The sequence below is a fragment of the Miniopterus natalensis genome, chromosome 8 (assembly GCF_054644295.1).
Source record: "Miniopterus natalensis isolate mMinNat1 chromosome 8, mMinNat1.hap1, whole genome shotgun sequence".
Classification (NCBI taxonomy): domain Eukaryota; kingdom Metazoa; phylum Chordata; class Mammalia; order Chiroptera; family Miniopteridae; genus Miniopterus; species Miniopterus natalensis.
In genome coordinates this window covers 3,675,411-3,925,685 of record NC_142088.1, presented here as the reverse complement: position 1 = coordinate 3,925,685, position 250,275 = coordinate 3,675,411, and the positions used below count along the sequence as shown (strand labels likewise).

At 48.2% G+C, this 250,275-nt stretch overlaps 6 protein-coding genes across 7 annotated transcripts; 4 read left to right on the top strand and 2 right to left on the bottom strand.

Moving 5' to 3' along the window:
* Positions 1-16,321: 16,321 nt before the first annotated feature.
* On the top strand, positions 16,322-47,703 carry EFHD1 (EF-hand domain family member D1). Its single transcript, XM_087819357.1, has 4 exons — positions 16,322-16,647; positions 35,220-35,367; positions 41,637-41,771; positions 47,569-47,703. The coding sequence occupies exons 1-4, from the start codon at positions 16,322-16,324 to the stop codon at positions 47,701-47,703; spliced, it is 744 nt and encodes a 247-aa protein (XP_087675483.1).
* Positions 47,704-52,778: 5,075 nt separating this feature from the next.
* On the top strand, positions 52,779-151,280 carry GIGYF2 (GRB10 interacting GYF protein 2). The gene is made up of 30 exons (XM_087819511.1): positions 52,779-52,856; positions 56,280-56,336; positions 58,507-58,572; positions 66,992-67,072; positions 73,488-73,617; positions 74,559-74,654; positions 85,507-85,615; positions 89,746-89,857; positions 91,097-91,137; positions 111,419-111,598; positions 115,189-115,406; positions 115,497-115,659; positions 115,745-115,933; positions 118,788-118,984; positions 119,952-120,111; positions 121,502-121,668; positions 122,576-122,667; positions 123,678-123,785; positions 124,759-124,859; positions 126,552-126,652; positions 128,770-128,931; positions 130,378-130,536; positions 131,423-131,659; positions 135,798-135,920; positions 138,156-138,362; positions 138,489-138,691; positions 139,797-139,951; positions 141,393-141,577; positions 144,480-144,627; positions 149,474-151,280. Exons 4-30 carry the CDS (start codon positions 67,032-67,034, stop codon positions 149,539-149,541), a joined length of 3,852 nt encoding a protein of 1,283 aa, XP_087675637.1. The 5' UTR covers positions 52,779-52,856; positions 56,280-56,336; positions 58,507-58,572; positions 66,992-67,031; the 3' UTR covers positions 149,542-151,280.
* On the bottom strand, positions 97,010-99,871 carry KCNJ13 (potassium inwardly rectifying channel subfamily J member 13). Of its 2 annotated transcripts, none has more exons than XM_016204656.2 (2): positions 99,412-99,871; positions 97,010-97,710 (listed from the first exon to the last, which is right to left on the bottom strand). In XM_016204656.2, the coding sequence occupies exons 1-2, from the start codon at positions 99,869-99,871 to the stop codon at positions 97,088-97,090; spliced, it is 1,083 nt and encodes a 360-aa protein (XP_016060142.2). In that variant the 3' UTR covers positions 97,010-97,087. The 2 variants fall into 2 exon arrangements, with proteins under 2 accessions (XP_016060142.2, XP_016060143.1); XM_016204657.2 differs by having other exon boundaries at positions 97,562-97,710; positions 99,648-99,871.
* A 6,855-nt stretch (positions 151,281-158,135) lies between the features above and the next one.
* SNORC (secondary ossification center associated regulator of chondrocyte maturation) lies at positions 158,136-165,053 on the top strand. Its single transcript, XM_087819356.1, has 3 exons — positions 158,136-158,373; positions 163,681-163,863; positions 164,871-165,053. The coding sequence occupies exons 1-3, from the start codon at positions 158,301-158,303 to the stop codon at positions 164,978-164,980; spliced, it is 366 nt and encodes a 121-aa protein (XP_087675482.1). The 5' UTR covers positions 158,136-158,300; the 3' UTR covers positions 164,981-165,053.
* Positions 165,054-167,467: 2,414 nt separating this feature from the next.
* On the bottom strand, positions 167,468-213,630 carry NGEF (neuronal guanine nucleotide exchange factor). Its single transcript, XM_016204632.2, has 14 exons — positions 213,366-213,630; positions 209,646-209,760; positions 189,308-189,450; positions 183,955-184,250; positions 178,700-178,860; positions 178,108-178,260; positions 176,789-176,918; positions 174,708-174,782; positions 172,542-172,631; positions 171,396-171,559; positions 170,853-171,008; positions 169,419-169,498; positions 168,642-168,746; positions 167,468-167,661 (listed from the first exon to the last, which is right to left on the bottom strand). Exons 1-14 carry the CDS (start codon positions 213,628-213,630, stop codon positions 167,468-167,470), a joined length of 2,127 nt encoding a protein of 708 aa, XP_016060118.2.
* Positions 213,631-244,424: 30,794 nt separating this feature from the next.
* NEU2 (neuraminidase 2) lies at positions 244,425-246,851 on the top strand. The gene is made up of 2 exons (XM_016204631.2): positions 244,425-244,628; positions 245,913-246,851. Exons 1-2 carry the CDS (start codon positions 244,428-244,430, stop codon positions 246,849-246,851), a joined length of 1,140 nt encoding a protein of 379 aa, XP_016060117.2. The 5' UTR covers positions 244,425-244,427.
* Positions 246,852-250,275: the final 3,424 nt, after the last annotated feature.

Sequence of the window (250,275 nt, the reverse complement as noted above, 5' to 3'; positions counted from 1 at the left end):
TCCGGTTTGTTAGGGCAGGATTCCAGCAGAGGTTCCGAGTATGGGATTTGGAGATGAGGGCAGTGTCTGAAACTGTGTGTCCAGCCTGTTTCTGCGGGTTCTTGCACACCCCTCATTGAGGAAGGGAAGCAAGAGCTGGTCATTGCCAGGTATTAACAGTATGGTAAGTCCTGTGATCCTGAAACTGGAACATCTGAAGAGAAGGTGACCATGATGGGTGGCTTTCTCTGCATGGCTGTGCCTGTCTGCAGTGGTTGTAGCCCTGCTTTCAGTCCTTGTCACCTCGTATATGTGTTAGGCTACTGCAGGCACGCTTTAAAAATGATCAAGCGTGCATCAGAGAGCTGGTGGTCTTAACTCAGAAGGACTGTGGTCAGAGAGGTTGCAGAGCACCTAGGATTGAAATGAGTACTGAGTGCCAGCCCTCCAGCAACCTCCAAGGAGCTCTGTCTTACTAGGCTTTTGTGAGCAGAGATCGAAGTACCTTAAATTAAGGTCTCTCCTAAAACCTATCCTGCGAGCCAGGGCGCCTTAGCCACGGGTCTCAGAGAAGTTGTTTGAGAGTAACAGGCATTTCCTTATCGTATTTCTATTACTCTCATCCTGCTTTCCAGCTCCTGAACACCCTCTAACCACCGCTGTCCTGGGATGCTTTTCCTAAAAGAGCAGAGTACAGGGGCCAAGGGAGGTGCTTCCGTTATAGGTGAAGTTTAGATCAGATAGGAAGATCTAGCGGTGATTTAAACTCCAGGAATATGAAGAATAGGTTCTAGTGCCCAGACAGTTGTGAAGGGCTCAGGCAAACAAACATAGGAGCGACATTGGCGAAAACGGGGAGTGAAGGCTGCCTCCTGAGATCTGTGCAGATCCGGGGACGTCTTCACTTCTGCCTAAACTCAAGAGTTGCCATGGAAATTCCAAAGACAGCAGACTTGGATTTGCCCTTCTTTGGGCATCTGCCTGACTACAGTGGGCGCGTGTGTGCACAACGTGTTCACGAGTGAGGATTTTGTCTTGCCCAGTGCTGAGGTGTAGTGTCCATATTCATGTTGCTTTTTGGGGGGATCTCATTTGTTCAGATTTTTTACTCTCATGTTTTCCAGAGCTGCTCATGTGTCCCCTTCCTCTTTGTTACTGCAGTATTTGAAAGTTACTTTTCTCCGTTGAAAATAGGCCAAACCTACACTGGGTAGAACCAGAGAATTTATTTCTGTTGGGCAGCATCTTACCCTCAGTGCTCCAGGTACTCTACCTAACAGCTTTGAGTGGGAGCTTGAAGAGTCAGTTTATCCACACCACCCACTCTCCAGCCTGGCTTGAGAGGTCTTTTCACTTCTGACTCCATCGGCCTCTGCTGTGCTTAGATGTGACATGGTGGTTATGGTATCACCTGTTCTAGAACCACGGGGAAGGGTGCACCTGACAAATGTGGCCGTTGCTGCTGGAAGAAGGGGAGTCTCTTTCCACTTTGCACAGGAGGCTGTTTCCCGTGACCCCTCTGCTGAGTTTGCCGTTCAAAACTGGCCCCTACTCCTCTCCAGTGCTCTTCTCACTTTGTCCTTCAATTCCTGTGTGTATTTGTGTTTTCCCTGTGACATTGGCAGTGGCAATAATTTTCCACCCAGAGAGAAGCTTGTGGTCCACGATGCTCCAAGAATGAATTTCCAGGTATCTGCCAGTGGAGGAGCGGAGGCCGTAGTGGGAGGGGTCTAGCATTGCACTTTCAGAGCAATTGTCTACTGCAGTAATAAATTGAAAGTATTGGCAAGAACCGGGTGTGGCCTCTTCAATATGAGGGGAACGGGGTGATCCTGCCCTTCTATGCAGGGGTCTTCGTTTTACGTGCATTCCAGAGCAGAGTGTGCAGGGTGGTCCAGACACTGCCAGGTTCATGGACATAACTGTGTTATAAAAATATTCTCGCCCTAGCTGGTTTTGCTCAGTGGTTAGAGTATCGGCCAGTAAACTGAAGGGTCCTGGGTTCGATTCCAGCCAAGGGCACATACCTTGGTTGTAGGCTCGATTCCTGGCCCCTATCGGGGCCCATGTGGGAGGCAACCAATCAACATGTCTCTCTTATGTTGATGTTCCTCTCCCTCTCCCTCTCTTCCTCTCTCTCTCCCCCTTCCACTCTCTCTGAAAAGCAATGGGAAAAATATCCTCAGGTGAGAATTAAAAAATGTTTCTCTAATTGGTATTAATCACTGCCAAAACTCAGTTTAAAACCAAAATGCGATTGTTAATTTTTAATTCTTCTCAACTTAGGGTAAAGAATATCGGAATGGGATGAAGTCCAAAGAATTAGATTTTGAAGTGAGAAATCACTCCAGGCCTCGGCGTGGAATATTGGTTTAGATTCAGCTTGGCCCCAAGATGGACATATGGGATGTACGGGTGCCCAGTGCCCCTGGGAAATACCCAGAGAGAATGGAACTTGCGGAGCCTCTGTTATTGAGTCTAAAGGATTTTAAATGATAGTCTTGAGGCTCTCCCTCAGTAGACAGAAATTTCCCTTCTGTGTGTATCACTCATGGTCTAAATAGGAGGCAGAAACCTTGCAAGTTATTTTTATAGTGTGATAGGACTGTTGACTCAATAGCTAAAAAGGGCAAAAAGAAAACACTAAGAAATCAAGGAGGTAGCAACCCCAGAAGGAGCTGCCTCTGAGGTTGGATGCTGCCCCCCTGGTCTGGTGTCTGGGTGCGAATGAAGCTGGGTCTGAGCTTGGAGTGGCAGCTGGGCATGGCTGTGGGAACACGCTGCTGCAGAGGCGAAGACCCGGGGCTGGAGTCGCGCTGATGGGAACAGGAGCGGGGCCCTTCTCTCCCTCCAGCAGTGAGGCTTTCCTCCAGGGCACCTGCCGGAGAAACCCACAGTATGCCAGCCAGCAAAGCAGGATGTTTGCCCAGGTCTATGTCCAGTATCCCAGAAGCAGAGAAGGCTGAGAGGAAGGAGCTTAGTCATTGGTACAGTCCCCCCCTTTAGCCACTCGGCATCTATGCACACACTCCTGCAAAAGCAACTGTGTTTCTGCCCGGGATAGAATCAGTTGCAGTATATTCCTACCCTCGCCCCAAACAGGATGTGCAAAGCTCAACAATCGACCTCTGGGCTATGCTGATTCCCCTAATTCAGACCCAGTCTCATCTGAACAGAATGTAGAATAACAATGATACCTAAAGACCAGAGGGTAAATTAGCTTCCAACGAAACTTGCATGAAATAGTGAGGAAAGAACACTCTGTGTGTGTGTGTGTGTGTGTGTGTGTGTGTCTGTGTGTCTGTGTGTGTGTGTGTGTGTGTGTGTCTGTGTGTGTGTGTGTCTGTGTGTAGTAACTCCAGGAGGAGCTGCCGTGAGCATGGAGGAAGGATGTGTAGAGCCTGTAATTCACGAGGCTGGAGCTGGTGTCCTAAGACTGCTTTGCCCACTCCCTAGCTGTGTTTCTCGGGCCTCAGCCAGGATCTCAGCTGGTCAGGGTTTGTTACTTGACATGGTGGATCCACACCTTTGTTCCTAAAGGTCTGAGTTGTGCAGCCTTTATTCATTACAGTTTCCATTCATGTTTGCTGTTTCTAGAGGATTCTCTGAGTTCCAGCCCCACCCTTATTGTGTGGGCACCTGTGCCCAGGTTTCCCCTCCCAATGCTCCCCAGTCATTAGAATAATCCTCTTATGCTCTGCTTGGTTCAGTGTCCTGAAGAGCCCCAAATGGCCTGTGAGACTTAATTTGCAATCCACTAAAGCATTGCTGTCCGTCCCGGCGGAAGCATTCCTCCTTTGAAAACCTGGACCTCCGCACCAGCAGGGCTCCTTCTACCCCTGGTTCCTGGGCCAGGAAATCTGCAGAGAGAGACACATGCAGAGCAGACACTGCAGCCTTTAAGACAGAACCTTCCTTTCAGGAGACGGCCTTCAATGGGCCATTCTACTCGTACCAGCTGCTCTGTGTGGTGGGGCCTGTGATAAAACCTGCAAATTACATGATTGCAAGCCCATTGCCTCACTTCGTTCGCTGAGAAGTGAGTTTCTTGATGAAAAGTAATATGTAGGACACCACGCTGCTGAATAAGGCATTCCATCAGTCCACGCTGGTCCGCGCTGGCCCACAGCTGGGGAAGCACCGTGGGAGGGAATGCAAGTCCACATGGGGATCTGCATCTACTTGTGCGATTTACCGAAGGGCAGGAGAGCTATCCAGCCTTGTCTTCTCTTTGACCTCGGTCCCCTGGTCACCTGGATGGTCCTCATGTCTACCTGCCACACTCAATCAGGAAAGTGAATGGACAGAGAAACACGTCAGCCAGTCTTGGGTTCTTTCCATGAACCCAAGAAGGCAGGTGGACCCATCAGCTGTCCCTTGGCCAGTAGATCTTCCTCCTGTCACTGACAAGAGTACAGTGCACATTGACTCCCCAAGAGCCAGGGGCCCGTCTCAGCCCTGGCCTCATCCTGCTCCCCCCAGGCCCCACTCAGGACAATTCCTGTTGGGTGCTGATGGTCTTGCAAAAGCTGCCCCCATCTGTCACCTGGCTAGCCTGGCCCTGCTGAGCACAGGCTTCCTGGGAGTCCCTGGGGGCTGGCTCTGTTTTATCAGGTCTGCCCTCCCTGCTTTCTGACTTGCAATGCCCACCATACCCCAGCTCGGGCACACTGGCTGAGGTCCCGGCTAACTCATGGCCAGGCTCCCTGCTGTCGCTAATTCTACTGAATATTTGCCTCAACTTTAGGTTTAAGAAAAGCTTCTTGATCATTTGAGCTGCCTGAAACTGGACTGGCTGGCTCAGGCAGTGCAAGTGAGCAAGCAGAGACCATAAGGCCACCTGCTAGGGGATTGACCAAGGAGACCACAGTGACAGACCAAGGGTAGACCAGATGGCCTTTCAGGCTCCGTTCAGCTACGGGATCTAAGTCTCTCAGGACCTAGGGTGAAGGAAATAAGCTCCCCCACCTCCCACAGCTATCCTGGCCCGGGAACACAGTGGTGTCAGGCTCCACTGCTGTGGGCTGGTCAGTTATGCCCTAGCACCTGTGGCAACCGGCAGCCTGCCAGTGTGCCCACGAAGGTGCTAAATGTCTGGGCTCTGAGCCCCTGGCCTCCTCGTGGTGAGCTTTTCCAGATTGCAGCTGCCAGGAAGGGGCGGTGGGTGCTTTGAAAACCCACCGTGAGCCAGACAGGAAATTCCTCAAGACACAGGTCAACATGAAGTGACATAAGATGTCAACCACTCCTGCACCTGCCATGCCTCTGCCTTCTCTCCCAGGACCCAGAGGCCCAGGGCTCCAAATAAGTACGACCGCTGCTGCCCTGCCTTCCGCAGCCCCCTCCCTCCCTCTCCCCCACCCGCGCCGGCCATGCCCCGTTCTGCTCAAGTCTTCCCCCCCACCTACACACCTTTTCCTTCTGCCTCCCCCCCCCAAAGATGCTTTATCTGCCTTTCTAAAGGAGGGTTTCTTTCCTGATTTTACATGTGAAAGGCCACATACTGTGTGATTCCAACTCCGTGATATTCAGGGAAAGTCAAAACTATGCAGACAGTGAAAAGATCAGAGCTTGCCAGGGGTTGTGGGGCTGGATAAAGAGGTGGAGCACGGGGGAGTTTTAGGGCAGGGAAACTACTTTAGATACTCAGTGGTGGATCCGTGTCACCACACATTTGTCAAAGCCGTAGAATGTACAGCTCGCCGAGTGAGGCCCCATGTAAACTATGGGCTTTAATTAAGAATAATATCGCCCTAGCCAGTCTGGCACGGACCTCGGTTGTAGGCTGGATCCCCGGTCCCTGTTGGGGCACATGTGGGAGGCAACCAGTTGATGTGTCTCTCTCACATCGGTGTTTCTCTCTCTCCCTTCCACTCTCTCTGAAAAGCAATGGAAAAAATGTCCTCAGGTGAGGATTTATATATATATATAAAGAATTAGGGACCAAGTTGTTAAAATTCTGTGAACCCCAAAGTCCCCCACCCCCTTTCACCATAGGGACATGGCTTTTCTGTCCGTGACTCCCTGTCATCTAGAAAAACACCTTGAACATGGAAGTGTAATACCTGGGAGTGAGCGGTGCAGAGAGGGTGGAGGGTCCCGGGCTTTGGGGCCAGCCCCTAGCTGCCGGTGTGGCCTCGGTCAGGTCACTAGACCGCTCTGAGCCTCAGGCCCTCCTTGGGAAGGCAGTGATTCCCTACCCCTGAGGCTCCGTTAGCATCGATTGAACTGAAGTCCGGACGAGCACAGCGCAGAGCCCGACACACGGTGGGGATCGATGAGTAACCGTAATAACTGATAGCTCGGGGAGAGGACCCTGGCGGGTGGGGGAGGCTCCGGGTGGAGTGTAATGGACGCGGCAGCGCCATCTCGTGGTGGCTCCGCTTTGCTACATCGCGGCCCTGTCCGGATGAAGGAACAGAGCTAGAGAGAGTTGAGGGCCAAAGAGACCCCTGGGACCCTTTACCCAGACTCTGGGAGCTGCTGCGAGGGGACAGGCGTGGATGGGGCTATATAGGTGTCACCTGGGAGGAAGAGGCTCTGTTCTCTTCCCACTCTCTTGCTAGACACGTGATTCCACTGTCACCCCAAATTCAGCAGGTCTGAAATGGAGCTCATGGTCTTCACACTTGCCTGGACCTCCCACTCACCTTCCACTACTGTTTAACAGAAGAGAAATTAATTGACTAATTGCACAATACTATCTTTCACTTTTAAATGATTCTCCAAGTGGTAAACCTCCGAAACAGACCTTAATGTACATATTACATTTTAGTATATGATACAAGGGTACTTCGAATCACTGAAGAAGTATTACTCAATAAAGGGGCAAGGGTAATTTAATTAACTATTTAAAATAAAATAATCTCATCCCCTTCTCCTTTCCTTTTTTTTTCTTTCTAATTGTCACCCAAGGATATGTTTATTGACTTTAGAGAGAGAGGAGGGGGAGAGAGAAAGAAACATCAATGTGAGAAAGAAACATCCCCCCCAAAATGGGGATCGAACCCATGAACTTTCAGTGTACAGGGCGATGCTCCAGCCCACTCCACCTACTGAGCCATGTAAACCAGGGCCCTTCTCTCTTCCTTTTAGGAAATATTAATTATTGGCATCCTTCTTTTGTCAAAAAGACCTGAGGCAAGTCTACATGAGGCCATTGGCCTGGGGTTGGGGGTTTTGAATGGGGGCAGGTGCCCCGAGCATGGCGGGGGGGGGGGCTTGTGTGTAAAGAGGCTGGGAGAGTGGTGGCAGAGCGGACAGAGAGCAAGGAAGCAAACATGTTGAGGGCAGTGGGAAGCGGCTTCTCGCTGCTGGGACGGAGGTACGACCCGGGAAGGGGAGAGGCAAGAAGGACCCTGTGGTGTCGGGTTGGAATGGGAAGTATTGGCCTGAAATCACGATTTTCAATATAGATATAGAAATAAGTATAGATGTAAGTCTGAGGGTGTGTCTCTGTGTTTCTGTGTTTGTATATACACATATATTTCGCAGCTATGTCCACTTAAAAGGCCTGGGAACACAACACGCCTGTGACAATGACCACACTCACCATCCAGGTCTTGGTTACTGAACACCACACTCCGCTAAAGGGAACAATTTGCCTCAAACAAATCAAGAAGTGGGAGCATGGATGAACCTGGAACATCCTTAGTCCCAGAGAATTAGGAAGTGCCTCCAAAATATAAGGACATTTAGAAAAAAGACAGAAAAGCTAATGAAAAGGGGCTACCAGAAGCCAAGCCTGGGACAATTTGAGCATCAAAATAACTAATGATAGTAACAGATTATAATCCATTAAATAAAAGAACAACCCAGGAGCCCATATTGATATAAATGAATGAATGAATGGCGTGAGAACGGAAAGCTGCTTCTCACAGAAGAATGCCAGCTCACAGCTGTGGCAGTGGTGACAGACCATCACTGGCAGGCACCACAGTAAGAATAAATTCCACTCCAGCAAGAAACATTGAGACATGCTAAAATAAGCGGGTAAAGGGGGTGAGGAATGGCATTTTACATCGTCCCAAAGCCTCTCCCCAGCAAACACTTATTATATACAAAGGAAAAAAGGTTTATGTGCAGACACCTGGCACCCACCTCTTTATCAAGAGGAGAAGGTGCCATCGCCAGTTGCGGGACAGAATCGGGTTGCAAGGGAGAGAGCACAGGATGTTTTTGTTTTTATTTTATTTCAATTTTTCAATTACAGTTGACATACAGTATTGTATTAGCACAGCATTTGTGATAAGCATTACCTGGATCTAATCATGAGGAAGCATTGGACACATCCAGGTTGAAGGACATTCTACAAAATGACTGCCCTGTGCTCTTCGAAAGTGTGAAGTCCTGAAAGTCGAAGAGAGACTGAGGGGCTGACTCAGATGGAAAATGACCATAGAGGCAAGACCACAGGGCACGAAGACCACAGGGCACAGGGCATGGTCCTGAACTGGGACCTTTGCCCCACATGACATCACTGGGACAACGGGAGGCTGGAATAGTCTCCTACTGGAGAGTCTCCTCCTGCCAGAGATCTTTGTACTATTCTTGCAACTTTTCTGTAACTTTAAAGCTGTAAAAACAATTACAGTGGCACCTCGGTTTTCGAATGTAATCCGTTCTGGAAGAGCGTTTGAGTTCTGAAATGTTCAAAAACCAAGGGCTCACTGTCCAGGGCCCTGGCCCGGGAGCTCAGTTGGTTAGAGCGTTGTCCCCATACACCAAAGTTGTGGGTTCAACCTCTGGTCAGGGCATATACAGGAAACAACCGATGAAATGCATAAATAGTGGAACAACAAATATGTGTGTCTCCCCCTCCCTCTGCCTTCCTCTCTCTTAAAAAAAAAAAAAAAAGTCACTGACAAACCGGTGGTGTCCAGAAGAGGGCGCTCCAACTTCTGATGAAGTGGAACTGGAGGGTTCAGCCCAGGCCGCCTTCGGGAAACACGCTCGGCGCAGGTAAAGAAATGTTCCCCCTCCTGTCCGACTCCCTTTTGGCGATTCATTCTTAGCAGAGGCCTTTCCCACAGTGTCTTCAGGCCACCGGCTGTAAGACTGAGAGCCCTGTCCTAGCAAGAGAGACCGGCCTCCCTACACCTAAAGTGGGCCTGTAGTTGCTGTGGGTGCTCTTTAAAACGCATTTCAACCTTGAAAGTCTGTGATTTGCGACGTTAACCAGTCAACCTTTTTCTTTCTTTTTTCAAAAAATTTCATCTTTATTGAGGTATAAATGACATTTAAAGTTATAAAATATTTCAAGTGTACCTCCTGGTGATTTAATATATGTATACATTGTGAAAGGATCCCCCCAGCCTAGTTAATTAGCATACCCATCACATTATTATTATTATTCGTATTAGTATTAGTTATTATTTTGTGAGAACATTTAAGCTGTCTCTAAGCAAATATCAATTTCAGGTACTTAACCGTCCGGCTCGGCTCCAGCCGCGCAGGGAGGCGGTAATTTCTCACGGCCGCCGCTAGGTGGCGCTCCTAGTTTTAAAGTCCGCGCCCGGCGGGAGGTTTAAAACCCTCTCCTGTTGAAATCCGCACCCGGGCTCGTCTTTGCGGGAAAGAAGCGGTAACTGAAAACGCGTGAGGCCCCCCAGCCTCCAGCCGTCGGGGCAGGGGTGGGGCTGGCGGGGTCCGCACGGGGCTCGCGGGGCGCGTGGCCGAGAGGCGGCCCGCGCTCGCTTCCCCCCTCTCCCGACGCACCCGCCTCCCCTCCGCGGCCCCGCACGCGCGCGGGGAGACCCTCAGGGCGGCGGGGCCCGAGCAAGTTGCACGCCCACACCCACACCCACAGCCTTTTTAAAGGTGGGGTGCGCAGGACCCGCTTCAGTGGGACACCCCAGGACACCTGGTTTCTAAAATAGCTCCCCAGGCCCCGCCGCCCTGACGCGCAGGTCGCGGGAGGGCCCAGGGCGGGAACCTCGCCGGGGGTTGCGGGGTTGCGGGGTTGCGGGCGTTGCGGGGGTTGCGGGGTTTAGGCGAGGCCAGGCGGCGCTGGGGTTGCCGAGCGCTGTGCACGGGGCGTGGAGAGCTCCGCTTAATGGGAACTTCCATTCCCGTGCCCGTTCGCGGGGGCCGCCCGCGTGCTGGCGCTCGGAGGCGCGGGAGATGCCGCTGAACCCGGGGAGCAAACGGGGACCCCCAGGGGCGCCGACCTCGCCTTCCGGGGGGCAGCCTGGCCGGGGCTCCGCGCAGCCCACGCCCGGGATCGGCGCCTATAAGAACCAACCACCGGGCCCGGTGGCTCCGCGGTCGCGCGTGGACCCAAGAGCCCGGGGTCACGGGCTTGATTCCGGGGCAGGGCAAGCGGCTCACCCCCGGCAGGGGGCGTGCAGGAGGCAGCCCATTGATGCAGCTCCCGCGTCACTGGTGTTTCATCGCTCCCTCTCCCTTCCCCTCTCGGAAATCAATAAAAAAAAAAAATTATATATATGTATATATTTAAAAATCAACCAATGAGTGCATACATAAGTGGAATGGTTCTCTTTCTCTAAAATCAATTTTAAAAAAATATATACGTTTAGATGTATTTTCTTTTTTTTTTTTCAACCAACACACTAACATGGCAGTTACTTTGGGGAAAAGATATAAAGCACTTGATTTCATAGGAATGGAGAGGAAAGGAAAACCCCCTCAAGTGACTGATGAAGTAATTTCAAGCATTTGCTATTACAATCCATTCGAATAGTTCCACCCCCTATTACAAGGCATAGATTTTTTTGTAAAAAGCATAAGCTCTTAAAATGAAAATGCTGGCAGACACGTCACATGTAAACATCCGATCAGGGAAGGCGAGGTCAGGTGAAACAGAAAACTCCTCCTCAATTATTCATTAATTCCTTCCTTCATCATCACTCGTGATGCCTGAGTGTGCCCGGCATTGACTCGGGGACCAGGGGTCACAGGTGACTAGACGAGAGGTCAGGGAGGGGGGAGCTTTCACCAGCCCCTGGGAGCTCGGGCGTCCTGGATTCCCCGCACCAGGGCTGCTGTTTGTGGGAAGGCCGGGGTGTGAGGGAAGGGGGCCCCGTGACCAGTGGACCCTGAGGCCTGTGGATCTGCCCAGATGTGCCTTTTCCTGGTGACATCCGGGAATGGCAGGGCCAGGTCTGCGGAATGAGCCCGGTGCTGGTGAGACTTGCAGGAACCCCTCAGGCTGCATGGCCCGAGTGAGGGCTCAGTCCCCTTTTCCTTGTGCCGGGGTCTGACCTGGGGTCCTCGGAGCCCCAAGGCGACTGTGGACAGAATGAAGTGGGTCTGTAAACGTGGGTGGAGAAAGGATTCCGTCTTTCTCTCGACCAGCCCCACTGCAACCTACAGCACTTCCCCCTGCAGATGTGTCACAGCTCGGTGGCCGGCTCCCTGTTCCATTTCCAAACTGCGGCCGCCACGAGGCCTGCTGCTGGCCCATCGGCTGAGAAGCGCACGGAGCTCATGTTTCTGAACAGTTCTGATCCTTGCTTTCACCATGATCGGCTTCCTTCGTACCCCTGTGAAAAGCATTCTGGGGGAGTCCCCAGGTGAAGGGCCAGCAGGGTCCAGGGCGGGAGGAAGGCCAGGGGCCCCTGAACCCCACCTTCTTTTGTTCTTTTCATGTCCAGGTGAGGACTCTGCCAACACGCCCCAGTCAGACCCAGAAGGCGGACGCTCCGGACCCAGCTGGCAGAGCTGGGGAACTAGGTGACCACCCCTCCTCTCGCCCATGGGGTCTTCAGGGGTCCCTGGGTCCTACAGGCATCCTGGGCAGGGGGATCCATGCTGAGATGAAGGCAGCCCTTGTGATTCAGTCCAAAGCCCTAAAGCCTGGTGACTTTTCCAGCTCTGCACCCCCATCCACAGGGACATCTTAGGAGGGAGGGGGCTGTCCACCCCTCCACATCACACTAACACGCTCACGATAAGACCTTCTATTGCTAGAGGGCTCCAGGCACCTTGGGAGGGAGAAAATCATTGACAAAGCCCAGCCCCTGAAGAGGGCACCGCGTGGCTGGCCGTTGGCTGAAATAGTGGCAGAGACTCAGGGTGACTGGGGGGCCAGCGATGCTCCCAGCTGCTCAGCAGCCAGACTAGGTCCCTTCTGTGTCTGAGTCTCCCTGCCTCAGGCAGAGCAATTCTGTTTGTCCTTCCAGACCCCAGAGATTCCAGAGCTATGCTGGATCTGGCTGGTTTGGGCAAGTTTGCGGTGATGCTCACACCCTTTGCCTGATTTTTCATCGGTTCGTTTTTCTTATTACTATTACTTTGTAAGAGTTCCCCATAAGGTTATATATATATATATATAATATCTTTATTAATTTCAAAGAGAGGAAGGGAGAGGGAGAGGGAGAAAGAGAGATAGAAACATCAATGATGAGAGTCATTGGTCGGCTGCCTCCTGCACGCCCCCTACCAGGGATCAAGCCCGCAACCCGGGCACTTGCCCTGACTGGGAGTCGATCCAACCGCGATCTCCTGGATCCTAGGTCGATGCTCAACCACTGAGCCAAGCCGGCCGGGCAGGTTCTAGATACATTTTTGCATTTGTTGGAGAGACCTTCTTCCAGTTAACACATTAAATCTTTGAGTATTTTTCCTTGGCGTGGACCACTCTTTTTTTTTTTTAAATCTTTATTGTTGAAAGTATTACAGATGTCCCCCTTCCTCCCCCCCCCCGCCCCACAATTGACCCCCTCCACCCTCTCCCACCTCTGGCATGGGCCACTCCTAAATTGAAACTGTAAATAGGTTTGTTACACGGATGATTCTGGAAGAACAAAACCATCCCGGCTCATCTCAAGACCCACAGGGCCTTTGTCTAAACCCTAATTCAAGTGCTAAATCCTTAGAAATGCAGAGGCCTACACGGGGAGCTTGAGGGCGGGCTGGAGTGGGGGAGTGATCTGCATGAGAATACAGGAGGGATCCTGTGGGGGGTGGTCTCTGAGAGGGGGCCTGAGGGTGGAGGGGAGGAGACAGGAAGCCGCGGGCCACTCGGCCAATTTGGAGTGGATAAGGGAGCCAGGTTCCCAAAAATCAAAATAGAACTCATTGGTGTGGCAGCGATATGATTCCCTGGTGTCTCCAAACCACACTGGCCGGTCTGGCCTTTTGAAATCCTGCAGGGCTAAGCCACTCATCTGCATAGCAGGAATGTGGGTGAGGGCTGCAAGACACTCCCCCCAAAAAACCGGCTTAGTCAGAGCATGCGCTGTGGCTGGAACTCATTTCCTGCACCCCCAGTCTCAGCCACCACCTGTGCTGTGCCTACAGCAAGAGGTGACACTAACTCAACACCCCTGGGTGGTTTCCATGCCATCAGGGATCATTACATCCTTGTGCGCCCTGTGGGCAGCGGCATCTCTGTTGTATGTATAAGGAAACGGGGGAGGGGGTCAGAGAGGTTAAGTAATTTATTCACAGTCACACAGCCGCTGAGTGATGGAGCCAGGATTTATGCCACTCCTCTTCTCCCACCTCCGTCCCGGTGACAGAGGGCTCCTGGTTCTGTCTGAAGGGAGGAGCCAGAATAGTTTATTGTTAGAGCCCCAAAGGTTATCTTATCCTATGCTTTATGTAAAGATGGTCAGAGAACGTGGGAGGTTCGGTGAAGTGTCATATTTCCAAACTTAAGACATGCTCCCCTCAGCAGGTGTCTGGCAACCACGCCAGCCTTGGAACCCAGGAGGTGTCCCCTCTGCAGGGCGAGGGCAACCCCACCGAGTCCCTGCAGCAGGGGCCCCAGACTGGAACAAGAAAGGACACCTGGGAGCTGGAACCAGGGGTGTAGTTTGGTCTTTATTTTAGGATTTTGTCCCCAGGTCTAGCATCTGTGGAGCACTGGGTCAGATTTGGGTGGATTCCTGCGCCTCGTGGGGCGGTGGGGAAGGGGAGAGGGGTGGTTCAGACCAGAGGGGGTGGAGGCCAGAGGTGAGGCCAGACAGGAACTTCTGAGCAGCAGAACTTCTAACCCAGTTGAGGGTCAGCGAGGGAGCAGCGGCTGCCCTGATTTGCCCCTTAGTCCTGAGTTACCCAAGAGGGCAGGCGCCAGCCACACGTGGCTAATGAGCCCTGCAGATGTGGCTCCTCTGAATTGAGATGAGTTGTAAGTGTAAAATACAACCCCAAATTTTGAAGCCTGGGTGCCAAATAAAATAATGTAAAATATCTCATGAATAGTTTTATATTAATTGCATGTCAAGATGACAATATTTGGCATATATCTGGTTAAAGAAAATATATTAAAATGAATTTCACCTGTTTTTTCTTTTCCTTGTTAAAATGTGACTACTAGGATATTTAAACCACAAAATTACAAATAAAGCCACGCCTTCTGTTTCTGTTGGGTAGCACTGCTTTGGACCAATTCCTCCTGCCTGGGTGAGTGAATGGGGGACAGAAAGACAGAGGGTGAGGCCCCCAAGCAGAAAGGCATTGATTGCCAACTTCAGCTGACCCTTGAACAAGGGGGGAAAGGGGTGCCAACCCCCCCCCCTTGCAGTTGAAAATCTGTGTATAACTTTTGGCCGCCCCCAGAACTTAATTACTGTTGGCCAGGAACTTCACTGATAACATCAACAGTCCCTTTAAACACAATTTGTGCTGCATGTATTATGTACTATATTCTTACAGTAAAGTAAACCTAGAGAAAAGATCATAAGGAAGAGAAGACATGTTTCCTGCATTTATTGGAAAAATTCCCGCATAAGTGGACTGCGCAGTTCCAACTTGCGCTGTCCAAGGCTCAGCTGTATTTCCCTTCCAGGCAGGAGAGACCTTCCAGGCTGTGCTGGTCTGGCACCCGGAGGGTGGGGGAGAGGAGCCACTCCCGTGAGTGGAACCAAGACTCCACTGACTTGGCATCGGGAGCAAGGGCTCCCAAGGGTGGGGAGAAGGTGGAATGGGGTTATTTTCTTAAGGCCACGCCAGGGGACCCCCAGGGCAGCGGGAGGGTCTGGCTTGCCTCCCTCCACCGGCCAGGCTGAAGGAGAAAGGTGATGAACCCATCTGGGGGATGCCCGCGGCTGTTCCCCGCAGGGCCCGAGCCGTCCCTGCGACGGCTGTGGGAACCCCTTCGAGGGTTTTCCAACCAGAAACCTGAAAAAGACCTGGAGAAAAGAAGTAACTTTGGGCCTCCTAGAAAACCTGTAGGGGGATCGCTGGGGGAAAGCAGGTGGATGCTGGTAGCAAAGGGAGGGATCTCTCCAGCTTCTTGTGGGGGGCCGGTGGCACCCTGGCTTCTCCTGGCCATTTCACCCATCACATCGTTAGGCAGGGGTGTTAAAAAGATTGTATTTGATTCCTTTATTTCAAGACGTAATAGTTTCCCTACTACCTCTTTAAAAAGAAAATACCCTGCCCTCCCCCATTAGACCCTCGCGGACGCCCGCAATCGCGGCGGGGCGCGCGCAGGCCCCGCACAGCCGGCGCGAGGCGGCGGGCGTCGCGGGCACCCCCCGCCGGGCGGGGGCGCAGTGGCGCCGGGAGCGGGGCGCGCGGACCGCGGCGGGTCTGGGCGGACGCGACGCGGCCCCGCACCCGGGCTGCGCGGGAGGGTGGCGCCTGTATCTGCTTTTACCCGCTTGTTAAAATGCGGCACGTTTCTTTATCTCGAGCCCTTTTCCCCCCTTTTCCCCCGTTTCGCAGGATCAGCAGGAGCCCCTGGGGCCGCCGCGCCCCTGACCCGCGGGGCACCACGGGTTCCGTCCAGCCGCCTGGCCCCTGTCCTGTTCGCTTATTTGTTCTTAGTATTTTTAGTATGTTCTGCAAACATTTATTTCTTTTCCACGCATGTTTGAAAAGCAGCGGCCCCGCCCCGCGCTCCCCGCGGGGGCCTCCCCCCCTCAAATCTCAGAACCGCTGGGAGCCACCCTGAGCCGTGGGGCCACGCGGGTGACACCAGGGGCGCTCGCCCCGCCCCCCCAGCCTGTCCTGGGCCGCGAGCGCCTCCAGTTGGGGCGCTTCTGGGGACGAGAAAGGCGTCACCCGGACGGCCGTGAAACTTTCCCACGGCCGTTCCCCCGGGACTTCAGGGTCCCCGGGCCCCCCCGGAGCGGGCGCGGGCAGCGAGGTCGGAGTTGGTCAGAGGCCCGGAGCCGCGGGGAGCGGGGAGCGGGCCCGGGGCGCGCAGACACCTGCGGCCTCCGGCGGGCGGGCCGTCCCCCGGCCCGGCGCCTCCTTAAAGCCTCGGCCCCGCCCTGCCCTCCCCGTCACTCGCCCGCAGGTCCACCCAACCGCCGGTTCGCGGCCGGCGGGGCAGAGTCGCAGGGCCGCGAGCCCGAGAGGAGCGCGCTGCCCGCCAGTCCCCGCGCCGGGCCCCGCGTCCCGCGTCCCGCGTCCCCGACACGCCGCTATGTCCAGCGAGGAGCTGGCGCGCATGCTGCAGAGGAGGCTGCAGGGCGGGGGAGCGCAGGGCGGCTGCCCGCAGCCCGCAGCCCGCGCCGCCCCGGCCCCGGAGCCCCAGCCCGAGCCGCAGCCGCAGCCGCAGCCGCAGCCCGAGCCGCCCGCCCGGGCGCCCGCTGCCCGCGCCGACGCCGAGCTGAACGCGCAGCTGAGCCGACGGCTGGACATCAACGAGGGCGCGGCGCGGCCCCGCCGCTGCAAGGTCTTCAACCCGTACACCGAGTTCCCGGACTTCAGCCGGCGCCTCATCAAGGACCTGGAGAGCAAGTTCAAACAGTGAGCGCGCCCCGCGCCGTGCGCCCCGACGGCCGTGCGCCTGGGGGCCCGGAGGGAGGGGGCGAGGGGGCGGGGGGCCCGTCTTTCCGGCCGCAGTCCCAGGCCAGGCGCTGGCGGGCAGGGTGGGATAGTGCAGGAGCCCCCGGGGGGGTGCCCTTGGCATTTGACCCAACGCCCCAGGTCCCGCGCGTCCCGAGTCTACGCCGGCGCGTGGGGACGCGACCGGGCTGCAGGCACCGAGAGGGACCCGCAGACCCCGCTCAGAAGCGTCCCTGGGGCGCCCGAGCCCGAGCCCGAGCCCCCTGCCCCGCCCGGATCCCGCCCCCTCCCCGGCGGGTTCGGAGATTCGCTCCGAGCGCAACTTCTAGGAAACCGAAACGCGCCGCGCCTCCGCCGCCAGCCTCCGCCTCCCCAGGGAAACTAGCCCGCTCCACTTGTCTCGTAACATAAAAGAGGAAGGTTACCCTTGGCTGCCGCGCGGGGTCTGATGTCCCGACGGAGGCTGGGACCTGGGAGTTGCTTAAACCCTTTGCAGAAAGATCGGGGCGTCCCTGGAGCCGGCGGGCCCCGGAGCCTCCCGCGGGCGTCGCCTCGTCTTTGGCGCCCGTCGGAACCGGACACGGCCGCTGGCAGCGGGTCCCGCCGGGCGAGCCCCACCGGGCGGGAGGCGGCGGCCAGCGCCCCCACTATCGGCCTTGCAGCCGGCGAGCTCCCGGGGCCTCGGTTTCCTCATCTGGGGAATGGGAGCAGGAACCCTCCCCGCCTTTTAAGGCCATACGTTATTTTGCGCACCGTCAGCTCCTAGCCGAGCTATTAATACTGTTTCCAGACTGAGGCCGAGGCCAGAAAAATGCCTGGAGGGCGGGGACCGCCGGCCAGGTCACGCTGGGTTGGGGAGGTTTAAAAAGCGCTTGGAATGCTTGTGCCGGGCGCGGAGGTTCTATTTAAGGGCGCTGTGTGGCCGGCCTCGGCCCCCGCCTGGCCCTGGGCTGCTGTCCAGCGCCAGCGCCGAGGCCACCGCGCCTCCTCCGCCCGCCTGACACCCCGTTTCCTATTTCCCAGTCCCTGGCTTCCAGGCACTGCTCTCCGGCCTGCACCCCTGATGGGGCTAGTTGGGCAGTTAGGAGAGCTGAGTTGGGGCGAAAGAATGCCCGCGACTGGGGCAGTGGTTTGTCAGAGCCCCTTTATTTGTTTGGGGTTATGCCTTTCATCGTGGGAGGACCGGCAGTTCCCCCGCCCAGCTGGATTCAGGGAGGGCAGATATCTTGGGGCCCCTCTTCAGGTTGCTTTGCAGTGATTTGGGTTTCATTTATTTATTATTATTATTATTATTATTATTATTATTATTATTTTCCTGCTGAAGAGTCTGTGAGAGGATGAATTTGTTAGTCGGGTGCCTAAGAGTAACAAAGGGAGCCCCCACAGTAACAAGGCAGGTGGTGTCAGGTATGGCTGGATCTAGGTGCTAAGGCAAAGCCAGCAGTGCTTCATTTCTTTCTCTTAAGCCAGCTACCTGTCTTTTGTCCGAGGCCAGAGCCTCCCCACCCTGCCCCACCTTCAGGCTACCCAGACCCTATAAAAACAGGGACCCCTTGCCCCCCCCCTTCCACAAATTCAGCATCCTTCAGCCGAGTCAGTGAGCACCCTGCAGAGGCTTCTCCGAGTTTCCCACACCAGGGAGGCAGCTGAAACCTTACTCTCCCAACCCCACCAGGGTCAGGGGCTCCTCTGGCTGGGAGATTTTGTCACTTGGACACCTCGGGGTTAAGTGTTCATCCACCCTTGGTGCCCCGAACATGGCAGACCCTAGCTGATGGACACACCCCTCATCTTATGAGGGACCCTGACCGCCCCAGGCCAGGGCAGGTGGCAAGTCCCCAAATGCCAAGCCCCACAGCAGCCTTCCCAGGTAGGAGGGGGCCCCCAGCCTGTCCCCCTGGGCAGGGGCAGCAGGGTGCAGGGGGCCCTGCTGGGCTAATAAGCTCAGACGGAGAAGGTCCCAGAGCCAGCTGGCCACCCAGAGGGGGCTCGAGATGGCAGGAAAGCAGGGAGTCCAGGGTGTGGCAGTGGGTGCTGGTCTGACCTAGCGACCACAGGCACATCAGGGCTCTGCCTGGATGTCACATGGTGTCCTCCCTGAGTGTCTCCACATGGCCTTCTTAACAGAGCACTAGGCATTGGCTTTAGGCCCCACCCTAACCCAGTGTGGCTTCATCTTAATTTAGTACATCTGCAAAGACCCTATTGCCAAATAAGGTCACATTCTGAGGTTCTGGATACCCATGAATTTGGGGGGGCCCCATTCAACCCATTAGTGCGAGTGAGCGGACAGGTCCAGACCCTGGGGCACTGTGACTGTCTCCTCCCCCACCTCCTGGGCAGTGCGAGGAAGGTCCCTCCAAGGAGACCCGCAGACTTATGGACGTCAGACTCTTAACCAATCCAGGTTATCTGAGTGAGTTAGGAATGTCAGAGACCTAACCAAAGCCAGCACGACCCCCCCCCCCCCCGCAGCAGAAAGGGGATCATCTTCTCAAAGCCCAATCCTAATTCCAATGGAGTTGCCGCCTAACTAGAAAAACAAAGCTGGCCCCACAGAAACCCCCCCACTGGTGCCCAGAGTACAGTTATTTCCAGTAAGATCTTCGCTTTTAATCAGCATTGCGAGATCCAGATTCTGATGTCGTGCGGAGTTCGCTGGGAACCTGGCTTGGCCGGCACAGAGCTGGCTCATTCTTTCGTCGGGGCCACAGAGATTCTTGCAGATACTGCGAAATGCGCTTTGATCTTTTAAATGTGATTTCTTGTATTCAAAAGTATTTTGCCTGGGGATTTCTTACATTTTCAAGATTTTAAAAAAAACAACAAAAAACACCGGACCCTTCCTTCCCGGCGGCCTGTGCGCATGTTGGGTTCTTGGCGTGGGGTCATTTGTCTTTGTGTCCTGGCTCCTCAATGGTGAGTTGTAGAAGAAAGAGAATTTTCTAATGACTGTGGGAAGCCAGAGGCGGCATCAGCCGGGCCAGAGAAAGCTCCCTCTCCATTTCCAAGTGTGTTACTGGATAGCCCGAACCAACAGCATAGTGGCCTGATTTTAAAAGCAGAGTGAGAAGGCCCGGAAGAAACCGACTCTGCACTGTGTCCAGGGCTGTAACGGGAGCTGGCCGAGTGGTCAAGGTTACGCAGGAAATTTCAATCACCCGGAGCTTATCCAGGGCCTCTTTCAAAGGGGCGGTAACCAGGGCAGCCCCTTAAGGGCAGGGCCCAAATGCAGCATCTGAAAATGCAGCTGTGATGTGTTTGCAGCATTTTAGAAGCTTGTGTTTCAACTCCCCATAGAAAGGGTGGGAAGGAGAGTGCTTGGCTATGGGAAAGTTGTCTTTTTATTAAGAATCCAAAATGATGATGTCATGGACGCCCTGCCAACACCCAGATCCCAGGTCACCATTGAACCCCGAAAGGACAAGCTTGTCCTGGAACTCCGTTTCTTGTGTCCCCCCCCCCGCCCTCCCCGTTTCTTTTTCTCCTCCCTGTTCTGCCCTCTGAGGGTGTGAGGAAGGGGGTGTCGAACCGGAGGGCTGGGAATTTGCCAAAGAGATGAAAAGAGCCTTCTTTGGAGGTTTTGTACTGGGGGGGTGGAGGTGAGGGGTCCCTCCCATTCTCATCAACATCTTTTTTTTTTTTTTTAATATGCCTTTATTGATTTCAGAGAGAGGAAGGGAGAGGGAGAGAGAGAGAAACGTCAGTGATGAGAGTGTCATTGATCAGCTGCCTCCTGCACGCCCCCTACTGGGGGGTTGAGCCCAGAACCCAGGCCTGCGCCCTGACTGGGAATCGAACCGCAATCTCAGGGATCCTAGGTCGATGCTCAACCACTGAGCCACCTGGCCAGGCTCGTCAGCATCTTTTGAGTGAATTGACTTTAAAGATGGGAAAGGAAATGCAAATAAATGGAAGCTGAGTTCTTCCCCCCGTAGAGAATGAGAACTTCTCACCCTCCTGTAGCTGTGTCGCAGGGACACCCTTGGGTTTGAAATTCTCTCACCTGCGCTGCATTTGCACATGGGCTGTTCTGGATGAAGGGTGGGGCGAGGAGCCCAGGGCTTGCCTGAATTCCTGGGGGTGTCCAGCCAGAACCCAGGCTGGCTTCTGTTTCGAGGCCTTGGTCTCTGGCAGAGCAACAGCGTGACTTGGAGCTGCTTCCTCACCCAATGTGAGCACTGCTTGTTTTTATTTGCCAGTGAGCGTGCTGAAGGTCATGTAGGAGGAGCTCGGGAGGTTCACAGATCCTGGCAGCCTATCTTCCAGGAGTTCCCCTTCTCGCTCTCTCTCCCCTCCCTCTCTCTCCCTCTCCCCCTCCCCCTTTCTCCCCCTCTCTCTCCCTCTCTCATGTTTCCTCCACCCTCCTTAATACGGAGCCACCACCATCTCACTTTATAAGAATTTGAATGATGGGAATTTGAAACTGAGTGAGTTATTAAAGCCGTACATTATGCCAAAAAAAGTCCTTTCCCCCTTTGTCCTTGAAAAATTAGTCAGCAAGTGCCTGGTTTCAAGGCTGCACAGTCCAGGGGACTATAATTTCATTATACTCTCAGTCCCGAGGTTCCCCCTGCCCCCTTCTAACGAGGGAATGGAAATACCTTCTCCATTGAATTTGGGGGGGTCTGGTTTACGCAGGGCTGCATCGGGCTTGGTTTTGGGGTATGGCTGCGCCAGTGGGTCTCTAAAGACCTGCAGAATGAATCGGGTCTCAGGAGCTGGTGATGCCGGGCTGGTCTGATCGGGGAGGTCGTGCCGAGGTCCGGAGCCCAGCAAGCCCACCCTCTAGGTTTTGCACACACTCGCTCTCAGTGTCCTGTTTCACGAGTGTGCATCGCGGGCACCCGTGCACGCTCACACATGTCTACACATGCACTGACATCCACGCTCTCTCTCACGCACCCTCTTGCACGCTCACAGTGCTTGGCCTCCACCACATTTTGTGGTCCTCCTGGGAAAAGCCTCCAGAGCCTCCTCCTGCTTCTGTGCCCCTTGAGTGTTGATGGTCAACGGCACCGCTGGTCCTAAATCCTAGATGCTCCTGGGAGGCCTGCGCACAGGACATCTGAGTTGTTGGAGCGTGAACCATGCCATCCTGCAGGATGAAACCTGATCTGTGCTCAGTGACCTGCTGGGACATGAGGCCCTCAGTGACTCAGTTCCAAGGCTGCATGACCTTTTGTGACCCCTCTCCTAGTGCTCCCCCTCTGGGTCCCCAGGGCCAGCGCCATCCATGCTCCTGCAGTATAAGGGTGCTGATGAGCCCCTTTCTCACCTCCCTATGAGCTATTCATTCATTCATTCATTGCTCCTGCAGTATAAGGGTGCTGACGAGCCCCTTTCTCGCCTCCCTATGAGCTATTCATTCACTCACTCACTCACTCACTCACTCACTCATTCAGCTAAGCGCCTGCCAAGTACTGAGATTATACAGATTGGTTGGGGTGTTGGGGGTGTCTCTACCCTTGAGAAGCTTAACAAATTCTTTTTTTTAAAAAAAAAGAAGTATGTTTTTATTGATTTCAGAGAGGAAGAGAGATAGAAACATCAATGACGAGAGAGAATCATCGATCGGCTGCCTCCTGCTCGCCCCCTACTGGGGATCGACCCCCGCAACCCAGGCATGTGCCCTGACCGGGAATCAAACCATAACCCCCTGGTTCATGGGTCGATGCTCAGCCACTGAGCCACACTGGCCGGGCTCAATAAACTTTTAACAGTGACTCAAATTTAACATGATGCTCCCTGACAGGGACAGAAGCAAGTCCTGGAAGAGCCACCCACCACCCATGTAACAAGACACCCCACGTAGCCTAGCAGACCCCGTGAGACTGCTGCCTTCACAGCAGGAGGTCCTGGTGTTTCTGGGTGCAGCCAGGGAAGAGCAGCCAGCCAGCCAGGACTGGGAAGGGATTCAGGCCCTTGATGGACCGATGGCTCTGGGGCCGAGGCTTCTGGAGCCAGAGGATGGGAGCTGAGAGGTTGAAGCGTGGTGGGACCTGTGCCACCTCAGAGGGCAGAAGGTGGGCGACGGGCCCAGTGAAAGGAAGCTACAGCTTTGGTTCAAGGGAGAGAAAAAAGCTTTCTCAGGGTTGGAGGGCCAACTGGCTTCCTGGGGCAGGTTTAGGGGTTACACCCCTCGTCCACTTTGTCGTTGAAAACTCTTGGCTGGTGCCTCCCCCTCTCTCCCCAAGCCTCCTTACTCTCTTCACCATCAGGAGTCTCCAGCCTCTGAGCTCCTCCTTTTGGAAGGGGCTGCAGAGGGCGCGCTGGTGAGTGCGACGGGCCAGCCACCACCTTCCTTCCAGCGGCTGCCTGGGGTTCAGTTGCTAGGGCCCCTCTCTCGGCATGGAGGCCTGTGTACAGGCCGTGGGCGGATGGGTGTGGGCGGTGTCCGGGCCTGGTTTTATCTTTCTGTCTCAGCCTCGCCACCCCCTGTGTTGGCTGAATGGAGGGACATTCTTTGCTTTTGGAGGTGAGGACTGGGTTGCCAGTGTCAGCAGCAGCCTCCTTGGCCAGTTCCTGCTTGCAGGCCAGGCGGAGCCCTGGGGGCGCGGGGACAGGGCAGAGAGCGGTGGACTCCTTTCAGCCTCGCCCAGGTCTGATTCCAAAGGGGCCACCCCACCTCTGGTGGGTGGTGTAGCTACCTGGTCTCTCGCCATGCAAGGCTGCCTCTGGGTCACCCTCTGCCAGCGTGGATCTGGTCCGTGGGAAACGGGAGGGCATACTCTGCGACTTACATATTGCTGCGTGCCCAGGGCTGGCCCCTCGCCCCATCCTGGTGGGAATGGCAGAGGGACTCGAGGGCTGCCGCTGATTCCAGCCCTGGGGTTAGACAGCTCTGGGGGACCTGCAGCCCCACCCAGCACTGCTCACTGAAGACCCATTGTGCCTGGGACGGTGGTCCCCAGCCATTACCCCTCTGACAGGAAGATCCGAGTGTCCCAGCTCTGTACCCAAGAGACCTGGAGAGCTCTGTCATGGCCTTGGAGGGGCGCTGCCCCCTGATCCTGCCGGGCTCTCCTGAGCTTGGCCCTGGGGACAGGGCCTCTTCAGCTCCCTAAATACCTCATATTCCCCCCACCACCTGACAGCCACTGCTTACAGAGTACCTAATGTGTGCAGGCACCGTTCCTAGTGCTTACACATCAGAATCACTGAGATGGGTACTGTCATCACCCCCCATTTTACAGATGAGGAAACTGAGGCACAGAGAAGCTAGGTAACTTGCCCAGGGTGACACGGCGTCGGTGGTGTGATTGGAACCCAGGAGGCCTGGACTCTTGTCCCCTGTGCCAGTGAGCTCCTCTCAGTTATGTCGTTCCACCCCCAGCTTCTCAGGCTCCTAATCTCAGCCGTCCTTGACACCCCCACCCCCACCCCCACCCCCAGCCAGGTGGGGCCACACATGGCACAGCCTCTGCAGGCTGCCTCACCTCCAGGTTTCATGGGACCACCCGCCTCAGGCCTGGGCAGCTGCCTCCTACACTGTCCTCCCACCCATCCTCTTGCCAGAGCCCAGATCTCATCACGTCGCTTTCCTCTCCAGAGGCCTCTGTGGCTCTGGGACAACATACAACATTTGGTAGCTCCCTGTCACCATGGAACCAAGTCCAGACTCCTCATGAGGACCTTAAGGCCAGGCCCAGCTGGATGCTGTCTTCTCTCTCGCGGGTTCCCCCAGCCTGGCCCTCCTCTTGCTGGCCTGATGGCCCCCGGTAGCCTCTCCCACACCCCGCATTGCCTACCCAGTTGCACTTAGTTATTACAGAACTGCCCATTACTGTGGATGTTTGTGAGGTTCCCCTCCCCTCCAGCGTCTGCCCTGGGAAGGCAGGATGGGTCTTCACGGTTGTGTGCCTAACTTCTTCCTCCAGTCCTTCGTCACCCCAGGGCCAGGCCGGGGCCGTGGGTGGAGCAGGGGCACCTTGACCCTGGCAGAGGGTCCACGTCCCGGAGCCACAACGAGGCCCTAACTGGTGCCCCAGGGAGCTTGCAGCTCACAGGGCTGTCAGAGGGACGGGAGCTCTCAATGGGGTGGTACAGTTCCTTCCAGCAGCGACACCGGCCACGTGCCCCACGGGCACACGCCTCGCCTGTAAGTGAGATGTGGAAAAAGGTAGGTGACCACCTTCTCAGGTTGTCCCCGAGATCGCGTGACTGCTTGGTGTGCGGTCACAGCCTTAATTAGGTCACTCTAGTTCCAACCCATGTTCTTTCCACTGAGGGAGCTGCAGGTCTCTCTGGCCCCCCAGCAGGGCCACTGGACTTAAGGTCGTGCCTGCCCAGAGAAGGGACACAGGAACAGGACTGGCCGGCAGGGAGGCAGTGGGCAGAGAGCCACGCTCTGAGGGCCAGAGGGCTCTTTCTCCCTCTGGAGGGACAGCCTCGTTCCCCACTGTCCGCTTCAGCTGGGCTGCACCCTGGCCTCCCCCAAGGCCTGTGCCTCCCCCGAGGTGGGACACTGCCGGGGCTGCCCCAGGCCTGACCAAGTCTGGGTGTAGAAACCCCGGTTGTTTGGGGGCACCTATCCCCTGGGACTCCCAAGGCTCCTGGGAATTCCCAGAACTGGGTTTCCAGGGGCACCTCTGCCTGGTTTTCTAGCCCCTCAGGACTTTTATGGGGAGATTGGGAGCTCAGGGGAGGGACCCTGTTACTACAGGTTCGCAGCAAAGGCCGAGCCTTGGGCATCCCTTCCCTTTCCCCAATCCGTATCGTGCATCAGGCAGCCGTCCTGGGCCACCACCCTTGCCATCTCTCCCCCTGCATCCGTGTGGCAGTCCCTGGAAGGGGCACTCCCCGAATGCATTTGGGACTTAGCAGATTTCCCTGGTTGTGCTGAAGCCTGGGTAGCAGCCCCTGGCTCTGCCTCCTCTCTGCTGTCTTGTGAGGTGCTGAGCATACACTGGGTGTTCTGTAGTGGGGGGGGGCCCAGCTCTGCCCCCACTTTTCATTTTAATTTTTATTGATTTTAGAAAGAGGAAGGGAGAAAGAGAGAGGAGCACTGATTTGCTGCTCCACTTATTTATGTGTCATTGGCTGACTCTTGCGTGTGCCCTGACCGGGGATGGAATCCACAGCCTTGGCGTACCGGAACGATGCTCTGACCGACCGCGCTCCCTGGCCCGGGCTGCCCCCACTTTTCTTTATGAACGTTCAGACACCGGGTGTGGTGTGTGGAACTACGGGGCGCTGTGCTGACGGTGGGAATGAGACCCAGCCTCCACTGGCCTGCAGGCTGTCAAGAGGTTGGCCTTTTACCAGGAAAGCAAGGAACTGGCCAGAAGGGAGAACCCGCAGCAGCTGTGCACCGAACAGGTGACGCTGGTGCTCACCTGTACCCAGTCCCACCCCACCTCACCATTGCCCCCTGCATCCCTCCATGGCTGGGACTACGTGCGCTCCCCAGCTGGGCCCCTGCCTTAGTCTGCTCATCCCCAGCCCCATCCATCCTGCACCCTGAGCTGAGAGGTTTTTCTCAAACAGCCATCTGGTGTCACGCCTCTGCCTCCAACTCTTTGAGGGTCGCCCCCTGTTGCCCTTTGGCGGATGCAGCTCTCCCAGAATGCTTTGTGGGAGCAGGCTCTGTGCCCCCTTTTGGGACATCCTGGCACCTCTGGGCCGTACTGGTGACGGTGGCTCCCTCTCAGCACATTTGCTCCTCTGTCCCAGCCGCCTCCTTCCATCCCAGCTCTGCCCAAGTTCCGGCCTTATCGCAGCTCAACTGTGTCTTTGTACCTCTGCCTCCCCGCTGGGACTGGGCTTTGTGCTTTCCTGCTGCTCTGGAGAGGCCCCAGGTAGCCAGGAGCCAGGTGGTGAGTGAGAGAGTGAAAGGAACTGGACAAAGCCAGGAGCTCATTCGACAAACAGGCTGGGAGCAGCCTGACTGGAAATCAAAGACTTTGGGCTCAGGCTTTTGTACTTAACTCCTCAGAGTCCCCCAGGCCCTTGCTCTGAGCCTGCATACTCTTACTTTGCAAGCAGTGGTAACGTGAGGGGAGATCTGGTTTCCCAGCCTGCAGCAAATGGGAAGGAAGGAACAGCAGATGATTTGACAGCTGGGGGTGGGGGGGAACCACACAAGGGCTAGGAAACCAGAAACTCAGAGCATGGGTGACCAGGAGAGTCTGGAGGAGGAAGGACAGTCCTGTGACCTTGGGCAGTCCTGGGGCTCGTGCAGATCAGCCCAGTTAGGGATATGCACGGGGAGAAGGGAGAGGGCCCGGGAAAGGCCACCTGCTTTGAAAATAGTCTGGCCAGTGGCCCTCTCTTACTTGAAAGAGCCTGGGCACCACGAGCAGTTGTAAAAATGCAGGTTCCGATTCAGCAGGTCTGGGGCGGGGCCTGGGACCCTGCATTTCTAATAGTCCTGTGACCTGGTCCTGGACCACATTTCCAATAGCCAGCCCTGCCTGTTTGAAATGTGTGATTTCCATACAAGGCCTTTCGAAAGGAAAGCAGGGGGGTTCCATGTCGTGATGGGGTCTGAGGCGTAGGTGATCCCCCAACACTAAGGCATTTTCTGGGGCACTGCCATCCCCTGAGATGCCCCTGCTGAGGGATCCCTGGGAAGTTTCTTAGACAAAGGCTGGCGGCTCCTTTCTTCCTTTTAGGCGAGACTATTCCGGTGCAGTGAAAACCAAGAAAACCTGTGGGCTCCGCACAATGGGAGCCTGGAGAGCTAGTGATTTGCGGAAAGAGGAGCAGCTAGCTGGCTCTGGGCAATGCTGGAAAATGCCCGCTACCCCCTTGCTAGCCAGGCTTTGGTGGGCTGGAGACTAGGCATCACCTGGGCCCCTCTGGCCAGGCTGGGGCTTTTCCAGGTCATAGGTACACACAGCTGTGGGCCCTGCATCCAGAGTTCTCAGCCTGTCCCCCCTCACACACCCCACTGTCCAGTGAGCCCTTGGGAGCAGACCCGACCCTCTCACACAGACCGAGCTGACTGAGTCCCGCAGTGAGGGCTCGTGGAGATTCAGCGCCAGGGGCCACACAGGCTGTGGGTTTGGGTGCCCCCAGAACACTAAGATGGTGGAACCCGTTTGAGGCCCAGTTGGGTGTGGACAGCTCTTCAGAGCAGAAGCCCTGGGAGCTGTCAGCTTCCTCTTCACGGCTGCAGACAGGCACTGCTTTAGAAATAGCTCCCTCTCGTCGACTGCTTCCCAGCTGCCGGGCCAGTGCAGGCGGGTTATCTCCGTGTTATCTCCGTTTGGCCCCTGTCCCGCCCTGCAAGGCACAGCTGGCTCTCACACTCACTCTGCAGAGGGCCCCGGCCCAGGCCTCTCCCAAGTGAATGTCAGGGCCAAGCTTGAACCCACCCTGTGTCTGCAGGGCCATTCCCAGTGCTGCTGGGACCAGAGTGTCTCCCTAACAAAACCTGGAGAGTATACAGATGATAGGGACTGAGGACATTTTAAAGATTTTTTTTATTTTTAATTGACTTTTAGAGAGAGAGGAAGGGAGAGCGAGAGAGAGAAACATCGATGTGAGAGTGAAACATCCATCGGCTGCCTCCTGCATACCCCTTATCTGGGATCACGCCCCAGGGTCGGGCTGCAGGCTTGGGCATCAGGATGGAGGCCCTCCTGGTTAACCTCACTAGGCCTAGTGACCTTGGGCTGGTTGGCCTTGATGGGCCTGGTGTCTTCATCAGCCAAATAGTACTACATCCCTCAGAGGAGTGTTGGGGGTTTAAATCAGTTAAAATTCCTTTGAAGGGCTGGGCTGGCGAGACTTTCTCCCAGTGTTTGTAAGACGGCAACATCGGTGTTCTGTTGGTGTATCTGAGCAGTCCAGCCAGCGCCCTTCAAGACCAAAACCAGAGCCACCCACGCTCAGAACATGGCTCCTATCACTTCTGTCAAAGGCTTCAGATGCAAACTGTAAAAGGTGTAATCCCACAGTTACAGTAGCGGTCTGTTCATGCGGACATCGAGGGTGCACTGTGCCCCCTGGCCCCCCTCCTTCCAAGCTGAGGGGCACGTGGTATGAACTCAGTTAAGGTCATTCTTGCATTCCCTGCGCCCGTGTAAAGCCAAGCTCCGGCTTGGAAGTCCCGGGCTCCTGATCCGCAGGCGTGGCTTTGCTGCTTACCTCGGCTGCCACCATCTGTCAAGCGGGTGACGAATCACCACTTCACAGCACTGTTGAGTTAAAGGAGGTGATTTAGCACAGGGCCTGGCACTTAGCAAGCTCCCAGTAAGACAATAAACACAGGTGCCTATTATTAGTTCGTCGCAGGGCGTGTGAAGAAGAAAAGGGTCAATATACGAGACAGCGCGACCCGAACTGCAAAGCAGCCGGTTTTCGTTCTTAGCGCGCTGAGCCCCGCGGTGTGCGCCGCCCACGCGAGCCTCGGGTGCTTGGAGAGGAGCAGACGGAACGGTAAGGTGACGGGCTGGAAGCTGCGCCTGCCTGCCTTGCACGTGCAGCCCTGAAGGGAGGGACTCGGACAACCCCCGAGACGGTCTGAATGATCAGTCCCAGCTCCACGGGGAGGGGTGACGATGCCTCTACTGGGGTCACTTTATAGTCCTGCCAGGACTCACAGGGATGGCACTTAGCCGGTGCCTCCAGCAGGAACAAAGAAAGCGGCCTTTACTGCGTCCCTGGGAAGGAAGGCGGTGGCTGGCTCATGACCCCTTCCTTCCCTGTCTTTCTTGGCCTCGGAGAAGTCCCCTCTTTGTCTACACACTGTCTATTCCTGTGCCAAGCTGGTGGCTCCCCGCTGGACACCAGCAGGGCCGCTCCTCTGGGCTTCGGCTCTTTCCTCCGTCCCGGATCTGCCCCCTGGGAGGGGGGAGGGGAGGGCTCTGCTTCCAGGCAGGAAAAAGTGGTCAAACCAAACTTTCCTGCCAGTCAAAGAAAGTGGGATTCCTTAACCTGTTCCCAGGCTGTGCCGAAGCCCTTTGGGGCACATTTGCCCTTTTTCTTGGGCCTGGAGAATGTTTCAGCTTGAGGGCCTGAAAGAAAGGTCTTCTAAACCTGGGCTCCCCTCCATCCGAACCCCAGGTGAGAAAAGCAAGAATGAGGCCTCCGAGCCCCTCCCCGCGTGGGGCCTGCTGTCAGCATCCCCTCTGTGCCCAGAGGCCCTGTGGCTCCCGGTGAGGGGAGCGGGAACCTCCCCACGGCTGAGGGCACAGCCCCACCTTGTTCCCTGACCTTTTCTTACCTCCGCCCTGGCCCCAGTTCACCCCCTCTTCCTGGGCCTCCCCAGTCTTTTCACCTGCGCTTTGTGGCTGCTTCCTCCCTGCCTTCCCTTTTCCTTCCTTTCTGATCTCTGGCCCTAACCCTCCCGGCTTCTGCCCCAGCGGCTCACATCCCGAGCCCACCCCCATCGCTCCAGTCTCCTCCGCAGACCTTGGTGGAAGGTGCACTGTGCGCTCAGCAGAGGGCAGGAGCCATTTCATTCAAAATCTGGGCGTGGAGGCGGCTGTCCTGGCTGTTTAACTGGCCACCCTTCTGGAATTGCCCAGGGGAGTGTTTCCCAAAGTGTCCTCCTTGGAACCCCCGGTCGCCAGATGTGCCTCCTGGGGTGGAAATTCCCCAGACGCAGGGACCTGTGGTCAGATGAGTCTGCGCCATTTCCCTCTGCTGAGTCTCAGACACATGACCACATGGAAGGCTCTGGAAAGTTCCACACGAAGGAGGCCTGTTTACTTTGACTAGGACTCCCTGTAACGGAGACCGTCCCTGCGGCCTGTTGTAAGAGCTCTCCTTTCTCAGGTCTCTGAGTCGCCTGATTTTGCCAGAGAGCCCTTCCTGGTGTTGGCTGCGGTGTCTCTGTCCTGTCCAGTTCCTGCCGGCCTTGGGGAAGGTTCCCGGGAAGTAAATGAGTAATTATCCAAAGACAACTCTGCTTCCTGGGCCAAATGTCCCAGCTTCCTTCCACGCTAATCCTACCTTCCTGGGTGCTCCCCACTGACCAGGCCCATGTCCCCGGATGTACGGGAGTTCTGCTTGGAGTGGAGCAGACTGTCACAGGGTGGGGAAGACTGCAGCCCCTTTGTCCAGGATTTGGATCTTTTCCTTCTGGCCATTGTGATTTTAACCATGGGTTTTGGGCAACCCCCAAACTCATTGTAGTCTCGCAAATCTCCAAATGTCATCACACATGCCAATGGACTTCCTCCAAAATGTGCGCTTGAGGAGTGCGTGGGGGGGACTTAGTTTTGGGACTTTGCCTTTATTTTTTAAATTGTGATAAGGTATACATTTTACTATTTTACCCATTTTAAAGTGGCATTATGTATATTCACATCATTGGCAGCCATCACCACCACCCATCTCCGTAACTCTCTTCACCTCGTAAAACCCCTCTCCCCGCCAGCATTCCCCGTTCTGTCTCTGTGAATCGGACTATCCTCGGTACCCCATAGAAGTGGGATCCTACAGCATTTGTCCATGTTGTGGCAGGTGCCAGAATTTCCTTTTTAAAGCTGAAGAATGCATGTCCCACTGTGAGTCACACCACAGTTTGTTTATCATCATCCGCTGACGGGCACTGGGTGGTTTTCACCTCTGAGTGTTGGGACCAATGTGCTGTGAACATGTTCGAGTCCCCGCTTTCAGTACTGTTGGGTGTATACCCAGAAGTGGCGTTGCTGCCTAAGATGGTGATTCTGTGTTTAGGACCTTGCTTTCTCCCTTGCTCTGTGTTATTCCTGGACATCACCAGCTTGCTGAGATCTTTTGGCCATAGCTTCTGCCCCAACTTTGTGTCACCAGAAAATTTGATAGTTGGCACCCATCCTAGGTCACCCTACAACCAACAGGCAACCCCCTAACTGTGCAGGTACCGACACCTGTTTATCTTTCCCCCAGAAGCCTGACAGAGAGAGGGGCCTTGCTCCCTGGCGGAGGTCACAGGTCAGCCATGGTTTTCTGGGGATCAGCCTGATGATCCTGCTTCACAGTGAGCACGTGACCCAGTGGTTCCACTCTTGGTTATACGCCCAAGGGAAATGGAAACATATGTCCACACAAAAACTTGTCCACCAGTGTTATAGCAGCATCATTCATAACAACCAAAAGTGGAAGCAACTCAGATGCCCATCAACTGGTGAATGGATAAATAAAATATATTTATACAGTAGGAATGAAGTACTGGTTAACATGCTACAACACGGACGAGCCTTGAAAACACTGCTGAGTGAAAGAAGCCAGACGCAAAAGGTCACATAGGGTTTGCTTCCACTTCTGTGAACTGGCCAGAGGAGGCAGGTCCATAGAGACTGAAAACAAACTAGTGGCTGCTGGGGGTGGGGTGGGAGAGTGGGCTGGGGAGTAGCCACGCAGCTTCCTTCTGAGGGGGTGAAGATGCTCTGGAATTAAATAGAGATGGGGCTGCACAGCCTTGGGGACAGGCTAAAAAACCCACGGAACTGCAAATTAAAGGGATGCATTTTATGGCATGTAGATTATATCTCAATAAAGCTGTTATTTTTAATCCTCAGCGGGGCCGGGGATCGAGCCTGCGCCTGAGGTAGGTGCCCTTGCCCAGGATTAAACTCGGGACCCCTCAGTCTGCTGGCTGACGCTCTAACCACTGAGCCAAACCGGCCAGGGCAAGCCGTTATTTTAAAAGGAACTGAAAACCAAGTAAATAAGGGCCCCCCTGAGTTGTTTTTAGTGAACCGATGTCGATCGCTGCTTCCTTTGTTAAGGGCTCGCTAACCGTCCTTGGGTAATACCAGGTCCTGGGCGGGCCCATCTGTGATGCTCATATCTGCCCCCTTCCTGGGAACCAGACGCTCCGTGCTCGTTCCAGGCCGGGAACCCCTGTCTTGTCCTTCAGGGTCCTGGGAGCCCCCCGGCAGGTCCAGGGCTCTCACCTGCACCCCGTGGTGCCTGCTATGTGGTTCTCCAGGCCAGGAGGTGGTGCCCGGAGAGTGCAGAGCTGCCTGAGTTAGGAAATGCCCCTCAGAGGGCTGTGGTGCCAGCCGGGTACCGGGAGGGCAGGCGGTGGGTGCCGCTCCCAGAGCTCTGGGGTGCAAAAAGGTCGCCAAAGAGAGTCAAGCGTGGGTGGGTGGTGTGTTCTGGGTGGGAGGAATGGCGTGAGTTGGCCACTGCGGCTGCAACAGATCACGTTGGGGAGGACACCCCCATCTCCGCCCAATGATGGGGGCCTCAGAATACCCCAGCCCACAGAGATGGATTTCTGGTCTCCTACAGGCGACATTTCCGGGGGCTATGTGTGTGTGTGGTTCCTAACAATGGGGGGTTTTTTGTTGTTAGGTTGGGGGAAGGGCGAGATGGAGTGGAGAAACCAGATTGGCTTATGTATTTAATTTTTAATTTTTTTAATTTTTATTTTTTAAATATATTTTTATTGATTTCAGAGAGAGGAAAGGAAAGGGAAAGAGAGAGATAGAAACATCAATGATGAGAGAGTCATTGATCGAGCCCGCAACCCGGGCATGTGCCCTAACATGGAATCGAACCCCGATCGCCTGGATCCTAGGTTGATGCTCAACCGCTGAGCCAAGCCCGGCCAGGCTGTATTTAATTTTTTAAAGGGGTGACATACACATCAAATTTGCCATCCTGGCCGCCAGGCGTGCGTTCATGGTCTCGTGTAACGGTCACCACTGTCCGTCTCCGGAGCTTTTTCTAGTCCCAAACTGCAATTCTAGCCCAGGGGTTTTCAACCTTTCTCCTTCCATGGCACATAAACTCATTACTAAAGCTCTGCTGCTTTAGTACTGACAAAAAATATATTTTTTGTCCATCTGACCAAAAAATAGGTATAACTTTGATTTATTTTACACCAGACGGCTATTGTTGTGTTGGCTGTTGTCATTTTTTTAATTTAACAATCTAAGGGAAAGAAAAGAGGTCAGTGCCCCTGACTAAATAGTTGGGTGTCGCATGATTTAAAAGTTCTCACCCTGGCAGGTTTGCTCAGTGGTTAGAGCATCGGCCTGTGGACTGAAGGGCCCGGGCTTTGATCCTGGACAAGGGCACATACCTCGGTTGCAGGCTTGGCCCCCGTCAGGGCGCCTGCGGGAGGCAACCAATCGATGCGTCTCTGTCACATCAGTGTTTCTCTCTCTCTCCCTCTCCCTCTCTGAAAAAGAGTGGAAAATATACTCAGGTGAGGATTTAAGAAGAAACTTCTCGCGGCGCACCGGTTGAAAATCGCTTCTCTAGCCCATTAAACCGTAACTCCCCCTCCCGCTCCCCCACGCCCCGTTGCCACTGTTCTGCTTTCCGTCTGAATTCTAGGTGCTTCATGGAAATGGAATCGTGCGGTATTTGTCGTTGGCGTCTGGCTTAGTTGAACCCTAGCATAATGTTGTCAAGGTTCATCCATAACGCGGCATGGATCAGAACTTCGTTCCTGTTTATTGTGGATAATATTCTATTGTATAAATATGCTCCCACCTTTTGCCGATCATGAATGGATATGATTTTTAAAGCAAGGTGTTTATACTTGAGCAACAGGGGAACTCTGGGTGGCAGAACATGAGATGGGCTTGAAGGAAGGAGGCCACGGAGTCTGCGAGAATCGCTGTAGCAGCCCGTGTGTAGCGAAGGGGGCGGGGTGGTCAGGAGAAAGCAGAGGACAGAGGCTGAGGCCCACCCTACTGGGCTGACCCAGGCACTCAGGAGTGGAGGGCAGGGCTGGATCCCCGCGTGGGGAGGCTGGGGCCGGAGGGGCAGCCAGCAGAGGTGCTGGCTCTGTGGCTAAAACTCAGCCAACAGGGCAGAGCCGGGACCCCTCTTAGTTGTCGCACAGAGGTGACAACTCAGACCTGGAGACTAGATGAGTGAGCCAGAGGGCGAAGCACAAAGCCAGAGCGCAGGGGCCAGGCCTAGACAGGATGAGAGGAGGAGTTGGTGGAAATGGGGGTGGAGAGACCCAGAGGAGACTCCTGGAATCTTCGCTGGCTCCATGCGAATATAGTGGGTGTGTGGGCGAGTTCTTGCAGCTCCTCTGTTGTCCAGTTTCAGGAGGTCCAGTGGATGCTTATTGACCGAAATGGGGGGAATAAAGATAAACAGGAATAATTTTCTTTCTTTATAAAAAAAATATATATATATTTTTATTGATTTCAGAGAGAAGAAGGGAGAGGGAGAGAGAGAGAGAAACATCAATGATGAGAGAGTCATTGATCGGCTGCCTCCTGCAGGCCCCCTACCAAGGATGGACCCCGCAACCCGGGCATGTGCCCTGACCGGGAATCGAACCCCGATCTCCTGGCTCCTAGGTCGATGCTCAACCTCTGAGCCACGCCCGGCTGGGCAGGAATAATTTCCATCCTCGAGAAACTATGGCCCAGTTATGGAAATAAGACATGAAAATGAACATGTAGTACAAAATCCACTCGGGATCATAGCATGTGGAGCCCAAAGGTGTTTTGAGGAGGGGGGTCCCTTCTGAGGCGGTGACCGGGGTGCTGCAAAGCAGGAGCTATCTGAGTTGTTTTTCAGTAAATGAGGCCAAAGACTCACATGTTTGGGAGGGTAGCAGGCGTTCTGTCGTCCTGGCTGTGGCTCCCTCATCAGTGGACGCCTTTGCCCCGCAGGTATGACTCCGGCCGGGACGGTTTCATCGACCTGATGGAGCTGAAGCTGATGATGGAGAAGCTGGGGGCCCCCCAGACCCACCTGGGCCTGAAGAGCATGATCAAGGAGGTCGACGAGGACTTTGACGGCAAGCTCAGCTTCCGGGAGGTACCTGCCCCTGAGTCCCGAGCCCCTGGGGGAGTGATCCTGAGAGGACCCTCAGATTTACGGCCCCCTGGGCTACAAGTGGTTTGGGCCTCTTTAGAGCACTGTTTGGATGTTTGACTTATAGTTCTGCTTTTAAAAATAATTTAAGGAGCTAGTGAACCTCAGTTCTGCCACGGGGAAATGCTCAGTAAGCCGATTAAAGTCCGTGTGGCCCTGGTCGGGTGGCGGGTTCAATTCCTGGTCAGGGTCAAACCCAGGTTGGGGATTCAATCTGCTGTTGCGGCAGCCAACAGATATTCCTCTCTCACATCAATGTCTCTTTCTATCTTCCTCCCTCTAAAATCAATTTTTAAAAAAGTCATTGCGGGTAGGATAACCTCATTTGGGTAAAATGGTATAAATATTGAGAAATCTGGATGTTCACCAAAATATTCATAGTAGATATTTGTGGGTGCAAAGTTTTGTTGGTTTTATAATTTTATATATTTTTTATATATTAAAAATTTTCCCTTTTATAGTAAGCATTTAAAAATAGTAAAAAAACAAAACCGAACCAAAACTGCCCTGGCCAGGTAGCTCAGCTGGATAGGGCATCATCCGATACGCTAAGGTTGTGGGTTTGATCCCCAGTCAGGGCACTTACAAGAAGGGACCAATGAATGCATCAATAAGTGTAGCAACAAATCTCTCTCTCTCTCTCAAATCAATAAATTAAAAAATAATATAGCCTGGCCGGGCGTCGCTCAGCGGTTGAGCATCGACCTAGGATCCAGGAGATAGAGTTTCAGTTCCTGGTCAGGGCACAGGCCCTGACTGCAGACTCGATCCCCAGCAGGGGGCGTGCAGGAGGCAGCCGATCAATGACTCTCATCATGGATGTTTCTCTCTCTCTCCCTCTCCCTTCCTCTCTCTGAAATCAATAAAAACATATGTAAAACCAAACAAACATAATAAAATAATTTAAAAAGTAAAAAAAACCCAGTTAAACAAAGGCCTTACTCTGTGCCTATGGCCACCTTCTCCCAAACAGCCCGAGAATGTCCTTTTGGCCTTTGAACCCTGAAATTGCAGGGAAAATGTTGTACGTGCAGACATCTTCCTGAAAGAGTGCACCAGAGTCACAGGCTGACCCCCTGTGGGTGATTAGGCCATTTCTATTTGGGGGGAAAAGGTCTCAGGGCCATTTGGTTTCTTCCATGGTAAGGAGGCAGCCCCAGAAGAAAGGAAATGCCATGTCTTACGTGTTTGAGTTTTATTGAAAGGCCTCTAAATGTGTCACTGTGGCCTGGTATTAGAATCACTTGGGGGCAACATCCAGGCTGAAGGCTCGGGGCACTCCCAGCTGCTGCAGTCTGTTCTCGGGTGTGTCTCAGCTGGTCCCTCAGGAGCGGGAGTAGAGAGGACTGTCCTCCTTCCTGGTGTTTACCCCTGGTTATTGCAGAAACAGTGGGGCGCTGGCGGCCTGTTTTCTGATGGCAATACTTTGGCCAACTACAGGTCTTCTGTCCAGGCTGGACAGGGCCTTGGAGGCCCTTCCTGGGGCCTCTGCAGCTGCCTGGCAGCCACGAGTCGCTGCCCGGCTGGGATGAAACTGGCCTTGCCTCTCACTGCCCACAAATCAACTCCACATTCTCCCATCGCTCCCTTTCCTCAGCTGGCAGATGTGGAGATGGCAGATCATGGGAAACCTGTGTTGGGCATCACCCTCACACCTAGGGTAATCCAGCCCAGCCTTCTCTTGCAGAGCTGGAGCTAGAGGGCTGAGAGGGTCAGCATTTGCCCGAAATCGGGCCCCAGCTCAGGGCCGAGCCTGGGCAGCAGCCTCTGTGTCACAGGACCTGCCACTGTCCATCACCATGGTCATCTTCCCAGCTGTCCCTTTGGCTCCCTCACCTGCCGTGGTGCTGGGCACTGACTCTTTCCAACCTGGGTGCCCCTGGGGTGTAGAAGGGAAAAGCTTTTGCCTTGGTGACGCTTTGGAGGCAATGCTGGGGAAAGAGCGTCTGTGGCAAAGTTGTGATGTCTGGGGAACAGAAATCTCGAGGGTGTTGAGAGGCCTGTGCAAGTCACCAACTGACCTAACAGGCACGTTTGCCGTCACCACGCTGTGCGCGTGTGATGGAAGGAGGCCTGCAGCCAAACCTCAGGCTCCCACAAGCCGCACAACGTCAGCACGTTATTTTCCTTCTGCGCCTCAGCTTTTCTGTCTTAAAATGGGGATGTTAACAGCTTTCCCTCAGGACTGTTGGGAGAAGTAAGTTCTCTTTCTGTGCCTGTGTCAGTTAGAACTCTTGGTTGTACGTGACAGAAAGGAGGGGGTGCCAACTAATGTAAATTGAGGAAAATCAAATGACTATTGGCTCACACACCCGGCCGAGGAGAAGTAGAAAGGCTTTGGGCACAGGTAACCCAGGGCCATTCTCTTGCGCCGTCTTGACGTCTCGACTGTGCTTTCTTCTACATCTGCCTCCCCTTCGCCTTCCACAGAGGGTGTCGTCCCAGGGCCTGCAGGGCGGCCAACAGCAGCTCCCAGACAGTGCCCCGGTTTAGCAACCCCAGCAAATAGAGGGGCTTCTTTATCCAGAGTCCCAAGCAGTCCCGGGGGAGGCCTCCGGCTGGCCCTGCTAGAGACTCGCACCCACCTCCTGGACCAGTCATTCCATTCAGGGGACCGTGATTGGCTAAGTCCAGGTCTTGTGCCACCGGGCGCCATGGTCAGCAGCCCCACCATGGGCACATGGGCCAGAGGTTGCCAGGTAGATGAAATTGCTCACTTGTTCAGTTCCTGTCTCATAACCTGGCACTTAGTAGATGCTCAGTAAATGTCGTGTCCCCTTTCTTTAACTCTAGCAAGCATGTCACAAGCTATTTGATACAGAAGGTAGGTCTCCATGAAGTACTCTTTTGCTGCTTTCCCCCAACATACAGTGAAACTGGTCTTTCTCTTAAACCATTTCTTTTCCAGTTATGAAAATAAGGCACGCACATTGGGGCGTTTTAGAAAGCGGCATACACGGGACCCTTAAAAATGATGATGCAACAGCACCTCGTGACCAGAGAACAGTAGTTGACCACGTAAAAAGTAGGGACAAAAACAGATTACTAAACTCTGTGTAAAATATGATTATTTGCATTTACGGCTTATGTGTGTGTATAGGCTTGTAGAAGAAGTCGTAAGGATGGCCCGAAGTTAGCAGCTCTGTCTCCATCCTTACCTGAGGATATATTTTTATTGATTTTAGATAGGAAGGAAGGGAGAGGGAGAGAGAGAGAAACGTTGATATGAGACAGAAACATCGATTGGTTGCCTCCTGTAGGACCCCCCCCGCCCAGGATCAAACCTGCAGCCTGGTTATCTGCCCTCACCGGGGATCGAGCCCACAGCCTTTTGGTGTGTGGACAATACTCCAACCAACCGAGTCACCTGGCCGGGGCTACCCTTGAGTTTTTTTGAGATGTCCTTTTAGATAATGACTACCCCCTTTTTGCTTAAGCCAAGTTTGTTTCTGTCACTTGCAGTCCAGGAGCTGTAACTAATACGGGGATGAGTTTGCATCTCAAGCTAGAGCCATGAAATTTAAAATTTCCTAAATTTATCAGAAGCATCTGAGATGGCTTTTAGCTTTGTCAGTGGTCTCTCTGTTTCTTTGTTTTCTGCTCCTTCCCTCCCCCGCTCTTTGCGCATAGTCACAGCTAGGACACTTTCCAATTCTCCACAACATGCCAGTCTTTGTGGACTATAAATAGGAAGACAAACAAGGCTGGGCAGTTGGGGAAATTATCATTCAGGGCTTGGGGATTGTAATAAAATGAAAAGAGAATGCCTGGCATGCTTTATGGAAGGCCGAACATTTTCAGGTTGAGCTGGACGATTTTCTTCTTTAACTGGCTGGGATGGGGCCCCCTAAGTTGTGACAGGGCTCGTGTTGGTCGTTGGCTGAGCCGCCCGAGGAAGCACACGAGGACAGGCCGCGATCTGCTCTGGGAATACTTCAATCCATGCTGTGAACAGAGGGGAACGCTGTCCTCTCCTCTTGAGATGTGCGAGACCTCCCCAAGGTCGCCTGGGCTGTCGCTAGGCTGGGCGGTGCTCTGTCTTTCCAGGGCTGCCTCCCCGGGCCAGGGGGATGGCTGGCGTGGAGGGGCAACTCGCTTTTGTGTCTGCCTCACAGAGCAGTGTGTGTGTGTGTAGCTTCTGTAACCAGATGCTTTAAGGACAGGCTGGGTACTGAGGGACGGACACGCCCCCCCTTCCGTCCTCGGTGGGATTGTCCCCAGCCCCCCCTCGCTCTCCCCTCCACTCTTTGGGGCCTCACCTCCGTCAACAGGCTTGTTTCCGTTTTCTTTTTAGAGCTAATACGTACGTATGTATTTTAAAAATAGTTCAGTACATTTCTTTTACGCGGGGTGGGGCAAAATTAGGTTTACAGCTGTGAGGACTCGAAACAGTTCGTTCTGGCATTAATTATTTTATTATTTTCCACACGGAGAACTGTAAAGGTGCTTTTGCCCCACCGTGTACTTGAACGTGATTCTCAGACATGTCAAATGAAACACTGAGGTGTCTTTATATTCAGCATCGGATAAAGCCAATATCATAGGCACCTTTGATGTCCGGACGCTTGCTGTTTTCCGGGCCTTGGGGGCCAGCGTTGTGACGCCCACAGCCTGCGGCAGGCGGGTCTTCGCCGGCCCCAGTGAGGAAGCCTGAGGCTCGGGGCCGAAGGTGGCCCTGCAGCGGAGCCCGCCCGCGGCCGCCACGGGGCTGCGTGGCCCTGAGCACCCCGCTCCACCCCTGCTTTGCACCCAGCAATGCCCACGGTGGAGTCAGGACCCCTGAAGTGAGACTTACAAAGAAAGCTTCCTTAGCAAGGTTTTTGGGGTGGTGGTGGTGGAGCTTGAAGCTTCTTTTTAAAAATATGTTTTTATTGATTTTAGAGAGAGAGGAAGGGAGAAGGGGAGAGAGAAAAGAACATCGATGGGAGAGAGAAACATCAAAGGGCTGCCTCCCGCACGCCCCGTACTGGGGATGGAGCCCAAAACCCTTGGGTAGGTGGGGCAACACTCAGCCAACGGGGCCACACCAGCCAGGGCAAGAGGGTGGGAACCTTGACTTCAGGAAACACACGTCCCTCTAGGGCTTAAGAGCCTTGGCAGTAAAAGACACCCCAGGTGGAACTTGGAGAGCCTGCTGAAGGTGTTTTACCTCCCGCTCTGCTTTAGGTAACGTTCCTTTCTCTTAGGAAGCCATTCTCTAGAGGAGATGGTCATGAGAAAGGCTCCGAAAACCTGAGATGTCCCTGTGCTTTAGGTGGCACTTGGAAACCTGAGAAGCCTCTCTCGTGATGAGGGGGAATACACAACTGATATTCTTTCCAAATGGAAAAATAAATTGTAGAAGTTGGATAGCAGTTATTTGACAAATTCACAAAAATTATTTACAGAAAAGAAGTAAAAAGCCATAAAATTGACTTGGCGGAGGAAGACAGTAAGCTGGGGGGACTGACCTTTCCAGCTTGGCCTGTTTATTTATTTAGTTTTAAAATATGTTTTTGTTGATTTCAGAGAGAGGAAAGGAGAGAGAGAGAGAGAGAAACATCAGTGATGAGAGTCATTGATCGGCTGCCTCCCGCACGCCCCCTGCTGGGGATCGAGGCCTGACCGGGAATCGAACCGTGACTTCCAGGTTCCTGGGTGGACGCTCACCCGCTGAGCCAGGCCAGCCGGGCCTGTTTATTTACTTTTAAGTTCATTCTACGGAGGCCTTAGTGCGTGTTGGCTTTAAAGGTTAACTCATTCAGGTCACATTTTGATCTAGAGGAGGGAGATGGATTATTCAGCAAGTGATGTGGGGATTACTAACTAACCATTTGGAGGAAAATAAAGTTAATGATCAACGTTGCCTGATAGGTCAGAATAAATTTCAGAGATTAAATATTTACATGTTAAAAAGAAGTCATAAAAGCAGTGGACAAAAACGTGGGTGATTGTTTCTATAACCTTGGCGGCGAGGAAGGTTTTTCTAAGCATAACTAACTGGTGAGAAAAAAGAAAAGGATTGAAGGATTTTATGTAAAACTTTTGAAAGTCAAAAAGGACCATAAACAGAAGGGGAGAGACAGAGCTAAAGTATTTGAACTATATCTATAAAGACATATTTCTTAGAAAACACTGAGGAAGGTAAACAAAACAAACAAACAGAAGGTAAACCACGCAATGGGCTCGAAGGGATGCTTGTCAGTCTCCGCGATGTTGGTCTCTCCCCGCAGTTCCTGCTCATATTCCACAAGGCGGCCGCGGGGCAACTGCAGGAGGAAGGTGGGCTGATGGCCCTGGCCAAGCTGTCCGAGATTGATGTGGCCCTGGAGGGCGTCAAGGGTGCCAAGGACTTCTTTGAAGCCAAGGTAGGTGGCTTCTTCCTGTGCCGGACGATCGCCCCCTCCCTCCCCCCTCCGGACAGGAGGTCCCAGTTAGTGACTCCAATGAACTCCCTCAGAACAAGCTTAGGCTAGGTCGCGTACGGTTGCAGGGGAATGAGAGCGTCTGGGTGCAATCTGCAAATTAAAAACAAAACAGGAAAACAACCGAGTGCTAACTGCATCAGACCCTGGTTTCGGATTCCAATGGGTTTGCTGGCACATTCCCAGATCGACTCTTGGTCCAGACTTTCCTAAGGAATTCCTCCCTACCCCAAGCCACAGTTGGGTTACTTGGACAGCTACCTCCATGCCGGCACCTTCTCACCTGTGTCTCAACAAGTGGGTAATGGGGCCAGAGGAGGGAGCCTTGGACTTGCCCCAGATGTGCCCCACTGACAATGGCTGCGAGTTGGGAAGGAATCTGCGGTGCATGGTCTTGGATCTCTCCTGGGTGCTCCCATTCTTTCACATGTTCATCCAGCCATTGAACATCTATAGAGAGCCCAACCCTTGCTGGGCAGTCATTTTCGTCTCTGCAGAGCACACCTGCAGAAAGAGAGGTCAGGAGAGCCCGCCGAGGCCCCTGTCCACCACAGCAGTGGAGTGCAATGGGCGTGGCTGCCTGGTCTCAGATTTTGCCTCCTGTTCCCTGTCTGTGTCTCAGTCTCCTCATCTGTACAATGGGGGTGATCACGGGATTGCCTTGAGGATTACATGAGCTCACATGTACATAAAGTGTTAAGCAAGTAGCTGGCTCACTGTGAGTACTCCGTAGGTGATATGAGCTGTTGGGACTCCCTACCGCTCCAGGCAGGAGCCAGCCTCGTGTGTGGTTTTGGCTTATTTCACTAGTCTGCCCAGAGACAGGGTGTCCTTGGCAACACATTCCAGCCTGCTGAGGCCCCTGAGCTCGACTCTCTCCTCACTTATCTGTGATGCTTCGAGAAACAGTCCGTCATCTTTTTGCCAACATGTAAACAGAACCATGGTGGGCTCAGGACCTGAATCCCTACTGACAGTGTCAGGGGAAAGCCGACTGCTCCTTGGGCCTTCAACACCAGCACGGTGTGGCCCGCTCTGAGGGTGCTTTGGCCCTTCCTTCATGACCTAACATTGATTCAACCCAGTTCCCCCGGCAGTGCCAGGCCCCACGTTAAGCTCAGGAGGTTCAGGGTGTATGTAGTAGACAAAACCTTTGCCCTCCCCAGGACAGGCACTCAGTCTGGTGAGAAAAGCAAGCTGTCACCCTGGATAGAGAGGAGGCAAGGCCTGGTTCTGGTGGGACGGGCCCTCCCCATTCATTGACTGAGTCAACACGTGCAGATCTCTCGTGATGGTGCCCTGGGCGGGGGCCTAGGACTGAGACTGATCTTAGACGGACACTGTTTTGATTTTTTTTTTAAACTTACATTTTAAATAAAATTATTTTTTAAAAACTTGGAGCTAGGATAGGTGGTGGGAGGGAGGAGGAGCCCAGAGCTTTGCCGAGTGCTTTTGTCAAAGTCTGAAGTCTCTGGGAATGTCTTAGCTGGGCATTCACACCTTTCATAACCTAGTTCTGGTGCCTCCCCAGCCACGTCCACCCCTATGCACTTTTCTTACTGCCACGGTTTTCACGGCCTGGCCTCACACTGCTCTTTCCTCCGCTGGGAAGGCCCCATCCAGATGCCTTGCCATAGAAAACTCGACTTGTTCTTTAAGACCCCTGTTAAGGAGTTGCCTCCTCTTGGCTGTTTTCCCCAATTATCCCAGTGGAGAAATTCTGCCCTCTTCTGCCAGCCTCTGTTACGAGTGGAAGTGCTGCTGTAATTTATTTGTTCAGGGCATTCTTGGACACTTCGGGTGAGTGCCTAAACTGACCCAACTTTTTAGAGAACGGTTTGGGGCTGGCTGTTAACTTTTCATATCCTTGACCTCTGGAATTCTGCCTCTAGGATTTTGGCCTCAGAAACGCTCATGCAAACGGACATAGATATATAGACAAGGATTTGTCTGTAGCACAGTTGGTAATAGAGAAAAACTGGAAACAACTGAGACTTCCATTACCAGGGAACTGAGTCCGTCCACTACACCCACACGTTCGCACACCCTGCAGCCACGTGTAGCTATGGACGGATGTCCCAAATGAATTAAGCAAAACAGCGTATTTGAAGCTCCATTCTGTAAATATTACGTACACCCTGGGTAATTATACACCAAAGTATTAGTAATGCTTGTGTCTGAGGGACTTTTTATATTTTTGTAATGTTTTATAATTATGGGCGCATTATGTTTATAACCAGGAGAAAAGATGGGAAGAACAACAAAGCTTTTTGAACGTGTTATGGGTATGCGTCCGCCTCCCCGCCCAGACTCAGAGGCAGAGTAGGTGTGTTAGCCTGGTAATTACAGTGCCGGGCACATAATGGCCCTCAATAAACATGTGCGTGAGTGACAAATGGAGGGAATCATCCCTCGAATTTGGGAGAGGGCCATAAAGGAGCTGACGTTTGTGACAGATGTTCAGAGATGAATGGAGACTCACCTTGTAATCAAGGAGGGGAAGGCGTTCCTGGCGTGGGAACGGCAGGAGCAAAGGCTCCAAGGCACGGAGGGTGAGGAGTGTCTGGAGGCTGGTCCTTGTCCGCGCTGGACGCAATTAGGGAGTTCTGGGCTCCCCTAGAGGTCAGGCTTCCCCAGCCTGCTGACCTCCAGAACCATCTGCAGGCCAGCTTCCCAGGCCCCACCCAGATCTACCTGGGATTTCTCCAGGGTGGGGCCCAGGAAATGTGGACTTGAATGAGTTTTGCAGATGGTTCAGCAAAGAGCCAGGCTTGGAAAGCACAGCTGCAGGCACAGGGGCCCTCAGAGGAGTGTGAACAGGGCCCTGACATGATCAGTGGTGGGCACTGTGGGGACTGACTTGCCTGGGGAGAGCCCAGACTTGCGACGCTTCCATAGATTCTGGAGAACTGTAGGTCCAATGAAGGTAGTGACAATGGGGCTGGGAGGAGGTGGGATGAATCCCCAGAACTCTCTGTATTTATGACCACTTGATTGGAGGTGGGACGTAAAATGCCACAAGGCTTTCAGAGCTGTGTGAAGAAGGGTTGGTGATATCTTTTTTTTCCATCAGGACAGGACCTCCCCCCAGCCATGGGAATAATTTAAGGGGGAAAGTTATAAACTGGGTTTTAGAGCTAACTCTAAGGTGACCTCAGGCAAAGGGTAGGCACACCCCTTCATTTGAAGGGTACAAAGTTGGTTGCAAATAGTTTCTGTTCATGTCCTAAGGAATACCTGGGAAATTTGGAAAATATAATTTCCCAGCTCATCCCTCTAGGGTTTCTGATTTAGAAAGAGCAGAAACATCACGCTTCCTGGTAATACTCTCAGAGGCACCTGTCTTCAGAAACAGACCCCTGTGAAGGGTGGTGAGAATTCAGAAAAAAGATATAATAATTTTTCACTGAGTTGCAAAAATCTGCATTGGGCTACAAAGACGGTAAGGAAGTGGTGAACTGTAGGAAATGGTGACTCTCATCTACAGCACTGCAGAGCAGTGGACCGGGGGCGAACCACAGAGGTGCCCAAACGTGGAAGCAGCTACGATAGAGAAACAAGAGAAACCAGGAGATGGCGGATCCAGGAACAGGCTAGATAAAATGAGATTATGATACATCAATTTAAGATCATAAAAAATTTAATGAAGGGAATGCTTTTCTACAAATTTAAGACAAATAGAAAACGTGATGAATTATAAAGACATTTAGAGAGTTAATTCTCCCCCCCCCCAAAAAAAAACCCAGTTAAGTGCTGAGGAATGTAGGGATTCATTCTTCAATGTTATAAAAATTTTTCAATGTCATAAAAATAACTCAGACATATTGAAAAAGATTATAGACCACATTCATTCTCTGAATCCATTATCATTCTGATAACAATGAAATAAAAACACATCAGAAATTTTTTTATATCAATCTAATAAATATAGCTATAAGAATCTTACAGCATTAAGAAATGGAATGATTTATAACATTTGAAATGTATGTTAAGACTGCAGGGATAGCTTTTTTTTTTTTTTTTTTTTAATATGTCTTTATTGATTTCAGAGAGAGGAAGGAAGAGGGAGAGAGAAACATCAGTGATGAGTCATTGGTTGGCTGCCTCCTGCATGCCCCCTACTGGGGATCAAGCCCGCAACCCAGGCATGTGCCCTGACTGGGAATCCAACCTCGATCTCCTGGATCCTAGGTCAATGCTCAACCTCTGAGTCATGCCTGTCAGGCAGGGATAACTTTTAAAATGTTGATATCATAGGTAGAAAAATGTGATCATTTCTGTTAGACATCTCAGAGACACTGGTGAAATTTAACTTTCATAATAACAGAACAATATTCTTTTTCAACATGATGAAAGAATGTTTATTTTCCTTATAAATATAAAGGCATTCTGTGAAGTGGTAATATTAAGTAGTGTAGTATGGGTACAGGAATAAACAAATCAGTTAGTACAACAGGATAGACAATAATAAAAACAGGTCTCCTTCATGTGGGAATTTAGCACATGAAAAAGATCATTTTCAAATCGGTGGGAACAAAAGGGGCTATTCAATAATCGGTTTTAAGACAACTGGCTATCCACTTAGGAAAGTGAAATAAAGTCCTCACTAATTATTTCCTCACTAAAATAAGTTGCAGGTGACTTCAAGAGCTGGATGTGAAAATAAAACCATAAAAGTATTAGAAGAAAATACAGGAAAATGGGTTTAGAACCTCAGGGTTTAAAACCTTCTTAAACATGACATAGAATACAAAAGCCAGAAAGGAAATGGCTGAAAAAATTGATTGCACCAAAATTGAAGAATACTTGTATGGCTTAAGCTACTTGGAAGTTAAAAGACAAACAAAAAACTGGGAGAAAGCAACTGAAAAATATTAACAAGGGATTAATACCTAAATTATGGAAAGTAAAAAAAAAACAGCTGAGTAGAAAAACGAGCGAAGGATACAAACGGCTAATTCACCAAAGAGGAAATAAAAGGTGCCAAATTTTTTGCCTATCAGATTGGCAAGTAGGGAAAGGTTAATTATAAGCAATGGCAAGGCTGTGGGGAAGTGAGAACCTGTGTTCAGGGTGGGGGTGTTAATGGGAACAGCTGCTTTGGAGAGCGATCTGGCGGCCTTTATTAAATAACGCCCACGCCCACCGGGCTTGCAAAGCTTACCAAACCGATGAGACCCGGAGAGAAAAAAAATCAGGTCTAGAATAGAGGGGTTTTAAGACGAATTTATCTGATATGGTATTATCGGAGATAAATTTGGTTTTTATAAAATGGCACTAAATCCCATCCACAAATACCAACAAAAAAGTTGTACTATGTGGAAGTAAGTTTAGAATGATCTATTTACAGAAAACTAAAAATTTTAGTGGGTGACATAAAAACCGCCTTGAATACAAACAGGCATCCCGGGAAAACTAACAGGGTAAAGAAATCCCTTTGCCACCGGAGACTGATATGACCCCAATCACAATCCCAGCGGGGAGGTTATTTTGTTGCTGTGAAATAAAAAGTAGGAAGAAGTGGGTAACAGGCCAGGCTGCTAAACAGTATCCTGAAAAAGGGAAGCGGGAAGGCTTGCGACCCCCGGCCAGCCTGGGAGGACCAAGGGGAAGGCGCGCTTGCTGGGGGCCAGCCGAGCTCTGTCGCATGGCTCTAGGCCACGGGCCCGTCTGGCGGGTGCCCCGTCTCCACGATTCTCTCGCCCTCACTCGTGGGTCCGTCTCTGCTGCCTCCCTGCAGGTCCAGGCCCTGGCCTGCGCCAGCAAGTTTGAAGCTGAGCTGAAAGCCGAGCAGGATGAGCGGAAGCGGGCGGAGGAGAAGAGGCGAGTCCGCCAGGCGGCCTTCCGCGAGCTCAAGGCCACGTTCAGCACATAGTGGGCTGACCCGGCCTCTGGCCACGGCTGTGCCTCACGGCTGCCCGGGGGGGGGGGGGGGGGGGGGGAGCTGGCCGGGCATCCTGCCCCAACCGATCCCCCCCCAACCAGCCTCCACACCTAGACCAGCAGGCGCCTTAGCCTCAGGGCAGCGGGGGGCGCACCCCGTGAGGGGCCCAGCTGTCCCCCCTGCCTCCCACCCACCTTCCTCGGTCCTTCTCAGCCTGGACACGCCTCTCTTTGGCCGCCGGTCACTTTTCTTTGTCCCTTTACCCTTCCACATCAAAGAGTGGAAATTAATTGTACAGATGCTTCTTTCTTTGGGGGTCCTCAGAGGAGCCAGTCCCGGGGGTCTGTGAGGTCAACGTTGCCCATTTTCTTGGGGAATTCTCTGCACCCCTCTCCTCTTTGTTTCCCATCAGCTACCCAGTTCTCATTCTTAGCCTGAGCCTGCCAGTTGCCTTTGCATCTCCGCCGGTCCTTCGGTGGTGGTGAGGTTGCAGGCAGGCCAGGCTGGACCCCTGCCCGCTCCCCCTCCAGCGGGGGCGCAGGGTGCTGTCCAGACCGCACAGAATAGCAAAAAGATACCTTCTGTTCCTTCCCGCCCCTTCTCTGGTCTCCTAGCACCCCCCTTCATTCATGTCTCCCCATTTCCGCCCCTTTTCCTCCTCTTAGATACTGTGCTACTTAATTGTAATAACAAAAGAATAATTAGAAGTGCTATTAATGAGTAGAATTTCTGTTAACTCTGACTCTATGCAAATTACATTACAGTAGACCCCTGACAGTCCCAAGGGACAAACCTAGAGCCTTTTAAAATCCCAAAGGTCACGTCCACCCTCATCGTGTCGAAAGTCTCCAACATCTGCTCCAAGGTGGCGAAGCTGTTCTTACCTCCAGCGCAAATTTTTATACGTTGCGAGTTCTTGGGATTGCTCACAAATGCCAGGGGTTTGTTGTATTTTTTAAAAATAATTCCTAACGTCATATTTATTCTCTTTTGTAACTGTCTTTATAATAAAGAAAACATCTGCGTTTCTACCTTACAGCTGTTTCTTTTAAAATAAATTGTGCAAATAGACTTTGCCATCCCATCATTGTGTTTCTGGTCTTCTTTGAATTGGGGGAGAGAGGAGAGTGTTCTCTGTAGGGGCCACGTACAGCCCAGGCTCCTGCCGGTCACCAAGTCCTTGAAGTCGCGTTAGAAGTAACTAGAGGGCTGGTTTTCACGCCTGGGCTTCTGAGCACCGAGCTTGTCTGTCAGCTGCTCCTCCCATCACGGAGGCCTTTCAGCCGCAGGTGAAACCGGTAGCTTAATTTCTTGTTTCCTCGACCCTTGAAACTCTGAAGAGGGCCAATGACCCCTCCTTCCCGTGTATAATTCCAGGGTATTCGGGGGAACTGGTAAGGACTTCAGTCCTAAGAAAACACCCTTAGCTCCCCAGCGAGGGTCATTTCTGTTTCTGCACAAGCCCAAGACCAGGATAATTCTCAGGCAATTCTCTAGGTCGGGTCACCCTCCGACCTCCCCACCAAGCTGGAGGCTGTACCACCTTTATGATCTATCCTTGGAAGTCACGCTGTTTCACCTCCAGCACAGTCTATTGGTTACAAGGGCCCCAGCGGAGGGGAATTGTACTCTACTTCCAGAAAGGGTAAGTGCACGGTTTTAGAGGCGTAGGAGGCATGGGAGATATTGCTGTTGCCAACTTCAGGAAAACACAGTCTGTCACAGTTGATCAACCTGTGTTTGGTACAAATTTAATTTGTTTGGTGCTAAACTCCTTACTCCCCTCTCCCCCTAATGATCTGTTGGTCTCAACTCCTCGGTTTCTGTCACTGATACAACAAAAAGCCAAACCTTTGTTATTTCTGAGTGGGTTAGGCATCAGTCTGCTGTTGTAACTTTAAAAACCACTCTTTAGCCCGGCCGGGCATGGCTCAGCGATGGAGCATCAACCTGGGATCCAGGAGATCGGGGTTCGATTCCTGGTCAGGGCACATGCCCGGGATGCGGCCTTGATCCCCAGTTGCTGGCGTGCAGGAGGCAGCCGATCAATGACTCTCATCACTGATGTTTCTCTCTCTCCCTTCTCTCTGAAATCAATAAAGATATATTAAAAAATAAAAAAATTAAAACCACTCTAACAAAACAGTAAATAAATTAGAAGAGGAAAACACCCTTCCTGAGGAGTATAACCAAAATTTATTTAATTCTGCAGGTATTTATTGACTGTTTACTGTGTGCCAGGACAACGCCAGCTGCCAAGGAAACAGTCAAATGATGCAGCACGTGTATGGTTAAAAGCGTGGGATGTTGTTAGCTCTCACCATCATCATCATCACCGTCCCTTGGATTCACTTCCCGCCCTCTGAAGCATATAGTTTAGGGCTAAAAACGTGGCTAAGGTACTCTGGAAAACAATCTGGCAGTGTCGGATAAAGTTAAGCAAACACCACATAACCAGCAATCCCGTTCCTAGGTATTGGCCCAAGTGAAAGAAAAGCCTATGTTCCCACAAATACCTGCATGTGAATATTTATAGCAGTTTTATTCATAATCTCCCCAAAGAAACCAAATGTCCCGCAACTGGGGAATGGATATATCCATTGAAATACTAACTTGGTGCATATATTCAATGTAATACTACTCAGCCATAGAAAGAAGGAAATGCCCTGGCCCGGGAGGCTCGGTTGGATGGAGCGTCATCCTGTGCACCAGGGGTTGCAGGTTTCATTCCCTGCAACGTACCCAGGGCCGACTCTCAAACGCATCAGCTAAGTGAGAGAAGCCAGTCTCAAAAGGCTATATGCTCTATTTATTTATATAACATGAGGCAAAACTATAAAGACAGAGAATAAGACGATGGTTTTAGGGGCTGGGAGCTGGGGGAGGTTTAGGGCTACCTACAAAGGCTCACTGGGGGGAACTTGGTGGGTGATGGGGACTATTCCGTACCTTGATTTCAGTGGTAGTTACACACACGTATACATTTGTCAAAAGTTGCAGAACTGCACCTAAAAGTGTTAAATTTTATTATAGGCCATATAATTACAGGCACAGGTTAGGGACATGGACTCTGCAATCAGCCTGGGCTAGGAAGTCCTGGCTGAGATTTGGAGAATCTGGTGGACTTCCTTAGTGCTCCACAGGGCTATTGCGAGGATTACAAGAGAGAACACAAGTAAGGTGCTTCATGTAATCAAGCGCTTAATAACATAACAAGCGTATTACTTTTTTGCTTAAAAATAACAGTTTAGGGAATAAGTTCTTTGGTCTGAGGAAAGGGATTACAGAAGTCTTCAAAGAGGCACACAATTTAGTCTTTTAAAGATAGAAGGCATCAAGCAGGTTGGCAAGACGTGGGGTGCGGGGAATGGCATTTTAACGAGAGGGAACAGCATGTGCAAAGGCTAAAACAGAAAGATGTATTTGAGACCCCTCACACGTGGGTATATCTGAAGCATTATGTTCAGGGCAAAGAGTAAGGGGAAGGGGAACTGTTAAGGGCCCATTTGAGAGTATGCATTTCTAACCAGCTTCCAAGTGTGCTGATGCTGACGCTGCTGGTCCGCTGACCACCCTGGGCCGCAACGGCATAAAGATCAAGGGGAGAAGGCATTTTAGAAAGTGAAGAGTGGTCAAGCACGTTAAAGACTGGGAAAGAAGTCAAGGTGAGGGCTGAGAAACTGGTTATCCACCTGTCCGCTGAGGTGTCTGTCCTTAGAGCAAGCAGTGGGGCGGACGGGTCAGGAGAGAAGCCACATCGAAGTCGTTCACGACTGCTCGCGGGTGTGGGAATGGGAAAGTGCTTATAAATAACATTTTTTGTGTAGTTTGGCTTTGAAAGGGAACACAGAGGTGGGAGGTAGTTCATTAGAGGAAGAACTGGAGTTGTTCACGGTAACCTTTTAAAAAAAAAGTCTTTTTTAAACAAAAAGATTAAAAAAATAAAGAGTAAAAATAAAAAAATAAAGTTTTTATTGATTTTATTATTTTTATCTTTTTTAGTTTTTATTGATTTCAGGGAGGGGAAGGGACAGGGAGAGAGAGACATCAGGATGACGGTCGCGGATGGGCTGCCTCCTGCAGGGAGCCCGCCGCCCTGCACGCGCCCTGGTCCCCGGGTGCATCCTGGTCGAGGCTCCGCCGCGCAGCCGCGCCGCTGGGCGCCGGGGACCCTGGGGATGGAGACCCGAGGGGATTTCTAAGCGCGGGCGGCCCGCGGGTCGGGCCACGTGCCCAGGTCGCGGCCGCGTCCCGGCGGGGCTCCTACTGGAGGCAACCAGCTGGTGTTTCTCTAAGAAATTCAATAAACGTATCTTCGGGTGACGATTTAAAAAAAAAAAAAAAAAAAAAAGCCGATGGGAAGGACCCGGTAAAAAAGGGAGAGATGGACCCGGACGACCCGAGAAGGGCGGAGCAGCCAGATGCAGCGAATAAACCCCCAGGACGCCCGGCGCGGCGTGAACTGCAGACACGGCGGCTCCCGCGGGAGGGCAAGTACGGCCCCAGCGCCGCCGGGCCAGCGCGTTTTATCTGACGACCCCCAACAGGGAGGGTTTTTTAGGCAAAAGGGCCGCAGCCCGGCTGGGGGAGGAGCGGTGGGAGCTCGGGGCCTGGCGGGCTGTCTCGCCGCGGGGAGCCCCAGCCCCCCGGAACCCTCCGTCAGCAGAGGCGCTGCCTTGGACGCCAGCCTCTGCCGCCCCCCCTTTTCTAGACGCTGGACGACACGCTGCGGACACGCTCTAGCTTGGAGAACCAGCTGGCAAGGGACGCGGCGCTTCCTGACGGTGGACGGTCACGGGCGGCCCGGCCGACGCCGCTTCGCGCCGCTCCGCTCAAGGGCAGGCAGGAAGCCCCGGCCGCGGACCCGCGCGCGCCTGCGCCCTGGCCGCCGCCCCGCCCCCCGGCCCCACATCCGGGACTCGGGCAGGGGCGTGTCCCGGGAGGAGGGGCGGGGAGCGGAGGAAAGGAAGCTGTCGTGGGAGGCCGGGGGAGCCTGGAGGGCGGTGAGGGGGCGGGGGCGGAGCTGGGGGCGTGGCGGAGCGAGCGCTGTCACGTGACGTGCGTGGCGACGTGTCGGCCATCTTGTGTTGTTGAGGCTTGAGGACTGACTTGGGTTCTGAGAGACTCGCTGTCCCGGACCGCAGGTAACCAGCGACTCCGTCTCGCTCCCCTGCCCGGCTCCGCTCCGCGCCCTGGCTCCGCCGCTCCTCCGGCTCGCCCTGGCCTGCCGCCCGCGCTCGCGTCCCCGCCGCTCCGGCGGACCTAGTCCAGCCGCATGGACACTCACAGGCCGCCCCGGCAGCGGCCGCGGCTGGCTCGGGCGTCAGGCGAGGGGACAGGTCAGGTGCGGGGCCGGAGGGAGCTTCCTCCCCGGCGGGGGGCACGCCGGGCCCGGGCGCGTCTCGCCCTCGGAGCCGGAGAGCCCCCTCCTCCCAGGCCCGTTGGCATCGCGGTGGGAGCCGAGGAAGGGTGGTAGGGTGGGCAGTGTCAGGTCGCCCGCTCAGGGCCAGAGGGCTCGCCATCCGCTACCTGCTCCTGGGGGCCCGCCGCCCGCCCATCCTCGGGTGCCTGGGCTAACAGCTGCTGCAGCGAGACAGCTGCTCCTGCCGGCCCTCCTCCCCACACCTGGCCCCGGGGAGGTGCGCCCTTGCCTTCCTCGCCGAGCATCTGCACTGGGGAGACTCCTTCCGTGGCGAGGGGACTGGGTCTGGACCAGGCCTGAGGCCAGGGGGAGCCCCTATCGGAACCGGGGACAGAGGCTGGGCAAGTAGAGCCCGTGGCGGCTTTGGGGACCCGAACGTTCACGTCAGACTCAAATGAGCATCAGCCTTAAGTGTCAGCAGTTTCCCACCAAGCACTTTGAAGACTTCAGTTTTGTGGCTGAAACATAAGTCAAGCGACCAGGGAAGGGGAGGGGGTATCAAAGAGGCAGGTTGTACGACGGTGTTTGGGAAGCAGTAACGTTGCTTTGCATTTACCTACCACTGTGTGTGTGTGTGTGTGTGTGTAACTCTCCCTTTCTCTGAAAAGCAAAGCACTTAAGTACACCTAGACTCTATTAGAAAGGTAAGTATGCCAGTGTAATTTGCAGGAAATTGAGGAAGGGGCCAGAACCTGTGAACAGTTTCTTATCCAGTGTTACATACCTTGGCTTATGGGCAGTTTCGATCGCCAGTGTTGCCTCCTGGGAAGATATTCTTTACTTATGTAGTATTATTCCCTTCTTAGACTTTCAGGTTAAAAAAGAATTTTCTTGTCATCGTTTATGTACATTAACTCATCCTAATATTTGCAGCTCTCACCTTTCAGAGTTTGTCTATTTTGGTTAGACGGTAAATGTGTTCTGTCACTCATTGATGTGCTGGTGCATTTTACTAGTTGGTGTAGCAGCTTTTAGAGTGCTCAAACTGGAATGTGTGCCTTTCTGTTACATCAGACATTGACATCAGTAGAGGACGCTAGAAAAAAAAATTTAAAGTGGCATGTATCTGGGAAAATGGCACACAACCCTTCCTTTGACATTTAACACCGAGGAGTACACCGGTGATGGTAGTGATTCACTAGAAAAGAAAGGGCTTCAGAGCTTCTTCTCTGCTTGATAAAGCATTTTAATATTTTGAGACTGAGGAGGGAATAGGGACCATGTGTCTTCATTCATTTATTCATTCATTCATGCACTCATTTATTTGACAAATATTGAGACCTTGCTACACTGTTGGGTGCTGGGAGCAAAACAGACCAAAAATTCCTGTCTCCAAGGAGCTCATTTCTAGACAGATAAATAAATACTTAGGTAAAATATATAGTGCTGTGGTAAGTGATGTGGAAAAAACAGGCAGGGAAATAGGATAATGGGGAGTTGGGGGAGGGATTAATTTTAAGTAGAGTGCCCTGGGAAGGCCTCATGGAAAAGCTAATATTTGAGGAAAGGCCTGACACAGGTAAAGGAGCTACTCCTGTAGCTATGTGGAGGAGGAATGCTCCAGGCTAGGGAAGGCAGGGCAGAGACCCTGAGGCAGAAACTGAAGTGGGAGCAGATCCTGGGTGGCTGGGAAAAGTGGAGGCTAGTCTAGCCTGGGAGGTTCAAGGGAGAGGTAGGCTAGTAGGAAATGTGTACCTAATTCATTGGTATGAAGGTGAGAGGAGTTATTCAGCATCTTGGACTCTTTTTTGATATCTCTGTGACTCTTGGAAAGGGAAATCAGATTCTGGAAATTTGGGCCCCTGAAGACCCAACCCCCTCTCCCCACCTGACCCCCTCCCCCACTACCCTACCCAATTTAGAAAAATTCAGGATGCTCATAGAACATACTACAGGAAGTTGTCATGAAATGTCTTTCTCAAAAGTAAGTTTTTAAAGAAGGTTGATGATAAACTGCGTAAAGATTTTTCAGAAGGAATTGCTTTCTAAGGATGGGATCTTTGGGATACTTCAGAATATTTGGAAATGTAGGGAAATGAATTTCCTTTGCAGTTTAGATACAGGTAGATCATTGAGAGATGTGACCTAAAAGGTGAAATCAATGTATTAACTCATGTTGTCCTTAATGTGGTTAGTAAAGAATTCTTAATCATTTCTTCTGTTTAGTTTTAAATTACTCAGGGACTCTCCCACTAATTTGTATATCTTTTATAGCATTTTACATGTGTAGAACTTTTTGTGCTGAGTTTTTTATCCCTCCACTTTTACCTTTCAGAGTAGCTCTCCAATTAATTTGATAATCAGGCTTTTTCGTTGGAAAAAAATTTTTTCTGATCTCCATATTCTTATTACAGAACTTTCATAAATGTCCTCTTTCATTTTAATTCACCTTAGGAATTTAATATTTTGGTTTTGAAATGCTTTTGCTTGTGAGTTGCATATATGAAAAATAATTTGTCATAGGCTTGCCCGAAAATCATGAGAAGATAAGAATTACAACTTCATGGTGTGAGTGCAGCTCCTTGGCTCAAAGGAGACAGTGATGATAGTGACACGGGTAGTGTTTTCTTTTTTTTTTAGTAGGGTAGTGTTTTAAATGAATCACCATTCTCTCTTTTTTTTTAAAGTACATATTATTGATTTCAGAGAGAAGGAGGGAGGGAGAGAGAGAGACAGAAACATCAGTGATGAGAGAGTCATTGATCGGCTGCCTCCTGCACATCCCCTGCTGGGGATCGAGCCCGAAACCAGGGCATGTGCCCAGACTGAGAATCAAACCTCTATATCCTGAATCATAGGTCGATGCTCAACTGCTGAGCCACGACCAGCTGGGCACCCTTCTCTTTTTTGTTCCTTTGTTGAATTTTGAAGTGACGTTTCCAAATTATAATGTCTTTGATGTCATACCAGCTCATTTGTTCTCATGACTCTGCATTTTAGTACTCCATATGTCTGTTCTCTTTTTGTTGACCTTCACACTGGAAGTGATTACTGTCAAGACCCTTTTTGGGTGAAAAGATTATCACCCTTCCCTCCTAAAGGACCTTTGATTTGTGCCATTTTCAAAGACTGACTTCATTTGCAGTTTTCCATTAGCCCCAGCTGAGTAAATTTTCAATACTTTCTATTTTATTGTTTCTTATAGAGTGGGACCAGTCTCATGAGATTGAATCTACTGCAGCCTGTGTTGGTGTTAATCCAGGTATTTTAGAAGCAGGTTAAGTGTCTATTTTTCTTCAACAATTTGAATTGCCTTAACATCATTTGGTCATTGTAAAACTTTGAACCCAAGCCCCACCCCCCAGGATTTTTATGGTGATAAAGTCCTAGAATTTACATTCATGTTTAATGCCCTGAAGAAGTATATATCTTTAAGGATTTTTTTTCCATCCTCACTGGAGGATATGTTTTTACTGATTTTTAGGGAGAGAGGAAGGGAGAGAGAGAAATTCTGTGTCAGAGAGAAACATGGATCGGTTTCTTCTGCACGCATCCTTCGGGAGATCAAACCCAAAACCTGGACATATGCTCTAACTGGGAATCGAACTCAAAACCTTTTGGTGTATGATATGGCATGGAACCAATTGAGCCACCTGGCCAGGGCAAGAAATATATAACTTTAAAAGTATAAGTAGATTTTTAATCCATAGGCAAGTTCACTTATATTTAGACTCCTAATATTTTTTTGTTCAGATTAGCATCTTTTCTCCTATTTTTTTATGTTCTTAGATGACTGAGAAATATACTAGATTAATTATACAGGAATACAAAATGATACCTTTATTGAATTGCCCGTAATTTTGTGTGAGGTTGAGGGAGAAAAGGGGAGAGGTTTGAAAAACAAGAGGACATTCCCTTAAATGGTCAACATAAATTTTATAAAAATATTTTCAGCGTAGTACATGCTTCTCTGCTTGAAGTAATTAAGTAAGGACCACAATTTTTTGTTTTCTTGTTATTTACAGAGTTTTGCTGAACGTGAACTTAATTTATAAAAGAAGGTTTCCTAGAGCTTGTTCTCTTGAGTTAGGCTGAGAGGAAAGTTTGTTTTATTATCTAGTTCTCCCCTCTTTTCCTTCTGCCTGCTTTTATAAAAAGTAGAGTGCATTGGCCAAAGTTGGATGACCTTTTGGACATAACACAGCTACTTTTTCTTGCAAAATTAAAGGCAGAAGTGGCTTTCTTAAATTGTTTTCTTGCTGTTAGTAAAGTTGTTAACTTTAATTTTTAATTATTGTTTTTTGACTCTTTAGGAGCAGCATTCAAAGCATCATTTGATTTTAACTAAGAAACTACTTGAAGCTGTTGTGGTTCAGTCCACTCCTTGTCACTTGAAATATCACCATCTGGTGGATTTTTAAGATACTGTCTCAACAGAGCAGTAAAAGAAGGTTGTGATTTTGCAACCAAAAGCACACCTAGAGCTTTGGTCCTTAGACATTTGGCATTGGCCATACTTCTTGGGGCTCACTGATTATTTACATAGCGTACATACTGTATTGCTGGGTTGCTGGCTATTATTTTTCTATCAGATATGTTTGAAAAGTTAATACCATATCCCAGCATTGTGTTCTTTTTTAAATCCTCACCTGAGGATATGTTTTTTGATTTTTAGGGAGGGAGGGATAAAGGGAGGAAGGGAGAGAGAGAGGGAGAGAGGGAGGAAGGGGTAAAAGAGAAAGAACGAACAAAGATACATTGATTGGTTGCCTCCCTTATGCTCCCTGATCCAGGATTGAACTGCAACCTAGGCATGTGCCCTGACCAGGAATCAAACCTGAAACCTTTTGGTGTGTAGGACCATGCTCTGACTGAGTGAGCCATCCAGCCAGGGCACAATGTGGTTTTGAATGAAAATCCCAAATAGTTACTTTCCTGAAACCTTATAGTGGTGTTCATTTGTTAGCTTCATCAGAATCAGAACTTTTGTTAAAACTATGTATTTTTTTTCCTGGCTAGTGTTGCTCAGTGGCTAGAGTGTCGACCATTGCACCAAAGGGTCTCACGTTAGATTCCAGGTCAGGGCCATACCCAGGTTTTGGTTTGGATTCCTGGTGGGTGGGTGTGGATGGGGGGAGGGGTACCCGATCGATGTTTCTTTCTTTCTCCCTTTCCCTTCCTCTCTCTAAAGTCCATGAAAAGCACATATCCTTGGATGAGGGCTAAAAGCACATAGTTTTCAGCTCCACTCTGGAGCCGGTGAGAGACTCTAGGTGCTGGGACGGAGAACCTCACTTATAAGCATACCAGGGATCCTAATATTTTAACCAGGTTTGGAATTCATTCCCTGTAAAACGTTCATGATAAAAAAGTTATGTTTTTAAAGTTTCTTAAGAGATTGCAGGGTCATTTAATACTTTTATTATTTACAGTGTTAAAAGGGCCTGAACAAAGTCTGCTCAAACCACCTGCTGTGAACCAGCGGAACTATTGAACAGGTGAGTGTTGAAGGTACTACAAAGCTGAGGTGGGTTTATGCAAACAGATGGTTTTTGCTTTTAAAGGTTTTGTTTATTTTTGTCCTTTTATTTCTTCTGAAGTTATAGACAGTGAATAAACAACTTCTCCAGTACTGCTCAGATCTCTTATGAACCGTTAAGAATAATCATACCCTTTCTGCATTGGTCCTGTTATAAATTTGTGTCTTAAACGGTCATAATGACTTTTTGATGTCATGAAACAGAAAGAGGAATGCTTTGGGGACAGGGGTAAGGAGGTATCTTAACCCAAGAGCAGTTGGCTTCATGAAGAACATGATCTAGAAACTGGGAAGCATTCAGGAACCAAGGTTGTCCAGCCAGCACTTTTCTCCCCTTGGCTAGTCAGTGTCCTCGCTTGTGTCTTTCTGCCCTGCTCCAGCTGTCTTTCCACAGTCTGGCCTTTTATGCTCTAACAGACACATAGAAGAGAATGGCCACTTCACTTCTTGAGCCACGTATGAGTTCAGGCTCTAGTGCCACCAGCCAACTGGTTACAATTGTGCCTACCTTTCAGGTTCCTTGGAGGGAAAGTTTGATTGGTTTAACTTGGTCCAGTTCCTCATCGTTGGTCCATTTAGTATAGCTATGGGATTAGGGTCAAAAGTGCAAACTAATTAGTTGAATGATTCCACTCCTAAGAGTGGGGGCAGGTCTTAGAGATGGTGGTGTTGGCTATTCTAATCAGAGGCCCACAAAAGTTTAGCTAGACGTTTTTCCTTTCTAGAAAAATTTTCTTTCTGTAGCTCAGCAGTTTCAGTTTATGTGTCCTGAACAGTTAAAATACAGGGTGTCCCCAAAAATGTATATACTCTTTGAGTACCATTATTAATTCCAGTGGGTTAAATCTGAAAAGAGAGAAACATGAATTGAGCTATCAGTTGTTCAAGTGTATACATTTTTTGGGGACACCCTATACATGCATATCTTTTGGTGAATGAGGGGCAGTAGATCTCACCAAGCATCTTTGTTGGAACTTCCTAGTGCAGTTTTTTAAAAAGATTTTTAAATTGCTTATTTTATTTTATCTTAATTAATTCATTTGCTAATCCTCACCCAGGATATTTTTTCCATTGATTTTTTTGGAGAGAGTAGAAGGGAGGGGGAGAGAGAGAGAAAGAAACATCAGTGTGAGAGAGACACACTGATTGGTTGCTCCCTGCATGCTCCCCAGGGGGAGCAAGCCTGCAACAGAGGTATCGAACTTGCGACCCTTCAGTCGAAAGGCTGTCACTCTAACCACTAAGCCAAAGCAGAAAGGGCTTAAATTGGTTTTTAGAGAGAAAAACATTGATGTGATTGGCTGCCTCCTACATGCCCCCTACTGGGTATCGATCCCTCAACCCCAGCATGTGCCTGGAATCGAACTGGCAATCTTTTGCTGCACTGGACAGTGCCTAACCAACTGAGCCACACTGGCCAGGGCTCCAGTGCAGAGTTAGAACATAAGTTCTTGATTGGAGTTAGGAAGGGGTAGGGGGTGGAGGTTCATGTGGGATAAAGGTTTTTTTTTAATTGATTTTTAGAGAGAGGAAGGGGGGAGAGATAGAGAGAGAAAGAGAGAGAGAGAGAAACATTGATCATCTGCCTCCTGCACACCTCCTATTGGGGATAGAGCCTGAAACCCGGACATGTACCCTGACCTGGAATCAAACCTTTCTGTGCATGGGATGGCACCCAACCAACTGAGCCTTACCAGCCAGGGTGGGATAAAGGTTTAACAAAAGAAATAAGCAAATGAGAGGCTTAGTGGAAATTCAGTGGTTACTTTAATAACCACTTCAGTGGTTATTTTTCATTGACTGCTTTTTATAAATTTTTATTTCTGGATACCTTTTACATTATTCAGCAGCACTTGAGTATTAGGAAGCAGTAGAGAATTTGATTCACTTCTATAAGTGAATCATACTCTAGTCACATTATTTAGGTGGTAGAAGGGACTTTTTACTGTTGGTAAAGGATCATTGACACAGTATAAACTTTTGTATTAACATGTAGTCTATAATTATTAGGTAGTATAGAAGCAAAATTGCTTAAGTAATTTTTTATTACTTAAGTCTTATGTTAGTGTATTATTAGTATATTGAGATTTTTAAAAAATTGATTTTAGGGAGAGAAAGAGAGAGAGAAGGAACATCGATCGGTTGCATCCTACAGGCACCCCAGTCGGGGATTGAACCTGAGACTTGGGTATGTGCCTGGATTGGGAATTGAACCCATCACCTTTTGGTGTATGGGACAATGCTCCAGCTAACTGAGCCACAGCCGGCCAGGGCGTTATATTGAGATTTTTGATGCAAAGCCTAGGGATTACTGATAAAAGTGATCTATTGTAGAGTGATGTAGTGAATGACAGGTCACAGATGTGACTTCGTATGATACTTTTTTTTCTGCCAAGGTTTCTTTAGTAAATCAATTGCAGCTGAATTCATTTTCAACATAGAAGAGTCCTTTCTCATATTGTATGTTTTCTTAAATCTGGATGTCGAGGTGAGGCTTTTTCAGGATTTTGTGAAGTTTAAAAAGGTTTCCACATAATCTGTGTAAAGGTGTCACAGACTCTGGGGATCTCTCTCTGGAAAACAATGGCTTGAGGCAAGACTATCAAATGACATGGTAATGTTTATGACATTGTAATTTTCCCTAGAATAGTTCACAGTTGCTAATTTTGTTTTTGTCCTTTCACCAAAAGGGGAGAAAAGAGGAACATTTACATATTGTTCAGAAATAGTGGGGAGAATGATAGTAACAGCAATAGCTTTTCTTCCTACAGTGATATTGTGGTCAGTATGTTCTTTGGGAACAAAGCTGCTTTTATTCAGGTTGTCCTGGGCTTGATGGAAGTCTTGGGAGCTATGGTTTTTTCAGTGTTGGTTCCATGGTTATAGAGACTGTCAAGGAATTGGCAGAGGTCCTGTCTTGGTACTTTCTAAATGGTAAATCATGGCTCAGGCCTTGAAGACATAGCCACATCCAGGGGCTCTCATGATTAGTCTCTTGGGAGTTTAAGTGGTGCTGCCCAAACAAACCATGGCCAGTTGAATAACGATGTGAAGCCATCCTGCAAGACTAGTGGGACAGAGAGACTTAATTCATGTTCTGGAATTTAAAAAAAAAAAATATCTTTATTGATTTCAGAGAGAGAAAAGGAGAGGGAGAGAGAGAAACATCAATGATGAGAGAGTCATTGGTCAAGCCCGCAACCCGGGCATGTGCCCTGACTGGGAATTGAACCCTGATCGCCTGGATCCTAGGTTGACCCTCAATGGCAGAGCCACGCCCCGCCGGGCATGTTCTGGAATCTGATACTCTCCTTTAATCTTTTATATTACTCCACCATAGTTAATGGAGTTTCTAATAGTATGTTAAGAGAATACATACTCTTCCCCAACCAAGGGGCTTGCTTAATCAAGTGATGCAAAGGGGTAGAAGTTGGAGGAGATTGAAATAGGGTGGGAGACTGGGAAGGAGAAAAGGGACTGCCACAAAATGAATTCTTCTGGAAATTGCAAGGAAAGGGGGGAGAAAAGGTAACCAAGCAGTCCTGAGCACTATATCAGTATGTAGTGAGAAGCTTGTGGCCTTTTAAGCAGAGAAATGTGGGTTTAATTTTGTCACTTATTACCTGTCACTTTAGGTAAATAAACACTTGGAGCCTCACGGTGTTTGTGGGAATTAAAAATCTAAAATGCCTAGTACAATGCCTGACACATAGTAAATAGGCGCTCAGTGAATGGTAGCTTGTATGATTGTTATTACTACGTAAGTAGGTAATTTTGATTGTAAAATTTCATATTTATAATTTGAATAGAGACATCAGTGGGTTTGTTTGTCTTTTGTCTTTTTGTTTTGTTTTCAATCCAACAAATATTTGAATACCTCCTTTGTGCCGGGTGCTGGACTTGCCACAGTGGTGAGCTAAACATGAAAGTGTCTATTTTCATGGGGCTTACAACCTAGTGGCAGAGGCAATTACAAAATCCTAGAAGTAAATTTCAAAATGTGAAGTGTCTCTCTGTCCTTGGAAAAGATACATTTTTAAAACCCTAGATACTTTTTGAATAAGTGTCATATTTTGGATCATGGTGTTCTTGTCGTTGGTATTTTATGACATGCTTGATATGCTTTCATGTGTTCTTGATAAGCTCCTTGATATGCTTTCCAGGGTATGAATGTATGTTCTGAGTTAATAGATGTATTTCTTTTGTCACTTTTTCCTCTTCGTCTGAGATAGACTTTCTTACTTTTTTTATCTTAGGACTCCTTTATCCTCTTAAAATTTAGAGAACCCCAAAGAGCTTTTGGTGTTTTAGTTATGTCTATCTATACTTATATTGATAAATTTAAATGATTTCTTAATTTATTTTAAAATAATCTCATTGCATGTTGACATAAATATATTTTTGAGGAAAAATGCCCATTTTCTAAAACATTTCTAAGAAGTTTGGTGAGAAGGAGTGGTATTGTTTTACCTTTTTGCAAATTTTACGTCTTGCTTTATAGAAGGCACCTGGATTCTCTTATCTTTTTCTGCGTTCAATCTGTTTTTGTTTATTTGGTTAAAGTATATGAAGGGAATTCATTGTCACAAAGATATGTATGTAGTTGGAAAAGGGAGGAGTATTTTAAGAGCTTTTTCAGATAATTGCAGACATTTTTTGATACACTAAAATTCAACAAGTAGTAGTTTTTAAAGGTTAGTTGCAGTGTGAAATCTGAATTATATCAATTCACGTTTTGTACTCTGCTACATTAAAATCCATAGGTCTCACACATTTAATAGATATTTCATATTATACATTATAAAAAATCACATTCATTAATATCAACACCCATCAAAAAAAGCCTTCGAGTATTGGGAAAGTCTTGGTACTGGAAAACCCATCAAGTTCATGGTGGTGAATAGGTTTCCCAAAAGTTTAATTTTTGCTTGAAAGCTCAAATTTTATAATTGGCAACAAGTACTGTCAATTGTTTTCCTTGAAGTGACAGTCTCTCTTCATTCATCCTAAAAAAAAAAGTTTGCTAAATACGCAGGTAATCATATCTGGGTAATCATATTTGTGTGTCAGCTCTTCTTTCAAGTCAAAATGATGTTCCATGAAAAAGAAAGCAACTAGTTCAGTTTGCAACTCAAAACAATCTCGTAAGTGCCTTTCTTTGAGACTGTGGTGTGCTGCAGAAGTGCTTTATGTATATTTCCCATTTCATCACATAGAACATTAAAAAGATGTGTATGTAGGGGTCAAGATGAATAAAACCAATAGTTTTTACTGCTTTGTCAGGGGAATTCTTAAGTAAAACTGGCTTTTTCTCTCTCCTGTGAGTTTATAACAGTGGTTGGTAGTAAAGAATACAATGACTACTAGTATATTTTGGTGCTATTAATTTGAATGATTCTAAGGAACCAGCAGCTTTACTCATCACGGCTTTTGCATGATCAGTGCTGTGCAGACACAGTGAAAAATGCAAATAATACCTTAGTATTGTTCCAAAATTTGTTTGGACCTTACTTTGAAAATTGTTGCTCTGGGGACTGGAGCAGTTTTCAATGTTACATTTACATATGCTACATTGATTTTTTTAAAAAAAGCATTAAAAAATAATTGTTTGAAATAGAAACTGGAATAATAAACATATCATTCAGGGTTTTTAGATTCAGTGAGGGTTTAGTGCTGGGTAGATAAAGCTTTGTTCATAAGTTGTGATTAGTTATAAAAGAGTCTTCTCCACCAGCACCATTCGACAGAGCTTTCTGCTGTGATAGGAATGATGGGTAAATCTGCACTGTCAGGTACCAGAGCCACTAGCCACATGTGACCAGTAGCACTTGAAATGTGGTCAGTGTGACCGAGGAACTGCATTTTTAAAAATGTGTAAAACCTTTACGTATTACAACTCAAATTCCCTTATTTTTGTAGTAGGATTTATTTACTTATTTAACCCTCAGCCGAGGCTATGTCCATTGATTTTGAGAGAGGAAGGGAAAGAGAAAGAGAGGGAGAGGGAGGGAAGAACATAAACACGGATGTGAGAGCTAAACATCAATCTGCTTCCTGCGCATGTCCTGACCAGGGATCAAACCTGCAACCCAGGCATGTGCCCTGACTAGGAATTGAACCCACAACCCTTTGGTGTACGGGAAGATGCTCCAACCAACCACCGAGCCACCCAGCCAGTAGGTTTTATATTTCCTTATTTTATTTTTTTAATTTCAGAGAGAGGAAGGTAGAGGGAGAGAGAGAGAGAGAACCATCAATGATGAGAGAGAGTCATTGATTGCCTGCCTCTTGCATGTCCCCTACTGGGGATTGAGCCCACAACCCTGGGCATGTGCCCTGACCAGGAATTGAACCGTGACCTTCTGGTTCATAGGTCGATGCTCAACCATTGAGCCATGTCCGGCAGAGTAGTAGGCTTTATTTTTAAAAACTTTTAGATTTACTTTTAGAGAAATTGAGAGTTCCCATATGTATTACAACCAGTTTCCCCTATTAACATCTTATATTATTAAGGTACACTTATTACGATTAATGAACCATTATTGATACATTGTTATTAACTGAAGTCCCTAGTTTATTTGGATTTCCTTAGTTTTGTCTAGTGTGTTTTTCTGTCCAGGATCCCATCCAGGATACCACATTACATTTAGTCAGATATCCATAGGTTTCTCTTGGCTGTGACAATTTTCTCAGACTCCCCTGTTTTTAAAAATCTTGACAATTCTGAGGAATACAAGTTAAGTGTTTTGTAGAATGCCTCTCTGTTTGAATTTGTCTGATTGTTTTTCATAATAAGACTGGGGTTACAGGCTTTTGGGAGGAAGGCCACAGAGGTAAATTGCCATTTTCATCATATATCAAGAGCACATACTGTAAATGTGATTTATCATTGTTAACGTTGATCCTGTACTTGTTTGACTTTGTAAAAATTCAGACCTGTTTTCTAACGGTCATAAGTCTCCTAGGGGTTTGAGTTAACATTTAGCTTGGTGGATTTAAATGGTGGTGAAGCCTATGCTCATTTTAATACCTCACTGCATCCTTGGAAAGGGCAATTGAGGGAAAAAAGCCCAGTTTCCATTCTGACTAATTTATAATTCAGAGGCATCATGTAAGACAATCCCTCTCGTACATATAAATACATTATAACTGGGCTCATTTAAATTGATTTAGAAGGCACAATCTCGGGTGTGGAATTGGGAATTAGTGATCACAGTACTTCAAGTATTTAAATTAGATTTCTTCAACAGCTGTAACTCTTCTGCTTCCTCCTTAATTCATGGAGAAGGAGTGGAGCATCGTTCTGAGTAGTGTAGGTCTCAGTTGATAATTAAATTGTTGGGATGATTATTCTTAGGTTCTTCAGAATTCTAGAGCAATCTTTGTGTCTTCTTATGAAAAGCATGTTGTAAATGGTAGTTAAGGTCCCAGATAAAGGCATTCAAAAACCTTCGGAGCAGGTTTTTAATGTTGCTGCAGTATGGTAGTTTGGTACTACCTGAAGGTCTGTAGGTGGGTGATAAAGAGGACAACTGGGATTTCCTTTCTTTTGTGGTGAAAATATTTAAGATCTACTCTCAGCAATTTTCAGGTATATAATACAGTATTCTTAGCTATAATCACCATGCTGTACATTAGATCCCCAGAATTTGTTAATCTTGTAACTGGAAGTTTATACCCTTTGACCAATATCTCCCCATTTCCCCTACCCCCAGCCCGTGGTAACCACTACTCTAAACACTGAGATTGGCTTTTTAGATTCCACATATAAGTAATTTCATGCAGTATTTGTCTTTGGCTGTCTGACTTATTTTAAGCTCTCACATCTTGAAATTGCTTTTGAAAGGCTACTCATGTAATTCATTAGCTTATTACTTTAACTTGATGGTCCCAGATAATTTTACTAGAATGTAAATTGCTAAGCAGAAATTGTGGCGGAAGCTGTCAGATAAGGGGAGGGGGGGTTCTTATTTTAAGAATCTTTGATATATCTCATGGGATGGGAGAGCCATTGTAAGGGAGTAATATAAATTAAAATGGAAATCTATTACCCTTCATTCACTCCCCATTGCTCAAAGGCGAAAGAAGAAAATCCTTAATTTGGTTCCCAGTGCCCTGCATGGTCTGTTCCCACCTATCTCACTAGCTTTATCTTATACCATGCCCCCTTTCTTTAGATAAACATAAAAAGATGGTGAATTGGAATATATTCATTTCACTTTGCCTGCTATATTGTTATAAACAGGGATTTAAAAATCTCATTCTGGTGACTCTGGTTGAGAGGAGCATAAGCGAAACACTCCCTTGCTATACTTTCTGGGCTGGAATTTTGCATTTAATCTTGACTAACTATATGGAGATACTTTTCTCTTTAACAGGTTTCTCCACATATAAAAGTCTTGTAAACATACTGAAAGAATGGCAGCGGAAACACAGACACTGAACTTTGGGCCTGAATGGTGAGTTTTCAAAATCTCATCTATTTGGTATTGGATGACTAGTACAGTAGTAAGGTATTTTTACAGGCGTTGGATGCTTTATAAATGTGCATGTTTTTGAGACTTCGCTTTTTGTGCGTAGTTGAAAACAATGTAGTCTAGGAATAAGTTATATTTGGTTAATAACTGTATTGAATACTTTATTTTAATAAGTTTCTTGGTCTGGTTATGTAACAATAGTGGAATTAAAACTTCTCACAGTCCCAACACCCTATCAAATTATTTGGGTTTTGTTTGAGCCCTTGTCTAGGTGTATATGCAACTTTATGTAGTTGAAACATTTATATGTGTATGTTTTCTGCTATAATGGTGTTTGTGAGTGCCCTTCACAGACTCATTTGAAAAGTAGTTTTTATTGAATTATTATTTGAATTTTATTTTATTGATGGGCTAGCCAGGTGGTTCAGAATTATATTGGCTGTTGACAGAAACCCATCAAGGATTGGGTTAGCACTTAACATAATAATAACTCACCTTTGAGTCTCTTACAGATGTATTTGGACCCTAAATATGGAGTTCTTATGGAATTTGAGCTCCATCACAGTGTAGTGTGACTTTTACCCCCTCCACCTCTCCCCAAGGTTGATGATGGGAGAGCGCTCCTCAGGGAGGGTGAATAATGTAGCTGCTTCTTAGACCTTGAACCAGAAGCGGCGTATGAAGTAGCTAAACGGGATGAGTGTCTTAACCTCTCATGGTTCAGGTAGTCGCGGCTTGATAGATGATGCAGATGCCCTGTCTGAGGATCTTATTAACTTATCTTTTTATATGCATTTCTTTTTATATGTAATTTGTAAATTTTCTTGGCTCTTATAGCTTAGCACTTGGAGACTGAGGAGAAATCACTATTTGAAGTTATAAGAACTGATGCATCGTCTGTACTTTGAAAGTTTATTTTGGAAATGTTGATACAAGTAGTGCTGTACCTGTTTTACTTTAATTTTCTTATTACCAAATCAATACGGGTTTCCCCCACCATCCGAAAGTGGAGTGTTCCTGTGAAAACTTTCATAGGCTGAAGTGGTGTAAAGTGAAGAAGCAGTTACCTTAGGAACACATCTTGCTAATAGATGCACAAAATAAATGGAGATAAAGCACAGATGCTCACAGACACAGCTCAAAGCCATGGTGGCTGATGCTGAGATGCTGAGTACTGTTCGTGGGGAAGTAGCTTGGGGGCCGCTCTCACTGCTCAGTATTAACTGCTCATTGCAAAACAAATGCTGAACGCTGTTTCACTTTTTGCCTTTTTTCATAAAAGTGGAAATCCACTTCACATTTCTTTTGGTTAGTGAAAACAAGTACTAATATAGGCCTTTCGTAAAGTGAAGTGGTGCAAAGTGGACTTTGGAAAAGCGGGGGATATCTGTAGTTAGTGATGACTTTGTGGTGTGTCTCTTTATATAAGTGTCTCTCTTACTCAGAAGGGAACTAATCCCATTAAGAAAAGTACTGTTTTTCTCAGTTTTGTTCAATTCATTGTTTAGTTTAGTGTGCTGAACATAGGCACTTAATGTTGGATGAAGCATTTAAGTCTTATGGGGTGTGGGGAAGGGGGGAAAGAGATTGCTAGGCCTTCGTGGAACTGTGGAGACAGTGAGAGATGCTCTGGAGGGTGGAATGCATGAATAGTCCTTTTCAAAAAGAGTAAAAGGTATCTATGTCATCTGAAGGGGTAGTAAATTAGGTGCTACCCAAGGGTGTATTCTAGAAAAGATGATTAAGATTTGATTAGAAAACATTTTATCAAGTGCCTCCTGTGTTCTGTTTCTTGGGTTAGGTGCTGAGGCCACAAGGATGGAAGGACATGGTTCCTAGTTTTATTTAGTGGGGAAGCTGACATGAAATAATTTCACTATGATGCCAGTGCTGTAAAGGAAGTTTAATGCAAGTACAGGGTATTCGGCTGCTTATTTGATACCTCTAGGCATCTCATCCTTAATAATTTCCCGAAACTCAGCTCATGGATTTTGCCATTTTAAATTTCTTCGTTTATTTTATCTTAATACCACAGTGTGCCCATTTTGCTCAAAACAGAAGTTTTGGAGTTATCCTGGGTGGTTTCTTTTACTTGTGCATCCCTACATCTAGTCCATCACAATGTTGTGTCAGTTCCATCTCCAAAATACCTCATGAGTCTGTTCATTTCTCTTGTCCTCATGTAAGCCACCACTATCTGACATGAACTATTGCAGCAGTGGCCTCCTGATGTTTCCTGGCTTCCCTTCGTAATTTTCTTCTAATTCTCCTGTAGCAGCCAGAGAGTCTTAAAATGTGAATTGGATCAAGTTTTCTCCAAAATTCTTCAATAGCTATATGTCTGTTTGTATGACTTTTTAGCTTTTTCTTCCACTAGCCAATTAGTTCTGTGTTGACTGGGCAGGTACTTGTGTCAAGCCAAGGCCCTGAGGATCTAGAGCTCTCTTCTTTCCCTCTACTGCTTTCTTTCCAAGCACCGCCCCCCACACTCCTTCCCTTTCTGTCTCTCTTCTCTTTTCCTTTGCACTTTACTCTCTCTTCTCCCAGACGACTTCCCTGGCACCCAGGTGAAAACGGTTATAAAAAATATTCCTGAAGACAGAAAGCACATGGGAGCAAGAAACTGCAGGTTTAAGAGAGGAACTCCCAAACTTTTGCCTTCACTATAATGTGAAGTGTGGGAGACATGAGCTTGGAGGTGGCCCTGCTATGTTAAAAAGCTTTGGGTTTTATTTGTTAAGCAGGGAGCGTTTTATTCAGATTTGCATTTGAAATAACTTGTGATAGTGTAGAGGGTGGAGGTGGACTATGACTGGTTAGACCCTGGTAGGATACTGTTGCAGCAGTCTAGGTAAGGAATAAGCGTGAACAGCAACAGGTTAGTTCATCAGGGAGTGGCTTGAGGGACGTAGGGTTTAAAATTGGTGGGACATATAATGGGGTTTAGAAGGTGAGGAGTAAAGGGTGATCTCCAGACTCAATCCAGGGGCCGACTAGATGGTCATTTCTTTACTGCCTTTGAGATACAGCTGATGAGGGGTTGGGATGAATAAGCTAAGAGGGTTTGGGGCATGTAGGACCCGAGAGGTGTTAGTGGTTGTGTTTATGAAAGCCTTACTCTAGGGGAATGGCCAGAGCTGGGAGTGGGAATCATGAGCTTATACTGAATTGCTTTTTGACTCTCACACTTTCATACATCTACACTGACATTCTAAATTGCTTTTGTAAGCTGAAGTTTAGATTTTGGACAAAGTGAAGGGGTTTAGAAGGCCCGCTGCTGCTACCGTCAGTACTGTCGTAGGACTGGGCCTCTTGTGTTTCACAGATCTCAGGATGGTCAGTAAGATCATCAAGGTGATGAGGGTAGAAAACTTTCCCTTCTATTTGTGTTGAGGCTGTTGATGAACTTGGCTAGAGCAGCGGAGTGGTAGGGGGAAGCCAGGTTGCACTGGGTTTTGAAGTGACTGGGAAAGTGAGTTACTCAGAGATGTTTCTGAAATGAAGAGGAAAGGTGAGCAGTGGTGCATAGCTAGAGGGGATGCTGCATTAGAAGAGCTTTAGACAAACCACTGTTGGATATATTTAGAGTGAGGGGAAAGCAAATAGGGAGGGATTGAATTTCTAGAAGAGAGGGTTTTAGATCCTAGAGGAGTGAAAGATCACTGGTGGATTTTTAGGGACGGATAGTACACAAATATGTTTTAGCTTTTCCAGATATCTGTAGGTGAAGAAGGGCTTGGAATAGGATTTGTTGACTTATCGAGTAGAGCACAACCATCATTCTGGTTCAGGTTACCATGTTCTCTAATTTTGAGTTACTTTCAGCTTGCCTTGGCCTGTTCTCTTCACAGTAGCTGGAGGAATCTCTTGAGAATGCCCTGGGGTGATTTGACTCTTAATAGATCTGGTGCCTATAAGAAGTGTTCAGTCCTGGACACTACAAAGCCCTTGGGGGTGGAGTTGGGGGTGGAGCATTGGAAGGGAACCTGGGAGTGGTAAGAGGATTTGAAGCCTTGTGAGGAGCAGAGGAAGAAATGAGGGATGTTGGACCATGAGAAGAAAATCTCTGATGAGATGTAGTGACTATTTGCCAATACTGTAATGATTTTCACTGGAAAGAACACTTAAATGTGCCCTCTAGTGGTAGAAGCTATTGGGGAGTATATTGGCTCAGTATAAGAAAGATGTTTTCTAATTTATGTATATTTTAAAATTAATGTTTAGCAGGATAATAAACCTTGGGTATTTTAAATGAAATTTGGAGGCCCCAGGAAGATCTTGGTCTTCTTAGTCATAAAAATCTAGGTTTGAATCATCTTTGTTCTACTGCTTATCACTGTGGGCAAGTTGTTTAATCAACTCCTTGGCTGCTTTTTTCTCATGTGTTATATTGGCGTTATTGCGAAGCTTAAATGAAATTAAATGAGGTAATGTATGTGTAAAATTTCCAGTCTCAGTTCTCAGTGGATATTAATTTCACTTTTTCAGGAAGAAACCCAACTTTACATGAATTTCAAGGAGAAAGTAGTTTCCTGGAAGATTCTTTAGCAGTGGTTGGATCGCTCCTAGTGGACATGTTGTTTTCTTACATGGTTGTTTAACCTGTCTCATAGGAATTTGATAGGATGACTTCCAGGTCTAAGGATAATTGGAAAACAGAACAAAACAAAAGACCAGCAATGAGCACTCCTGGAACCCAGGTTGTGGTCTTAATATATAGTAAAGAGACTCTGGCTCCCTGGAGAAATGGTTGATTCTAGGTCTAAGGCAAGAAATAATACAGGCAGAGCCTGGAATATTTTGACATACCGGATAGAAAAGAAGCTGTTAAAGACTATGAGGACTGTGTCAGAGGGAGTCCAACCTGAAGAGTCTTCCACTGGTCAAAGATGAGACAATTTAGTATTGTTAAGGATAATTACAGTGAGTTGAAATACATTAATAAAAAAGAATTTATCATTGGAGGATGCTGGTGGTCCAAGTAATTTTGAAAACAAATAGAATCAAGGCCTTTCCCATCCGTTGTTATATGAGCTATACTAGTGGGTAACAATACCAAATAGTATAAGAAGGAAATTTCTCTAAATAAAGAAGGAATGATAGAATAAAGTCACTTTGCAGCCTCTGTGAACGTAGGGATCTGAGCATTGGTCATCAGGAACTGCTAGCCTCACATACCTGACCAGGCAGTATGTGCCTCCTGATGGAAGTAGACTTGGCAAATCTGGTCAGATCTCGATATCCATTCGCCTATTTACATGAAATGCAGAGAACAAAGAAATGTGTTAAACTATGCCACAGGGATAAAATCAGCAAAGTCCAGACTTAAAAAAATCCATATCTTTTAGAGATAATATTCTGAAATATTTATAGATGAAATGATAACTTTCCTTCAAAGCTTTCCTCAAAGTCTTGAAAGCCAGAGATTTCATCTGAAATAATATCAAAGGAAGGTTAGATGGGGTGGTAGAAGGAGCAGGATTGGCTGCGTTGTTGGTTTGGGGGCTGGGTGGTTGCTACATGAGAGTTCCTTACATTCTTGGTATTTTTATATGTTTAAAATTGTCCGTAATCAAATGTTTAAAAAAAAAAGCAGAAGAGATAGAAATGTTGGGGAGGGGGGGAGTCTCACTTTACTAATACATACTCCTTTTGGGGGGATATTATTTTCTACATGTAAACACATTTTTCCAGGGCTGAAGCATCCTTTATACCATCCATCCTTTGCAGGTAGAACCTTGTCCCGAATTTTGTATCTGTCAATTCATTTCATGTCTATGCTTTTGCTACCTTTTGTATGTGTTCTTAAACAATATAAACCTATTGGCAAGCTTGTATGAATTATATAACAGTATCTTTATAATCTATATTTTCCTTTTTCTTTTATGTAGCATACTTTGTTACATATTTTATTAAATATTAGCACATCATTCTTTGAAGTGGTTGTTCTAATTTATAATCCCACAAATACTACATGAGAATTGTTTTACATTCTTACCAACAACTGGTATTATTGATTTATTCATTTTTATTAATCTGATGGGTATAATATAATGAGATACCACTTTTGTTTTAATCATATGTTACTTTTATAATTTGGAGAAAAGTGTCCCCTCATACTTCCTGAGCTTCTAAGGGATGTGCCACACAATACCTTTTAGGTTAAGGAATTGCCACATGGTTGTCTAGTTATTTCTTAGTAAAGTACTCTCTTAGGTGCTATGACTGCAGGTTTTATTAAAGCTAAAATCTTGGATACCTTGAGGTAATGGGATTTCTTCCTGTTCCTTTAAAGAACTAAAATGAAAAACTTTATAGTATATGATATAAAAATAAAAAGTTTATAGTGTCAGAATGTTTGACGTTTCATTATTACATTGTATGACTCCTTTTCTAGGCTCCGAGCTCTGTCCAGTGGTGGGAGTATTACATCCCCTCCTCTTTCTCCAGCTCTGCCGAAGTATAAATTAGCAGACTATCGTTATGGCAGAGAAGAAATGTTAGCACTTTTCCTTAAGGACAACAAGGTAAGAAAACAGGAAAGAGTTAAGAATTACTCTGAGTTGTTGAGTTGTTGGGGTATGTACAGTGATGTGTTGATACAGGAAAGACCCATGGTTTTCCGCTCTACCTTAACCTTTTTTTCTGCTTTGAAACCTGCAGTAGTTAAGAGGCTCTTCTAAGTGTAATGCACTCTTTTTTTTTTTTTTTTTTTAAGAGAAGGCCTAAGATTTCATTATAGGAATAGACAGCTTCATGAAAGCAGGAAGACTAGTCAGCACTTAATGCTTTGTCTAACTTGTTTCCTCATAACTTCCCTTTCATGTCTCTTTCTCCACTAGTTTGATGGCTGAGAAAGGAACACTTTTTCCCTCCTTTTTATTGTCCCTCTTACCCTTCTCTCCAGTTAGAAGCTGGGGAGAAGAGGAATTATTTCTCTTGTTCTTTCCCTTTTGAGCTAAATAGAAAATTTTTAGTGGAGGGAAAATCTTAAATGTGATGCCACATTTATATCATTTATAAATGATAAAATCCCAAATAGTATAAAGTATGCTTTTATTATTTGACTAGTGAAAAATAATATTTTTCTATTTTAAAATATACTTTGTTTTAAATTTTATTAATGGATTGAATCTCAGATTTTCATAATGGTTGCTAAGGACAGATACAGTTGCTTACCACCTTGTTGTGCCTTGAGTTCAGTGTGGAGATTTTTACTCTCCCACTGCACACTCTGGAATACCAAAGTTAGTGCTGTATCAAATCTGAGAGTGGTGGTTTGCTGGGAGGACTGGGCAGGTAATTGGGGGAGAATGTGTAAGTTCCACCAAAGTTAATTGTGGCTGATAAGCTTTTTATCTATATTTATAATTATTACCAACAGATAAACAGAAGAGTTTTTTCTTGTTTTATCTTCTTGACTTGGAGGGATAGCATTAATCTCATGGTCATGTGTTTGGTCAAACAGATACCTTCAGACCTTCTGGATAAAGAATTTCTGCCTATCCTCCAGGAGGAGCCCCTGCCGCCCTTGGCTCTTGTACCCTTTACAGAAGAAGAACAGGTGTGTACCTGGCTTTGAGCCTCAGGTCAAACTCTTGTTCCTTCCCAGTGAGGCACGAAAATAGGAAGTTACTGTGTAGGCCCTGCGGAGTATACTTCGTCCCCACAGGTCTCCTTCCTTCTTACTGTTTTCTTGGCATGTGGGTGCTTGTCTTAGTTGACTAGACTCTGCTTAGATCTGAAGCTGGTGAGTATTATGTCGAGATAAGGAAATGTTTGTAGAGCCTTAAGGACCTTTGGAACCATCCTTTAGAACTTATTCGAGTAGGGAGAAAGTTATTTTTTGGGGGAGAGCCTGCTTTTCAGAAAAATACTAGTTTTTCACAAGTAATTGGCAGCCTGAATTTTCACCAGTGCATTCTACCATTAAAGGAAAATGTGGACTTTCAGCTTAAAATGTGCTTAAAAAATACTCTTTTTATCACCAACTTTTTAAATGGTATTTTGAGAAAATTTGACTTTCGGATGTAGTAACAGATTTTGTGTTGTCCTATTATAGTATACTGTGTCCAAAGATAGATAAAAGAGTTTCTGATTTCAAGGAACTGTGGTGATTGTAGTGAAGTGGAGAAGTAAGAGCTTTGTTAGAACACTGGAATGCCTCTTTAATGAAGAATCATTACTTAAAAAACAAAAACAAAGCAGCTTTATTGAGACATAATTCACATGCTATAAAATTTACCCTTTAAAGCAGGGGTGGGGGACCTTTCTTCTGCCAAGGGCCATTTGGATATTTATAACACTGCTCCTGGGCTATACAAAATTACCAACTTAAAAATGAGCTGTGAAAAAAGCTCCTAGAGTTCTTAAATTTCGAGTCCCGCCTGCGGTTGCCTTGGCAGGGCCAGACCAAATGATTTTGCGCTGTACTCAGATGTTCCCCACCCCTGCTTTAAAGTATACAGCTCAGTGGTTTTGGTGTATTCACAGAGTTGTATAACCATCACCACTCTTTGATTCTGGAACATTTTTATAATTACTTCTGTGACAACCCTGAATATTTCCTCTATATGCTTGCCATATTTTGCATGAGGAAGTCACTCTAATAAGAAAGGAAAGCTTATTAAAAGAACTGTATTCCAACTATGTTAAGTTCTAAGAAAGGTGTGGTATTGATCTTTGGTTATTTTTAGCACTGTACTTTCATGAGCAATTTTTTGTTTTGTTTATGGTTTCTTCTAAATCGGGCTAGTTCCGTGTGTATTTATGAAACCCCATATTATCACCTAGGGTTATCAGCAGATATTTTCATTGACTAAATATTATTTATTGCTGTAAAGATTACACAGGAAAGAAAGGATCCTGTCTTGAGTAGCTGCTGAAAAGTTCCCTTTAAAATAAATTGACATTTGGCTATACAGGGTGGGGCAAAAGTAGGTTTACAGTTGTGAGTATGTAAAACACAGAGTTTATTCTTCTATTATTTATTATTAATTATTACAAACAACTGTAAACCTACTTTTGCTACACCAGGTAGTTTGGTTTTTATTTTTCTTAAAAATGTTTTTATTATGAAGTATTTCTAATAGACAAGTATAGACCATAGTATTATAAACACCAGTGTATTATAATTCATATATATCAGATCTTAAAATTATGACCTATTTGTGTCTTTTGTTTTAAGAAATAAGATTTCTCATGTAGTTGATATGCCTGGGGTGTACCCCTTCCTTCCTTCACAGAGATTACTATGAATTGAGTTACTTTTCTCATTCATGCTTTAATATTTTCATTACATATTTGTATACCCATATGCCATAAAAGTTTCATTTTATATGGTTATCTTGTTTTTTTCTTTTAATAATGATTTTTAGATTTATCTGTGTTGATACACATAGGTAGTTTATCTCTGCTGTGTAGTATTCCATATTTGAGAAAATCCAGTTTTTAAAAATCTCTTCTGGTTGAATATTTAGGTCGCTTTGAATTTTTGCTATTATAATTATGTTGCTATAATATTATAATGTGTTGTTAAAATGTGATCTCTGGATTTTGGTTTTTTTTTTTGTTTTTTTTTGGGCATTTTTTAAAGCTTTACTGGGTATTGCTTTCTATAGTGATTTAAGCCAACTTGCACTCACACCAGCAGTGTAGGAGAGATTTTATTTTTATGCAACCCTCTGGTTGTTGGTTTTTAAATTTTGGCCAAAATGATGGCTATGATAGTTGTTTTTAATTTGTATTTCACTAGTTACTAGTGAGGTTGAACATCTTTTCATATGCTTATGGGCCATTGTGGTTTTTGATTTGTCTGTGTCCTTTGCCTGTAGAACATTAGATTGATTTTATGATTTCTTTATGTATTCATTAAAACCAGTAAAATACCTATTTTTATGATAAAAGGTACTCATATTCATTGTAGAAAATACAGAAATGTGTAAGAAGAAAAGTCATCTGTAAACGTACCATAAAGAGATAATTACTTGTTAACGTTTAATATGTTTTATTGGCGTCTATTTTCTTTGTATATCTTTAGTTGTCAAAGTATACCAGAGCAGTCAGGATCCAGCAGCATACCCAAAGGATTGTACCCCATGACCAAATTGATTTATCCCCCGAGTACAAGGGTGGTGCAACATAAGAAAATCAGTGGAATTGCAAGGGACCTGAAATAGTCAAAAACAGTTTTGAAAAAGAACAACAAAGTGGGAGGACTCATACTTTCTGATTTCAGAACTTTCTCCAAAGTTGCAGTAATCAGAACTGGCGTAAGGATAGACATACAGGTCAGTGCAATAGAATCGAAAATCAGAAAGAAAACCCTATTGCTCCATACTGCTAAATTGCTTTTAAGCAGCTTTGTATAAGGATAGTGCTTTTGTTTCACTGCTGCCAAACTGTAACTTTTACCATTGCTTTTTGCCATGTCCAGTTTTTTTTTTAACCCTTGCCCAAGGATATGTTTTTATTGATTTTTAGAGAGAGAGGAGGGGGGGGAGGGTAGAGAGACACAGACAAAGAGAAAGAAACATCCATGTGAGAGACATTGATTGGTTGACTCCTGTATGCGCCCCGAATGGGGATCCGGCAACCTAGGTATGTGCCCTGCCCTAGAATGTAACCCGCAACCTTTCAGTGCATGGGGCATTGCTCCAACTGAGTCACCCAGCCAGGGCCCATGTCCAGTATTTTTGTTTTTCCAAATTTATTTATTTTTTGAATAGGTAATAAATCACACGGCTTAAAAGTAAAAATTTACAGCATAGTAAATAATAGAAAATTTTCCCCATTTGGTTCCTCAGCCACCTGTCTTCCTTTCCCAAAGGCAGCCAGTGTTAGCAGTTCCTTGTGTATTTTTCCAAGTAAATACATATCCCCTTCCCTTTTGTACAAGTGATGGTGTACACTAAGTAGTCTTCTGAACTTCCAACTTTGAGTATTTTTATTGCAAAAATTTTCTGTATATTTGGAAAAAATGTTCTTTCATTATTTTAGTTTATTTTTCCCCCTCAGTGTAGTGCAGAGTTATTCAAATGCTTATATTTATAGTTCTTTAATTTTTTTGTTCTTGTCTTTGACAATTTTTCTTTTGGATATTAATCTTTTTCTTGTTGATTTATACTATTTATATGAGCTAACCCTAACCTGTTTTCTAAATTTTTTAATTGCATTTAATTTCATTTATGATTTTTTTTAAATACAGAAGCTAATTTTTATACAGCACAGTTTACCAGTTTTAATCTTACTTGATTATTCTTCCAAAATTTTTAGCTGTTTATACATATATTTAATAATTTCTTTGTATTTTTCCTTAAATGATTTCCTAGATTTTTTAGAGACTAAATGGGCCAGAAAAGGTTTTTAATAAGTAGGGAGGCTCATTGAACACAGGGGCAGCTTTCCAGATCTTGGTCTTAGCAAGCCACATGTATACTCAGGCAACATTGTCAAAGGCACCTGCAGTTGGCATTGATGTTGGCACTCCCTACTCTTGTGTGGGTGTCTTCCAGCATGGAAAATTGGAAATAATTGGCAACAATCAGGGAAACCGAACCACCCCAAGATATGTTGCCTTTACTGATACCAAATGATTGATTGTTGATGCTGCAAAGAATCAAATCGCAGTGACTCTATCACATGACTTTTTTTATGCCAAACGCTTGATTGGGCGTAGTTTTGATGATGCTATTGTTGAATCTGATATGAAGCATTGGCCCTTCATGGTGGTGAATGATGCTAGCAGGCCCAAGGTCCAAGTAGAATATAAGGGAGAGATGAAAAGTTTCTATCCAGAAGAGTTGTCATCTATAGTTTTGACAAAAATGAAGGATACTGCAGAAGTTACCTTGGGAAGACTGTTACTAAAATGTTATCATTACAGTACCTGTTTACTTCAGTGACTCGGTGTCAGGCTACCAAAGATGCTGGAACTGTTGCTGGTCTCAGTGTACTTTGAATTACCAGTGAGCCAACTGCTGCTCCTATTGCTTACGTCTTAGATAAAAAGGCTGGAGCTGAAAGAAATGAGCTGATATTTGACTTGGGAGGTGGTACTTTTGATGTACCAATTGAAGATGGAATTTTTGAGGTCAACAGCTGGGGACACCTACTGAGGTGGAGAAGACTTGACAACCTAATGGTCAACCATTTTATTGAAGAGTGCAAGCAAGCAAACGAAGGACATCAGTGAGAACAAGGGGGCTGTCTGTCACCTTCTTACTGCTTGTGAACGTGCTAAGCATACTCTCTTCCAGCACCCAGGCCAGTATTGAGACTGATTGATATGCTTAGTGAAGGAATCAACTTTATCATCCATGCCCCATTTAAAGAATTGAATACTGAACCTTTTTCTTGGCACCCTGGACCCTGTAGAGAAAATCCTTTGGGGTGCCAAACTTGACAAGTCCCAGATCCATGATACTGTCCTGATGTTCTACCCATATTTCCAGGGTTCAGAAATTCCTACAGGACTTCTTCAATGGAAGAAGAGTTGAATAAGGGCATTGACCCTGATGAGGCTGTTGCTCATGGTGCAGCTGGCCGGCCGCCATCCTATCTGGAGACAAATTCGAAAATGTTCAATATTTGCTGCTATTGATGTCATTCCTCTTTCCCTTAGCATTAAAACTGCTGATGGATTCATGGCTGTCCTCATCAAGTACAATACTACCATTCCTCCCAAGCAGACACCTTCATGATCTACTCTGACAGCCAGCCTGTTGTGCGCATTCAGGTTTATGAAGGTGAGCGTGCCAAGACCAAGGCTAACAACCTGCTTGGCAAGTTTGAACTCACAGGCATACCTCCTGCACCTCGTGGTGCTTCTTAGATTGAAGTTACTTCTGATATTGGTGCCAGTGGCATCCATAATGTCTCTGATGTGGCTAAGAATACAGGAAAAGGGGACAAGTCACCATCACTAACAACAAGGGTCGTTTGAGCAAGGAAGACACTGAGCACAGGGTCCAGGAAGCTCAAGTACAGAGCTGAAGCAGAGAAGCAGCGGGACAAGGTGTCCTCCAAGAATTCACCTGAATCCTGTGCATTCAACATGAAGCAGTTGTTGAAGATGAAAAACTTCAAGGCAAGATCAATGATGAGGACAAACAGAAGATTATTCACAAGTGTAAGGAAACCGACTGGCTTACTAACCAGATTGCAGAGAAGGAAGAACTTGAACATCAGCAGAAAAAGTCTGCAACCCCATCATTACCAAGCTGTACCAGAGTGCAGGAAGCATGCCAGGAGGAATGCCTGGGGGCTTCCCTGTGGTGGAGATCTGGTGGTACCTCTGGGACCCACCATGGAAGAGGTTGAGTAAGCCAGCCTTGAGCATAGGGTTAGCATTGTTCCACACAAAATATTGAAGGGCCGAAATTTGTAGCAAATTCCATGGCAGTTGTAAAAGTTGAGCTGCTGTAGAGTAAATAACTGGACATTCTTGATACTTGAATACAGAATATGTGCACAGGAAAAGGAAATAACGGAGTACTTTATAAGCACTGTATTATTGTAAAGTGGAATATGCAGTCTTAAATAAAACTATTTAAAATTGGCACCCCCCCCCCCCCCCAAAAAAAAGTAGGGAGGAACACTTGCTATTAGTCACCAAAACATGATAGACTTAACAGAATAAGTAATTGAATCATTTAGAAACAAAACATTTCTAGGACATTAGTATTTTGTAAGTGGCTATACAAATCATTTGGAAAATCAAAGATTATTCAACAGATGCTGTTGGGAACAGTTGGTTAACAATTTGAAAAATAATAAAGTTAGGTATGCAGTACACCTATACATCAAAACTAGTTCTAGAATGACTAAAGGAGCAAGTCTTCATTTTGATTTTATAGTGAAAAAGTTTATCTAAAGGTGTTAAGGCCTGGATGCTAACTACTGGGCTTAATGTAAGGATGGGGAAGTTTTCAGGTAGTCACAGATCATCAGGGTCCATTTTTAGACGCATTTACAATGCATCATTTAGGATTTCCTCACACTTATTTTGTGGCCTTTGTTATTTATAAAATATGCTACAGTAAGACAGTGCTTAGAGCTGGCAAAAGACTTAACGTTTTTATTTTTTAACATTTTTTTAATAAAAATATGTCTTTATTGATTTCAGAGAGAGGAAGGGAGAGAGAGAGAGAAACATCAATGATGAGAGAGTCATTGATCAGCTCCCTCCTGCATGTCCCCCACTGGGGATCGAGCCACAACCCGGGCATGTGCCTTGACCAGGAATCGAACCTCGATCTCCTGGATCCTAGGCTGATGCCCAACTGCTGAGCCATGCCCATCTGGGCAAGACTTATTAACATTTTGATGTTTGTGCTTTGAGTGGTCAGACCCCTCTTCAGGAATTATTTAGATCTTTTCAGACTAGAGTTTTGTGTACATTTTCACCCATTACCCCTGCGGGGGAGGTAAATTCTTTTAATAACCTAAAGTAGTTTCTTGCCGCCTATCTTAAGTTTCCTGAAGTTACCTGAAATAGGTATTTTATCTTTAAATGTGAATTTTGCACACACTCTCTATGTATGTATGCATGCATGCATGCATGCACATATAAAATAAAACTAGGGAAAAAGCTTTTTTTTTTTTTAAAGAACAAAATTGATGCTCAAAGAAGATCTAGTTGCTCTTTTGGTGTTTCCCTTGAATATATATTTCGGTTTGAGAAGCATGACTCTATACATCTAAAATTTAGGTAGCTGAAAGACAAATATCACATGATCTCACTTATATGTGGAATCTAATGAACAAAATAAACTGACAAAATAGATCCGGAGATATGGAAGCATGCAACAGACTGATGATTCTGAGGGAAGGGTGGGGGGGGGGGGGGCGGCATCCCGAAAGAGATTAATCAAAGAATTTATATGCATAACTCATGAACACAGACAATAGTGTGGTGAAGGCTTGGGGAGGGGGCTGGAATGGGGAGGAGTGGGTCAAGGGGGGAAAAAGGAGACATCTATAATATTTTCAACAATAAAGGTAAATTAAAAAAAAATTTAGGTAGCTCTTACCAGATTGGTGTATTTTATTTATTTGCCATCAGAGAAAATTACTTCATGTATGTGATTTTTAAATAATTATTGATTGATTTTAGAGGGAGAAAGGGGAAGAGAGAGAGAGAATTGATTTGTTCCACTTATTTATGCATTCATTGGTTGATTCTTGACCTGGGATTGAACCCAAAACCTTGGTGTATTGGGATGACGCTCTAACCAACTGAACTACTGGGCCAGGGCCTCATGTATTTGATTTTGAATAGGTAATACATGTGCATACATAAAAAGTTCAAAAAGCCCAGGTAGTGAGAAGCAAGTCCGTGATTGACCCAAACTCAGCCAATTCTTCCTCAGGAGTAACCATTGTTTCCATTTTCTTGTTCCCTTCCAGGGACAGTAGTTACACCTGGAGCTGTTTATACACCTGACTCGTGAACAATATGGGAGTTAGGGCTGCTTACCCTGCATGTCGAAAACCCACGGATAACTTTTGACTCCACAAAAACTTAACTAGGCCCAGAAGCCTTGCCCATAACATAAATAGTTGATCAACATATTTTGTATATGTATTATATACTGTATCTAAAAGTAAGCTAGAGAAAAGAAAATATTTTTACGAAAATCATGAGGAAGAAAAAATACATTTACTGCATTTATTGGAAAAAATCAACCTATAAATGAACCTGCACAATTCAGACCATGTTGTTCAAGGGTCAGCTGTATATTGATTCCTTTAAATGTACATCCACATAAATGGTAGCATGCTCTGCACACAGTTGTATACTTGACCTTTTCCACCTAAGCATCTGTTTAGGAGATAATGGCAAATACTTATTTAGCATTTAATAAGTGTCAGACACTGTTCTAAGCACTTGCTGTTTAATGTGTTAACTGTTCGCAACAACCCAGGAAGTAGATACAAATATCGTTCCTATTCACATTTTATAGATGAGGAAAGTGAGGGACAGAGAAGTTGAGTAAAGGAGCCAAAAAATTCAGTCTCTGGCAATCTGGCCTCTCCGTGCTCCTAACTACAACTGTGCTTTATATCTTTTTTAAAAAAATATATCTTTATTGATTTCAGAGAGAGGAAGGGAGAGGGGGAGAGGGAGAGAGATAACAACATCAATGATGAGAGAGCTGCATTCTCCCCCCTCCCACCGGGGACCCAGCCCACAACCTGGGCACTTGTCCTGACTGAAATCGAACTGCGATCTCCTGGATTATAGATTGATGCTCAACTGCTGAGCCACACCGGCCGGGCTATGCTTTATATCTTCATATGCTAGGTTGACCACATGAAATTGCAGTTTTGTGGATCAGGAATGGTTGAATATTAGCAATTTCATATGGTTCAACCTAATAAATAGAGTTGCCTCATTTTTTAGAACTGTATAGAATTCCATGTATAGATAACTATGATTTTTCAGTTAGCTTCTATTGATTGATACTAAACTGGTTTCATATTTTGCTTTTACAAAAATGCAGTACTGCAGTTAAAGATCTTTCTGCGTATGTAATTTTTCACAAATGTAGGGAGAGCAATTGTTGTGTCAAAGGTTATGGACATTTAAATACACTTTGAGAAATTGCCTTGCAGAGATTTTACCATTTTGCACTTTCAGTGGCTGTGTGTGACGATGTGTGTGTAAGCATATGAGAGTCTCTCCTGCACTGTATGGGTGGGTGCATTTGAGTTTTATTACATGTGATAGTTTGGTGGCAGGGTGTTCAGCTGCATGGGATCTTAGCATACATAATGCAGTTAGCCCTGACCTCTGTTTTTCCAGTATTAGAATATATTAATTTAGATTTTGAGACTGCATAGTCTTACTTAATTGTGTCCCCAGAGGCATTATTCAATAATTCCACTGGTTACTCTGCTGAAAGGTAAGTTAATTTATTGTTTCAACCAGCTTTTTAAAAATACAGTTTGAAATGAGTGAAATGAATGTTTTTGAGTTGGGTGTCTTACTCTAATTTTTAGTTATTGGTTACATCTTAAATCTTAAGTTTTGAAGTTATGTGATTATATGATTATCTGTCAAACTCAAAGAAAAACACTTAATTACATTAATAAGTTCTTAAAATTTATTTGAACAAATTATATTGAATACAGTTCTGAAAAAGACAAGTAATGTGACCCAAAGAAAGTGACCCATGTATTAAAACAAGAAATTCAATAATGAAAGAAGTTTTCCATCAACTACATGTTAATTTCTTTAAAAGAGGTAGAGACACCACATGTCAATTGATTTTTGAATCAAAACAACAAATTAGGACTTCACAGTGGAAAAAAATTTGGATGTAAAATATTAGTTGGAAAAAAAATTGGAACCCATTTCTTAAGTCTCACTTCTTGCGCTTCTCCCAGGAGTGTCCCTTGGCTATAGCCATGCCCAGGTTACATTTTCCTCAGTGCACCACACCCCTGCATCTGTGCACAAGTATCTGTTAGGTTCTAAGTATATAGGAAGTATTCAGGTAAGGATATATTCCAACATTTTCTGAGTTTAAAACTTGTGGAATTCTCCTTCAAATTAAATTAAAGTTGACCCCATAACAATGCAGGTGTTAGGGGTGCCAGCCTCCCATGCACTTGAAAATCTGCTTATAACTGCCGTATTTTATAGACCTTTTTTCAAGATTATTGTAAATACTCTTGCTTTACCTTTTCCTAAGCACTATAAACATTTTTGGCTCCCAGGCCTCCATGTTTGAAGGATGCCCACCCATTACTATCTCACTACTTGACCATGTTCCCGACTGGCTGTGGGTGCAAGTGTAGGTCAATGACCGATTGGGGTTTTGTTTATTTTTTTTCAAGCATTTCCTCCCTCTCCCCCTTAAGATGGTTGGTCTTAAGTAGACTCTTACTTGGTCCTTCCCCATTTACTTCCCATTCCTGTCATTCTGTTAAATACTACTTGGAGCTGTCAGTTCACATTGGTGAGCAGAGTGAGGCAAGAAGGATCATTCCTTTTGCTCTTTATCATGCTATTCTTGATACAGACCTTTTTGTGACTCTCTCATTTCTAACTTTCACTAGTTAAAGGACCCTTTCAAATCATGATCTCTTACCAAGTTTTCTCTGTTATGATGCATATTTACCATGTCAGCTTTGGATATATACAGCATTTAGAGTTTGACATTTCTTCACACAACCTAGCATAGAGTGTAAGGCTTTGGTTGCCAATGTTTGTTGACCTGAAATGTTTATTTGAAATTTTTAGCTAAAGTCAGGTTTTGGATCATTTTAGTATGTTGTATAGTTAGGGTTTCCCATTGTTACTAGTAATTAGATGCCATTTTATAGATGTGATGGGAGATGGGGAGAAGCATTGTGCAGTTTTATCTGTTTTATCCATTTTTTTTCTTTCTTTTTAATTTTTTTGGCAGAGAAACTTTTCCATGTCTGTAAATAGTGCTGCTGTCCTGCGATTGACAGGACGAGGAGGAGGCGCGGTGGTGGGGGCTCCTAGAGGTCGGAGTTCGGCACGAGGGCGAGGTGAGCTTTCATGTGAACAAGTAAAAATGGAGGAGGAGGCGGAGGATAGGAAAATCACTTTAAAAATATTTTAATGCTTGATTTTTAAAAAACTGCTCTTTGACATTAACTGCATACTAAGTATCCCGAACATTTTGTTTTCTGAACCATTTCTTGATGTATCTGCGTCATGACCCCTGATTTGGAGTGGAGGAGAGTAATTCTAGCTTAGAGATTTGAGTGTGAAGGTTTCTAGATGGCCCTAGTTAATATTTGCAAATCTTTGTCTCCAGGGAGCTTTGCACTTGGAGAACCAGAGCTCCATGAAGTGCCTTGGCTGCTTGAGCAGCACCAAAGTCCCTGCAGGCCTCTGTGACCCAGGGTTTCTATATAAGGCCATGTGCCAAGAGTGTCCCCAGCCCCAAAGAGACTTTAGTAAAAGCTGTCTCATCAGTACTAGGGCTGTTTTAGGGGGTAGAATAAAAAATAATTATGCAGCAGTCATTTAACTTAAGTTTTATAGATTAGTGTCTTTTCTTAGAAGAACAGTTCTTCGATATTACTTGTTTCTTTGATATCTGCTGTTTTGGGCTTGTTGATTTTCTGCTGCATAAGGGCATTGTTGATGTTTATAATACTAATATTTACTTGAGCACTTACCTCTAAGTTGGTTAAATCATAGTCTAAACATCCCTTGTCATTTCATTTAAGAGGTGCTTTAGACATGGAAGAATTGAGTATCTGCAACGACAGAGGCCATTGTGACCATGTATCGCACCACCCAGATTGGCATGATTTTGAGTGTGGAATACCTAAATTCTCTTTCTTAAAGTTGTGCCTTAAGAATAGAGTAATTTATACTCCAACTTTATAGAGATCGTATTAAATTGTACATTCCCATTACGAGGTTTCTTTCAGTAGTCTGTTCAGAACGCGGGAATGCAGGGTTATGAATAATGGAAAGGTTAACTAAAACTCCACCTGTAGGCCAGTTACTGTTACCGAGTTGTACATGCTTTTTCTTCTGAATTTATTTGTCAGTCTCTAGAATGGTGGTTTTTAACCTGGGGACTTGTTAGAATCATCTGTAAAACTTAAGAGAAATACCTCTGAGAAAGAATTTCTTGGATGGCGAGATTTAGGCGTGTATGCTTCAAAAGCTCCTCATGCCATTGAGCTTTCCAAGTGCAATTAGGTTCTATTGGTCTAGAATTCAACTTGAGGTGTGTGCATCTTGGTGGTGCGATGATGTTTTGGAGATGGCTCCAACCTGCTATGGGTGTTTCCTGTATTTCTCTGTGGTGGGCTGGCAGCAAGGAGAGGTTGTGTGTACTCAGCTTTGTATCCAGTGCTTTTCAGGGCAAGTCATAGAAATCTTAATAATCAAAAAGTGTGGCCCACAAGCCAGCTGTTTTTTGTGGCTCAAGTGACTGTCAACTGTGCATGCTGCAAATACCACCCAGTGTCTTAAAACAGGCTTAAACAAAATTCCATGTCAAGAAACAAATGAGAGGTTGATAAATTTCTCCCTGCTTTCTGGTTTCTTTGAAGCATAGGGTGATCACACAGGATAGAAGTCTTATATTCACAATTTAAACAGGGCACATACAAAAGATACTGTGATGAAAACTGAATTAACATCAGTGTGAAAGAATGGCTTGAAACTTAGTCAAATGAAGGAACTGACTTTATGAAAAATACTTCTAACACCATTGTCCCAACCGTGATTCTTTTTAATGGCTTCGTAAGACCATTAATCTGTGTTTTATCATCTTCACTCATTACTTAATTTTAACTTGTTGGTTAAATATTGATTATTGTGGCTTTTTTCTTTTTTTCTTTGCATGGGCAGAGCTAACATTAGATGATAATCCTGGCTCTTTCCAACTTGAGGAAACTAAATATGAAAACCGACTGACTTCCTAGCTTCTAAATATCATGAACTAGTAAAATTTTAAAATACAAATAAATGGTGGAGAAAACAACACAGCTGTCATTTTTCTATTTTATCTGGTTAAGATGTTCAACAATAAAGCAGATCCACACAACTGTCAGCCACTGTCTTTATTAAAAGGAAGTATATTTTAATCCCCCAAAAGAATAGGGTAGAATCTCAGGTAATAGAACAGTCCTTTAAATTGAGCTTTACGAAAGATTCTTCATGATATAGTTACTTGCTCCTCCTTATCTGGGACCTACACTCATAAGTGATTATGAGCCTTGTGCACTTTGAAGATTGTTTCTACATTCTACAAGCTAGGCTGCTCTAGAAACTGATTGTTTTTATGTGCCCACTTATAAAGCTTTAGTCTCATAAGGAGGTCCAGTGCTAATGCTAGTCATAACTGGCAGAAAATCTTTTATCTGTATTTTGCTTGTTTTTCTAGCAAGCTGGAGGCTATTTTCCGTATTCATATGTTTTTAGAATAAAACACTTTTTCAAGGTAATGTATACTTAATGGTTTTCCAGAGAAAATTGTTCTCTAAAAGGACTGGGTACCGGTTTTCTTTCATCCTCAAAATGATCATTATATGGATCATACTAGTATTGTGTAACAGTTTGTATTACACTGTTTGAGGATCTTAAATAAAATGTATTTCCTAAGGAGAGAGGTACTGAAATTGGGAGTTGCCTTTCAGTTGACTTGACTAGAAGGTAAGTTTATGATAATTACAGCTCAGCCTAGTCTTCACCTGTGCTTTACAGATGAAGAAATGGATGCTTGGACTGTTAGGAAAGCACATTACATTGTCCCCACAATTACCCACATGTAGTCCTGTCCATCATGTTTGTATTTCCTAGTAAGAAGATAAAGTACAACTGTACTCTTGAGTCAGTTCTTGAGAACTTATAACCAGGACGTGAAGTACTGAATGGATATTTGAAATAATTATTTGACTCAGTTGTATTTAGCTCTGGAATACATCCATGCGTTTATTCAAGATTCAGCATTACTTTTCTTTGAGTGGTTTTACTCTGTTGGAGAACTTGAGCTAGGGATGATGGCTTTAATTTTGTTTCAGTAAATACATCCTTAGATGCCCTCACCCTTCAATTTTCAGGCCTGTGTGTTGGAAACATACTGTGCACATTAGTTGGGGAATCCTCACGCTGTGCAGAAAGTATAAGGTGGAAAATTCATACTGTCTTCTGCCTCCAAACCCAGCAGTTATGTATATATCCTTCCTGACCCGAACTGTGCAGCTATATCATTTATATAAGTGGAATCACTTTTATATGTATTGTTCTTTGGCATGCTTTTGTCATTAAACAGAATAATGTAGATTTTTTTTAAGTGGCAGTACTTTATTTTTTGTGTCTTCTACTGAATTGTTTTATCAGAATTTATTTAGCCAATCCACATTAATTAGATTGTTTCTGTGTTATTCATAATTACAGTGAACACTTTTATATGTATGCATTTGCATATTTGTGAGAGTATTTCTATTAGGATCAATTCTAGTTAGAATTGTTGAATCAATTTTTGATAGATCTAACCAATTGCCTTTAGTAAAGGCCAATTTAACTTGAACCACTAGAGCTTCTAAATCCCTACATCCACACACTCTTATTAGCTCTGTAGTTCAGATTTCTTTGTGATACTTTTCTTCAAGGTTTGAGCCTTTGGGTTTTGTGGAATATCCCTTAAGAAGTTAGTTCACAAAATTGATCTTTTAGAGTTGACCCTATTAAGTTACTCTCTCTGGAATTAGATAAATTATTTTGACATTTGTGCTTGGCGTTTGTACTTTATTTGCTCTTTGCAAACTCTCCAAATCTTTCTTTCTTTTTTTTTTTTTTAAAAAATCACCTAATAAAAGGTTTAACTTATAGTAATTGTTTAGTAATCACCTTAGAATTTCACTATTCAACTTTTTATTAAAGAGCTTAATATTGATACTGTTCCTTGTTCAGGACTGGGACTGGGACTCAAACCGGTTTACTAACTTGTTTCTTTCAACTTCCTGTGGTCTAGCTACTTCAATGCCATCATTGATCTCATAGGTAAAGATCCGTGGGCCTCGCTAAATATTTAAATGTAGGCATTCTGCTTTGTATAGAGACAGAACTTCAGAGATTAATCTTTGGTGTTGAACGTGTGCCAAATGTTGACATCTGACTATCATTTTTTCTGTTTTCTTATTTTTAGGCAGAGGCCGAGGTGAATGTGGTTTTTACCAAAGAAGCTTTGATGAAGTAGAGGGTGTGTTTGGTCGAGGAGGTGGCAGGGAAATGCATAGGTCGCAGAGCTGGGAGGAAAGGTAACTACAAATCCACACCTTGGTATAAAGGTTACTTAGTGTAAAAAATGTGTTTTCTGCTTTCTGTAGAGGAGAAGCCGCTTTGTACAGTTACAAGTTTTTATTTTTTTAAATCCTCACCTGAGCCCGGCCGGGCGTGGCTCAGTGGTTGAGTGTTGACCTATGATCCAGGGGATCAGGGTTTGATTCCCGGTCAGGGCACATGCCCGGGTTGCAGGCTTGATCCCCAGTCGGGGGTGTGCAGGAGGCAGCCGATCAATGACTCTCTCATCATTGATGTTTCTTTCTCTCCCTCTCCTTTCCTCTCTCTGAAATCAATAAAGATATATTTAAAGAAATAAAAAATCCTCATCTGAGGATATATCCATTGATTTTAGAGAGAGAGAGAAACATTAATCAGTTGCCTCCGTACCTTACCTGACCAGGGATCAAAGCCACAACTGAGGTATGTTCCCTGACCAGGGATCAAACCCGAAACCTTTTAGTGTATGGTACAATGGTCCAACTGAGCCACCAGGCCAGGGTACAAGTTTTCATTTTTAAAAAATGCTGTTAATTATTGAATATCACGTTGTGTGTAGACATTTTTTAATGACCGTTATTTAAAAGAAGCATTTTAGATAAATAAGTTAATAAATTAGTGCCTGCTTGGATATTTAATAATTAGACTTGCTATTTGATACGTGTTAAGTGGGAAGTGATGACATTGTTTTGCTTGTTACTGTTCATGAAAGTGTCTTCTCTCTATTGTTTGTGACAGAGATGTATGTGCAAAGATGTCCACTGTGATGATATTTATAATATAAAATAATTGGAAACAAGTCAAACAGCTTAGTATCAGCATGGTTTCTTATATAGTGGTGTATCCATGCAATAGAATTCTATATAACCATTAAAGGTAGGGTGATTTTGAAAATGTTTAATGATGTAGGAAAACACATTATTAAACACATCTAAAAACTGTGTGCAGCATGTATTTAAAATAAGCATATATCTAATTTAAAACTATAATTAAATAACATTTCTGGGTCAGTAGAAGCTAGCTTTTGGTATGTGAGATTGTGGATATTTATGTTTTCATATTTGCTTTTCTCTGTTTTCCAAATGTTAGGCAATAACCATTTATTTGTTTTCTGATTTGAAAGAGAAAGAAATGCTATTAAAGAAAGTTAGAGAAGTGTGTGTTGTGGCTCAGGAATCTATCACTCTCATGTCTTGTTTGGAATTTATCTTTTCTAGGGGTGACAGACGCTTTGAAAAACCAGGACGAAAAGATGTGGGTAAGGCTTTCTTAGTGTTCCAAAGTATTTTATCTGGCTTTCCATGACACTCGGTTTTTCACAAGGCTCCCACAGAAGGACCCATTTATTAAAGTGACTCTGTTACCCACATCTCTCCAGTAGAGGGGGTTGTAGTATTGTCACATCAGAATTCCATGTTTATTTGAGGGCTCTTGCGTGGAACCAGCACTGAGGCATACAGTCATTAGGATTTACTTGATTTTACTTTTTAGGTCTGTGTTTCTCTGCAAGGCATACTTTTTTTATTAAGGCTGTCTTGTGAACTGAAATTTTAAACTAGGACCCAGTCTCTTAACTTCTTTTCCACTGTAAATAACATCTCACAGGTGAAAAGAAATAGAGAAAATGCTAGAATGTTGGCTTTCATATAAGGGATCAAAGGCTAAAATTATGAGTATTCTTATTTTAATCATTTATTTGTCTGATCTTTTTGATGTATACTCCCTTTTTCTTGTTTTGAAATGAGATTAGTCAAAATAAATTGTTTAAGGTCTTCACTGAATTAACACAAACATAGTAAGTGAACAGAATTTCAGTGTTTATGGTAAATTAATCATAGTTTATATTAAAGATCTATAATGTTAAGATGGGCTTTTTGACTGATTAAAGATACTACCTTACAAACTGCCAGTAGGTATTATTAATATCTGAGAGAAAAAAAATTCCAATTCATAGTAACATTGCAGTTATGAAAATTACTATACAAATTCCACATTCCTAGAAGTACCAGGCCAGTTCTCCTGAGCATGATTCTGCCAGTGGTAAACATTTCTCAAAAACATATACTAGATATGTAAATATCATTCACAGATTGATTGGCAGATTGTTTTTTTAAAACTAAGTAGTTATAATACCACTTTTGCACTAGTTTTCATCTCAAACTCATTTTAACATCAGTTATTTGATGTTATTTAAATTTCTCATTTATTATCATGGCATTAGGAATATAAATAAGAAGCCATTAAATGAGTGTAGCATGAAGAAACTTATTGCTAGTTGAATGGCTTTACTCATATTATAGACTATTGGATAAGTACTATCTTGGGAGATTTGTCAGGACCTGTGCTCCCATCCTTATTTGATTGAACACATTTCACAGTGAATATGGAGAGGTGATGAAGAACAATTTAAAGAGTATAGGGTTTGGAGTCAGAAGATCACCAGCAATGTAAGCCCTCCGATATTTAGTGGTCTTGTAATAACTGGAGGTAATAATGCTTTAACAGAATTTTTAGGATTAAAAGTATGTGAACTCATTTATTCATTCAGTAATTAATGAATTCCTACTCATATGATAGGCCTTGTGCTAGGAGCTAAATAATATTCCTTTTCATTGATGACAATGTTGGTGTGTGATCAGATTTTCAAGCCATTTATTTCTAGAGGGATAGCTATAGAGAGGAACAACTGGGACTTGGGATCAGAATTAAGGTGGAACAAGAGACCAGATCTAATCAGATGGAAGTTTAACAGTAGAAAATGCAGTCTTGCATAAATAAACTCTACAGTTTAACATATGGAGCAATTGTGTAACAGGAGCCTTCTGGGGAAAGGCACAGCCTTCTCAGCTGACTGCTTAATACTAATCAGCAGTGCCAGTGTGTCCAAGTGCAGCAGTTACTAGAAGGAAAGTGTCCCCAGTGGGTCAGGTGATAGACCCATTGTCTTTTATGTTGTCACAGGAGAACTTAAGTATTGTGTTCAGTGCTAGAGCCACACTTTGGAAGGATTCATACCTTGGAGTAGAATGGTTGGGCATTTGAAGTCCTGTGGTGGGGAATGCATGAAGGAAATGGGCTTATCTACATGGGAGACACGATTGTGGACAGGACAGAGTAGAGAGTTTTTAGGGTCACTCTCCGCAAATATTTGCTTAACATTCATGTAAGAGAGGAATTTGACTTGATCTGTATGAGTCTAAAGGGCAGATTTAAGGAGGCAGATATTTGACACAGTCTTAAAAGGATCTAATGGAGTTGTCTGAAAATGGCTTGGATTGCCCAGTAGCGAGTTCTCTGTCATGGAAGTAGCTTGATTTTAACTGTTTCACACACACACTTTGGTGGTTTGGACTAGATGAGTATAAAGTTCCTTTTTATCGTTATTTGCCTTTCTCATATTTCAACTCTGTTAATTCAGTAGGGTAATTTTCCCAATCATCCTCTGCTAAGAATATAGGTTCTTTTCTTTGCAAAGAGAAAAGGTATATTTTTGAGAAGGCAAGTTCCATAAAACTAAATTGATGTGAAGTGGTTAAGACTTTTAAGAAAGTTTTCCTCCGAAAATATCAGGACATCTTCTACACATACATATTCAAGTATATAATAGTAGTTTTTATTAAATGCATTTTGATAAGATGCTAACTTTCAAGTTATTAACTGTGCTAATTATTCTGAGCTCTTTTTGTAAATAACCCACTTTTGTTGAAAATATTGTAGATGAAAAAAATTGCTTATAATTGTATCTTAAACTATTCAGGAACAACAGTACTAAACTAGTTTGTTGGGACACTGATAGATTATTGATCAATTGTGAGATGTTCTGTGACATTAAATTAAGATAATTTAATGTACTGAATGATTTTTTTTTTTAATTGGAGATGGTTCTTATCATGTATTTGCTTCTTATCATGAATTAGACATCTGGATAAGAATTGGGCATAATCCCTGTTAACACCCATGGGAGAACACCCATGGGAAAATGTGGAAAGAGGCCTGTGATCATGGAATTCTTATTCAGTGGGAATGGATTGCTCCATGGGGGAGATCAGTTCCAGTGATCATCTCCTAGTATGATTCTGTGAGGATGAAATTAAAAGATGGTTAACAAATAAGAAGTGATCCTGATGATACCAATAGGTTCACAGCTAGTGTGACACCAGTTAGTGCATTTGATGTGAAATACTTTGATGTAGACAAAAAGCAGTTTTTGGTTATTAGGACGCTGCTGACAGTTGGCAGTGTGGGCTTGTATATAAATAAAATTAAGCCTTATGGTTTTTAGTACCTACTTGTGTTCAGTTTGTTCGCACTATCATGGTATCTGTATTGGTCTCCAGAAGCATTATTTAAGTTAGATCTAACATGCTCTTCCTGATAATGTGTCTGAGATACATTTCTGAGCTCCCAGGTGGTCCAGGCTAGTGAGCCGTTCCCACCTCCCAGTAATTTCCCCCTCTTTCTGTTTGCAGTCCATTCTCCTGAAAGGGTAATGGCATCTTTGCAGAAAACTTAATCCTTAATGTAGAAACTGATTCTGTGACATGAAAGAATTATGAATGGTGCTTTTGGAAGCTTTCAATCCCCCAGACCAGTGATTTTCAACCGTGTGCTATGCCACACTGGTGTGCTGCAGGCATTTTTAAAACATGCAATATCTGACTATTTAGTCAGGGACACTGACCTCTTTTCCCTTATTTAGATTGTCAAATAAAAAAAATGACAGCAGCTCTGGCCAGGCGGCTTGGTTGGTCGGAGCAGCATCCCGTAGACCAAAAGGCTGCAGGTTCAGTTCCCGGTCAGGGCACGTCTAGGTTGTGGGTTTGATCTCCGGTTGAGGTTTGGGGCTTGTACAGGAGGCAACCGATCAATGTTTCTCTCTCACATTGATGTTTTTCTCTGTGTCTCCTTTCTCTCTCTCAAAAAAAAATAAAAAAAAATAAAAAACATCCTTGGGTGAGGATTAAGCAAAAAGGCAAGAAGAGACACGAAAATAACAGCAACAAACCCAGTGATAGCCGTCCGGTGTGAACGAATCACCATTATACCTACCTTTTTTGTCAGATCTGCAAAAAATGTATTTTTTGGTGTGCCATAGAATTTTAGTAATTAGTTTATGTGTGCCATGAAATTAAAAAGGTTGAAATTCGCTGCCCTAGACAAAAATTTTTGATTACATTTCTTAGTTGTCTTATTTTGAAACATTTAAAAAATAGCATTAGTGTACCAACAGAATTTTTTTGGGTGCGTCTTTGTAGGGGGAAGTCACATCTAGTTTTCAGATACAAAATTAATGTGTAAATAGTGTACTTCAGTGGAGAATTTGCTTCATCTGTAGGAAGACTTAGATCCCAGATCCTACTCATTCCCTTTGTTGTGTCAGTTTGGGCACCTTCACATAACTGTTGGAATTGTGATCTGTGGAAGTGATATAGAGCTCTTAGGAAAAAACATACCATGTAAATCTTGATACAACTTTTATTTTCACAAGTTAGGTGAATCTTGTTACTTTATTATAGAAATAAGAATTATTGCTGTCTATGTGTTAGAACGTTTTGGGTTGGAAAAAATCTGTTGGTCTGGCTACTACTTAAATTAAGAAGGCCTAAGATTTTCAAACGGCAAAAGTTCCCAATAATTAAGTTTCTGTGTCCTTGATATTCTTCTGCTGTTACCAGTCTTAGACCACTCCAAAATTCTTCTTAATTTCTTTTCCTTTTGGTCAAAGAGTAGAAAATGTGACTTGCTGCTATGCTCTGCTCTTCACAACTGCTTGCTTTCACTCAGCTAGTATTTATCTCGAGATTATTCCTGCATGGGTCATCACTAGTGGGGAGGGTTAATTTTTCACTTTTACCACATAAACCTGAATAAGGGAAATTTCAGAAAAGAAGAGCAGCCACAAGTCTATTTGAAATTTGATAGGGTGACTTATTTGGTTCTTGTTTTGTTTGAGGACAGTTTGATTTTTTATTGACATGAAAAGTATACAAAGAAAGGATAGTCTTAAACTGGATGTGTAAGGAAATGAAGGGTTCATCTTAGTATATATAAAATAAAAAATGAAGCAGAGAAAGCATAATTTTCAGGGGGAATTAGGTTTGGAAATAAATAATAGATTTATCTAGTGCAACCTCCTACTGGTGAATAAACACTCATTTTATGTTTATAGAAAAAACTATTTGAAGTTGGAAACAGGAATTTGTGTTTGAAAATACTTCATTGCCTAATTATTTTGTGCTTTATCTATTGGAGATTTTTTTCCTAGTTGAATTACATCTGGCTAAACCTTTATATCTATAAAAACTTTTATGTGCACTTACAAGTTATTTAGAACTATTATTATTATTTTTTATGCCATTGAATGGATCGTAGGTAGGAAGGAAATGTTTTTACTTAGGTTGCAAGCCATTTAATGAGCAGTTGGTTATAATTTTTAAACTACTATTTGATTTGTTATGTAGGTGGCTTTATGTAGATCTAATTTTGTATCTCCTTGTCAAAATTACCACCACAGCTTCCATTTGGTCTGGAGCTTGTCTTATTTTCTCTGATCACATTTTGCCACAAATATATGAACGTGTGTTTGGGTGTCATGCTCAGCTGCCTATGGGGTTATGTATAAATCTATACTTTGCTGTTTTTCTTGTGAAGTTTTGTTCTTAGCTGTTAAAAATTAAGGGAGTATTACCCAGTTTTGTAATATAAAAAATCCAAAGGAATGATCTTTGTTGTCTTGAAAAAAATAACAGTTTAAAATAAATGTTCACTAAATACTGTGAAATCACCTGTCTACCCAGGAAGCTAGGTTTGAAACTAGACTGTTTTTGCTTCAACTTGCAGATGAAAATGGGAGATTTATGGTTGATTTTCTTAGAGTTCAACTGTGTTAAACTTCATTGTCCATTACCTTCATCATTGGTATCATACCACATCTTTATAAATTCACCAACATTTCTGTATAAATGTCTGTCACGTTGAGATGCACTGATTTCAGCAACCACAGATACAAACTTTGTAAAGTAGAATGTTATATTTCCAGAATGTGTATTTTTAGCTCAGCCATTTTTTATGAGCATAGGCTCGATGTAATCAGAGAGATGTAATCAGCGTTGCGAAAAAAGAGAACATGAGCTATGATGGAGGAAAAGTAGCTGCATTCCTGGCTGGATATATTTAATACATTAACAATAGGGTGCTATGGGTACATCTTATTCTGTCAGTCCTGTTTCAGAGATCTGAAAATTGTCAATGCTTTGTCCATTGATACGGATGTCCAGGTCAGTCCTGTGTGGGCTCTTAGAGACCACAGGAGTTGGAAGTTCAGGAACAGTCTTGTCAAAATTCTCCATTTTTATTTGATACTCACCTTTGGAACCTCGGGTCAACAGAGATGCAAAACTGTGGTGTAACATGATCTCAGAGGGTAGATAGGATGTCCTCCTTTGGCATATTTCTCCAGTGCCTTCTTGCATTGCTGAGAGGAACACAACTAATTCAAAGTGGGGGGGATTTTCATGCTGGAGCAGAGTAGCCAGAGGACTCGAAGGTATAATGGAGTGATAGTAGGTTAGTGGGAAGATAAAGAATGGGCATTCCTCAGAGCTGATGCCATCAAGGTGGAAGTCCACGCTGGTTTGGTAGAGTTCTCCGTTTTCTCTTTCCTGATAGAGTATAGCGGAGACCCGAACACTGGTTAGAGGGCTAGGTCGAGTGTTGGCCACTTGGAAAATAAGATTAGGTTTGCCATCTACATGAGTCACGACTGCCATATCAGTGAAGCGAATTGAGAACGCTCGATTTTTTGGCCGGGCAATCTTCGCCACAAAGGCACCTAAATTAGAAACCATTAAGTTTTTTTTAGAATGAGTACTTTCCATGTCAGTACCTTTTCTGCATGGGAAGGGTATATCAAATAGTTACACATTTCTTGGTGCCATGCTTTCCAAATAAGCAAGGAACGGAACTCGTTAATTTGGGTAGTCTCATTTGCCTGAAGAATTTTTGAAAGTGTACATACACTCATTTAATAATTACGATTTCAGAATAGATGAGCAAAATTAATTTTGTTACTTAGAAATGTAAAACTTTACCCTCTAAAAGGATAAAGTTTTAAAGTCAAACAATGGTTATTACCTATATTCCTGCCCCTGTTTTTTAAAAAAGTGACAAAATAAATTCAACTTAAGTGCAACGAGATTACTTCAAGCCTAAATAGAGATTGGATTCAAAGTAGAATGATTTGGGGTGGGGAAAGGACCGTAGATACACTGAAGAGCTTTTTAACTTTGAAATCCTCCCTCCCTTTTTTAAAGAAGTCTCTGGTTCTAAGGTGATTCCAGTGCACCTTTCCCGTGCGTTCTTGTTCCCACGAGCTATAGATCAGGGTTTCTTAACTGCTTTTGTGCCACAGATCTTGTTGGCAGGCAGGTCTATGGGATTATGCTTTAAATGCATAAAAATAAAATATATAGGAAATCAACTATATTGAAATCCAATTGAATATTTTAAAAAGTTGTGTTACAGTACTGTATGTGCTTTATTCATACATTTAAGTAACAAAAAATAGTGGTGGATTTAGTACTGTAATGTTGAAGTATTGAAGTGTGATATAAAAATATTTGATTTCTGTTTGTATCAAAGTTACAGGTATTGCTGGTGCTATTGTTTTTTGTTGCCTACATTTATAGTCAAAGGAAATACCAAATTTCAGTTAGGAGTTAGTGAAAAAAGATGCAAGTTTTTCCTGTCTCAGTTCACAGATCCTCTAAATTTTATCTAATCACTGATCCAGTTTAAGAACTCTTGTTGTAAAGGTTAAGTGATTTATTATGGGTTGTGGAGCCACTTGTTGGCACACTGGGACTTCATATGGCCATTGCTTACCTTCTCTGATTGTTCCTGGGTAGTGTGTTAAAACCAGGATTTCTTTTTGTTTTTTTAATTGTATGTATCACTTATAAAAAGTACATTAGCCCTACTTGTGTGTTACTGTTTTCTAAGCAACATTCCATAATCTTTGTGGCTATATTTCCAGTGCATTTTGCTACGAATGTGTATGTACACTTGTGTGTGTATGTATACAGTGCTGACTTTGGTGCTCTGGGCTTACCTAGTATTGAGTAAATGTTGAAAAGGTGAACTCAGAGGAGAAAATTCTAGCCGAGTTTAAAATACGAAATTCTTCTGTTAGGTAACATGTCAAATATGTTCTTATATTTATTCACTTATTTTATAAAATATTTAGCTTCTCTGAAAAATCTCTTGTAGATCTTTTGTTAATTTTTTTTTTTGCATAAGATGTTGCTACATGTTAGTGTCATAATGGTCCCTGTTTTCTTAAGTTCAGTAGGTAAAATTTAAGAGTCATATTTCTTATTATCTCTCTTATCTTTTGTCTCTAGACTCTCCTTTCAGTCTCAGGCATTACCTGCTAATAACACAAAGAAATGATTCTGTAACACGTTGCTCATTACTGGCTGTACCCTTTCGAAAACATTCATAATTTTTTTAAAGAACAAAAACAATTAATTACCTGTTATAAAAGCCTCTAGCATGAGGCCTAGGAGCATTTGTATGGCAAGTAGGGCGATTGCACTTGGACAGTCACCACTGGGGAACATGGTGCCATAACCAATTGTGAGTTGTGTCTCCAGGGAGAAGGAGAACGCAGCTGTGAAACTGGTGATGTACTTGACACAGATAGTATGGTTTTTAGGTGGGGCATCGTGGTCTAGTTCCAGATCGCCATTCATCTCAGCTAGCACGTACCAGAGCACTGCAAAGACAAGCCAGTGGACAACAAAAGAAGCAGAAAAGACCAGCATCATCCAGCGCCAGCGCATGTCCATTAGGATTCCCCAAGCATCTCGAAGATAGACAAGACCTCTTTGTGCGCCATCCATTTGAAGTGTGCTGTGGCCATCCTTGGTGACCATCCTCCGGTATCTCTGAGTTAGGAGAGGAGCAATAACTTTGCAATTGCTGCCATCCATCTCAGGCTGTAAATCTCTGAAATGAGATTTACAGTTAATATTAATACATTCTGAGACCTCATTCACTATGTAATTTCTTTGGAATGCTTTCCTGACTATTGTACAGGCTTTTCCAGTGTGACACTGTCTCTCTTCTCTTTACATAAGGTGGCATTTTCTAAGATTCATTTTATAGCTAATCATGGGTTGCCTTAAGATGTCTCTTATTGTTTCCTAGAATGACTGTTAAAATATTATTTGGTGCCCGGCCAGGCGTGGCTCAGCGGTTGAGCATTGACCTAGGGTCCAGGAGCTCGCGGCTCGATTCCCGATCAGGGCACATGCCTGGGTTGTGGGCTTCATCCCCAGTAGGGGGCGTGCAGGAGGCAGCCGATCAATGATGACTCACATCATTGATGTTTCTATCTCTCTCTCCCTCTCCCTTCCTTTCTCTGAAATCAATAAAGATATATTGAAAAAAATATATATTATTTGGCATTTTAACATTTACAAGTATATTTTAAAATTCTAGAAGGTTGGGATTATGATTCATAGTTTATTGACACCCCTATATCTTTCTTGTACAAGTATTTATTATTCAGGCATCGAGTATTTATTGCCTTCACTAAACATTATGTATAAATAAAAACTTTTCATAATTATCTAATGATTTATAATTATGAAAAGCTCATAAAAGAAATGTTGAATATGTGTTTCTCTGTAAATAAATAGAAATCATTTGGAAGTGTAGTGTTAAACTATCTGTAAATGTTTTGATGCCAAACTTAGTGCTAGGGCAAGACTAAGCTTTTAGAGAGTCATAGTTCTAATACATGCTTTCTTGTTAGTGTATTGAAAGCTCTATATATTTTTTTGTCACTTTGTGGCCATTTTCATGGACTCTCTTCTTCCCTTGCTGATGGATTGCTGCCCTTTTAAAATATTCTAGATGCTAATTAGATTGTGGGGTGGAGAATTATTCTCTTGGCAAAATAAATCTAGGTAGAGATTCCTGGGTAATATTAATTTTGAAAGTAAATAAACCAGAAAATAAAGCTTCGAGTTTAATGAACTAAAATAATCATTAGTACTTCAAATGTGAATTTTGAAAAGATAATATAATTAGTTTTTAGCTGTAAACAGTATCAGTGGTTACCCGTTTCTCTGTGTGGTGAGTAGAAATATACTGTATGTTTTCTACGTGACCATCTTTGCATGTGATAAAGTAGTTTTGAGTCTTACATAGAGGCTGCCAGGAGCCGGATGGGAAATGCTGCTTTGCTCCTTGAACTCTCCTTTCTTCTTTGCCACAGTTCAGTAGTAGGAGTTATATTTGACACTTTTCTTTGCTCGTTTTAGAAGTAGATGCCCTTGGAAGTAATGCAAGACACTGTCCTTCCTTCCTTCTTGAGGACGGTGCTGCTTAAGTGGACTAGAGGCATATAGAGCTGGCTTGTTGCTCGGATTTGCCCGACCCTTCCTATATCTGAGGACTCTGGAGACTGCCCTCCTGTGTTGTTGGACTTGAACATTGGCCCACTGGGTATATACTTTCTCTTTTGTCCTGGGGCTAATTTATCATTTATTGGCGACATTAGAGACATTCTCTTGTATTTTTTTCAGATTTTAGTTACTGATGGAACACTGGAATGATTGATAAATTTATTTAGATTAGATGGCCATTTCAGTTTTATATTATAAACTTAAAATATAATTTGTTATTCCTAACAAGTTGTTATTATCATTTTACTTAGTGTATTTTTTTTTTCTTGGCACAGCTATTTAATGACTCATTTTGCTAGATTCTTTAAATGTTTTAGGAGACCTGATCTCTGCCCTTTTGGAAGTAACAATAACAACAACAAAATATTCACAGGCACTGTGCTAGGTGCTTTCATATTGCATTGTCTCTAATTCTTTGGTATCTCAATAAGATAGACATTATTATCCCATTTTTCAAATGAGGTCACCGAGGATCAGGTAGGTAAAGAAATGTACACAAGGCAGTTGGGGGCCTTGGATTATTTGAATTATTAATCAAGTCTGGCTAACATCTCAGCTGGTTAATTTTTTTTTTCTCTTTTTTTTTTTTTTTTCTACAAGGAGCTGTCTATTTAGAGAGTTTGGTGAAATAAAAGTCTTTCCCAAGATAATTGGTATTACATTCACACAAAAATCTGTGACAGCAGATGTTTTTAGCACTTGTTAGATGTTCTTCTTGTCCCCATAACTGTCTCAAGTATCTGTTTTAAACCATTGTTAACTTTATACATGACTCTGTGATGGTAATGATTAATAATGTTAGCTAATATATATTGTTATGTGCCAGTAATTATACTAAACACTTCACATGTATTAACTCATGTGAAGCCAGTAGTCAATGCCTTGCCAGAGTAACCTCTCAGTATTAGTTGCTTTATTGTTATTAATATTTTTTAACTTTCACAGTAAAAGTACCATTAGTATGCCCATTTTACAGATAATGAAACAGGCACAGTGAGTTTCCTAAGATCACAAAGATAGTAACTAGTGGTGAATCCTCTACTGAGTCCATGGTTCAGAGTTAGTGCTAATATTGCTTCTTTAGCCCTGGTTACTAACTTCACCACTACAGAATATTTGTTCTTCAGGAATGCTCGCTTAGGTTCAGACCTATGATTTGTAGGCAAGAAATGTATTTTCAGTTAAGGAAGACACCTTGCAAACTCTGAAGATTAGTACAATCAGAATTATTACATAGTCAATCTAGGATTCTATAGACCAGTAGAATTAAAACAAAGTGTGGAGAGGAGAATTCTTACATAGCTTTGGAAACTTGTATTTTGCCAGGTGAAAAATAATTTTAAAAATACAATACTATCATAATTTTATAAAAGACATTTCGACACTTGAAGAATGTCGGAACCACTGCTTGGTTCTGTGTTGTCCACGTATTGTCCTTCACTGTTTCTTACTTCCTGCCTGTGTGAAGTGCCCATCACAGACCTCTGCACTAGTGCTTATTCCACTTCAGGAACCACTGAGTGCTTATTGTTTCACAATAACTGTGGGGGGGGAAGCTGCATGATCCTTCTTGATTTTCAACCTGCTTCGTTAAGTTCTAAAATGCATTACTGGGAGATAGCCTTTCTGTCCATACTGTAGCTAACAAAATTTAATTATTCTCATTTGGGCCTTTTCAAGATTGTAATACTCATGCTCTAGGCTTTTACAATTTTATATATTCTCTTGCAGCTAAATAACTAAATACATGGAAAAACCTTTGAACAGGGAAGTCAAAAGGCTAATATCAAAGCAGCAAAGTAATATCTTTTTATATATAAAACCTTGCTAGATCTTGTTCAGATTGTGTTGGGGAGTGGAGTAGTAGAGAGAAGTAAGATTTTGACTCCTGCCTAAAAGATTACCCTGTATGACTCCATTCTTTGGACTCATGTATTCATTGTGTTTAGGATCCAGATGACAAGGTGGGGAATCTAGCTTGCCAGGCTCTGGCTCTGTTGATTACGTAGCTGTGTCAGTGTGGGCAAGCCACCCAATCCCCTTGGCCAGGCTTCTTTATATTAAAAAGGGAAAGGAATTAAATAACATGATCCCTTGGAACCCTACATGTTTTAAACTTATTACCATTTCCCTGGACTGATAGGTTTTCTGTATGATTTCTTTCCTGTATGATGTTATGTCTGCTTGTATGGCATTTAAAAAAATTATTGTTGCCTGATGTATGTAGATTTCCTTCCCATCAAATTTAAAAGTGTCTGATGGATAGATGTTATGTTTATGCCATTATATTTCCAAATTTTCATATCTCTGTAGGCACACAAGTGCATTTTTAAAAATTTATTTTAAAATTATAATTTACATACAATATTAATTTCAGGTGTATGACATAGTGAGTAGACATTTATATACCTGATGAAGTGATGACCACAATAAGTTTAGTAACCAGCTGTCACCCACCATTCATAGTTATTACAATATTATTGACCATATCCCCTATGCTGTGTTATATCCCCATGACTCATTTTGTAACAGGCAGTTTGTACTTCTTAATCTCCTTCACTTTTTTTTTGCCATTTCCCCCACCTGCCTCCCATCTGGTAACCATCAGTTTGTTCTCTATATTTGTGTTTGTTTTGGTTGTATTTATCTTGATTTGTATTTATATGATTCTCATCAACTGATCCAATAGAAAGTAGAATTGAAGTTTGGGAAAGTTTGCTTGTATCTGTGTGTGGGCTGTAAAATTTTTGCCCACTCATAAACTGTTTTGTGGAAAAAATAGTACTTTGTACAAATGATAGTTCGGCAGTTTCATTGGTCATCGAAATAATGGATTTGTTCTACTCATTAGATTGTAGCTCTAAAAACTGTCTCTTATTGCCATGTTATACTGTAGTTCATATTAAACAGTTAAGATACAGGCTATGACAATAAATGTTAAATGATTACAATATTACTATGTATTTGTTCACATCTTGTATAAACACTTGAAGACCATATAGAGTCTTATAATTGTCTTTCCTGTCCCTCCATAATTAGGACAGACTGAGTTCTAACTCTATTATATAAGCTCAGAGATTCTTCTATGTTCTTATTTGCAGAGCATCTAATTTCAGTAATCCATGCTTAAAACAAAATTTTAAATTAGGATATTCATCACTTTTTCATGGATTAAAAAATTAAAAACAAAGTTTTTCTTTTTGTCATTTGCTTTTGTATGCTCATTTGGGGTTCTTTAATCCCTTTCAGAAGAAAAAGGTACATTTTGTTAAAAGTTACTGAATTTTTGTAAGGGTTTTTCTCTTCTGGTTTTTGTATTATAATGGAGAATTAGTATACATTTAATAAAACAAGACAATTTTCAGTAAGGACTGTTAATCCATTTCCAAAATTTAAGGAAAAAGAATGAAGAACCTTAATGTATGACCCTGTAGGTAATGTCTTTGTTTTAAAGCTTTATTGGCAAAATCTAGCTCTTCCCTGTTTGCCAATCACTTTCTTTCTTTGTTCCTCTTTAAGGAATGAAATAAGAATGAATATTATTTCATGTACTCACCAGTTTTTTTGCTTGGTCAGCCTATATGCACAGGTAGGTCTTGAGGAAACTTTCAAAGTCAGCCTTTTTGATGAGGTAATTTTACTCTACAAGTCTAGGCTGTAGGTTCTCTTCTTGGACTGGGTTTACAGTGCACATTCCTCTGTTTATAATGGCGTGGGGGCTGGTTTCAGCTGAAGCTGATGCGATTGGTCACTTAGTCTGCAGGGGGGCCAATTAGCTCTGATCATGTGGAAAAGAATGCTGGTTTATTAGGAGGTCTTTCTTTACCCAACACAAACCTTAACAACTCTGGTTAAAGCCTCCAGAACTGACTTGGAGAAGGGGTGCATTTTTTCTCTCTAATCTGGACCGGTTTTTAGTAAGTTTGCATAATCTTACTTAAGAGTTTATTTAAAAGTTCAAAGGGATAAAATTCCCTGCAAGATTTCCTTTCAGCCGTCTTTCCTTATATAGCATGTTAAAGTGTGAGGTATTTCCTTTACTAATCTTTTTTTCCTCCATTTCTTTGGGGAAGATATCCTTGGATAAGGACTTTTAGGTATGAATTAATGAATTGATTTTTACCAGTTTTCTTTTCATGTCCCATCTCATCAGAATGGCTGTCAGTAACTCTAGAACTAGTAATATAGGTAATTTAGTTACCTGAAATCTTTTTTGGGCGTGGCAAGGAGGCAGACTTTTTTATTTTCATTTTTTATGATTATATACAGAGGCCTTGAGTAAGAATAAACTTGTTTGGTACCTTGTACTTTTAAAAAGACACACCTGTGTGAAAAAACTGAAGCATTGTCTTAAGGCATGCTTTAGTGATGTTTAGGATATGTTTCCCAGAGAAGTATGAGGACATGCAGTAAGTCATAGTGTTCAGGATTCAGAAAATTTAACTTAACATCTATATAGTGTTTAGCTGGAAAACATCTGTGGTCCAGCTTGTAGCAACCTTAAAATGAGCTGTGGGATGGCTTTGTATAATATAATGCCCTACTGAGCAATACTTTTCTCCACCTCCATTAGCTGCTGATTTTAAAACTTTGATCAAATGTCACATGTAAGAGGATCTTAGAAACAAAGACTGCGATTATTCAAAGTAAAATCATGGACAGCCTGCTGAGAAAATTATTAATGTAGACCAATATAATGCTACTTAGAAAGTGAAATCCGCCTTTGTAGATTCCTTCCCCGCCCCCTGCAATTAAAAAAAAAATTAATTCCTTCTTTGTTTTATTAATGCCAAACATTTCAATACAAGTTCAGACAGAGCATTGGGAACTTTGACCTTCAGAACAAGAGAAGGTAAAAGCATAAAGGAGGGACTTGTGATGTGATGCTGGTTTCCTGCCTGTGCTGATAGGATTTAAACTCTTACCAATTGCAGTTAACTCTTTGGGAGGGAAAAGCCAGAATACATACAGTTTAACATCGCCTTTCAAAAAGCAGAAGTACTAGAGCGTATCTGCCACATCTTGAGTAGAAATTATAGCAAGCAAGGTAGTTAAGGATTTTACCAAATCTAGAAACCTCTTTCCATAACATACTTCAGAATACAGGAGTGGGCATAAGTAGATTTTCAGTTGATTGTGTGGAAAATAATACAATTAATAACAAGAATAAACTTTCTTGTATTCACAGCTGTAAACCTACTTTTGCCCACCCCTGTATTGGGGCAAAATGATCAAGAACGGTCTCACGTGAAAAGCTGCTCTGGTTTCTGGATTTCTGTAATTTGAAAGTTTGCTGTGGTCTATACGCAGTGATTCCTAGTTGCTAACTGTATGGATAGTGTAGACCAATTTTGGAGTGCTCCTCAGGAGCGTCGCCCTCCGTTATAATAGCCAGAGCAGTTAAATGCGTTTCTGGTTGAGGTTGCCAGGTTAGCTGAGACGACAGTGATTTTGGAACAGGTGATACGCCAGTTTCATTCTAATACACATGGACCCTCCCATCTAAGCAGAATCAGTGATTTCAACTGGAGATGACTTAAAAATGCCTCTTCTGTGAATGAACATAAATGCTAGATAGTTGTTCATTGGTTAGTTTATTTTTTATTCAGAATTACAATGATTAAGCAAGGTGCCTAGACCAGGTAGGTTATTCTCGATTAAATTCAATTCTCTGTCCCTGAAGGTGTTGGATTTTCTTTTTGGCTGAAGTGATTCAGTATATACTCTTAAAATGGTACCACCTTGTACCTGAAACACAAAACCTTTAGTTGGAGTGCACTGTCCTGCCTGTACATAGATAATCTCCCAACTTCAAAACTTTAGCCCTGGCTCCAGTGTTCTTCCTTACGTAGTGCACTTAGCTTTCTTTAAAAGGTGCCTGATGCCTTCCCAGTTCTGCATTCAGGCTCACCTACCGATCGCCTTCCCCAGAGATTTCAGGCAGCGGCTGCGTGTACTCCAGCTGGGGACTGAGCAAGAAGATTTTAGGGATATGGAGCATATTCAAACCACATGAAGTGCCTTTTCAAGAGATTCTGATGCAGCCCCTCCTGCTTCTCCCTCCCAACCCGAGCTGCTGGGTTTCCGGGACCGTGTTAACCAGAGCAGCAGGTTGTTGCCCTCGGGTTAGGATGGGAGGACAGTTGCAGATCTCTGGATATAGAATTTAAACCACTCCATTCTAGCCACCATGAGTTTTGTTTACAAGTAATTGTGAGGGGAAAACGTAGATACTAACACCTGGATGGAATTCCCTTTCACTGTTTTCTTTGGCTTTAGAAAATATTTTTAGTGTTGATCAGAGAATATATGTCTGAATAGACGAATACAAAGTTATTCGCTAGAAAAATTTGCACATAAACAAGCTTCAAAGTCTGTCCCATAATTCCACTTTTGCTTTTGGAGTTTGGGCACTTGTAAGTTCCAAGTCTCACAGCTGTAGATTTTGTTGGCTGAGCGCCTCCTTGCTCCATCTGAAGTTTTCCATAAACACCATGTTTGGCTGTGTGTCAAACATGCACACAGGTGCCCTTTTACTGCTCTTTCTCCTTAGGAAGTCCACTCAATTAGACCAGACTAAAGCCAATAGTGTGTTTTAATTTAATTTAATTTTTAGAAGAATCCTATTCAGACTTAATACTTTAAGACAGAAACAAGTATTTATTGCCATTGGGGAAACTATTTAGATATGTATTACCTTTGTATTTTAGCACCTTTTATACATCTTGAGTTACTGTGATATAAGAACAAACATATTAGTTTGCTCACAAAATGGTCCTGTTTGCTGTGTTGAATATAAAAAATACATTTTAAATTTGTGTTTACCTTTTGGAAGCCATAGACACCCTTAAGACTCTGACAAAAACCTTAGACCCTTTTCCCCCAAAAAAAGAAAAACATGCCAGCACATATGTGCTTTCAGTTCAAGGATTCATAGCCCCCAAGCTCATTTATTGACTCTAGTTTAGAAACATTTGGTTCAGGTATTAATTTTCAAATTACCCGATTGCGTTTATTTTTAAATCATTTTGTTTACAAATTAATCTGTTAAGATTTAAAGAAGCAGCCAACTAAAACATTTGGTTACTCAACTTTGTCATGGGGCTGATGTTATAAAAGGAGGAAGACTGATTTTAAATGTTAAAAAAGGCCATGTGGGTGTCCCGCACTTATTTTAGCCTTGTGTACTTTTTGATGAGAATGTTATACTTCAGTGATAAGGTTTTTTTAAAAGGTAGGGGGAGGAGATAAGTGGAGTCCATTTAAAAGTTCTTAAATCTTTTTCACCCCTCTCTTTTGAAAATGATAGTGACCCCTGAAGGCAGAATTCCTTCTACCTTGCACTTACATATGAGATGGGTTTGGCATGTCAGAATGATAGTATTCTGGTTTTCCTTGGTTTACCAGAAAAGTTGTCACCCGGGTCTTTCTATTGCCCTTATTCATTATGCAGTATCTGATATACCAAAAAGTGTCATGCAGTTTTTAGGAATTATTTTGTGGAAACAGGCACTCTGTAACAAAATCCGAACTACTTTGTTACAGAGTTTTTTAACTAGAGTGGGCTAGTGTGTATGTAAAATCAGGTGGTTTCACTGGAGCATGTGTGTGTACAGACCCTCTTTCAAGTTAGGAATTGGGTCTCTTCAGTCAAGGTGTAGAGATAAGAATTAGAGCCAGAATTTAAAATCGGGTCTGATGGCTTGAAGGTCATCTTCCTTTTTGGGAACTGTGCTCTTCTTTAGCTTCAAAACTTCTGTCTCAAGTCCTTTTTGGAACAAGAAATGGCATAAGTAGTCCTTCAAACTTTATGTGGTGCAGGTTTCCCAACAAGTTGAGGACTACAGGAGAGTTTACAGTAAGTAGAAAAGCTAGATTTTTTCCTCCCCTTAGTTTCCCTACTTTTTTTACCCTATTTTGTCTTTATATTTTTCTTATTCCTAGATGATGATATGAAAAGTATATGTAGGACTTGACAGTTACAAAGGTAAAGAAGCTCTTAGTTTATAAAAAAGTGCAAACAGCCCGGCCAGGCCTGGCTCAGTGGTTAAGCATCGACCTAGGATCCAGGCGATCAGGGTTCGATTCCCTGTCAGGGCACATGCGCGGGTTGTGGGCTGCAGCCGATCAGTGACTCTCTCATCATTGATGTTTCTCTCTCTCTCTCTCCCTCTCCTTTCCTCTCTCTGAAATCAGTAAAGATATGTTAAAAAACAACAACACAAAAGTGCAAACAATTTACATGAAATAAAGTCAGTAAACAATATGAAAAATCTTTGATATGAAAAATTCATATTTGTATACCATTTTACAACTATTTTGAAGAAGAAATAGTTCCAAAAAGCAAAACACATATACACATAGCCCTGCCCTGGTGGCTCAGTTGGTAGTGTTTTGCCCAGCAAATAATTGCACCCCCATTCCAAATTGTTTTATTCTTTATCCTTTAAAATAATCTTATTTCTTTAAGAATAAAATATGATAAAAACCTGACAACCATTTGGGCCAACAGGATGTTGAATCTTACTGTGAATGGACTATAAGGTGACCAAAAAATAAAATTTTCTCATTTTCAGAGGCCACTGTACATCTACCCCCCCCCCCCCCTTAGTACAGTTTAATTAAAAGAATTGAGGTTGTCACTGAGAGAATATGTAACTATTATAAACTGAGGACATCAGTGTATGTTCTAGGTTTTCAACTATGATGTGAAATTTTATATAATCTGTTACAAATTTTATATGTTAGCACGTGGGATGGTGCTAAAGAATTTGTTTGCACAGTTTAGAATTGTCTTGTGCTTTGAAAGTACCAATTTAGTTTACTTGGCATACCAGATTATCTTGCCGTTAATGTAGCTCTTGAGTTGCATCAGGTTAGACATAGCTTTGAATTCTGTTCAGAAGCAATTTGTTGTATGCCTATAATGTACTAGGTGCTAGAATAAGTGAAATATTATAGCTTATATTCTCTACTTTTGAGTTTACAGTCTGTTTTGAAATAAAAGAGAGGTTGAAATTTACAGAGATCCTGTTTGAGCAGAACCACCAGTAGAAGTTGATTAAATTAAGTTATAGCATATAATTTAAAATATTGTATGACTTAAAAACAACAACTATGTGCTGGCTAAAGAAGGATTGCCAAGATACACAGTTCAGCCCGGCCGGGCGTGGCTCAGTGGTTAAAGCGTCGACCTAGGATCCAGGCGATCAGGGTTCGATTCCCGGTCAGGGCACATGCCCGGGTTGCGGGCTGCAGCCGATCAATGACTCTCTCATCATTGATGTTTCTATCTCTCTCTCTCTCCCTTTCCTTTCCTCTCTCTGAAATCAATAAAGATATATTAAAAAAAAAACAAACAAAACACAGTTAAGGGCAAACAGCAAGGTTACAAAACAACATTCTGAGGGTGGCAGTATGTAGTGTGACTGAGGGATCTGTATATACATGCATAAGTAGAGACACGGACAGTTTGGGGAAGGCTTTATTAGAAACTTGATGGTGGTTACTTCTGTGGTGGTTACTTCTGAAGAAAAGACTGGGAGTCTTGTGTAGGGGAAGGTTGATTTACTTTTCATTGCATGCCCTTTTTTTAAAAATTAATTTTTTTAATCCTCACCTGAGGATATTTTTTCCATTGATTTTCAGAGAGAGAGAGAGAGAGAGAGAGAGGCACACACACATCAAGAGGGGGTGGGGTGGGGGACATCGATTGGTTGCCTCCTGCATGTGCCCTGATCTGGGGATTGAGCCTGCAGACCGAATCGAACCCAGGACCCTTCAGTCCACAGGCTGCCGCTCTAACTGCTGAGCCAAACAAGCCAGGGCTGCATGCCCTGTTAAAAAAAAGAAGCATGTATTATTTTTGTTTAAAAAATAGTTGTCCAGCCTGTGAACATTCAGCTTTAAGAAATGTATCTAATCTATGTGTATATCCACAGTTATTTTATTTATACTGCCTGAACACTGAAATGGACACATTTGTAGAAAAGCTTGATTTGAGCAGTCAAGCCTGTTTTCAAAATTCTCACTGGCTGAGGCTCATGTTTCTTATTTTCTTTACAGGGAGACCAAATTTTGAGGAAGGTGGACCAACATCAGTGGGGAGAAAGCATGAATTTATACGGTCAGAAAGTGACAATTGGCGTATTTTTAGAGAGGAACAAAATGGAGAAGATGAAGATGGAGGTTGGCGACTAGCTGGATCAAGAAGGGATGGGGAGAGGTGGCGGCCTCATAGTCCTGGTAAGGATTCTGTTGAGGATTTGGTGGAAATTGTTACGGAGTAAGTGGAAAAGATAAGTTGGTTAAAAAAAAAAAAAAAGTCCATGATTATATCATCACAGTCTTATTACTACAAAAAAAATTCAGCATAAAAATTCTCCCCATCTATTCATTTGATTAAAATCACTCTTACTTTTCTGGGGCAAATAATATGGTTTCACAGGAAGCACTTGCCCTTAACTGCACAGCTGAGAGGATTTCATTTGGTTCTGTCTAAGTCTCTGTCCTTTTTCATCACCCTTTAAAACTTACAAATGTATAATTACACGCTCGCTTGGGGACACATGCTCCCTCTACAATGCCCCCCTCCGCATAAGAAAGGATTGATTCTTTCAAATTTTTTTTGTCCTGAAAATGTGTTTACGCTTATTTAAAGAATAAACTTTGAACTCAGGTCAAAAACATAATCATAAGTTCATTCTTTTGTTCCTCTAACTTTAAAAAAGGAGAGAATAGTAGTGATTAGTGGTTTTATAAGTTCTTCTGTTTGATTCTTAAGAATGCCTCCAACTGTTCTTCCCTGACATTAGATATGCTGGTAACTGAAGACACTGGTGCTTTGTGCCAGAGTTCATCCCCTGCCAAAGTGCTGATTCCACGCCTCATGAGAATCAGATGCCACTGTAGCTTGAATCGTGGAGTCATGCAGAACTAAAGTGTACAAAGAGCGTATACATGTCTTTTGAAATTCATGTGCATAACATATTATCTATCAGCCACATGGCAAGAGAGCTTACCTTTAATAGAGGATATTATAATAATGTAAACTGTTTACATTTACTTCTTAAAAACAGGTTAGTAGCAAAACCACTAGCCTTGGTCAGAGTGAACATTCTAACAGGTATTTAGAGTACTCTGTGGAGTTGTGTGGATAGGTAGAAGCTTGGTGAAGTCAGTCTTTGGATAAAGTTGGTATGCTTTTCCCTGGCTCTTCAATACTGCCTCTTGGGCGAGTTTTCTGTCATGAGTAGGCATTGTTTACATCATAGTTTTCTAGGCAGTTCTCATCAGTCTGTGTCCTGGGCAACGAAATGTTACCGTTCTCTTCAAGGCATAACGGCATTTTGTGCTGAGCTTGCCTGCTAGCAGAGGGTTTGTAGGCTATGTTCCCAACAAGCAGCCAGTGAGAATGGACAGGATCTGGGCTGAGGGAGAAGAAAAATTCCAGCTGATCAAAAACAAACAAGGTGAATGTTTTGGAAGATGAACAGTGTTTCTGAGCTCAAAACGGTGGATGTTGATTCTGTTAAAGGGAGATGAACAAAGTAAAACTTGAGTGTTATATTCTACCATCAAACCTCCTTAACCAACAACTTAGATTTTGGATATATATTGTTTTTTCGAAATCTTTCTCCCTAATATTTGACTTTCACGTCAGTTTTATTTGTCATCAACTTGACAATTTTCCAAAATTTTTTATTTATATATTTTTAAAAGATAGTTTGGGGGATAAAAAAAATATATGGGACTGAAGAAACACCATAAATATGCATTTCAAAAAATGAATATTATAACTCAACCCAGCATACTAAACATTGAGTCTGATTATATCAGTTGTTGTAAGTTACTCTTAACATTTTTTAGAGTTTAGTTAATCTTTCATTAGGATTTGATTAAAATTTTAAATATAACGATTTTAACTGATTTTATCCTGTGAAAATAGCATCAAACTAGTTCCAATGTAAGGTTTTTAAAGCAGTGGTCAGTCTTAAGCTGTAGATATGCCTTATCTGCTACATTTGCTTCCATGAATAAATTTTTTAATTTTTACTGTTGATAAGACAACAGAATTATGGAATCTGGTTTTATTAAAGTAGGGTGCACAGCTGGATACATGTGGAGATGGTGCATTAGGACAGCTAAGTGTCCACTCTGAGAGGTGAACTTAGGAAACTCAGTGAGAGGGAAACGTGAGCCAGATGCCTGGAAGGATAGATTCCTATCACAGCACATATTTACAGTTTAGAAATGACAGCAGTAGACAGAATGCTCTGAAAATCAACATTTGATCACGAACGCTTCTGATAATGACTCTAGTAGGTTACATTTAAGCAATCTGGATATAATATTCCTTAATTTTCATAGAAGGTCGTAAATTGTTTTTTGTTGGTATAAGTACAGGATTGAGGATGTGGGACTTTTTCTTACCATTTTGTGAGTGGCTGGCAGTATGCGACCTGTATTTGGCGTTTGTACATTTTGCCCTTTGGTTTTCAGTTTGAGTTTTAGATTGCTGGTTTTAGCAAATTGAGCCTCAGTAGTAAGAACATTTTGCTTTGGCCTCATCTTTTTTTTCTTTTTTTAAAAAATACATCTTTATTGATTTCAGAGAGAAGAAGGGAGAGAGAGATAGGAATATCAATAATGAGAGAGTCGTCATTGATGGGCTGCCTCCTGCACGCCCCCCGACTGGGGATCGAGCCCACAACCCGGGCATGTGCCCTGACCAGGAATCGAACTGAATCTCCTGGATCCTAGGTCAGCGCTCAATAGCTGAGCCACGCCCGGCTGGGCTGCCCTCATTTCTTTATGTATCTCCCACAGAGAAAGCAGTCAAGGATAGAAAATTCTAATAGGTTAAATCTACCTCTTTCAAGGATAGAAAATTCTAATATGTTAAAACCTGCCCTTTTTTTGTTGTTTTTTAACTCTCTTAGACTCAGGTTTGTCATATTTTACCAAGTTTTCCCATTCTTTTTTAGAAAAAATTAAATAGGATCTTTTATTTTTAGGCAATGTTTTTCTGGTGGACGGTGGATGTAATAAATAGCATGCTAGGGTGGATTTAGGAATGTCCCTGGAGGTGTTATACGGAAATAACTCTCTAGGGAGAGTTAAGAGATGCAAGAAAGGGAGCATGTTGTTATGGAAAAAGCAGTATAGGATACAGAATTGGATTCTAGTTCTGTTTTGCCATTTGCAAGTTAACTTCTGCTGTCACAGGTTTTGTTTTTTAAATTATAAAATTAGGATAGTGGGCTATGTAAAATCTCCATGATAGTCACCAGTGCTGTAATTCCATGACTTTTTGTTGGGAATCAGAGTTACAAATGGTATCTTGGCACTGGCAGGTAGGCATGATGATTTTGATATGAACTGTCACAGAGAGCTGGTCTTATATTTCCAGGAGAAGAAAGAAGATGCTTCACAGACCTGCCAGAAAGAAGGCATGGACTTCAGTATGGAAAGAACTCCAGGGCTAAATCTGAGTTAGGAGTAGGTGATTCAGCATTTCAGTTAGATACCCAAAGCTTATTAGAAGTCTATACTTTGAATAAAGTGTCCTTTACAAGTGATTTGTTTTAAATGTATCTTTTAAAGCTTTAGAGTCTTGTGCCTCAGTACTTAATGAAGATAATTATTTTCACCTAGTGATAGTGTCCGTGTGCTGAGCTCTGAACCTCATGTGAATTGCCTAGTTTTCTGTTTAGCAGGTTGAGCCATTTGAGTTTGCTTTCAGTTGTAGTGTTCTCCTTTATTTCCTATCCGTTTTCTTTTTCCAATACTGTCACAAAGCTTTTCTAAGGCTTGTGTCCTCCTCCTGATCCCAGATGGCCCTCGTTCTGCAGGCTGGAGGGAACACATGGAACGGCGGCGAAGGTTTGAGTTTGATTTTCGAGATCGGGATGATGAACGGGGTTACCGAAGGGTTCGCACTGGCAGTGGCAGCATTGACGATGACAGGGACAGCTTGCCTGAATGGTGCTTAGAGGATGCTGAGGAAGAAATGGGCACATTTGACTCCTCTGGAGCATTCCTCTCTCTAAAGGTAAGAAATTGGTTTTAAATGTTATGACAGGCACTGCCTTCTAACAAATCCAAATGTGCTATTAACCTTTGACTTTATTTTTTGTTACAGAAAGTACAGAAAGAGCCTATTCCAGAAGAGCAGGAGATGGACTTCCGGCCAGTAGAGGAAGCGGAGGAGTGCTCTGACTCTGAGGGCAGCCATAACGAAGAAGCCAAAGAACCTGATAAGACAAATAAGAAAGAGAGAGAGAAGATAGACAGAATAGGAGTCGGTAAGGTGCAATTTTGTCTTTACCTTTTTTTCTGTTAAACCAAAAGTTTCCTAAATTGTTAATTTAAGATTACTTCATGTTACAGAAGCTAGTGAGGAAACACCTCAAATCTTAACATCATCTGCTAGACCAGGTACTCCTTCAGACCATCCGCCTCAGGAAGCACCGCAGTTTGAGAGGAAAGAGGAACCCAAAACTGAGCAAACAGAAAAAACTGAAGAGGAGAGTCGGACGGAAAGTAGTCTGCCAACCAAAGTGCCCAGCAGAGGGGACGGTATGTATTTACAGAGTCCTCAAGCTAAAACGGTTCTGCTGGGGCCGTGCTCGCTGGCTGGTAAGATAGGCTTCTCTTTATGCCTTCCAGACCGCCTCCAGTGGTGGGTTATTAGAATACATTGTTTTACTCACAAACCTAGGTGAACTCGGCTTCCCACGTGTGCGTCCATCCCAGAATTCACCAGAACAGAGCTAGAGGAAGCAGGGGTGGAGCTCAGGATCCTGTCACACTTCCTAGGATGTTATGACATAGCCACCTTGGCATCAGTCGAGCAAAGGGTTTGTGATCCTCTGCAGTAGTTTGATTCTCACATCAGTCAGGAACTTTCCTTTCATGTAAAGGCTATGTGTGTGTCCAGATGACACACCAAAGTGCCGTTGTTCCAAATTAGGCCAGAAAGAACATGCATGAATCTGTGGGATTCCCATCACCTTTGCTATAGAATAAGCTTAAAGTATTTCTTCTCCAGTGTTACTATATTGATTTTAAATTGCTCATATACCTTAGTAAGCAATATTAATATTTATTTGCATGTTGTACATATTAAAAAAATGACATTGTGAGGCCTGGTGTTGAAGGGTTAATTGATTCATTCACCATAAAAATGCACACCTTTTAACATGGCCTGTGAGACCTTGCATGGTCAGGCTTCTGCCTCCCTTTGTGCGGTTTCAGCAACTGGCCTCTCTTTCCTGCTCTATTCACCAGCATCGCAGCCTGTTAGGTCTTGAAATGTGCCTTGTTCCCTTGCCTTGTGCCTTAGCACATGCTGTTCTCTCAACCTGACACTCTTTCCCACCCCATGTTCCCAAGCTAAGTTAGGTGTCTTGTTTCTTAAGCAGCATTTCTAAAATAGCAGTACAACATTATAAAGATCTGCTTATCTTTTTTGCCCAATAAACTAATATTGTGGGGGCTTGAACCAAGGCTTTTTTTTTTTCTTTTTCGTTTTTGTGTGCCTAGAACAAAGCTGAATGAATGAATTCAGCAAGTATTTGAATCTCTACGATCTATATCAGGCACTGTGGACTTGTACATTTTGAAATTTTAGTATAGGGTCAAAATACATGTGTATTTTGAGAAAGTTCATAGATGTGCATTAAAGATTGAAACTCTGGATTTAGGGGAGATAAAGCATGTGTATTATCAGTAATCTAGGGAAAGAGGAATTGTATGAATTCATGACTGGTAGACTACTGCAGTGCTTCAGGAAGCAAGTGTCTTTGAGTTTGTCTTGGAATAATATATAGAATTTGGAGGTAGGTGTAGCTGGATAAATTGGGAGGGGCCATTCTGGTACTAGGTAGCAGGGAAAGCTAAAGCGAGGAAGTGGGGCTGGTCCAAGCATGGTCAGGAGCCAGTTCCTGTTCTTATTTAGATGAAGCATGAGGTGTGAAAGGAGAATGGCGGCAAACATGGTTGGAACCTGGATTTGACAGCTGTATGTAGGTGATGGTTGTGATAACAGGTGGGTGCAATGTGACCTGTTGGGCTTCCAAGTAGTCATGATGGAGGCAGTGCACCCCGTAAAGGGAGGTAGTGGCAGATGAGATTTCAAAGTAGAAATTGGCAGGTCATAGTCATTGCTTGTATATCAGGGCAAGGGAAAGGGAAGAGTTAAAGACAAGTGAGGTGCCTGAGAGGATTATGCTGCCATCAAGGAAGAAGAGTAGAAGTGGAGCACATTCGGAAGGGAGAGAATGAATCCAGCTTTGGACATTGGTTCTGAGGTGTTAATGAGAAGTTAGGTAGAGACCAGAGCGCAGCTGTGAGTGACTGCAAAGATAGAGTTTAGGGCCAGAGAGAATGAGAATATAAAATTGCATGCACTTGTTAGGGCAAGAAGTACGCTGAGAACGGAACCTTGGGTAATTTCAGTTCCAGCTATAATTCCGATTTTTAGAGGGTAAAGAGGAGCCAGAAAAAAATCTTCAGAGGCAAGTGTGGGGCAGAACGCAGGAAAACTAAGGAAGGAGACTGTTCAGCCTGGAACAGGGTAGTGAGAGGCTGGGTGAAGAGGCTGCTTGTCTCTGATAGAGAAGCTTTCCTGGAGGGGCGGAGGGGAAGTCACAGTGTAGCAGGTGCGGGTGGTGGTAAAGTGGACACAGCTTATAGTAGACCATCTTTTGAAAAAAATTTGGTAAAGGAAGGAAAGAGTGAGAGGAACAGGAATTTAGAGACGCTCTCAGTAATTGAACAAATAAGGCTTCAAAGGGGAAACTACAATTGTATCTAATTAGTTCCATCCCCCTTTCCTTCTTAGGAGCCTGCATGCGGGTAAGTTAGAAAGAGAACCAACACAGAACCTCTTTTGCAGCCTTTATTCTTACTGAGAACTTCTTGCACCATACAGGGAGACTCCAAGTGTTTCTCTGTATCCTACAAATAAAACGTATTGAGTTATATTAATTATGACTTGAAAAGTACTTATTCAAGGTAACTGTAGGTATTTTTAATAAAGGTTTTGGTGATAAAATATGCCATCTTTGAGAAGATCTGCAGTGCTTTGTTAACGGTCTCGACTGTTCTGAGACATGCTGTAAAGAAGGGATTAGACTAACTCCGTTTGTTTTCAGGAGGTAGTAGGTGCTCTGGTGACACAGGTAGGCACTGTAGAAGGCCCTTCTAGATACTTTCTCATCCTTATGTTGTGTCATTCTGGGAGGTCCTTCTGTCATTCTGGGGAGAAATACTGCACTTCTTCCGAAGTAGCTGCGGTGTTCATGACACAGCTTACATTTCCGTTGAGCCCATTTAGCAAGCTAGCTCAACTTGCTAATAGAGACTTATCCTGCATAGGATTCTCTATATTTTAGAGGGTTTTCATCTGTGTATGTCTTTTCCCCTCTAGAAATGGTTCCTGATGGCCAGCAACCCCTGTCTCAGCTTCCTTCAGATACACCCTCTCCTCTCCTCATTCTGCCACCTCCTCTTCCTAATCCTAGTCCTGCCCTGCGGCCGGCTGAAACACCGGTTGTAGGTGCTCCTGGTATGGGCAGTGTTTCCACAGAGCCAGATGATGAAGAGGGTCTCAAGCATTTGGAGCAGGTAAAAATCATAATTCTTTCTTTCTCCTCTCCAACTGCCGTAAAAATTGGAAAGCATTAAATTGAATATTCAGAAATGGGACTTTTGTGCACCAGATTTTATGTACTGGAAAAGTTGCTTGTATGTCTAGTATTTATTTGTATGAATAATTGTCTTTCAAATCATTTCATGCTTATAAGTTTCTGCTATGTAGTAGTTATTATGTCAGGTTATGTTTTGCTCTTCTGAGGTTGCCTTTAGCTGTTTGCTTTTCTTTTTTCTTTTTACTTTGGAAGTTAATGGAATGCCAAGAATGGCGAATACAAGCAGCTGTGGATAGGTACTGTGTCTTCTATATATTTTGCCTAAAATATAACAGGGGAAATAGTTCATCTCCTAGGATATTAACATCTTAATATCATGTTTCTAAATTTCCCTAAAATTGTCTATACCACTGTTTATGTGCACAGTAAACGATAGCTTACTTTCTACAGAAGAAATTCTCTTTCCTTCAGGGTGGGCTGGTTAGTGGCAGGAAATGCTGAAGAAAGGAAGAAAGGGGACAATGTCTTAAACTTGCAAAAGATTTTATTGGTAATTGGCCTAATGGAGCCTTTTGTTCTGTTAACATGCATGTTTTTACAGGTTTAGTTTATACAACTTAGGATTGACCAATGGCTTATGAATTTAAAAAAGTACTCTTATTAGTGTGTTGATGAGAAGCCTGGGCTTTGATCTATACCAGTTTGTGTTGTAATCTTATTTCTGTTTGCTTAATAATTTTGAGACCCCGAGTAAGACTTTACCCGTTTGTGAAATGGGGGATAGTACCTGTTTCATGGAATCGTGGAAAAAATTAAATCATTGCCTGCTATGTTCCTTGCATAATGTCTTTCACAGATCAAGTGGTCCAAAAAAGGTGGGCATTTTTTGTGTGTACAAGTATTAATTTAGGATCATTTGTTTCCATTTTTTGTTTCTCTGTTAGCAAGCTGAGAAGATGGTGGCTTATCTCCAAGACAGTGCACTAGATGATGAGAGACTGGCATCAAAGCTGCAAGAGCACAGAGCTAAGGGCGTCTCGGTTCCATCGATGCATGAAGCAATGCAGAAGTGGTATTACAAAGATCCTCAGGGAGAAATTCAGGGTAGGTGGTTTACTACTTGAACACAAGTGTCTGCCGTTACCTCCAGATTCTGTGAGATGGTGATTAACGTTAGTTTTCATAGTAGTAGAAAAAGAACTCAATGCTATAGGCTTTCTTTATATATCTATATATAGGAGGCATTTTTATAGGCTCCTTCCACAGTACTTTATTATTTCAGTGGAGGTAAAAGGAGTCCAATGAAAATAATTTGAATACAGGACAAAATGTCATGCTAATACGATAGGGATGTAAGCAAAATGCTTAAGATGCCCTCATTTCTGGCATCCTGGCTGGCTAACTAGGCAGGCAAGTTACTTACCTTCTCTATACTTCAGTCTTCTTCCCATGGAAAGGTGATGACAGTGATCTTGGAAAACCATGCTTTAATGGTTCACTAAAGTGGAGTTGATATAAATGATAAAAAACTATTAAAAATGTCTGAGAAGAGGTAGCACCATGTTAGACTAATTCCTTAGGAGGTTTGTGCGGTGCATGAGTTAGCTTAGAGTGAGAGAGCTGTGAGGGTGTTTGTTGATTCATTTCTGCTTTTGGCATCTTTGCTAATAACCTGAAATTGGTTGTTGACTGTATTAGTGTCAGTTTCATGACCGTGTTTAACGAAGTGACCTCTCTCCAATGTAGTAACTCCTTTCCCACTCTCGGCACCCTTACCCTGCTTCACTCTTCTTCACAGCGTCTATCGCTACCTGGCACTGTATGTGTTTGTTCATGATCTGTACAATGTAAAGTACACTAGAGCAGGGTTTTAATTAAAATACATATGGGTGTATGTTTTAATTAAATTTACTTAGAGATAATTGTTGTTTCACATGCAGCTGTAAGAAATAATGCAGAGATTCCACATATCCTTTACTCAGTTTCCCCCAGGGGTAACCTCTTGCAAAACTGTAGTACAGTATCACAACCAAGATATTGACATAGCCTGGCCAGCGTAGCTCAGTGGTTGAGCATCAACCTATAAACCGGAGGTCACAGTTGGATTCCCGGTCGGGGCACATGTCCGGGTTGAGGGCTTGAACCCCCAGTAGGGCGCGTGCAGGAGGCAGCCCATCCGTGACTCATCATTGATGTTTCTGTCTCTCCCTCTTCCTTCTCTCTGAAATCAATAAAATCTATTAAAATAATTAAGACACTGCTGAGCATTTGGGATGTGTAGCCATAAGGCTTATTTGGAAATCTTTTTTATTGTATTTTGTTAGAAGCCTGTTCACTGCCTTTGGAGAGGAATTAGGTCATCTTACAGATTATTTGACAGGTCCCACCTGAAACAAGTTGTTCCCTCTGGGAGAGGATCAAACCAAGAAAATGTTTTTCTCTCTGGCCTGAAAGGGTTCTTATTGCCCCTCCCCTCTCATTGGTGCTGTTACAGGTCCCTTCAATAACCAGGAGATGTCAGAATGGTTTCAGGCGGGCTATTTTACTATGTCTCTATTGGTGAAGAGAGCCTGTGATGAAAGCTTCCAGCCTCTTGGTGATATCATGAAAATGTGGGGAAGGGTTCCCTTCTCTTCCAGTCCTGCACCCCCTCCTCATATGGTAAGTACCCTACAGCTCACCCAGAGCACACATTAGACACAGAAGCACTTGCTTCTCTTTATAAACACAACCCAGATGTTGCATCTAGGAGGAAAAAACTAGTTATTTGAAAGTAATTGAAAGGCAAAGGAAAGTCTTAATCGGAGACTGCACACCTAACTATAACAATCTTTTCAAAACTGAAATAACTATGCCTACTACACATACACACGCACGCGCGCGTACACACACATTTCTCTCACTTTTAGCTTTTCAAATTTAAATTTCTGCCATGTTCTTTGAAATATAAGCTAAAAAAACCTGGGGTTTTACTATAGCTTATTGTTTTTCTAACTTATGATGTATTAATAGCAGTAGAAAAATCTAATTTTTGGATAGGGAGTTACAGTTTTCAGAGCTCTTTTATATTGTGTTTAACTTAAAATTTCTCATCATCTTAAGGCGTACTTACATGTTGACTCCCTGAATTATGTGCCATTTCCTTTAACCTTTAGATAATTTTACTCCTTTCTGTTTGTCCCAATTCTATAATTTCTGATGATCTACAAATTTATAAATCACTTTTAATATTAGGAGAGTTATACATTTTTTAGTTACAACAATAGCTAGAGTATACAGTGCAACATTCTGCTTCAAGGGCAGGAAGGGAGGGAGAACAGCAGCTTGAAGAAGGACCTGGCCCACCTTAGGGAATCTCATAATGCAGACTCCACTTTCTTCCACTAGATGGCACTGTTTAGTTTTTACAGATGCCTAAGGTTTTTATCGTTAAGCATTTTGGGTGTAAAGGTGGAGTGGGAAGTGAAGATCTGGGATTCATTTTGCTTTCAGGTATATGTAATAAATGGCTTTAGGTGCTTTGGCAGTTTATTCAGTGGCATTTCTTCCCCCATTTCTTCACTCCCAGGGAGAGTTGGACCAGGAGCGACTGACCAGGCAGCAGGAACTCACGGCCTTATACCAGATGCAGCACCTCCAGTACCAGCAATTCTTAATACAGTAAGAGCAGCAATATAGAGGGGTGTGCTGCAGCACCAAAAGGGCCTTTTGGTATCATCTGCAAGTCTCACCTTTTAGCAGAAAATGAAAAGTTTTAGGATATTTCAGTCACTCACCTAGTGGCATGTTACCACTAAGTTTGGTTTTCTTAAATATCAGAAGTTTTCAGAAGATGACACATAACTAATTTTGCAAGCTCTTTAGCTCCTAAAATAATAATCAACAAACATTTTAAAAACTAAGTGCCTCCTAAATGGCTCAACTTTGAATGCTACAGAGAAAAAACATAGATGAGAGGATAGGAAAGAAGTGAAGTTTATGCTGTCAGAAGTGTGGAATGCTGGCAGAATCATGTAGGTGGTGTGTTCCTTTTGTAGAAGAGGTAAGATTGGCTGTCATCTGTGCCGACTTTGGCAGCCTGCTGCCTATTTTTATAAGGAGAGTTTTATTGGCGCACAGCCACACCAATTTGTTAGTGTTTTGTCTATGGCTGCTTTTGAACAAAGATGGCAACATTGAGTAGTTGCGTATGGTCAGCAAAGCCAGAAATATTTACTGTCTAGCTCTTTACAGAAAAAATTTGTCTGCCTTTGATCTGGTGGAAAATAATTCTACCTAAAATTTCCCAAGCTGGAACAAATTTGAGAATTTCTATACAAGTGATTTTATTTTTACAAAGGGTGCTTCATGTGGAAATAGCTATTTGAATCTCTTTTATTTTTGTTTTCTGACATAAGGCTTATTATCATCTTGAAGGAATTTGTAAGTTTTGATATCTTATGACCCTCCCCCCCCTTTCAGAAGCATGTCATCTGTAAGTTCAGCTCTTTCTAGAATGAAGTGGAGAATTTTGTGTGACTTATTCTCATGAAAAATTATAAAATACATTTGATAGCTGTTTCTGATGGTGTTTTTTTTGGGGGGTGGTAGATTGAACCATGTCTTTCATTGTCTCAGTAAAGTGAAAAAAATATGGATAAACAAGTTACACTTTATTTTACTTTTTGAAGACAACAGTATGCACAGGTTTTGGCTCAGCAGCAGAAAGCAGCCCTGTCTTCCCAGCAGCAGCAGCAGTTGGCGCTTCTTCTCCAGCAGTTCCAGGCACTGAAGATGAGGTTGGTGGTCACTCCTTGATGTGTCCTCGTATGTGCGTGGGGGGGGGAGGGGATACTGGTATGTGTGAACTCGGGTATCAAAATACCCATACACAACAGAAAACTGTGGTGGTGTGTGATAAAACAGAATAGAGTTTTAAAAAATAGGCCGGAGGTAAAGCATTTATTTGGTCTTTTTACACAGAGGATAAATTTGGAATGGTAACCAAAGAATAACACCTTAGAAGCAATGTAGTCTTATGGAACTAGCAAGCAAAAAAGTTGTAGTCTAGAATTTTAAGCTCATTTCTACCTGTGCTAGCTATCTCAGGGTATTAACAGTGCCACACAGGGTTATAATTTTTCAGAATCCAAAAGCTATTAAGGTAGATCAGAGGATAAGGAAATTATGCTGGAAATTATGTTAAATTTCTGCTGTTTCAGATTATCATTCAGGGTAATATTGATTTTATCTTCTGCAAAGGTATCAGTCACTGCTCTTTAAAACCTTACTGTTCAGTTAACTAGACTAGAACCTTTTACATTTCTCTTTTGAGCCGTAACCCATCCTGTAAGGTGGTAAGGTCCTCATTTTACAGATGGGCAAACTGGGACTCTGAGAGGCTAAAGGACTTGGTTGCCATAATACACAGAAAACTTGAGAGACAGAACTAAAATGCAGACCTTTTGACTTAGAGTCTGTGGGGTTTTTTCATTATAACATGTCTCTGGTTTATTGAGATGTGGATGTTTAAGGTGGTAGGTACAGTCTATCCATTATTTGGAAATCATTGTTTGCTGGGACCTTAGGAGTCTGGAGTGTGATTATTGTCTCTTGTGTGGTTCCTCTCCCAGGGGCTCTGGTAGTGTTACGATTTCATTAAAACAGTGGAGTTTTCTGGCCAAATAACCTGGAAAACCTACAAATAATATAGAAGTTCCTCTTTATTTTGGCAAATGACAAGAACAAGTTAATTCTGTTTCCCTTTTGCAGAATGTCTGATCAGAGCGTCCTTTCCTCAGTGACTAGATCTGTGTCTGTGCCAGATACTGGGTCTATCTGGGAGCTTCAGCCAACGGCCTCACAGCCTACAGGTAAAATCTTAGAGTGGCCTTCAGCATAGCTCCAAGGATTTAGACTTAACTAACTTCTTAATTCAGTTTAAAAAAAAATTAAAAATCTGTTTTTGTTTTTTTTTAACCTGTTTTGCATTGAATATTAATGAAAAGTCATTTGTTTGTTTTTTTAAATAGACCCCAGCAAAGGATCAAAAGTGTTCAGAATAGACTAAGGATTTGCTAGAAATTATTTAGTAGATAAATTTCTTGAATTGGAGTCAGCCTCTCTTTTTTTATGTTGCTCTAACCAGTGTGGCAAAGTCTTAGAATTGTTTTGATCTCTTCTGCCAGAGTGAAAAATAGCATAAATAATAACATAAGTAATGATGATCTACTCCTTTGAGTCAAGGGTTGATTAAGCTACACTGCAGGTACCCAGAAATTTGGGAAAGAGAAAAACCTGCTTTGAATTGAACATCTTACCTCATTTTCTGGAGTTTTTTTCTTCTTTGCATTAAATTAGAACGTTTGGAGCTGGGATTTTTTTAAAAGTCGCTATTGGTGGAGCACTTTCATTTCTTAAGGCCTGATACCTGCAGAGGTGGGTAGTCCTTACAGGACGTTTTAGTGTATGTTGAAAATGCTCAGGAACCATGGGCATTGAGGGATTTTTCTTAGAGCCATTGAGCTGTTCAGGCCATAGTTCTCTCACTAACATTGACCCTGGGGATTATGGCAGAAGAAGACTGACTATCTTCCCTCATCAGCTTCCCATGCTGTATGTAACTTATTTTTTCTTGGCAGCCATTTATAGTTAGTATGTTAAAAAACTCTCCAATTTTGGGGAAACTATAAGTACCTTAAAACTACTTTCTTTGGGTATGATGTAGTCAAGGTCCTTTACAAATACTCCATTGTTTTATATAGACAATAGTTTATGGTCCATAAATAGACTATAATAGGAATGTAGAAAATAGAGAATGCTGAAAAGTGGTGTCAGCAAACCTTGCTGGCAATAGGAAAACAGACTCAGGAGCCTTCACTTGTTTACTTCCACATCTGACCCTCAGGTCAGCAGGACTCAGTGTTGTTCGTGAGACCTGCCTAGCCTTTCCAGAGGCCTCCCTAGCTCCAGGTGTACCTGTTTCTCTTTTTTTCTCTCTTACTGAATTGAAATTCATATAGCACAATCTTAACCATTTTTTAAATGAACAATTCAGTGGTATCTAATACGTTCACAATATTGTACAACCACTTAGTTTTCTCTAGTTCCACAGCCATGCCCCTTTTAACCCACTTGGTGCAGTAAGAGGTGGTATGGCTATTAGAAATACGGCAGGCTTTGGGATCAGATTCACAGAGTGGATTTCAGTACTAGCATGGCCACGTGTTTGCCCTGTGTCCTTGGGGATGTTATAGAACTATCTCTGACCATTAGCTGTTCGTCTGTAAAAATGGGGCATGTGAACAGATACCTTATAGGGTTTTTTGAGGATAAAATTAATTCCTCAATAAATTTATGGCACTTGCTTTCCCTGTAGATGTGTTGAAGGTTATTGATGTAACTAGAGCCCACCGGCTGTTCAGTAGACTTCAAAGCAGAACAGATATAGAATATGATAGAGCTCTTTCGGGGACAGGGAGACAGCTTTTTTCTTTTGCTCATGGATATATGACTGTGCGTGTAATCTCTGACATCCCTCACTTTTTTCCCTCATTGTCTTATAGTTTGGGAAGGTGGTAGTGTATGGGATCTTCCCCTCGATACCACCACTCCGGGACCTGCCCTTGAACAGCTTCAGCAGATGGAGAAGGCCAAAGCTGCAAAGGTCTGAACTCATTCCTCATAGCTGTGTGTGGAAGAATTCTTTCCAGCTGTGGGACACAGGCATTTGTTTACTGATATCTGTATCTCTAGCTAGCTGTATTTTTCTCCCTTTTAGTTTACTGCTGCTTAGCTGATATAATAAGCACATTCATATTCTATGAATATATATCTCCCAGAAGACCTTGAACAGAATTAAAATTACAGGTTTAAATCAATTCAATTAAAAATGATTGGTTGGTTGTCACATTAATGATCGTGGTCATATGTATATTTCAGTTGTATTATTCATGGTAGATACACTTGTTACAAATACTAAGGCCATAAAGAAATATCCACTGCATGGACTATTAGACCCTTGATCTGTAGCTTGAGTTCCCACCTGGAATCTTTATAATGATGTTTGTTTACATTTTTTAAAAAAAACCATATCTTTATTGATTTCAGAGAGAGGAAAGGAGAGGGAGAGAGAGAGAGAGATAGAAACATCAATGATGAGAGTGTCATTGATCAGCTGCCTCCTGCACACCCCCAACTGGGGGATCAAGCCCGCAACCTGTGCATGTGTCCTCACTGGGAATCCAACCCCGATCACCTGGATCCTAGGTCAACTGCTGAGCCACGCCCGGCCGGGCTGTTTACATTTCTTAATGTCCCCAGACACATAGCTGAAAAGCTCCACATTAATGTTAGATCCTGTGATCCATTCACATTTTCTGGAGGAGCTAGGAATCTTGAATCTTGGTTTTAGTACTTGTCAGAGGAGGATGTCTATCAGCAGTGTCACTGTAATGATTTCTGGGTTCTCATGACTCTGAGAGACTTGTTTCTATTTTATATTTAATGCAGTTTTATCCCCTATGGTAGGGATAGTCTCCTTAGAGGCCCCAGAATGTGGAAACGATTCATGGTCAGGGTCTGTCTCCATGAACGAGAAACCATAATTCAAACAATTCTGGAATGTGTTCTAGTTTCCCAGTGCTTTGTGCTGGGAACACATAGATGATGAAATATAGGAGCTTGCAGTGGTGTGTGTGTGTATGTTGTGCGCGCGCACGGGCGGGGGGGGTGTGTGTTGATGCACAGACAAGTAGGTCAAGAAAGCATTATGGGCCAGCTACCTGGTTGCAGAGGTGGGGATCAGAAACTGGGTGACACTTTCAATGGACAGTAATACCTGAGTTAATTTTCACTTGAGGGACAGCAGGATTTCACCCTGTCAAAGGATTTAGGGCTGGCAGAGCAGGATATAGTAAAATTTAAATTGCAGTTGAAGGTGACAGCACCTGCAGAGGCTCAGGCATGCAGGGGGAGCGTACTGGCTAAGCAAGCAGTGAAGTACTTTGGCCTGGCCTGGCCCCTTGGCGCTTCTGAGGAGTGGGTGATGACAAAGGAGACTGAAGACGAGGCAGGCCAGCCGTGAGCGTCCTTGTCCATGTCATGTTAAAGTCCGGATTTATTTTGGGGGTGAAGGATGGTTTAAATGTAATGTAAGCCTGGGAGGTTAGGTGTTGAGCTGGGAAATGTGGGCACAGCTGGATTCTGGGAAACCAGGTAAGAGACTCAGGCATGTGGATGAGAAATGAAGGCCTGAACTATACTTGGGCAGTGGAACTGGAGACTGGGTGCTGGATTTGACTAGTATTTAGGAACTAAAAAGGATAGAATTTGTCAAGTGGTTTGTCTTCAGATTTCAAAGAATTATAATATTTTTCACACCAGCACCTTTACAAAATTGCTGTTGAAACTTTGCAGCCATGTCATTAGATCTTCAATCAGGAACTTTTTGTGGAATGAGCAAAGAAATGGCCACCCCAGGAGAATTGTGTTATTCTCCTCTTGGCTGTTTTGTCTTCCACACCCAGGAAATGTGGTGCAGTGCTGGTATGGAGCAAGGAGGTAGGGAAAAGTGGGGCGAGAGTGCTCTCAATTTAGAAGGGCATAAACTGTTCTGGTTACTGAGCTTAGAGCTCTTACAGAACTGCTGTCATCGCCCCGTTGCATGGAATTAACTGAGTGAATGGTGGTGCTTGCACATTCTGGCTTCTCTCTGCCACGCCGTCAGTGATGGGGTGTTGCTGTGCCTGTTGGGTTTCTAAGAGTGTTCTCGTGTAATCACAGCTAGAGCAGGAGAGAAGAGAGGCAGAAATGAGGGCAAAGCGCGAAGAGGACGAGCGAAAGAGGCAAGAAGAGCTCCGCAGGCAGCAGGAGGAAATTCTCCGGAGACAGCAGGAAGAAGAAAGGAAAAGGCGGGAGGAAGAAGAACTTGCCCGGAGGAAACAGGTAACCCGACCTCTGAGAACTCTGACCGCAGGATTAGCGCTGGAGGAGGGCCTTCAGGGTAGCTGCTCTCTCCCATCCTCTCACAGGCTGTAGTTCTCAGAGATGGTACATCCCAAGTCAACAACAGAATTGGAACCTTAAAAGACTCACTTCCCTTTAGAAAGGAGAGTCTTGTCACTAACAGCCACTGGGGGGATAGTCCTTAGTCCTAGTAAAACATTAGAATTGTGGGTTTTTTTCTTTTTTCCTGGGGTTTTATAAACTAGTTAGTTTTCAGAAGTACCTAAGTCTTTGCCTAAGTATTTATAACCACTGACATTGAATGTTTTTCATGAATTTTGGCCATTTGTATTGGGAGGGCGGGGGGTTGCGGAATTTTCTTTTCCTGTGCTTGGCCCATTTTCTACCGGGATTTTTAAAGATCCCAATGAAAAGAATCCCCTTTGTAATAGCCCCTAAGTTTAGACTTGACCTCGCATGTCCTACTTCTTGTTGCCCACAGGAGGTACTGTGTGAAAAACAAAAGAGTCTGTGCCGAGATTAGATTAGAACTACTACTATTTCTTAGAGTCACACTACATTAGCATAAGGGCCCTAAGAAGCACTGCAGTAAGGAAATCTGTGTAATTCTGTGATGCTCAGTATTTCCTCAATTATTTGACATTGGGACCCTTTTTGGTATACTTAGTATCTGTGGGACTTTTGGGACAAATAGCTTTACTCAGTACCACTGACTGGAGAATGTATTCCTACCTCACCAGGCATTTTTGGTAACTGTGTTGATTTGACCTGTCTATAGACTTAGATTTTCAGCTGATTAAAAAATTGGAGCTCATTGTCCCAGTGGAGAAAACTGAGGCAAAGTCCTAATGTGGCCCTTTCTAGGGGTAATCAGTAAATGCAGCTAATGTGGAAACCAGAGTAGACTTCACAGTATAGTGCTGTTTATACTTTAGATACAAATTATTTTAACTATTTTTTGTGTTTTTTTTTTTTAATTCTCTCCTGAGGATGTTTTTATTGATTTAATAGAAAGGGCGGGAGGGAGGGAGGGAGAGAGGGGGAGAGAGAAGGAGAGAGAAAAAGAAAGAAATTAAGAAAAAAAGAAATATCGATCGATGGATCAGTTGCCTTCTGGTACACACCCTGACTGGGGATTGAACCTGCAACCTAAGTATGTGCCCTAACTAGGGATTGAACCCACAACCCTTTTGGTGCATGGGATCGAGCTCCATTCAGCAGCCAGCAGGTCGGCACAAATTATTTTAACTCTTAATGTGTCTACTTCTCAACTTACCTATATCCTTTTTACTCTGTATACTTCTTATGTTTGCTATTAACAGAGTCTTTGCAGCATATAGCCTATTCCTTTACAAATTATGATGTAATATATTGAGACCCAGAGTTACACACACACACACACACACACCTTTTTTGTTAATATAGGAAGAGGCCCTACGACGCCAGAGGGAGCAAGAGATTGCGTTAAGACGACAGCGAGAAGAAGAAGAAAGGCAGCAGCAAGAAGAAGCTCTTAGGAGATTGGAGGAGAGGAGAAGAGAAGAGGAAGAAAGGCGGAAGCAGGAAGAATTGTTACGCAAGCAGGTGACCAGATGGTTTCTGCTTCTCAGTGCTACTTGAAGCTGGGAATTAGTGATGAAGACAGTGTGTGTTCAGATAGCCTGTCTTCCAGATTGCTGGAAATTACCAAAAGAGATGTAACTGGTTCTTCCTCCTTTTGTAATAACCGTCCCACATGTAATTATAAAAGCTGAACAAAATATCAAAGAAGGAAAACAAACAAAAAAAGACTACCAGTGAGGAAATCCAAAGACCTACCCTTAAAAAACCAAATGTGAGATCTGCAAGTTGACAACTTTTGCCTGAGGGTGTTCCCCAATTCACTCTTTTAAAGTGTACAGTTCACTGCTGCTTAATATAGTCCCAAGATTATACAACAATTAGCACTAATTCCAGTCCAGCCATGCCTTTCTGCCATTGCAGGCAGCCAGAGGGGTAGAGGGTGGGTTGAAGAGAGTTCTTTTGAGGGACCTGTGGTCCTGTGGGCCACGTGGGGTGAGAGCCAGGAACTGAATGAAGTGATCTTGTGAAGTTGCTTTGGTTCCAGCCCTGGCTGAGACTTTCTTGCTAATCAGCATCCCTATGAGGTCTTGGCAGCTCTTTGCCTCAGTGTTGGAACAGTTTCTGGGAGACTTGCCTGCCGTTGGCAATGATCTCTTGGAAATCAGTACTTGTCACAAATGTTCAAAGTGACATTTGTTTTATGTAGAAGTTAGCAAATCAATGAAAATTTTATCCTGTAAGCGTGCCAGGCCTTTGTGACTACTGTAAATATATTTTAAAAGAATAGTCAACTCTACCTTATATCATCATAAAGTTTCTGCCTTTCTCTGTCACTTCAAAACTGATTCAAAAAAATATATTTTTTAAAAACACAGTTTTATTCTTTTTTATTTTTCCTTCTGGGAAGGAAGAGGAGGCTGCAAAATGGGCCCGGGAAGAAGAAGAAGCCCAGCGTCGATTAGAGGAGAACCGGCTGCGAATGGAAGAGGAGGCAGCCAGGCTGCGGCATGAGGAGGAGGAGCGGAAGAGGAAGGAGCTGGAGCTCCAGCGGCACAAGGAGCTGATGCGCCAGCGGCAGCAGCAGCAGGAGGCTTTGCGGAGGCTGCAGCAGCAGCAGCAACAGCAACAGCTGGCACAGATGAAGGTAAAAGCCTGGGCGCCTGCCGAGCAAGGAGCTGCTTGTTAACGTCTTAGTTAGGTAGATGCTGGCAGTAACATAGTGTACTTTTCTTCAGTGTTAAATTTACTATGATGGTTTTTTGATCAATAAAACATAATATGATGCAGGTACTTTGTGTTAGGCGTTTAAACAAGAGAGATAAATAAAAGGATTGGACATGGACAGTGTTGCAGGCAAAACAAAGTAAACCTCTGTGGTTTATAAATTTTTTAAAGTTTTAAAAAATTGATTTTAGGGGGAGGGGAGAGAGAAACATCGATTGGTTGCCTCCCGCACACACCCTAACTGGGAATCGAACCCGCCACCTTTTGGTGTACGGGACAGTTCTCCAACCAACGGAGCCACCCGGCCAGGGTACATGGTTCATAAATTTCATGCAGCTCAGTGAACATTGGAGTGTCTGCTCGAGCAGTTCAGCACTGTGAGACAAAGGTAAATGAGGGAAGGCACCTGCCCTCAGCAAGCTCCCAGCATTATGCCAGCAGGAGACAAACATTTGAATCTGTAAGTAGGAACCATGATACAGGGTTTGAAATGCAGCTGTTTGGAATGAGGGATTATTGAAAATTGGGTTAAAGTGATGTATGCAAAATGTTGTTTAATGAGCATTCCAAGCATTATTTGAAGTAGTAGAAAGTGAAGACGGGGAGACCAGTAAAGAGAGTATGCTGGTGGGGTGAGAATGAATAGGGAGGGCCAGCAGGGCAGACTTGTATTGATAGTGGTCAGCAAGGCTTAGTGACTGTCTGGGTCTCAGGGACCGGTGTCGAAGCTGGGATGGCTGGTAGTTAGCAAACCTTCAGTGCCTGGGAAAGCAGTGGAACAGCTGGTGGAGCTGGAGTGACTGGGAAGGGCATGCAGATTTATGGCAGGGTCTACACAACTTCACATGGGGTCTGTGGTTAGTAATAAGGCTCAGTGTCCGCTGTCTTCAAGGGGCTCACAGGATAGGGACTTAGAAACAGGAAATTAGAATGCAGTGTGGTGAGAGACAGGTGGCCTTGGGTGCTAATGTTCTGTGACTGGATGGATTAGGTAGTGAAGACCCGTTCTCCCCAACAGTGTGAAGCCTCTGCTACTGCTCTTCTGGGGTGCAGCCGTGGGTGTGCCCACAGTAACTTTGGGATGATGTTGGTTTGGACTGGCCTCTCTTTGATGGTCTTTTTCCACGTCCAGCTGTTCAGCTCCACTAGTTGGCAGCTGGATTGCTCCATTGTTCTCAGAAGTGCCCTGGGGCATAAGTTGCTTAGTGCTGCTCCATACTGATCCAATCAAAATCTGGCCCCTTTGAGTAGCTCCTTCCCGAGGTCAGTATTTGAGGTTTATTCTGACCCCAGGACAACTTCCTTCAGCTCTTTCCTCGGTTCTCTGAGACCAAGCTGTGGTTGGCAGTTGAGCCTGTATCTCCAGGTAGTCTGTTCTTCTCTCCCAGCTGCTGTGCTCCTCATCCTTCACTACTTTTTTGAAAGTGCACTTAGGCTCAGACTTCTCATTCCCCACACTGTGGAAATGAAGCCAGTTTCTTTGGGAAGAGGTCTGGAGCGCTTTGTATTCTAGTCTGTTCCTCCCACCTCTACTCCCAAGCAAAAATCTCTGAGTCACAGCTCTGGGGCTGGGAACAGTGGTGTGCTTTTCTCTGAGTAGTGACACCCCTGCTTTAAGAGTTGAGCTCTTGAAGGAGGGGCAGTAGCCTTTCCTGGTGGCATGGTGGTCTTTTGGGCTAGGGCAGTGGCAATCAGGGCCCTAGTAGTCTCAGTAGTTTCGATTTCACGAAGAGGAGTGAGTGTGAGAAGGGAGCCCCGACCTCAGCTGCATTGGCCTCTAACTTAGCCTTTGCATCAGGTAGCTGGAGTGAGGTTGAGAACTGCTGATGTGCTTTTCCAGGAAGCCAGCCCCCGGACTGGCAGCTGAGGGGGGAGAGAGAGGCCTGTGTTCCTGGGTGCACTCATCTGGAATGGAGTTTCTCTGGCTGAGCTGGGATTTGTGAGAGAGTGGTCTTGGTACAAGTACCACAGACTCTGTTCTTACCAAGTTTTAGCAGATTTTGTTGAAGAAATGTTTCATTTGCTGTATTCTCTTGGGAGCATTCCCAGAATCTTTAAATTATTTTTAAAAAAATACTTTTCACCAGTTTTGCTGGAGAGTGGTCCACAGAGCTCCTCATGCTGTCATACTGGACGTGGAGCACAATCTTTTTTTAAATAGAAAGTCATGTTGAAAGTAAGATAGCAATGTCAGGGTAGAAAAAAGTAAATTAAAAAAAAGAAAGGATGTTAGGCATTCAGGGGTCACAAAATGTGCCCAATTCCCTACTGTTAGCTGTTGCTTTGGGAGAGACTTGTTCTGAAAAGCATGATTGATGCACTGCAGTTCTGAGGGGCTGTACAGGATGTTGGTTGAACTGGAAAATGTCCTGAGGCCGTGTTGATGGAGTGATGGGATATTATTTCCTATGTGCAGATAAGGTTTAAGGAAAACGATAGCTATCTGCAGACATTTGTCTGTCATGGGAAAACTTAGATTTGTTCTGCTTTACTCCAGAGAGCAGGCCGGTGAATCATGAGCGAAAAGTGCAGTGAGGTATATTTTGGCACAGCAGTGGGAAGAATCTCAGAGGTGCCTGAAAGGGAAATAGGCCATTTCAGGAGGTGGTGCGTCTCTTCCTGGTGTTGGCCTTGGCTCTGTGGAAGAGGACAGGAAGGGAGGTTGGGGATTGGTTCCAGGGTACTGTGGGGTGACATGTTCACTGGGATTTTATTTTTTTATTTAAAATTGTTACTGATTTTAGAGAAAGAGGAAGGGAGAGGAAGAGAGAGAGAAGCATTGGTCGGTTGCTTCACATACCCACCCTTAACCGGGATCGAACCCGCAACCCGGGCATGTGCCCTTACCAGGAATGGAACTGGTGCATGGGTGGGATTTTAGACATCAGTGATAACTGGCTGATAGTCTAATTGCAAAAGTATGCAAATTCTCTGGTCTCACCTTTGGCTCTTCTGATTTAAGTGTAGGGCCAGGGCATCTACATTTTTTTTTTTAAAATCCTCACCAGAGGACATGCTTAGAAAGAGGAAGAGGGGAGCCCAGCTGGGCGTGGCTCAGCGGTTAAGTGTCGACCTAGGATCTAGGAGATCAGGGTTCGATTCTTGGTCAGGGCACATGCCCAGGTTGTGGGCTGCAGCCAATGACTCTCTCATCATTGGTGTTTCTATCTCTCTCTCTCTCTCTCTCTCTCCCTTCCTCTCTCTGAAATCAATAAAGATAAATTAAAAAAAGAAAGAAAGAAAGAAAGAAAGAAAGAAAAAGAAAGAGGAAGGGGGGAGACAGAGAGAGGGAGAGAGAGAGAGAGAGATGTGAGAGATGTAAGAGATAATCTTAGTTGCCTTCTGTACGGTCCCTGAGTGGGAATCAAACCTGCAACCTAGGTATGTGCCCTGATCAGGGATCGAACCGGCAGCCTTTTGATGCACAGGATGATACTCTAAAAACTGAGCCACTCTGACTGGGCAATAATCAGGCTTTTGAGAATGCTAAAGTATTCAGAAGTGAGATATTTAGACTCTATTTTAGTCCATAATTTTAAAGGATAGGACAATAGAATTGATTAAAAGCAGGTTAGTGCTCAGGACTAGAAGCTACAGTTTGGTTAATAGTGACTTTCATAAAAGACTTAGAACTATGCTTAGTGTCTTCCATTAGCCGTCCACCTCAGCTCTCCCTTCAGACATCTGTCCTTAACCCTTTCACTGGAAAGTCACACATCATGGTCTAGTTGCCTCCTTGCATTTAGTGTTACTTTTGTTTACTCATTTCCCTTTATGGCTGTATATCGCTGTATATGTCAATGCTAGATACAACAAATTGGCAATCCCCAAATGATAGAACAAATAAAAGTGTATTGTGTGTATTTTAAGTTATTTTAAAATAATCTTAGGTTTGGGGTAGTGACAGAAAACTTAAGTAAAACAAGCCAACTGACTGGAAGAATAGTATGTAAAAGGGTTGCACAGGGAACCTGAATGCTCTGCTTGTGCACGATACATTATTGACTGTTTCCTGTCCACATTTCCTCATGCACTCTTCTGCCTTCCTTTTCTGTTAGCTTCCCTCTTCTTCAACGTGGGGCCAGCAGTCCAGTACAACAGCATGTCAGTCCCAGGCAACTCTGTCATTGGCTGAAATCCAAAAACTGGAAGAAGAACGAGAACGGCAGCTTCGGGAAGAGGTAAATTTCAAAAGTAAACGTCCAGTCCAACAGTGTCCCAGAATAGCTAGTGTGCATTCTGGGTTAGTGATTAGTAAAGGTAATTATTGTTAGATTGCTGTCTGTCTGAACTGCATGTTTGTTATTAAACTCCTTAGATTACAATTTGGTCATTCTGGGAAATAAGAAGGATCTAACAGGAATAACATTAAGATTGGGTAACATAAATTTTCAGTTATCTTAATTTTTTTTTTTTTTAAATATATCTTTACTGATTTCAGAGAGAGGAAGGGAGAGGGGGGAGAGAGAGATAGAAACATCAAGTGATGAGAGAATCGTTGATCAGCTGCCTCCTGCGTGCCTCCCGCTGGAGATCCGAGCTTGCAACCCGGGCATGTGCCCTGACCAGGAATCAAACTGTGATCTCCTGGATCATAGGTTGATGCTCAATTGCTGAGCCACACCGGCCAGGCTATCTTAAATATCTTAATGTAGCTCTTGAGAGAAGAACTCATGGTGTTTCAGAATTGTGGGTGAGTTTTATGCGGATATCTGTTTGTAAAATTGGTTTTAGAATGCGGAATACATTTTTCTGTAAGGGTGTTGGGTTTTCTGACTGGCCTAGGAAACCATAAAATATGCAAATAGGAGAAATTAAGTCTCTGCTTGCAAGTCTATATCCTGTTGTAGTTTTAAGTTGATATCTTTAGGATAGGAAGAATACAAAAGAGTAAAAGAAGAACTGGGAGGTGGGGGGGGAAATACAGTTCTTGCTAAAAGAGAAAATGAAAAGTAAAATGGTTTGGTTCAGTGTGCCATATATTCATCCATCCCTCCCACACTTGCTGAGTATCTACTCAGTTATAGTTGTAGTCTGGGAATATAGCTGAGTCTAAAACAGACAGAATTCTCTGTTTTTATAAAGCTTACCCTCTGGTTGAGGGGAGACGTCAATAAATGGTTAGTGGTAATGATTGGTTGTCTAATTTTAGCTAGTGCAATCTGGGAAGGTCTCAGAAATGGTAGCATAAGGTACAGTCTTGAAGAAAGTGTGTATGTGGATATGATTGGAGGCAGAGCAGTTAATTTGTTACTGTTCTGTAAGTTGTCATTTTGGAGTTGTGTGGTGTCATTCACTGAAGGCCATGGGTGCACGAAGAGTAGTGTGCTTGACCTCATCAAATCGGTTAAAATATTTCATTTTTAAAATTACCTTATTTCCCACTCTCTTCAAAAAGAGAAAGACTGAACTTACCCTGAAATCATTTCCTTTTTTAAAAGCTTATCAACAAATGGATTCATAGCAGAATATATCATCATCTTTCAAGGCTAGGAATTTTTCCATAATTTTGGTATCTGCTGAATGAAAAGTGGTGATAGTAGTTTAGTCATCAGAATTAGAATCATAGGTCTTGTTCATCTTTTTGTCTGTCAGAAGTTAATGATTGCCTCATTTTTATTTTCACCTGATTAATTTTCATTGAACCATTAGTCTTCATACACTCTTTAAAAGGTATGAAGTGTTCTTCAGTAGGTATTTCTTACACAGGGAGACCTAAGATAATTTTATTTCATTCTTTCCTGGGAAGTTGCCTTTCCAGGACCCTCTAACCTATCCAAATCTGGATGCTCATGGCTTGCTGCATGGCTGTTCTGTTTTTGTTTTCTTTTTTTATTTTATTGATTTTAGAGAGAGAGGAAGGGAGGAGAGATAGCTGCCTAATTGTTTTGGGTTGGTGAGGCAGTCTAGAGTCTCACTACTGCTTTTTATAAACCTTCAACCAGTCTTCCTCTGTTTGAGATACCCATGCCTCTATCCCAAGCTTTCTGTATGAATCGACTCATTTCTGAGCTTCCTTTACTTAAGTTTCAACTTATTGGGTCTGTTACATTGGCTATCATTGCTTACCTGCTTTCCAGTTTTTTATTCTGTTCTCTTTTTATGGTTTGTGCTTTTTAAAAATATATTTTTCTGTCATTTTGGTAGGGCTTTAGGAAGCAAGTATGTATTTCATTTCTATGCTTAACCAGGAGCCCTGCTTAATTTTTAAGAAGTAATTCTGCATTTGATCTCCCTATTTTCTCTTAGTAGCTTTGGCAGGCAGTCTGTGTCTTTATTTACAGCAAAGGAATTAACCCTGTCAGGTTTTAATTTGATATAGCTGCTATATATTTGCACTCCATTTAGTATACTGGGCATTTGTAACTATTATTTTGGAAACAAATCCTGAGCTAGCTTCAATTTTTCTGCAACAGCAAAGGCGCCAGCAGAGGGAGCTGATGAAAGCTCTCCAGCAGCAGCAGCAGCAGCAGCATCAGCAGCAGAAACTCTCAGGTTGGGGGAATGTCAGCAAACCTGCAGGTACTGCCAAGTCGCTTCTGGAGATACAACAGGAAGAAGCCAGGCAGATGCAGAAGCAGCAGCAGCAGCACCAGCAAACAAACAGAGCCCGGAGTAATACGGTGGGTTCATTTTCCTAAGCAGTCATTCTATGGATGGGCGTTATAAGTTTTCTGACTTTTGTGGACTCTCTTTTTATCTGCTTAATATTGTTTAACTGTAATCATTTGTCTCTTTTTCTTTAATAGCATTCCAACCTGCACACCAGCATTGGGAATTCTGTTTGGGGCTCTATGAATACCGGTCCCCCTAACCAGTGGGCATCTGACCTAGTCAGTAGTATCTGGAGTAATGCTGACACTAAAAACTCCAACATGGGATTCTGGGATGATGCAGTGAAAGAGGTGGGACCTAGGAATTCAACAAATAAAAATAAAAACGCCAGTCTCAGGTAGGGCTCAAAATGATCAAACCTATGCTTCTTGGTGGGTTGGGGGAAAGGTCACATGGGGATTGGGATATTGGGTGGGCAGGGAAAGGTAGTTATTTAGTTTCTGCTTATTTTCATCTGAGTCTAAGCACATGAGGTCATAGTTTGGTGATTGATTTCTTCCCTTTGGAAAAACTATCTGTATTATCACTAGGAGCTCTTTCTACTGCTGAGCACTTAGTCCATTGCCTGTCATATGGTAACCACTTAATAAATATTAGGAATAGTTTTTTTTGTTATCGAACATTTTTCCAAGGTAGTCTCTAGATCTTAGCATTTTTTTCTAAATTTGTATTAAGTTACTTATACTAAAATGAGTATTATAAACACTTCTGTAATGGCCTTAAACCTGTTTATTTTTATGATGTTAGTTACCTTTCACCTTCATCTTTCTTTCCTAAGTATACAGTGTTGTTGAATGAGCATGGGTTTTAGTGTTAGGTACATGAACTGAAATCCCTGCACTACCACTTATTAGCTGTGTGACCTTGAGCCTCAGTTCCCTCATCTGTAAAATGAAAATAATAAGAACAACTTCATGGGTGTGGTTTTAAAGATTAAATGAATACACGTGAAGTAGTTAGTAAGATGCCTGGCACATAGCAGCTACTTAATAAATGGTAGTGTTGTCAGATTGTTTCTTCTCGAGGGCCTAATGAATTAGGAATAGGATGCTAACTATCTGCCAGTTTATAGAGCACTGTGCTTTAGGCCTTTGTGTGTAATATCTTTAAGAAGCTTTAGTACCATTTTACAGATGAGAAAACTGAGGCTTAGCAAAATTTAAAAACTTAACAGAGCACACACAGGAAGAATTTAATCATTTTTCTGAAAAGAAGCCCTATATTCAGAAACTAGAATGTATTTACTGAGGCTAGATTTTTAGGGGGCATTGAGTAACCCAACCCCTACCTTACCCCAAATCCAAATATTTGAATTTTTGGAGCCAAGCATTGGATTATTGGCTAGCCATCCAGTGTTGCCAAGACATTATTTACGGTGTTGTAGCATAATCGCATAGTAACAGTTTCTGGGAATATAATATCGCCCTATTGTTTTGCTTTAGTAAATCTGTAGGTGTGTCTAACCGGCAGAATAAGAAAGTAGAAGAAGAAGAAAAGTTGCTGAAGCTCTTTCAGGGAGTAAATAAAGCCCAAGATGGATTTACCCAGTGGTGTGAACAGATGCTTCATGCCCTTAATACGGCAAATAACTTGGATGGTAAGAATTGGGGAGGGAAACCCAGCATGTGGGATGGCAGAGCAGGACCACAAAGAGGTTGGCAAACTGGAATGATCTAATGGAAGTCAAGTCCTGCATGTGCTCTAAGAACTTGGCTCTTTAATAGTATTATTACTTATGACAGAAGTCCTGTAATACTGTGCTCAAATAGGTTATTAGAAGTTGCCAAAAAATACATGCTATTTGGGCTGTCTTATGATGTGCAGGACAGAGGCGGTCATAGTTGCCAGCAGGGCCAAGTCTGAAGGAAGGTAACTGTCATAGTGGGGAAGAGGTCAACCTGGGCATGAGAAGGTTGAGGTGATGTGTGAGCTCCTTCCCTTCCTGCCTTTGGGGATGGGGTGGGAATTGTGTGACAGGGTAAGGAGACTTAATTTTGTATAGCATAAAACTAGGACCAGTATGTGGAAGTGAAAAGGTTTCAGCACAATTTGAAGAAAAACTTGCTAATTGTTAGCTGTTTACAAAGAGAATGTTCTGCCTTAGGTAGAAGTGAGTCCCTCCCTTACCCCCAAATGTTTGAACAGAGACTGGTCAGCTTGGTGTTGGGGGACTCCATAGCTAATAGGCTATGTTGAACCAGTCCAGCTCTGATGTCTTGTATAAAACCAAGGATCTCTAAAAACATAGCGTTAAAGGGCTTGAACGGGTCTTTGCAACATTGTAATAATATCCAATGTTCTAAAAGAGCCAGAGAAAACAATAGTAAATAATAGTAATGGCTACCATCCATTAAACACCTACCATGTGCTAGGCACTTTCTTGGGGTTAATGTATGTTATCCCAGTTATTTAATTTTTGCAGCAATTTTATAAGCTACCTTTACAATTTAGATGATGTTATCTCCATTTTATAAATTTGGAAACGGAGGCTCAGAATGGTTAAGTAACTCATCAAGGTCACACAGCCAGCAAATTCCCAAGTCAGGTTTTAAACCCATGTCTGTCTGACTCTGACACTTGTGCTTTTCTCCTACACCACACCGCTTGATTTCTCTGTAAGCATATGACATCTCAGTGCTGTGAAAGGACGGTGTGGCTGTGTCTTCAGTGCCTGTGAGTGGTGCCTGGTACATACCATAGCACTTAATAAGTGCTGTTTGATTAAAAAGAATACCAAGTGGCTTCAGTCTCGGGCAGGCAGTTGCTTCCGTCGACATAACATTTATTGAAACTAAGCATGTGTGATGCGTCTTTGTCTGACTCCAGTCTGTTTCGGACCATTTGAGGTATTGCAACGATAGTGGGGGTTTTTATTTCTAAAGTAGATTAAAGAATATTTAACACAACAGCTACGTGCCTTTTAAGTTCCTGTCATCAGTGTCTGTGTTGGGTGTGACAATATATTAAAAACTGAAACTGATTTTTTTGTATGTGGTATTTCATTATTATTCTTTGTCTTCTTCCCTCTCATGTTGCAGTTCCCACATTTGTTTCTTTCCTGAAAGAAGTCGAATCTCCTTATGAGGTCCATGATTATATTAGGGCCTATTTAGGAGATACCTCTGAGGCCAAGGAGTTTGCCAAGCAGTTCCTCGAGCGCCGTGCCAAACAGAAAGCCAGCCAGCGGCAGCAACAGCAGCAGCCGCCGCCGCAGCAGCAGCAGGTATAAGGCGGCAGGGAGGGCAGCCTGTGCGTGTGTGAGCGTTTGTTCATACCTTGAAATACTGAGCAGCCAGAGAGATGAAACGTAGAACAAGGCTACCATTTTTGTGCATCAAATGACTAAAGCTTTTTAAAATGTGATAGACATGACATTTTAAAATTACCTATCCAGAGACCTTGGTGAATTTCTCAAATAGCTAATATAGCCATTCATTCTCTCTCAGGCACACCACCAGTCCCATTATTCTTGGTTTGTAAATGTGCCTCAATCAGATTGCAAGCTTGAACCTGGCCCAGACCCATAAATTTGGTTTTGAACAGTTAAAACCTACAAATGTTAAATCTCCAGTGCTTAGGACCCACTTTACCCGATGCCGACAATTTTCTACATTTTTGATGGGGACGTTCAGGGTGCATCCAGTTCTGTTACTCGCAGTAGTTGTGTTCCGTGAAGCTGTTGCCAACGCTATATTAATGAGTACTGAGTCATTGCTCCTGGGGGAGAGGGTTAGCTTTCTGTGAACCTCTCTCTCTCTGTTCACAGCATGTTTGTCAGCTGGTCAGTATATAACCTTGTTTTATGTGAGTTTCTGTTTCAAGATGCTTTATTTAATATACAGGGGTGGGCAAAAGTAGGTTTATGGTTGTGAGTATGTAGTTTATTCTTGTATTATTATTGATTATTGTATTATTTATTTGTATAACTGTTAACCTACTTTTGCCCACTCCTGTATTATTGATTCCTTAGTATCGAACTCACAGCCAGCAGCACTCTAACTCATACTGAATGAAGCTTAACTGACACATATGTTTTACATAAGGCGCATGTCACAGCCTCCCTATGCTTAGGAACATTAGAGAGCACTTAACACTTTAAGGGCTGTTTGTTTTTGTTTTTTTTAAAAATGTATCTTTATTGATTTCAAAGAGAGGAATGGAGAGAGAGAAACATCAATGATGAGAGTCATTGATTGCTGCCTCCTGCACACCTCCTTCCAGGGACGGAGCCTGCAACCTGGGCATGTCCCCTGACCAGGAATCAAACCTCGATCTCCCAGATTCTAGGTTGATGCTCAACCGCTGAGCCACTCCTGGTCTGGCCTTGAGGGCTGTTTTAAACAATGAAGTCAACAAAAAAGGGCAAAAATGTGGAAAGCATGACACTAAATAGGCTGAAAAAGATTCTTGTTTAGTGTGAGTACTGAGACAAGAAGGCAGAGTATTGTTGTGATCTGCCTCACCTGGGAACATGTGCCTCCAGCAACTCAGACCTTCCACTGCTCTGTACATGTGCATTCCAGAAAAACCACAACAGCACTGCTAGTATTGACTTGGGTTTACAAATAAATTACAGTGAGTACAGTAAGTCCCCCTTATCCACGGGGCATAGACCCTCAGTGGATGCCTGAAACTGTGGATAGTACTCAGCCCTATATATATTATGTTTTTTCCTGTACATACATATCAAATGAAGTTTAACTTATAAATTAGGCACAGTAAGCAATTAGCAATAAAAAATAGAACAATTACAACAGTATACAGTAATAAAAGTTATATGAATGTGGTGCCTCTGGCTCTCTGCTAACAGGTTCAATAGTGAGGCAGCTACTGAATGACTAATGGGCAGGCAGCAGGTACACAGCATGGAGACGCTGGACAAAGGGATGACTCATGTCCAGGCTGGCACTGAGTGGGATGGTACAAGATCTCATGCTCTTCAGAACAGCGCACAATTTAAAACTTATGAATGGTTTATTTCTGGAATTTTCCATTTCATATTTTTGGACCCTGGTTGACTACTGAAACCCCAGAAAACAAAACCATGGATAAGGGTGGACTATTGTAGGGAATTTACAAATGTGGAATCCATGAGTAATGAGGATTGGTTGTCCAAGTTTTTTGAAAGACAGATTGGCATAGCTCAGGGAGAGGCTTAAGAATATGCCTATCCTTTAATCACGTGATTCTTCTACTAGAGATAATATTTGTTTATAGGTCACTTCTGGGGACATGTAAGATACAGTGAAGTGCAGGGCATTTAAAGTCCATTCGAGTAGATGGGCTAATAAGGATAACTGAAGGAAAGTGAAAGATGTAAACATGAACAGCACTAGGAAAAATATTTTAAGGAATCAAAAGAGAAGACATTCTATAGCAATCCAGGAGACTCTGCACTTGTCAAATAGCTGACTGCTGAATCGGACGGCGAAGGTCCAGGGCGCATGCGTGACCAGGCTTGTCCTTTCCCAGTGCCTTCTCTACCCGCCCTGCCTTCAACTTACTTACTGAGTCTTGATCCCAGTTTTAAATAAATTGCTCTAATAAGAGCAACAAGTAAGTGTGAACACCTGGTAGACCATTTCATTGTTAAACCAGCTGGTAGAAAGTGTATGGGTAATGTTTTAAGACCAGATCCCTTCTGGAATTGCCGATAGGAACAAAGTACGTGACATTAACTTTGGTAGCATGGTGCCAGCTAGTCTGCAGCCCGCTCTCTCTCTTGTGGGGCCCAGAGAACAAGGGAACCTTCCACTTTGGGCAGGTGAGGGGTGTAGATTGCTAGAGTGTAGAGGTCTGCTGGTGATTTCCTTTGCTAGTGGATGGTGTAGGCTCCTTGTAGACCTGAGAGATTTTGACCGCTCTGCTGTCATAGCAGGCTGACACCTGGAGTTACCAAGACAGGCTTTGTGGAGGCATAGAGCTTACATAGGATGTCTGGATCTAAATGAAGGGGAAGGGTGGCTCAGGGGACTGCTCTGGGCTCACTGTTATCAGAATCCATGGTAAGCTTTCTGTGTGAACTGACAGTGGATAAGGTGAGGGCAAATCAGCCATTCTCTCAGGGTGCGCCAAGCCTGCGTGCACCATGCGTGTATCCTCACCTGTGCCATCTTGTTCCACAGGACTCTGTGTGGGGGATGAACCACAGTGCACTCCATTCAGTATTTCAGACCAATCAAAGCAACAACCAACAATCCAATTTTGAGGCTGTACAGAGTGGCAAGAAGAAGAAAAAACAGAAGATGGTCCGAGCAGATCCCAGTTTATTAGGTGAGCACAGGTCTAAAGCCTCAGCTAGGCGTCGGGGGAATGCAGGTTATAGCAGTTACATGAGTCCTGTGGTGGGATGTTTTTCATGAAGGGAAATAGTTCTTGTACCAAATTAACTTTTTTATCCAGTTCAAAGTAAGTAGTATTTACTGGGCATTTCAGTGCACGAGCTGTGCCTTGTGCAATAGGGACGATAGTGTATGGTGCTTTACACTTTAAAGCCTGTTTCATATTTAATGTGAATTTCCTGAGAAGGCCTTTCCATTTAGTTGGAGGTAATGCTGATGGAAAGTAGTAAAAGTTATTTACAAACTTAAATGCTGATTTGTGTGGAAACTGACTGTAAATCCAATCAGGTGTGCAGAGAAAAGAGCTGGTGTTTGCTGATCTCTGTATGTGCATCATGCGATTCTCAGAATGACTGCTTTATGAGGTGATAGTCTAGTTCTACTGATGAGTAAACCCCAGCCTGGAGGACTCAGAACATGGCTCAGTCACCCAGCTGTCAGCACGGGCTGGGATTGCAGAGCAGGTGTTTTCTTTCCACTCTTTTGTGTTACCAACTGCTGTTCTTGTTCTGCATTGAGGACCAGTGTCTTCACACAAGGCAGCTTCATGGAAAAGGTGACACCTGAATTATGGCTTCAAAAGACTGGCAGGAAGGATGGGGAATGGTGTTTCTTGAGTAATAAACAGCATCGGCAAAGCTCATGGGTCTGCCTGTGTTCCTTAAATTGGCCTAACAACCTACATACAATGATAAAATTATTTTCCATTTATGAATGTGAAATAGGCTGTTATAAAACCATGCTGTCTGGAATAGAATGATTTGGGATGTTGGCCCGGTTAGGAGGCTACAGTGTAGACCAGGTGAAAGATACTGGTGGCCTGGAATAGGGTTTTGGCATTGGAGATGGATTTGAGGAATTTAGGGGATAGAATTGTCTGGACAAGGAGACTGGAAAGGTTTGGGCAGCAGGAAGGATAGTGTTGGCTTTTGCTAAACTGACGAGCACTGCGAAGTGGAGCAAGCTTCAGGGGAAATGATAGGGCGTTTAAGAGTTGAGTGTTGAGTGTGAAATGGCTGAGACCTCTAGTGGAGAGAGCTAATAGCACAGCTGGAGGGAGGTTACAGCCCCACTCTGCCCTTGACAGAATCCACTTTCCTTCCGAGGTTTTCTGCCCTCAAGAAAACAAATGTTAGTACCAAAAACTTAACTTTGAGCATTGCCCTTTGAAGCTGGTACTTTGAACACTTTCTTTGGGAACATGGAGATGTGGTAAAATTTTGTTCATTCTGCCTGTCTTGAAAATTTATGTTAAGGATGGATGGAATAGTCCAGAATTTTATCTAGTTTTGACAGAAATGGGTGAATATAGGTTTCAGGGTGTTCTTAAAAGTCTGGTTGTGGGTTCTAGCTCAGAATCCCTTGCCATTTAGCTGTGGCTCTTAGAGGCTAGGCCAGCAGAGAAAAGACTTTTGAAAATGAGGTTAAGTATTGGATTAAGTATTTGATCTGATCCCATCTCTGTTACAGATTTAAGAAAGAAAGGAACTTAAAATCTCCCTTCAGGGGACTGAGAGGTTGTTTTAGGAATAGAGTTTAAGGAATCTCTGTATCTTAAAGGGGAAGGAAAAACATAAAATGTCTTGAGGAAACTCACTTGGGGAGTCTCTTATACCATCTTATGAAAATTTCTGTTTAACTGAACCCCCTTCTGGAAATGTTTTTGACAATTACTAATTTCTGCCCTTTACCTACTCGCTTTCATATGTTACTGTTTTCAGTTTATATATGCCTTATTGATTTACAGATTAAGAAAATTAATAAATATCCATCAGCTACAAGTTCCCCATGCACAGAGTAGGAAACAGGTTTTAATTTGATCTAAAATATCCATTGAAAAAGTAGTCATTGATCAAAAGAGAACCGTGCTTCTAAAACAAACCATCAGAAGGGGGCCCAGTCTCATTTTAATATCTTCCATTGTATTCATGTCTTCCTCTAGATTTTAGCGCTACCAGGTGCCATTGTGAACCAGCATCCTGTACTTGGATATGGCAAATACAGTTGACCCTTGAACAACACAGGGGTTAGGGGCTTAGACCTGCACAGTCACAAGTCCGAGTATAACTTTTGACTCCCTCAAAACTTAACTTTAGTCATCCCTCGCTATCTGGGGGATTGGTTCCAGGACTGGTGCGGATACCAAAATCTGAGGATGCTCAAGTTCCTTATATAAAATGGTGTAGAACAATACATACAGTTGGCCCTCTGCACCCACTAACTCCCAACTGTGGGTCAAAAATACTTTTTCCATCTGAGGTTGGCTGAATTCATAGATGGGAAACCCTGGGATATGAAGGGCTGACTGCATATTTATTGAAAAAAATATCCGCCCATAAGTGGACCTGTGCAGTTCAAACCCATGTTGTTTAGGGTCAGCTGTATACACACCCAGTCATACTCCTTATAAGAACAGGCTCTCAAACTTTAAAGAAATTGTGCAAGCGAGAGGCAGCCTATTGTGCTGAACCTGAGGGAATGTGGTCTTTAGAGCTAGTCATCCTAGGCTTAAATCCTCCTGTGTGTTGTGTTGGGTTTCATGGTGTCCCAGAGCTTCCTGTCTATCAAATGGGGAAAGTGCCCACCTTACTGGTTTTTTATGGCAGGTAAATGAGACCATGTCTGTGAAAAGCCTCATAATCAGCATATTATGGCAATGAATCAATAACTTTTTTGGCCCCAGGCTGCTTCTCCCTTCCTGTCTTTTTATGATTAAAAATAATTTAGTTTGTGGTTTTTTGTTTTTTTTAATATATCTATTGATTTCAGAGAGAGGAAAAGAGAGGGAGAGAGAGATAAAACATCAATGATAAGAGAGTCATTGATTGACTGCCTCCTGCAGGCCCCTGACTGGGGATCGAGCCCGCAACCTGGGCATGTGCCTTGACCGGGATTCGAACCCCAATCGCCTGGATCCTAGGTCGACGCTCAACTGCTGAGCCATGCCCGGCCGGGCTAGTTTGTGTTTTTATTACATTTCCACTGTAGTTCATTATTGTTTTTATCACATTTCATCTGTTCTTGAGGTATATGTGAAGTCAAAGAAAAACTTGCTTCAGAATAGAGTAATAACTCATTTCATAGACTCGTTTGGTGTTTAGGTTTTATACTTACCTAATTAAACCGTTATTTTAAAATACGAACACTAAGCCTTTCATTATTTTTAAAGGAAAACAGTCTTGTGGGCTGTGGGAACAGTTGATGGGTAGAACTCAGGTTGGAGTTTGGAGTCCTCGCCTCTCCCAGTGTCAGGCCTGTAAGCAGCTTGTACCGCAGCAGCTTTCCTGGTTAATAAACAGACATGCTTATGTTTTCAAATCATATTTTTGATTCAAGAATGTAATATAATTAAGCTGTTTTTGTTTTGTAGAGCATTTTCGGTTTATTATTGGTACATTTAAAATGTGTATTTGTTTGAAAACTTGAACATTAGGAACAAAAAGGAGGGGGCAGAAAACTCAGTATTAACAGAACTGCTTTTAGACTGGAGAGCATTGCTTGTTTACTTTTTGGTACTCAAATAGCAGCTTGAAACAGTTTGGGATTTCATTTAGGGTGGATGAACTGAAAGCTTTTTGGGAATCGCTCCTTCCAAAGCAGACCTGTGAATAATTCTTTTTATCAATCTCTGATTATGGAGTTTATGGGAAAATTACATGCGTGTGGCTGGTGGCATTAGGTTTTCAAATGTCAGTAGTGTTTGTGAGTACTGCTGGCTGCCTTCAGTGCTAGTACTGCTATTCTTTGACTTTGTTGTTGTTGTTAACCCTCACCAGAGGATCTTTTTTCCATTGGTTTTTATTTTTTAGGGAGAGTGGAAGGGAGGCGGGAGAGAGGGAGAGAGGGGGAGGGAGAGGGGGGAGAGAGAGAGAGAGAGAGAGAGGGAGAGAGAGAGAAACATTGATGTGAGAGATAGACATCAGTTGGTTGCTTCCCACACCCGTCTGACAGGGCCAAAGGGATTGAGCCTGTAACCCAGGTACATGCCCTTGACCAAGAATCAAACCCCTGACCCTTCCGTGTGCAAGCTGATGCTCTAACCACTGAGCCACACTGGCCAGGGCAGTACTGCTATTCTAAACCAGATTCCATTTTGGTTACTCAGTGTTGCTAACTGAAATCCTTTCCTTTGCAGTTTACTTACAATAGATTGAGCTGAATAAAGTACTTGGATGTTTGTGTGCTATCTTCTATGTGATAGAAAGAACATCTGAGGGATCCAGGGATCTTGTACTGGATATTTCTTGAAGCCTTCTACCTCCGAATAGCAAAGGCTCTTGGCCAGAATTTGATAGAGTTTTTTAATTAAGGGGGGTGGTGTTCCCAGTGGTGAGTGGGGCTGAAGTAGTATTACTCTCACCCGGAATGTGTTATTCCTGCCCCCGTTTCTTTTAGGGCTCACCTCCTGAATGAGTTGCCCCTCCCTCTGGGGACCAGCCTGCCTGAACACACACTTCTACCCCAGGTTGCACTCAGGATTCTCTAAGGCAGTGGTTTGCAATTCTGTTTAAGCAGCGATGCTGGGTTTGTTGGTGTTTTTTCTCTCCCTAATTAAATTATATTAGAACTCTAAGAAATAAAACAAAAGGAATCTCTCATTTGAAGGGCAGAAAACAAAACCCCTGCTCTGACCATCGTCCTCCTCTCTCCTTGACTACCCCGTCCCTGTGGTGTGCTCAGAAACCAGAGACAGACTTCTAGCCCCTTGCCTGGAAGAGGCACACAGTTGTCTGGGAGTTGTTTGGGTGTGGTCACTCATTGCCAATTTTTTCCTGCAGGGTTTTCAGTCAATGCTTCATCAGAGCGGCTCAATATGGGTGAAATCGAGACTTTGGATGACTACTGAGCACCTGCCAGTGGACTGGCCTTCCCTCTCCTCTCTGCTGACCATGGATTCTCCACCTTTGGACACAACACTTACCATTTACTCTCTCACTGCAACAAATCACAGAACCCATCATCTCAGGCTTTCTCTTCTAGCCCTTTGTGTCCAAGATCCTTTCAACCGTTTTTGTTGGTGAGCATCTCAGACTATAGATGAGTGGACCGGACCCTGTGTCTCGGGGGTGGCAGTTGGGATTTCTCTCCAACAAGGCTGATTTTGGGCAGCACGTGTTTACTGTGCCGTGATTTCATCTACTGTCTCCCAGAAAGTGTTGGGATCTGCCAATAGCAATTTACTTTCTCTTGTCACTTTTTTCCTTTTGTTTTTTGTCTTCTTCATTTTATCCCCCCAGTAAGAGCAAGGGGTCTAACTGGTGCAATCATGAAGAGAGTTAATGGTAACAGACATTGGCCAGCTACAAAACGCCCACGGACTGTGACTGAGCGTCCGGCAGAGACATTCAGCACTCTGCAGTCTGAAGGTCGCATTGCTAACTTTGGGATTGCATCAAAGAGGCCCTGAGTCGGGTGGAGTTTAGATTGGATTGGTTTGATGTTGCACACCCCTCGCCTGTTCTTTCTGAGCATCCTTTCGGAGAAAGGATTCATGTTTTCTTCTTAGATAGTGACTTCCAAGCAAGCTGACTTCTCCCCTGGCATCCTCCAACCTGATTGGACGAAGGAGACCCTGTGGCCAGGGAGAGGGACTTATTCTTAATTTTTCTTTCTTATAAAAACGGATTTTTCCCATAAATATTTTTACTTCAGAGGACTAGGACCAGTTTGTTTTTTGGGCCTTTCTGCTGAAAATTTGTCTCGTTTAAGAGGCAGCTAGGATCTTTACCATATGTATGAATTTGTATAATTTCATTTTGACTAGGGATAAACTTTTGCATCAGATAAAAGCCCGGAATTTCATCTGGTTCCTCAGAGCATTGTGTGTGTGTCTTGCTGTGGTCCCAAAAAGGTTTTGTTTAAAGATTCTGGAATGGCAAGCTGCTTGCCTTTTCTGAAAAGAGACCATACAAAACCTGCCCATCTGTAAGACCTTCATCCATGGAAACCACTATTCAAGAGAATGCAGTGGGATGGAGGGACAGGAGAGAAGCCTGCTGCTGGCTTCTGGTCATGGCCTCCGCATACCCTTCCCTTCAGATATAAGTGTATTCAAGCCCTATTTATAAACAAATACTCCTCCTGCCTCCACCAGCCCCCACAGACCATCACCTGGAATTGCCAATCACACTTTGGTCTGGAGCCATTGGACCGTCCGTCCCTGTGCAAGAAGTGCTGTTTGGGTGGCTCCTGGTAGAGCACCTGTTCTTTCTGTCGCCACTGCCTGAAGAGGCTGGAGTTACTCTGAGAACAGTGTGATTGTGGAGGATTATATTTGGTTTCTATTTTTATTCTTTTGGATCACCATTCTCCCTATTCCTTCTTGCTCCCTCCCTCCCAAACATGTACAATAACTATACAGAGACTGCTATAAACTTGTATATAGTTTTTGGATCAAATAGCATGAGGAGATGGGGAACCATTTAAAATTGGGACTCCTCTCCTTTGCTTTGTAAATTCAAAGGGGTGGGGTGGGGAAGAGGAATAGTTAAAATGTTTACAAAACTTTAAGCTCCCTCGGAACTTTTGCCAGTGTGGAGGAAAATAAAGAAGAACTTAAATAAAAGCTGGTGGTGGTCTCTCTGAGCGCACCTCTTGTACTCTCCTTGTCGAGGCTGCGCTGCACAAAACCGTTCTCGGTGCTGTGGGAAAGCTCAGAACCCGGCAGCACCCAGACGTGGAGGCAGCCGGTGCTTGCTTGGCCAGGCTGTGAAACACTGTCTGGTTCCTGACTTGAAAACATAGAGGTCAGGATAAACATGGGTAAGTTTGACCAAATGGCTTTCCTCCTCTGTCCCTTTCCGCTGCCCTGTGGATGTCTCTCCCCCCCCCCCCCCCCCGACACACCTCCCTGAGTGTGCTCCCCTGGACCCTGCCCACACCTTCCGAACCAGACTGCTGTGTGCTCGTTCAGGGAGTAAATCAGAGGCTGGGGAGGCAGGTTAGAAGGAACGAAGTCGTTTTAGTCCTGGAACATTCCATCCGCTTAACCAGGAGCCTCACTTCTGCCTGTGGAATTTCCCACTTAGTGGAGGGAAACGGTCCTTCCCGAGGAGTTTGTCTGGCTCAGTTTTCTCTCTCACATTCTGATTTGCATGCTCACTTGCTCTCTCTCTCCGCCAGCTGCCATCATCTTCTTCCTTTCTACACGTGGATTTGCAAATTATCTGAACTCTCCCTGAGTTTGAAAGTATTTGTTTTGTACAGTTCTAGTTATTTTAAATTAAGAGATTTTAAAAACATACCCAGACAAAAAAGTTTGATTGTGGAGACTTATCCCCAAGATAGTTGGTGCTCTGATTACTGTTGCTGCGTAACAAATTACCCCAGATGGGCTTATAGCAGCCCCTTCCTTTTGTTGGTAGTTTTGTGAGTCAGGACTTGGGGAGGGCTCAGCGGGGCAGTTCTTCCATGTCGCTTCCTCTGGGTTAGGGAGGCCTGGTTAGGCCAGCCGGCCAACGTGGCTCACTTGTGTGACTGGCAGTTGATGCTGGCTGTTGGGTGGGAACTGGCTGGGTCCATGCTGAAGGAACTCCATGTCCTCTCCAGTGCGTAGGCGGGCTTCCTGTGTGGCAGTTGACTCCCCCAGAGAACCAGGCAGAAGTCACACAGTGTCACTTCTGTGATAGAAGCCCACTCAGATCTCAGGGGCTGGAACATCCCACCCCTCTCAATGGAAAGAGTCTGAGGTCACATTGTAGAAGAGAGTGTGGAATGGAGAGACTTGTGGCCATTTGGGGGAAATCACTGTGTAAAATGAGTTTGTGCGTATACATCAAGGAACTTGGACTCTCCATTGGCTCTAAGTTGAGGGCTAATTTTTTCTTTTTCACCGGATAGATATTAGTACCTCTGGCTTAATTTTAAATAATGAGTTTCTCTTAGGTCAACCATATATGTATATTTATAAAATAGTTATTTTAAATACATTGAAGTTGAGCAGGTGGAGGAATTAATTTATTTTATACAAAATGCCCCTTTCTCACTATTAATAAAAATAAGAAGTCTGTGATGATGGAGCACACGAAGTGCTGCTGTGCAAGCCCTTCTCCTGGGCATCCCCTGTGAGAAGTGAAACTTTGCCAAAAGAGCAGCAGGCATGCACATGCTAAGTTTCTTTCTAATTGATTTTAGAGAGCTGGGGGGGGGGAGCATTGATTTGTTCCGCTTATTTATGTGTTCATTGGTTGCTGCTTGTATGTGCCCTGACCGGGGACCAAACCCACAACCTAGAAAATCAGGACGACACTCTAACCAACTGAGCTACCCAGCCAGGGCCACGCACATTCTGAACAGAAAGGAACAACCACCAGCACGTTCCAGGTGAAAGCTGGCCTCATTTTTGATGGGTTTCTTGGAATAAAAAGGAAAGTACTCATCTCTGGAGGATGGCTTTGGTCCTGCAGTGGCTGCCGGGACCGTGGGGAGTTGGGCACCTGGAAGCAGATGTGTGATGTTCAGCCTACTGATTTCGCTGGGTCCTCTGCGCCTAAGGGGCCTGCGCAGCTTTTGGTATCGTCACTTCTGGACTGGGAACCCAACCGAGCCTTCAAGAGGAGACCCTCCCCCCAGGGATTATCAGTGGGAATATTTTGAAACTAAAACTATGGTAGCTATGGTTCACTGCATGGGAGAAGCAGCACATGGGGGGGGGGCGAGAGAAGTGAGCTCTTTCCCTGACTGCTGTGGCCTAGAAGCTGCCATTACCTCCCCTTCATTGCTGTCAAGGTGACGACATTAGGGGCCAGACTCACGATCACCTGAACACAGGTCAGTCCTGCCAGTCTTCAGATGCAGGCACATCATGTCCTAAAGACTGTTTACTTGTCCCCCCAAATGCAGGTGTTGTGGGTGAGTTTCCCCTGACAGCACATTGCTTTTTCCCTCCTTTAGCATGAGAAATGGTCCTGAGAATGGTCAGTGGGGCAGTAGGAGGTTTTGGCTGCATGTGACAAGACAAAGTAGCAATGACTGATCCAAGATAGTTTATTTCTCAAGTGAAATTCAGGGGTCATTGGTCCAAGGCTCAGGGACCCAGGTTCTTTCTGTTCACCATCCTCTTGTTCCATCCTCAAGGTCACTCATGGTCCAAGGTGACAGAGCACCAGCGGTCCTGCCCATATTCCAGATAAGAGGAGGGGTGAGGTGAGGCAAGGGAGCATGCCTGTGCAGTGCCCCCTTTAAGGAGCTGTTTTGGAGCCCTACCCAACTCCTAAGTCTTCTCAGCCAGATGTAGTTGTAGGAAAGGCTGGGAGTCTGGGGTTTTGGTTGAGTGCCACCCCAAATTCCACTGTGATTCTGATTCTCCACAATCACTCTTCAGTCTTCTGTTTTGAAGAAGTTTGGGTCAGTGGGTTTATGCACAGTGACCATGGGAAAGGAATCCTAGCAGATACCCCTATTGGGCCTGTGGGCTGAGGACCCCTGGCTTTCCCACGAGGGGCTCAGAACAGGCTCTGGCGTCCATTCTTGCACAGAGCCAGGAACCCAGAGCCATTTCCAAGGGCTCAGCCTTGTGTTTAGTATCTCCCAAGTCTACACAGAATCTAGGGTTGGGATGTGTTTTTAGGGTGCCCTGTGGGCCCTGTGAGTGGTGTCATAAGTGGAGGTCCTGGACTCCAGCTGTCAGGTTTGAATGCTGGTCCTACCACCTGCTTTGGGCAAGTACTTGTTTCCCCATCTGTGAAATGGGAACTACCAGGTAGTTGTGATCAGTAATTTAATTTCAGCCTTAAAACTTGCCAGAGAGATAGCAAGAACTCCCACGTAATGTTCACCCAGATCCTCTGGTTGCTGACATTTTGCAACGTCTGCTTTTTCCCGATAACTACACTCTCGATGTTGACTCTCAGTAGCTTTTTAAAATAAACCATTTGAGAGCTAGCTGCAGACATTATATCCCTTATCCCTAAATATTTCAGGGTGTGTACCCTTGAAACAAGGACATTTTTTACATAATCTCAGGATAGTGATTAAAAGTCGGAAACAGGTGATCCATACTATTAGTTAATATCCAAGCTTCATTCATATTTCACCATTTGTCCCACTAGCGTCTTTTGTGAGGAAAAACAACCAGGAGCAGGACGCCATCCGTGATCACTTGCTGCAGGTAGTTGTCATGTTCCCTGGGTCGCCTCTGGCCCAGGACAGTTCCTCTGTCTGCCTTTGCCTTTCACATCTCCGCGTGTTTTAAGGGGGCAGGACAGTTATTTTGTAGAAGGCCTGCAGTTTGCCTGGTTTTTCTCATAATTTGAGGTTATGCAATCAGGAGTACCACAGCAGTGACATTATGTCTTCAGTGCGTCGTTATCAGGAGCATGTGGGGGTTTGGCCTGTTGCTGGCAAAGCTCACGTTAATCCCTTGGCTAAGGTGTTGTCTGCCAGATTTCTGCGCTGTGATGATTTTCCTCTTTATGGGATACCTTGAGGCCATGCTGATGTCCAGTTCCTATCAGACTTCAAGGCCTCACTCCTTCCCAGTCAGTGCTATAAATGTCACTAAGAGAATTGGCATGGCTATGAATTCAATTTAAGATTGTAATTCTGCAACCCATGCACACTTTGGATCTGGTTTTATGCTTCGTATCTGTAAGAGATGAGAGATTCTTTTAAAAGACTAACACAGAGATGCTGTAGTTCTTTGTGCCTTGATCTTAGAATTTAAATCCTTGATATTACCTTTCTGTGAACACCCAGCTCAGTAAAAAGTTCACCGTGCTTTCGGTCATCATCACTTAATGTAAATGTCAAGTGCAGCGTCTGCTTGGTCCTGTAAGCCTTGTCTTCAATGGGCACTTCATGCTAGACAACCAAGTGCTCAGACACGGCGGGCCATGTGCTACCAGATCTCGTTTTCCATGGGCTGTGAGGTCTTCCCTGCCTTCAACCACGGCGGGGCAAACCAAGCTTGGAAATACATCTTTGAGGGTCTGTTTCCTGCGGCCATTCTAGGAGCCACACACCAGGAAACAGTCCCGTGCAGGCATTTCAAGCAGAAGAGATTTAATACAGGAATTTGTTATATGGAAGTCTGAAGGGGTGACGGAGCAGACGACAGAAGGCAAGGTTCCTCAGATTAGCAACTGGGACTCGGAAGCTGACACCAGCCTGGGCTACAGGAGCAGAAAGGTTGCTCTGAGGCCGGAGCACTGTCCAGTAAGGCTGCTGGGGTTGGGCATCCAGGAGCCTGCACTTCCAGCCTTCTGTCCCTGAGCCACCTCCACCTGACCCTTTGTTACAGTACAGTGACTGCTGCTGCCAGAGATGCTGTCCGAGTGTGAAGCAGCGAGAAGCCACGGCCCGCCTCCCTCCCCGCCCAGCAGTGCCTCCCGCTGGCAGATGCTAACAGGAAGCCGCTGGCAGGAAGGTCTCAGGAGTGCGATTTGGGGACCTGACTGCACTCAGTTGCTGCGTTACGTTGTAGAGGGCAGGAAGATGAAGATGGGATACTGCGCCATCAAGCGGCACAGCGAGTGACCCGAGAAGGTGCTCACGGTTGTGTGTCCCCCAACTCCCAGCCGGCTGAACCCAGATGTTAAGTCCCTGCTGTGTGCTGGGCACGGGGCTGGGCCTGGAACTGCATTGGTGAATACACGGTCCCTGCTGTCCTGGGACTTACAGGGTGGGGACAGACAGGCAACCAATGGACACTTCATCTGAAGGCGCTGTTATGTATATCTGACAAGGGATTTTTATCCCGGACACAACACACACTACACACACACTAAAAAGACCACCCTAATATGTAGGCAAAAACAATTGAGCAGATGCTTCACAAAAGAGAATATTCCTGTGGTCAGTAAATATGAAAAAGTGCTCAACTTTATTAGGGAAACAACCGCAGTGAGACCACTACGTACCCACAGACAGCTAGACTTGAAGAGTCAGGCAGCGCCGGGGTGTGGAGGGTGCAGGGCAGCTGCTGAGGAGAGGAAAGGGACACGCTCCGGGGGACTGCTGGAGTGTACAGAGCCGACACACCGCCCGGCAGTCGGATCCTTCGACATGAAACCAAGAGAGTCCACGTATGTGTGCAGCAAAAGACATGCAAGGACAGCCACAGGAGCGATTCATAAGAGCTCACACCTAGAAATGGCCCGAATGGGCACATAGATGGACAAAAATGGATAAAGGAACAGAAGTCACGGCGTAGTCAGACCATCGAATACTGAATAAGAATGAGTGAGCTGCTACATGCCACAAGGTGGTGAATCTCACAGGCTGCCAAGCAAAAGAGAGTTCACATCACATTCCACTCATTTGAAGTTCAAGTATAGACAAAACTAATCTCTAGTGATAGAATGGCACTCTGGGGGTACTGACTGGGGAGGCGCACGGGGATCTGCTGGTGTGTGGGAAATGTTCTCTATTGATTTGGGTGGTGTACGTATACCTGTATAAAGGTTTATCAAGCTGTAGACATAAGATTTGTACACTTCACAGTATACTCTCCCCCCCCCAAAATTGAAAACTAAACCGAGAGAGTTTCATATACATATAAGTGCTAAGAAGAAATTAAAAGTGAAGTGAGGAGTGGATGGGGGGCTAACTGATCAGAACTGAGACCTGGATAGTGATAAGGAGGGAGCCGCTTCATGAGCTGAGGGCTGCTTCCTAGGGGAGGGGACAGCAAGTGCAAAGGCCCTGAGGCTGGGTCAAGTTTGAGCAGGGTGGGGGAGGTGAGCAGGGCCCAGGCAAGCCCTTAGGTTGGCTTTTTGTTCAAAGAGCCATGGGAAACCAGGAAAGGTGTGAGGCAGGGGATGTTAGCAGTATTTCCTGAGCTATTAGAGGGGGACAGGGGAGTGAGATAAAAAGAGGGACTTTGAGAACTTTAATCATGTGGCTAGGATATCTGGAAGGTTGGGGCCGGGGAGGCAGGGCATTCCAAGTGGAGATGCTCATCAGACATCCATGGAGCTGTCCGGGAGGCAGTGGGCCACGGGGCTGTGGTTCTGGGCCAGACTCAGGCTGGAACACATATCATGAGCATTTAGGTGGCATTTCAAGTCTCAGGCACCTGGAAGAACAGAGAGCAAGATGAGGGGACACACAGCACTTAATGACATGGGCTCTTCTGGAAAGAGACGAGTGCTGCCAGAGGGTTTAGATTGAAGCTGCTTTAAAGTGCTCTGCGTCCTTAACAAACCCGCTCCTGGCCAGGCGTCCAGAGCAGTGCTGACGGCCCAGGGCAAGTCTGTGGCCTGGACCCTGGGCACTGGAGTGCAGATTCCTGGGCCCAAACACAACCCACTGAAACAGTGCCCGAGGCATCTGCATTTTTCAGTTCCCTGGCTGAGTCTTTTACACATGGAGGTAAGGGGGGGGGGGGAGAGAGAGAAAAGGAGAGAGAAAGGGTGCAATTTCCTTCCAAGGGTGGGGCTGCTCCAGAATTCAGGAAAGCGGTCTGTTCTGTTAGCTCTGCTGTGTGTGTGTGTGTGTGTGTGTGTGTTGGCATGCGTGGGGGGCGGGCACGGTGTCCCAGGAGGACAGAGTTTGCATTGATGAAAACCCTTCCCAGCGCTTTGATACCTCTTTCCCGCCGCCCTGAAGTTAACCAGCTCAGTCCTCGGTGCATCCCGCTTGCCGGCCGCACTCTCTCGGCCCAGGATGGCCTTCTGTCTGGCCCTGCGCATGGCGCTGCTGCTCCTCTCCGGGGTCCTGGCCCCTGCGGTGCTCACAGGTAAGGGTGCTCCCTGGGCTCTGCCGCCACAAGCCTGCCAGGGCCGGGAAGCACCTTGGGTCAGGTTCTCCAATGCCCAGGGGCAGAAGTCCTGCACAGCTGATGGGGGGCCACTGGGGCAACGCAGAGGAGGCTACCATGAGGCAGATGGTTGCAGTTGGGAACTGGAAGCCATGGGGACGATGGCCCCCGAAGCAGAGCCAGGGACATTAGCTGCTTGAGGAACAAGGGGATTACTCCAGTACCCTAAAATCTGAAGGCTCCCAGATCTGGGAGTCAGGAGGGGGCACCAGGCCCAGGGCAAGCGGCTGAGGAGCTAGAGACCCTGGGCCCCTGGGCCCCTGGAGAGACCACGGACCCCTGCCGTTTACTTTTCGAACCCTGCATGCCCTTCCCTGCTGGTTTTCTGGAAAGTCTTCCAAGAGTGAAGCCCCAGGTGCTAGTCCTGTATCAGAAAATAGCCCAGGGGAGCACAGGGCCAGAGAGAGGAAAACTGTGAGGATGCGGGATTAGGCTCTGCATGGAGGCCAAAATGCCGGGGCCTGGGGTCCCCCAAGAAGGAGGGTCCCAACAGGCTTGGGGTGACAGGCTCCCAGGACCTCAGCCCCAGCTGGGCATGGCTGTGGGCCCCGAGCTGGGAGGGGCTGGCCGGGGCTGGCTTCGAAGCTGGAAAGAGAAAAGGCACACATGGGCCACAGGTGGTCCTTCTCCTGGAAGAAGCAGTATCTGCTGGCCACGACGTAGCCAAAGGACGGTGTTTCAGGTTCCCGGGTGGGGATCCTGGAGAGGAGACCCTCGCTGCAGCATGGGCTTTGCGGAGAGTCCGTGGGGGAGGCAACTGGATAGCAGGTGTGTGTGGTGTGTGCGTGGCCCTGGGGAGAGCGGCCTGGTGGGACAGCCTCACGCTCAGGCCCCCACACGGGGAAGCCCTGGGTGATGGTGAGGAGCCCCAGACACCCTAGGAAGGAGCCAGCAGCCTGGTTTGCTCTGGTGCCTCCTGGCTGTTTCTCAGCCTCTCTGTGGGTCTCCTTATTTGTGCAAGGGTGACACCGTGGTGCCTCTGCCTCCCTCACAGGGCACAGAAGGCCTGCCACGTTCAGATACTAGCCTTCAGGATGGGCCATGCATCAGGTGGTGCTCGGTCCATGTCACCCAACGTATATACACGTCCCCAGCCCCTCTGCTGGGTGCAGGGAGGTCTCAGGGCAGAAGCACCCCTCACTCAGGCTGAGAAAGTGCCTCACGCCCTTTTGGTGGGAGAGGTGCCCAGGAATCGAGGAAGTGACCCAAAGTGTAAAGGGGCACCTTCTATGGCCTGGATCTGGGGCTGTGATCCTCGCAGTCCCTACACCCCACCCACCCCATGAAACGCTTCTCCCGCCTGCTGGGTCCCGGGCCACCTGGGGAGCTCCTGACCAGTTTTCTGCGCCCGAGTGACCAGCCCTCCCGGCCCAGGCTGCTGCCAGATGCGCTGGGTCACACTGTGTATACATAGCCTGGGTGGGTGGGCTTGGTCTTCCACCACAGGAATGCTGGGGGAACAGCCTCGTGTTTGGCGCCACTGGGGTCTCACCTGGCCTCACCTTCTTCCATGTGTCCTACCAAGAGGGACAAGTCACCTCCTCCCAGTCTTCGGGGTTCTGGCTTGTCTGGCCTCCCTGCCATTCTGGGAGGTGTTTACCAGGCCTGGCAGCCCGCTGCTCGGTGGGCCAGGGTCCTGTAGCCCACAGGCCAGGAAGGAGCGGCCCTGTGGCAGCTGTCCAGGCCGGCCTGTTGCTCTCCCCACTGGTCGCCTGTGGCCGCAGCTACTGGGGCTGGGGGAACAGGCCAGGTTGAGCGGGCAGGAGGCCAGGGCAGGGATGAAAAGGCCCTTCATGGCCGGACAAAGGCTGTCTGTGAGCATGGGCGCCTGGCCTCGGGGCCCTGCGGTCAGAGTGAGCGCTAAACAAACTTATTTACCGAAAGGCAGGGTGGCTGGGGGTGGTGGGGCTGGGGACAGCCCACAGTGCCCAGGCCTGTGTCACGAGGCCCCCACTGCTCCTGGTTTCCTTGGTCAGAACATGGAGTGGCAGAATGGTGTTTACTCTGGTCCTGGGAGTTTGGGTCTCATCATGGGTCCCCACCTAACATCACTGCTGCTGACTCACGGCTCGCCTCCCATGACACACTCCTTACCCCTGCTCAGATGGGCTGCTGCTTGGGAGGAGGGTGGGTTATTGCCTTTTAAACCCTGATTTCCCTTGTACGACAGCAAATTGAGAAAATACAGCGGCATGTAGATGACAAGAAATGAGCTGGCCCCTCCCTGGCAGCTGCACCTCTTGCTGGGGGCTGCGGGCTGAGTCCAGGCTGCCACTGGGGTGCCAGCCTGGGTGGGCAGGGAGCTGGCTGGCCCGAGGCCCTGCTGCTTGGGCACAGATGAGCCCTGGACCAGCCTTTGGGGGTCTGCCGTAACAGTCTGCTGCAGCGCACACAGCACACAGAGCAGCCTGGCCTGTGTCCGACCACACAGATCACGCCAGAGGGGCCCTGGGATGGAGGCAATCCCGATGACGGCGATGACAGCACAGTTACAAGCTGTGTGGGCTGTGGGAGGCACTGTCCACGCCTGCTACACAGTCAGGAAAGTGAAGAGGGAGGAGTGGTCAGTCTGCAGGGGCCCCAGGGTGAGAGCTTGAGGGAGCAGGATCCAGACGCGGCCAACTGTGTTCGGAAGTCCATGGTCTTAGCCCCTTGAGCCTCAGAGACTGGCTGGGTGCTGGAGGAGAGGCCGGAGGAGGGTACACTTAGCAGGGGCGGAGCAGCCTGGGCTTGTGTCCGGCAGGGGGGAGCAGGCCTCTGTGGAGAGCAGCAGAGTGAGGCTGGTCACTGGGGAGAGGAGAGCGCGCCTGGGTGCACAGCCCAGCCGCCTGGCTCAGGGGGCCGCTCTCCCCCGAGACGGCTCCCGGCTCCTGGGCTTGGCAGAGGGTGGCTAGCTCCAGGGAGTGAGTCCGTCCTCCCTCCACGGGCCTGTCACTCCTCCTCCGGAGCTCAGAGCTGATTCCCCAGATGCCACCCAGGTTGGCTGGGCTGGGTACCCAGGAGCCCTGTGGCAGCCCCCTGGCCAGGTGCCCGGCAGTCAGAGGTGAGCTCTGGCCCGCAGTGGTGCGACAGGGAGGTGCCGGCCTAATGCCGTCTTGAGCAAGTGGGGGCCAGTGGTTTCTCCATTTATCTGGGGAGACAGACAGTCTGTGAGCCCAGACCTCAGGGCCCGCCAGGCAGCGGGCACGCTCAGGCCTTCTCTCTGCCCGGCCCCTGGGAGCCTGAGGTCAGCATACCTGGGGGCCCCTCCCTCCCAGGCAGTAACAAGGAAAGACTGACAGGGTCACTTTGCCTTCCTCACAGGGACAACTTCACAGTTGGTAGGGGCCAGGGTGGCCCCCAGACTCAGTGCTGTAGTTGAGCCTTGGGACCTGGGAGAGGGAAGCCCACCCCGTCCCACATCTTGCCAACACACCACTGGGTGCTGGGGCCTTTTGCCCCTGAAGGCCTCTGTGCCAGGGGTGTTTGCTGAAAAGGGGCACCAGCTTGGGCAAGCCTGGGGAGTGGGACAGTGGTCCCTGCCTGCAAGCCAAGCCTTGGAACTGAGCCAGCTGGGCCTGGGAGAGGCTGCAGGGTCAGGGCTGGGGGCACCTTGTACGGTTTTATTGCAAAAAGATTTTAAGTTTACAGAAAATTTGCAATGACCAGTAGATCCTACACTCAGATGCACCAGTTTCCCACATTCTGCCATATTCACTCTGTCTTCCTGTCTCTACCCACCTACCTGTCTGGATGCGGAACCGTGTGAGAGAAAGTTGCAGATGTGCCCCTTTACCCCTAAATATGCTCAAGAACAAGGGGATTCCCTCACATAACCAGTCAGTTGTCCACATCGGGAGATGAACACGGATGCAGGACTATTATCTAAACCCCAGCCTTACTCAGACTTCACCATGGACCCAGACTCTCCTACAGCAGCCCCTCTGCCCCATCCAGGAGCACATGCTGCACCTAGCTGTCATGACCTTGGGCCTTGGAACAATTCCTCAGCTTTCCTTTGTCCTTCATGGCCTTGACATTTTTGAAAGCCCAGTTACGTTAAGACCAACCCTGAGTTTGGGCTTGGTTGATGTTTCCCCACAATTTGCTCCAGGTGGGCACTGTGGGCAGTAAAGGCCCGGAAGCGTCCCTGCATCTTCCTGGAGCATCCCTGGATCACAGTCAGGATCAGGCGCGGGCAGGAGCCTGGAGCCTGCCTGCCACCCCGGTCTTGGCTTGAACTTACTGTGCAGGAAGGATGGATGCGCCTAGGGTTGGGGTGGTGCTGTGGGGCTCCTCAGGCCAGGATCCTTGGGGTGGGTATGGGTATTGGCATGAACCGCCTGGGGCCGAGGTGGGGTATGAGGCTGGGATTATCACACAGGCCTCTCAGCCTTGTCCCTTTAGTTTTCTGGGGCCCCTGGGTACCCCAAACCCTTGCTGACCCCCACCCATGAGCAAAGAAAGGCTCCTGCAGAAAGGGCTGCCCAGAGACTGATGCACTGATGGAGCCTCAGCTTGTGTGGGAGGGCGGGGGGCACCCACTCTTTCCTGGGGCCTCCCTGACAGACACCCCTCTGGCCCTTTTCCGTCTGGAGATAGTAACATGCTGGGCTCAATTCCTTGGGGTATAGAGGCCCCCTGGGCTTTAAGTCTCAGACACATAGGAGTGTGTGTAGGTGCTGGACTCCATGTCCCATGGCTGCACGGCTTTACCCAGCTGAGGGCCAAGGAGAAGCAGGGCTGACCACCCTGGGGCGTGGGTGGCCTCTCCTGTCCACCCCCTGCAGCAGGGACCCCGGTTCCTGGAGTGGGCACTGTTCCACCTTCCTGGCTCTTCTCCAGGGTAAAGGCTGACCTGTGTCCACTGTCACCTCACCCAGGCCTACAGCTCCCATAGGTTCAGACGGGGGACCCCAGGCTCTGCTGGGAGAGAGGAGGTGCCCTGTCCCAGGTCCCCCTAATCTGCTGCCAGGCCAGGGTTCCCACAGCTGTTTCTAAGACTGTTGGTCCCTTTACTCCCTCCCGCCCCTCATCTCTCTGTCTTCACGGGCCCAGAGGCAGCCAGCCTGGCCCCACTGGGGGTTCTGGGGCCACACGTGGCCTCTCTGCCTGGGCTGCCGCACCTGTGATGCGGGGAGGCTAGGCTAGCGTTGAGCCCCAGGGCCCCCAAACAGAGCCGCTTCCCCGGCGGGGAGACGGCCCTGTCCCTCAGCCAGGGCCCAGCGCCTGTCCTTGGCCTTGCAGCTGAGGGTCCGCAGGAGCCCGCGCCCACCCTGTGGAACGAGCCCGCGGACCTGCCATCCGGGGAAGGCCCGGCGGAGGGCACCAGCCCCACCCCGGAGCCCGAGGCCACCGGGGCGCCGGCCCCCACCGCCCCGCCCAGGCCCGAGGACAGCACCGCGCGGGAGCGTCTGGACCAGGGCGTCGGTAGGCGGCGGGCGGGGCGCAGGGGGCGCGGAAGGGGGCAAGGGGAGCAGAGGGGGGGCCGGGGGCGGGGGGGAGGGGAGGGGACGGGAGGGGAGGGAAGGGGAGGGAAGGGGAGGGGAGGAGACGGGAGGGGAGGGGGGCCGGGGGCGGGGGGGGAGGGGAGGGGAGGGGAGGGAAGGGGAGGGGGGCCGGGGGCGGGGGGGAGGGGACGGGAGGGGAGGGGAGGGGAGGGGGGCCGGGGGCGGGGGGGAGGGGACGGGAGGGGAGGGGAGGGGAGGGGGGCCGGGGGCGGGGGGGAGGGGAGGGGAGGGGAGGGAAGGGGAGGGGGGCCGGGGGCGGGGGGGAGGGGACGGGAGGGGAGGGGAGGGGAGGAGACGGGAGGGGAGGGGAGGGGACGGGAGGGGAGGGGACGGGAGGGGAGGGGGGCCGGGGGCGGGGGGGGGGAGGGCGGCCGGGCTGGGGGGCGGGGGCCGGGAGGGGAGGGGACGGGAGGGGGGGGAGGGGGGCCGGGGGCGGGGGGGAGGGGGGCCGGGGGCGGGGGGGAGGGGAGGGGACGGGAGGGAAGGGGACGGGAGGGGAGGGGAGGGGGGCCGGGGGCGGGGGGGGAGGGCGGCCGGGCTGGGGGGCGGGGGCCGGGAGGGGAGGGGAGGGGACGGGAGGGGAGGGGAGGGGAGGGGGGCCGGGGGCGGGGGGGAGGGCGGCCGGGCTGGGGGGCGGGGGCCGGGAGGGGAGGGGAGGGGAGGGGGGCCGGGAGGGGAGGGGAGGGGAGGGGGGCCGGGGGCGGGGGGGAGGGCGGCCGGGCTGGGGGGCGGGGGCCGGGAGGGGAGGGGAGGGGAGGGGGGCCGGGAGGGGAGGGGAGGGGAGGGGAGGGGGGCCGGGGGCGGGGGGGAGGGCGGCCGGGCTGGGGGGCGGGGGCCGGGAGGGGAGGGGAGGGGAGGGGAGGGGACGGGAGGGGAGGGGGGCCGGCGGGCGGCCGCGCGGGGCGGCTGACGCCCCTCCTCCCGCAGGCTCGCTGGGGCCCGGCGCCATCGCCGCCATCGTCATCGCCGCCCTGCTGGCCACCTGCGTGGTGCTGGCGCTCGTGGTCGTCGCGCTGAGAAAGTTTTCCGCCTCCTGAAGCGAATAAAGGGGCCGCGCTCCCGCCGGGCCCGCGTCTCGAGCGTGTGCGCGCGTGAGTGTGCGGCGAGCGGGGCGGGAGGCAGCTGGCGGCCCGTGCGCGCGTGTGCGCGTGGGTGCGCGTGGCCGGCGCCCGCGGGGCCGCGTGTGCGGGGCGGGGGCGGCTGGCGCTAGGAGCGGGTCGGCCCCGCGCCCTCGGCCCCGCCTCCCGGGGCGCCCCCTGTCCGCCCCTCCGCCGAGGGATGCGGGGCTCGGGCGGCCGTCACGGGGACCCCTCTACCCCAGGGAGCCCCTGGAGCTGGGCGCGGCGAGGGGCGAAGCCCAGGCACTGTCAGCCTGGCCTGGCCCCCCACCCGCAGTCCCAGGCGGCCCCCCAGGCCGGGCGTCACGGGAGCCTGGGGCCGCAGCAGCCCCGCCGCCCCCCCAGCTTGGCCCGGGCTCTTCCTGCCACACTTCCCGGGAAGCAGCCCAGCGCTTGTAATTTAGAGATTTGAATAGTGGCTGATCTGCTCCGGGCGCAGCAGGAAAGAAGCCGGAGCTGTGTCCTGCCCCGTCCCCCGAGGGCCTTTGGAGCGAGAAGATCTGGAGGAGTCAAAGTGCAAACCACCTGCGCCCCTGGGAGGTCCCTTGGGTGGGTGCTGGTGGCGGGAGGCTGTCCCCCCTCCTCCTTTCCCACCATTGTCTCAGCAACTATGTGACCTTGGTTTCCCTGATCTCCTGGCCACACCTGTTCCTTCGAAGACCAGTTTTCTCCTGGATGCTCCAGATGAGCCCACGCGGTACCCACACACTCTCCCCCAAACACATCATGGGGTACACGCTCCTGCTTATAAAGGCCTGTTATGAAACTGACCAGTTTTCATGAAACTGTTTACTGCATTTCACACGATCTCCAGCGGCCAAAGCCCTGTTAGAGCAGAGGATCCAAGTCAGCCGGCTGTCTCCCAGCCTCAAAAAGAAGGCCAGACAAGGGCCAGGACCAACAGACAGCCCCGCCACTCTTTATCCTGAGTCCCCCAGCAGCATGGGGCTCAGAAGTGGCCCCTCTCCACCTTCCCTAGGTGCTGGGGGACTCAGGTGCAGCTACTCTTCCTGGGGGAGCATCAGTTCCTCCTGGGACCAGAGGGTCCTCCCCAGTTAAACGAGTGAGTTGCAGGTGTGTGCACCTTGCAGGATTCATGCAATTCTCACAGGATCTGAGGTCTCAAGACACCCAGAGTCATGCTGAGGCCTGTGGGAAGAAGCCACAAAGTCCCACTGGATCTAAACCTCAGGCTTCTAACCAAAGGCCTGTTGTGGTGCAGAGGAAAGTGTGTCCTGGCAGAAAGAGGCTGGTCCCAGGCAGGGGGGCTGGGCTGGGTCAGCTTCTGGCGCATCTGCACTCCAGGACTGGGGGTGATAGTGGGGCGGCGAGGAAGTGCCCAAGGCCAGTGACGGGCCAGGTAGGAAGCCCCAGCCCCATGCCTGGTGGTTAGATTCCCTGTGGGACCACCACTCACCAACACCTCAGTCCCACTGTGGTCTTCCAAAACCGCGTTCTCACTTCCACTGCAGCAGAAGGGCGTCTCCAACTCCCTCAAACACCCTTTTCTGTTTCTTGAGTCCTTGAACCAGTTGAGGCCCCGACCCTGGCTGCTCTCTTCTCCACTAGAGGCCTCCTCAACCCCCTCCTGACCTTGAAGGTAGCTTCTCTCTCCCTGCCCAGAACCCAACACCTCATTCCTGTGTGCAGCAGGGCAATAAAGAGTGGAACTTCACCTCCTTTATTTTATACATGATGCTTCTTTTAATGCAGCCAGAAATGGTATTTGCTTTTCTTGGAACCATAACCGATATAGGATGCAGTGACCAGTTCATTCCTTACAATACTTGGGCTTCTTAAGGGGCCAGAAGACACAAGTTATATCCAGCCCGCCAGGCAGCCAGAGGCAGCATGGGCCCTCGGTGAAGCTCTGGCAGAGGGGGACAGGCAGTTTGGTCTCTCAGTCTTGTAAATTGGAGACCAAGGGCTGCTCATCAAGCTCACCAGGCAAGGGCAGTCCATCTGCATGCCTGGTGGATTCTGATGGCTTCCAGGGTAGAGAAGGACACGTGCAGGGGGGTCATGACAATCATCACCTTTGCACCTGCCCTCGGCCAGGGACACCCTGGGTGTGGGGCCTCTCCCAGTTTCTGGGAAGGCCCCTGGAGCATGCCAGTCCCTTCTATCCCCTCTAAGAGACAAGAGGGAGAGATGGTGTAATACTGTTTAAAATATACTTTCTCATTTACAAATGCATTGGAGGAAAGATGTGGGCACCGTTTTTCCAGTTTGCAAGCAAGGGACCAAGACACGTGAGCATTCACCATGTGGCAGGGATGAGGGTCAGGGTGACTCCTGCACAAGGTCACCTTCCCCCAGAGCCCCTCCACGAGCCGATCCTTGGGTTTGCCTGCCAGGCCCTGCTCCAGCCGGCCCACCTCCCCCTGCAGGGCTGGGGACTTGGAGTCATTGCCGATGATTGCGGCTGCCCAGCTTCCTGCGGTCCTTGTTCTGACTGCGCTGAGGGTCATCCATCTTGTGCACACGGAAACATTCCTTGAGGTTCTGGGACCGGATCTTGGGGTTCAAGATCTCCTCGGTCATGTTGCTGGGGAACCAGCCTCTCTCCTGGTCGTGCAGACGCTCTCCAAAGATCCACCCTGCACGGGGAGGGGATGGGGAGGGTCAGGAGCTCCCGCAGGGGCCTGGCTGAGCTATCCTGGCACAGGGGAGGGAGACACAGGAGCCCGGGGGGCCTGTCCAGAGGCGCCTGCTCCGAGAGCCCCTGCCGGAGACCCTCTGATTGGGTTTGCCCCACATGCTGGGGAGGCACTGCCCTGACGCCCCCTAGGAAGCAGTGTGCACATGGCCGCGATGGATCCAGCTATGCTCTGTGCCACAGTGTGTCCCAAATGTACTGACCTTGGAACCCACTCCCAAGCCCTCAGTGGGCGGGGTGTTGGGCTGTTTTACTCTGCAGGGGAGGGGGCTGAGGGGGAATCCTGCGGTTCCAATGCCAGGTGAGCCCTGGAGTTTGGGAGTAGAAATGGCCTCCCCTGGAGGTCACCAGCCTGAGGCCTTCTAGCCAGGACCTCAAAGGGGAGGAGGAATTGGGGGAGGGGAGATGCTTTGTGCAGTTTGGGGGATTCTGGTAAGAGCAACTGATTTGGAAATAAGGGATCTATTTTTCAGGGGAGGGGAGTGAACCTCATTTGGCACTGATGCCATTGACGGGTGGATGCGAGGTGGTTGGGTGGCTCTGGGCTGGTGGTCAAGGCTGACCTGGAAGCTTGTTGCAAATAGAGTCTAGAGTCAGGGTCACGGTTAGGGTGAGGGTGGTGGGCCAAGCCCAGGCCATCAGAGGAGAAGGCACAGAGTGGGGTTCTCAGGCTGAGCCTGCTACAAAGGGGGAGGCAGACCTCGTGGGTCCCGGGGAGCAGAGCAGAGGCCCTGGGAGAAGCACATTCTCTGGGTAGAGGAAAAGCCAAGGAAGCCAGGATGGGCACAGCAGTCTAGGAAAGCAGGGATGTGCCAGGGCAGCTTCTCTACCTGGGGCTGAGCCGCCCCACCTCATCCTCAGGCTGGTGCTGGCTGGGTACAGAGTCCCCACGGGTGGGTGACGCGGGCAGCCCCGCCTTACCGTCTTCCGTCTTGTCCAGGATGTTAAGGATGTCTGCCAGCTCCAGCGTCAGCTCGTCCGGCTGCTGGGCCACGTACGGGTGCACACACTGGACCTGGGGGCAGTCTGACAGGAGGGGAGAGGGGTGGCACGTCTTCATCACGGGTGACTGCCCGCCCCGTACCCAGCAAACCCCAGACACCACCCGGTGAGCAGGGACGGCGCTGCCTGTCTGAGGAACTGAGAAGAGGTGATCTGAGGGAGGGGGCTCGGCTCCAAAGACAGTGAGATGGAGACAGCCGGGGACTCGGAGAAAACATTACACGCGTGAAAGGGGAGCAGGCTTACTCCAGGCTTCGGAAGAACCTTCTCGAACCTGCACGAGACCCCAGGAGCAAGTGTGGGTAGCTCGGGACTTGGTGGGCACTGTCAGGCGGGGCAGCTCCCAGCAGGCAGCTGGACTGGCGCTCTTTCATATTTTGTAAGGTTGTCAGACAACTGGCAGCCCCAAAGAACACTGGGCCCAGATTCCTTGTGGTTTCCCCGGGGTACCTGTCACTGCGGACCCAGTGACATTCCTTCAGTAACCATCCCAGTGTTTGCAGAGCTCAGCACGCCCATGTTCTCCACCGGGTACTAGGCTAGCAGCTGGCATATGGGACCACTGGCAGTCAAAGTGGGCATCCGGGAGGCCACGTGGGCCTCTAGGAAGACGGCCTCAGGAAGCACCTGGGACGGATGCCACGGAGGCCTCACTTGTCCTGCCCAGAGGTGTCCCTGTCCCAGAGGGCCACTTACCCAGCAGCCGGGACGTGAAGGAAACAAACTTGGTTCTCCGGTTGGGGGCCAGCGAGGTCATCCAGCGCTTCATCTCACTCCTGGGACAGGAAAGAAGACAAATGCGCCAACTGCAGAGCAAGGCCCCCACTGGGTGTGGTGTCCAGTGTCCTGCAAGCTCACGGCTTGGTCCTGAGCCTCGCCCGGGGCTGCCTCCGGACGTGGTGCCCAGAAATCAGCCGAGAGGCTGGGAGGCTGACAGAATCTCCCTGGTGCGCTTTAAAAAGTCAGTTAGCCCAGCCCGGCCGGTGTGGCTCAGTGGTTGAACGTTGACCTAGGATCCAGGAGGTCACGGTTCGATTCCTGGTCAGGGCACATGCGGGCTGGATCCCCAGTCAGGGGCGTGCAGGAGGCAGCTGATCAGTGACTCTCATCATTGATGTTTCTCTCTCCCTCTCCCTCTCCCTTCCTCTCTCTGAACTCAATAAAGATATATTCAAAACCCCCCACAAACCTCCCTTTAAAAGTCAGTTAGCTCTGGCCGGTTTGGCTCAGGGGTTAGAGTGTCGGCCTGAGGACTGAAGGGTCTCCAGTTCGATTCTGATCAAAGGCTCGTACCTGGGTTGTAGGCTCGATCCTGGGGCCCCATCAGGGTGTGGGCCGGAGACAACCAACTGATGTGTGTCTCTCACATCAACGTTTTTTTCTCTCTCTCCTACTCTCTCTGAAAAGCAATGGAAAAAATATCCCCTGGTGATGATTAAAAAAAAGTCAGTTGGTGAAGGCGAGCCCTGTGTAACACCCCAAAGTTAACCCACGGAAAGAGCGCTCGGCAGGGGGGCAGCTGCCCGGAAGCCACAAGCTGTCAGAAGTGTCCCTGCTGTGGGGAGGGGGGAGGGGGACTGGATGAAAGAAAGTGAAGGGATTAGCCAAGAGGGGGCTGGGGTAGGTGGAGGTGGGCAAAGGGGGGTATGGGGAGGGAAAGAGACTTGTGCAGATGGTGTTTGGTTGAGCTGTACAGTTGAGACCTGTATGGTTTTACAAACCAGTGTCATCCCAATAAATTCAATTTTTAAAAAAGTGTCTGCTGGGGAGGGCCAGTGCCATCCCTCCCCCAGGCGGTGGGGACTGGACCTAGATGAGCATGGGCGGGGTGCCACTTGTGACTCTGGGGGAGGGAGGGTGCCTCTCAGAGCCCCGGGGGCTGCAGGGAAGGTAGCCTGGCTTCTCAGAGAGGTGATGAGATGGGCCTGAGACCACACAGCGATGGTGGTCCCCTGGTCAGTCTGGCCAAGGGTTCTACAACATCTGAGAGAACATGTGCCCACACACACGACAATGCTAACCCCATCCCTAACCCCGGACAGAAACCCTCCCCACAGGTGTGTGCGCTCAGCCCTGGGGCCTCGCCCCACCTGGGAAGGCAGCCGGAGCGGGGGTGGGACGGGCACTCACTGAGAGGACGCCTTCAGCATGTAGGTGGCCTCCCGGTCGTCCGAGTTCTCGAGCAGCCGCAGGATGAACACGTTGGCCAGAGTCTGGCCCTGGTCCTCCAGCTCCTCCACGCGCAGCAGGCCCCGCGGGGCCGAGTCGAACACCTGGTACTTGTCTCTGGGGACCAAGGGTGGCAGGGTGAGCATGTCGGTCGGACGAAGCCCAGGGGTCCCAGCGCCAGCCCCTCCTCACCGCCTCCCAGCAGGCCCCGCCTGATACCTGTCCCTCCACCCGCGCGTGGCAGGCACTGAGCCGGCCTCTCCACGTGCCTGCAAAAGCCCCGCTCAGCGGGAGGGGAAGCTGAACCCGGGGGTTTAAATTAAGGCCCCAAGGCCCAAGGCCCGACAAGAGCGGAGCTGACCGTAAACCTGGCCGAGCCTGAGCTCCATCCCGCCGTCCCCCGGCCGCCCCGGCCGCAGGGAAGCCACCTCCTCAGGTGCCCTCCCTGGGCTGCGCCCCGCAGCAGGCTCACCCCTGGAGCGCCAGCAGGGCCCGGCCGCTCACCCAGGGATCTGCCGGCAGATCACCAGCAGGTCGTTGAAGAGAAAAAGGTAAATTTCCTGGAAGAGCTTCTTGGTCCGCAGGGTTCGGGATGTCTTGGGGCCAGACATCTGCTGCAGCTCACCCTGCTTCAGCAGCCAGCGGGAGTGGGAGATGATGGGCACCGACTGGGGGGGGGGCAGCGTCAGGATGGCTGTGCCCCACGGCCCCCCAGGTCCCCCAGGGCCCTCACTGGAGCGATGAGCATGAGGGACAGTGTGGGGGCTGTGCTGAGCCCAGAGCACATGCAGTGCTGGTGGGAGGAAGGGGGGCCCCGGGCAAACACGGAGGCCAGGGTGTGTGTGTGTGTGCCTGTGTGTGCAGTTGTGATTACCTGTTGCATACACATCCCCGCGTGCTTCTATGTATATGTTTGTGTCTACTGTGTCCGTGTGTACGGATGTATCTATATGCGGTAACTCCATGTTCGTGGGAGCACCTCTGTGTGTCTGTGATCATCCCCGCACCAGGCTCAGCCTGTGTGATGCAGACCTGGAGGAGGGTCCCCGTTCACAGGGGAGAGGAGAGGGCTGGGTGTGTGAAGTCCCCACTGTGAGGCTCAGGGGCAGGCTCCTGGCACCTGGCTGTCAGACTGGCAGGTGGAGCCATGTGGGGGTCACAAGGCCATGTCTGCAACCTCGACTGGGGCTCAGCTCCCAAACCCAGCACGACCTCAGGGACCGCTGGTGGGTACTACATGTTCATGTGTCCACGTCACCGGAAACTGGGGCTCTCCGGCTCACAGATGCCTGAAGCTTTATGTAAAGTTGGGGAGAAGGTTCATAACTTCTGTCAGGGTTTCAAATCTCCAGCTTTAAGAATCCCAGGCTGCTCCCTGTCAGGTACTTGGTGTAAACACACAGCCAGTCCATGACAGCAGGTGGCTGCAGGGTCCCTGCACACCGACTCTCAGAAGACGGTCTAGGCTGATGCGATGGCCTGGAGACTAGGGGGTTAAGAGGCGCCCTGCAGCTGGGGTGTTAGGGACAGCCTCCTGGGAGGTGACACTGCACTGACACCCAAGGGTGGCCATTTGGGGAGCCTGGCCAGTGACCCATGCTCCAGGCCAGCCGGGCTGGGTCAGGGCCATGCCGATGGGTGCAGGCTCACCTTGATCTTAAACTCCATCTTCTTCTGGATGCTGATCATCTGCTCTGTGCGGCTCATTTTCCTGACACCCTCGTTGCACGCTTTTACCACCTGGGATGAAAAGGAGAACACATCAGGTCTCCTGCAGCCCACTCAGGCCCCAGAGGGCTGAACAGTCGCTGTGGTCGGACACTGTGCCCACAGCTGAGACTGGCCCGTCTCAACCAGGCTGGAGCTCCCTTCTCTAGTGCCTTCTGGGACAAAGGCAAAGCGGGAAAACTTGTCAGGCTGTTAGCAAACTGAAACAATAAGATGTCCTTACTCATCTGTCAGACTGGAAAGGACAAGCCGACAAGGCTCCAAGTTGGCGAGGTGTGTGGACCGAGCCCTGTCACACACTGTGGGGGAGTGAGGGTCCCCCCACCTTCCTGGGAGGCAGCCTAGGTACCAAGAAGCCTAATAAAATTGCATTTCCTGGGACTTCTGGAGACTAATTACAGAGACAATATTCCGCACTGGGTCACAGGTGTCTAGAATGGAGCTCGGCACCCAGCAGGCACCCAGTGTTTGTGAATGAGGATGGTGCCCAAAGATGTGTGGACTGGATGTGTGCAGCGGAATGAGAAAAACTGTCATCGACCAAATGTCCATCTACTGGGATTGATTAGCGCTAATATAGCCATATAACCAAGTTCTCTAAAGTCATTAAAATTTGCAACATTTACATGCACTAAAATGGAGAGCAAAGCCGGCTTATAAGCCACAATCTCTTTTTGCCAAGGATACAATTGTGTGTGCATGCATCTGTTTGGAAAAAAGTCTGCAAGGGCAAGCACCAGCATGTCAGCAGTGGGTGTGGGATAACTGGTGTGGTCTTTACCATCTTCTTACTTACAAGCATTGTCGGAACTTTTTTGTATTGAGCATCAATTGCTTTTGTAAATTAGAAAAAAAACCTTTGTAAAAAAAAGTAATCTATGAGAAATAGGAGTATTAGGACAGCAGAAAAGAACTTAAACAATAGAAAACACTCTGACCACAGGGGGACCCCTTGGGGCACGTGGGCCTCTCACAGGCCTTGGTGGTCACTAGACTCACCTTCTGTGCCCCAGTGCAGTCAGATGCCTGGTAGGGGCTGTAATAAACTCCCATCTGATCAGGTATGTAAGTTCGAGGGGTGAGCAGAAGCTCTGAAAGACACTCCTGACTCAGGTCACCGACCCTCCCCGACCAGCCTACTCAGGGCTCCAGTCTTTCTCCCACTAGCCTGGGAAGGGAGTGCTGTTCTCCCTAGTATTCGAAGGGTGTAATTGCCAGAAGGATTTTGGTGGCCAACTGGTCTGAGTAAGGGACAGGAGGAGAAACCACTGCATTAACTTCCAAAGTCCTGGTGACTCAACATGTCTCAGAGCCACGATCAGATGCCCACTGAGGCTCATCCTTTTACTGAGCTGCTATCTCCAGTACAAAGAGTGGAAAGGACTTCCCAACACCCATCCTTGTCATCTGTGGGGTCACTAGCATGACAAAGTGGCCCCCCAAACAGCTGCCAAGAACTGACCCACAGCTCCAGCTGACACACACGAGACAGCACTTGAGACAAGAAGGAGCCACGAGAGCCCAGCAAGCAAGACTGGACACATTTGTTGACCCCTCCCGCACAAGCTCTACTCTGCAGGCAGCTTCCAGGAGGAAGCGCTCTCTCCAGGGCTCGCAGGGCCCGTGAGTCCTCTCGCAGCCCCAGGCCAGCTGCAGCTCTAGGAACTGGGAAGCCATGGAGGCCGGGACGGCGGGGCGGGGCTCCACCAGCCTCAGAGTCACAGGAGCAGAGGCACTGGAAACAGGCGTGGACGGCGCGGAGCCTCCGAGCGCCCCAGATGCCTGCCTGAGCCAGCTGATCGGACACACAGGCCTGTGGGTGGCAGCAGAGGTCAGCATGGGGGAAGCGCGGGGCTGCGACCTCGTCCCCTGCACACATCAGTCCCGGCAGAGGAAGACCGCGTTCACTCTGCTCAGGACACCCCTGGCCTGCCGCTTAGACCCAGTGGCTCTTCTTGGGATTGCAAAAGCCAATACTAAAATCAGTTTGCATTTCCCAAAGACACAGCGACACGTGAGGGAGCAGGAGCAGGAAGGCAGGTGTGACAAGGAAGCAGTTACTGGGAAATACAGGGGACGCACGCTCACCAGTTCCAGTTCCTTGTGGGCGTCCAAGGCGGTGCATTCACGCTCAGACCGCTCCTCCACTCTCTTCAGGATGTTCTGAGCACAGGGAGAGTCCCCATGAATTTTCATAACGGCCATTCCTCCCCTCTCCCCCCCTCCCGGCAGCGGCGGCCTCCTTGCTGTACCAGTCCAAACAGCCTCTCGTTGCTGCCACATCCATGTACAAGGAACCCCACCAGGTGACAACAGAGGGCAGGAGAGCCCTCAGCTGGGCCGAGGGCCGAGCCTCCCGACCCAAAGCCCTGCCAGGCTCTAAACTGGTAACCAGGAGTCTCCCATGAAGATCAACCCTGAGGGCCAGTCGAGAGCCTGACAGGTCCCTGCACAAGGAACATTAAAGTAAAGGAGGTGACCAGGTGTTGGCAGGGAGGGTCCAGTGGTGAGGGACCGGAGCTCAATGCCCACGGTGGGCACCGGGGGCTCCCCTCCCCCTCCTCTGGGATCGCCATTTGAGTCAAGTTGCAATAACCCCAAAGCTTGTTAACTTTGGTCTTATTGATCAAAGTGTCTGTTTTCTAATTGTTAAATTTTCTTCAATTATCAAAAAATGGTGCTCACATTGCCTTCACCTTTAGATGATAATTTCTGCATTGCTCTACGAGGTTTGCATCTTGCTGCCTCGCAGTGGCTGTGCCCATGCTTTTTGATCAGCTCGGTCCCCTCAGGAGGTCTGGGTGCATCAGAGCACAGCCCTCCTCCCCAGCAGCTGCCCTGTCGATGCCCGCTCTGTGCCCTGTAGGCACGGGGATGGTGGCACGCCTCTTCACTCTCCACACGACGCTCAGCCTCTCTCCTGAGACCAGGCCAGACCCAGACCCAGACCCCTGCTGCCTCTCAGCTGCGCGGCCCCAGCCTCCTCTGTGGGGCTACCTGCCCAGCCTCTGCCCACAGCCGAGCCAGAGTCCGCAGTCATCCCAGATGCCTCCTCGCAACCCACCAACGTGGGGCCACCAAACCTTGTCACTAATGGTCCTCTTATGCCCAAATCAGCAGGGCTCAGGCTCCACCTTTTCTCACTGGAAAAAACTCCCACCCGACCAGCTCCTGCTCGCGGCCGCCCCAGCCAGGTGTACGTGGCCTTCACACTGGCTCCTCTGTTCCTTCCTGGGCACGGTGTGTCCCAGCACAGGATCTCCAGGCCCCTTCCATCCTTCCTTGCTGGTCTCACTACTAAACGCCATCTCCGTGCTGAGAGCTCCGGCCTCTAAACTTGAGTATTCAGCTGCTCAACATCTTCTCAAACTCAGCCAGTTCAATGCCAAACCCGGGCCGCTCCCCACACTGTCTTCCTCACCCCAGGAAGCTGCTCAGGCTAGAAGATTCTTCTCTTCCTTCTTATTCCATGGAAGCAAGTCCAGGGCTCAATTTACTGACTTTCCTCTGGGATCCCTCCCTCCTTCCACCCTCCGGCCATGCAGTCTTTCTTTTCTGAACCTTTCTCCCATTTTCACTCTTGCCCTCCTGCCCATCTCTCTCCTAATGGTGGCCTCTGTGTGCTTGTACAAATGTCAGCCAGATCAGGTGACTCCCTGTCATACTGAGGGCAGAGGCTAGGGTCTTACCTGGCCTCTCAGAGCCCCTGATCAGCCTCTGCCTACATCTCCACACTCATTCCCACCACATCCCCCCAGCTCATCGCAGCCTTCCTGTCTGTGCACCAGGCTGCCTCAGGGCCTTTGCACAAGCTGTTCCACCACCTGAATGGCTCCTGCCTGTCAGCCAACTCTCAGCTCAAATGTCACTCATCCAAGACTCTTTCCTGACCCCCCAACTGGCAGTGGCACCCCTGTTACGCTACCCAGTTTCACTGTCCTCACAGCCACGCCCACTTCCTGGCTGTGTGTGTGTTGATCTCTCCGGGCCCAAGAATGTGGCTCCCTGGAAGAAGGGAGTCTGCCACTGCTTGGCACACAGGAAGAGCTTAATTAGGGTTTGTGGAGCAAACAGACTTCCTAGAAAGCCAGCGGAGACCTGGACGCCCAGAGGAAACAGGTCTGCAGCAGGGAAGCACACACAAGCCTGGCAGGCAGGAGAGGCCGTACCTGGACCAGCAGCTTGAGGCGCGTGATCCTCTGGAAAGGCAGAATGAGGAAGGAAGAGAGGGGCAGCCCCCTGCACTTGGGGTCAAGCTCCAGCTGCGTGATCAGCTCCCGGAAGGCTGCCTTCTCCTGGCTGGGGACAGACACGGGAGGTAAGTCTCTGGTCCCCCACCCACAGCCTCGTAGGAACCAGACAGCCCACGGGCACCGAACGCGCTCTGATTTACTTATTTATTTAAATGGAAAATAAACTGTTCAATAGCGGTTTCACTTGTCTGGCCCATGAAGACTTAGCCAGATAAGCTGCACGTGGGAGGGCGAGCAGGCCCCAAGTGGCCAAGTCCGTCAGTCAGAGCACAGCCCAGCGGTTTGCCTGGCAGGGACTCGCGGCGAGGTGAGCCCACGTAGTGACAGGAACAGGAGGCCACTGCGGGAACCTGCACCCTTCGTGCCAGGTGGGGGCCCCTCTCTGCAGGCAGGCTCCAGGCGGACTCGCAGCTGGCCGCTGATGAGGCCCCAGGGAACTGCCGCTGGGGGCAGACGCAGGCCCTGACACGGGCAGGGACACGGGCGCTCTGCCTGGTCCTCGGGCCCAGGCAGTCTGTGCTCGCTCGCAGCCACAGCAGCGCACCCGTGGGCGCAGTGACATCTAGATTCCTGTTCTCCCGTACGCCTGTCTCTGACCGTCTGCCCTCAAAGCCCGCTTCCCGATCCCCTCCAACCCCAATTTCTAACCCCGAATGTAAAACCCACACCCCCCCGGATACTCCAGCTTTGAAATATTCACAGGGGGTGACATGGTTTGATGGACAGGCCCAGTGACATCAGTGTGACGACCACATGTCACTACTCGGGACATTCTTGCATGCTCTCGAACCCGGCTAAGAACACATCCCTGGACGCCTGGCAGAGACATGCAAAGAATTCAAAAGAGACAAGTTGGCTGAAAAATCATCTTGTCAACTGAAATCCCAAGAAAGTTTACTAACTGGGCAGGTAAGCAAGAAATTCGAGGGCGCTGCTGGGTAGCCACTGAAGAGGTTTCCTCCCTCCCATCCTCGCTTTGTCTCTGGTTCAAATCCCTTTCCTCCACGCTGGACCTGGAGTTGTCCTCTTGGCCTCAGACTCCCTTTTCTAAACCTCACAGAGCTCTGCACAGCTGGACGGAGGTCCAGTGGGCACCACGGCTGACCGCCTCGGGACCCATGTTTCTCTAGGGACATGGAACCCCCTGGAACATGCCAGGCGTGGACACTCTCCCGGAAAAGCCAAGGACCGCGGCTGTGTCCCCGTGACGGCGTGGCCCGCAGCCCGGCACTCACAGCAGCTGCTTGTAGGTCCTCTCCTGGTAGGTCTGGTTGCTGACGTAGGTGATGTACACCGAGAAGTGGTTGGCCGCGTAATGGTACACGATGTCGCACACGTCTGAGATGACAATGTTCTCCTCCATCCGGCGCTCCAGCTCGAGGAGGAACCTGCAAGAGGCACAGCCGGGGGGGGGGGGGGGGGCGTTAAAGGCACCGGGAGGAGACTCAAGACACATCTGTGCCCGCGGGTCTCGCTCGGCGTTAACTCAGGGCCGCGCTCCGCACTGTCGCAGAGGGTCTCTGGGCCCCGCACGCACCAGGCCAGGGATACGCGACTCTATCAGGGTGAAGAGCAGCTTATACGACGCCCCTGGATCTGTCATGACACCAGCCACATGCCCACGGACTGTGTGGGACCCGCAGCCACAGTCCTGTCCCGGGGGCGCGAAGGGCCGCCCTGGGGGGGAGGCGGGTCCTTGGCTTCAGGTATTTACCCCTATCTCCTCCCGGAAAGTTCCAAACCTAGGGAAGCAGGGGCGCCCGAGCCAGGAGCACCTGCCACCTGCCCCCTGCCACCTGCCTGGGCCGCCCCGGGCGCCGCGCTCACCGCTGGCTGACGGCCATCACGTCCAGGACGTTGGAGAACAGGATGTGCGCCTCGGACGGGTGCAGGAGCTTCTTCAGCCGCTCGTTTTCCATGAAGTGGGACACGAGCAGGTTCAGGCTTTTGTAGTAGGAGGCCTCGGAGGTGACCAGCTCGAACATGGCCTGCGTCGGGGACGGGGCGGAGCAGACAAGAGGAGACAGTGGGGGGATTAAGCAAACAGCCCCACAAAAAACAACCAACCAACCAACCAACCAACATATGTAACACACAGACACAGAGAGTGTGTGCTGATCGCCAGAGGGAAGGGGGTCAGGTGGAGGTGGGCATGGAGGGGGGGGAGGGGATGGAAAGAGACTTTGGGGAGATGGGTGCACGGTGCCGTGTACAGATGACGTTTTATCAATTTGTACACTTGAGACCTGTATGGTTTTGTGAACCAACGTCACCCCAATAAATGCATTTTAAAAAAAGAGGAGACAGTGGTTACCACCGAGGACTCGCCCTCAGGAGGGTGCCCACTGGGTTCTAAGACAGAGATGCAAGGGGCTTGGCAAGGGTCTTCAAAGCAAAAAAGAAACGAATGCGAACGCCAAGGGCATGTTGAGGGAGGTGGGAAAGTCACCCCGAAATCATGCAGGGGCGGCCACCAATTACAGACCCTGGGCCACCTGCGGCAGCGAGAGCCACCCACCCCAGGTCCCTGGCGTCTGCAGCTGACTTGAGCCAGTGACAGTGAGATGAGACACTGAGATGGGCCCTGGCCTCCTGCGATCATCCCCAGGTCACGGCTGCTTGGTCTCCTGACAGGCACGAAGCACTGACGGCAGAGCTGCAGGCCCAGCACTGAGAGAGGACCCGGCCTCCACCCCAGCGTCCCGCCCACCCCGCACCTCGCTCCCCGGAGCCCTGCCTGGCAAGACTGAGACACGACGGGCAGAATGTCCCCGGAAGCTTCTCTGTGACTGATGCTGAAATCAAGTCACTTTCCTGCTGCTAAATTCAGGTTTCTTAAGAAAATGTCAAGCTATTTCAGCTCATAAGTTCTAAGCAAATATAATTAAGAAACAAAACAAAACAAACCCAACAATTGATTTGGTTGAGTGTTACCGATACCAGGAGCAGGAAAAACACCAGGCCCCTAGCGCACAGCAGAGGGGCTGTGCGTGGAGACACCGCCCTGGCTCAGTTTCACCCCGGTCCCCTGGGCAGCCCGAATCTTTGTCCTGATCTCCGGAGGACAAGGGGTCAGGGGGCAGCTGGGCGGAGGCAAGCGGCCTCTCAGCTGCTGACAGCAGAGGGGCTGGGCCTGAATCACTGCTAACTGGTGTTGGCTGAGCCCATTTCCCACAACACTCACCCCCTCTTTCTCTGTTTATAGGCAGTTAGTCATCTGGAATTTGTCTTCAGGGTGTTTGTCTTCATTTTATATGTCAAATTATTTGCCACATCAATAAGGTTGTCTTTTCCTTACCAGTATTATTTTTACTCTCAGTCATTCACGCTTTTCCATGGCAGCATGGAGCTGAAGGGGGTCCGGGCCCTGCTATTTCATTCATTCATTCATTCATCCATTCATTCATTCACTCACTCGGTCACTCATTCATCCACTCGTCCCACAAATGTTTACTGAGCACCACTGGGCTAGGCACTGGCTTCAGCAAACTCCCTGCAGCCACCGAAGCCGACATCCCAGGGGAGTGGGGGCAGAACAGGAGCTCTCGGGGTTTGGGGGATGACTACTGTCCACCTTAAGTCATGGTGCCAACACCCTGTTCCCTCCCAACTTGGGACTAATTGCTGAATCGTTAAGATTTATCTTAAACTAAGAGACAAGTACACGATTCAGTGAAGGTTGGCAAATAAAATAAGTATCACGTTTTAATTTTTTGATAGAGATACACCGTATGAAAACCCTCAGTAACTTCCTTCTAAAACGGACAGTTTCCTTCTGGAAGAAAAATGAAAGTACATTTAAGTTCTACGTTGTGAAAACAGGCTGACAAACACCGAAAGTACAGCCCTGCTGTCAGAGGCTGAGTGGACTGACTGTGAGTTGAACGGAACCGGCTAGATCCCCTGGGGAGACCCGCACCGGGTGCCGCCAGGTCTCCTCCCTTCCCGGTCCCCGCAGGACGAAGCTGGAAGGCCTGCCTGGGCACGCTGGGGCTGTGCCGCCACAGTGCCAGCTGGGCAGGACGCCCCACGTGAGTGTATGTGTGTCCCTGTTTCCTTGGAGATACTCAAAATATCACTCCCTGTTCATTTTTCAAGATCTGCACACCCAGCTCTCCAAGATCAGGGACCATAGCGAGCCTGCCTCTTTCTGTGTCCTTTGTCTAGACAGGTTCCTGGCCCGCGCCGGGGACAACACTCACGCCCGCCGCGGCGTGGCTGCTCCAGGTCCCGTGCTGGGGATGGCACCTCCAGGTTCTCCTGTATTTCTCATGACGCCAGTGTCAGGAGTGATGAGAATCTAGACCTGGCTGATGGTTGCTGGCGGCAGGGACTGTCCCACCCCTCCCCAGCCACAGTCTCTTCTGGCTTTTTGTTTTCCTTTTGGGACAGTTTCCTGTTCCACCGCTTTCCAGAGAAGCCCCTGCCTCCTCATTGGGACACCCTTCCCTTTCTACAGTTGCCTCCTTCCTAACTTTGCAGTTTGAATAGATGTCTATTTTCTCCAGCCACCGTGTGTTCTCAAACGGTAACTGAAAAATCATTCCACAGAGGTGGGCGGAAACCAAGAGCTTCAGAACAAGTTAAACAACAAAGACTAAACCACGAAAATCCTGCACGACATCTAAGACACCACTTTCCGATCTCAGCTACCGAAGTCTTACTTAAAAAATGAGGAGGAAAACACACAATTTTATTCTTCAAACCTGATTCTTCAGTGGCTGGTTAAGAGTCAGGCCCACAAAGGCCCGAGGTTTTAAATACATTTCGATTTAAACGTTTCTGCCGCTTTGAGATGCCTGCCCTCGGTGTTGCTTTAATTTGCACGCCTTTGATGACCAGCGAGCTCGAATTTTCCTTCCTTTCTTCCCTTAATCACTGGCCGTTTGCATTTTTTCTATGAGAATTGTTTTCCTTTTGCTGCTCACGGCTCAGCCGTCAGGACGGGCGAGTTAAAACGAGCCGCCGTCGGGCCAGAGAGAGGTCAGGCTGTGAGCCAGGGCTCCCGCCTCGGGGTTCCCAGCGGCCTGCAGCTGCCCCCCCCTCCCCCGCTCTGCTGCTCCCCGTTTCCCCAGAGACGGTCCCTCACCCGGTTCCCTGCGAACCCGCCCTGGGGCCGCCTCGGCAGGGCCCACGGCCACACTGGGGGTGCGCAGGTGGGAACGACACGTCCAGGCCTGTCCAGTGCGGGCGGAGATGCCCCGGGATGAGACGGCCTATGTGAGCCGAACCCCGATGGGCGACCGGGACCAGGACAGGCACGCCCTGCGAACGCCGTGCAGCCCACCCCCGCCTGCCCCGTTCGGACACTACTTTGAAACAACCCAGGATACAAGCTACAGCGACAAAAGGCCACTTCCAGCCCGCAGATTTAAGGGAGAGCGTCCCTGGCTCCCAGGACGTCAACCTGAGATTTCTCTGCCTTTAGCTTTGCTCTTGTCGTAGAAGGTTTATATCATGGTTTAAGTTCTACTAGGATTTATCTCTCAGCTTTCCAAAGTATTCAACACCTTCATTTCTCTAATTATCAAGGTAAAAAATAAGTACTCCCCCGCCCCCCCAACTGGCCTCTTTTCCTTGTTCTGAGGACTGAGAGAAAAAACCCAACAAGGCCCCCGGGTGCCGAGGAATTCCTTCTACAAGGCAGCCCCAGTTAGGGATGGTGGCCTGCCTGGGGCTGCCGGGGCCCCTGGGCCTTGGGGAGGAGGGTCGTCCAGGGCAGGGGGTTCCTCCGTGCCTTCCGGCACCTTCCTCATGGCTGCTTTTCGTGGGCATGGCCTAGTGGGCACTCCCCTGTCCAGCACCACCTGCCTCAGTGCAGATGCCCCCCCCCCCCCCCCCGACTATACATCTTCGTTTCTGGTGGGGACTGATGAGGAGGCATCATTTACATCACAAGTTTCACGTGAAACTCTACGCAGCCAGTTGCAATTCACTGCTCAGGGCCCCGGGATGTCAGGGTTTAACCACTTTCTCCTGATCCTGCGGCGCAGGACGCAGGTGGGCCGGGCGGCCCGTCCAAAACCAGCCTCAGCAAGCTTCCCGGGAGCGGACGCAGGGGGCCACCGGGTCCGAGTCCGACCACCCTGGTCGGGAAGCTTCTCAGTCCCGGTTGCTAACTGCGCTCAGTTTGTGGTCTGCCTTCTAAATAAGCGGGGAGGGCAGCCGTGTCTGCAGAATCTGGCGCAGGAGGAAGGGGGTCGGAGAGGGCAGAAGACCTGGTGTCAGGACAGCACCGAGCAACAGGTGCGGCTTCGAGGAGCAGGTGAGCGGGGAGAGGACCGGAGGGAGGACAGAGGGTGGAGATGATGGGACTTGGACTGAGCGAGTTTGAAACACCCAGTCTCTTCACACCGAACACACGCTTGCACGCTCACCAGTTCTCTCGCCCAGCCTCTCTCCTTCCTCCTGCCCACACTCTGGCCTGCCCCTTCCGCGGATTTCCCCTCTGTGCCAAGTCATCTTTGTGCAACTAAAACGAACGCTTAAATTTCTTAACTACCCATTGCTGTTGCTGCGCATCTGTAATTGATTATTTCTGCCAGGGAGCCACAGACCAGGCGGCACCTCAGCCTTCGAGCCGGGCAGTCTGCCTGCACCATCTCGAGAGGGCAGAGGCCAAGCCCAGGTTTCTGCACCGGTTCAGGAGGGGCGGGCATGCCCAGGGCTTTCTCTCAGAGCCTCCACCCGCCCCAGGCTCAAGCAACAGCAAGATAAAATTGTGGGACAAGACGGAGGGAGAAGCCAAGAACCCACTGGGGTGACTTCACGGTCACAGTTCGCTCCGCACCGTCTAGCGCATTAGCGGTCCTGGGGGCCGGGAAATACCCGACAGTAACTGGTTTGCGGCACGAGTCTTGCTGTCTAGTGAAACCACTGTGCTGCGCACACTCGACGCTGGGGTTGGGCTGCCTCAGAAGGTAACGAGCTATTTTTTGTTGCCTGTGAAAGGAGGGACTGTTCCTGCATGTTCTGGATGGATCACCCCGCCAGGAACTCTCAGGGTGAGCTCGCTGGGCAGCCTCACGCCGCACGGGTTCAAACGCCCCGCCCCGAGACCCCACCCAGGCGCCCTCGCTTACCTCCTGCAGTTTGATCTCCTCGGGCTGGAGGATGTCCAGCACCCCGCTGCTCTGGATCTCCGGGAGGTCCTGCCAGAGGTTAAACCTCGAGTGCGGGTTGCTGAGCAGGCAGATCTGGGGCAGGGCCCTCCTCTCCGGGGGGCTCGCGGGCTCCTCTCCTTCCTCCTCCTCCTCCTCCGGAGCCTCCTCGCTGGCCGGGGGGCTGAGGTCATCGGCTTGGATTTCTGCATCCTGCTGCCTCCTGGTTTCAATTTCCTGGAGCGTGGATTTGTCTCGGTACTCCTGATACAGGAGCCCTGAAATCCGCACATCGGAATGGAGAGCAGAAAAAGATTTCAGATGAAGGCCTTTCCGACTCGCTAAGGCAGGGCTTCAGCCAGGGCTCTGGGAACTCAGCGCCACAGCGACGCACCCTGCAAAGGGCCCTACCCTCAGCCGACGCCCCGTCTTCCTTCCTGGGAAGGGTCAGCCCGCATCAGTTTTTTTCAACAAAGGATAAAGAACCCCCTGAACTGATTTAAAATCCAGCCACTCAAACATACGCCTGGCAAACAGGAAGAATCCGCAGCTTGATGCGTTAATAGCCGCCGCGTGCAGAGGACGGGAATGTCCCAATTACGCCCCAGCATCCCAACGGGACGCTTCCCAGCCTTAACCGCTTCCATATTAAAACTCGAGCGCGTTCATTCGTGGACTGGGAGTGGTTGTCAATTCTCACGTTGAAGGAAAACACGATCTTTCATCAGCCTTAGGATTCAAAAGGGAAACATTCCCTTCTCGCTCTTGCAGTTGCAGACTTACTTCCCTGACCAACTGCACTTGAAACGAATGTGTTCTAAGTCTCCAAGGAGATTTGGGGGTGCCTGTGAGTCAGGTGGTACCTCCTCCCCAGGGAAAAGCCATTTCAGACACCCTGGTCGCAGGGAGGGGCTGGCTTCTCACTCAGGAGCCGCTGAAAGCTTCAGTGGGGGGGGGGGGGTCCCAGCCCAGGGAGAGGGGGAGCCGGGTGGGGAGGGGGAGCGAGAAGAGGGGCATCAGACCCCAAGGGTCTTGTCTGCCTGCGGTGCCATGCAGGTGGCCGACTATCATGTGGGCGAGAGGGAGGCCTCAGGAGACCTCAGGCAAGCAGCTCTGGTCTACGTTTTAGGAGCCCCCCAGGAAGAGAGGGGCTGTGAGGGCTTTCCACAAGTGACGGGGGTGGGGGGTGTAGGCCTGAGCGCACTGGGGTGGAGGGATGAGCCGTGCCTGAGTCAGGGGCCAGTGATAAGGTGGAAGACGGGTCCTGGTGACTGACTGATGCCGCTGGGTCATGAATGATGCCCAGGCGACCAGCTTGGCCACAGGGTCGGCTGGCCCCATTCAAGGACACGAGGAACCCAGGAGGAGGGTCCGGCTGGGGGGCAGCGAGGGAGGGATGCAGCGGGCAGCCGGGCACGCTGGATGGAGAGCCGTCGGGCCTTTGCTACGTCTGTAAGACGGACGATTCTCCCGGGGAAGCCCTGGCAGGGGCAACTGCACACCTGCTCAGCGCTTTCCCTCAATTCAGTACAAACGCTGCCTCTCGTGCCCTCCTTATCTAATGTTTTAATTATATCTGAACAGCAGAAAAAGGCAGGAAAGAAAACTAAGTTGGAAATCCCGGACGTGGCTGAAGAGACTAGATTTATAAACAGGAACCCAATAAACCCACCCTTCGGATTAAGCTCGTCGGCTCCCTATGCTCCATGACGCTCAATTACAAAGCCTTCATGCGAAGTATGGGGCTTATTTAAAAAATCAAGGTCCCGTGATTTTACAAGGTTACAGTCCAGCAGAATACAACACGGGATTAACTCGACAAAGGGATGAAAAAGAAAACCGGGTCTACACGAAATGCGATCTGGACTGAGGATCTATAAAGACAGAGGCTCAGTGTCACCACGTAAACTGGTCCAGTCACGGGCACAAGCTCTCTACTGTTGCCGACTGTAAACCGATTATTCTGTGATTCTGATACTGAGTTTATGGAGATTTAAAGAAACCAGGTGCCCACAGTTGACTTGGAGTCACTTTTCAATGCTTAGCACAGTGCCTCCCCCACATGGTAGGGACACAAATATCTGTTGAATTCAACACCTTTTAAAAATGCAGTTTCCAAGCTTCACAAAAATGTCTAATTTGGCATCTTTCTGGAGGTTCAAAAAGACGTCTCATGTACGCCACAGTAGGCAAATCATGGGTTAAAAACTATCTCTGATATCAGACGCTAAAAAAAGACAAAAAAAAGACAACCGTATCAGCAGCGTGGGCAGCTGGATTGAAAATAGTATTTCTGAAACCACACTGCGGCAGACACTGTAGGCTCCTCTCCTCGATCCCCTCCAACCCCCTCTTCCCAGCGGACGGGGAGGGGCTGGTTTGAGTGCTGACCATTCTGTGCTCAGGGAAGCGGGTGCATGTCGACCGGTCAAAACTTTCTGTGACAGTTCCCTTCCCCTTGCCAGGGCTGGGCTTAGACGTAAGCATGGGACACAACCTGGTTGAGGAGAGCAAGGGGACAGCTTCTCAACAGGATGCTATCCCTCCCCGACAGACACCTGAAGACAGGCTGCCCGGTTTTGCTTTTACACGTGGCTGCTCGAGGATGCGATGTCTGGAGCTGCGGCTGCCATCTTGTGACATGAAGTCTAAACGCTGAGAAAGGTGAAGGTGAAGGATCGGTCGGCCGAATTAACTAACTGCAGGACATCCTACCCCTGGGCTCATTAACTGAGATAAGACACTTCCATTGTTTAGGGCTGTTTTTTGCTGGCTAGTCTGTTACTTTCAGTCAGAGACTTCCAATACAAGTAATTTTAGAATATTCTTAAAACTTCATATTTCTTTTTGTGTTTAAAATATGCATTTAAATACCAATTTTCCTAGAGTTACTGTGATTACACAGTTATCTGACGCACTGTGTACCAATTTTTTATAACCTGTTTATTTTCCTTAGCTTTAAAATTCAGATTACAATAGGAATCGAGCACCTTTCTCCGAGGAACTATGCTACCTGATTACACGTCTGTACTCAATGTACTGTTAATATATCATGTTTCCCTATTTTATATTTTGTACCTTTAGCAAGCACAACTTTATATGGAAATTAATTTTACCTATAAAACCCTGCACCTGGTACTACATCCAGGCAGAATTAGAAAGCTCAGTTCTAGTCTCTGCTAATTAAAATGATCTATACCAGGTTGGCTGTGCCGCCCTGCAAAGGAGGGTGAGTTCCCAGCTCTTCTCGCCAAAGCCTCAGGAGTCATTCAAAATCTCACCTGAACAGAATAATTTTGTTCCTTTGATCCTTCAAATAGAAACTTCTAAAGGACAAGGAATTCTTTAATTTTTTTACTGAGCATCTTCTATGTGCCAAGCATTTGTTAGATGTCAGAGAAACAATAATGCATGTTCACACACTTATACACACGTGTACACACACACACACACACAATCACAGTCTCGGGGTCCGTCATGTGTCATGACAGTTATATACCGTATCATGCATAATTGTGGCATAATTCTGTTCTGGCCTCTGTGGGAGCTACTGCAAAATCCAACACAGTGGCCTGCAAAACGCCCACTTAGTCATTCCACTTTCTTCCCCCCTCAGCTACACTGCGTGGTAGGAACCTGTCATCCTTTCCTGATCCCTGGCAAAGAATTCACTTCATCTACAGAGCTAAAAGCAGGCAGGGCTGGCACAGGAATCTGCAGAGCACAGGCCTCCACCTCTGACAGAGGCTGTGAGAAGGAGGCAGCAGCAGCTCTGTGCAGTCACCCAACACATCTGTGAGCACCTACTAGGGATCTAGCCCAGGAGCCAGAAAAAGAGTCACCATTATACCAGCAGACATGGGTAGGGGCCCCGGATGTCAGTCTCTTCTGCTTGGCACACGAGGAAGCGGAGGGCCAGGATGGGCAGGCGCCGCAGCGCAGGGCCCCTGACTGCCAGCTTCGGGCCAATGGCGCTGTCCCAGCAGGTCCAGCCGCCTCCGGGAGAGGAGCCTCCGCACGCCCATCGTGCAGACAGGAGCCTCTCCCTGCTCCAGCCCGGTTTCCTCCCTAGTCATGACACTGATCTTCGCCAAAGAGAATCCCTTTCAAGAGGGTGGAAGTCAGGCTTCCAGCCTCTGCCAAGGCAGAGGTGGCGTGATCCTCAGGACAGACCATGTGGCAGGGAGGTGGGAGAAAGGCGTTCTCAGGAGTCTGCTCTCAGATCAGCCCCTCTCCATTCCCCCAGCAAACAAAGGGAAAAGCCGACGCCACCATCACCACCCGGCCTGACGCTCGGGGGGCCTGCTGGAAACAAAATTCTTGGAGTCAGCAGCCTCACAGCGTGCAGCGCGCTCCACCCCCTCAGCTCTGCAAGGGCTCCGCTCCGCTCAGGGCTCAGTTTGGAAAAACCCCTGCCAGGGAAGAGTGGGCCGCCCCCAAAGTCTTCCCAATGCAGGGTTTTCTGGGGCCACGGATGCTCCACCTCCGCTCGGGACAACTCCTCTCTGTCTGAGCGTTTGGGATGGAGGACAGTGATGATGTTTGGGGAGCAACTTTTCCAAACCTAGAATTTCAATGGAACAGGCTGCTGCTCTGACGACACTGAAGAACAAAAAGCTTTTCTAAGCAGCGGGTACCATTTTCTGAATAACGGAACCCACATGATGAGAACTAGTTTGATGTCAGCAGCAATTTTTGACTTTAAATGCAAGTGCTCACGTTTGTGGGACGCCTTCTCAATCCACTTTCTGCATTCACAGGGCTTCAGCTGCAGCTCTACTGAGCTGGACACACGGGCTGTGCCCCACACCTCCTGGCCACCTTCCTGGACAGGCAAGTGGAGCCAGGCTTCCCTAACTCAGGGACCTGGGGGGGGGTCCCCGCTTTCTCTCTGCCTTACAAAGTCTGCCACTGCCTCTTCTTCCCAAACGGTTCCATGGGCCTGGCTCTCCCCAGGAGCGGCCCCCCCTTTTTTGTTGACTCCCTCTCTCTCCAGGTCCTCCCCAGATTCCTTCCCGGGGCTCCCTCCTGGCTGACCTAGCAGCACCTCACTCCTGGTCTTTCCTGTAGCAGTGGCAGGGGCCTGGGCGGGTAGGCCTCCCCAGGGAGAGCAGGACAGAAATGCATTTGCTAAAGCCCAATTACCCAGCGCTATTAAAATGGGGCGGTTTTGCCTGTGGAACCATTTACAACCAAATATGTCAAAAACGCACCCTAGCCACGTCAGATACTTTTGCTCCCAGAAATGCAAGCCTGTCTCATGAGCAGGGGGACGGTGGGAGTCCACCCGGAGCCCAGGTTTGCCCCGTGAAGCCGGCGGCCGCGGAGCACCCACCTATTTGTTCGATGAGGTTCCTCCAGGAGTCGGCGGGGATGGGGTGGATCATCTGCAGGGCCTCGGTGAGTGTGGTGGGGCTGTCGGCCAGCGCCGGGCACTCCTCGGGCGTGGCCCCATTTCCCGGGGTGGAGGACGACTCACTGCCAGAAAGAAGCAGGGGTAGGATTAGTTATTTTAAGGCAAGGCCACACCTTGGCAGGCTGGGGAGAGGCGTCCGCACCCGCGGCCCTGGCCAGCTGGACCCGCCCAGGACCGTCCAGGCCGCCGCCCCTCCCGGCCAGTTGGGCCCCACAGGCCCCTTCTGTCACAGCACCAGGGCGCGACACAGTGATTCATTCCCCCACCAGCCCGCCCTAAGCTGCATGTTTTCGGAGCTCGCGGGCAGGCATCGGAAACTTGGCGCTCCCTGCGCGCTCCGCGGCGCCGCCCGGCCGCCCCGACGGTCCCGCGGCCAGCAGCCCAGCCCGCGCCGCGCACCCCGGCCCCCGCCGTCACCGGTCCCCAGTCCCTTTCGGGCTCCGGTCCTCCCGTCCCAGGGCCCGTCGGCGCGGAGACGGGGCTGCAGAGCAAGCCGCGCGCGCCCAGGGCGCCCGTGAGAGGGCGCGGGAGGCGGCGGGGGCAGGGACGGGGGCATCGAGGGCCGGGCTGGGACTCGTCCCCAATCCCAGGCGGGTGCCCGCCCGACGGAGGCCGGGGGTGGAGTGGGGGACGACGGAGCTCGCGGGGCACAGGCGGGGGGGGGGGGGGAGGGCTGGGGTCCGCGGCGGGGGGGGGACGGGGGCTGGAGCCAGGGGCGCGCGGGGGCGGCGCGCGGGGTCCGGACGCCGGCTTGTCCTCACCTGCCGGGCAGGTGTCCCGGCGCCGAGTCGCGCGTGTCGCTCTCCGAGGTGGAGCTGTCGTGGTCCACAGCGCAGGCGGCGCTGAAAGCCGCGGCCAGCAGCTCCATGGGGCCGGCGGCCGGGCCGGCGCGGGGGCCGGGGCGAGGGGCGCGCGGGGGCCTGAGCCGGGCGGGGGGCCACGAGCGGGCTCAGGATCGCTCGGGATCGGGGTCGCAGAGCGCGCGGCTCGAGTGGGAGCCGCCGCCGCCGCTGCCGAGCGCTCCCGCAGGCTGGCGGGCGCGCGCCCCGAGGATCCCGGGGTTGCCACGGCAACGGGGAGGCGGGAGGGGCGCGCGCGGCGGGGGCGAGTCCAGGCGGCGGCGGGCGGGGGAGCCGGGCTGGGCGCGACCCTGGGGCGGGCGGACACGCACGGAGGCGCCCGACCTCCCGCGGGGCTCGCGCCTCCTCCCCCCCCCCCCCCCCCCCCCCCCCCCGCCTGGACCGCACCCCGCGGGGGCGCGGGGGAGGGCAGGATGCGCGCGGGGGGCGGGGCTGGGGGCCGCGAGCTGCGCCCTCTGCCCACCGCCCCCTCCTTGCCGCCTGGCCGGACCCCACGGGCGCGGAAGAACTTGGAAGGAACGGGCGAGGTGACCCTCGGCCTGCGCGCCCACGGCCCCCCGCCCGCCGGAGCCGCACACGCTCCGCGGCCTCCCGCAGGGACCCGCCGGGGAACCCGCCTCTGCGGCCCCAGGCTCAGCCGCGGGGGGCGTGCGCTCTCCTGGAGAGGCCCCGTCTGAGGGAGTCGGAGGCGGAGGCCGGGGTCTCAGGGAGCCCCGCACCCCGCTCCTGAGCTTGACCAGGGAGAGGGGGCAGCGCAGGGGCCGCTTCCCCGCGGGCCTGGCCGTCCCGAGCACCCCGCAGGCCCTGGCGCCCGGGATGGGCGCCGCGGAGCTCGAGGAGGGGACACAAAGTGCCCCCGACCTCCACCCGGCGTCCCTGCCCGGTCACACTGACTCTTGGAACCTGCTTCTCGGCTTAAAAAGCTGCGTCCGCCTCTGGGCGCGGACAGCCCGCAGAGCCGGGAGGCGAGTGGAGCGCGCGCCCGCGCGCCTGGCGACCTGGAGGATTCGCCCCGCGGGACGGGGACCCCGCGCCGCCTCGGCCCGGACGCGCCTCTGCCGGCCGGCCTGTGCCCAGGTGCCCGGGCACCGCGACATCCCTCCGCGGGCCAGTTGTTTAAATGAGCCGCGTCCTTGGTCTGGGGTGCGAACGCTCCTGGTGGGGGGTCGCGGTTACTCGTTACTAGCTGGCTTTCAGAGGTCCCACAGCCTGCCGTCCAGAACGGGGCAGTTGTGGTAAAAGTCAGTCCCCTCTAGAGGCCAGGATGGACGCTTCCCAACTCCTCTGGCCCTCAGGGCCTCGGAGGAGCTTCCTGACCACCATCTGGTGTCCTCTCCAAGCCCGGCCCCTCCCTTCCTTGACTCTTCCCACATGTCTCCAGCCAGCTCTCTCTCCAACTCTACATTTCTCTTTGCTCGCTGACCATCTCTTCCTGACCCCCCTAAACACTCCCCCCCCACTCATGTCTCCCCACTGCCACCAGCAGCCAACCAGGAGGCCAGGCGGAAGGGGAGCGCTGGCCTCCGCTTCTCCTGTTCCTCCTGTCCCCCTACATGTCAGTGCCTCACTGACCCCCCCAGTCCTATAAAGCAGTACCCCACTCCTTGGCACCTGAGCCTGTCCCTGCTCAGCTCCTTTCTAAACTATGGGGCTGCTTTGGTCCCTCCCCTGCTTAAAAGCCTGCACTGGAGTGCCATCACGTGGGGGGGGCAGCCTCCTGGCACTGTCCTGGACCCTTCACCAGATGTCCCCTTCCTTGCTGGCTCCCTAGGGCCACTGTCCTCCACGGCTTCTCTGAGGCTGGTTTCACACACTTTTCCAGGCTCTGGGCTCTCGCTAGGACTCTGCTCCTGGGGTCAAGGCCTTCCTCTGCGGGTGGAGGCACACTGGGGCGTCCTCCCAGGCCTTGTCGTCGTCGTAACCAGCAGCACTGGCCAACACTGTAATTCTCTGTGGATAGGGCTGTCCTTACACTGAGCCACCGGCTCCTCCAGGGCGGGCACTGTGATGTCCTACTCATCTCTCATCAGGGCCAAGGGGAGCAGTGTGTGGCCAGTCACTCGGACCGACTGCTTTGCATGGCGTCACCACCCCTTACACGGGGTCAGCATTCAGCCGAGCTGCTACTTTCACATCTGCTGCTCCAAGGAAAAGGCTCATTTCTTTCAAACGTTTTTATTGATTTCAGAGAGAGGAAGGGAGAGGGAGAGAGAGAGAGAAACATCAATGCTGAGTGTGTCATTGATCGGCCGCCTCCTGCACGCCCCCTACTGGGGATCGAGCCCACAACCCAGACATGTGCCCTGACCGGGAATCGAACCGTGACCTCCTGGTTCATAGGCTGACGCTCAGCCACTGAGCCACACCCGCCAGGGAAGATTAATTTTTTTTAAATCAGAAAATGCTCAAGTGAAGTTACATACAGAGATGGGCAAAATTAGGTTTATAGTTGTTCGTATGGAAGTAATATGATAATTAATAAATAATAACACAAGAATAAACTGTGTTTCACATACTCACAACCATTAGCCAGCTGTGAGCATTAAAGTGAGCACAATAAAACCTTCCAGTTGAAAAATAAGCTAAAAATATCTCCCTAATAATAAAATCAGTTTAGAGAGTCACTCAGTACAGAAGGCAGAGAACCTTCAGCTCAATTCCCCATTTATATTTTCTATCATATTTAGTACTTATTAGGTAGGAAATCACTAACATCTCCACTTAACTGATATTTTGATCACAATATACTCTATTCATGAAATGTAGATAAATTTTTCACTATACCTGATTAGCACATGGTAGGTGCTCTGTAGGTATTTGTTAAGGAGTTAATGGTAAAAAATATTTCGTGTTAAAAAAAGAATCAATGGGCCGAAAGGGAGTCACTTTTGCTAAGCCACATTGACAAAGCAAAACTTAACGACTAACCTAATTGCAGTCTCAGACTTTCCCAGGAGTGGAATTTTAAGTCATTAGTATTGAATTTCCTGGTTGGCACTAGTGGGGTCATCTGCTTGATAAGACCCCTGCCTTCCCTGAGGGAAGGTGACCTTGTCTGAAATAACCACTCTTTAACCTCTGAGTCCCACCCTCCTTCTGCCTGTTAAGAATCTTCCACTTGGTGCAACTCATCCAAACGCCCTTCCAGTTGCTGCGCTTCCCGGGATGTTGCCTGACTCATGAGTCACTTAGAAAAGCCAATTAGATCCTCAAATTTCCTCAGCTGAGTTCCGTTCTTGAACACTAGTGATTTTATATATTTTATCTAAAGAGTGTTTGTTTTTTCCTTTGGGTTATAAAGAGTAAATATTGGGAAAAAGTGGATTCGTACTTAGATAGCTACCTCAGCCTTCAGGAGCCCTCATTTATAAAATGTTTAGAAAATGTTCCCTTATTCTGAGGGAGAATTGCTAGAAGCAGAAGGAAGTTTAGAAATGATCTGGTCTAATACACATGCTTATTTGACAGAAAAAGGAAAAAACCCAGGGGGTTAAAACGACAAGGCCAAGGTCACTCAGATGGCTAATGGCAGATTTGGGGAGAATATGCTAGTACGTCAAGCCTGTGTTGTGTTGGATAAGGGCCTGCACATTTCTATTTAATTACTCTAAATATTCGTAGGCTTACATGTTCTGCCAACAGGTAATCAAATGTGAAAATACATTTGTAGTCTTCAATCTAGTAGGAAAAATGACTTGGAATTTTTTTTTTTTTGCGGTGAGGAGATAATCCTTAAATATATATTGGAAACATCTAGAAACAGGTGCGTGATAACTTTTCACTAACTGTATCTTTCAAATTCATAAACAGTTTAACTTTGTCCCTCTCAAGAGACTTTTTCAATTGCTTAGAAAATCAACAAATTTAAACCACGCAGGCAGTGCCAGCAGTAAATCCGCGGAAGGCTACAGCCTCAAGAGATAAATGGACCCCCCGAAACCCAGGGAGACAGGTATGAAAAGGACCAGACATAGCCTCTCTCAACAAAGCTCCAAGACACCCAGAAACCCATAGTGGATGGATTCAAAGATTTCTCCGCAGAGAGACTGGTCAAAAGTAGACTTGTCCTACTGTGTGGTTGGAAGTATTTTACTGGAGAGGGGGAGGGAGGTCTTTCCTTAGTTTTGATCATAGGGGTAATTTGTAAATGTGGGATTGTAATATGTTATGGAAATAAGTTAAGCACAATCAGTTTAGCCCCATGTAGGGAAGCTTTAATTGCACCCAGAGAGAGGCCTGGCCTTGGCCCTGGGCTCCTGGGAGGTGATCTCTAAGCCCCCAGATGCTCCGTCTGTTAAGAGTATCTTTGCTTACCTGGGGTCCTGGGCCACGCCTGAAAAGGTAGGTGTTTTGGGCCAAGTGATAGTAGCTCAGCCTCCAGAGGGGCTGAAGACTGAGGCCGGCTACCTGTTCTAGGTGATCAGGCTCCAATAAAAAACTCTGGACACCGAGGCTCAAGTGAGCTTCCCTGGTTGGCAACGTCGTCACACGTTGTTGCCGGGGAATGTTGGTGCTGGCCACAGGACCCAGGGACAAGACAGCCAGAAGCCCTGACTAGACTTTCTCTGTGCATCTCTTCGGTCAGTGAAGATGTTTCTTTAAGTGACCTCTTTGGAAAGTGCCAGGCTTCTAGGGTTGGAGCCTCAAGCTTGGGGGAGGTAACTGTGACCTATGATGCTGAGTCACAACACCCATTACAACTCGATTCACTGTTTTGGTGTAGTGAGGAGTGTTTCGTTTTTGTCTGTGTTCTTTTCTGATGTGGTTGCTACAGACAGTTGTTAGAGTTTTGGTTAAATAGGGAGAAGCCCCGAGGGATGCAGAGATGCATACAGACCTTGTCTGGTTTAAAGAGATATGCCAGCGTGGCATGGTTTCAATGATGTGGGAAGTAGGCACTGAGATCTTTGGGCTTAATTGCTAAAGATTTGATATTGCTCTGCTGAATACACTTGCAGAATAAAAAATAGGTGGCCGAGCTTTGCTGCACCCGTAGGCATCAGTCGCGGCCTGGGTCACGCTGCTTGGTTAGCGAGATGTGGGCATTTCCAAAGCACCTTGACACTGTGTCTCCTCAGTAGTGTCGTTAGAAGGCTGGGACATAGGGTAGTCATGTCTTCGATTATGAGATGCAGACAACTGTGTGGCCTTGATAGAAATGGATTCTCAAAACAGGCTTCTTTGAGTACCTCCTGGACAAGATGCTATAATGCTGCGTTTATCTGAAACGGGGGAAGGAGATAGAGCCTGGGGCTGTGGGTTTCTTTGTAATATCCCTACCCAAGGAGCCTGGGACACACAGGGTCCAAAGGTTATGGCTGTGTATGTCATGGGCTTTTGACCAATGGTAGCATCCTGAAACAAGGGGGACCTAAAGAAAAATACTGTTTTTTCAAGATATGTTGAGGATGAAATGTGGAGAAAATGAGATGAGTTGCCTGGGCACATGTGATTTACATTTTCGGTCATGGCCCTGGGAGCTCATATACTCTTGGTTGGAACCCAAACTGTAAAGGAGCCAATAGCCCATGTCCTTCCACTTAGCTCATTCATTTTAAATCACCTTGCAAGCTATATAGTGAGATCTATTTTAGTCCTATAAGTAGGGAGTCCTATAATATAACTCACAAATAAAAATGATATTATTATTGTTATTATAGTTTAGGAAGCCTGCACTTAGCACTCAAACGTTCACTATTGTGATGGAGAATGTAGTGCCTTAACCATGAGTCAAACGTGGCAGGACCGCTCAAGGTATGAAATGAGGACAGGATATCTGTCCATGAACAAAGTAGACTTGAAGGGATAGCATGTAGCTAACGTCAGTAACGGGCTATTATCCACACACTGTTCCTTGAAAACTGCAAATAACTGGATTTTAGAGAAGTATTTTTCATAAGAAGTAAGTAGCATGACAACTTTTCATTTTCTATCGAAACAAATCCCTCACCCTTAACATCCAGTAGAAAGAACGTTCTTTGTTAAGTCACCAGAACGAAGCATTCAGGGACTTAGGGTCCCATAAAAAGACCAGTATGTCTTTGGCAGACCCCAGCCACTTCACGAGAGACACGAGTGTCTGTTAGAGACACGAGCGAGGTTGCCACCAGACCGGGGGCCGCTCGGGGTCCTTGACTGCCCATCGTAATGTTGACAACAAGACCTGTCTTCCCAGGAATTCAAAGCTTTTGACCACTATTGACATTTCCACTTAGAAGACTCTAACAAGGGAACTGGGGACTGCAGCGTAGAAATTAGCACCAAACAAAGTAATGTTATCTTAAGGAGAAAGCACAGTATTTCAAAAACATACCAGATACACAGCCACCAAAGGGTTTAAAAATGAGCAAGCCTTGGAAACGGCCACTGGCCTCCGGGGACGGCTGTGCGAATCCATATGACCTCTCCGGAGGGCGGCCTGGACCACCCATATCACAAATCTGCAAATGCTCCGACCCCCAGCAAAGAGATGCTGCTTCTAGGGATACAGCCTAACAAACTGTAAGAATCCACGGGAAAAAATTAGCTACAAGATCATATATTATATTGTAATTTACAGTAGTGAAAGATTAGGAACAACCAGAATGCCCAATAATAGAAGATTGACTAAGTTATGACATCTCTCTAAAATAGAATATCATTAAAAAGGATTCTTAGCATATTTAATAACCTGGAAAGATGTCCCTAATACACGGAATAGACAGGCAGGTTCCCAAGCCAAATGGTAGTATGAGCTCCCTCTGTTTCTAAGGGACCCGGTCCTGTTTCTCAGTAGCCTTATCGGAGGCGAGCTCGACACACACACATTTGAAACAGGGCTGAAGAGCCATCAGCAGGTTAGTCGGAACCTTGCAGCTGATTAGTTGGACTCTCAGGGAATTTTCTTCGTTTTACTCAGATGTGTTTAAAAGCTTTTGCTACAATCAGTGTGTCACTTACGTAATAAGAGGGGGGAGTTACGCCAAGAACCTCGCCAGGCCCTGAATGCGCAGAAATGTAGAGCCGAGTTGGGGCCTGAGGGAGCCCTGAGGAGCCTGAGGGATCTGGCTGAGCTGTTCTGTTTCCCCACGTTTACCTGGGGGAAAACACCTCGATTCCCTCGATTCGTTACATAAATCTCTCTTTCCAAGAGCTCGTCAGCTTCCGAAGAATCACGAACGCAAGCTTTACAGTAGAGGACTTCCCGGCATCTCCAATATTAAAGCACTTGCCTACTTTTCTAATCTGCTTGGTTATAAAAATAGTCCCTCTCCAGAAATTCACCCTTTCTTTCCATAAAGCCACATGGGCCACTCCTAGCCAGAATGCTTCTTCCTTTTTTTTTTTATAAAAAAATATGTTTGTATTGATTTCAGATGGAGAAAGGGAGAGGGAGAGGGAAACATCAATGACAAGAGCAAGTCATCAATCGGCTGCCTCCTGCACGCCCCCTACTGGGGATCGAGCCCGCAACCGGGGCATGTGCCCTGACCGGGAATCGAACCGTGATCCCCTGGATCCTAGGTCGATGCTCAACCACTGAGCCACCACGGCTGGGCCTTCCTTTTCTACTGAAGTCACAGTCCCCACGAAGGAGTCATCACAGAAATCACTACTTTGCATCAAAGGCAGGTCTTCCTCACACCACAAACCCTTCTCAAGCCCCAACCCTCTTCGTGGCTACATCCCGCTTGCGCTGGCTCAAATGCCACCTCCTCTGTGAAGCCCACCCCTGACGCATCCCACAGCTGGCTGAATTTGCTCACTCTTGGGATCTCCTGTCGCCTTTCCCAGGGCTTCTCTTAAGACTCGATCACGCCTTAGCTGGTTTGGCTCAGTTAGAGTGCCAGCTTGTGGACTGAAGGGTCCCGGGTTCGATTCCAGCCAAGGGTGAGTACCTCGGTTGCAGGCTCCATCCCCCCCCAGGGCCAGGGCGAGTGCCGGAGGCAACCAGTCTATGTGTCTTGCTCACACCGATTTTTTTCTCTCTCCCCCCCCTCCACTTTCTCTGAAAAGCAATGGAAAGAATATCCTCGGGTGGGAATTTAAAAAAAAAGACTTGGTCGCTCCCTTGGAGAATTATTTCTCCGTCCTGCAGGACCGTCCTGCGAGGAGCCCGACGCTGCCTTATTGATGCTGCCCCCTCGCTGCGCGGGCGGAGAGCTCGCGTGTCCCCGAGGCTCAGGACCGTTGCCACGTGGAGGCGGCGCTGGAGAAGGCTGGAGGCACAGACATTCCTTTGGTGTCATCCCAGTGCCTCCGGGTAAATTACAGCCACAGAAACGCCCCACAAACCCTTTCCTTTTATCCACTAAGTACAAACCTCGTCTCCCAGCTACTCCATCAAAACCTGAGCGCGCCTTCAGCCCCGGTACCACTATTATGGAGGGTGCGGGGAGAAGACTCAGGCTGCCCGCAAAGAAGCGGGACCTCCCTTTGGGTTCTTTACCTCTTGACCGGTCAGCCCTCCTGCCCCCCAGCTGACCCGTGGATGTTTCTTTTCCTCATTTTAAACCCGCGTCTCATTTTTTCCACGCAGCGATTGCCTGCTAACTGGCTGCTGTTTCTAAAACTGCTGCTCAGCCTTTGGAGGAGCTTTTATTTGTCACAGTCAGAGGGCCTGTTTTTCCCCCAGGCTCAGGGTAAAACAATGGTCCCTAATCGGGCTCTCTTTCGGCCCAACCACCAGCGGATTGCGTAAGGGTCTCAGAGGAGGGTCCAAAGCTTGCAGGAAATACACTCTTCCATTTGAAAATAGTATTTGTTCTCAAAAAAAGAGAGAGACTCTAACCTGTCATCAGCTGAGTGTTTTCTGTAAGAGATGGATTCTTACCGGGAGAGAGGAAAGTCCTCTCCACACAGTGAGTCAGAGAAATGACAGAACCGAGTGGAAAAATTCCTTCTTGTTAAGAACACCTTAGAATACGCCTTCCTTAACGCACGGCCCTCAGTTTCAGCACTTTCACGCTTGTGGGCCTACTATTACCAAACTGAAATCTTCTGGGAAACAGGCACTCATGTATATTGCTGATGGGAGAGCCGAGTTGTCCAGCCTTCTGTGGAAGGGCATTTGACTGTGACTAACAGAACCGCACGTATGCGATGGACTGAACGCTTGTGTCTCCCCAAATTTGTATGCTGAAATTCTTTGGGAAGTGATTAGGCCCTGAGGGTGGGGCCCTCATGAATGGGATTAGTGCCCTTATAAAGGAGACCCCCCAGAGAGATCCCTCTCTTTGGTCTTGGATTTCCCAGCCTCCAGAATGTGGGAAATAAATGTGTTGTTTATAAGCCACCTAGTCTATGGTATTCTGTTATTGCAGCCCCATCCCACTAAGAAAGCAGGCATTATTTCCTCTTTGACCCAGCAATTCCATTTCTGAGAATTTGCCCTGAAGGCATGTCCTGAAATACGAAACAAGACAGGTGCAAGGTCCTTCATTGTGACATTATTTTTGATAGTAAAATATTGGAAGCAACCTCCACACCCATCCATGATTGGTGGACTAACTCTGGACTCTGGGATGGCCCCACGATGGAGTCCTGTGCGGCTGGAGGGCGACGGGGAGGGCGGGGCCTGAACTGACGCTGAGCCGCTTCCAGTGTTGGGACGAAAGAGCCCGTGAGGCATGTCAACTAAAGGAGGCGAAGTTAGACACACACTTTCCCCCCAACAAGAGACACAAGAAGGAAACAAAGAGAAACTAGCAAAGATGATTACTTCCCGAGTTGGGGTGGAGGGTACCTTTTTATATAGTCTTGACTTGTAAACCATGAAGATGTTTTACATATTCAAATAATTTTTAAAAACCCAAAAGCATGGGGAAAAATCAAATGCTAGTGTTAAATATAAGCCGAAACAAATGAACCTACGTAATTTGTCAAATTGCGTAATATTATCAAATTGATCACATAACCACACTGAAAAGAAAATTAATTCAAGTAAGTTTTGAATGTAGTACTCTGTCTTTATACCATTGCTGAGATCTATCCTAGGACTAACAAAAAAAAAAGGCAAAGATATCTTAAACTTTACTTAGGGGGCGTGCGGATTGAACCGTGTCCGCTAAAAAGATGTTGAAGTTCTAACTCCTGGTACCTGTGAATGTGGCTTGATTTGAAAGGGTTTTTTGCAAATCTAATCAGATGAAGATGCTATCATACTAGATTAGGGTGGGGCCCAACCCAGTAGCTGGTGTCTTCATGAGAAGAGGGGGCATTTGGACCCAGAGGCCCAGAAACACACAGACAGGGGAACGCTACGTGAAGACGCTGGTAGAGGTTGGCATGAATGACGCCGCCACTAGCTGAGGAAGGCCAAGGGTTGCCCGCAACCACCAGCACGTAGGAGGGAGGCGCGGGGCAAACCTGCCCCTTCGGCCTTCAGAGGGACCTGCCACCGGCTGCTACTTGTGCTGGGCTCGGAGGTGCCCAGGAGAGGCCAAGCTGCACGCCGAGGCTGGCTGCTGCTGGTGCCAGGCCGGGGGCCACTTAGCGAGCAGCGGTGGAGCAGAGGCCAGGTGCTGCTTGTTCGAAAGGTTTCAGGAAAGTCCAAAGCATGAGCCAAGAGAGGCCGTTTGTATGGAAAAGCCACTGGGAGTGGCGTGGGGGGGCCTGCAAGCCGGGTGGGGTGGGGTCTCAGGGAGTCAACAGGTCGCTGGAGCCCTGCCTGCGGGCTCTGAGGGGAGGGCCCAGCAAAGGAACAGTGGCCTCTGCCAGCACTTCTGCCCGAGAGGAAGCTGACCCCCAGCTTTTGGCCCGAAGCCAGACGATTCACTGTCTCCCCATACCTGGTGCCTGTGGAGCTGCGGCCCCAGTGCCGGGGCTCTGGGAGCGAGTCCAAGTAAGTGGGCGTGTGGTCCTCTAGGAGGAACCCCTGGGAATCTCGGGCTCCCTGGGCCTCCATCCCGCTGGTTTTCACAGCCAGAAGTTATGGGGACTTCTCTTCCCGGCGCTGGAGCCTCGGGCTGGGGGGCCTGGCGCGGGGCTGGGGGGCCTGGTGTGGGGCTGGGGGGGCCTGGCGTGGGGCTGGGGGGCCTGGCGCGGGGCTGGGGGGCCTGGCGTGGGGCTGGGCAGGATCTGCGCGGTTGAGATGTCCCTCCTGATTTTTATCCGCTGAACGTGGGTGTGGGACCAGCGGTTCTGCATCTCCACCCTCCTACCGGTCAGTGGCTTCTTTAATTCCCTAGTTGTAGGGCTTCCATTCAGCCAGATTTCAGCCGGTTCTGAGCGATGGTTGTTCTGTAGTTTGTTGCAATTCTGATGCGGTTGTGGGAGGTTCCAAGTCCCGCGTTTACGTCTGAGCCTTCTTGACTGAGTGTTTCAATAGTTTACTGAATCTAGGTTCATTGTACTAGTCTTTCCATTTTTCTGTATGTTTGAATTTTTTCTTTATAAAAAGTTGGGGGAAAGGAAAAATAGTAATTTAGAGAACTACCTCGTTTGGTTTAAAGAAATGTATTAACAACAATGTTGAAATGCAGTCAGATGTAAGGTGTGGAATATTGCGCGTGGGATGGTGGAAAGTGACCTGGCCAAGCGTGGGAGCCCTGGGTGCCGGGACCCATGGGGACGTGAGCCCAGGAAGGCAGAGCGTTCGCCCCCCGGTGCTCGCTGCTGAACCCCAGGACCCAGAGCGTAGCCTGGGTGCCAGCAGCTGCTCAACAAGCCTCCACCCGATGCAGACACATGACAACAGCTCAGCGATAAACACTTCTGTCTGATTTTCTATTATTTTTTCAGCCTAGACTCTTGGTGAGAGATGGAGCATTTTTATTGCGTTCCACACATTTTATGAAATTACAAAAGGTAATACTGGTTTACACCCGAGCAGCGTCTCTCTCTGCACTCCTCCCAGTGCTCAGATCAGAATTCTAAGCGACTTGCCAATTCGACACACACAAAGTGATTCCTTGGTCTATTTTGCGCGTCTTTACAAGCGACACTGATATTTTGTCTATGGAAGTTTTGCACTTTTTCGTGAATAATCTTTTCATGCCTTTCGCTTGTTTTAATTTTAGAAGGTGTGTGTTTTTCTGGCTGATTTGTGCTGTTGTTTGTAGGAGTATTTTTTTAGAACATGGCTCACTTGGTAGGTTTTCCTACCTACAAAAACAGGACCCATAAAATAAGTTTTAAAACTTATTTCTAAGGGATGTATGACAGCATTAGTGAGGGCTGACAGGTGCCCGGTGAGAGCAGCGGGGTCAGCTCTGTGGCCACTGTCCCCCGGCCTCCAGGAATCCTGGCACCACTTTTCCAGTGGAGTGCGGGGCAGGGTGCTGGGCGGGGAGGGGAGGATCTGGGGGTCAGAGAGGAGCCTCGCAGGGTCTTCTGGTCCAGCTCCTGCCGTCAGGCGGACAAGGCAGTTGTACTGCAATTGTTTTGGAAGGATAACCTAGGGGCAGACCTCTGTCCTTAGACACACCCCATCCAGGTCCACGTGGGCGGGGTGGGGGGTGGGGGAGGCTCCCGGGTCCTGACAGTTACTGTGATCTCAGGATCCCTCCCCCTGCCTGTCCCCCCTCCTCTGAGACAGTTTGACCTGAAACTGTCACCATCGAAAGCAGACTTGCCGTGTCTACCGGTTTAGTCTTTTTTTTCACTAACATATGATGGACTTCACCACATGCTGCAGAAAAAGGTGGACGGAAGAACAGCTAACAAGTGTATAGCAACTGCCAACTGTTCAGTCATGAAGTTATCTCACCCGTGGCTACTGAGCATGCGCCGTGGACAAAGCCCCTCAGAGATCAGGCTTCGGCACCTGCCGTGGCCTCCGACGGGCGGCCTGCTGCCACCACCTTCGAATGACCGTGGTGTGCAGATCCCCAAACGTCAAGCAATGGATTGCTGATAATAGTACACGGACAGCTTCTGAAAAGGCTGGGCTCTTGAGAGCACATTATTTCACCTGTATAGTCTCCAAAAGATTTATTTTATTGTCTTCCACGTATAGAGCCTAGTGAATAATTTTTGGAACATTACTGATAAATATTTAAAGTTGTAAACCTATATATTTTTTGTTTAAAAGTTATCTTAGCCCAGCGGGTGTGGCTCAGTGGTTGAGTGTCAACCTAGGGACCAAGATGTCACGGTTCGATTCCCGGTCAGGGCACATGCCCAGGTTTCGGGTTCCATCCCCAGTAGGGCGCGTGCAGGAGGCAGCCGATCCGTGTTTCTCTCTCATTGATGTTTCTGTCTCTCTATCCCTCTCTCTTCCTCTCTCTCTAAAAATCAATAAAAACATATTTAAAAAAAATTAAAAGCTATCTTAATGAATTATAGAAAGGAAAGACTTTCTTTAAGAATCTGATAACTTTAAGGGGCCACTTCAGTAACACAGGGAGTGGTGTCAGGCAGAGCCCTAGTCTCAGCTGCTTCTGCTGGGGGCTCTGGAGCAGAAACTCCCCCTTGGAGTCGTCCCCACTGTGACAAGGAAGCTGGAATTTTATACTTTGGCAACAGCTGGTCGTTGCTTAAGGGCTGTGTGGACTGTATGGGGTGGGACAGGTAAACTCCCAGGCCTGGGAGCAGGAGACAGGCAGGTGGGGTGCGAGGGGCCCGATGCCAGGCCTTTTGCCCAGCGTCTGGTGTGTATATGTTTATAGAATGTTCCCGATGTTTTAGTTACCTATTGCTGTGCAACAAATGACCCTGAGACTTTGCAGCTTGTAGCCACATGTTCTCTCGCGTGGTGTCCGTGGGTCAGGAAGCTGCGGCTCTGGCTCAGGGTCTCACACGAGGCCTCGGCGTCTCGCCACGTGGGCCTTTCCTCGGGGTGCCGGCCATGTCCTCACGGTGGGCAACGGCTTCCCAGAGTGAGTGGTCCACGGGAGGGAGAGACTGGTGCCCGCTGCCTCTCATGACCTTGACTCCATGCGCACACCGTGACGTCCACCTGTGAGTCAGAAGTGGCCGTGAAGACCAGCCCATGCTCCACCGGAGGGCATGAGTCCCGGCAGCGAGGCCACTGGGGGCCATCTGGGAGGTAGACTAGCCCACGTGCTTTCAGCTTTCTTCCTTGAAAATTGCTAAGGACGATCAGGGCTGCTGTCCCATTTGGCGAATCTGACACCTGCCAAAGCAAAGACTCCAATGTGGACAAAGACCCTGGCCCCTCTCAGTCCTCTGCTGTCCCTCTAGCCCTCTGCGGTGGGCCGCGTCGCCCAGGCACATCAGGAGCCCTCTTTAGACACCGCAGACTCTCTGTGAAACGAGGCACCGTGAGCTGATGTTCTGTCCTGTGCCAGATCCAGCCGTCTCCTTTCTTTGGTTCAAACATAGGTTCTTGGCTCAGTCTCCCCAGTCCGGGCATGCCAACCTCTTCTTGGCAGACATGTGACTTTGCAACCTGCGAAGGCCTGATTCCTGCCACAGCAATTAAAGTTGACCGAAATAGAGCCTGCTATTATTCTACAGCGTGGGCCCAGGTCTGAATTTGGAGGTTTTATAGTCACATGATTGGCAGTGTCAGGATTTGAGGCCGACAGCGCTAATTACCCATGTCAGAGAGAGAGAAGGGACTGGGAGGCCGGACACTCCTTCTCAGGATGCTGTGTGCTTGGCTGCTTGGCTGTGCCAGCGCGGTGCCAGGGGGCCACATCGCTCCCTTGTCTGTCTTTCTTTTTTTAAATATACTTTTATTGATTTTTTAGAGAGAGAGGAAGGGAGAGGGCTAGAGAGATAGAAACATCAATGAGAAAGAAACATCATCGATCGGCTGCCTCCCACACGCCCCCTGCTGGGATGGAGCCCGCAACCCGGGCATGTGCCCTGACCGGGAATCGATCCAGCGGCCTCCTGGTTCGTGGGTGGGCGCTCAGCCACTGAGCCACAGCGGCCGGGCCCCTTTTCTATCTCTGTAGCCCGCACCCCCCCTCCCCTGCTTCCTGCGCAACAGAAACCCAGCACATTGTTTACGGGTGGAACAAGTAATTTCTCCTGTGGGTGACGTGCCCGACGGTGTTGCTGGAGTCCGTGTAACGGGAAAAGCTGGGCGGGAGTGTTTATGGCAGCTCCAAGGAAGCCAGAGATGGGAAACCGGGAAGCCGAAGAGAAGCTCAGTGAGTGCAAGCTGGAGGAAAGCATAAGACGATTAGACCAAGCAGAGAGCCCGGTGGGGGCCTGGGGCAGCCCGAGGTAAACCCCGGACCGCCGGAGGGTGGCAGGCGGGCGGGGCTTCCCAGCCCTCAGCTGCCCCCAGAGGGCTCTGCGGGAGGCTCAGCCTCAGGCGGCCCGGGCGGTGCGGGCCCGGTGACGGGCAGGTCTTACTAGAGGCCAGGGCAGTGCCGGTGGACCCGAAGTACAAATACAAGCTCCAGCACAAAGCACAGAATCATGTAGTGTAAGGGTTGCTAATATAAGAATTGCGAGGAAATATGAACTGGTCAAACTCCAAGAGACGGCACTGTTTAAATGTTTTCTGTACGTTCTTTCACTGATTTCTCAAGTCCGTAGAGAAGGGTAATACTTATAAATAAATTTTCATCCAGCGACAGAAAGTAACTCACAGGGTGATCGATCTTCACTTCCTCACTGGACAGGAACTGGTGGGTGAAGTCGAGCCCCGGGCCTATAACTTTTTTAGATAAAGGTTTATTTTGGCCCTACGCAAGCCCTGTCCCTTGTTTCTGTGCATCTGGGTTAACACACCTTTGAAATAACCGGCCCCCAAGGGAGCACGTGATCTTGTTAACTATCCCGTAATCCAATCCCTGCCCGGCTTTCTCCAACCTTCCCATCATCTCCCTTAGTTCCCTCCTTAATCGCAAGGCGTCAAAGAGACCGTGAAACGGTCATTCTCAAAGCTCTTGAGATCTCGCTTCCTGGCAACGTTGTCAGTTTGGTTCAAATAAACTCTCATGAAATTACCTACAGATTTGATGTTTCTTACGCTGACAACCAGTAGACCTAAGTTGCAGGATTTTCAGGGAGGTGATCTATCATTGCCTTTGGTTCCTTTTGATAGATTAGATTGCTGTGCTTTTCGAATGGTAGATAATTAGCTAACTTTATGGGTGAGTTACTGCAAGGAAATAGTGTTATCTACCTCTTGACACTGATAGTTTGCTTGAGACAGCTACTCCTACAACCCATGTGCTCAAAATGAATGAACGAATGAGGAATTCAATAATAAATTAATAGAGCCGGAGGATGGTTGGCACACGCCCTTTTATAAAAATTAAGAAGTGGGCCAAAATTCTCAGCCTCCCTGTCCCCTGCACGGGGGTGGTCTGGCCAGAGCGAGCCTTCCCTGGAGGAGCAGTTCTGGGTTTGCTCTAGGACACGTGACGTCAACACCGGGGAGCGTGACTAAGGTGAGGGGGCCTGGAGACCTACCCAGGGAGGAGCGCATTAGAGCCACACAGCTAAGGCTCAAAAAGGGGCTCCCGGACCACAGGCTGTAGGGCATTGTGGCTGTCTGGGCACTGGCTTTCCTAGTCACCAAATAAGGAGTGTTCTGATAGAAATCAGCACTCAGAAGTGCTCGATAAATATTTATTAAATGAATTTACACATAAATGAAGGTGAAGCAGGAGCCAAGAGTAATGATTTTTGTTTTAGAACAGCTGACCACAGAAACGATCAATTCTTCCTGTGGATGTATCAGTAACCACAGGTCATGCACAGCAGCTCGGCCGCGCACTGCTGGGCGGGGGACCTTCCACACAGGACAGTGTGAATGGTGCCCTCTAGAGTTGGGCCCTGGGACCACATCCTGGCGTCCTTTGCGGGCCAGGGCCTCCCTCTGCCCGTTCCCAGGTGCAGGGATGTCAGAGAGGAAACTGGTTTATGATGCTCCATTTGTATTTTTATTGCCCAGGCCACTGGGTCTCCCGCCTGATTGGGGGAGGTGGAGAAGCGAGCTATTTCCAAAAGGCAGCTGGTCAGAAAACCCCTCCAAGTTAGAGACGCTGCGTTCCTTCCAGGGCTGCCGAAAGATCTACCCACCCCAGGGACAGTGTGACCTGGCTTTGAGAGAGGCTGTTCTGCACAGTCCTGGGCCACGACTGGACCAGTCTGCACAGGTGCGCCTTCAAGAGGCTTCCAAGTTCCCAGGTCGCAACTCTGCCCAGGGAATTTGTCCTTGTTCATTCCATCCATCTATCCACCCACCTATCCATTCATCAATCATTTGCAAATATTGAGCGCTTCTCGTGTATCAGCCATGTGCTAAGGGTTCAGGAGAAAACAAAACTCGGCAGGGTCCTGCCTTCGAGGAGTCCACAGTGATGCCCCCAGGCCACCGTGATGGGAACTGGTGATCCTGCCCCACCTCCTAGGAAAGGAGACTCTGGCAGGGGGTGTAGGCAGGGGCCGAGGGTCTCTACTTCAGCTCCTGCCTTTTCATTTTTCAAATAATAACTTTCAGAAGAACATAAAAATTAAACTTTTATTATGGAAAATTTCAAGCATATACTAAAGCAGACAGAAAAGTATCATGAACTCCCCAAATACTTTTTAAAAAATCCTCACCCAAGGCTACTTTTTTCCATTACTTTTCAGAGAGAGGAAGGGAGTGGAGAGAGAGAGAAACATTATTGTGAGAGAGGCACCTCCATTGGTTGCCTCCAGCACACCCCCCAGACTGGGGCTGGGGATCGAGCCTGCAACCGAGGTATGAGCCCTTGACCAGAATAAAACCGGAGACCCTTCAGTCCGAGGGCTGACGCTCTAACCACCGAGCCAAACCGGCCAGGCACTCACCAAATACGTTTTACCAGCTTCAACAGTTAAAGACTCATGACTTATCTCTCATCTCTCTTCCCACGCACTCCTTCCTGGGCCAGAGTTATTTTGAAGTAAATCCCAGACATCATACCATTTCATCCAAAATATTTCAGAATGTATCTCTAAAAGATATGAACTTAAAAAATAACCATAATACCATTAATACCCCCCAAAATTAATAATTTCTTAATATCATCATGGGTTGGATCTGTGTTCAAGCTCCCCCGATCGTCTTTTCAGCGTTCCCTCCCAGGGGGTTTGTTTCAGACGGGATTCAAGTTAGGCCCACACGAGGCCCTCGGTCGATACTCTCGGGCCTCTTTGAATGGCCCCCTCCCTTTCTTGTTTTCTCCTTGCACCCTGATGGGAAATTGGGTCATTCTTCCTGTTTGGATTCTGCTGACGGCGTCTACACGGCTTGTCTTACACGCCCCTCTCGCTCCTGTGGTTTCCTGTAAAGCGGGAGATCTAGAGGCTGATTAGAGTCAGGCCGCCTTTCTTCAGCCCCGTGTTGCCTCAAATGACTGAGCGATCGCAGGCCCCCCGAAAAGGCTTCCTCGGGTGAAAGAGGCCGCCCCCAGCCCCCAGTGACTGGATGTTAGCTCCTCGCGTTGCCAGACTGTAAGGACTGAGAGACTCTCCTGGTAACAGCCCAAACCCGCATTTATGAGCCGCGGGTAAGCTGCCCCCGAGGTGGTGGCACACGGAACTGGGGTGTCTCCATGGAAACGCGTACCCTTTCCGATACAGAAACCGGTTCCCGCCCTGAGTCGGTGCTCAGAGACGCAGGGCGGCCTGAGCCTGGGTGGCGATGAGGGATTTCATGGCAAGGACATTTGGGAGATGGACCCAGGGGTGATAGTTACAACATTTAATAACCAGGAAGGTCCGGCTGGAGCAGCTGGACAGAGCTGGGCACACTTAGTGAAGCCGTCCCTGGCCCTCACGTCAAAAGCAGGCCGACCGTTCCTGGAACAGTGAAGAAAGAGCTCCTGCGACTCCTCCAGGGCATTGCCGGGAAGACACAGAGGCATTCTCAGTCCGAAGGGCAGTGGGAAAATACTTTAAGAAGCATCGGCCTGCTCAGCGTGTGCAGAAAAATTGCCCCTTGTGAAATTTTATGACACGGTTTAATCTTACATAGAAATGTCAATTTTTAAATGCCAGTGTTTGAGCTCTTTTCTTTATTCATATATATATATATATATATATATATATATATATCCATTTGGTACTTTTCTGACCTGAAATGCTTTCTGGGACTGGAACCCTGATTTGTGACATTGCATTGACAAGTAGAGACCAATTTAGAAACCTTGATGCCTGACTGGCGTGGCTCAGCAGTTGAGTATTGACCTAGGATCCAGGAGATAGCGGTTCGATTCCCGGTCAGGGCACAGGCCCGGGTTGCGGGCTTGATTCCCAGCAGGGGGCGTGCAGGAGGCAGCCGATCAATGACTCTCATCACTGATGTTTCCATCTCTCTCTCTCCCTCTCCCTTCCTCTCTCTGAAATCAATACAAATATATATTAAAAAGGAAATTATGGAGATTTTTAAAACAGAAACAACTAAAAGTTACTCTTTTCTTTTCGACACAAGACACCCTTGTCTCCCTTTGAGACTTTGCACCATGTCCCTGCCACATCTTGTCGTGAACCGGCCCCTCCTCACGATTCGCTCTCACCTCGCTCTCTGGGCTCCTGGGCCTGTCCGTGTTGGGATGAGCCAAAGAGGCTTTCTGCTCTGGGCGAAATTCGAGGTCGGGGGCTCTTCTACAGATTTCCCATTTTCCAGTGAATCTGTGACATTTAAGAAATATGACAAGTTAGAAAATGTAATATGAGTCTCCCCCTTTCAGGCAATAGTCTCTATGACTAGGTCAGTAGCAACTGTCACCCTGGGGGGGGGGGATTGAAGAGGCATGTCCTTCCTCTCACGCCCCTCGGGGAATGTGGCACATCTTGTGCTGTATTTGGTGACCAGGGTGCCATCTCTATGTAAATTATAATTTCGATACAAGAAAGTTCACATATACGCACATATACACACATATGCATACATACAAGTACATGCAGACATACATGGAAGAAAGAATATTGGAAATGAATTGCAAACTTGGAAACCTAGCTAATGTCTTAGATGGCAATAAGACCTATCGTTTCTACAGGACAAAAATCATCTGCAGCTAACTACAATATCCAAGTCCTAGTCGATGCGAAATAAGTTCCTTCCCGCGGTCAGCTCACCCATGGGGGCGTTGGTCATGGTCCCGCTGGTTTCAAAGGGCACCTGTCCAGCAGGTGACACGGGAGGGGGATGTCCTCCCCGCCGGGGCCCGAATCACAAACCCTGAACCCGAGCGCGAGAGAGCGAGTGTGCTGCTATTGTCAGGGAATTAGGGGCGAATGACTTTTTTTGTAAATAAGAATCAGAGCTGCTTCACGGGTTTTCTTCGTCATGCATTCTTTGAGAACTGGGTTCATTTTTCCATTTTTGTAGAAAAATAGATGTCCCTGTCACCTTTACTTAACTGTCTCGTCTTTACGACTAATCCGTACGTCCCCTGGGAAGATGAATAAGTCTCATGACTAACTCACACTCCTAAAGTTATTTAAGACAAAGACATAACTGTTTTTTTCTTTTACTCCAAAGCTCAGGATTTTAACAGCAGGCCGATGCCGGAGGCCGTTCGTCTGCTCGCTGCGGGTGGACCCCGGGACAGCTTTTCTTTCGTGGACTCGGGGACAGGCAGGGCTGGGCTGCCAGGGGAGTTAACTCGGGGTGGGGGTGAAACGAGGGAGTCACTTTAAAAATAAAACAATCTGATGAAAATTTCTGGTCTGGACATAATTGGCATCTCCGGGGCCGCTGTAGTCTACCCTGGCGTCAGCAGTCTCCATGCGACTCGGGGACCGCAGACTCGAGCCTCTTTCCCCAGTGACTCGGTTTCCCTCTCCAGCCTCATCTCACACAGCCCCACGCCCACCTTTCCTCCTGCTCACAAGGCCCCGGCCCCCGGCCCCAGGCAGCTGTATGGCTCTCCTCTCTGGCTTCAGTGCTCGAGCCCGTGCCGTCTGATGGGGCAGCCGCTGGCTGGGGTGGCTGTCACTCACTTGAAACGGGGCTAGTGTGACTAAGGAAGTCGATTCTTCATTTTTACACTTAAGTTAAAGTTTAAATATAAAAACTGGTACTCGAATTGGTTGTTGGAAAACTTACAGATATTTGGAACAATCTGGGTATGCAAATCTACTTTTCTGACTGTGCATTTTATGAAATCTGAATCCCGATCAGGCCTCTCCAAGGAAAACGTAGCATGTAAACCGAGAGGGGGCAAGTATAAACTACTCAACAGATTTCAAAGGTGTAGAGCAAAAAACTGCAAAATGTCTCACAACTAATTTTTATATTGATTCTTGACTACGTGATGAAATGGTAACATTTTGGGCGTATTGCGTTAAGTAAAATGCAATCCATTAATTGTTAAAATGAATTTTACCCATTTCTTTTTACTTGTGAATGTGGTCACTGGAAAATTTAAAATGACGTGTGGCTCTCATTCTGTTTCTGTTGGACAGAGCTGCTCTGCCCACCCTCTCCATTTGCACGAGCTTCGTGACTAGAAGGATCTGAACTCCAGTTCAAGCTGACACTCACCAGCTGTGTGCTTTGGGGTAAGTGACTCCATCTCTCTGGGTCTCAGTTGTTCTTTTTTTAAAAGTCTGTAAAATGGGTATGGTAAGGACACCCTTGAAATGCCTGCCTGACATAGTCGCTGTACCTGTAAGTACCCTTAAGTGCTCAGCCAAGTTAGCTCCCGTTGTCTCTCTGGCCATGTCCTCACATATTCTTTAAGACTCATCTACAATTTCACCTTCTGGGGGGATCTTTCCTAACTCCACCAGAAGGGTCTAGTTCTTTGCCTTTACCTCTCTTGTAAACTTCGACGCATTGCTTGCAGTAAAGTGACACCATTACAATCTTGCGGGTTCCTCCAGGGCAGAGACTCTAACTTCCTTTGCATGTAAGTTCTTTAATTTATGGAAAAATTCAAACATACCTAAAAGTTGGTAGAGTAATATAATGAACCAACCACCCAGCTTCCACGACTTGTGTCAATCGTTTATATTTCTCTTGCTTGGCACGTGATTTTGTTAGTGTTTGTGGCAGATGGCAGATAAACACAAGTTCTACGCCGCTCCTCCCATCAAGCAGTGGAGTCCATTTCTCCATCTGCTCTCGTCTGGGCTGGCCCTGTGAGCTGCTTGGACGCATAGAATGTGGTAGAAGGGACTGTGTAGGACCTCAGCCCAGGCCTCAAGGCCTGGTGGCTTCCACGCTTGCTCTCTGGGAAGCCTGATGTCATACAAACAAGCTTGAGCTGGCCTGTTGGAGGATGAGAAACCACATGGAGCAGAGACAAGCAGCACCAGCTGAGTGTCCCCTTGGGCCAACCAGCTCACTGGTCACCAGAGAGGCCAGCGAGGTTTTCCTGGACCTTCCAACCCCACATAAGCCAAAGCCAATAGCTGACTGCAGAGATCAAAGTGGCCCAGACAGAGCAGCCACCCTACCAACCCCCAGAATCATGAGAAATAATAAATAAGGTTTTGTCTCTATGATTTGAGGGTGATTTAACATGTGGCGAAGGCTGCCGGATAGAGTTTCGGTAATGAGTGACTGATCGAGTTCCTGAAGCCCCTGGATTTAAAGCAGGGGCTGCCACCTCCAGCACACTCAGGGTAGCACACTGTCCCTCCAGTGGCAGCTGCCATCCCCCAGGGACAAGGAAACGGTCTCACCCTCCACAACCTCAGCACACTGCCCACTCGGCCATGTGAGCAAGTCACAAGGAAAGGAGTCCGTAGCTCTGACATCCCCATTTGTAAATGTTTCTGAACTTTATTCTGCTCGACAAATAAACTTGGAGCAGATAAAATGTGCCAAGAACTGGATTAAAAGATTAGGGGTCCCTTCCACAACCTCTCCCCAAGGTATTGGTCTCATGTACTTTCAGAGCAGCAGAAACTCTGGCCATCATGGGGACAGAGAGGACAGGACAGAGCCTCGTGTTTCCAGGCGTCCCCAAACGTGGACAGCTCCAAGCCTAGGATGCAAGCATGTCTGGGGTATTTTGTTGAATCCTAAAACCAGATCTCTTTAAAAAATAAGAGTCAGTTTTATTGTATAATTTGGGTCAACACTTCCCTCAAGGATCCACATAATCATATTGGGAGTATTTGAATTTTTTAGGTAATGGCTTTAAACTGTTCCACCTTGTGGGACCTCTCCTGGATCATTTCCACTGCCTCTTATGCTCCTTTCATTTCTTTAGGGCCTTTCAGCCCTGATGATTCCAGCGGGGTGTCAAGGATCAGCTGTGACAGGCGTCCCCGGTACTGACCTGCCCGGTGCCCAGCGCTCGGCTCCGGGGTGTCTCTCTCTCTATCTTTGCTTCTGCGTTTCACGGTGCGGTTGAAGGCGGAGTTTCTCTGAATTTTGTTGAAGGAACGGGGTTCTTTGTCTTGGGTCTGGTCGGCGCCGGGCGTCTTCTCTTCTTCTGAGGGTAACTCAGGCCTTACCTTGGCTGATTCATCAGCAATTTCCCAGGAACCACCCGCTGATTTCTTCTGGGGCTTTTCCAAATGGTCCGTGTCCCCCGTCTCCATGGAAATAGGGCTGATTGTTTCTCAACAGAACGACTGGAGACCGCTAAGCCCCCCGAACTTCACCAGTCTGAGTGCTTTAGGGTAGAAAGAGAACAGTTTTCGGTTAGGATCGTCAGTCAACGTTCCATTCAGAGCATGTTTTCCGCTCCCATTCAAATTTGATGAAATTTGGGGTAATCTGCACATCCCGGCGACCGCATCTTTGTCAACGAAAATTACAGTTTAACCACTGCAATTTGGATGCATTCATGTGTCATTTTATAGTTGAGGTTTGTTTATTTTATTTATAGGATGCGCTTCGGGGGGTGCGTAGAGTGGCGTGTATGCCTAACTTTCCAGTAAACATTTTCTGAATAATTCACGAGAGGAGGAGTGAGGGGTGTGAGCAAGGGGAGATCCGGGAGCCAAAGCAGGGGAAGGAAGGCGGTGCCCCAAGAGAGCCCTGGGGCGAACAGAAAGGCCTGTGGCGGGGGGGGGGGGGGGGCGACGACCCCTGGACCTAGGGACGTGGTTACAGTGAAAGTGAAATTGTCTGTGGGCTACACCATAGGAGGAGGGAGGGAGAGGGCTTTCTGTCCTGGCCAAGTGACTGGCGGACCCCTGCCCTGCGCCCTAGTGGGAACCCACCCAGAGGAATGGTGGCTGGGAGAACAGGCCGAGAGGACCCAGGGGGCGGAGGTCAAGGTCATCCATCACATATCTGCTGTCTGGGGCCTGCGGTGAGGACTGGCTGTGGGCCACGGGAGAGGGAAGGCTTCAGCTTGCGATTCAGACCTGCCCAAAGGCGGGGTGGCTGCTTTGGGGGCAGTGAATTTCCCGTCACCCCAGGTGTCCAGACAGGGGCCGTGGAGGGTTTAGGGTTCAACGATTCCGATGCCTCCTCCTTTCTCCTTCCCCTTCTCTCTTTGCCTCCCACCTGGGTTGACCCTGATTCCGATCCTGAGGCTGTTCTCAGCTGAGAGTTGATCTGGGGGCAGCAAGTGGGCAGGGGTCCCGTGGCGGTGGTGGGGGGGGCATGTAGGAATTCACCGCAGGTTGGGACTGGTCCGTGGAGGTCTCTGAACTGAGTCAGGGAGTTCCTGCCGCATCTTTGATGACCGTGAGTGAGGGGGTGGCAGGATCCGGAACTCTGAGCAGGCTGGGCTGAGGGGCCTGGCCAGAGGGCAGGTATCGCCCGGGTACCACCCAGGTGTCACCCGGGTGTGGCAGGTGAGTGCCTGAGCCAGGGTGGAGGCTGGGGTGGGTTTGATGAGCCAGAGGAATGGCAGGATCGGTGAGTCACGGTGGTTTGTGGAGGAGCAAGGAGGGGGCCGTGCCAACGCGGGTGGCGAGTCAGAGAGACTGGCCAGGCCCTGCCACTCGCTGCCAGCCGGGGAAGTGGTGGCAGAGAGGCTTGTGGTTGGAGCTTGGGGACATGGAGGGGGAAAGCACCCCAGGAGGGCCCGCGGTAGGAAATCCTTGACCGAAGCCGACTGTTCGAAAAAGGCATTTTCCTGCTCTGACCGCGACACCTTGAAGGCCTCCCTGAAGTAGCCACGGACGTGACTGCCTTCTGGGATTCGAGGTTACCACCATCCCCATCATTATCATCACCATTATGATTTTAGGCTGCTTTAAAAAAAAATCAGGTGTAATTTACATCCAGTAGAACTTGCCCTTGGTAGGGTCCGGCTCTATGAGTCATGACGAACACATACAGCTCATGTAACCGGCACCACGGTCGAAACACAGGACGTTCCTTCACCCCGCAGTGCCCTGGTGCCCCTCTCATCCCCCGGCCCCTGGCGACACCGATCTAGGCATCTGTGTCTCCGGTTCGCCTTCTGACAGTCGTGTAGCTGGAAGTGCGCCGTGTGCAGGCTTCAGCGCCTGGTGCCCCCTGGTTGGCGAGATGTCTTTGGGGTTCAGACCGGTGTCCCCTGCGCGGTGCCGTGAACTCCCGCGGCCTGTGCGATGTACTGCGAAGGGCACTGGGCCGGGAGGCGGGGACCGGGCTTGACTCCCCATTTCCTGCTGCCTGGAATCACCTACGTAACTTGAAGCCAGGGCCTCCTTTCCTGCCCAGGAAACGTGGGGGCGGGTGGGTGTCCGCTGGGCTCCTTGGCTGGCTCTGAGCTCTGTGATCAAGGGCGGCTCTGAGAGCCCGCAGAGGGACTGTCCGGAGCCCCGGGGACTGCTCCCAACCCATCCCTGTCATTTTCTTTAACGGGGCGGGCTCTGAAACCATGAGAAAATGGGCTCCAAACCATACCATTTAGAGACCATTACACGTGCGTGCACACACACACACACACACACACAGACTTTGTGAAACTCTCTGAAAAACAACTGTAATTCCACCTCAATTATTGCCTATTTCAGGCAAATGTGTTCTAAATCTGACATATTTTTATAATCGCTCCATTTCTTCTATATCCATTTAACTGTTGGAAGCTCCACAGCCCCACCCCCAGTCTTCTAATGTTTTTCTGAAACTCCTCGGGAGCTCTGAGCCCTCGAGCTTCTGTTCCCGGTGGCTCCTGGGTGGAAGTCCAGAGGGGCAGCTTTGCGACTGGCAGGGGGAGGGCTGGTGGCGAAGCGGCGTCAGCCTAGCATTCATTCATTCATTCATTCACTCACTCACTCACGCATTCACGCATTCACTCACGCACGCAGCAAGTATGCTAGCTGTGTCCCACGTCTGCCCGCATTCCCTTGTTAGGACTCTCCGGGAGGGCAGGGCTTAGTCTGTTTTGGTCACTGTGTCCCTGGTGCGGACACACACAGCACTCCGTAAACGGGTTCCCTCCATGAGGCGGATGTGACAATCACCCCCGTCTTACAGATGAGGGAGCTACAGGGCAGGGGGCTCTGGTGACTTGCCCAGGACCGTGCAGCTGGTGAATGGGACAGTGAGGATCACACCTCATGGGTCCGAATTGTTCGTAGGGGGAACCTGAGACCCATGGGACGTGGTCAGAAGACACTGTTATAAAAACTGGCTGAAGGCTGTCCGGGTGGATCAGGCAGAGCGAGGGCTCTAGTCTGCTCTCAGGGCAAGCCATGTGGCTTTGGGCATAGGAGCCAGGAGTGACTGCTAAACCTCCCAGGGTTGGGCCTAGGCCAGGGGACCTCCCTGCATGAGTCAGTGGCGGCCTGGGAGGTCAGGACACGGGAGAGAAGGTGGTGGGGAGGGGAGGGGAGCTGCCACAAACCCAGCTGTGGCAACCCAAGCCAGCTGCTTGGGTTGGGGGACAATGGCATGGTGGGCACAGGGTGGCATGTCCCCTAGACCAGGGCTTCTCACGTGCTCAAGGATAGGAGTCAGCGGGCCTCTTGTAGAGACACAAAATCTGTCTTGGGAGGTCCAGGGTGGGGCCGGAAATGCCGCCACTGTGAGTCCACAGACCAGCCTTGTGCCAGGTCCCAGGGGTGCAGAACCTCAGCGCCCTTGGCGGGTATGGGAGCGGGGCCACCCGGGAGCTCCAGGTGGGCAGCATCTCCCCAGGTCAGAGGCAGAAGGAAGCCCTGATGGGGAGCAGGGCTGAGGCAGGCAAGAGGAGGGGGTGTCAGGAGAAGGTCAGTGTAGGGGGGTGAAGCAGGTGGCTCCCTCCACTATCCCCTCCGATCTCTTCCAAGGGAATGAAGGGGGGAGGGAAGGGAGGTGGAAAACAAGAGAAGTGGAGGAAAAGCCCTCCTCTGGGCTGAGAGTGTAGGAACCTGGGCTAGGGAGCTGAGCGCCTGCTCTGAAGCAGGATCCTGTGGGTGCCAGGACAGCCCAGTGTGACCAGGCTCTGCCTTCAAACTGGGGCTGTGGGAGGGAGCCACCACTGAAGCAGGAAGCACGTCATAAACAAGGAGGGTCCTTGGCAGGGAAGAGCTGGGGTGAGCAGCAGATCATGGGGAGCCCTGGGTGGGGGAGCTTCACTCCCTGGATCTGAACATCCCAGAGGGTGGCTCGAGGTCAGAGCCTGGAGCTGGGGCCTTGGGCCCCCACAGCCCGGCAGAGCCTAGGTTAGGCAGGGGTAGGCCCTGGCAGCTCCAGCAGGACACGTGGGGAGGATTCTCAACAGGACCACACGGCAGACCCCGCCTCTGCCTCCACGGAGGAGGCCCAGGGCGATGTGATAGTGGAGTATGTTAGCCATCCAGGTCAGGGGCGTAGCCTGTGGCCAGGAAATGTGGCCTGAAAGCCACCTTAGCTGTGGCTGTGACAACAGGAAGGCCTTGGACACTGGCAGGCAGGTCCCCATGGAAAGCTGGGCCCCCTGAGAGGGAGGCAGGCCTGGCGGATCCCAAGTCACCTACATCACTTCGACTTTCATTCCTGGTCCCAGCATTGGTACCGTAGGCTCCTCCCAGGTAAACAGGAGTGTTTACTGTGGGCTGTAAACAACAAGGGCTTTTTTTTTTTTTTAAGCAAAGGGGGAAAGCTGTAGAGGAGGATTTTAGGTAGCGGAAGGGAAAGCAGGTGAAGTTTCCAGTTTGGGAGAAAAGCCCCAGTGAGGACAGGAGTGAGGAAAGCTGCCCAGAAGGTGCTCCGCTGTGGGGACCACCTGTGTTGCGAGAATCAGGGGGCCACTGAGGAAACTGTGGAAACGCAGGTGAGCATGAGGACGACAGCCGGAGCCCTGCCTTGGAGATGCCCTGGGAACGTTTTGGTTTCTCAGCATGAACAAAGGAACAGAATACCCAAGGAGAGGAAGGGGGTCCCAGAAGAATTTGAAGTGGAAATTCAGAAATAGGGGAACAAGGGTGGGAGGGTTGGGATCAGAAAGGCGGCAGGAGAGCAAGGCCCAGACCCCCGCTGGCTCTGGACATGGGGGTCAAGCCCCACCTGCATCGTGGCCCCGTGGGGACAGCATTGGCTTCAGGAGGTGGGGAAAGGGGGCTTCCCAGGGCTGAGCGAAGGGGTGGAGGTCCTTGTAGAACCAAGGCTGTCGTCAAATGCAGAAGTGACACGCTTGGGGCCTAAGGGATGGATGGAGAGTCTCTTGCCAGTGAGCAGGAAAAACCTTTATAGACATAACTGGGGGGGGGGAGGTAAACTGAAGGGGGTGGGGCTTCTGGGTTCAGTAGGAGCCTCAGGGAGGAAGTTTGCGCAGGGGCCTGAAGGAGCCAGAGAGCGAGCTCCGGAGGCAAAATTCCACACTGATTGTTGGCAGTCTTCGGGTCCAAGAGGGAGAAAAGCAAACATGAACTTTGGTTGTTCCTTCAAGGCAGTTGATAGATTGGAGAAGGAAGCGGGAACCTGAGATTAGAGGGAGACGGAGCATTTGGCGGGAAGCTGGACATGAAACTGCCGCATGGTGACAGGGCCTGAATCGCCAGGGCACACCCTGGGGGGCTGAATACCAATTGCAGTAGCAGCTCTCTGGGCACGGACTTGATGGCAGTTTCTAACCAACACATCTCTCTAGAGGCGAGAGCGCTCTAGCCCTGCGAGGCACGCAACACCCTCAGCGCCACGCAGCTGCGCTTCCAGCTGGGTGAGTCCGGGCCCGGCGACGCCCGAGCCACCCTCTCCCCGCCACGCGGTGCCACCTGGCAGGCTGGGACAGACACAGAGGACGGGAAGTGGGCCGGACACAGTGGCAGAATTCGCGCCCAGGACGAAATAATAGACTGTGATCAGCCCCCTCTCCTGATGATGCGACAAAACCCCGTGAAATTCGCTTTAAGCCGGGGAGCCAGAGAGCGGCGTGGGGGAGCTGAGCACATCTGTTTCCACGGGAAGGTGTCCCGGAGAGTGGCGCCATGCACAACTGCATTTATCTGTTTGCACATATGGTTTGCATCAGGAAGAAAGCCTGCGAGGAGGGAAGAAAACCAGAGGCTCAAAGGGCAAACTAGAGGTTGCTGTTGGCGAGATGGCCAGTGCCACGCGCAGAAAAGAGGGACCATGAGCGGAGCGTAAACCTCAGAGGGTGAAGCACGTGAGCCGTGTCATGGCTGGCGATGGAGGCAGGAGAAGGCCACCTGAAGGGACTCCAGGCGATGGCAGGCACAGGGAGGCCTTTACATTGTCTAAAGAGAAACTTTACACAACGGGACTTTTTCCATGTCTCAGAAGAAGAATGAAAATCCAAACCACACTGAGCTCCTTTTTTCACTTAATACATTGGCAAAACCCCAAAAGTTTGAAAAGGGACTGATGATGCTGAGGGGCACCAGGCGGCTCCCATCGTTGATTCCCTCCCCGCTGGGGCAGTTTGTCTGTCAAACAGAAGACAGATATACTTTAGCCCAGCAGCCTCCTCTGCAGGAATATGGCCCACGGATCTGCTTGCACGCGAGGGAGCAAGCAACTGAAGACACCAGGATGTCTCTCCACCAGAACTGGCCACGCCTACTAGAAAATTCTAAACCTGTCCACAAATGGAGTAAGATGCAGATGTAAAAGCAAGAAAGGGGAAGCTCTCTCTACTGATTAAGAAAAGATCCTGGGATATCTCAAGATTAAAAAAACCAAGGACAGCCCTGACCGGTGTGGCTCAGTCGGCTGAGCATCACCCTGTGCACCACAAGGTCGCTGGCTCCATTCCCAGTCGGGGCACATGCCCAAGTTGTAGGTTTGATCCCTGGTTGGGGTGTGTACCCGAGGCAATCGATCAATGTTTCTCACATCAATGTTTCTCTCTCTCTCCCTTTCCCTCTAAAAACATTAAAAAAAACACACCAATGACAGAAGAGTATGTATTATGTTTCCATCCGTGTACAGGAGAAAATGTATTCAAATTTATTTGGATGTGCCTAAAAAATTATGAACGAAGTTAAAATAAATTAGTTACATATATACATATACATATATATTTTTAAATTATAGGACAAAACCTAAGCAGATGTAGAGTAGGGCTGGTAGGAAAAGAGACTTTAAATTACATACCTTTTAATATTTTTTAATTGTAAAAATGTATGCAATGTACTAATCTATTAAAAAATAAATAGGTAAATCTCTTGAAAAAGATTGAGTAGGACAGAATCTTCAATAAGAAAATGAATCACTTTTAAAAACTGAAAGAGACAGAGAAGTTATGGGAAATGACCGAAGCCCCTGGAGCCCTACCGTGAGGCAGGGAAGTGAGCTCAGCCAGAGGAAAACGGGCAACCATGTGCGGGCAAAGGAAGCTATTTTATATCTTCAAAAATAGAGATTCCCACCCCCCAAAATCAGATAGAGAGTAAGAATGAGCTGTTAAATGAGGCGTTTTAATTCCCTGATTAAAATGTTCTCAGAGTGATTTAAATAAAACGGAGGCAATTTTATAATCATGAGGCAGCCTTAATACAATATAACGCATCAGTGTGTTAGTGACAAAATAAATACCAATCCTCAGGAAAGACCTTTAGAAGTGAGACTATAAGAAAATTCATAGCGATAGAGAGTTCTGTGCATGTCACAAATTCAGGGATGTGGGATCCTGCTCTCGTTATTGTTAACATGTTTCTTGGGCTTGGGCCAACGTAATGAGGCCTAAAACAAGTGTTATCAGAAAGAAAGATGAAATAATCATAATTTGCAGCTGATATGATTTGTATGCCTAGAAAATCCAAAAGAACCAATTGAGACTATTGGAATTGCAAAGAATTCAGCCCAGGGCCAGGATAGGAGAGATTTACTAAATGTTAACAATAACAAGAAAGTAGAAAGTAGTAGTAACAAAAGCAGAAAACACAGGGTAATCATGTGAGTAAATACAAATACCCCATATAAAGGGGAAACTTGAGAGATGGAAGGAGGTCTGCATGCTTAGAGAGGCATGGGTTTTTCTTGCATGGAAAAATGGAAAATTAAATATATGCCACTTCTTTCCAAGTTAATATATAGTTTTAGTGCTATTTCAATTTTTTCTTTTAAATATATCTTTATTGATTTCAGAGAAAGGAAGGGAGAGGCAGAGAGAGGTAGAAACATCCATGATGAGAGTCATTGATCGGCTGCCTCCTGCATACCCCCTGCTGGGGATCGAGCTTGCAACCCGGGCCTGTGCCCTGACCGGGGATCAAACCACAATCTCCTGGATCTTAGGTCGATGCTCAACCTCTGAGCCATGCGCAGCCGAGCAATGCTATTTCAATTTTAAAGTTCCAATTTAAAAAACTCATTGGAATGTTTTGATAAAATGATTATGAAGTTCATTTGCAGGATAGACAGGCAAGATGAGCCCAAACTTTTTGAGAAACAAAGGAAATGAAGAGAGTATACTCCTAAATATCACAAAATGCTACAATAACAAGAAGAATGTGGTACTGGCACAAGGTTCTCAATCTGTAAAGCAGAATGGGCAGCCCAGAAATGAATTCTTATCTATAAAAATGTTATTTCATAGAAGCAGCATCACAAACATTACAAAATGAGGAATCTCAAAACCAGGGAAAAATGTCACCAGGAAAGGAAAATATAGACCAATCTTTCTTATTGACATAGATAAAAAGTCCTCAACAAAGTACTAGCAAATTAATTCAGGAATATATAAAAAGGATTATACACCATTAACAAGAAGAACTTATCTCAGGAATGCAAGGTTGGTTTAATGTGCAAAAATCAATTAATGTAATACACCAAATCAACAGACTAAAGGACACACAGCAATGAGATACTACTTCACACCCACTAAAATGACTGCAGTGAAAAAGACAGATGGTAACACGTGCTGTTGAGGATGTAGAGAAACTGGAACCCTATACACTGCCGGTGGAAAAGTAAAATGGTGCAGGCACTTTGGAAAATAGTCTGGCCTTTCCTCAAAGGCTAAACATAGAATTACTTAGCAATTTCATTCCTAAGTATATTCCCAAGATAAATGAAAATACACGTCCACACAAACAGTTGTACGTGAACGTTCATAGTTGGCATTATTCATAACAGGCAAAAAGTGGAAAAACTCAAATGTCTAACAACTGATGAGTGGGTAAGTAAACTGGGGTGTATCCATGCAATGGAATATCATTCAGCCCTAAAAAGGAATTAAGTATTGACACACACTACAACATAAATGAACCTTGAAAGCACTTTGCCAAGTGAAAAAACCAGTAACGAAGGACCACATAGTGCATTATTTCATTTATATGAACTAACCAGAAGAGGCAAATCCATAGAGGCAGAAAGTAGATTAGTGGTTGCCTGGGGCTGGAAGGGTTGTGGGGAGAAGGAGTGAGTGTGCTCATGGGGACGAGATTTCCTTCTGGTGAGAAGTTGAATATGTTCTAAAATTGATAGTGGTGATGTTTGTACAACTCCATGAACATACTAAAAACCACTGAGTTGTAGCCTCTAAAAGGGTGAATTGTGTAGAATGTGAATTATATCTCAATAAAATTGTTATTAAGATAAAGGAGAGGTAGCAATAAAACTTTGGAATATTGGTTAGCAGTTTGGGGAAAATACTGGTTTAGATCCTCAAAGTAAATTCTTGAAATAAACTCCAAAGGAATTAAAGCATTAAATGTTTTTTTCAGACTATAGAGCATTCTAAAAAATGTTTCATATGGTTTTATTACTTTTTCCTCCCATTAAACAGTGTGTTTTGGGGAATGTTCTATATCAATGAAGTAGAATGTATAGGTTTACTTTTAATATTTGCATAATATTCTATAGCATTTCATTTATAGTAGTTAGTGCTAAGGTTGGCTAAGGGATTTATCTCCAGGGGTTTCAGGAAGCGCAGTGTGGTGATTTTCAAACTTTTAAGAGCTTATTAAATATATGGATTCCTGGGCCCTGGGCCCGGCATCTGGACTAAGGCTGAAGTGGGCCCCAGGAACGTGCATTTAAGAGAGTGTCCGTCCCGGTGATGCACAGACCCATCCGTTGGTCCAGGCGGGCGGTCCTCCTCCAGAGCACAAGGCTCGCACGTGCTCACGCAAACAGGTTTCTGAAGACTCGTCCTTTGTGCCCTGCAGTGTAGGCCGATGGCTTTGCACGAGATACAACCAACGGGAGTCACTCTGCAGGTGACACTCTGAGGCTCCTGCCTGATGGCAGAGATTTAGAGGAGACAAGGACTCCGTCTTCCTCCTGGTGGAGGGTTTGAGAGACGTTTGGTAGCACCATCTTGAGGACGAGCTCCTGGATAAGCTCTAGAGGGGGCTCGTTTTTGCTGCCTGTCAGCTACCCCCTTGGAGTAGACAAGGGGTTGGGGAGGGTGCACACCCTTAAGGAAAATGGGGGGATGGTATTACCCAGATGATCTCACAAAGAACATTGTTTTGACTCTGGTCTAGCCCCCAGGCAGAGAGGGGATGGAGCCACAGAGCTCAGTTCTGGGATGTCAAGGCCCTGAACTGTCTAGCCTGGAAAATTCCTTGGCAGGTGAGGCGAGAGTCTTCCTTTGGCCTTCGACTCACGCCCGCCACCAGCAGAGTGAAACATCCACAGAGTGGCGCCTTGTGCAGCCTTACTTCCTGGTGTCCCCTCCAAGATAAACTTTCTGTGAAATATCCACCAAGCCAATTGAATGAGGCCTCTTGTTCTCTGTAAATGTATCTGTGAACCAGGGACGAGGTGGGAACAGCGGCCTCAGTTTCAGATGGAAGATCAGCAGCGCTTCTTTCTGGCTTTCATTGGCCATCGTCTGTGGAGGCCACTTTTAGGCTGAGTCCATGCCAAGGATAAAAGAATGCCCAACTTTTTATTCTCTAGAGCAGGGGCCCGCCCCCCGCCTTCCCCAAGTCATTCCCAAGTGATTCCAACCAAGTATTAGGCTATGCAACAAAGAGGAAGCTGGCACTTCTGTTTTACCCTTTCATATAGTTAAAAGAATGATTTTTAAAATTAAGTATATAAAATACAGAAAGTGCCACATCTCAAGTGTTAAATGTTGACACCCTGTGTAACAGCACCCAGACCCTGAAAGAGAGCATCACCAGCACTCCAGAAAGCCTCTGTGTGCCCTCCCCTCCTGGCCCCAACGGTAACTTTGACTTCTCACAGTAGGCGTTAGTTTTGCCTGTGTTGGCACTTGATGCAAATGGAATCCTTTAGAATGTTCTCTTTTGTGTCTGACTTCTTCCTGAGACATCAGGCTTGTGAGCTCCATCCATGCTGTTCCATACTGTTCCATGCTGTTCCACACGGTTCCATGCTGTTCCACATTGCTCCATGCCGTTCCATGTTGTTCGATGCTGTTGCACATGGTTGTAGAATTTGCTCCCACTCCTCTAAAGTAATGGTTCTCTCACTGGAATGGGTCTCAGAATCACCCGCAGAGTTTAAAACACACATTGCTGACCCCACTGTCAGAGTTTCTGATGCAGGAGGTCTGGGGAGGGCCCGAGAATTTGTGTTTCTAACAAGCTCTCAGCTGCTGCTGGTGGTGGTGGTCTAGGGACCATGCCACGACAGCCACTCTTCAGTCTGGCAAGTCCTCTTTCCTTTGCAAAAGGCATCTGAGCCTGTCGTTGTTGTTTCCAGAATTGTCGAGGGGCAACGCTGACCCGCAGGCCTGGTGCGGGGATGGGCGGTGTGGAGGCCCGCGTTCCAGGGCTGGGGGGAGGACCCGACCCGTGTCCTGTGCTGGCGCTGGCCTCTGCTGTTCGTCAGCCGGGGTCAGAGAGAGGGTTTAGCTTCTCTGCCATCCTGTCCCTCGCGGGGACTCCCGCAGTTTGAATTCTTGGGGCTTCCAGGCTTATGAGCTGGACACACCTGAGCCCGGGCCTTCTGTCTCCTCAGGAGTGGGCAGGATACGGTGGAAATTTCAAGAATGTAAACTTGTTCCCAGAGTCCAGCTGGACATAGCACCACTGCTCCTTGCCTCCCCGACCCTGACACTGTCGCCATTGGATTCCAGGCCATCCCCAGCCCTCGGAGGGGCTCAGGTGAGGGGCTCTCTCTCCTCCTCTCTGCAGTGTCTGTCGCTCTCCCGGGCTTCGGGTGCATGCGGGTGACCCTGCCGGTGCCCGGCCTCTCCGTTGCCTCCTGTGCCCCAGCTCATGTATCACGACCCCTCGGCCCTCCCCGGCCCCCTCCGCCCCCTCCACCCTCCACCCGGGTCTCATCTGTTGCCAGGGCTTTAACTGGCTGCTCTTTCGGGATGGCCTTGCCCTCTCTCCGAGCTGTTGCTGATGGTCCACGTCTCTGCCTGGCACCACTGGGCAGCTGCTCACAGGCACAAGCCCTCCACTGTGCTGGGGACAGGGTGCCCTGAAAGGGCGGGCGGGGGCTCCTGGCAACCCACATGCACCCTCCCCGTGGTTTCTGAAGAGGACAGGACTCGGGCTGTTGGGCGGGCTAGCCTGAAGTAGTGAGGAGAGCGTGATGTAGGCCGGAGGTGGTGACAGAGCCACCTGCCTGGAGGCCACCTGCGCGGGGAGGGACTACGCTGAGCTGCAGGCGCAGTTCTTGCTCCTGCAGGGAATCAGCAGGGGTTTGTGTCAGGCATGTTCCCTCTAACTCATTTGAGCATCACGCAATCCTTGGGGAGGAGGGAAGGAAGGGCCTATTATTAGCCACATTTCAGAGATGAAGATGCTTAGAGAAACTCAGTCGCTTGCTCGAGATCACTCAGCTGGTAAGTGGCTGAGGCAGAATTGGAACCTGGGCCTCAGGTCCCAGAGCCCTGCCTTGCAGCTGGGAGGACTGGGGTGGCCAGTGTCGGGGAGGGGGAGAGACTGCCTGTGGCCGTGGAGATGGCCCAGGAAGCAGTGCAGCCCTTAGCAAAGAGCAACGATGGGACCAAAGTGCATACAGGGGACAAAGTCAAAGTCAGGCCAGGCCAGCCCTGTTCTCTCTAGGGGCCGAGCCACCAGGCTCCCCAGGGACTCACTCTGTCCAGCAAACCTCCCTCCACGCCGTTTGTCTTCTTTATGGGGAGTCCTGGGGAGTTTGGGGGCAAGGACTCAAGCCAGGTGCAGAAGTGTCCTCCCCAAATTGGCTGTGGCCCCCTGCTACCCACGTGAGAATGACGGCCACTCCCAGGCTTCTCAGTGAGTGGGGTGGGCAGGTGGCCTCCTAACAGCTCCCTGCCTCTGATTCTAAGTCAGGCTGAAATTATGGGGCCCCTGGAGCAGAGGGAAAGACATGGTGCCCCCCACTGCACGTCCTGACGGGACTCTGGGGCTAGGTCTCCCGGGCCCTTGACACACCTTTAATCCCCAGCTTCCCATCTGTAGGGGGGTGGTGCCCACCCAGCTCACACGGAGGTGCACTGGTCTGCTGTGTCCACAGTGGGTGCCAGTTGCTCACTCCCTGAGCGCCGCTGTGTCCGCCCTGTGCTGGGCGCAGGGTCCTGAGACAGATGTGGTCCCCAGTGCAGGGCCCCAGGGAGCAGACAGGAGAGGATTTCCTAACATCCCCCATCATCCCAAACGTGAGGGCCCCTCCTATAGCCTCTTTCCTTCCGGAAACGGCTCTTCCTTGTGCAAGGACAGAGCAAGGATTAAACGAGCCGCTGGGCCTGGCATCCCATCAACGCGCAGGAAATGATACTCCCAGGCTGCTCCTTTCACTCAATATAAAAAGTAGGTAGAGAAGTTTGAAAACACACTGAGCGTCCATCGGAGCCTCGGCTCTGTCCCGGTGAGCGAATCTGTGCCTCGTCTCCAGGGACTGGCTGGTGGCACCCCTGAGAATCCCATCCCCTCTGGTCGTATCAGTGACAGCAGCCACCCTCAGCTGGGTGGGGGAGGAGAGGCCCCAACCTACTTTCTCAGAGTGAAGCCAGAACTAGCTGCTGCACCGTCTTCCCGTTATTAAGAGGACATCTACCTAATTAACTGAAACTGACCCTCTTTCACGTCCTGGCCCTCACGCAGGCTGTGAGCAAGAGCAGGGAGTGAGCTGGGGACAAGGACCACTCCTTCTGGGTGAGCCTCGGCCAGCCACCGCCCTTGGCAAGCTCCCGCCCTCCTGTGGGCCAAGCTCTGTTGGGCCCGGCCGAGCAGGCGCTACACAGAAGTGGGCAATGTCATTTCCACAGCCAAACGGGGTGGTTACGGGCGGGAAGCTTGCGCGCCAACACTGGGTCTTTGTTGGGTTTTAATAGTGCGGGGCTGTTTGCATGTCGGAGTTGCTATGAGCTCGTCTCTCAAGCCCTATCCTAGCGGGTAAAAAGGCTGCTAACATGACAGGGCCAGTGCGGCGTCTTAGCTCAGGCTGCCTTAACAAAACGCCGCGGACGGAAGGGGCGGCTCGAGCAAGACCTGCCGTTTTCTCACGGTTCTGGAGACTGGATGTCTGGGGTCAGGGTGAAGCACGGCCAGGTCCTGGTGAGGGCCCTCTTCCTGACCTGCAGACAGCCGCCTTCTTGTTATGTTCTCATGTGGCCTTTCCTGGGGGGGGGGGGGATGAGGAGAGAGAGAGGGAGGGAGAGAGGGGAGAAGGGGGGAGAGGGAGGGTGGAGAACAGGGAGGAAGGAAAAGAGAGGGAGAGAGGGCACAGCGCTCCTCTTCTTATATATAAGGCCACTAATCCTATCATAAGGACCCCACCCTCATGACCGCTAACCCTAATTACCTCTGGAAGGCCCCACCTCCAAATGCCATGACACTGGGGCTTTGGGCTTTAACATATGAATGGGGGGGATGGGCATGAACCTTCAGTTCTTAACAATTGGCAAAGGAATGAAGGGGGTGCTTGCATTTCTGGTTGGGAGAATCTGAATCCCAACCTGATTTCTCAGAGTGGCTCTGGGCCACCAGAACTTGTGCCAGTGGGCAGCATCCTTCGCTCCTGCTCCAGAACCTTCTTAGAGGGTTTGCTCCACCCTCAGCCCCGGAAGAGGAGGACCCTGAGAGCCATGGCCCCCAGCCCCCTGCTCATAACTGACCCCACAGAGTGGCCCTTTGACAGGAGGGGTCGACCCGGAGGCTGGGCTGAGCCAATCAGATTCTCTCTCTCAGATGACGGTTGCGCCCGGGACCAGGCCTGTGAGCAGGGGCTCTGGGCTGCATGGCCACGGGCCGGGGCAGGTGTTTCGAACTGACCAGGATGGGCCAGGTGTGGGGGTCCGGGGGGGTGGAGAGAGCAGAATGAGAGGAAGAGAGAGATGGTTCCTGTCCCTGGTTTTCGCCCTCAGCAGGCCGGGGAGTTCATAGTGCCCTTTAGTTCCTCGTATTTAAAATTTTTTTAATCCGGGCTTGAAGGGATTCCCAGTGACCTGAAAGTGGACTTCCTGACTTGGGGTACATCTCAGTTTTCAACACTTTAATTTAGGACATGAGGTTGACCTGGTCAGTTGTGTCCTTGTGTCCACCCTGTCTAGGCCCGGGTCATGAGACAGATGTGGCCCCTCGCTCGGGCCCAGCAAGTAGGCAGGAGGAATATCCTGACATACCCCATCATCCCAAACGTGAGCTCCCCTCCTCTGGCTTTTCTTTCCCTTCTGGAACCTTCTATCACCTGTGCTGGAAGCATTCCAACTGCCTTGTGCCCCTCCTGGTGAGATCCTGTGATCTCCCTACAGGTGGGACGGAGGTGACCCCGGCCCTAAGGAAGGTTTACTGAGGCACATGGTAAACTGAGGCACACAGAGGCGCAGGCTGTCAGGATCAGGACTCATGGAGCGTGGCTAGGCCTTGACAGTGGGCAGAACAACCAAAGAGAACATGACGCAAGAGGGAGATGGAAGGTCACAGAGCCAAAGGGACCTGGGGGCAGAAAGGCCAGGATTTCTGCTCTGGTTTATTTTAGGTGAGCGAGTTATGCAAGAGGGAGATATGGCACTTTTAAAAAAACAAACAATAGTGGCAGAGACATCGAGGGGCTGTGGTTTCTTAAAATTTCCATAGGGTCTGGATGAACCCAGAGAGTCCCCTGTCCCCTTCCAGCTGCATGGGATGTGAATCCGTGGCCGGGAGCTGATTTTAGGAGGTACATCAAATATCCCAAAAATTAATATTATGTATTTTAGAAAAATCCAATTAGCACATCGAACCTGAGATTTCCCAGATATTAATGCTTAGGATGAAAATAGAGAATTTAACTTAAAGCCAATCTGTAGGGAGTATTAATGGTGCAGGTGGCACGTGTGTGCGTTAAAAACGGCAACTGGAAAGTAAGTGATTGACATTCCAGAAGCACTGGCTTCAAGTTCCCTGGATGAAGCGGACACATGGAGGCCCCTCTCTCCTGGACGAAGGCCAGCCACGCCCGTGGGCCCAGCCGCAGATCTGCTCAACCAGGTGCCCTGGGGAGGGGTGGCAGTGACACCCTGTCACAAGGCCCGCGGGGGTTTCAAGCGCCCACTGCTCCCCTCAGCTTTCCGAGCCCGAGACTCTCCTGGAATCGTGCGCGGGGCGTGTGCTTGCTTCCGGCACGGCCGAGAGGGCCACCTGGCCTCCACAGCCTGTGCCCATGCTTAAAAGGCGTTCCTTTATTTTGGCAATTTCTGTGTTAATTCTCCAGCGAATGCACAATTCGGCAATAATAGTGTTCCTGCGAACAGCCTGTCAGGGGCTGTGTATCCTACGTAGGCTGGACGTCGGGACGGCCCTGTTCTCACCCCTAGTTCCAATCTCTCATCTTCACCTTGCCTTAGAACCCGAGTGAGCCGGCAGCAAGCGGCTTTGATCTTGACCCCGAACTCGTTCCAAAGAGGCCAGAAAACCGGAGAAACAAAGTCCCAGGCAATTGCTCTGCTACCTGAGGCCCTGGGAAAAATTGTCCACGTGCCAGAGGGCTTTTTAATCCAGAAACAAAACACCTTAAAATCATTTCAAAGTCAGAGCTAACTTCTTTAAAAAGGTACCCAGCAGGAAACAAATCTTTCCTCCAGCGCTCATGAATCCACCAAGGAATGTTTTTATCACTCAGATGAGAGCAGAAAAACTGGTTGTAGATCTACTTTCACGAGTGGATTTACTCTATAATGCATCATGAAAAATAAAGCCCATTATGCCAGCGCTTTATCATCTTAAAATACTTGGAAGTATTTTTTGTGTTTTTGTTTTTTTTTTTAATCTTCACCCGAGGATATGTGGGGTTTTTTGTTTTGTTTTGTTTTTAATTTTAGAGAGGAAGGGGAAGAGAGAGAGAAACATCACACAGACTAGGATGGAACCTGCAACCTAGGGTATGTGTCCTGACCAGAAATCGAACCCACAACCTTTTTGGTGCAAGGGGCGATGCTCCAGTCAACTGAGCACCCAGCCAGGGAATACGTGGAAGGTTTTTATCCCATTAGTGAGATTTAACAGGAATCTGGTTTGGCTCGGGAAGGCCCAGAAGCAGCAGCTGTGAGCAGGAAACTGGGTTTTCTTACCCTACGTATCTGGGCAGCAGCAAAAGGGGCGAGGCAGCTGAGGGGCCTGGAAAGGTGGGGAGCCTGGGAGTGAGGCAGGGGGTTCGTCCGTCGCATCACATCTTGTCACTGCTGCCTCTGAGCAAGTGCGCAGCAGATACTGACCGACTGGGTGAGGTGTTCTCTGAGCGGCCAGTGGGCGAGGGGCTCATGGCGGGGTGGACTGAAGCACCGAGACAGCAGGCCGCATCAACTTGTACTGGGACTGAGCAGTCCTCCCCATCAGCCACTCCCCACCGACCCCTGCCACCCCTGGGCAGGGCCTGGGGGCCCAGGTCCTCAGGCAGAGCTCGTCTTCCCTCCTCGCCGCGTCTGGTCCCTGCCCCAGCGGGTCCCAAGCTTCTCTGAGCCTTTTAAGGCTCCACCCAAGCTGCTCGTTCTCGGGAGAGCCTGGGTTTTGGAGGGTCTGCCTTTGGTAGGAAACGTCATTAATTAATAATGAATCGGCACCCCATTTAAAACTCATCGAAGACCTAGATCGTTGACGGGCAGAGCTGGGGCAGACACTAATGCTCAAGCCCGAACCTTGGCCAGGGGTGAAAAGGGAAGGGAAAGGCCCAGGCAAAGCAGCCGGCGCTGGAGAGTGGAAGTGAGGGGCCATGTGCCTCACAGGACAAGCTGCGGCCATCCGGACCCCAGTGTGAACTCTGGGAGCCTTGGTGTCCAGGCACTATGGGCTGGGGGCCACCCCCCTCCACCTTCCCTCGGCCCCAGCAAACCTGTCCCCTTAGCATCCTTTAAATAGGCCTCATGCTCTGCCAGGTCCATGCCTCTGCTTCCTCCAGCCCCAGGCCCTGTTTCACGTCTTTAAAACCCTCCTGCCCCTTTCCTGGGAACATGCCCTCCACGCAAGGTGCTGTTTAAAGAACTTTCAACATTCAACTAGGATAAGTGTGAAAAAATTACTACCTCATTTTCAAGTTAGAGAGCCTTACTTTACATAAAACCATGCCCCTCAGCCTTCTCCCCTTGTAAAATAATTAATAAGTGATGTAAGATTGTTTAGTAATGCCTGGCTGAAAGGCCACCTCCTCCATGCTGGCCTCCCTGATATCCATTTGATGATTCGAACATGTGATTTTTATTTTTCCATTCCAAAAATCAGGTGAGTAGAAGTAGAAGGACTGAGGGATGGCTGGTCCAGGTTCCCAGACACCTAGGTCCTTCATGGAGAGTGCTCCCAGAAAAAGCCCCCTCTTTAGTGCTCAAAATCTTTGCCGAGACCCAGTGCCGTGTCCCCAGAGCAGAGCCTCAAGGGCTGCTGTCAACCAAGGGGAGACGTGCCTGCTGGTTGGCTCCTCTGGGCGTTTCCTCTAGGTGCAGAGGCAGAGCTCCGCCCCTGGGTGGAGGTGGGCAAAGGTGAGCCCAAGGAGAGCAGAGAGAAAATTCCCTCTGAGGCCAGGCTGCCCTGTCCCAGCAGCCCCCTAAGATGCCAAGGGAGGCTCTGAATAGAGACTCAGAGATGTAGCCCCCTGCTCGGGCAGCCAGAATGCCTCTCAGCCCCATGACCCCATAGGGAGAACGTTCTGGGCCCCTTCATGGAGTAAGGGCCTCTCCCATCTGTACTCCAGCCCCCCTTCAAAGCCCCCCCTGCCAACATGCTTGGTAATGATTTGATGGCATAAAGGAAGGAATTGGCGCCGTTTAGGGTGGTGCTGGTGGTAACCTCAGAGAGTCAGAGCTGGCCCCTTGCTGGGGAGGCATTGGGCTCGCAGAGGGGGAGGGGACCCCGTCCTGGGAGGTGGGCGTCTGGTCTAGGGCTGCTGAGATGTGGCCTCGTCGGCCGAGCCTCCGGCCTGCTTTGTCCCGGGTGTGGGTTTCCTGCACTGCCCTCGCCCGGGCCAGGTTAGCCTTCCCCACGCACACGGTGTCTCCCTCCACCTCTGGCTGCCGGGGCCGCCCAGCCTCTCCTGTGGGGAGCCCCCCAAGGGTGGGGTTTTGGAGACTCCAGGAAGGGGTAAGGGAAGTGGTAACTTCGGCTTTCACGGGCTTGACAGCTTAAGGCTCCCGCGGAGACACTGGCTTCTACCTCAAGACCAGGCGGTGCCGGGGCAGCCGGAGATGTGACGGGGGTGAGAGGAAAGGGGAAACCCTGGCAGAAAGTGGGGAGGGACAAAGGGAGGGGCACAGAGGTGTGACGGGGGATTGGCACATTCCCACCAGTGGTCTCACTGCATCAACGGAAGTACTTTCCAAAAGCCCACGTCTTGGTCACGGTCAGGACGCGGCAGAACGGTCCATAGGACAGGAACCACAGCCCAGTGCTGTTCAGCCAGTGACTGTGAGCATCCCAAACTTTAAATAAAGGCAGAAAAGAAGAACCTACCCCACCGCATCCAACAAAGCAGTGTCCCAGACATCTGAGCCACACCAGGCTTTGGCTCGACACCAGACAGGTGCACAAGTCCAGAAGGTTCGGAGGGGTGGGGCCTTTTGTTCTTTTGAGGTGGGACCCTGAGTTGCAGAAGCCAATGTGTTGGGACGACCTTGCAAGGAGCTGTCACCTCACGGCTGTGACTTCCATCGCCCCAGGTGTGCTTTGTGGCTCTAAGATTGGAGCCACCCGCTTGTCTGGCACTTCACAGTTTGCATAGTAGGTTTGTGATTAGGGCTGGTGCCATGGGTTGCAGCCTGGGCAGGTGCACAGGGCCCTGCCCTTAGAAGGGCCACTGACTTGATTTAAGGCTCGGATGTTGGTATTCTTAATAATTTTTAAATCCTTAATTCTTGAAATTTGTCATAACTTTTGAATAAGGGGCCCCACCTATGCCCTTTGCACGGGGCCCCGCAGATTATGTTGCCAGTCCTGTTTATTATCTCCCTTGTCCCCATAGCCATCCCAGGAGAGGACCCCAGAGGGAAATACTACCCCAATTCAAAGATGGTGAAACTGAGGCCTGGCAGGAGCGTGGTGCATGGAGCGAAGCCTAGACTGGACCTTGGGAGGGGAATCTGGGGCCGTTTCTCTCTCGGAGCTCCTCTCAATGAGCGGGGTGATGGTCTCCTCTCCTTCGCGTATCTACCTGGGGATTTTCCCATCCTGTCCCGTCTGCATCCTCCATTCCATCTCTTATTTCATCTCATTTCATTAAAAACAAAACAAAACAAAACATAAAGTACTCTTTGCTCACCTGCCAGTGAGGAGCTCCTGGGGTTGGGCCTCCTTGACGGTTCTTCCTTTCCTGTCGTCTGTCCTTTCCGGGGCCTCAGGGTAGGCTGGCCTGTCCCCAGCAAGATCCACACGCCCTCCGCTCTGCCCAGAGAGCCCACAAACAAACGCTTCGTCCCCTCCTGGAAAGGGCTCCCCGGGAAGCATTCTGACCTTCAGACCTGCCTCAGCCCAGAGCTGGCCCCATGCCCGTGGCAATCACTTCCTGGCTGGGTGTTTACCTTCCCGGGTCCCCTGGGCCCAGCTAGGGTGGAGGCCACATGCCTGACCCAGAGGCTGTGCGGGAGGGAAGGCACCACCCATGCTGAAGGCCGCCGACAGCTGGTGCTGTTCCCTGGCGTAAGGGAACCCTGACGGTCCCTCAGGACACCTGATGCCCTGCCCCTTGGCCTTGGCCAGGCGGCCACACGGCTCTCAAGTCCGGACTTGGGGTCCTCTAGGGTTCCTTTCACTTCGGCACGTGGCCATCGCGCCTCAGCATGATCGCTTCCAGGAATGGGGCACTTACTTGCTGCTCTGGGAGGGGACTTGCTCCATTATTATTATTATTACCATCATTATTTTCTAATAGCTACTTTTCTACTCAGTGACGGGTCCTGGGCTTAGTATTTTACATAACCGCTTTATGGAATCCTCGCGTAATCTCTATGAGCAAAGAATTGTGCCCATTTTAAAGATGTAGAAACAGAGGCTCAGAGAAGTTGATCGTCTTGCCAAAGCCACACAGCTAGTAAGTTAGGGATCCAGGGTTCAAACCCAGGCCAATAAGTACCAAAACCTAGGCTAACCACTACTGTCATTTGCCAAGTTTAGTTGCCAGAATGTCCGTTTTTATGTTGAACTCAAATCAGCCCTGGATTAGCCACTGACTGCTGGCAGCAAATTAACACAAAATACAGTGGCTTCAAACAACGCATAATTGTTTCTCGGTTTCTGCGACCAGGAATCAGGGTCCCTCACTGGCAGAAGTTAAGGTGCCGGGAGGGCTGGGGCCATATTTCAAAGCGCTCTCCGCCCCCCCCCCCCCCACATGCCTGTATCCTTTGTTTTATTTAGGCAGGACCACAGCATGTATGTGCTGTTCTGTACCTATTGTCTTGGTACTTTTCCAACTCAGCACACCTTCAAGTCCTCCCGCCTTGTTAACGATGGTCTGTTTTTCTGCTATAGGAAGATTCTGGGATCGTACTGAGTGCCATAGACTGAGCGTTAGTGTCCCCTCAAAATTTATGTGTTGGAATCTATCTCCCAAGGTGATGGTATTAAGAGGTGGGGCTTTGGGAGGTAACTAGAGCACGAAGGTGGACCCCTCGTGAGTAGGATTAGTGCCTTTATAAGGGAGACCCCAGAGAGCTCCCTTGCCCCTTCCATGAGAGGGAGGACGGCCACCTGTGAACCAGAGAGCGGGCTCTCACCAGACACTGAAGCTGCCAGTGCCTTGATCTTGAGCTCCCAGCCTCAGAGCTGTGAGGAATTAATTTCTGTAGTTTATCGGCCCCCCAGTCTGAGGCATGTTGTTATACAGCCTGAATGGAAAGACATGAGAAATCCCTTTCAAGACCTCAGATGCTCTTAACCAGAAACTTTGGTGATGTTTTCTGGGTGATCATTTTTGATAGATCATCAGTGGACTTAATAGTCATAAACCAGTTATTTTTAGGTGATTGTTGTAATTGCTCATTGGTGGGAATTGAATATTCAAGTGTAATAAGTTTAATTCATTATAAGATAATTTTTTTAAAGATTATCTACTAACTTCCTGGGTCAAATTTGCTTTTGGGGCTGGAGAGAAGAGAGAAATTTAAATGTTTGAAAAATTTTTTAAAATTGTGTTGTTATTTTAAAAATACATTTGAAATACATAAATGCAAGGGACCAGGTTTGGTCAAGAAAGAGAACTGAGCAGAAGCTTGAATAGTTACCATAACATCTATTGACTACCTTTGGACCAGGCTCTGTCCTTAGCACTTCACATGAATTAATTTGTTTAATCGTCATTACAGCCTTATGATGAGGAAGCCAGACATACAGAGGTGAACTAGCTTGTCCAAGGTCACATGAAATGTCCTGAACACACAGAAATGCTGCATATATAGATATATAGCATATATTTATACCGTATATATGTAATATAAATGTATACTTAATTTCAAGAGCAAGAAAGGTAAATCTGCAGGTGCCATAAATGAGTAGGTGATTCTTAGGTAATTCTGTATCTACCCTGGTGAGCTAGTACTTTAGGAATTATTTCACACATGGCCAGGATGTATTTGTTTTAAGTGAACAGTTGTGGGGGAAGAAAAATCGAAGCCTTTGGACTTGAACACAGCAGGAAGTTGGGAGAGAAATTACAGCTCAGAAGTTTAAAAATGTCTTAGGCCATGAGTAGAAATAGAATCACCTACAAGAAAATAGAGAAGAAGCTGGGTTTGCACGCGAGGTTTAAACTTTCACCACTCACGAAGTACAGAAACTCTAAGATAGAAACAGAAAGAAAGCTGAGAAATCATCAGCCCTTAAAACTTAAGTAGAGACAACTTCGGGGAGGTGACCACAATCTGGGGCACTAGTAGGAACACCTCCCGCACAGTGCCCGAGAGATCATTTCCATGGAGGATGAGCTCACACACAGAAATTATAAAACACTTGAGGAAGACCCATATGAAGAATATAAATGAATATGAATTATTAAAATAGTATTACAACAAGTTATAAAGCATTTGAGGAAGTCCCATCAAAGAAAAACATCCCACAAGAAATGGGGGAGTTGACACATGAAGAAATAGAAACAATGGAATTATATAAAAAGAGGCGTAAAAAATAAGTATGCTTAAGGTGCTTGAAGAGACGCAGTAAAAATCTGTAAACACAAAAATAGGAAATCATTTTTTAAAATTTAAGACTATTTTTTAAGAGCAGTTTTAGGTTCACAGCCAGACCGAGGGGAAGGTACCGAGATTTCCCATATACTTCCTGCCCCCACACATGCATAGCCTCCCCCATTAGCATCAGCATTCCTACCAGAGCGGGACATTGGTTATAACTGATGGATCCACATTGATACATCATTAGCTCCCAAGTCCATAGTTTACATTAGAGTTCAGTCGGTGTTGTATGTTTGGACAGATGTATAATGACATATATGCATTAGTGTATCATACAGAGAGTATTTTCACTGCCCTAAAAACTATCTATGTTTCTCCTAATCACCCCACCCAACCCCTGGAAATCACTGATCTTTTCGTTGTCTCCATGGTTCTGCCTTTTCCAGAAGATCACAGAGTTGGAATCATGCAGTGTGTAGCCTTAGCAGATTGGCTTCTTTCACTTAATAATATTCCCTTAAGGTTCCTCCATGTCTCTTCATGGCTTAACAGCTCATTGCTTTTTAATGCTGACGAAATTAGTTTTTTTTAAAGAAGTAAATTCAAAAGAGAAGTAAGTAGAAATTGTAGAAATAAAAAAGCATTGCATTTTTTAAAAAAAATCTCTTCGCTAGACACAACTCTAGATTTAGTGATTTGGAAGATGTATCTGAGAAAATCACCCGGAATGAAACACCAGGAGGCAAAGAGATGGAAAATGTGAAAACGAAGTCACAAGACATCTGGAGAACAAATCGGGAAAACCAGATATATGTTTAAGGGGCTGTTCTGAAGGACAGAGGGGAGGAGAGGCCACACTCAAGCATGAACAACGGACGGATTTTTGCAGTTGGAGAAAGACATACGCTCGGAGTTTGAAAACGCGTGCTGAGCCCTAGACAAAGGAAACAAAAACAAATTCACACCTGCACAGCCCGTAGTGGGGCTGCAGACCATCCAAAGTAACGGGGTCGGGGCCCGTGCGGGAGGCAACCGCTTGATGTGTCTCTCACATTGATGTCTCTCTCTCTCCCTTCCACTCTCTCTGAAAAGCAATGGAAAAAATATCCTCAGGTGAGGATTTAAAAAAAAAAAAAAGAGGGAAAATCATAAGAGCCATCAGAGATAAAACAGGTTACAATCAAAGTAACGATGCTCCCGGCCAGCCGGGCACTGTCCCGCTCCCTCCCTTCCTCCGACTCAATCCGAGCGCCCACTGGGCGCTGGCCTGTGCCTCCTGCTGAGATGCTCTCTCTCTGCTTCTGTAAATTTTACTTTGCTTCCTGGTCTCGCCCAGGTCCTGCGCCTTCCTCCACTGTTCGCACCACGTTGCTCTTTATCACTGTCACCGTCACAGTCCAGCCCCACCCGAGCGCCTGCCTTCACTCGCTTCTGTTCTTGGGTGTTCGTCTCCCCCCCGCCCCCCAAAAATAATAAGCACTGGAGCTCTGGGACCTTATCCAGCATCTTTCCTCCTCCCAAGTTAGTTTGGTGTTGGCTACATGCATGTGTGTGATGAATATATATGTATGTGAGTGTGTGTGTGTGTGTATGTTTTTATTGAAAGGGGAAGAGAGAGGGAGAGAGAGAGAAACATCAATCGGCAGCCTCCCACGTGCTCCCTATTGGGGATCGAGCCATGACCGGGAATTGAACCAGTGACTTTCCCGTGCATGGGACCATGCTCAACCGACTGAGCCAACCAGCCAGGGCGTGGGGAATATTTTTGAACACTTAATCAATTGATCCTTTGGAGTCCAATATAAGGTAAATTTTCGTGCTGAGTCGAGCCCATTTTTACAAGCTCGTCGGGCCCTTTTGAAAGCCCTTTTGATGGTCTGGCTGGAATAGAGTTAATAGACACTCTTAAGCTACATTTCAAAGCCTGTCATTATATCGCTATGATCATTTAAAAAATGATGCCTTTTTAAACTAATAAGCAAATCATATGTGCCTGGAAGAGTACAGGAAGTAAATAGGCATCATTTGTAATCCCAGTAGTTAAAATTGATTACTGATAATATTTATTTATTCATTCGACATTCACTGGAGATCTGCTAAATATCTATTTTGTTTCAGGCACTGTGCTAAATTTTGGGGATGCAACAATACATATTTGGATGTCATTTTTATTTATTTTCAATATAGATTTTTGAGCATATGATATACAAATTGACAAAAGTGGGATCCTAGCTTATATGCTATTGTGCATCTGCTTTTTTATAGTTCCCACTGTCCCAGCATTTTCTCATGCCTGGTCTTTAAAACATGGTTTAATTAATCAGCTGCCTAATACTCTGTTTTATGGATGTGTTCTGATTTCTTTCATGAGTCACCACCCCTACACTTACCTCACTTTTAAAACACCCCTTCTGTGGCCCAGTGAGAGCAACCAGAATGTAAGAGCATCAACTTCAAGGTGACTCCTGGACCTCCAGGGGGGGTGCGTCAGAGCTGGGGGCTGGGTTCCCCAGGGCACTCACAGAGGCTGGCCTCTGGGTGGGCCTTTCAAACATAAAGTCCGAGGTCAGACCATGACCATTTCTCCTCGAACTGGTGAGAGGGTTAGAGCAGAGCAGGAACAAGGGGTTCCAGAACTGGCCATCCCGAGGCCACTATGATCTGGGGGGCAACCCCAGAGAGCTGACCTCCCGAGAAAGAGGCCCCGAGGTGTTTCTGCACTTAACTCTGAGCCACAGGACCCATCTAGAGCTGAAGATATGGGGCAAGAACTATATCTGGTGGAGGGAAGGGAAATAGGGGGATCCTCTTCACCCCCCAGTTCTAGACTAAGACATGTACTTTGAACTGGACGGACCGCCTTGGGGTTTTCCAGCTCCCGAGGCCTTGCCGCCCCGGCCGTGGACTGGGGTGAGCTGGGTTATATTCTGTGGCTGGGCGCCAGCCACTGACACACCCTCCTGGGAACGAGCTTGGGCCCGGGGTGGTTCTGGTTAGACGTGTTATGATGGGTCCAGAAGGAAAGGGCTGCTTGCCACGGCCCCTGCCCTGGCCCGATGCTGGGCCGAGATTTAGACGGGTTACCTACACCCTCCCCCCTTGGCCCTGCCGGGGGGCAGCCTCATCCGTTCACTCACTCAACCGATGGGTCTGGACGGAGCTTCCAGGCCGTATCTGAGATGCTACAGGCATCTAACTGGGTTATAGCAACAGCTGAGTCCGACAGTCTGCCCCAGGCGGCTTGGATTCTACTGGGATGTTTTTGCTCCCAGTTTTCAGAGGGGGAAACTGAGGTCTGAAGAGTTCGGGAAAGCCGCCCTGCTCACCCTGCTGGCCCAGGCAGAGCCCGAAGAGGAGCTGAGTCATGGTGGCTCCAGCCCATCCTGCACACCCAGACCCCCCGAGGCCCTGGGAATCTTCCCTGGCACGCACACACTTTGCCCGCCGCGTCCGTGTAAAAGGCACGCTCGACGCAGGTGGCCCGGGGCTCGCTGATTCAGCGTGACTGTGCGGGGAGCTCCCTCCTGGCTCGCGGGAGGCAGCGTCCCGGCCGGGCCAGGGCTGGGCCTGTACACGGACATCGCCCCGGAGCAAGCGGCAGGCGAGTGGGCGGCAGAAGTCGGGGCCTCCCTCGGGTGTTTATAGGCTCGGGGTGAAGCCAGGGGAACGCAGGTGCTGCCCTGTCCTCGAAGCCCGATTCCCAGTGCCCCTGCTCCTGCGCCCTGCTTCCAGCCCGGCCCTGGGATCCGGCCTGGGAGATTCGCCCGGAGGTACGGCTTCGCCGGGGACTGACCCACTTGTTCCTTCGTCGATACAGACAAGAGTTCTTCTGAACCAGGTAATTACGGAGTGGGGGTGCTGTGCTTGTGAGTGCCTCAGGCAGCGGCAATTTTTTAAAATTGACTTTTAGAGAGAGAGGAAGGGAGAGGGAGAGAGAAACATCGATGTGGGAGCGAAACATCGATCGGCTGCCTCCCCCTACCCGGGACTGAACACGCAACCCGGGCATGGATAGTGAGTTTTTAAGTGTGCCAGCTCACAGTCCCACAGCCCCATATATGGCACCCACTCTGTTCTGGGGGTGTCCAGAGAACACGTTGGATGGGAAATGCGGGGAGAAGTCTCGGATCAGCCAGTTCAAGAAAACCCTCATCCTGTCCTCAAGTTATTGCTGGTCTGAGCTTCCAGAAGGTTGCTCAGGGTCCTGTCCTGGCGTGGGGGTTGGCAGAGCTCCTCTCAGCTTGGGGTGGGAACCCCAGCGCAGTCCCAGGCCAAGCTGCCTTGTTGAGCCCACTGGAGATGGGGTTTCCTCGGCCTTGGGCTCGCTGGCCCACACTCTTGCTTTGCTGGAGCTGATGGCAGACCACGTGCGGGCCCTTCTCTGCTCTTTGGAGAGACGGTGTCATTTCAACGTGGTAGCCAACAGGCCAGCCTTCCACCCAAAATGGTCCCCAAGAACAAGGGCTTTTCCTCTGAGAAAATCTGCAAAGTGCGCCTCTTTCTCGCTCCCCAGGAGCGTCGGCTCTCACTTGTCGCTATGGGCTCCTGGAGGGCAGGGACCGGGCTCGCGTGTTTACCTGGCTCCTGGCACATGGAAGGTGCCCAGTACAGATTTGTGAGTTGGCAAAGGCTCCTCCTGAAGTGGGCGAGGGAATGCCGGCAGCCAGCATGCTCCCAGCAGGAGAGAGGAGGGGGGCAGGGCCGGGACCCCAACGCCTGCTATTGGTTAGGAAGCTTCCAGACCTCAGGGTCCCAGCCGTGTCCGTGGCAGGACATCCCAGTGGTTAGGGGCGTGTGTTCTGAAATGAGGCTGATCAGGCTCATATCCACCCACCTTAATCCACCCACCTTCACGGACTCGAGGAAGTCATCCACCGGCTCCCTGACTCACTTCTCGGTTTCCCCACATCTGAGATGGGCGTGCGAGAGCCGGCCTCCTGGGCTGGGTGGGGAAAAGTGAGCTGCCTTGTGTAAGACGCTGCTTCGCTCTGGCCTTGGCGCCGGCAAGACCACTAGCCATGTCGGCCACAGGTAGCCTTCGGTGGGACCATCTGAAATCGTCACTATTCAGTATTTTTGACCTACCAAACGGCAGTTTCTCACGGTGCAAGCTGACCTCGTCACCTCTCTGGTTGCCTGTGGGCTGCAGTGTGGGACTGGGTTGTGCCGAGGCCCCTGCCCAGCCTCCCCCGCGGAGTCAGGGCCTAGGTCAGCGCCTGCTGGAGGTGGAGGGGCCTTCACGGTCACCTCCTCCAGCCCCCTTCTTGCCACGTGGGTAGATGGAACCCAGGGAGGAAGGTTCTTGCCCAAAGATATACAACCTGTTGGGCATGAACCTGGGCCCAGAATTGGATTCTTAAGTCAGCTCTTTCCACCACCTCAGCCGGAAGCTGCTGCCATGTGCGGAGCTGCGGCTGGGGCACGTGGGCCAGCCCCCTGCACACAGTGAAGGCATCCATGGGAGTGTGAACAGGTGCAGGAAGGTCGTACCTTCCAGAACTGCCCTGAGAGGCAGACTGGGGGCATTAGGAGAGTCTGTAGTCCCAGCTCTGACACTGAAGGGCTGGGTGGGCTCAGTTTCCTCATCTGTACAATGGGCAATGATAGCATCAGCTTCATGGGGGTGTTAAGGGGATTGGATGAGTATGTATTTGTGAATCGTATTGTAAATAATACAATTTGTAATTATAACTTCCAAATTTTTAAAAATATTATAGAACCCAGCACTTAAAGAGTGCCCAGCATTTGGTAAGGGCCACTGTGTGTTTGTTGTTATTTTATGAAGACATTTGGGGATTGGTATTGCCAGTGGGTGTGTGAGTTTGAGCCGGTGCTGAGTTACTGAATCTAGAGAACTCTCTAGAACGGACCCCAAGGTTCCCTTTTCCTCCATCCCATCCCCTCCTTTGTGGCTCTAAATACTCAAGGGACAAGTACTTAGATTAGCTGCCTGTGGGGCCTGGGGTTAGTGAGTCTCATTCAGAAAGCATCCCAAGTTCCTAGCACAATGAAGGGCTTAAGGCAGAAACAAAATGAACCTTTGCTGTATGAATGAATACATTTGTCCCCACCCTTAGGGATCCGAGTCTGAAGGAGGAATCTGGAAAACAGTCAGAGCTGCTCTGGAAATCTATTCAGAATATTTCCTCCCTAATTTGCCCTCCAGATCATATGAATTCTCCTGTTTTTTCTAAGAGTTAGGCTCCCCTCTCCGGCTTTTATTTTATCTCACCTGGAAAATTGCAGCAGACTCACCTTCTGCTCCCTGTGCCCTGAAGCCAAAAGAGGGACTTCCTAAAAAACAAGCCAGGTTAGATCCCTGCCTTGCCCAAGCACCTCTGAAATCTTGCCTTTGCATCCAGGTGAAAATGCAACTCCCAAGGGCCAATAGGCACATGCAAACATGCGCCATATCACTGTTTTTTTATTTGCCCTTATTACTTTTATTTTGTTATATTGTCCTAATGATAAATATTCGTAACCAATTGAATGAAATACTGATAGATTACATTTATTTCTCAAACATGTTAAATAAGTTTTAAATAGAAAATGATGTTCACCATAGGAAAAAATGCAAGCAGTAGGAACAGAGACAGAGAGGAGAGGCCAGGTGTCTCCTAGGGCAGCTGACCCCCGGAGCCCTGGACCTGCGCCGGCCCTCAGAGCACCCAGATAGGTCAAGGGGCCAGGTCTTAAGTTCTAGGCAGGCCAGCCTCAGATGCAGCCCCTCCTGGGGATGACCAGGAGGAGGTCCTTTTAAACTGACAGCGATCTCATCCCTCCTGCTCAGCTGAGGGCCTTCTGCTGTGCAGCCAGCACTCCCAGCAGCTGGGGCTATGTCCCCCTGAAGGGGACCCCAGGCGGCCCAGCATGGTGACTGTCACACACAGTCACCAAGTTATCTCTGGCCCTCCCTACCTTTTTTGGCCAAATGCTTATTTAAAAAATTTTTTTTGTGTGTGTACCTCTGGAGGAGCCTCGCAGCCCGAGTGAGCTGCCAGGAGCCTCTCTCTTCCATTCCAGAGGGGCTCCTCCCTGCCCCGGGGGTGGACCCCACACACTGGGGGCGTCTGGAAACTCAGCCTCAGGCGGCCTGGAGCATGCCCGCAGAATCAAGGCCCTTCCCCTTTCCTTTTTTCTAAGGTGACTTTCCAGGGCTGCAGTTATAAAAAGCTCCTATGTGTCCTCTGGCAGTGGGACAGCTGCAGAATGCCACTTGGCCAGCATTCCTGCCCAGCCCAAGGCTTGGCATGTGATTGGCAAAAGCAGTTGGAGGTTATCGCAGATTTGTCCTAATGAGGATTGTTAAGTTATAATAAAAATTCAACACGAAATATGCTTTTCCAAATACCCCTTCCCCAAAGTGTCAGACAGACGCTGCCAGACCTCATGGCAGGCACGAGCGGAATCGGTAGACGGGATCTTGGGAGGTAATAAAGAGGCTGAACCCCATGGGGAAGGACAGGCCCCCAGCCTCAGTTGGCTCGCCTGTGGAGTGGGCACCCCCTGCCTGGAGGATCGCTCAGCGCCATCTCAGGATGTGACTTCAGGGGACTCACCTTCTCTGTCTGCGCCCCCCCAGGCCCCATGGCATCCCTCCCCGTCCTGCAGAGGGAGACACTGTTCCAGGCGGGAGCCCAGACCTACAGAATCCCCGCCCTGCTCTTCCTGCCGCAGCAGAAGGTCCTGCTGGCCTTCGCCGAGAAGCGCACGAGCAAGACGGACGAGCACGCGGAGCTAATTGTCCTGCGCAGGGGCAGCTACAGCGCGTCCGCCCACCAGGTCCAGGTGAGGCAGGAGGGAATTCAGGGACACCCCCCCCCCCCGGGAATGCAGGGACCACACCGCCCTTAGATGGCTGGGGGGGGGGACAGGAGGAAAGGAGACATTGCAACCAGGAGGGACCCAGGGCCCTATCACGGATGGGGCAGAGAAAATGCCCCCAAGTGGTCACCGAGAAAACATGCGTTCGCTGGGACCAAGTCCAGTTGGCCTGGTGGCATCGGCTTCGGTGCATGGCTGGACGAGCCCAAGGAAACTGATGCTCAGAGAGTTTCCTGCGTCATTGTGAACTAGTTTAGAGGACTAGCTTAGAATCCCGTAACTGGGGCTGTGTCCTTTGAGTATAATTAACCTGGGAGGGGGGGCCGGGGAGGGTTGGAGTGATTTCCCTGCCCTAGAGTTCCCACATGTAGATCAAGTAATTGATTTTAACAGATACCCAAGGCTGACTATCACATACGAAGGGTTTAATATTAGTATTATTACTGTGTGGTCATTATTATATAGCAGCTGTTCAGAGCATGGGGTTTGAGGCAGATGGACCTGGGTTCAAGTCCTGGTTCATTCACTTACCAGAGGTATGGCCTTGGGCAACTCATCTGCCCTAAGCCTCCCATTCTCCAGACATAAGGTGGAGCTCTTAACACCTGGCCCCCAGGAGTTAGGGGTTAGGCTCTCAACACAGTGTCTGCCTTTAGAAACGCTCCTTGGGGGTTATCTGTTAATGAATGGGGCAGATGGCAGAGCTGCCACATGTATGACATAGACTCGGGGATTATGGAAGCTCCGTGTGAGTCCTTAGTGTCACTGAGCTGCCCCTCCCAGGATGCATTAATAGAGTATGATGTGTAGAAGATGGGATGTGATTGTCATATTCTGTCCCACACAAGTCAGACTATTGTAGTTCCTGCTAGGGCTCTACTTTTCAAGAATGGGGAGTTGGACCTGGCTGGTAGGTTGAGGGAACCGGGATGAAGCTGGGAATGGCTCATGCCCGAGTGACCTTGGCATCTTGAGGTCTAGCCCACCGTAGGTGCTCTGCTACATGTTGGTGGGAATGGAGGCAGCAGCAGTTCAAGAGGAGTGGGCTGCGTGGAGGGGGTGAGGTGGAGCCTGGCTCCCGCAGCTCTGGGAGGTGACGTGAGATGAGCGAGTGCTGGATGGACACTTTTCCTCCATGACCTTTGACCTAACCCCATGAGACGCCCCTCCCACCCCGAGTGCAGCTCCTGTCACTGTCACCGGTCATTTCAAGGCAGTGCCTCTCTCTCTTCCTCCCCTCGCATTCAGTGGCACGCTCAGGAGGTGGTGGCCCAAGCCCAGCTGGAGGGCCACCGGTCCATGAACCCGAGCCCCCTGTATGACGAGACGACGGGCACCCTCTTCCTCTTCTTCATTGCCATCCCCGGGCAGGTCTCTGAGCACCACCAGATCCACACCAAGGTCAACGTGACGCGGCTGTGCCAAGTCACCAGCACTGACCACGGCAGATCCTGGAGCCCCGCCAAGGACCTCACCAACTCTGCCATTGGCGAGGCCTACAAGGAGTGGGCCACCTTTGCGGTGGGCCCGGGGCACTGTCTGCAGCTGCGCAACAGGACGCAGAGCCTGCTGGTGCCCGCCTATGCCTACCGGAAACTGCACGCCCAGCAGCGGCCCACCCCCTTCGCTTTCTGCTTCATCAGCCACGACCACGGGCTCACGTGGCAAAGAGGCAACTTCATGGCCCAGGACACCCTGGAGTGTCAAGTGGCTGAGGTCAGGGGTGCCACACAGAGGGTGGTATATCTGAACGCTAGAAGCACTCTCGGGTCCAGGGTTGAGGCCCAGAGCGCCAATGACGGGCTGGATTTCAGGGGGATCCAGCTGGTGCAGAAGCTGGTGGAGCCTCCCCACGGCTGCCACGGGAGCGTCATCGGCTTCCCTAGCCCCTGCCCGGGGTCAGGCCCCTCGGAGAAGTGGCTGCTCTACACTCACCCCACTGACCCCAAGCACAGATCCAACCTGGGCGCCTACCTCAACACGCAGCCCCTGGCCCCCGAAGCCTGGTCCCAGCCCGCCCTGCTGGCCACGGGTAGCTGTGCCTACTCGGACCTCCAGAGCCTGGGCGTCGGCCCCGACGGCTCCCCCTTGTTTGGGTGTCTGTATGAATCTGGTAACTACGAGGAGATCGTCTTCCTCATGTTCACCCTGAAACAAGCCTTCCCCTCTGAATTCTCCGCCCAGTGAGCCCGCCGGGCTGCCCCCTAGTCTTGCCCCCCTGACCGAGAGGCTGATGGGTTTGCCTCTGGCTTTGCAGCAGCTCTGGGTTCTGTCCCCAAAAGTGTGCCGCCTGAGAAACAAGCTAAGATCACAGACGTGGGACACGAAACAGACGGACAGATCTCAGTGGGAAGGCGGGAAGGAGGGCGGGAAGTGATTAACTAAAGAGCTTATACGCATAGACGTGCAGAGCCAATGGACACAGACGGTGGACAGGTGAAGGCCTGGGGGGATGGGAAGAGGGGGGTAAAGGGGGACAATGGGGGATGTTTGGCCCCCGGCCGCCGCTGCTGTGCCGGTCTGGATGAGTGATCCAGTCCGTCCGTGTCTCCTTCGGAAGTAGGTCCGGGGGAGAGGCTGAGAGAGGGATGTGAAGTAGCGGAGGTGTGCGACGGTGTGTGCATTTGAGTGTGTCTGTGTGTGTCTCCGCAGTGGCGCTTCATGGCAGACAGTGTGGGCGGCAGCTTTGCAGAGAGGCGGGCGGGGTGGTGGAAAAGCAAGCCAGCTGGAGCCATTGGGTCCGGTTCCTGGGGCTGCCACCCAAAGGCCCTGGGGTAGGATCCTTCCTGGCCTCTTTCTGCGCCTGGTGGCCGCAGGCATTCCTTGGCTCGTGGCTACATCGCTTCAGTGCCTCTGTCTCCCAACGCCTTTCTCCTTCCCCCGTGTTTTCGCTCTCACCAGGACACCTGCCCCTGGGTTCAGGGCACAACTGGATAATCCAGGATGAGCCTCCACTTAATTACATCCGCAAAGACTCCTTTGCAAGTATTGTCACGGTCACAGGCTCTGAGGGTGGGAACGTGGACATATCTTTTGGGGGCTACCATTCAATCCACTACAGTCACAGTAAGTTATTTTTGTATAGGTGATGTGGCTAAAGGTACGAATGAAATTCAGATGAATTAGATGACTCAGAAGTATGGAGGCAGGGACTGAGGTGTTGAATGCGCGTCTGTGACACACGGCTGGTGGGGCACTCAGTCTTTGCAGTGACAGGTATTGTCCTGATGGTGACAACCTGAGAAGAGGCCTGGCCCGAATGAAGGAGGCTGACACCTCTCTGACCTTCGGGGTCTGCAAGGACTCCGGTCACGTGTCCCCATGGAAGAGTGGGCTTGCCCCCCACCCCTAGTCAGAGCCCCTTTAATCAGCTCTCCTACCGATTGGATCAGTCTGGCAGTGATGACAGGGATCAGTGACAAAGGCCGTGGGTTGTGGCTGTTGCCCGGTGTCTCCGTGTGGCCAGGCAGTGGTTAAATGGAACTTTCCGTGTGGGGAGCTGGAGGTGTGGCTTTGGTTCTGGGCGTGGTTCCTGGCACTGGCCTCCTATCTGGGTGCTGCTTCTCCCTGTGGGGTTTTCATAAATCCAGCTGGAAGGGTGAGACGTGAGGACCTGGTCATTGCTGGGATGGAGTTAGGCCCCTGTGTTTTGAAGATGTCCACCTGGTATCTTCCCAACCTGCAAGGGTAGCTGGGAGGTGCAGTCTGAGGCTGAGTCGGGAGTGAGGACAATGGGGTGCAGGCAAGGGGCAGCACACTACAGTGTATTATCCAAATTGGGACACTGCTGAGAGCGAAATGCTGTTAATATGAATAATCACGCCAAGACAATGGGCATTAACCAGGCCTGTCCCAGGCAAACTGAGAGGTTTAGGAGAGAAAGGCCCACCAAGAATTGTACCAGGGACTGGCCTCCGCTAACCACCCTGGAAAAGTCCATCACCTGGTAAGGGTCCTGAGGTGTTGCAGGAATAGGAAAGGGTATCTGGCCACTGCCAAGCAGAACGTCGCTCTCTAAGATTCTCACCAGTAACAGAGGCCGGTGGGCCTCAATTCCAACTGCTTGTTTGAATTCCCTGGGGAGCTTTTTTTTTAAAATTAAATTTATTGGTTAATGTGATCATATAGGTTTCAGGTGTGGGTTTCTATGTTACAAGATCTGTATATTGCACTGACCTGGGGAGCTTTTAAACCATGCTGATGCTCGGGCCCAGCCCCTGACCAACTGATTCATAATCTCTGGTGGTGCGGCCCAGGCATTGGTATTTTTTCAAAAGCTCCTTGAGTTATTCTAGTGAACGTGAGGCTCAAGAACCACTGGCACAGATGATCTCTAAAGATCTTTGTAGTTCTGAATGTATACAAATGCCAAAGTCTTCTGATTTGAATGGGGGAGGGAGGAAGCAATAGTTTATTTGGTTAAAGCCAAACTGATCTACTCTTCGAAACATACCCCTAAGAGTGAAAAGAAAAGCCATAGATGGGGAAAAGATATTTACTGTACATATATTTGACAGAAGACATATCCGGAATATATAAAGAGTGACTACAAACCAATAAGAAAAAGACAAGCAATCTAATAAAAATGGGCAAAAGGCTCGAACAGGTGCTTCACAAAAGAGGATATCCTGAAGGCTGCTAAACACACTGCTATCGGGGAAATGCAAATTAGAACCACGAGACACTTACCCAATAGAAAGACTAAAACTGAAAAGATTGACAGCAGCAAGGATTGGCAAGAGTGTGAAATCACCCGGAACTCTCATTTCTGGAGGAAGTGTAACTAGTACGAACACTTTGGAAAGATGCCTGGTAGCATCACCTAAAGCTGAACGTGCGAATGCTCTCGGGCCCAGCCATTCCACTCCGAAGTATACGTCCAAGAGAAACGCACCCACATAGCCGCCAAACACACGGGTGAGAATATTTAAGGCAGCTTCATTCATGAGAGCCCCATGCTGGAAACAACCCACATGTCCCCTGAAAACAAAATAGAGAGCTCGGCTGTGGGAAACTGATGCAGCGGGATGCTGCCCAATGAGGAAAGAACGAGCGACGGCCACAGACGTATTTTCAGACGTCGCGCTGAGTGAAAGAAGCCAGTCTCAAAAGAGTGCATACTTTATGATTCTATTTATACGACGTTCAAGAGCAGGTAAAACCAGTCTATGGTATAGAAGTCGAGACAGCGGCCAGTTCTGTGGAGGAATAGTGTTCGCGGGGAAGGGCCCAGAAGGAGGATCCTGGATCCTGGGAACGTTGTAATGTTTGACCTGGTGCTGATCAAGGGGGTGCATCCATATGTAAAAATTCAGTGAGCTGCCCTCGTCGGTGTGACTCAGCGGCTAGAGCGTGGGCAGTGCATGGAAGGGCTGTGGATTCGATTCCAGCCAAGGGCACGTACCTCGGTGGCAGGTTTGATCCCCGGCCCCGGTCGGGGTGTGTGCGGGAGGCAACCAATCGGTGTGTCTCTCTCACATTGATGTTTCTCTCTCTCTCTCTCCCTTCCACTCTCTCTAAAAATCGATGGGGAAAAAACTTTCGGGTGAAGATTAATCTAAATAAATAAATTTAATGAGTTGTACACACGAGATTTGTGCACTTTACTGTA

Excerpts from the sequence above, each read along its gene's own strand:
- EFHD1 (XM_087819357.1), top strand. The coding sequence starts at position 16,322 with ATGTCCAGCGAGGAGCTGGCGCGCATGCTGCAGAGGAGGCTGCAGGGC. Across the intron at positions 16,648-35,219 it reads CTGGAGAGCAAGTTCAAACA|GTATGACTCCGGCCGGGACG; the intron begins GTGAGCGCGCCC and ends TTTGCCCCGCAG. Across the intron at positions 41,772-47,568 it reads AGGACTTCTTTGAAGCCAAG|GTCCAGGCCCTGGCCTGCGC; the intron begins GTAGGTGGCTTC and ends GCCTCCCTGCAG.
- NGEF (XM_016204632.2), bottom strand. The coding sequence starts at position 213,630 with ATGGAGACGGGGGACACGGACCATTTGGAAAAGCCCCAGAAGAAATCA. Across the intron at positions 178,861-183,954 it reads AGGAGATCAAACTGCAGGAG|GCCATGTTCGAGCTGGTCAC; the intron begins GTAAGCGAGGGC and ends TCCCCGACGCAG. Across the intron at positions 176,919-178,107 it reads AGGACCTACAAGCAGCTGCT|CCAGGAGAAGGCAGCCTTCC; the intron begins GTGAGTGCCGGG and ends GTCTGTCCCCAG.
- KCNJ13 (XM_016204656.2), bottom strand. The coding sequence starts at position 99,871 with ATGGATGGCAGCAATTGCAAAGTTATTGCTCCTCTCCTAACTCAGAGA. Across the intron at positions 97,711-99,411 it reads GCTAGAGGCTTTTATAACAG|GTGCCTTTGTGGCGAAGATT; the intron begins GTAATTAATTGT and ends TTTCTAATTTAG.
- NEU2 (XM_016204631.2), top strand. The coding sequence starts at position 244,428 with ATGGCATCCCTCCCCGTCCTGCAGAGGGAGACACTGTTCCAGGCGGGA. Across the intron at positions 244,629-245,912 it reads CGTCCGCCCACCAGGTCCAG|TGGCACGCTCAGGAGGTGGT; the intron begins GTGAGGCAGGAG and ends CCTCGCATTCAG.
- GIGYF2 (XM_087819511.1), top strand. The coding sequence starts at position 67,032 with ATGGCAGCGGAAACACAGACACTGAACTTTGGGCCTGAATG. Across the intron at positions 121,669-122,575 it reads CTGCACCCCCTCCTCATATG|GGAGAGTTGGACCAGGAGCG; the intron begins GTAAGTACCCTA and ends CTTCACTCCCAG. Across the intron at positions 124,860-126,551 it reads AACGGCCTCACAGCCTACAG|TTTGGGAAGGTGGTAGTGTA; the intron begins GTAAAATCTTAG and ends ATTGTCTTATAG.
- SNORC (XM_087819356.1), top strand. The coding sequence starts at position 158,301 with ATGGCCTTCTGTCTGGCCCTGCGCATGGCGCTGCTGCTCCTCTCCGGG. Across the intron at positions 158,374-163,680 it reads GGCCCCTGCGGTGCTCACAG|CTGAGGGTCCGCAGGAGCCC; the intron begins GTAAGGGTGCTC and ends TTGGCCTTGCAG. Across the intron at positions 163,864-164,870 it reads GCGTCTGGACCAGGGCGTCG|GCTCGCTGGGGCCCGGCGCC; the intron begins GTAGGCGGCGGG and ends CTCCTCCCGCAG.